This window comes from Diabrotica virgifera, chromosome 5 (assembly GCF_917563875.1).
Source record: "Diabrotica virgifera virgifera chromosome 5, PGI_DIABVI_V3a".
NCBI lineage: Eukaryota > Metazoa > Arthropoda > Insecta > Coleoptera > Chrysomelidae > Diabrotica > Diabrotica virgifera.
In genome coordinates this window covers 117505549-117786405 of record NC_065447.1, presented here as the reverse complement: position 1 = coordinate 117786405, position 280857 = coordinate 117505549, and the positions used below count along the sequence as shown (strand labels likewise).

Genomic DNA, 280857 nt, shown 5'->3' with positions numbered 1-280857 from the left:
ACTTTAAATATATGAATATCATTTTCATCATCACCATTTAGATCAATTTTCATATTCAAATATTTCTGGTTTCCATAGTTTAGTAAGTATTTATTTCATATCCTATTATCATTAGTAAACCTAGAAACCATATTTATTACATATTAGTATGGCAGTTTTCATATTACTACATTTTGAAGCGTTTTTTCGCTCTCCTGTAAAGTTATCAAACTGGCGCTTATCATGTTTTCCCCCTGGACCTTCACATGGTAAAATAATTGTTAAAAGCAATAGTTGTAAGTCTCTACTATTACAGAGTATTATAGAGTAACGGGGAAATAGATGGAGATGCATGTAGTATAATTACAGGTACAGGGTAGTAGTAGGGTGGGATGGATAAAGTGAAAGGAAGTGACCCTTCCCACCACCACAGAAAAAACCCAGTAACTTCTGCTCTATCAGATATATAGGCAAGATATCAACAGCAAAACACATAAAAGAGGAATAGCACCAGTTTTTAGTACAAACAATAACTTAAGCAAATACATTAAGAACAACTAGAGCTAAAAGAAAAACTAATTACAGAGTGATGTCTACAAACTTACATTTGGTGATTGTCGAAAAACTTACTAGTGGAGTCACTGAAGGTGGATATGAGCTATTACCTCCGATATCGTTGAACCTCCATAGATTTGCGTGAAAATTGGTGAGTGGTTAGAGAATATCTCAAGGAACAAATGTGACATGGTTCTAACTTGCGCTTTTACCCTGGGAGTGGATGCCACCCCTTCTCGGGGGTGAAAATTATTTTATTACAAATAACCCCACAATTCGATAGAGGGACAAATTTCAAGAAAAATTTGTTATATAAAGTTATTAAAATAAATCAAAAACTTTTTGAGTTATTAAAGATCAAAGATTTTAATTTTTCTTGAGAAAAATGCATGTTTTTAACTAATTTTTCATCAATAACTCAAAAAGTGTAGGTTTTTACAAAAAAGTTATAATTATCAAAATTGAAGCTAATAAAAAATAAAATAAACCCCTTAGTACAAAAATCTTTTAATGTTAACGAAAAGTGAGTTATAGGTAATTGAATGTATATTTTTTTCGGCGAGTAAAAAACTCTAAGTATTCAAGATGAAATAACGGGAAACTGATGCATTCTATAACATAAACTTATTAAACATTTGTCAAAGTACTTAAAAATTTCTATTAAATGAGCTCCCGAACATGTTGATATCGTTAAAATTTATGCTCCAAAATTTTTTCAAAATTTATCTTTTAAAAATTTTTCCAAAAAATGTTATTGTTTTTTTTTAATAACTCCGTTAGTGTTTACGATATCAGGTTCATCTAAAAACTGTTTGAAAGTTAATTCTAAGTGCTAATTAAGAACGTTGAATCTAATCTTTTAAACCCCTTACTTTTTTAATAATAAAAGGTTAAATGACCCCGGCTGCATGGTTCCTACAGCAAAATTTAAGATTTAAACGTTTCTATCTCGGTTATTTTTCACCCTATAGAAATAATAAAACAGGTAAAATATTTACCACAGAAAAAACTAAAATTGGGATATATATAATTTTTTACGTATATTAAGTATTTTTGGAGTGATTATCACAAGAATATGAGAATTACAATAATTTTAACAATTATGATTTTTTTAAATTACATCTTTTTTTAAAAAATATGCATTCTAAACCAGTCAAAATTATCGAAAACATTACTTATGCTAATATAAAGAAGTTTTTTAAGGATTACTATAAATTTTAATTTTTATGGAAATGGCGTATGTTTTATTTTTCACTTTTTCCCAAAAAATTCTAAACGGTTCTTTTATTTTCATTATAACTTGCTTAATTTTGAAGCAATTACCTTGTTCTGAAGCTCATTTGATAGGTATTCCAAAGTACTTTGACAAATGTTTAGCAGGAATATTTTATACATTGCATCGTTTTCCCGTTATTTAAGCTTGAATACTGAGATTTGAGTACTCATCGAAAAAAATACACATTCAATTGCCAATAACTAACTTTGAACTAACATTAGTTTAGTTCTTTATATGAGGAATGTATTCAATTTTTTATTATCTTCAATTTCAGTAATAATAACTTTTTTGTAAAATCTTATAGATTTTGATTTACATGTGAAAAACCGATTTAAAACATCATATTTTTACGAAAAAATAAAATTTTTGGTCTTTAAAAACTCAAAAAGTGTTGATTTATTTTAATAACTTTATATAACAAATTTTCCTTACAATTTGTCCCTCTATCGACTTATGGTATTATTTTTAATAAAATAATTTTCACCCTCGAGAAGGAGTGGCATCCAACCCCAGGGTAAAAGCGCAAGTTGACATCATGTCACCTTTATTTCTTGAGGTATTCTCTAATTACTCACCGATTTTCATGAAAATTGATGTAGGTTCAACGAAATCGGAGGTGAAACCCTTCAGTGACTGCACTATACGTCGGTCGGTCAGATTGAAAAACGTTTATAGAACGCAAAAGGGCTTTCAATAATGAAAAACAGATCCTACGTACGTTCTTCACCTTCTATATCATAATGATTCTTTTAATGAACAGTTTAAAATTCTTCTTATTCAAAATAAAGGTCCTAAGCTATTTTTATTAGAATTTATGGGAATCATTAATTAAAAAATTCAGATATAATTGTGAATGACCAACTTGTCATAAACAGCTCCCCATTCCTCAACCTATTCAGTTAGAAATTTTGGAGTGAAAACACGTATAGTTTAAGAGCTGGGAGCGGATTTTGTGCGTGATAAGTAATATGGAAAAACTATACGGGGATATGTTGAATTAGTTGTGTACATAACTTTCACCAACGGCCGGAAATCAGAGTTGGGGCCGAGGGTAGTTATAAGGGGTCAAAGTCGTGGATTTTATTATTTTTTTATGACGCTCATGATCGGGAGAGTGCACCAAAATTTGGGAATAAGTAGGTCATGACGTAACTAAGTAAAATCTCCAGAGGTGGCACGCTGCGTGGCCGACAAAGGGGTGGGGCAGGGGTGAATATAAAAAATATAAGGGGGTTTTTGCGACGTTCGTGATTGAGATAGTGCACCAAAATTTGGGTATAAGTAGACCATAACATAAATAATTAAAATCCCCAGAGCCGGAAACCAGAGTGGGGAAGGAAGGTAGTTATAAGGGGTCAAAGTTCCGTTTTTCATTATTTTTTTTGTGACGCTCATGATCGAGATAGCGCGCCAAAATTTGGGAATAAGTATGTCATGACGTAACTAAGTAAAACGGAACGCTGCGTGGCCGACAAAGGGGTGGGGCAGGGGTGAATATAAAAAATTTAAGGGTCTTTTGCGACGTTCGTGATTGAGATAGTGCACCAAAATTTGGGAATAAGTAGACCATGGCATAACTAAGTAATATCCCCAGAGGCGGAAACCAGAGTGGCGGACGAGGGTAGTTATAAGCGGTAAAAGTCGCGGTTTTTATTATTTTTTTTTGTGGCACTCATGATGGAGATAGTGCACCAAAATTTGGAAGTAAGTAGGTTATGACGCAACTAAGTAAAATCTTCAGGGGTGGAACGCTGCTTGGGGTACAAAGGGGTGGTAGGCAGGGGTGAGTATAAAAATATATGGGGGTTTTTTTGCCGTTCGTGATCGAGATAATGTACCAAAATTTGGGAATAAGTAGATCATGACATTACTAAGTAAAATCTCCAGGGGCGGAACGCTGCGTGGGTGACAAATGTTGTGCCGCATCACAAAAAAAATAATACACACTGCGACTTTGACCCCTTCAAACCACCCTCATCCCCAACTCTGGTTTCCGGCTCTGGGGATTTTACTTAGCTAGGTCATGGTCTACTTATTCCCAAATTTTGGTGCACTATCTCAATCTAGCACGTCGCAAAAAACCCCTTATATTTTTTATATTCACACCTACTCCCACCCCTTTATCGGCCACGCAGCGTTTAACCTTGGAGATTGTACTTAGTTACCTCATGACCTACTTATTCCCAAATTTTGGTGCACTCTCTCAATCCCGAACGTCGCAAAATACCCCTTATATTTTTTGTATTCACCCCTGCCCCACCCCTTTGTCGGCCACGCAGCGTGCCACCTCTGGAGATTTTACTTAGTTACGTCATGACCTACTTATTCCCAAATTTTGGTGCACTCTCTCGATCATGAGCGTCACAAAAAAAAATAATAAAAACGACGAATTTGACCCCTTATAACTACCGTCATACCCAACTCTGGTTTCCGGCTCTGGGGATTTTACTTAGTAAAGTCATGATCTACTTATTCCCAAATTTTGGTCCACAATCTCTATCACGAACGTCGCAAAAAACCCTTTATTATTTTTTATATTCACCCCTACCCCACCCCTTTGTCGGACACGCAGCGTTCCACCCCTAGAGATTTTACTTAGTTACGTCATGACCTACTTATTCCCAAATTTTGGTGCACTATCTCGATCATGAGCGTCATAAAAAAAATAATAAAATCCGCGACTTTGACCCCTTATTTACTTTTTCCCAACTTATTTACTGGACCCAACTCTGGTTTCCGGCCGTTGGTGAAAGTTATGTACGCAACTAATTTAACATATCCCCGTATAGTTTTTCCATATTACTTACCACGCACACAATCCGCCTCTATCTCTTCGACTAGTAGTAAAATACATCACTTGAGAAAGGCGTTTAGACCAGGTCAAATCTGTAAAAATATTAGTACATTTGGACGTTGAGAGGTGACTCAAATTTTTTCGCAGAAATTGCTTGAAAATAACTCAAATAATAATATTTGAGTTATCCTCCCTCTCAAAAAGGTCCGCAACATTATTTAAATAATCAAAATGTCAAAAAATGAAGGAAAAATTCGATTTTTTCTTCGTTTTTTGATTATAACTTTAAAAGTATTCATTTACGGTAAAAGTTGTACTAACGTAAAAGTTGTATAATTAAATTTCCTACAATATAGAATTGGTTGCAAATTTAAAAAATAGTCACCCTTGTTGCAAAATAGCAATAATTGCGAAAAACCATACAAAAACAAGTATTCGCATTTTACGTTTTTCAACCATTTATGCTACACTTAGGACCTTCATATTTCATGATGAAAAAGTTTAAGATACAGTAAAACAATACTGTAAATTTTATTAAGATCGGTTCAAAAGATTTTGCAAAATAAATTTTGAAATCCAGCTTTCGCAAAAAAATTCATTGTTTCAAAATGTTACAGGACTGAAAATAAAGCAGATATAAAGTTGATTTTTTTTGCATATGGAAGTGTACTGTACCTTTCATTTTCAATTTGCAAAATTAAAATCGATTAACTACAACGGCGTCAGGAATTTTTTTAAATAAACATTAATTTTTGTTGCTACCCGCAGGACAGCGGATAGTTTGCTCTGATTGGGCATTCCAATGACCTTTGATAATGATTGATATATTTTATATTTTTATTACATTTCGATATAAATAAATAAATTTTTTTATTGCAAAATAAAAACACCTACTCTATCCTTTGAACTAACACTTTTTTTAGCAAAAACTTTCTTTGTTCTTATATTTTAACAATATTTCACAAACAATAATAAAATTAGTTTGATTTTTGTGGAATTAAAATATTAAAATACAACAAAATATAGAGTAAGAAAATAATATATTAGATAAAGATTGGAAGAAATTTTGGTCAAAGTTAACTTGTGTGAATCGAACACCGCTGTACTACGCGTAGCAGTACAGCGGTAATGTTTAGTTGTCTGTAAAAATTAATGTTTATTTAAAAAACTTCCTGACGCCGTGGTAATTAATCGATTTTAATTTTGAAAATTGAAAATGAAAGGTACAGTACACTTCTATAAGAAAAAAAAATTCAACATGCTATCTGCTTTATTTTCAGTCCTGTAACATTTAAAAAAAAATGTTTTTTTTGCTAAAGCTGGATTGCAAAATTTATTTTGCAAAATATTTTAAACCGATCTTAATGAAATTTACAGTGTTGTTTTACTATATCATAAAGTTTTTCTGGGTAAAATATGAAGGTCCTAAGTGTAGCATAAATGGTTGAAAAACGTAAAATGCGAATACTTGTTTTTGTATGTTTTTTTTAGAAATTATTGCTATTTTGCAACAAGGGTGACTATTTTTTAAATCATTGACCAATTCTATATTGTAGGAAATTTAGTTACACAACTTTTATGTCAGAACAACTTTTCTCGGAAATAAATAGTTTTAAAGTTATTATCAAAAAACCAATAAAGAAATCGAATTTTTCCTTCATATTTTGACATTTTCATTATTTAAACAATGTTCCGGACCATTTTGAGTGGGAGGATAACTCAAATATTATTATTTGAGTTATTTTCAAGCAATTTCTGCAAAAAAATTGAGTCACCTCTCAACGTCCATGTCAAAAGAGCCCTGGACTTGTTCTACCGAAACGACCTATAATACATTTTGTGGGAGTATTGAAAACAAAAATTTTCAGTATTTTATTCTTAGTCTCTTAGAATCAATTTTGTGTTAAACCATTCTCATTTCATAAAAAGCATCCAAACTAGACAAATCACAAAAAGTATCGCATAATTTTTGAAATAGAAAAAAGGTAAATAATGTTTAATTTTTAGCATTATGGTATACGACTCGTCTATCGTCTTCTTTAGGTGTCTAAAAACCCATAACATTTCAAGTGGAAACTTTTGCTTTTGCAGAAAAAACAAACAGTAAACAAAACATTGTTAAAGGAGATTATTTATTTTGGACATTTTCGAGAATTTGATCTGTGCAATATATCTGCTTGAGTTTTCAATGCGTAGGTGCCTTATTAAAAAAAATTAGTAATATAACGTTAGAACAAGCAATCTAAATTGTAGCTTTAATTGGAGATGGACGATCAAAGCAATATCTAGCCAATGTTATGGGAATCCACCAATCCAGCGTTTTAAGTGCTTTAAGAAGGTATAGAGGAAATGGAGGATACACAAGAAGACCAGTTCCAGGACTTCCCAAATGTACGAACCCCGCAGATAAACGTTATTTACATCTGCAGACTTTGCGTAGACATCATGTTACAGCTAGACAACTGCGAAATGATCTTTCCACAGCCCGTGGCCCGTAACGTTCGGTTCGTGAAGTGCCAATTCGGTCAGAAACAGATTAAGGGAGTTTTGAATTAGAGCCAGAATGTTTTGAGCCAGAACGTTTAAGTTTTGCACCATAACATGTCGATTGGGATAGTAACGACTGGACTAATATTCTTTTTACTGATAAGGCAAGATTTGCACTTTGAGGATCCGACAAAAACTTTAATCTGTCGGATCCACAAAGTCAAAATCTTGACTCATCAATAAAAAACAAATTTTAGCCCAGGCATTAATATAAAAAACGACATGTCATGGTGCAAAACTTAAACGGGCCATACGATGTACCTTCGTTAACAGTGGAGCAGTAGGAGGCATTCTAGCTCTGATTTCAAATTTCCTTAATCTATTTCTAACCGAATTGGCACTTTACGAACCGAACATTACGGGCCACGGGCTGTAAAAAGATCATTTCTTAGTTAACTAGCTGAAACATGATGTGTACGCAAAGTCTGCAGATGTAAATACCGTTTATCTGCAGGGTTCGTGCACCTGGGATGTCCTGGAACTAGTCTTCTTGTATATCCTCCAGTTTCTCTTTACATTCTTAAAGCTCGCGAAACGCTGTATTGGTGGATTCCCATAACATCAGCAAGATGCTGCAATCGTTAATCTAAAATTAAACCTACACTTTGGGCTACTTGTTCTGACATTATATTACTCATTTCTTGTAAGTACGCGCCTCCTCATTGAAAAATCAAGCAGACATAGCGCACAGATCAAATGCTCGAACACAAATATCCAAAATAAAAAATATTAAAGTGTATAAACATTTTTAATTTCTTTGCAACACATTAAGTGTTAAATCCGTTAAATAGGAGAGTGCAGGAATAGTATATACCGGTTTCGGAGGTTTTTTCCTCCTCATCAGTAGTCCCATATCCTCTTCTCTCCGATTTCCCCCGGTATCATACTTTAGGCCTTTCCGAATTGCAAAGAACGAAATGCCGCGGAGGAACTAGGGTCATCTACCGAAAAAAAAAGTTATCAATCGAAGGAGCACAGAAAACGACAATAAAAGAAGCATTAAGAAATTGAAAATGTTTATACATTTTAATTCATTTACTCTTTTGTTGAGTACTAAGAAATTTTTCTTGTTGGAACTTTTACCACGCTGAGCAGATGGGTTGTGAAATATTTAAAATTCTCTCATCTTAATTTCCTCGGCATCCTGTATGATTTATAATTTTTGAAAATCTCGGGAGGTTGTAACCAAAGAAAGTATTCCACCTGTTGTCAATCTGGTGGTATGGGAACGATATTTATTGTCGTTTTCTGTGCTACTTCGATTGATAACTTATTTTGTTGAAAAATATTATCTGTCAACAACGTTTTGTTTACTGTTTGTTTTTTAGACAAAAACACGCTTCAACGTCAAATGTTATGGGTTTGTAGACACCTAAAAGACACGATAGACGAGTATTATAACATTCTGCTAAAAATTAAAAATTATTTTTAAACTCTTTTTCTGTTTCAAAAATTATGCGATACTTTTTGTTATTAGAGTATTTTGGGTGAAATTATCGTCCCTGTAGCAAACATGAAGCATCCGCTTATGACTTGACCACGGCATTGAGTTTGATGTTGGAAGTCATTAATAATGAAATTTGTCATTAAGAGCAGAAATATAATCATAATTTTATGCTGATGATACTCTCCGGATATTTGTTTAACTATTTTCTTAAAGTATTGTAACTTGGAAATAAGACAGACAGCAATTATACATAATCTGTTTCTGTTTAATTCGATTTATCAATAACCCAAAATGCCACGCTTGTATCATTATTATTAAGTAGTTTGATAAAAAATTATTAATAACGGTAACGACCACATTGAAAATGTTTATATTATTAAAATTAAAATAATGATTGAAAATTTGAGAATAAGTAGTGGATAGTCCAAGGATCAAAATCTATATGATCCCAAAAGGCGGTTTTATAATGGGGATAGTTGTCACCCAGAGGCGTGCGGTCCATGGAAGCGGGGGAAGCACCGTTTCCTTATACAGTAGAACCCCGCAAATCCGAACCCCGCAAATCCGAACTTTCGGCAAATCCGAACCAACGGAAAGTGAAAAAAAATTTTAAAAATTCAAAATAAAAATTTAAAAACATGTTTATTATGTGAGAAAATAATTACGTAAGATGCTAGCTACAGTATTAAACACTGGAACACTAATGGGTGAATAAAAGCGTCGAGTTAGACTAAACACAATCAATAAAGGAATGTGCATAATACACATTTTCCATGGTATACTATGAACGAAAACATTGAAAAAGATAAGAAACATGAGAAACATAGTGTAATCAATATCCAGATTACAAATTAAATGAATCATTTACATGGCCGAATTCCCATGTCCCGTGACGAAACAAAACTACTGGCGTTAGCGATTTAATATTTCAGTGATCTAAATATTGTTCAGCTTTAGAATATTGGAGGCATAAACGTGCGGATATAGTTTCATAAAGGGATCGGTTTCAGTCCAATTTTTTTAAAAATCATCTTCGTTAGCTTCTTAGCTAACTTTCGGATAATCCGAACTTTTCGGAATCCGAACAGGCTGTCCCCCCAATTAGTTCGGATTTGCGGGGTTCTACTGTACTTCCATATAAGAAAATACATATATTATTAATTAGTATTTAATTATCAACAATGTTTCCTTAATCTAAGTAATCTACATATTATGTAGGCAATAGGCATTGAAATATTATTAAAAACTGATCGCATACGAACGGACTCAAATATTCACACAATTCAATGACTCAGTCCGCTCCTGACGGAAGCGCATCTCAAAATCGCTACTTGTCATGCATTTGTCCCGTTCAAAAATTGGTCAGGGTTTAATACCCTCACCAGCTAGTCATGTTCCTTTCACGCGAATTTTGAAACCCTGTGGAAGCGATCGTCCGACCGCCTTCCGATTCCGAAAACGAGATGCGGAGAATGTTAATGCTGCTATAAGGGGTAGGTATTTAGGTACAATGGCTTAAAGAAAATTTCGATTTAAATTTTTTGCTTAATATTTTTACTAATATTTTATTTGACATTTTGAGATTTTTCCTTTTACTGATATTTTATAATACCTATGAAATTTTACAGACGAAGTCAAGTGACATTGCATTTTGTATAAGACAATTTGATGACTTATGATGATTAAAAAATGAGCTGTTTAAAAATAATTCGGATAAAGCTGAAAATATGGGCTTCGAACCTAAAAGAAAAATAATGATGATTGATAATGTCGGCGAAAGAGAGACCTATCGACGATTATCCATCGAAATTTTTGATAACATTCTACAACAAATGAATTATCGCTTTGAAAATTTTAAAGAAATAAAATATGTAGAATTATGTAATTTTAATATGTCTAATTATAATTCATCAAAATCTCCCACAGAGGTATTTAATTGAGTACGATTAAATTTTTTTGATATCCTAGCTTTGCATTCTCAGTTAAATGCCATTTATAAAACACCTGAAATTAGTGATAGAGAAATACTTAGGAATCGGTTGAATTTTTTGAATACTACTGGTTTAAATAAGTCTCTGTGTGAAGTGGTAAAGTTATGTGAATTAGTAGGTACTAACTATCCCAGCTACAAGTGCATCAGTTGAACGAAGTTTTTCAGTATTAAAACGCATTAAAAGTTTTACAATAAATTTCACAAGCGAAGACGGACTTTCCAAGTTAGCCCTATTATCCATTGAAAAAGAGTGCATTAAACAATTATCAGAAAATCCAAAATTTTACGACGATGTTATCGACAAAGAATTTGAATTGGTTGGTAGGAGGATAGGACTCACGTATAAGTAAATAAGTATCATATTGTTAAAAGTTGTGTGTTGTGGAAGGTGATTCGAAATCGGAATATAAAAACAATTTTGAATAGAATTCTTCTTTTTAAGTTTAAAGAAACCAAGCCTGGAGCAGGGACTCGAGCCAGCGCAAGCAGTACAGATCGATGATAAGTCACTAGATATACGATATACTGTCACTAGAGTCACTAACCTGCATTGATTGGAGTAGGATTTCGTTTGTGAGTCCTTGTATCCAGGACTCCCACATAATAAGCACTTTGCTGATAGAGAGCCCCCTATATCAGATCAGAGTGCTATCGGAGGGGAAGTGGATAGTATGGAGCATTGGGGCGGGATGGAGTGACGCCAGCTTATGAGAGTAAATCCTCCTTGCCTCAATGAATTTGTATCACCCGAATCTCATTCTCAAGGCGTGTGCATGTCTCTCAGACTGGGTTAAACACTATACCTAATTTTTTGTTGTTTTTGTTTTTAGTCGATATAAGTTAACAGGTAATACATTAGGTATATACCTATTAAGTAGGTATATATTTTGATCTCGACCCTCGTAAGAAAATATCTGTTAGACCCTTATTGAATCGCTTTCTCTTCCGAAAATGTCACCGCACGCCACTGATGCCACCCCATCTCTGGGGTGGAAATTTTTTATTATATTTTGACCACAAAAACCACCTTTACCAACCCTTTCAAAATAATACTAAGCAAAAAGTATTCTATACATTTTTTTGATAACATTATAATGTTTATTATCAGTTTTCTGATAATAACTCAAAAAATTTTCGTGTTATATTAACAACTTTACGAAAATGGTCCTTTTGAAAAAATAAACAAAACGGTTTTGCTTTAATTTTTTTAAGACGAATAGTAATCGAGCTATACTTTAATATATATTAGCTCTACTTCGTCAAATGCTAAATATTGTTTCAAGATCAAAAGACGGGAAAACTATGCATTTTTCGAGGATAAGTTATAGAAACTAATTTAAAGTATCTACTTAAAAAGATTTATCTGTAAAAATAAAAAAATAGTCTCTCTCTCAAAAATTAAGTGACATAATGAAAAGTATGTCGGTACTTATTTTTTTCAGCGAAAAAGTGATCGGAAACAAACCCATCATTACCACACTAATTAAAATTAGTCGTTGACCTTATTCGGTCTTCTTTATTTATGTATTGTTAATAAAATTTACAAGTTTGACTGGCTTAGAATGGTTAGTTTAAAAAAATGGAATTAAAAGCGATTAACGAATTTTTGTAGTTTGGTAAAATTTTTTTTTTCAGAATAGGAATATTATCATCAGAGATACGAAAAAATGTTTAAATATAAAATTGTAGCTTATTTATTTCTTAAGAATTTGGTTTGCGAAAATTTTTCCTACGGTAAAATTTGAGTGAGTTATTAACAATTTAAACTTGTACTAACATGCAAAAACCACCTTTACCAACCCCTTTAAAGTCGCCTCTTTTTGCGACTGAGGGTTTTAAAAGGAATATAGGAAACTTTTTTTACCAAACTTTCTAAGATAAAAAATAAAAAAGTTACGGTTAAAAAACCAATATATTTAAAAAAAAATGGGAAAATACACTTGGAAGCATAATAATGTAAGTTAGCGATGTTTTTAGTCATTGGCCTTATTCAGTATTCTTTATTATTTATTGTTAATAGATTCTAGAAGTTTCACTGGCTTAGCATGATCAATTTTTAAAGAATTATAGTTAAAAGCGAATATCACATTTTTTTAGTTTGGTAAAAAATGCCCTTTTTTCAGAATAAAAAGATTATCATCGGAGATACGAAAAAATGTTTTGATATGGAATTGTAGGTTATTTAATTTCTAAGAACATGGTTTGCAAAAATTTCTTCCACGGCTAAAAATTGAGTGAGCTATTGACAATTAAAACTTGTACTAACATGCAAAAACCACCTTTACCAACCCTTTCAAAGTCGCCTCTTTTTGCTTCTGAGGGTTTTAAAAGGATTTAATATTAATAGCCTTATAAATCTTGTAAAAACCTACAAAATTGTTTTTTTTTTCCAAACTTTCTAAGAAATAAAATTAAAAAGTTACGGTTAAAAACGGTTGGAAGCCTAATAATGTAAGTTAGCGGTGTTTTTTTGTATGGTGTACGTTAGAAACTTATATATGCATTCAGTGATTCATATGCAACAAACTTCTGCGCTCGTGAGAAATATGTCTTTTTTCTCACTTGTTGTACAATATACTATTTTTCTACAACCACTATTCAAAATGCACTTTTCTGCACAGTTTGATGTTAAGAAACTTGTCATTTTCTCACAGTATATTATGATATATGACATTAGTGTGCAGAAAAGTGACGTTTGACGTTTCTGTGCCGGAAAGTTCTTTTCTGCACAGTACCATTACATTCCACAAAAAATATTATTATATAACATGTTTTAATGAAATTGTTTTATTTGAGATATTAGATTTGATAGTACTTTTCAAAAAAGAACCGATTTTACAACTACATCTCACGTCCGAGAAATCTGGAAAATTCGCTAATTTAGCACATTATTTTTGAACTTTAAATTTAGTATTCTACAAATGACTACCTCATCCTGAGTAACTTTATATCTTCTGTTTACATCTGCGGTTAAAATGTAGATAAATATATAACCTATAAGACAGTTATTATACTTAACTATCGTATAGAAATTAAATTATGAATGTAACAACTGTTTTATTTTACAATTTCATTCTTAATAAACATTTTATAATAATTATCAATTAACCAATAAGGATTTAACAACCTCAGCAAGATACGTCGAATGAAGTAGGTATGGTGTTTATGTCTGCATAAATATAACGTCAAATATGACATTATTTTATAATAATTATTTAAAATAGCTTAACAAATTTCAGAAAGGTAATTTTTCACTCGTTTTAATTGCGGCACTTCCACCTGTGCCACTTGCTAATTCCTGTCATTTGACATTTTCTACGTGTCCGACTTATTAAAACGCCCAACATATTTGTCGGACAAACATTTTTTTCGCTAGTTTTCACAGTCATAAAGTTATCAGGATGACACGCTCCACAATTGAAACTTCCCCTGTTTTAGTGTTCCCATACGTGAAAGTTTGTCCGACTAGACACCGTTAAGCTATCACAAATTTTCAGCTTGCTATTAATCAACTTTTTTTGGTACGCGGGATCCAGGCCTACAACTTCATTTCCTGCACCCACAATGCTTAAACGTTGCCCCTTGGAGACAGGTTTTTTAAGTCCACTATTTGTTCAAGCAGTCCGACTATTACCTACTGCGACTGTGGATGGAAGTAAATACGTTTCATCAGTAAACAAAATAAATATTTTTTCGTTTCTTAATTATTATGTCTGTCTTAAGTAATCTTAGGTGTGTTATATCATATTTTTCCATCAACAGTATCCATTATTTTATGCTTTCTTTTCAACGAAATCGAAGTTTCCCAATATAAATGCATACCTTCGTTGCCTCCTTTATAATTAAATTCTTCAACAAATCTCTTACGAATTTTATTTACAGTGGGCACTTGTTTTTCAGTTATATGAAAATTAATAATTTGCTAGCATAATAGACTTTATTCAACTGTTTGTAATGTTATTTTTTTAAATTTTGTCCGCTAGATTTTGACTGTGTATTTTGAAAATTCGAAGAATTACATGACCTTACGTTTGAGGAATTTATGGGGGATATGGCCAGTAAAGCAAGACATCGTGTTACCACTGAAGAAAAGCAAGATCTACTCGCACTTCCGGATGAATACTCACTGGCCCATACCATTTCGACCAGTATTAATGACGCACAAGCATGGGCATCCAACTTTCCAAGGAAGTTTGGTAGAGATGCAAAACTGTAATACCACGTACCAGTTCCCGGATAAGCTCTGAAACCTGAAGATACATCATGTTACCTTTTTTATTTGATAACAAAAGGCAATACCCATGACCAATTCTACAAAAAAGTGTATGGGAAATATTATTCCAATTGAGAGAACATACGTGCTGGAGTCCAACGTACAAAACTTAGACATGGCAAAGCCAGAATGCCGCCAAGGGTTGTCAGATATTTGATGGAGGAAATCTTTAAAGTCCACATACTATTTTGCTGCAATCCGCATGGTTATCGGTGCTGAACGAAAACCGTCCCTTGCCACTTTTATACCTAAACTGTTGTATATAAAATGAAAGTTGTAAAAGAGGGTCCAATTGTCGATACCAGTATCCAGTTACAATGCTGACAAAGTTCCAGGAGGAAACATCTCTTAAGGAGGGGGTAATGTTACGATAGCCTTGCTATACGCTTAGTGGAACATTCTCGATTAACGATTTGAGTTGCAAGTGTCCGATGATTCAAGATAATTCCAAGGTGATCTCTAGCGGCGCTGAGGAACTTTTATATAGGAGTAAAGCCGAAATATGTATAAAGACAAATTCAGTTGTAATGTTCAATTATAATATAATAACTGCACGTCATATATTATTAATTGTGTTTTCAGTGTTATAAGATTAGATTATTGTGCCCACTAGTACCTATAACGTGTTTCAAAAAATTTGGCATTATGAGAAGTGGAAGAAAGAGAGAAACTGATACCGAAACGAGCTTAGGCTTTTTAATACTTATTTATTTATTGGATTTTACGAAATAAAAGGCAAATATCGAGCACTGAATTTCGTTTAATCTTGCCCAAGTATACTTTCACTCCTAGAGCATCTTCAGGGGCATTTACTTGGGTAAGATTAAATAAAATTCCGTGCTCGATGATATCTGCCTTTTATTTCTTAAATTTCATACATTCAATCATTCAACTACTTCCTAAAATATTTATTGATTTGGGAAATAGTAATTTTATTTGTTTATCTATAAAGTCAATTTTCATCAACAATCGGTCAAGTGCAATAAATGATTTTTTAATCATTGTTAATCTTCTTTTATTGCACGTTTTCCAAACTATCCCCTATTCGGTAGTTAAAAATAGATCACAATCATCATTTTTGTTTTAAAAATATTTAAGATCTGGTTTTCATTTTTATGTATATTAGTATTGCTATTTTTTTGCAAGTACATTCATTATTTAAATTACCATTTTTTTAATAAAATATTTAAATACCGACCTTTGAATGTATAATTTTTATGAAACGCTTAATCCTTTTCCCATACATTGTTTGTATTTCTACGTACAAGTTTATAGACAGATTTTTATATACCGGCACACACGTTACTAAAAAAAAATGACCGTCACTATTTTAGTCTGTAATTATTGCAATATTAAAAGACCACATTTTTTTTTTTGGTTAAATTCATTTTTAATTCGGCAAACTTTTGTAGCACCTTTTGATATTTCATAGTTAACCTACATAGACAACTTTGAACTTTTCTGGAAATAGGTTTTCATCAATAATTTTAAATTATTTTCGCTATTATTATAAGCTACTGTTAATCCGTTCTGATTTATTATGGTCAAATGCTGTTCTAAATTTTTTAAATTAGACTGTAAACTAGGTGGAATTGAGTATGGGGAAAGCGAGGACCTCATTTTATTATCACTATAATCTCATATTAATCTTTTGGATCTTCTTCTTCAGGCCATTTTCGTCCACTGCTGGGCATAGGCCTCTTCCATATGCTTCCATTGATGTCTTAGCAATTTGCATTTATTGCTTGACGAAGATATGTCCATTTCTTCTGCGGTCTAGTCATTCCTCTCCTGTTCTCTCTTGGTCTCCAGTTTGTTATTCTGTGCGTCCATTTTTATATTGTAACCACCAACAACATACTCGAATGATTGCCATTTATACGTTTCACAACAGTAATTTTTGTTCTCTCACGAATGTCTTCAGGCCTACCGAATCCTGTCTATCAAACTGATATCGAGTATGGCACTCAGTGGCGCCTGATATTTTATATAAAATATCTAAGAACGCCAGTCAAGTAGAAATAGTTGCAACTTTCTACTTTAAGCAAAGTATGAAAATAATGTGTAAATAGTATAGGTGCGTTGAAGTCCCCCATCACTACTTTTACATCGGATCTTTTAACTTGTAATGTTACTTTAAGCCATTGGTAGAAAACCTCTTTTGCTTGTTCAGTTGCATGTTCTGCAAATTTAATGCAGATGCTAAAAAATAGAACATTTGAAAAATAAATTCGTGTCATTAAGACACGGTATTGTTATTCCTTAGAAAGGCAGTTTATGCATATTTCTAGTTTTATTAGTTTAGCTAGATTAAAGTAGATGTCTCAGCTTTAGATGTAAAAATAAAAATTAAATTAACAATGTGTTTTTCTAATTGCTTACCTATACCCGTAAGTCCGCTTTCGCATAAATACCGACTGAGTTATCAGGATGATGTTTTTGTTCCTTCGTGATGTTTGTTAGTAGAGCATGAATTATCAATTTTCAAACTGAAGGTACCGATTAAAATCTGCTCCAAGTAAAATTAATTTTCTGTGGATATTTACCGGCTCTTTCGTTCAGTACGCGTCAATTTCGATTTATCTGAAACCAATTTATTTATACACAAAAGTTTTGGAAAATTTATAAAGTGAATTGTTCAGTTCACTATAATAGGGGAAGAAGATCCCCCTGATAAAGGGGGAACACACAATATGGTCTTGGAAAATAGTTTGGAGATCCAAAATATACCAAATAATGCTCAAGTTGACAATAATGCTGTCGATGATAAGGAGTTATCCAAAAAATTGTTTAATTTGCAGAAAGCTCATCTCTATTCTAATAAAGAGTATATTTTTATTGAAAAATCAAATAAAGAAGAGAATATGGGTAAAATTCACGCAATGAAGATAGGCCACATTCTTCATAAGGTTCTTGCTGTCCAAAATATAATTAGCATCAGTAGTGTAGGTAAGAATAGAGTAAGAGTTGAGTTAAAATCAATAAAAGATGTTAATAAATTAATTCATGACAAACGTTTACAGACCATAGTATAAATGCTTTCATTCCTAATAATTTGTTGCAAAGAAAAGCCATTATCAGAAATGTTGATACAAGTTTTAATGATAAATATCTGTTTGATATAATATTATCTCTCCTATAACTATAACAGAGGTAAGTAGATTTAAAAGAAAAATAATCGTAGACGGAGAAAATACTTATATACCAAGACAGATGATTTTATTGACTTATGAAGGCAATGTATTACCTACACATGTTTTCCTTAACAGTGTTTCACGTGCAGTCGAATCTTATATACATAAAGTTGTTCAGTGCTACAGGTCTCTTGAACATGGACACGTAGCCAAAAATTGTCGCAGCACTAACACTCTCTGCCTTAATTGTACAAAAGAAGAAGACGACAAACATGAATGTAGAGATCCGCAAGATAGTTTCTGCAAACATTGTAAGACTGACCAGCATAAATCTATTTCTAAAAGTTGTCCTAGATTCATTGAGCAGAACAAAATTAAAAAATTTTTGGCGGAGCAAAATTTAACCTTTTTGGAAGCAAAAACTAATCTTCAGAATAACTACTCTTCATTATAAATACAAATAATAGATTTGCAGTTTTGGATACACAAAACATAGATAGCTTCCCTCCTCTTCCTCAAATAAAAACAAATGCCTACAACTTCATTAATAAGCCTAGAGCTTCCTCCAAAAACCCAACTACTTTACAGCAGAACAAAACCACCACATTTCCTGTGTATCCTTATTCACAAACTAAGGAACCAAGAATCCCGGCTAAAAGAAAGAAATTGCCTCCTCCTGTAGAAACTCCAATGTTCCCTTTCACGTTTGGGCCCAGTAAACCTTTACCTTCAATTGATAAATCTAACTTTGAAATTAATTCTAATGATTTTGTGTCCATATTTCTTAACATTTTTCAAAGTGTTTTAGATGATATTAATCCTTTTGATGATCTTAAAAACATTGATACTGATCTTATATATATATATATATATATATATATATATATATATATATATATATATATAATGATGTTGGATAATCGAGTACAAATATAAAAATAAATAAGCAAAATCATTGGCTAATACTCGTAAAGTGAATGTGAATTTAGTTGGAAATATATAAAATGATGAAGGGTCATCATTCTAAGACTGCGGGTCTTCTAACAATCTGACCAAAAATGGTAATCTTGCTCCTGTAGTAATCCTTTTACAAGTTAACAAACAACTTTTTTAACTTGCTACACTATACTGACGAAGCCCAAATAGGCCGAAACACCGGTGTATATAGTTGCACAGAAATGTATGGAATGATGACCCTTCATCATTTTATATATTTCCAACTAAATTCACATTCACTTTACGAGTATTAGCCAATGATTTTGCTTATATATATATATATATATATATATATATATATATATATATATATATATATATATGTATATATATATATATATATATATATATATGTATATATATATATATATATATATATATATATATATATATATATATATATATATATATATATATATATATATATATATATATATAAAACCAAACAAATGAAATAGAGAATGTGGAAAAATCCCCTTACGAATAACTCACACATCCACTATTTCTGGCTGGGAAAAATTTTTCGAATAGAATCAAAGATCCAAACACCAGTTCTTAGAAATGTGTTTCGCCCTCTTCAACCTCCGTGGGCTCATCGGTAAAGATGAGAGGTTGAATATCTTTAGACACATTCCATCAAAAAACAACATCCGAGACATAGACATAACAGGAGCGTAAATCTACGCCCAACCTGAAAATGACAGTCTCAAGTTTTAATTCCCTAATTACTTTAGAGTAAGTAAGATAATGTTTATGAAAAAACAAAAGATGTAGATCTTTGAAACACACTCAGTGATCAAAAGATCCACAGGTACTGGTTTAACGACCACTCGTACGAAATCAAACAAATGAAATAGAGAATGTGGAAAAATCCCCTTACGAATAACTCACACATCCACTATTTCTGGCTGGGAAAAATTTTTCGAATAGAATCAAAGATCCAAACACCAGTTCTTAGAAATGTGTTTCGCCCTCTTCAACCTCCATATATATATATAATGTTCTTGAACTCCTAAGTGGAGCATAGAGCTTCAGTGAAAACGCGCCATCGGGTTCTATTTTGCGCTAGGGCCTTCACCTCATTCCAAGACTTTCCTTGACTTCTTATCTCGTCCATGATGGATCTTCTCCAAGTTTGTGCTGGGCGACCTCTTTTTCTCTTTCCTTGGGGATTCCACTCTAGGGTATTTTTTGCAATACTGGAACTATCTTTTCGGAGTGTGTGACCTATCCACCCCCACTTTCTGTATTTGATTTCATTTTCTACCCTCTTTTGTTGGGTCAGGTGTAGCAGATCTTCGTTTCTGATGGTGTTTGGCCAGAAAATACGAACAATTCTTCGTAGACATTTGTTAACAAAGACCTGCAATTTGTCTGTAAGGTATTTTGTCACTTTCCAGGTTTCACATCCATAGAGTAGAACAGACATAACATTTGACTGGAATATTCGGATCTTTGTCCTTGTAGTATATTCTCCAGACCTCCAAACAGGGTTAAGCATGCTGAAAGCTAGTTGAGCTTTTCGTATCCTCATACGAATATCGTCTTCTGTACCTCCGCTTTCTGTTATGACACTTCCAAGGTACGTGAAGTTCTCCACATTTTCAATCTGCTTGTTGTCGATATTAAATAGCGTGTTGTTCCTTGCATTTATTCTCATCGACTTGGTTTTACCAATATTGATTTTTAAACCTATTTTATTGATCTTATATGTATATGATACTGATCTTATTCGCAACAAAATATTTCACTTTTATGGAAATGGCTAATAAAGGAAATAATAAATTAAAATTTTTGCAATGGAATGCTCAATCAGCAATTTCTAATAAGATAAGTTTAGTGAAATGTTTATAAGAACATCAAATTGATATAGCTTTATTATCCGAAACTTGGTTTAGGTCTGACCGACAGATTTCTTTTCGTGGTTACAATATTGTACGCAAAGATAGGGATGACGGTTACGCCGTTGTTGCAATCCTAATAAAAAAATCTTTTAACTATACTCTAGCTAATGTTCGTCAAAATTTTTCTAATGAAATATTAATGTGTGGTATCCAGATCATAACTAATAATAAGGAAAATTTTAAATATTTTTTCGTCTACTGCCCACCCAACATAAGGACAAGCCGCTCAGATTGGGAAAATGTATTAAACACACTAAATGGTACAGGTATTATAGGAGGCGACTTCAATGCACACCATGAAATGTGGAGATCATATAAAATAAATCCCAAAGGAACTCAGGTATTAGACGTTCTTGAAAATACTGATCTAGTGCTTTTGAATACTGAAGAACCTACCAGATTTACAAGAAATAACATTAGATCTGTGGTTGATTTAACATTTTCGTCATCAGATCTTGCTATTGATTGTGAGTGGTATACACTTAAAGATGTGATGGGATCAGATAATTTTCTAGTTATTATCGAAATAGACAAACATTTACATCCAAAGGATAGAACTTTCAACCCTAAGACTAAATGGACTCTACGCAAGGCAAACTGGGATATATACGAAGATACAGCGTGTACATTTTTTACAGAAAATCATCCTGAAGATAATACAACGCAGTCTAGATACGATTTTTTAATAGAAGGAATTAATGCTGCGGCTTCAATAGCAATACCTATAAACAAGGCTCCTAGAAATAAATTCACAAAAGTTTTATCACCTTGGTGGGACAACGAATGTGAGACAGCTATAAAAGAAAGAAAACTCAAACTGCATATTTATAAAACAAATAGCACTCTAGAAAATTACATAATGTGCAAAGAAGTTATAGCTAGAGTTAAGAAGTATCTCAAAGAGAAAGCTAAATATAACTGGCGTATGTGGTGTGCGAATTTAAACAAAAATACTCCAGCTACGGAGCTTTGGACCCAAGCAAAAAAAATGTAAAGACATACTAAAACCACTAAGAAATCTGGTAACTATAACTATCAAGATCATTTTTTCGACATAATAGCTCCGCCAATGGTGTATAACAATATAAACCATTTAATGACCAAGCGAGAACAAAACAAGAAAAATCATAGTATATTTTTAGAGCCTATAGGTTTAAATGAAATTGACTTTGCATTAGATAATAGAAAAAATACCTCTCCTGGATATGATGAAATTCGATATCCGGATATGATGAAATTCGATATCCTATGCTTTATCATTTACCAATTAATGCTAAAATATTTTTAACCCAAATAATGAACGATATTTGGATACGCGGTGAATGTATCGAAGAGTGGAAAAAAGTTATTGTTGTGCCTATTCTGAAACCCGAAAAAAAGCCAGATGAAAGCGAATCATACAGACCCATTTCTTTGCTACCATGTATATTAAAAATGTTTGAAAGGATTGTCAAAAACAGATTAGAATGGTGGTTCAAGAACACAAATGCTTTTCCCCAAAATCAGTACGGTTTTAAAATAAATTATGGCACTGGTGATGCTGTTGGTAAACTGGTTACAGATATACAGCTATGTCTTTCTCGAAACGACTACCAAGTTTCATTATTTCTTGATATAAAAGGAGCTTATTATAGTGTAGACTGGACTATACTACGAAATAAAATGATCAACTTACAAATTCCAGAAGAAGTAGCGGACACCATACTTAAACTCTACATAAATAGATCAGTAGCAATCAGAAAAGATAACGGCATCATTTCTGAATATTGTTTGGTAACAAAGGGTTTACCTCAAGGATCGGTTTTATCGATCGGATCGGTTTTTTCAATATATACCTACACCTATGGTTTACACGATATTTCACCTAATGCAAATATTATTCTGTACGCTGATGATTTCTTCTTTTACACACATGCAAGAAGTTATGATAAAAGTTTACAAAGTTTGAATACAGCAGTTACACCTTTCATCCAGAATATAAGTAATCTAGGTTTTGATTTATCTCCGCAGAAATCAAAAGCGGTCATTTTTACCCGACACAATATTCCAAATTTTACGACCATACAGCTGAATGATATTAATTTTTCTTTAGCCAACCAAATAAAATATCTCGGAATCACTCTGCATAAAAAATTAACCTTTAAAGCACACATTGAAGAAATTTTACAAAAATGTAGTAAGGGATTAAACTTCTTGAAATGTATTATGAGGACATGATGGGGGGCGGATCCCCAAACAGCCTTGACTTTTTATAAATCATATATAAGGTCCATTATAGATTATGGCAGCTTCCTATTGGGACCGTGCAAGTTCGGAAAAGCGACACCTGGTTTCTTCACTCTGCACTTTTATTCGCACTTTTAATTATATTGGCCAATCATATGGTCCTGGTTGCTGGATAATTGTCAAGGCCATAGTACAAAAAAATAATAAGAAGAAAAAATAAGATTCAGGTTATGTTATTAAAACGTAAACGTTTGTTTACGTTTTACGTAAATACTACGTAATTGTATGTAGTAAATAAAATTAGTTATTAAAATGCAGTAATGCAAGCAAAATACAATTAATTACATTTACCTTTATATAATAATTGCATATCATATCAATATTGTGGAGCAATACTTATATAATTTTTTTTCTTCATTGACAGTAGATATGAAATATACGTCAATTTGACAATTTCAATTGACAATGAATCAATGAATTATTTAAGAAAGTTACAATATTTCTCCGCTCTTCTCGCACGATCGTTTCTCGTATCGCCTCCAAGTACTTGCACACCGCGAATATGGCAGTGCTAATAATAGCTTATTAAAAAAATTAGATACTTTACAAAACAAAGCTTTGCGACTCTGCATTGGTGCAATGAAATCAACTCCAATTGAATCGTTAAGAGTAGAAACTGTGGAACGTCCGTTAGAGCTAATAAGCCAATTATTGGCAGAAAAAATGGTAATCAAGTGCAAAGTCAAAAATTCATCACTTACTCAAAAGATCTCCACCCTAAATATTCAGGACCTTACAGGATCATACTGGACTAATAGAAACTCACCTCCTTTATGTGAAGGATTTAGAAACACAATAGACTTCACCCCTACAACAGTTAAAGTCAGCTTAGATGTTTTTACATTCAGGTAATTATACATACCTGGATATTCTGAATTAAGATATCTTAATAATGAAATAAGCAATCAGATATTAAACAAATATCAAATGTATTACAAATATATTTACACAGATGCATCAAAAGATCCTTATGGCACAGGTGCGGCGTTTATTGTCCCACTGCAAGTACAACGCAGATTTAAATTGGGTAGAAAAACATGCATTTTTACAGCAGAAGCGTTTGCTATTTTGAAAACTATAGAATTTATATAGTCCATTCTTTCACGGTTTTTGCTCTAAATGTTAAAAAACCGCTTGGATTGACATGAAATTTGGCATACGTATAGCTTACATGTCAAAGAAAAAAAGTAATATTGTGCCGATGTGTGCTTTTGCCCTGGGGGTGACTTTCACCCCCTATTGGGGGTTTTTTCGCCAAGTCAACACTTTTCGAGTTATTTGCGAGTGAATATGTGAATATGAACAAAATAACCACATTTTTAGACGGTTTTTCCCAAATAACTCAAAAAGTAAGTATTTTGTCGAAAAAAACGTTCTTAGAAAAAATATAGCCTATAAAAAACTAAAAAAAATGGTGTACACGTTAGGTCTCTGAATCTTGTAGAACCAGAGTTATAGCCAATGAAAAATAGATTCATATTCACCAAATTTCAAATAGAATATTTCGACGTGAAATATCCAAAAAATTAAGCACTTTTTGGGGAAAACCTATTTTAACTTTTTTAAAGTGTTTAAAAAAGCTTAATTTCTGTTTTTACAAAAAGTTTCTAGCATTAAATTTAAGGAAGTTACGCTCAAAATAAAGTTGGTCCCATTTGTTTTTGCAAAAAAAAATCGTGAAGACCACCCCCTAATTAGCAACTTAAATTAAATTAATCGTTACCGCTCCACAAATTATTTTACTTGTGTTGTGTCTATATGATCTGTAAGTTTCATCGATTCAAAGTGCTTATTTTTAAAATAATTTGGTTTCAAAGTAAAATTTTTAAAAATTTAATCAAGTATATTCAAATGGGAAATAAGCCACAATTTTACCTAAAAATGATTTTATTAACGTTTCGACGCCCAAGTCGGGTGTCGTTGTCAAAATACAAAATAATTATTTAATAATAATACATTATTTTGTATTTTGACAACGACACCCGACTTGGGCGTCGAAACGTTAATAAAATCATTTTTAGGTAAAATTGTGGCTTATTTCCCATTTGAATATACTTGATTATAAAAATGCCACAAGAAAATAGCTTCAGAACAACATTAAAAATTTAAATTTTGAAAAATAATGCTTTTTTTCAAAATAACTTACAAATTCTTAGAGATACCAAAAATCTCGTAAAACAAAAAAAGTCAGATTTGCTTTTCTGAATATCATGTATTTCTTTGTTTTTCTGTTAGACAAAAATTGATTAAGATTTGGTGTTTCTAAATTTGCACACATTCGTGATCAGTGACTCGTTCAACCCCTTTTAACTACAGCCCTTTTAATAATAAGGACTTTGAACCGATGAAACTTACAGATTATATAAACAATATATATACGAGTCAAGAAACTTGTGAAGTCGTAACGATTAAGTTCATTTAAGATACTAATTAGGGGATGATTTTCTCGATTTGTTTACCAAAACCAAAAGGGACTAACTTTATTTTGAGCGTAACTTGTTTAATTTTGATGCTAGAGATTTTTTTCTAAAACAAAAATGAAGCTTTTTTTAAACACTTCAAATATGTTGTAATGAGTTTTCCCCGAAATGTGCTTCATTTTTGGTTATTTCACGTTAAATTATTCCATTTGGAATTTGACGAATATGAACCTATTTTTCATTAGCTATAACTCTGCTTCTACTAGGTGTAGAGACGTGATATATAGACCGAAAAAATGAACATATTCACTGCCAAATAACTCGAAAAGTATTGACTTAGTGAAAAAATTCTATAGAACAAAAGTTACTTAAAATTAGCCAGTTTATCCATTTCCTGACTTTCTTTGGACGAATATTTTTTCACCCACAAGAGGGGGTGAAAACCACCCCCAGGGCAAAAGCACATATCGGCACAATATCATTTTTTTTCTTTGACTTGTTAGCTATGTGTATGCCAAATTTCATGTCAATCCAAGCGGTTCTTTAAAATTTAGAGGTTTTGCAATATTTTACCGTTAAAGAACGGACTAATAATGGAAAATTACATTTCATACTCCATAATTTTTTCTTATTCACTTTCGGTTTTAAATAGTTTACAATCACATTTACAAATCAACTCCGCATATAGTCATCCTTACATAGCCAAAATAAAAACTTTACTCTCTCAAATGCAAAAAACTAGAAAACTTATTTTTGTGTGGGTAAAAGCACACTCAGGTGTCACATTCAATGAACAAGTTGATAAAGCGGCTAAAGAAAGCATACAGTTGGGAGAAGATGTTACACCCTTATTAACATTAGATGAGAGAATAAATATTGCTAAGGATAATTTATATAAAAAATGGTCCAAACAATACAAACATTTCATTTTGACAAAAGGCAAAAGTGTAGATTGCTAGAACCCGATATTCATTAGATAGTTTTTAGTTTAGGATTTGGTGCTGGCTAAATGGGCATAGCTCCCAAGGGCCAAAAAACCCGATATTCGAAAAAAATTACTGGTTTAAACATTACGACTATCCGAGAAGTTCCATAACAACCATATCTCGGATGAAGTTTGGACATGCTTGCTATCCGGCACATTTATACAAAATAAAAATTATTGATAACAATTTTTGTGATATTTGCAATGAAACGGCAGACTTAGATCATATATTTTTTTAATTGTAAGAAGTACACACATCAGTCGGACATTCTTACAAAAAATTTAAGAAGTTTAAACGTTTACGGTCCCTATAATGTTATGTATCTTTTGGCTCGGAGTGATAAACGTATTTTTGATTTTATTTTATTTTTCCTATATGACTGTAAAATTAAGCTATAGAATACTAGATTAGGCTTGTAACCTTAAATGTCTTTCCTTTTGATTTCCTTCATGCCTGCCTTACCGTGTGGGGTGGGTATGTAGGTAATCAATAATTAATAAAAATGATAAGAAAAACCCTTGGATGAGAAAAGTGTGACCCTTGTCCTTATCCCAAAATGTTTATTAAGATTAATTTAACAAAAATTCACTTTGAAAAAAAAATGTGGTCGGTCAGACTTAGATACCCTTAACTTAGATTACTATTTAGATAATTTAGATAAGATATATTATGTTTATTTATGTTTTGTTTATATTATGTATATTTGCTTTGTTTGTATTATGTTTATATTATGTACTACTTACTTTGTTTCTGGCCGCATGGTCTTATCATAAAGCCAATAAAAAAATGTTAGTAGAGGTCCTGTCATTTGGGATGGTAATAATTTGTTTATTATTGCACTTGTATAGAAGTCAAAATGTGAAATTTCTTCCTCAGCCTCAATTATTAAATAATTTCAATACTCAGTAATAAAATTTCAATGTCAATAACCAATCACCAACTGTAGTCGGTTCTTAGACCATTTTTAGATGAGCCATAATATACAAATTAGTGCCGTCGCAAATAACGGGACCTCTACTTATCACTGATGAACTGTGTAGGTGCAAAATCCACATTCTACAAATTTTCATATTTTCAGTTATGTATGTATATCAATGAATTCGTCTTTTCAAGGCGAATCGAACCTTGATGATATTTTAAACCAAAACTCACATTTTAATATCGAAAAACCATACTGAAAATGAAGTTCTGAAACATCAGTCACATTATCCAACACATGATTTGCAGCAAAATTAACATTCTCCAATTCGACCAATCAGAGTGCGTAGGGCGCATCAAGTGATTGTGGTCATTCTGGTGATGTTTTGTCAACGGTTTTTTAAACCTCACCTCACTTGTTGCATTTACATGTCCTTGGTTTTATTAACGCTTTTATGATTATTATTTAAATAATACGACTTTTATTGCTAGTAAATAAACTAAATTATTGGTGCATAATGGATGAACTAGTAGAGCCCTCGACTGGTCAAACAAAATGTAATCGATGGGGCTGATGACAATGCAGAACCCGAGCCAGTTTGTGAAAATATCGAAGAAGTCAATCCCCTAATGTTTAAAAATAATAATAATAAATAAAATTAAAATAAAATAATTTATTACTACTACTATTATCGGTTTACAGCGTTCTCCGACGCCTTCTGACTCCTAACCGCCATTCTTCTCTGTTTAACCACAGACCTGGAGGGATTTCTCTTTCCTCTAGTTCTTTTTCAATTCCCTCCCTCCAGATTCTTCTCGGCCTTCCTCTTTTTCTTCTCCCTTGTGGTGTCCATGCCAAAATCTGTTTAGGGATCCTGTCATCTGGCATTCTCTGTACATGGCCGTACCATACCAGTTGTTTTGTTTTTATGTCATCAATTATTGTATGTGTTACTCCCATCATTTCTCGTATTCTCTCGTTCGGTATCCGATCTCTTCTTGATTTGCCTGCTGCTCTTCTCCAGAAGTCCATTTCTGTTACTAGTAACATTTTCTGCGCTCTTTGTTTCAGTGACCAAACTTCACTACCATATGTGATTATACTTTTAAGTATGCTATTGTATATGAGCTGTTTGTTCGCTTTAGATATTGTCTGGTCCCACAGAATGCCGTTCGTCATGGATATGGCTTTTCTACCCTGCATGTTTCTGTCTTTTATAGCAGCATCGAGTGTTCCATCTTGAGTTATCTTCATGCCCAGGTAAAACTGGGCTTTTACTTGTATTCATCGCAGTGCTTAATTTCTACCCCATCGTCTAATGTAATGGACTGCTTTGTTCCTCCAATACATATGGCTTCAGTTTTCCTAATGTTAACTTCGAGACCCCATTTGTTATATTCTTCTATTAGCTTCCGCGTCATGTAACTTAAGTCGTCATGATCTTGAGCAATCAGAATTTGGTCATCAGCGAAACATAAAATGTATAGTGTTGTGTCGTCATTGAGAGGGATTCCCATGCCATTACATTTTCTTTTCCACAGTTTGAGTGCTTGTTCCAGATACATTTTAAAAAGGGTAGGCGAATTACAACAACCCTGCTTCAATCCTTTCGTGACCTTAAATCCCTCAGACATCCTTGATCCAGTTTTAATTTTTGCAGTCGTTCCATTATACAGACTTTGGACTGCTTTGATAAGACCATGTTTAATGTTGGTTTGATGTAGGGTTGACCATAGTTTGCTGAGGGGCACACTGTCATATGCTTTTTGTAAGTCTACGTATACCAGGTGAACTTCTTTATTGACGGCTGTTTTTTTCTCAATAACTTGCGTAATAGAGTACAGGTGGTATACTGTGGACCGCCCAGCTCTAAAGCCAGCTTGCTCCTCTGCTTCGTAATCTCTATAGTCATTTTCTATTTTGTTCTTAATAAGTTTCCCATACATCCTACTTATTGTGCTGTTTACCGCAATTCCTCTGTAATTTTCACATTGATCCTTGCTGCCCTTTTTGTGGATTGTTGACACGATAGGTAATTTCCATTCTTTTGGTAATTCGGCACCATTTAAGCAATCTTGGAAGACTTTTCTTAGCTGTTCTTGGAGTTTGTCTGTGCCGGCTTTCACTAATTCTGCAGGGATGTCACCAAGACCAGGGGATTTTCCATTTTTCAGAAATTTGGTTATTTCAAATAATTTACTTAATGTTTCTATTTTTAACCCACAAAAATCATAACAGTAGAAGTCACCTTATTTTTCTTAGTTCTAGTTTTTAATTTAAGGTTAAAATATAAATAAAGTTAAAATATTTTGCATCATAACTAACATTATCCATGAGATTTTGGAGCAAAACTCACAGTTAACCACATTTTGGTACAAAACTCACATTGTCTGAATTCTAAATTAAATTTACAAAACAATCTTCATTAAATACACCCATAAAGTTTAGGCAAACAGTTTCTATTACAGCAAAGTTGTTACACAAAAAAAATTGAAGGATTATACCAGTGGTGGCCAAGCTCCTTGACAGTCCGAGCCATTTTTCAAAATTTGAAATGTTTCGCGAGCCGCAATTAAACAATTATCAAAAAAGTGTATAAAAGGTATTAAATTTTTCTCTAACCGTTTGGATTTCACGAATTTTAACGTGAAATAAAATGCTTCACATCGTTTTTTCAAATATGCAAATACTTCTACAAGCAGCCTTTACTAATTCAGGATAATTCGATTCTTCATCATCCTTCCATCTTTTTCTGGGATGGCCCATTGATCTTTTATTGCCTCTCAAAAAACACCGTCTTTAACACTCTGTCTTCCTCTGATCTATCACATGACCTGCTTATCTTATCTTAGCTTTTGTATGTCTGACGATGTTTTCAGTACCACTCTTCTGTAAATTTATCTCTTTAAGGACCAAATATCATTCTGAGGACTTTGCTTTTAAATACGAGCATCTTATTTATTTCCTAGTAGCTTATTTATTTAATTTGTGACAACATAGCCGATCTTCAACAACTTGTCACTATAATCGGAGAATACAGTAAGAGAATGGGATTAGAGATTAATACCAAAAAGACCAAATTCATGATCATCTCCAGAAATATGGATGCACTTTAAAACTCCACCATAACACTGAACACTAAGTCCATTGAAAAAGTGAGCAAATTTAAATACCTGAGAACGTGGCTTTTTGAAGACTGGGCATCGGATAAGGAAGTAAAAGTTCGCATTGAGCAAGCTCGACAAGCTTTCGTAAAATTCAGGAAGGTACTAACCTGTTTAGAGTTCGATCTTCAACTGAGATTAAGGTTTACTAAGTGCTACATATGGTCGGTGCTATATGGCGTAGAGGGCTGGACACTCAAAACGAGAGATATAAACAGATAAGAAGCTTTCGAAGTGTGGCTTTATCCTATGTCCTTAAAAAAATCAACCAAGAACGCCAACTTTTCGAAACCATCAATAAAAGGCAAACTGTGTATCAAGGTCGCACCATGCGAAATGAAAAATACCAGTTCCTCCAACTTATAAATGTAATGTGTAAAGTAAAATGCGATGGCTAACATCTATTAGTGGATTTGCATCTGAAGGAGATTTATTTCCCACTGATGTTGAGTCCAAGTTTCACTTCCATATTTAACAATTGGGCGAATAATTAGCTGTATAGTCTTAATTTAAATTGTTTTTTTAGCAGCTTAGATCTTACTAATGATGATAGGGAGTATAATGCTGTATTCCACGCAGCTATCCTTGCTAAGACCTCTTTTTATAATGTGATTGTCATCTGTGATTACCGTTCCTAGATATTTACTCTTTTACTACTTCGAAGTTGTGGTCATTAATAGTTATGTTCTGCCTAACTCTTGATTTTAGATTTTTGGCTGCTAGCATGTATTTCGTGTTCTCTTCATTTAGTCGAAAGCCCAGACTACCTGTTTCTTCCTCGAGTTGTGAAAACACCTCTCTCACGTCTCTTGTAGAATGATCGACTGCACCTATATCATCAGTAAAGGCCAACAATAGTTTTGATCCTTGATTCGCAAATCCTCCTGTCAGCTCAGATGATATTTTACTTATTAGATATTCTAAGGCCAAACTGAATATCAACAGTGATAAGGGGTTTCCTTGGCCAAGTCCTGATGTTACGCTTAGTCTTTTATATTTGTTGCCACATTTTGAAACAGAAATTAAAAGTAATTTAGGGACATTTATTGAGAGCCACAAATAATCCTTCAAAGAGCCGCATGTGGCTCGCGAGCCACAGTTTGGCCACTCCTGGATTATACCATGGCCTTCAATAGTAAACAGTTTTTCTCATTTTTCCGAAAGTTGAGAAACGTGGAGAATGTGAATTTCGCATCTATACCATTCGATTAGTTTCTATATCCGTTTGAGTCCACTTAATAACCAAGCTAACCTTAGCAATAGCTAAGTGTGAAACATGCGCAGGTGTTTAGTGCCATAAACCAATTTTCACTGTAAAATGTGAACGAAGCAACGGTTTTATCCTCTGTACTCGTATAAACTCCGAAGTCATTTCGGTTTTCATTTGTTATGGCAAATTTTCGGAGCTTGATTTGATCCAAAATATTATAGGTATAGGTAAATAGGTATAGTACCTATCCAGATATTTTAGAAAAAACGTATCTCTTATTAAAAAGTCATTTGTATTTGAGGTATAAAATTCCGAAAGGTGAACATACTGAATATTGTTCGTCCGCTATAACTTGTCCCATGCGTCACGATTCATTTTCAAACAAATTAAGTCAAAACATAAAGTGAAAGGTACGCCGATGTGTGTAGTATACAGCAGGGGTCACCAATTGACGGACCGCGGATCGCATCCGGACCGTAGTCTAGTTTTGTGCGGACCGCAACTAAATTCAGAATATAGTGTTTTGCAATTTTGAAAATGTGTACTATGAAATTGTGTAATATGTTTGGCTCAACTTATGTGTACAAAGCAGCTTTTTCCATAAGGAACTTTATTAAAAATCGGTACCTACATATCTCAGCTAACAGATGAATATCTCCACTCCCTAATGAGAATCAGTTGCACTAAACTCATTCCAAACTTCAGATAGGTTGTAGTACATCGTTTTTACACAGGAAACAATTTAAACAAATTCAAAATTACCTCTTTGATCCGAAAAATGTATTTTTGGGTTTTTGGGGTAATTTTAAACTAAAAAAGTCTCTTGATATTTTTTTTCAAATGTTGATATTACTTTTCGAATTATAAGCGATTTAAAATCTGAAAAATGTGAAATACGCATATGCATTTTCGAGGCTTAAAAACTCTGTCTAAATTATTAGTGTTCAGGTTGACAGGTGCCTAAATTAAAGCTTATACATCCAACTTCAAGATTCTAACGAGTAATCGCGGCTTATTTCAATATACAGGGTGAGTCACCACTAACGAGACGGAAGATTACAGCGAAATGGTAAAAGATTTGAAAAAAACTTTTAAATTAGTAGTTTTAAGTTGATAAAAGGTAGATTTTAAAATTATTTTGAAATATACAGGGTGTACCAATAAATGGCGGCGTATCAAAATTATATTTATTCTTATGGGACACCCTGTATTTTATTGCATTTTTTAATTGTCCACAAAAACTACAATAAATAAAAATCTATATACGTATGTACAGAGTGTTCTGAGTTATGTTGACTTTTCTTAAAATGTAAAGTTTTAAAGAAGGAATATTCTCAAGTTATTTAATAAATTATAAAAAAACTACTTTTACATCTAAATAGTTGCATATTGGTTGAATGTATTCCATGATTTGGTATTACACATTTAGTTACAGGGTGTTCAACATTAACAGTTTCATCATTGGATTAGTCAATGTGTCATATGATGCTTATTTTAAATGGAACACCATGTATATTAATAAATCATTACACTAAACAAATTTACCTCTTTCGAATGGTATATGAATGTCCTATACCTAGGTCTCATAGTTTTTGCGTAATTTATAATTATTTAAATTCTTAATCTGTAAATCGATTTTAAAACAAAAGATGTATCTCATTGTATGACATTGTCATTTTATGACAGCACGGTCTGGTAATTATCAAAAATATAAACATCCGTCTATTATATTCAAATTTATTTGTTCCTAAAATGAATATACACGTTATCTACGAAATAGTAGACATGGAACTTTGCATGGGAGAGTGTTTGCAAAATTGTATCTTACCTTCTAAAGTTTACGCTCAAAAGTATCCTGATAGAAGACACCCAAAAAAGGATGTCTTTGAGAGATTTCTCAATAGATTCCGTGCTACTGGTATTGTTTCAGACGGAAAGTTAAATAAAAATAAACCAGTAATTTGTGATGACGTCAAGGAACTTGATGTCCTGCTTTCTTTTACGGAAAATCCAAATACTAGTAAAGAAAAAATTTCGGGTGAATTGGAAATCAGTCAAACGAGTGTTAAAATACTTATGAGAAACCACTATTATCCGTACACTACACCAGTATTAGATTGAACAGGATTATGATAAATATTTAACTTATCGTTTATGGTCTTTAGAATTTGGAGAAGATCCTGATTTTTTTTAAATGTACCTATTGTATACAGACCATTCTACCTACTTTTCATAATAGTGGTCTAGTAAATAGACATAATTTTCATTTTATTATGATACAGTAAACAAACATTTATTTAGTACTGTTGATTGCCAACACGGATAGAGTGTTAATGTTTTGGGCGGAAAATCTGAATTAAACCTCTTTTTTAAATTTCTTAAAACAAGGTTTTTGGATCCTTCTTAAAAACGTTCCACTTAGCGTCCGAACAAACATATGGCTCCAATTGGACGGAACTCCTGCACATTTTTGACGTGATGTTAAGAACTACCTTAACAGAAAATTTAAAATAAATGGATAGGTAGAGGCGGTCCATATATTTGGCCACCTAGGTCACCAGGTTTGACACATATGGATTCTTTTAAACGGGGTTATATTAAAAATATTGTATATCTATCTACACTTCCTACTACTCCAGATGATATGATATTAAGAATTTCGAACACTTTTGCGTCTAACAACAACAGCTATTTTAAAAAATGTAAGCAAATCATTTGAAGATGTAATCGCTTGTTGTATCGCTTCTTCTTCTTTAAGTGCCGTGCCCAAATTTTAGGGGTGGGTAGCTTCCATGGCAATTTGCCGATTTCGTTCTCGATCTTGCGCGGCATGTAATAGTTGATCTGCTGATAAGCCGGTCCATTCCCAGATAGCATGTAAACTTGTGGCAAGTTTGATTCTTCTTTGATTTTTCATTGCTGCGTCAAATATGACGAGGCAAGTTTGTGATAAGTTTGCTGCAATATTGTTATGACAAAGATGATTATTCAAGTTTGTAGCAACTTTGCTTCAAGCTTAGCTTTGCACAGCCCGCTTCGATTCGGTTTTCGTTCGGCGCCCCGACTGATGTCCCGCCCACGACAACGAAAGTGTTGCCACCCGTAGGGAAATTTCTGTGTTTGCGAGAATTTTCAACATACAATTGAAAAAGTTATCTCAAAAGGGAATTTTTGCTCCAGTCCAAATTGCACAATATTTAAAAAAATCAAAAGATTTGAAAATAATTCAAGATATTTTCGCAGATTTTGTAAATAGGAACGAATTTTTTCATAAAAGTGAGAATTTTTAAGGTAAGTTGAGGGAAAAAGCTTACTCGATGGCTGGCAACACGGGAAAAAAATCTGCTACGCGTATGCGGTGTCAGTTTGTTGTTGTGGTTATCCAGTTTTTTACAACTTAAATTTTCCGTACAATTCTCCGAGGCTATTACCTTAATTATTATTACTAAGCTGAAGCCTATTTTCTTCATTGTTAATAGACCAAACTGCATGCTTACTGCATTACAGATTAGTACCTACTCATTTTGCTCTGGCCAACTCTGGTGGCATTGAGGTAGAGGTAAGTCTTTTTATGTTTTTTTTTTAGCTTCTAACTGTACTCACATACTATTTAAAATAAATTATATATTCTAAAATATGTAGATATAATAAATAAATTTTAGGTTTTATTGTAAAATTGTTACTTTAACATATTTTTACATCTTTTAATAACATAGATTAATTCTGTTCACACAGCAAGAGTTTTTAACAATTTCTATTTGTTTCAGAGCTGATAGACAAAACCAAGCATCGGAATCTGAAGCTAGGGTGTTTAACGTAAGTTACAATGAATAATTTTATACAATAGATTGTATTTTAGTCGAGTGATTAATAAATAGTTATATAAAATGGTATTGTACTTTTTATTCACATTGTTTTATTCAAATTGTGGCTAGTATCTCAAAACAAACCTTAAGCAAGTTTGTATCAAGTTTGAAAAAACAAACTTCATGCAACAAAACAAAAACAAACCTTCAGAAAGTTTGTTACATCAACTTTTTATCAAGTTTGAAAAAACAAACTTCATGCAAGTTTGTCACACACCAACTAGCAAGTTTGATTTAACCTTGCTGCAAGTTTGCAAAGTTGCCATGGCAAACCTGCAGCAAGCTTTCATGTTTGATGTATCAAACTTGTTGCAAGTTTGAAACAAGTTTATATTGTTATCTGGGTTGAAGAAGGTTTCGGAGCCATGAATATAAGAGCCATGTTGTATTGTACAAGCAGGTAAACGTTTTGAATATCTATTACATAACTGATAATTTTTTACTTATAATAAGTTGTGGTTCATTTTGCATTATTTATATTATATTTGTTTTAATAAAATTCTTTATGTCTCGTTATGTATTTAATTATTTTCAATAACGAAAAATATTATTTTACAAATCAGCAGCTAAAAGTAAAATAATTTATTTACAACTACACTCGTTTATAACAACTAAGCCAATATGATGGGTTTAAAAATCGAGAGTGACTAAAAATATTATTTTTAAAATCAATTTACCGTATAAAAAATTGTAAATTACGCAAAAACTATGACTCCTAGTTATAGAACATCCGTATACCATTCGAATGAGGAACCTTTAGTTAATAATTTATTATTATACATGGTGTTCTATTTAAAATAAGCATCATATGACACATTGAATAATACAATAATTAAACTGTAAATTTCGAATATCATGAAATACATTCAACCAATATCCGACTATTTAGATGTAAAAATAATTTTCTTAAAATATCTTCTTGTTTCTGTTGTCCGGCTGTATACTTAACATGTCCGGCTGTATACTTAAACGGTAAAGGAATCCCACAAGGGGATGAAGTCAAATATCTAGGTATGTACTTGGACAGAAGATTAAACTGGAGGAAGCATATATTTACTAAGCGAAAACAACTGGGTCATAAGTTAAGAACCATATATTGGCTGTTGGGCAAAAAATCAAAACTATCAACTGAAAATAAAATATTAATCTACAAATCCATCCTAAAACCAGTGTGGACTTATGGGATATAATTATGGGGAACCGCTGCACATTCCAACATTGAAATCATACAAAGATTTCAGTCAAAAATATTGAGGTTAATACTAGGAGTTCCATGGTTCATAACCAATGAAGCCATCCATCGGAACGCCGGACTACCATACGTCAAAGATGACATCAAAAAGTGCGCGAAAAAACATACAGAGAAACTTAAAGTGCATCCAAACGTGTTAGCAAAAAATTTAGTGAATAAACCGCGTACTGTTCGTAGGTTAAAACGAAAAGTTCATTTAGAGTTAAGTGAACAATAGATACTAAATTAATGTGTATAAGTTTATGTCAGAAATAGTCAGTGTTGTAGGCTAAGTTTTAAAAAAGGGGTGCATCACTGGATGCCTCCCTACATGTCATTCCTAATTATTGTCAGTCCTATTACTTATTGTCTGTTATCTACCTAAACATTTAGGTTTAGATTGTATAGATAGATTGTAATAAATGTGGGGTTAATAAAAAAAAATATCTTAAATAACTTGAGAATAAACCTTTTTTAAAAACTTTAGATTTTAAGAAAAGTCAATATAACTCAGAACACTCTGTATTATATAGGTATAGGGAAGTCTTATGAAACTATACCTTAATTTTTGCGCACAATCAAAAAATGCAATAAAATACAGAGTATTCCATAAGAAAAATTATAACTTTGATACTCCGCCATTTATTGGGACACCCTGTATATTTCAAAATAATTTTAAAATGTAGCTTTGATCAACTTACAAGCTACTAATTTAATTTTTTTTTCAAATCTTTTACCATTTCGCTGTAATCTTCCGTCCCGTTAGTGGTGACTAACCCTGTATACCGTTTTGTTAGTCGTCGCGCGTCGCACATTATGTGTATACGTGCGTCTCTGTCGCAATTATACATATTATACGTACTTATGCGAAATTATGTTACATATGTACTTATGCGAAAATGTATTAAAATTTTATAAAAAAAAAAATTGAAGAATCTCAGATGCAGAATCCACCAATTTAATAAATTAAAATGGTAGAAAACTGAGATCCTTCGTGTTTAAAAGTTCTTACTGGTACATCCTCAATCTGCGACTTTTTCAATTAATAAGACAGCAGACGACGAATATAGAAAACGAAAGGGAAACGATTACATTTCGCTTTCATTCGTCTAGGAAAAACGGGTAGCATAGGAACTTTCAGTACTCAAATCCGAGTAATAGGAAATTTATTATTATTATTTTTAAAATTTTATAATATAATATTAAAATAGTTTTTTTTAAATAATTTATTTATTTATTCAGTTAAATATTGCCAATGTGCTAATTAAATAACCCAATCATATAGTGCGATACGCAACATATAGGCGGCGGCAAAGTCGAGTGGACCCGCGTAATTAACAATTAAAAATATCGGTCTAAATTAAAATAAGCCCCAATTACTCACCAGAATCTTGAATCTTAACGTTTAAACTTTAATTTAGGTACTCGACGACCTCAACAATAATAATTTACACATAAGTTTTCAAGCTTCGAAAATGCTTATTTTCGCATTTTTCAGATTTTAAATCGCTTACAACTCGAAATCTACCAACTTTTGAGAAAAATGACAGAAGATCTTTTTTGTTTAAAATGACCCCAAAAATGCTCAATACATAGGTATTTTCAGGGGCAAAAAAGATGATGTTTTGAATTTGATAAAAAAAATTGTTAAACAATTTCTGTCCAAAAATTTCGCTTGGCATCATTTTGATTTTTTTAAGATATTTTTTAACAAGGATCCGCAAATTAAACCGAATCAGATTAACCAGACACAGGTAGCATTCAATCCGTACCCCGCAAGTGTCATTGGTTTGCGAAACGGACCCTCAGGGAAAATAATTGGTGACCTAGTGTACAGTATTATACAGTATACAAAATATAGTCAAACAAATTAAGTCAAAACATAAAGTGAAACGAACGTCGACGTGTATATACATTTTGTATACTGTATACTGTATACTACACACATCGGCGTACGTTTCACTTTATGTTTTGACTTAATTTGTTTGAAAATTAATCGTGACGATTGCATGGGAAAAGTTATAGCGGACGAACAATAGCAGGTATTGTTTATGCCCTCTTCTAGTTTATTTTTGCATTTTTTTTATGACGTGGCAACGTGGTAGTTTTATACCGATATATCCACATATTATTATACGATAAAGTCAGTCGCCAAGAAGCAGTCGCCCAAAAAGGTTCTCAAAGCATTCGTCGAGTCACCACGGCCAAGTCATATGGGAGAAACAACCCCTTTTAGCGTGCATCGTATCTCTTCAATGTGGTTCCTGTCGTGTTTATCAAACTTTAGACAGTTCAAGGTATGTCAACGGACTCATCCTATATTTTACTCTTTAATTTAGTGTTTTAGAGCTAATAAAGTCATATTTTTCACACGTTTGTATCACTTTCAACCAGCATCTTATCGAAGGTTTTATCGCCTCAATACATGGTCCTGCGCAGTCAAATTAAATGTTCAACGTGAAAGAAGAAGATAAGGACTTTGCTTTAAATTCGACAAGAACAATATAGAATTTGGCGACTGCACATCCTCCCTCGGCTAGAGACGCGAAATAGAGCCAGCTGTGCATTAACAACGTTTTAAGTATTTCGTATCTCAAATTCGAGCGTGTGAACATTTGTTTATTTGTATTGTGGTTTTGAAAAAATTGATGACAGCCGGAAACTAAGTGAGAATTCCTTATAATTTATGACCTTATTTGTGGTCTTGTTTGTTTGTATAATCAACGACGGGATTTGAATGAACGTTTGGTGGGTAATTTTGAATAAATTACATTAGTATTTCATTTATTAATCATTTGCGGATTTATTTTGAATAAATTATATTATCATAATTTTATCGAATTTAATCATTTTTGGGTTTTATTTTGAATACATTACTTGAGCAACTAGTTAAATAATTATTTGCGATATGGAAAGTCTTAATCGTAGAAGAGGATCTCACAAAGCTAAATTAACAATATTTAATAAATATATTTCTCCATTACATAACAAAATAAAAAAGGGTGACAGCATTTCCGAATAACAAGTTTTACAGACAATCGAAATGCTGAATAGTATCGAGAGTTTAGTTGAATTTGATGAAATTCAGGATCAGATCGAAACTTCCGTCCAAGCAGATCAATTAGCTATGGAAATTCTTGAGCGGGAGGAATTTTATAACAAACATTCTTCTTTAGTAGCGATTGCGCGGAAAATCATCCGCGACTATGGGGGCGATAAAGCTAGTGAGCGCTCTAAAAATTAATATGCGGGTCACTGTATCGAGCTCAAACCGATAGAGCTACCAAAATATAATGGAGATATGAACAACTGGTAAGATTCTGCAAAATATTTTTGAGTCATTGGTCAACAAGAATGAGTACTTAGATGATATTAGGCGCTTTCATTATTTACGAAGTTCTCTACAAGGCTCGGTTCAAGTTATACGAACTTTAGAATTCACTGTGGAAAATTACGCGATTGCGTGGAAATGAATCAGGGAAATATACGACAATAATAGACTATTAATATCTAATCACGTTAATGCACTATTCAATATAGAACCGATAAATAAAGAGTCATCTAGTAGATTGCGGCAACTAGTTGACATTTTTTCAAAACACTTATACGCATTAAAGCAACTAGGCCTACCTAAAGAATCTTGGGATGTTCTCCTCATTCATATCATTTCGAGGAAATTTGACACTACTTTACGCGCGTGGGAGAACAGCAAAACGAATAACGACATACCTAGTTTTGACGATTTTAAGACGTTTTTAAAATCAAGAGCGGACCTCTTATAGTCAATTGAGGCAAATTAAGCGGAAAACAGAATACGCGAAATAATTCGCAAGCGGGCGCATATCCGCGGAATACAAAACATTCGCAGAATACTCGCGGTCTATACTCATCGCAGGACACTTCAAACAACACAGATAGTGCGCGATGTTGCCCTATGGGCAAAGGGGAACAAGCTATCTATCGATGTGGCTAATTTTTAAAGCTTTCATCGAAGGAAAGATTCGATAAAATACGAAAGATGAACCTGTGTACGAATTGTTTCAAGCCGGGACACTTCTACAAGCGGTGTAGACAATCAACATGAAAAAGGTGTTCTTCTAAGCACCACACGTATTTGCACTCCGATAGGTTAAGCGAGCGAAACACACCTTCAATGCAACAACCTGTAGTAAACGCGAGTGAAAATCAAGCGGTAGATAATATACAGGCACTCTAAATACTACCAATTTGACAGCTTCTGCCGTTAGCAGTAAGGCCAGTCGGAACAAAGCATATTATCTACAGTAGTGGTCAATATTGTCGATGGCCAATAGGCTATTGATTATGTTCAAAATAAGAGAGCTAAAAGGAACTACAACGTTAACGGGATTTTATTGTCTCATATAGTCAACGGACCTCTAAGTTTGAAAAAACCGCGGAGTGCTACCATTTAAATGGCTGAGTTTTTGAGAAATGGGTGAATTAGTCCCTAGGCACAGGGTGAATTAGGGTGAGTGCTATGCATTCTTGGTACAAAGACGTCTACAGGAAAATTGTTTCAGGTTAAATTTGGAAATGTTTGGAAATGGTTTCAGGGAAAAATGTTTTTATTTCCAAAAATGTATTCAAAAGAAAAGCAAAAAAACAACACGAAAAAAAGCAATTTTGTTTTTGCCCCATAAATTTTTTCCACGGGAATATAGGTATAGACATTGCTTCGGCAAAAAATAACTTACATTCTTTCTCTTTAAAATGACGTTCAACAGAAGTCTCTAGGATTTATATTTTCCGAAATAGGATTTTTCAAAATTCGCCGCTTACAGCATTTTTGGGCGATCTTCCCCATTATTTCGCAAACATTGTTCTGTAACTTTTTTTTACGCATTTCTAGGTATATGCAATGGTACATTTATTAGAAATAGGAGTCAATTACCTTTAAAATGGTTTATTTTATAAGGTTGCTTGACTATTTTGAAGCAAGTTCTGCTTTTTCAAGCTTTTTTACTTTTAATGATTTTTGATATCTTTTATGATTATTTTTTAAATTTCTCATTATGACTTTTTTCTTGTACATTTAGGGATTTACATTGTATAATAGAAAACAACATATTTTCGTTACTTTAAAATGGTGTATTCCAAAAAAATCTAGGTCTATTTTTAAACAAGACATCCGTAGGATATCCAAGAGTATCCGTAATTTGAAAAACATTTAAAATTTTTTAATTTTTTTTTAATTAGAAGAATATAATTGCATATTATAATATAATTTTTAATTTCAAATAATTTTTCTTAATAAGACTTTTCGAATATTGTGAAATATAAAGGTACTTTACTCCTGAGCAAATTCATATTTTTTAACATACCTCGTACACTATTAATAAAATTTTATATCTGATGATTGCATTTTAGGTTTCAGACTAGGCAGAGCATTTTATAAAGAATAACTTTTTTTCATAAAATTAATACTAAAAAAGTTTTCCATATGGTTCCAACTATTGCATGTGTATATATTATGTCACATTTTAAAAAAGCATATCTTGTTTAAAAAATAGTCCTATAATTTTTTACCGTACACCATTTTAAAGTAAACAAAATGAGCTTTCCTTTTTATTACACAATGTATACGAGTATACTCAAATATACAATAAAAAAAGTTATAATGAGAAATTTAAAAATTATCCTAAAATATATCAAAAATCATTTAATGTATACAATTTGGAAAAACATATCTTGCTTAAGTATAGCCATACGGCCTTCTACGATAGAATATTTTAAATATTTTAAATATAAATATTTTAAAGGTAATTGACTTCTCTTTCTACTAAATGTACCATTGCGTATACCTGGAGATGCGTAGAAAAAAGGTACACAACAATGTTTGCGAAGTAACAAGGAAAATATTCCAAAATAGCTGTGAGTGGCGAAATTTGAAAAATCATATTTTGGAAATTATAAATCATAGGGACTTCTACAGACGTCAGTTGAAAGAGGAAGGATGGAAGTTTTTTTTCTGTGAAGCAATGTCTATACCTATATCCCCGTGGAAAAAAGTTATGGGGCAAAAAAGAAAATTGCTATCTTTCATGTTTTTTTCTTGCTTTTCTTTTGGAAATATTTTTGTAATAAAACATGTTTTTGACTTTAAAATGTGATATTTCGATAGTAAATTTAACCTGAAACAATTTTCTTATAGACATGTTTGCACTAAATGTGCATAGAACTCACTCTAATTCGCCCTGTGCCTAGGGACTAATTCACCCGTTTCTCAAAAACGCACCCATTTAAATGGTAGCACTCCGCGGTTTTTTTTCAAATATAGAGGTGCATTAACTACATGAAACAATAAAACCCTGTTAACGTTGTAGTTCCTTTCTAAAATACATAATCAATAGCCTACAACGAAACTCCTACGTGGTACGAGCGTTACTGGACTGCGGCTCGCAGAGTTCATTCATCACGGAAAATTTATGCGATAGACTTCGAATTAAATGAAGCAGAGTAGACATATAGGTCTGGATCCCGCGTATGAAAAAAAAGTTGATTAATAGCAAGCTGAAAATTTGTTAATAGCTTAAGGGTGTCTAGTCGGATAAACTTTGATATATGGGAACACTGAAACAGGGGCAGTTTTAATTGTGGAACAAGTTAAAAATTTGGAACGGTCAGACCACGAAAACGGCACATTTATTTTGTCCGACAGAACAGACTTAAACTCTCCGAACAGAGATTAAACTCTCATGCAAAAATCAGACTGCTATTTATATCCAATGGTCGTTTTAATGAGTGGAACATGTAGAATATGTCAAATGACAGGAATTATGACAGGTGATAAATAACAGTCTGATTTTTGCATGAGAGTTTAATCTCTGGTAGGAGAGTTTAAGTCTATTCTGTCGGACAAAATAAATGTACCGTTTTCGTGGTGTGACCGTTCCAAATTTTTAACCTGTTCCACAATTAAAACTGCCCCTGTTTCAGTATTCCCATATATCAAAGTTTATCGGCCAAATTTTCAGCTTGCTATTAATCAACTTTTTTTTCATACGCGGGATCCAGACCTAATATCTGTCTTAGGAATAAACAACGCGTCATCTCCCGTTCGTTTCAGGTGCGCAATAAACGTACAATCCCGTAGCAACACGAACTTTTGTACAATGTTAAACTGTTTTGTAATACCAGAAATTTAAGGCTTCATACCAGCGGTTAAAATAGATATTAGCGATAAAGGAATATCCAGCCATTTGCAGTTAGCGATTACTTCTATGAACCACAACGGGTCGAATTATTATTAGGAAGTGATCTGTTCTGGAAAATACATGGCACTAACAAAATCAGCATGGGCAAATGAGGCAGTTCTAAACAGTACAATGAGAAAAGGAAAAGTAAATGATTGGTATGATGAAGAATGTGAAAAAGCAGCTGAAGCAGTTAGGAGAGCTAGACAAATAATGTTATTAAAAGAAAATGAGAATAACAGAAATGTGTATAGGGACGCAAGAACGGAAATGAAAAGATAATGTAGGAGAAAGAAGAGAATATCCAAAGAAGATAAGCTAAAGGAAATTGATGAAAAATTTCAAACTAAAGAAATAAGGTTATTTTACCAAGAGGTTAAAAGAATGGACAAAGGATATCAGAGTCGAAGCATCTATATTAAGAACGAAGAAGGATTACTAATAAGTGAAACAGCGCAGCTGCTAGAAAGATGGAAAAATTATTTCGAAGAGCTATTAAATAATGTTGAAGAGGACGAGATGGACATAATACAGAACATGGAAGAAAACGATACGATAGTGGGGACGCCAACAAAACAAGAGGTAATGAATATAACCAGCCAACTTAAAAACAACAAAAGTCCAGGAGCGAGAGAAATAACAGCTGAAATGTTAAAGGCAGGAGGAGAACAACTGTACGAGCAACGATATTGGCTGGTGAAAAAGATATGGGAAGAGGAAAAAATGCCAAATGACTGGATGCTGGCTAGAATCTGCCCCATACATAAAAAAGGAGATAAACAAACATGTGAAAATTATAGGGGAATAGCACTCCTAGAGACAGGGTATAAGATAATAGCACAATGCATACGTCGAAGACTGAACGAATACATGGAGGACACTGTGGGAGAGTACCAGGCAGGCTTTAGATCCAACCGTTCGGTAACAGACCAGATTTTCACGCTAAAAGAATTACAAGCAAATTGCTATGAGTACAAAACGACCCTGTATGCGCTGTTCGTAGATTTCAAGCAGGAATATGATCGTATAAATAGAAAAGAAATGTACCGTGCTGTGAAACAATTACAAATCCCCAAAAAATTGATTAGCTTGATTGAAATGACGTTGGCAAAAACGAAAAGCGAAGTAGTGTTGAAAGACATCTCAGAGGACTTTGAAATCAAACAAGGACTCAGGCAGGGTGACCCGATGGCAACCACGATGTTCAATCTTGTTCTTGAAGTAATAATGAAGAATTGCAGCATAGAATGGAAGAAACTATATTTAAAAATGAACATCAATGTATTGCTTTTGCGGATGATCTAACAATATTAGCAAAATAAAAGAAAGAATTGAGAAGAATTGTGAATAAGATAGAAAAAAAGCAAATAGCAAAGCAAATAACAAGAAGCAAAGTTTGTGTAAAGTTTTGAAAGCGAACAGACTTTAGTGAAAAGGGCACATTTTATTTTATGTCACATCATCCAGTCCTAAAGGAAAGTTCTCTGGCCACACGTTTGCGCGTCTTGTTCGATTGTAGCGCTCCAACAACAAGTGGCGTCTCATTAAATCATATTTAAATGGCTGGACCAACCCTGCAAAATGATTTACTTTCGATTTTTTGCGGTTTCGAACCCATCTTTATTATGTGGTGAGTGCCGACATAGAAAAGATGTACCGCCAGGTGTTGGTTGAAGACGAGCAAAAATCTTTGCAATGCATTTTGTGGCGAAATCGTCCAGAAGAGGCTATTGAAGTTTTCCAATTGCAAACAGTGACGTATGGAATGAAATGATCTTCATACTTGGCGATGACATTAGGTGAGGAGCTAGAAGCTAAGAATTCGGACCTTGCTAACATCATAAGGACCGATTTTTACGTGGCCGATCTTCTAACGGGTTTTAATTCGAAACAAAAGGCGCGAGAAACCTGTAGGCAACTTTTGGGGTCCTCAAGGGAGGAGGATTCACAATGCGCAAATTTTATTGAAATGAACCGGAAGTATTAAGAGATGTTCAGGATAGTACTGCTACGGGCTCGGTTATTCAATTCGGCAAAAACGAAAACGCGAAAACTTTAGGTATGTTATATTCACCTCAATCGGATACTTTTTTACAGTATAAATTCGTCTCTATGTCATACCGTTACGAAGCGAATTTTATTATCGGACTGAGCTCAAATTTTCGACCCCTTGGGTCTATTAAGTGCGTGTACAATTACCGCGAAAATTATGCTGCAAAAGCTATGGCTGGAGCGTCTTTCGTGGGATGATCCCATACCCGAGCATTTAGCGAAAAATTATCTACAATTCAGGAACGCATTACGGCATTTAAATAAGTTAAAAATATCGCGGCGCATCATATGCTCTCGTGAGGTCAATATTGAACTTCATGGATCTTGTGATTCATCAGAAAGAGCATACGGCGCTTGCATATACGTAAAATCTACCGAGGCGTTAGGTAGATCACATTCATTTTTATTATATGCAAAGAGCAAGGTTGCGCTTGTAAAACCCGTTACCTTGCCACGTTTAGAGCTCTGCGGAGCAATCATTTTATCGCGTTTGACCAATAAGGTCAAAATGTCATTAAATGTACAATTGAATGCATGATATCTCTGGACAGACTCCTCAATAGTGATTAGTTGGTTGAAAACCCCGGCTAATTTATTGAAGACATTTGTGAGTAATCGCGTGGCCGAGATCCAAGAAAACACTTCATTTGCGAAGTGGCGCCATGCTTCCGGTAAGGATAATCCTGCAGATTTAGTGTCCAGGGCCGTGGAACCAGAAAAAATAATGGAATGCAACTTATGGTGGCATGGACCGAAGTGGCTCATGCAAGAATCTGATAGATGGCCAAATTTACAAGTTGCGTCTACTGAAATCAGCGAAGAGCGAAAAGACATAAAGGTTTTTGTTAACAAGCTGGACGCAACACATAATCGGGAAGTATTTTTGTTTGAGCGCTTTTCTAATATTTCGCGGTTGAAGAGAACCGCCACGTACGTGTTCAGCTTCATTCACCTTTGAAAAAGCAAAGAAAGGACTGCCGATCCCCTTTCGGCAGCAGAAATAAATTCTGCTTTTAATCAAATGTTAAAAATGTGCCAGGCACAAGCGTTTTCTAGCGAAATTAGTCTTTTGAGCCAGAAAATGCATCTGAAGAAAAACAGTAAACTCATAAACTTATCTTCATTTCTTGATAGTCAGGGCATTCTGTGAGTAGGCGGCCGTTTAAAACATTCGGAATTTGCGTATGATAAAAAGCACCCAATTATTTTAGGGGCAGATCATGTGGATATGGTTTTAATATTTAGTCATTTTCACAAGGACTCAATGCATGCGGGTCCTCAACTTTTGCTCTCTACAGTAAGAGAAACTTTTTGGCTCATATGGGGTAGAAATTTAGCACGAAGTACCGTGTATAAATGTGTGAAAAGTTTTCGTTTAAAATCGAAGCCCATTCAACCAATAATGGAAAACCTACCTGCGTCGCGCCTCGCAGGTGGTCCACCATTCATCGTGACTGGTGTGGATTATGCGGGACCTTTCTGAATTCGCGATAGAAAGGGTCGACGTTGCAGATTAATAACGAGTTACATGTGTTTATTCATTTGTTTCTGTACGAAGGCCATACATTTAGAATTAGTTACCGAATTATCTAAGGAATCATTTATGTTGGCCTTTAAAAGATTTATTGCGCGTAGAGACAAAACAGATAGTTTCCGATAATGAAACCAATTTTATAGCAGCTAGTTTGGAATTGAGAGCTTTGAAAATGTTTTTAGAGCAGCACACTCCAGCGATAAGAGAATCCTTGCTAAAGGATAATATTTCGTGGTATTTCATACCTCCGTATTCTCCTCATTTTGGCGGCTTGTGGGAAAGCGGGGTAAGAACAGTTAAGCATCATTTACAAAGAGTCTTGGGAAACGCCCACCTAACGTTAAAGGAATTTTATTCGTTGCTTGTGTTAATTGACGCCTTAATAAATTCCCGACCTATTTATCCTTTATCCTGTGATCCTAATGATCTCTCCCCCTTGACTCCTGCACATTTTCTCATCGGAAGACCACTTACTACCAATCCAGATCCAGATCTTCGTCATATTACAGTCAATCGTCTCTCGAAGTTTCAACATATCCAGCAGCTTTCCCAGCATAAATGGGAGCGCTGGAACAAGGAATGCATCTCTAAACTACAGAAGCGTACCAAGTGGACTACTAACCATGGTGAAGTGACGGAAAACGCGTTAGTGCTTATTAAAGAGGACAATTTGCCTCCATTAAGGTGGAAGTTAGGTCGCGTGATTGAACTGATCCGCGGCAGCGATGGTGTAGCAAGAGTTTTCAAAAAGACAGACAATAATATTATTACTCGTTCCTTCGCCAAAGTATGTCCGTTGTCTATTTCGGACTAAGTTAGTTAAGACATTTGAACAGTTGCTTAGGGGTATTTTTTGGCAGTGTTTTCCAAGGCGGGGGTCATGTTTATACCCTCTTCTAGTTTATTTTTGCCTTTTTTTAAGACGTGGCAACGTTGCAGTTTTATACCGATATATCCACATATTAGCATACGATAAAGTCAGTCGCCAAGAAGCAGCCGCCCAGAAAGGTTCTCAAAACATTCGCCGAGTCACCACGGACAAGTCATATGGGTGAAACAACCCCTTTTAGCGTGCATTGTATCTCTCCAAAATGATTCGTGTCGTGTTTATCAAACTTTAGACAGTTCAAAGTGTAACGGACTCATCCCATATTTTACTGTTTAATTTAGTGTTTTAGAGCTAATAAAGTCATATCTTTCACACGTTTATATCACTTTCAACCAGCATCTTATCGAAGGTTTTATCGCGTCAATATAGGTATAATAATTAAAAGTACAATAGATTAAAATTTATTATAAAAATAACCATATGGAGAAACCAGCTATATGGAGAAATAGCTATATGGAGATGGTGGTCCAACTCTGAATCGAATATAAACAAAAACTGCCTTTGTCTTAAAAATTTATTAATTTATACCGAGTCGAAAACTTAACCACACTCCACACCATTCAAATACAAATGACTTTGTGATAAGCGTAAGATTAATTTTTTTCTTAAATATCTTTATCGGTATTATACATACCATTTTTACAAGTAGAATCGATGCTTTGCCCATTTTGCGTATCGAATCCTCCAGGTTAATTCTTTCCTCTAACTATATTCAAAGTACTACACGCGTAGAAAATGCATACCTATTACAGAAAATTTCTAGTTTCTAACATCTAATCTAATCGATTTCGACTAAAAGTCATGAATTTAATCCATACTATGTTGTTCAATAAGTTTTGCGGTTCCATAAGAGACGGCGTTGCTACTAGTCTAATTTTATTTTGTTATGTTGGTAAACTTTCCATATGAACGTTTCCTTCATTTCAATCTATCAATAATTCATTTTTTGTTTACAAGCCATTTAGTATCGACGTGTCACGCAGTGATTGAATTTTTATTTTTGGATGATTTAAAAACCAAGGAAAGGACCCCGCACAAACCTTATGGAAAATAGGTCCCAGTGGATTTCGTTCATACTTTGGGAAAGTACTTTTTGAAGCATCCTGATAAAAAGTTCTCATAGGCACAAATCAATCGTATGAAGGATTTTCAAGATATAGAGGCCCAAACTCGGGAAATTAAAGATTTACGGGGTATTCCAATTCCGTGAATTACTGGTTATTTGGCAACATGTAGAAGTTTGGATCAAGGAAAAGTACTAGTAGTCTAGGATTTTTTCCTGGCTATCCAATGGCGACCTTTACTTTGACCTTAACCTTCAACGGAGGTAATCTTCTAGAGTTTCGAGGGTTTTCGGCATTCAATTGATATAAACAGATTACTCATGGGTTTTTGGGATCGCTAAACACGAATATGCCATCAGAATTGCCCTCCGGATGACGTGGTGGCCAGGGCTTCTGCAAGGGACGTCATCTTCTAGAGTTTCGATGGTTTTCGGCATTTAATTGATGGAAATAAATTACTGGTGGGTTTTTTGAGGTCGCTATACACGAATATGCCACCAGAACCGACTCCCGGAGCACCTGATTTCCAAGGTCAATGAAAGGGGCTCCTGAAGTTTCGAGGGTCTTTGGTACTACATTAATGCAAATGGATTAGTTATAGGTTTTTGGGGTTGCTGAACACGAATACGTGATCAGCACAAACACAGGAGCACCTGGTGCCTAAGACAGGTTATCTTCTGGAGTTTCGGAGGAATCAAATGGATTATTCTTAGGTTTTTGGGGTTGCTCTTTTTAATTACTCTTTGGTGTGTGTACTCACTAAGTGAGTAACTTATGTACTCAATTATTGTTTTAATTATTTATAAAAAATATAAAGTCAATTTATATCTGACAATGTTTTTCCTTCATTTATTTTAATATCGATTTACTACATTCTATTTTGATAGTGGTATTCATAATGGCCACTAGATACTCCAGAGTCTTTTATCTAAGTCATATTCGTATTCAGCAACCCCAAGAACACAAGAGTAATCCGCTTGCATCAATTTAGTACTGAAAACTCTCGAAACCCCAGAAGACGACGTGCCTTAGGCACCAGGTACCCCGGTATCTGTTCTGATGGCGTATTTGTGTTTAGCAGGCCCAAAAACCAATGAGTAATACCCATCTGCATCAATTTAATACCGAAACCTGTCGAAACTCCAGAAGAAGACCTGCCTTAAGTAGCAGGTGCTACGTGGATGGGATATGATATCGAATTTACTTTCAGCAGCCCCAAAAACCTGTGAGTAATCCGTTTGCATCAATGTATTACCAAAGACCCTCGAAGCTCCAGGAGCCCCTTTCATTGACCTTGGAAGCCAGGTGCTCCGGGAGTCGGTTCTGGTGGCATATTCGTGTTAAGCGACCTCAAAAAACCCTCCAGTAATTCATTTGCATTAATTAAATCCCTAAAACCATCGAAACTCTCGAAGATGTCGTCCCTTGCAATGGCCCTGGCCACCACGTCATCCGGAGGTTAATTCTGATGGCATATTCGTGTTTTGCGATCCCAAAAACCCATGAGTAATCTGTTTATATCAATTGAATGCCTAAAACCCTCGAAACTCTAGAAGATGACATCCGTTAAAGGTCAAGGTCAAAGTAAAGGTCGCTATTGGATAGCCAGGAAAAAATTCTAGACTACTAGTACTTTTCTTTGATCCAGACTTCAACATGTTGCCAAATAACCAGTAACTCACGGAATTGGAATACCCCGTAAATCTTATAATTTTCCGAGTTTGGGCCTCTATATCTTGAAAATCCTTCATACGATTGAGTTGTGCCCATGAGAACTTTTTATCAGGATGCTTCAAAGAGTATTTTCCCAAAGTATGAACGAAATTTACTGGAACCTATTTTCCATAAGGTTTGTGCGGGGTCCTTTATGAAAGAATATTGAGAGAGTATTAGAACTATTTGCCTTTAATTATTGCAGTAGAAAGATGCATTGCTGAATTTAAACGTGGTCCTACAAGCCTTGAAGATGATCTACGTCAAGGACTTCCTAAAACAGCAACAACACCAGAAATCGTAGAAAAAATACAGGATATGGCATTGGAAAATCATCGAGTGACTGAACGACGTTTAGTAGAATCTCTAGGCATGTCACTGGAGTGTGTAAGCAATATTTTGGTTGAAGTAATGGGTTTCAGAAACTTAAGTTCAAAATGGGTGCCGCATTCGTTAACAACGGAACAAAACTACGTTCGAATGCGACTTTCTCAGCAACATTTAGAGCATTTTCGAAAGGATAAAGTAGATGTTGTACATTGACTTAATACTATAGATGAAACTTGAGTCTATCACCATGATCCTAAATCAAAACAAGAGGCTAAAGAGAATTTTAACAATTACTAAAATCCATGAATTAAAGTTCAAATTGTTGGAGTATCCACCGTATTCTTCAGATTTTGACCCTAACGACTTCCTTCTGTTTCAATACCCAATTCAAATCTTGCGTGGAAACCGTTTTTTATCAAATGATGAGATCATAACGGCTGTGGAAGCGGATTTTGCAGCCCTTCAGATTCTCACTTGAGGGATCGAATTTATAAATTGCAATCTCGTTGGAATAGGTGTATTGATGTTCAAAGAGACTATACTGAATAATAAAGTTTATTTTTAACCATAAAATTGTGTTTTTCTTATCGAACCGCAAAATTTATTGAACAATCTAGTATACAGGGTGGTGAATTGGAAAACGGGCCATAGAAAACTCAATGTAAAATTCTAAACTGTTGAATTCCTGCTTCACTAATTATTCTACATCAAAAGACATGAGAGGATTTGTAGAGATTTGTAGAGGATTGAAATCTTTATTGAAAACAATTGTTAAAATTGTTCTACGAATTAAGCACATTCCAAAATTTTGTAAAATGTAATTAATTTTATCAAAGTATTTGCCACATTTAGGCCACACACAGTGCAAAAATGTGTATAAGGTTGTCTTTGGTCCCAATGAAATTATTAACAATATTTTGAACTGTCAGTATTTTTATTTTATCTCTTTTATTGCTTAAAAAGCAATAAAGTCGAAAATATGTCCTCAGTTGAGAAGAAAGTAGTAATAATAAAGATGTTTTATTGAGTCAATAGTTTGCATACTGTCAGAAATAGTAACGTGTGGCCTTACTTTTACGCACTTACTTAGGTATGGCAAATGTATTCTATTTTTCAAAATTTTGGACTCTGTTTAAATCGTAGAAAAATTTTAACTTTTGTTTTTAATACAGATTTTAATCCTCTACAAATAGTTCTTCATGACTTTTGATGTAAAATAATTAGGGAAGCAGGAATTCAACAATTTATAATTTTACGTTGAGTTTCCTATCGCCCGTTTTCCAATTCACCACCCGGTATGTATAATGTACATACAAGATATGATTTAGCTTTTACTCCAGGGAAATATGGGAAAAATATAACATGTTCGGGACACTTGACCAGCCAGTTTGCAAATTGGTTTTTTGGGATATACTATACAGTATGTTGCAAATGAAAGCAATAAATTAGTAATTTGGCGACTTTAAAGGAAAATAAAGAAACATGTCGAATTTTATTTTTAAATTTTGCTTTTTTGGGACATATATCATACTAGTGACGTCATCCATCTGGGAGTGATGCCGTTATCGACGATTTTTTTTTTAATAAAACTAGGGGTCGTGTACAAGCTTATTTGAAAGGTTATTCAATTCTCTATTCTAATATTCTCCATTAACATAATTATTATTTGTACAGAGTTGACACAAATATTTTTTGTGAATTAAATGAATTCATAGGAAAAGAAAAATGTATGTAATGTATTTAATTCAAAATACATTTTACTGGTGTCACTAATCAGAAAAAAAATGCTTATTTCACACAAAATCAGTGCTTTTCGCTTAAATTAAATGTTCAAACTTCCAAGAGGCAGGTGACTGGTGGGAGCTGGCTTGAATATTGAATTTAATCGAAAAGCAATATTTATTTTTGGAATAAACATTTATTTCTCTTTTCTGACAACTCTAAAATACACTCTGAGCCAAAATTAACCGGCCACCTTAAAAATGACCCATTTTTAAGGTGGCCGGTTAATTTTGTCCGTGAGTGTATTTTGAAATAAATAAATTATACACATTTTTCTTCCAGTAGTCTTAGCCAGTAGTATTAGAGAGACTGCTATTGAAATACTTGGGAAAACGTCAGGAAAAAAGTTAGAGGATAAAGAGACTTGGTGGTGGTCAAACGAAGTACAAGGAAAAATAAAAGAGAAGAGAAAATTATATAAAAATTGGCAAGAAACCAGATCCGACACAGATCTTCACAACTATATGGTGGCGAAAAAGGAAGCGAAAGTAGCAGTAGCAAAAGCCAAAGCAGAAGCGTATTCAAACCTATACGATCAACTTGATACCAGGGAAGGCGAAACGAAGATATATAAAATAGCCAAACAGAGAGCAAAGAAAGCAAAATATTTTAATCAGATTAGATGTATCCGAGATGAAAATAATAAAATACTAGTTCACGAAAGGGATGTCAAAAACAGATGGAGAAAGTACTCTGACAGCTTATTAAATGAAGAATTTGACAGACAGCCTGTAGAGTCAACGGAGACAGTAGCAGCAATGGTCACCAAAATAACAAACGGGGAAGTGGCTCAAGCGCTTCAAAAAATAAAGAAAGGAAAAGCGGTAGGACCAGATGATATTCCTGGGGAAGTATGGAGAGCATTGCGAGAGACAGGAACAAGGTGGCTAGCAGGTCCATTTAATAGAAATATGGAAGTTGGACAAATGCCAGACGAATGGAGAAGCAGTATACTGGTACCTGTTTACAAAAACAAGGGAGATATACAACAATGTACAAACTACAGGGCTATAAAACTGCTAACCACACCATGAAAATATGGAAAAGAGTAATTGATAGACGGATACGTGGAGAGACCGAAATATCCGAGAATCAATTTGGCTTTATACAGGGTAGATCAACAACAGATGCAATTTTCATTATAAGGCAATTGATGGAAAAATACAGGAGTAAAGAAACAAACGCTCATATGGTATTCATTGATCTTGAGAAAGCGTATGATAGAGTTCCTCGAGAGATTCTGTGGTGGGCACTCAATAAGAAAGGAGTCCCTGGTGAATATGTAAAGATTGTGAGGGATATGCATGAGGGAGTAACGACTAGTGTTAGGACAGGTGTGGGAGAGACTGATAAATTTCATGTGAAAGTAGGATTGCACCAAGGCTCTGTGCTTAGTCCGTATTTATTCTCATTAGTTTTGGACCAGATAACAGCGAAACTACAGGGTAACATTCCATGGTGTTTAATGTATGCTGATGATGTCGTGTTATTAGGAAATAGTGAAAGAGACTTAGAACAAAAACTGGAACAGTGGAGACAAGCTCTGGAGGAAAAAGATTTAAAACTTAGTAGGACAAAAACAGAGAATTTGGAATGTTCATTTAAAGATGGAGCTACTACAAATAAAATGGTATTTTTGGATGGTGAAATGATTGTGAAAAGCAATAGTTTTAAGTACCTAGGATCGGTATTACAGAGTAATGGAGAAATAGATGGAGATGCATGCAGTAGAATTAGGGCTGGATGGATGAAGTGGAAAGAAGCGAGTGGTGTGTTGTGTGACAGAAAAATTCCAATGAAGCTGAAGGGAAAATTCTATAAAACAGCCATAAGACCGGCTATGATGTACGGAACTGAATGTTGGGCAGTGAAAAAGAAAGAGGAACAACGAATGCATGTGGCGGAAATGAGAATGCTTCGATGAATGAGTGGAGTGACAAAGAAGGGTAAACTTAGAAATGAGTATATTAGGGGAAGTCTAGGTGTGGCACCAATTGATGCCAAAATGAGAGAGCATAGGTTAAAATGGTTTGGTCATGTTCAACGTCGAGACGTTAATCACCCAATACGAAGAATAGCTTGAAGTGCAGATTCCTGGAAGGAGTAGGGGAGGAAGACCAAAGAAGACCTGGGGGGAGACGATAAGGCAGGACATGTTGGTAAAGGGGATTAACGTTGATATGACCCAAGATAGAATTGTATGGAGAAATGCAATTAGGGAAGCCGACCCCGCATAAGGATAAGGCAAAGAGAATGATGATGATGATGTTTGGATTTGTTTTATTAAAATGACATTTTAATATAGGACATTATGGAGTGTAAACTACAAGTTAGTCCAAAATTTTTCCTTGAAATTTGAAAACTAAAAAATAATTAACCCGGCATCCGACAGGTTGGGTGTAGTACACCCCAAAAATGCTGAACCGCCTAAAAAATAAGGAAATTTTGCATGTAGTGGCCACAGCGGCTAAATAGTATTCTATTACATATTCATCTATGCGATAACACATAGTTTTTAGTCGTCTGTTTAGTTTCAGCAAGTATATTTGGATTACAAGTGGGATTACAAGTACCCCACGAGTCGGATTTTGTATTTTCTGCATAATTGTCTTTATTTTATTTTACTCCTATAAATAAGTAGGTATAGGTAAGTGAATAATACTTATTACAGATTTTAACATATTTTTTTATTAGTCTAAGCTAAAATGAATTACGAACGAGAATAAGCACGCCTTCAGGTCTTATGGGATGAAACCGACAGTGACGAATGTATTGACAAGAGTGATTTGTAAGTAAGTGAAGAAATAGACAATGTGTAAATTGTGACTATCCTCACCAGCTCCAAGATGTTGACGTTCCACATATCACAGACAACTAAACGTAAAGATATTTTTTGAGATTCTTAAACACTTTCAATTGCTGCGGTTTGTTACACCCCACCTGACTGTTTGTGGCAAAATAGTTCACCTGTCGGATGCCGGGTTAAGCTTTGAAAAAATCCGGTTCAAGGTACAAGCCTCTCTTCTAAATATTTATGTCAATGCTTACATTACTGAATAGAGAATTGAATACCCTTTTAAATGAGCTGTCACACGACCCCTATTCGCATTAAAAAAAATCGACTATGTCATTACGCCCAGATGGATGACGTCACTCGTATGATCTATATGCCAGTATTTTCGCAATTTAAAAATAAAATTCGACCTGTTTCGGGATTTTTTTAAAGTCGCCGGTTTACGAATTTATTCGTTTCATTTACACCATACTGTATACCTAATACCTAATACATTATAAATACAAACATGGCCCTCACAGTTCGGATGGGAATTTTAGTTCTTAACAAATATGGGTCAAAAATGGCAATTTTTTTCACTACAGGTGAAAATAGGATAATTAAATATTTTATTTTTGCAGTGTTATTCGAACTTCCAAAGAGACAGGTTGTACAATAACAAACACCAAGTGCTCTTTTTCTAGTAATAAGCTACTCGGTTTTAAATTAGTACAGGTGATTTTAAAACTGCCATTGACTTAGTGTAACGGATAAGTCTATTCGGCCCCCCAATGGGGAGCCTGCTTCCCCAGAGACGCCATAAGGTGACCGAAATTTGTTATGTGTTAGTGAGAATAGTGAAATGGATAGTAATGAACCCAGTTTAATCGAAAAAGTAAAAGATTCGACTGCGCAACATACTACTAAAACCAATGACTGTACTACAGCTTCAACCGAACCAGCTCCTTCAACAGAAAAAGCAGCAACAAAAAAATTTTTCAACGTAAACTCAGGTAAGTACAATTTAAATAATGTTTTTGTTTATTTAGAAAAAAACAAACAATGGGTCCATAGGTCGCTTACATCCACTTGCATCTGCACATGTACTTCATAAGAAATTAATTATTCCTAATATTATTGAAATTAAAGCAAAAACAGAATTAAAGTTTTGTTACGATCAATTTCTGGCGCAAATATCTTGGTTAAAAATATTAAACTAAAACAGGAAAACTTGGTAGCTTACATTCCTAATAATTTGTTAGAGATTAGAGGCTTAGTAAGAGATATTGACACTCAGTTTGATGAAAATTACTTATTTAATAATAGGGAATCTCTCTCCCCCATATTAAGTTTTAAACGAACTTTCAGAAAGGTTGAAACTGATGGGAAAACTAACTTTTTACCCAAAAGGATTGTAATAGTCACCTTCGAAGAAAATATCTTACCTAACTACATCGCAATAAATAGTGTCTATTTTCCTGTTGAAACTTATATTGGCAAAGTTATGCAATGTTATAATAGGGATGTTCACTAATTTCTAAATATAGTTAAATTCAATAGATTACAAGGTATATAAAAACGTAACAATCATAAAACTGTTTAAAAATGTATATTTTTTAAGATAAATGAGTTCATAATGTTGATTTTCTTGGAGGCTAGAAAAACGGTACCCTGCAGCGAGGCTACGGTCTGTGACGTCAGCAGTCGTAACGTCTTTGATCGACGACTAGTTTTGTATACTTATTTACTCAGTGTATTTGAATGTGCGCAGTGTTTTACGTATTTAATTATTAAAAATAAAGCCAAATAAGTGGTGTTTTGTTCCTGGGTGTGTAAATACATAAAAAAACAGCTCTGACAAGATTTTTATTACCGTTACAGCCAATTTAAAACAGAAAAAGAAATGGTTTGTTGCAGCTAGAACTTAAAATAACTAACTTAACCCGCGAGTAGTCGCGCGGTGAGATAGAATCTCAATTTTTCGTATTTCACATTTCATCCTTTTTCGTAATACAGAAAAACCTGTCAGTAACGGCCACTAAAAATGAAAGAACTATTGGCCGATATAGAAAGGTGGACGGTATTGCCAGTTTTTGTAGTCTACATATAATTGGTTTGGGAAATTTTTAAACTGGTCGTTAGGACAGGTGGCCGATGTTGGCAGGTGGCCGTTAACACATTTTTTTAATAAAATTTTTAGAAATATATATTTTCAATATAAAAAGTAGATAAAAATAGTACAAAATAAAAATTTGTTTTAAATTCGTATTTTGAGATAGAATCTCACACGCGACTATCGACGTTACAGAAGTGAGCGCGACTACTCCCGGGTTAAAATGCAGTACTGCAAGCAAAATACAATTAATTAAATTTACCTTTATATAATCATTGCATATCATATCAATATTGTGGAACAATATGTAATTTTTCTTCTTCATTGACAGTAGATATGAAATATATGTCAATTTGACAATTTCAATTGACAATGAATTATTTAAGAAAGTTACAATATTTCTCCGCTATTCTCGCACGATCGTTTCTCGTATCCCCTTTATGTACTTGCACATCGCGAATATAGCAAAACAAATTAATATTCAATGTAAATAAATAAAAACTTTAGAAATAGAAAACAAGAATTATGTTATAATCTTACGTTAATGTACATAATAAAAACAGTAAATATAATAAAACAAATACGTATAGTAAAGAATAAAAACAAATATGTAGTGTCATCACCGCAACTGTCAAATTAATGTTACCAATTTATGCCAAAATATCACCTTCATTCGATTACAGTTACAGTGTGTTCCGAACAAATGTGCTTTATAAAAAAGCTTTATAATCCATTTAAGCAAATTAAATGAAACATATTTATTATTGTGTATTTCTTTAAGTTAACATTAATAGAAATCTGTAAATATTATTTCTACGCGCACATAATAAAATATGTCTAGTGACTGTAATTCCAGTGTACTCGGCAAAATTATTTTAAAAAAGAACACATCTACCGCCTAAATATTTCGTGTTGGTATCATGTGACGTCACGGGCTATGACGCGAATGACGTGTAACGGTAAGTAAATAAGACGGAGTATAATGTAATTCGCCAATATAGGTGTGACGGGTACGCAGGAATTACAATTTTAATTAAAACATCTATGCTATTTTGTCAAATAAATATTAGAAACAATTTTAATGATGAAATTTTAGTGTGCTGTGCTATTGTTAAATTTAACACAACAGATTTCAGTTTTTTATCTGTTTATAGACCACCCAAAATTCGTAGCTCAAAAAATGATTGGATAAATAGTCAAATATAAATAAATAGTAAAACAAAAAAGTCAAATCACCTTTTATAATTGGGGTAGATATGAATGCTCATAACTCACTATGGGGCTCATTACAAAATGATACATTTGGTAACCAAATTGTTAGCAGTGTTGAAGAATTAGATCTTGTAATTTTAAATAATGGAGAACCTACATGTCTTCCTAGATATGGCATGCAAGAATCTATGATTTACATTTCCCTCTGTTCGGCTAATATAGCCAGTAAAATCACTTGATCAGTCTCATCTGACATCTTAGGCTCGAATCATTTTGTTATAACTATGAACCCTCCAATAAACAACACATCACAGGAAACAATTTATCCAAAAACAACTGGAAAGTCAAGAAGGACAATTGGCCCCTGTATACATCCTTGATTAAAAACATGTTTTCCAACTGCATTAACTCCCTCAATACTTACGAAAATTACAATTTTCCAATAGACTGCATTAATGATGCTGCAATTAAATCTATCCCTCTATACAAAATTTTTAAATAAAAAAATCGATCCCCGCAACATAGTGAGACCCAGAATACGATCGGATAATCAACTACAAAAAAAAAGCATTAGCAGTTTATAAACGTTCTCCAAGCCTTGATAATTATCTAAAATGTCAGAAAATTGCTGCCCATACTAAAAAGCAGCTGAAACAAAAAACCAAATCTAGTTGGATCAAATGATGTTCTAATTTAATCAAAAGTACTTCCTCTAAAGAGATATGGTCACAGGCCAACAAAATGAACAGAAAAGCACATAATAGCGTAAAACCCTTCAATGATAATCTATTAGACGATTTCTTTAATAAGGTGTCTCCTCCATGGGCTCATCATTCAACTACATAATATACACAAAGTCGTCATCTTCTCCTGAAATCGATCATGTAAAATACCCCATGCTGCTAACTAACCTACCGGATGTTGCTAAAAATCTTCTTTTAAAGGTCTTCAATGATACCATACAAAATAATATAGTTATCGATTCCTTCAAAAACATCTTAGTTGTTCCTATCCTTAAGCCCAGAAAAGACCAAAATATTGTGAGTTCATACAGACCAATATCCTTACTGTCTTGTCTATTCAAAACTTTAGAAAGACTTAAGGTGATACAGTAGCGATCAACAGGTAGCCAAAACGCGTTCCAAGATTGCGGCTGTAATTTTGAATATTTTTTCGAGATATTTAGCACACGTATTCGTAATATAATATAGAATGGCGGTACAGAGCCCAATTTGAAAAATATATTAATATGTGGAAATTACTCTGTAATTAATTACAATATTAAAAAATGAACCTGTACCGCCATTAAGAAGAACAAAAAAATACACTTTCTTCAAATAAACTTTTTTATCCGATTCCTAGATTTTGTGTCATTTTGGAACTACTAATGAAATAAAAAATTTTAGTAGTTCCAAAGTGACACAAAATCTAGGCATCGGATAAAAAAGTTTATTTGAAGAAAGTGTATTTTTTTGTTCTTCTTAATGGCGGTACAGGCTCGTTTTTTTAATATTGTATTTAATTACAGAGTAATTTCCACATATTAATATATTTTTCAAATTGGGCTCTGTACCGCCCTTCTTTATTATATTACGAATACGTGTGCCAAATATCTCGAAAAAATATTCAAAATTACAGCCGCAATCTTGGAACGCGTTTCCGCTACCTGTTGATCGCTACTGTTTCCTCTTAACAACACTTTTTGTAGATGTGTGTCACTTTTTTTCTTTGACTTATTAGCTATGTGTATTTATGCCAAATTTCATGTCAATCCAAGCGGTTCTTTAAAATTTAGAGGTTTTGCAATATTTTACCGTTAAAGAACGTACTAGTAGGTCAAACAATTTTTTGGTCATTACTTTTTAAACCACAGAAATGTCTGGCCATTATAGTTCATATTATTTCTAATAATGTTTAAAAATAAAAAGTAATGATAAGAAAATTTTTCGTCCTACAATAATTTTAAATTCGATATATTTACCTATTGTACAAGTGTGCTGCGCAGTAATGAACGCAACCTGTATCAGTAGCCAGATGGCCGGTACGGTGTTCGAGGAAGCATAGGGAATACTATATTAAAGAACCAGTCTTAAAATACTTTTTTCCGACGTTGCTAGCTCTTGGTCCAATAGCTACCATACTATTAGCGAAAGAATAAATTGAACCGCTTTTAATCATATAAATGAAAACACTGATATAGTATTTTTACTACAAAAGCGTTATTACGTAGGTCAAAATTTTTGACGTAAGAGAACTGTCAAAACATTAGAATGTGACTTTTCATTATTGCCATGTTTATTATAAACTTGGCAATAATGAAAAGTCACATTCTAATGTTTTGACAGTTCTCTTAAGTCAAAAATTTTGACCTACGTAACATCGCTTTTGTAGTAAAAATACTATATGCGATATGTGATACCGCAAGAAAACTTTTACAGCCTTATTAATAAAAATTGCTTAGTCCGACGTTAGTCTCGGACTACTTAGTCCGAGATTAAGCGAGTACTAACTTCATTTTAAGATTGTCATTAATAAACACGGACTAAGTTCGGACTAACTAAACCTTCCTTAGTCCTAGTTACAACAAATTTATGTTGGTAACCCTTGCGAAAAAGAAGAAAATATAGAGGATTTAACCTCTTTTTCCTCTAAAGCTGTTCGGTCGGTGCCTTAGAGTATGGAAAATTTTTTACGAGAGAGAAAAAATTTTCCATGCTCTAAGGTCGGTGCCATTTCTGCATAAATTTTAGTTAATTTTTGTTGGACTTCGTTCTGAGAAGGTGCTACCTGGTGTTTTATATTTTATATTATTGTATTATTGTTTTGTATTTCATATTAACTGCTGTACCTTTGGAAAATCGGTTCCTCTAAACTAAAGATTTTTTTATAGTTTTGTATATTTTGATGTGACTCACAAGAGGAATATCGTTCCGCTGATTTCTATCCTCATTTAATTCGTCTATTAATTATCTTAAATCATTAATAAAATAATATCTCTCCATTATCAATAATAACATAATAATGATATTATATATTTATTATACAAGCAAGCAAAAGCAAATAATGCATTTAGCAAGTTTGTAAGGTTATGAATACAAAACGTCAAGTTAGTCTCGGTTTAAACCTACTATTACCTCGGATTAAATTTTAGTCCGAGACTAGAGAGGGTTTAGCTTAGTCCATCGTTAGTCGCTGTTTATTAATAGGGAAAATGAATGGTATTGACTTAGTCCTCGGACTAAAGTTAGTCGGGCGTTAGTCCGTGTTTATTAATACGGCTGTTAAAGACTAAACTCAGACTAAACCATACTAAAACTGAAGCAGTTGAGAGAAGGAACAATTACACACCACTTATAATACGCTGGTGGTGATCTAGGAATCTTGTATAACACACGGTTAAAAACAAAATATGTTTTCGGTGCGATATGGCATACCACATGTCAGTTGTTAAGGGTTAATCATAGAATTAGGTGCATTGTTCCTTTAATCAATAAAAAAACTAGTGATTTTTTTAGGTTTTTATTTCGAATCCACATTTTTATTAATTTTTATTTAAACGTCGTTAATATTTAATAAATAAATTAAATAAAAGAATATACAAGAAACTAAAATTTACTAAGAACCAATAACCTAACTAGGTTATCCTCAAATTTTTGAGATGATTACACAATAAATCAAAAATAAATGCACGTTCATGGATTTGACCGTTACTTGATGGAAGTTCATTTTATCTAACAATAAAACACTGAAAACGTTTGTTTTCTATACTTCCACAAAATTTATTAAAAAAATATGTGATAGTGTTTCGGCAGAGTGCCTTTCTCAAGTAATTTATTTTACTATGTGTTTGCATTTTAAAGTCTTTAACTGAAGAGGTTTACGAGTGGGGAGCTGTTTCAAGTTGGTCATTTAGAATTATATCTGTTTTTCAATTTATTAATTTCCATAGATTCTAATAAAGATAGCTTAAGGCCTTTATTTTGAATAAGCAGAATTTGAAACTGTTCATTAAAAGCATGATTATCTAGAAGACGAAGTGCGTATCTAGAGGTGTCTGTTTTTTTATTGTTGAAAGCCCTTTTGTATTCTGCTATCCGTTTGTCAGAGGTTCTGCCAGTTTGAGCGATGTAAGTTTTCGGACAGTCACCACAAGTCAGTTTCTAAACACCACTCTGTAGTTGCTTTCTCTTTCTGCTCTTGTTGTTCTTAATGTATTTGCTTAAGTTGTTGTTAGTTCTGAAAGCTGGTGTTATTCCTTTCTTTTTTATGTGTCTGACTATTTTTGTTGATATCTTGCCTGTATATGTAATAGAGCAGAAGGTAATGGGTTCTTTACAGGGCCGGTGATAACGGGCCTGCAAGGGATGCACTGCAGGCGGGCGCCCCTGTTTGGGGGGCGCCAAAATGATCTTTTTTCTGCCGGTGCTATACAAAATACTAATTGAAATGAACCCGAAGGGTGCCTATGCTTCTTTTGCAGGCTGGCGCCTGGTACCCTAGCGCCGGTACTGGTTCTTTATCTGGTCGTGGATAGACTATTTATAGTTTTAGAGTTTTCTTATGAAATTTTTGGTTTAGAATTTTGTTAATTGTTTGTTCGTTGTAGCCATTGTTTACTGCTATTTGTTTAATTATTTTCAGTTCTATCCCGAAATTATTTTTTGACATGGGAATTTCTGTCAGTCTATGTATCATGGTAGGGTAGGCTGCTAATTTATATTGTGTAGGATCAAGGTTCATAGATATGAGGTAGGTTGTCTCGTAACTATGTGGGCGGAAGCGAGGGGGAGGGGAAGGACTACGTCACTCGTACGACAAAGTCAAGGTTGACACGTGACAGTTTTTGTTAGTGGTTCAAACCTAACCCTCATTTTTATGTTGTGGTTGCGTTTCCGAATATTTCTATATAATTTTCTTTAATATTGTTTATTTGTTTAATTTTTATTTAATACGTATACATGGTACATTTTTAATGGATTAGTGCTTGAAGGACAAATAATTTTTTGTATTTTAATCTAAAACTAATTTATTTATATTATTAATTTTTTTTCTTATGACTACATGATAAAAATGCTGCACATTCCAGAACATCCACAATAAATAAGTATGTAATTTTGCTAACCTTTTTCTACTTTTTGTTTTGGGTTTTTGGGCGAATTAAACTGTTATCTCCATTTAAAGCACACAATAAATGTTAAATCTTCTTCAAATCAATTCTATTTTTTTGTCAGAAGACTATTGGTTTTTAAGGGAAAAATTGATATAATTATCAATATAAGAACCACTTAATATATCTGTACCCAAGAAAATCCCAAAATATATTGCATAACCTAAGTTTTTGAACCTTTTATTAGTATTGAAACTTATGATAATTTCAAAAGTGTCGTATGGGTGACGTATTTCCGCCTTTAAAAAGCGAGCATTTGATTGGTCTATAGTTACGAGACAACTTACGTCCAATCTTTTAACCTCGGTGTAGGATGGGAAGATGAATTGTGTATAGTTGTGTCTATATGGGTAGGTTTATGAAATGCGGAGAACTTATGTTTGTTGTACAGTCTGGTAATTGTTACATCAAGAAATTTTATGGACTTATTCTGTTTTGTTTCTATTGTAAACTCAATATTACTACGAAGCGAATTAATGTATAAGAAAAATTGGTCCAATTGCTTGTTAGTTCCTGTAAAGCTTACTAGTATATCATCCACGTATCTCCAATCCTCTAAGCCTATTTATATCATATATTTTTATGAACCAGATTGAAACAACAATTTCAAAACATCCCGTATTCAAACAGTTCTTATATTGGTGAAGATACGTAGATGATATACTAGTATGGTTTACAGAAACTAACAGGCAACTTGAGAAAATTTTTATCATACATTAATTTACGCCATAGTAATATTGAGTTTACAATAGAAACAGAACAGAAGTCCATAAACTTTCTAGATGTAACAATTACCAGACTGCACAACAAACATGAGTTCTCCGTGTTTCATAAACCTAACCATATTGACACAACTATACACTATTCATCTTCCCATCTCACACAACATAAATTAGCAGCTTACCATAACATGATACATAGACTGACAGAAATTCCCATGTCAAAAAATATCTTCTCGAGATAGAACCGAACATCATTAAACAAACAGCAGTAAACAATGGCTACAACGAACAAACAATTAACAAAATTCTAAACCAAAAACTTCATAAGAAAGCCCTAAAATTAGTCTGTCCACCACCAAATAAAAAACCCAGTATCTTCTGCTCTATTACATATACAGGCAAGATATCAACAAAAATAGCCAGACACACAAAAAAGAAAGGAATAACACCAGCTTTCAGAACTAACAACAACTTACGCAAATGCATTAAGAACAATAAGAGCAGAAAGATAAAGCAACTAAAAAGTGGTGTTTACAAACTGACTTGTGGTGACTGTCCGAAAACTTACATCAGTCAAACTGGCAGAACATTTGACAAACGGATAGCAGAACACAAAAGGGCTTTCAACACTTCTATATACGCACTTCACCTTTTAGATCAATATCATGCTCTTAATGAACAGTTTCAAATTCTTCATATTTAAAATAAAGTCCCTAAGCTATCTTTATTAGAATATATGGAAATTAATAAATTGATAAACACAGATAAAATTCTGAATGACCAACTTGAGACAAACAGCTCCCTACTCCTAAACCTCTTCGGTTAGCATCTAAACATTCCGTATATGTATTTGGACCATAGGAGTTTTCTATTGGTTCGTTGCAGCACGCGGTAATATTTTAACCAATAGGCGGCGAGGTTCCAGATGCATATACGGAATGTTAGTCGGTCCCAAATTCATATACGGAATGTTAAATATCGTACACCTAAAAAGATAAGTTTTTTTTAGAGTCTTTTAAAAGGATATTGAATTTAAAATACTTGTTACTGTATTATTAAATAAAAATAAAACAATTATAGTATTTCGAATGTTATTTGGTGCGAAATTCATATGCGGAATGTTAATTATTCGTAGACCAAAATAAATATATAAACCAGAATAAATAATATTTAAAACACAACCGCAAACGTTATAACCAAGTTAAGATTTATTTTCGTCTGATAGCACACAGCCCTAAACTTCAACAGAATTGAAATGAATAGCTGAAACAGATCTAAACTACTTAACAACACGTGCAAGTCATTAAAAATTCTGAGAAAGCGAAATCTTAGTCAAATAAAGAAATATGTCTCTCAAATCTATACCATCCCATTTATGAATTTCGCACCAAATAGGTACCTAATCATTGTTTTATTTTTCTTTAATAATACATCAATAAAATAGGTATTCTAAAATCAGTCTCCTTTAACTGAGTAATAAAAAGTCCCATTTTTGGTCTACGAATAATTAACATTCCGCATATGAATTTCGCACCAAATAACATTCGAAATACTATAATTGTTTTAATTTTATTTAATAATACAGTAACAAGTATTTTAAAATCAATCTCCTTTTAAAGGACTCTAAAAAAACTTATCTTTTTCGGTGTACGATATTTAACAATCCGTATATGAATTTGGGACCGACTAACATTCCGTATATGCATCTGGAACCTCGCCGCCTATTGGTTAAAATATTACCGCGTGCTGCAACGAACCAATAGAAAACTCCTATGGTCCAAATACATATACGGAATGTTTAGATGCCTTCGGTTAAAGACTTTAAAATGCAAACACATAGTAAAATAAATCACTTGAGAATGCCACTTTGTCGAAACAACTGTAATCACATAGTTTTTTAATAAAGTATAAGAAAACAAACGTGTTCAATGTTTTATTGTGAAATAAATGTACGTGTTTGATTATGATTCGATTGCTAGTTTGGCATATCTAAGCATTTTAGAAAACGAACTATTTTTTTTACTTAGCAATGTTTTAGGATCATTATATTCAATGATCTCTCCTTTATTTAAAACCATTACTTTGTTGCAGTTCAAAATTGAGTCTAGCCTATGTGCGATTATAAATACCGTACAAGATCCAAAATTATCATCAATAGCTTTTTGAACCATCTTTTCGGTTTCGTGGTCCATATTTGCTGTAGCTTCATCTAAAACTACAATTTTGTTCCTTCGAACAATAGCCCTAGCTATTGAAAGTAATTGCCTTTCGCCAGAGCTGAAATTCGTATCCTCAACTTGTGTGTCCAAATTTGGAACTTTAGAGTCCAAATTAACTTTATGAAGAACCTTCCAGATTTCTTCATCTGCAAATTCTTTCAAAGGATCTATATTGGTTCTTATTGTACCAGAAAACATAATGGGATCTTGAGGAATAATTGAAATATGTTGTCTAAGGTAATTAAGTGATAAGGTTTTTGTATCAACGTCATCGATGGTTATAGTACCTTCATGATCATACAGCCTAAACAAGGTTGAAATTATCGAAGATTTTCCAGCTCCAGTTCTGCCTACAATTCCAATTTTTTCTTGTGGTTCGACTGTAAAATTTATGTTTTTCAAAACCTTTTCGTTTGTTTTTGTGTATTTTAAAGAAACATCTTTATAGACAATTTTTCCAGCCGTTGGCCAGTTTGGTGTTTCTAGACCAGTAGTTACTTCAGGATCTATTTTAGTATATTCCATAACTCTTTCAACTGACGTCATTAAATTTTCTACTTCCGACCATTGCAGAAGACCGAATTGGAGAACCACGGTTAATGTTGAAGCTGCTGTTAACGTTAAACCGACATCGCCTGCAGCACTTTCTGAAAAAAAAAATACGATTTTTATTTTCTTTTTCACCTTGCTAACTTACATATACAACGGAATGAATCAATCATATTTTTTTTTGATTGAATATCCTATAAATATACAGTGATGAATGCGCTAAGAACCGTTGTTGAATACGTTGTGAAATATAAGAAGATGAAACTAGTAGAGGTGTAAAATTATCGATAGGAATCTATAAAAAAATTACATTACATTATACAGGGTAATTGATTAGTGTGATAAAGTTCAGTAGATCCGCTATAGTAATAGATAGCAATAAAACTTAACAAAAATTGTAGCCAACTTTGAGCTTCACATTACAAAATTAGTTAGAATGTTACGGGGTGTTTGATAAGATAGTGGCAAACCAAACTTATGTTCTTTTTAATGAAACAGCCTATATTTTATTTTATATTCGAAATCCACTTAACTTCCCTATCACAAAATATGAAGCTTTGTTACGTTATACGGGGTATTTACATTTGTACTATATTTATATGGGGGTTATAGTTTTTGTTCGTCATAACTAAACTTCCCACATAACAATTTCATGTTCTTAGTAGATTCATAGAACATACTTTTCAGAAAAAGTATATGCTGAGAATATGCGCCATTACCATTACGAATGTGCAGAGCAGATGCTGAGTATGTACTACATTACAGTACTTAAACGTTCTATTTATATACTTAGAATATACTACCGCACTTCTTTTCAGTATATACCAAGAATATACTTTTTGTAATATTACAAGGAAGTGCTATAAACCTTCTATTTATATACTTAGAATATACTACTGCACATCTTTTTAGTATGTGGGAAGAATATACTTTTAAAAGTATTCCCAGCGCATGCTATATTGCTCAGAAGTATGTTTTCAGCATCACCAAATCTCATGCTAGGTTCTATTAACTATCATATTTACATATTCAAATTGCATACGAGAATGTAATTAGTGCATTTTACAATATTACATAGGTACTTAAAAAGTATGTAGGTAGGTACATATAAATTTTAGTTATTTATATAAATATTATATAGGTAAGTATATAGTATATAATTATATATTTACTTAAATTATATTTGGGTGTTATGTGCATATCAAAATAAACACGCTGAATTTATAAATATAATAACTAAATATAAATATTATATAATATTTAGTGAAACTAAACTAAAACTAAAATTTATATATTTTGTACTTACCTACTATTTAAGGAATATTGAGTTACCAAAATGAATTTAATATTTTCAAGCACCACAAACAAAATAAAGATATTATGTATGTTCATAGTATACTTTGTCGTTCGTCTTCCTCCTAACACAGCATCAAACATGCATCAAGCATAGATTGGATACAAATGCAAATTTAATATTGCCTGTGCACTGTGCCCTGTGCTTGTTTAGTGTCTGTGTTTTCATTTTCATAAAACCTTTGTTAATATAACCAAAGAATACTAACACACCCACAAGAAGCGAAAGCATCGACCATTTTACGATCCAAATTTCTTTGCGCATGTGCGATCTATCCGCCATCTTTTTAGTGTCTTATGTGTAAGTGCGTGCTATTTCTCAACGTGACAAGACACATTGGAGAAAGAAGTATAATAAATAATAAATATTAAACTTAAAGTTAAGTGTTAAGTTAAAATAAACTCATTGTGATTATGATGGCTGCAAGAAAAGGCAAAGGTGGATTTTCTTGTGTGGTTCGTGGATGCCCCACTCGATCTGGGGAACAAACAAGTCGGTTACACCGAACCCTTGAATTATTACATTGACAGTACAATATCAATGACATTACATATCGACATACATTTCACTTACGTTTTGGTTTGTTTGCAAACGAATCTAACGTTCGTGCAAAGATATAATGGAACAACCATATCTGCTTTGAATGTTTGTACATTATTTGGGTATTAAATACACTTTTATATTTCAGATGTTGATATCAATAAGGTAGTGTCTTCCAGACCTCATACTCCAGTACAAACAGCTGGAACACAAACCCCCCTAAAATTGTCCTGTAGTACCCCAAGAAAACTTAAATTGAGGTTGAAAATAAAGTCACTACGCAAAAATATTAAGAGATGCCAGTTGTCCAAGAAGAAGAGGGAAAGTGATATTACTTATTTAAATAAATTTAATCAAATGTGTGACAAACTATTAAACAAGCCTTTAGCACAAATAGTAAAAGCTCAGGCATTATTAAAAAGTAAACCTCCAAAAAGTAGGAGGTATTCTGATGAATATAAACAATTTGCGTTAACACTATATTTTTTGGGTCCAAGAGCATATGCTTTTATGCAAAAAATATTGTATTTGCCCTCAAAACGAAGTCTTCAAAAAATTACTGAAAATTTGGTAGGTATGTAAACCTGGTTTAAATAATGAACAAATATTTGATGCCCTAAAATTAAAAGTGGACACAATGTTAGATCAGGACAAGCACTGTAGTATTTGTATTGATGAAATGTCAATTAAAAGTAATTTATTTTTTGATGTAGGTCGTGATGAAATAGTTGGTTTATATGATATAGGAACTGGGAAAAAGGAATCAATAGTTGCACAAAATGTACTTGTGATAATGGTTCGAGGTTTGTATTCAAATTGGAAACAGCAACTAGCATATTTCTTTGTGAATACTACCTTTGAAGCAAATCACCTTCTTCCTATTATAAAAGAATGTATTTCTAAATTATTTCAATCAGGTTTATATGTGAATTGTCTTGTTACTGATATGGGATCGAATTTTCTAAAATTGAGTAAATTACTTGGGATTTCTCCATCTAACCCAGAATTTGATGCCAATGGACAAAAAATTGTTTATTTATTTGACCCATATCATTTAATTAAAGCCACTAGAAATAACTTAATTAATAATGTCTTTCATTTTAATAACAAAAAAACTTCTTGATTATTTATAGAAACATTTTATCATGAAGATAAAAAACAATTTTATAAGTGTGCGCCAAAATTAACATACTCTCATATATACCCCACATCTTTTGAGAAAATGCGAGTAAAACTGGCATCCCAAATTTTAAGTAACACTGTTGCAAGTTCTATGAATACCTACATATATTGCTCTTGGTATTTTTTCATCAGAGGCATCAGGAACAATAGAGATTATTGAAAAATTTAATAATTTGTTTGACATTTTAAATTCTACTGATACGAACAATCCTAACAAATATAAAAATGTATTTGAGGGAACTGAATTTCAGATCAATTTCCTAAATTCCATGATAGATTTCCTACATAACCTGAAAATATTAGATAAAACAGGAAAAGATATAACATGTCGTTCTAGATCAAAAAATTGTTGGATTGTAACAATTAATGGTGTTAAAAAACTTTGGGATAACTTATCATCTAGCGGTTTTAAATATTTAAAAACAAGAAGACTTAACCAAGACTGTGTGGAAAATTATTTTGGAAGTATAAGGCAACAAGGCGGAAATTCCATCAATCCAACTGCCATACAATTTCAGAGGGCATTTAAAAAATTGTTTTGTCAAAATTTTATGCATTCTAACAATATGAATTGCAAAGATGATTTAGATAAACGTTTAATGGATTTAAATGTAAAAAAGTTTCTAATAGTCAACAATATTCGCCAATGAAGGCTCTTTCACTTCCAGATTGTGATTATAAAACAGAAAATCTAACAACCCAAAATGCTTTTCAGTATGTATGTGGTTATTTAATTAAAAAGGCTCTTAATATTCATGTTTGTCACATATGTAATAAATATTCAAGGGAAATTAAAGAACTAGATAGTAGTTTATTATTGACACATTTTAAAGCATACAGTATTGATCAATGTGATTATGGGGGACTGAGAACTCCAAGTAGGGACTTTGTCCAATATATTTATAAGTTGGAAAAAATGTTTACTGCTTCTTATGAAGATATATTAACTAAAGGTGGAATATCACACTCATACTTTAGAGTAATGAAAGAAGTTCCTTTTAAACATCCATGTGATTCCTTTCCATATACATATGTATTAAAACTATTTATTCGTGTAAGATTATTTTTTTCTTTAAAATATTTTAACGCGGATTTAAAAAGTAAAAAAAGTAAAAAGAGTAAAAAAAAGAAGGAAGATAGAAAATTGAAAATATTATCCCATGTTTAAATATTTAAAATTATCGTAGTTTTTATATCACACTTTGTTCAATACTACAGTAAATCTTGTAGAACTCCTGTATGTCTAATATGTAGTTAGTTTTTTATTATTCTATATGTATAGTAAATAATAAACTCAATCAAATAAAATAGTAATTAAATTTTATAGTAAAGATTTAATTTTTTAAAACAATTTTTAGGAATAACTCATTTACGAATTCTTCATTTTGCACTTTTTACTATTGCTTTAAAATTCAAATTTTTAAATCAATGTTTAGGATTACCTCAGTTACACATTCTTTATTATGCACTTTATTATTGCTGCTAAGCCAACAAAATAATACAGACGATTCTGTATAATACATAATCTGATAAATATTTTGACTATGTGCAATATTGGAAAATTAAGACATGGATGGTTAAAATGTTATTTTGACATATCTTTAAACAGAGTTTTCGAAATTCCACTTTTGTTTTTTTATAGTGCCAAAACAACTTTTTGTTTGGTACTGTATGCTTTTAGTCTAGTAAATAAATTACTGGCATTCTTAATTTCAGCCTATTGAAAAACTTTATTACAAACAGTGCAATCGTGCATTTGCAAAGCTTTTTTAATCAAATATCCACATAAATAAATAAAGACACTTTCTGTACCTGTGGTTGGAATCTGGAATGGGTATAACGGCATTTATATTTTTTGTAACATTTATAGGTTGGAAAGTATTATGTTCGATATTATTTAAGCCGGTTAATATAATCCCTAATTCATCTGTACAATTCATATGTTCCAGATGTAAACAATTAAGACAAAATCATTTGCTGAATGCTCTTTCACATTGAATTGGGGTACGGTTTACAGTTTTGTGCTTATTGTCTTTTCCTAAAATTTTTTATAAACGGTCTTAGTTTATTCGTCTGACTTTTAAGTTAATAAATCCTGCTCTTTCCAGTCGCTGCCAAAGAACTTTTACATATTATATTGTTACCATCAACTGGTACGAAATGTAGATCTTGATGTTATATCGATGTTTACATATTTTCAAGTTGTCCAAAAATATCCACATGTCTTCGAGGTAATTGAGATGGTAGTCCAAACCTTTAAAACATTTTTAAATTCATTTGGGTGACATAAATATATTGGTGGAATTGAATTTATCAAATTTATTTATTACTTCAATAGTATATAAGTCTTGCAGCTGTTACGTTTAAAATTTGAGTAGCTTACTTAACTGTCGTATTTTAAAAGTGTGTTGGTCGAATATGCGCCTCGGTAGTTATTTCTAGTTGCTTTTTGTAAATTTGGAGGATCAAAAAATAAATAAGCTTATGATTAATTATTTATATGGGAAATAAGCCACAATTAAAATGAAAAAAATAATTTTATTAACGTTTCGACGCCCAAATCGGGTGCCGTTGTCAAAATACAAAATATTATTAAAATAAACAAAAGTGTTGTTGCTAAGCAAAAAAATTCTTCTAATAATTTATTTAATCTCACTCATTTATATTGGCAATTCAGACATATATTATACATTTTAAAGTAGAAGACTTTAAAATGATATTGCCAATATTTATGAGTTGCGTTCCTGGGACGACTTACTGAAAGATAGTTCATTCGATTACATGAAATCAACCCCAACTCAAGAATATCCGTCATAAAAAATTATAGCATGTGATCTGTCTTTAAAAAGACAACCAAATGCAACGACAGTAAAATTCTCGCGTTAGAGACTTCATAGTAAATCACAAGGGAAAACCAGGAAAAACCTTGTGATACTATCCCGACATCGTAAGTATTTGGTCTTACATTAATTTACTCTCAAAAAATAATACCAAATTCTGACTTGTAACATGTTTAAATTATAAATAATATTAATAATACTAGATATATAAGTAATACTAAAATATAAAATATGTACTAGCTCGATATTATTGACTTACTAATCTTGGTATTTTCTTTCTATTGACTTCCTCTTTCAGTATGGGTAACCACATATTATTTATTATTTTTTCATTTTAATTGTGGCTTATTTCCCATATAAATAATTAATCATAAAAATGCCACAAGGAAATAGCTTCAGAACAACATAAATAAGCTTAAGCAGTGACATTTAATTTTCCGGACAGTTTTATAAAGTTTGACCCCCAATCAGTTAAAATACTTTCAACATGTAACCCAGATTTTGATAATTTGGTAACACATTAACTTTAGAGAAGTTGTTGACGTCAAAGGTTGTATTTAAAAAAAAAAGTAATTGGCTGTTTGCAATTCTGAAATCATCTTGCCACAATAATCGCAACGTTTTATGCAACTAAAGACTTATTTTTTTAGTAAGTCAAAAGAGACAGCAATAGGTGCTCACATGATGCTAATTGTTAAATCACAAATTAATTCCTTATTTGTAATCTCACATTCTTCTTAACTTCTTAAAATTGTATAGTTTCACCGTGTATAATTGAAACATTGGAAAACATATCGAGTAATATTTTAATAATTGAATGGGTGATTGGAAAAGGAGAAGATTCCTGACAACCGTATTTTTAGAAAATGAAAAAGAAAAATGTTTTGCGTCGAAGCCGCTAGTTAGATAGCCATTCTCTTAATATTTGTATCTTAGTGTAATTCGCCAAATTTTTGGAATGTTGTCCTTTTTCCAATCACCCATTCAATTAGAGTTCAACCTGCAAATTTAATAAATTGACAAATATTATATTTTCTAATTGAACTTTTCAAGTGTTGCAATAACGTCCTCGATTAAATTGTATTGTAAGCTCTTAGTTCAAAGTTTGTCATTAGTATACATTATTTGTGAAATTATAAATTGGGGATTTGAGCTCTTTTGAGTGCAGTCTATTATAGAAAGTTACCTAACCAACAACTATAGTGTAATAATCGGTAGCTGTCAATATAACCATATTTTTTACTTCACACTTTAAACATATATTTATCATCGTCGATCGAGAAGAAACGGACACAGGGCATTAGAAAACAATTCGAAGCTGATATTTACATCGAATTGTCCACTAATTTAAAGCCGAAATACGTATAAGCACATAGTAGAGGCCCTATTCTGTAATCAAATCTGAATAATCTTTACTTTTATTTATTTTTTTCTTTCCCCACTTCTTGGAATCCAACGAATTTCATGACGACCCAAATGAAAATAAACATTTGACTTAAGCGCAGCTTCATCAATGCATATATTATACAATTTTTATCCATTTATTCTGGCGTAGTCTTAACTTTTAATTGGATAGCATTAAATACAGAGGTCTAAATTAAGCCAGGTTTACAAACAATTTTTCCAATCATTTTTTTCAAACAACGTTTAGTAGGTATATAAAGATTTTTTTTCAAAAAGTTTTAAGCTTTAGGTTCAAAAAAGTATCATGTGAGAGCGAATTGTTTGTATTCCTTTGAATATCTACTGACCTTTGGGACTTTTCTATATTTTTTTATATAACAATAACATTATCCTATAACGGGGCTCTTCAACTCTTGCTTCTTAATAACAGTGCAAAAGTGCTTGAGCTTTTACAATTTATTAATAATTTGTCACACATTTTTTTAATTGTTTTAATTCTTGTTTTGTGTTGTTTGGTTTTTTACATGTTATATCTAAAATTTTCCCTTTTAAAAACCTGATTTTATGTTTCAGCTTAAACGTGGACCGACTCTAATTTACTCTCTTTTAACCCATTAATGCACAGAACTATTTATGCTTATTTTTTTTTTAATTTTTGAAAAATTTATGTTCTAAAAGTCACAAAATTAACAAAAATATATGTTTAAAAAATTAAAAACTTCTTCTTTCTTGACAATTGGCTGTTGCGAAAACGCAACACTGGGCAGTTAGGATGTAAAATTTTTTTTTAATAATACGTTGTTTGGAATATTTTATTAAATCATATAAAAGTGTTTTAAATAAACTGACATGAAAATAATATAATAAAATTATTGCGTATTGCTATGAAATTTAATAAAACATTTTTCGTGTAATGCAATCTTACACTTAATACATTTTTTATTGGTTGTTGAGTGACAAAAGACGCATCGGGTTCGTTTTTCTTGGGTAGAAATAAGATGGCCGATGTTGTCGAATCGAACATCTTGTGTAATGTTGTTTATGGAAGATTGAGATGGACCAGGTCTTCTTGGAGGAGTTCCGAACATCGTCAACAAGGTTTTGACTATATTTCGACGAAACTGCAGCAAATCCATTTCGGGTTGTTCAGGGATAATTTGTCTCATTCTACGGTAAATTAACCAAGCATTTTGTATGGAGACATCAAGACCCCAGATAAATAAAGGCCAATACCATTTCTTGGATCTTATATTTTTTCTGTAATAGGCAACATTTTGATCCATCCGATCAGTTCCTCCCATATTTTCGTTATAAGCCCGAATAAGATGTGGTTGTGTTACTTCGATTTTTTTGCTTTGGGCAAAGAAGTATCTGTTCGCTTGATAAACTGGCGTCGTTTTATGGTAATTCGATGCCAAAGTAACTATGCTGTTGTCATTCCACCTACATAGAAGCACCTTATTTTTCTCGTCGTACCAATTTTCGTAAATTCCACGTATAGATTTTTTGAACATTTCACTGAATGGACACTTTTCTGTTCTATTTGATCGTATGGTTCCTACGTAACCTATTCCCTTCGATGTTAAAAAATCAATAAGTTTCATAGAGGTAAAATAATTATCAGCATATAAGCAATGAGGCATAACCCTATCGCATTGTATTTTAGGAATAAGTTGAGCAAACTGCAATATTATTCCACTTCCAAGCCCAAATTCTTTTTTGTATTCATTGGGTTTTCCCTTGGCTCCTTGATAAATATTGAAATCTATGAGGTAACCAGATTTCTGATTCCAATACCACGATTTATATCCAAAGCGTATGGGCTTGCCTTTTATGTGTTGTTTCATACCATGACGCCCATAGTATGGTATCATGGCCTCGTCCACGCTAGATTCGGTTTCTCATACAGTATATTCAGTAAATGATTTGCGAAGGCTTTCAAGATACGGAGAAATTTTGTATGTTTTGTCTGAACGATCTATGTTTAGGTTATCGTTAAAATGGAGGAATCTTATAATGGTTTCAAATCGGTTACGACTCATATTACTTGAAATCAGTACCTATATTTTTAACGTCATCAGATTCTTCCCAGTACATGCGTCTTCTTGGATTCGTGCTGTACCCACTAACTAGTAAAATCCCTATAAAGGCTTTTAACTCGTCTACTCCAAATTCTAAAGTAGTACCTTTTTGAAGAGTATAACGAACTGTCTCCTTTACAATATTTGTTAAAAGCTCTTCATTGAAAAAAAAAATCAAAGATCTGTAAAGGAGTGAGTGGTCGTGAATAAAATGAAGGAGCGTATGTGTTCCATTCAGTTTTTTTATTTTCAATGTCCAAATAAAGGGAATTTTCATCTGGTAAATCTCCCTGAATCCATTTCCGTGGTAGGAGAGTTACACTTTTTGCACGAATAGATGCCACTTGAATGTCTTGATTTTCTTCATTTTGCGTCTCTATTTCTGTTTCCATCTCAATCTCTTCCGTATCTTCTTCTTCCTGAACTTGCGTCACTCTTTGAAGATCGGCCTCTTTTTCATATAGACTTATATTTTCTTCATTGATCCTTCTTTCTTCTTCTTGATGAATTACCGCTTCTGATTCCGCATCCAACATATTTTTGTTTAGGTTATTGAATGTTCATCCACAGTCTTTATCTCCACTGTCTTCATCAGTCAATTCAGTGGGGTCAGGAGGTGCTAGGAAAACATCTGCACTGGAAGCCGACTCCATAAGATTCGATTCTTCCAGCATGGACATAATCTTATGTGCTCTTGATTTGTATAAAATCTTTTTAGGACGACTATTATTTCTAGTACGACCGAAACTGGTCGAGCCAAGTTGATTTGACATCTTATTTCCACCTTCTAGAACAAAAATGATTTTTTGTACTAATAATATGCCTTGTGCCCAGTGTCGCGAAAACGCAACACTGATAATTGGGCAGTTGTACCAACTAAAACAGATAAAATAATAGCACTTACTTGATAGATATATCTTCTGCAATGATTTAACAATACGTTGCTATCAAAACCCAAATTTTTATCCAGTTAATTTATACACAAACGACTTACTGCTAACTAAAAACACGTGTTTACAGAAGTCAAAGTTAACCTACCACTTTCAATACGCCATGTGTTAATAGAAACCTAAATTTTGCGACCAATTCCCGCTAAAATATACATAGGAAACTGTTGTGAAATAAATCTGAACCTTGACCGCCCGAATAAGTCATGTCATTTTCCAAAAGATGACGCCATAGTGGGCTATGTCAACTGTTGCGAAAACGCAACGCTGGGCATGAATGGGTTAACGTAGATAAAACAGTAGCATTATCCTATAAAGGAGCTCTTCAACTCTTGCTTCTTAATAACAGTGCAACAGTGCTTGAGATTTTACAATTTATTAATAATTTGTCACATATTTTTTTAAATTGTTTTAATTCTTCTTTTGTGCCTTTTGTTTTTTACATGTTATATCTAAAATTTTCCCTTTTAAAAATCTGATTTTATGTTTCAGCTTAAACGTGGACAGACTCTAATTTACTCTCTTTTAACGTAGATAAAACAGTAGCATTATCCTATAAAGGAGCTCTTCAACTCTTGCTTCTTAATAACAGTGCAACAGTGCTTGAGATTTTACAATTTATTAATAATAATTTGTCACATATTTTTTTAAATTGTTTTAATTCTTCTTTTGTGCCGTTTTGTTTTGTACATGTTATATCTAAAAATTTTCCTTTTAAAAACCTGATTTTATGTTTCAGCTTAAACGTGGACCGACTTTAATTTACTCTCTTTTAACGTAGATAAAACAGTAGCATTATCCTATAAAGGAGCTCTTCAACTCTTGCTTCTTCATAACAGTGCAACAGTGCTTAAGATTTTGCAATTTATTAATAATTTGTCAAATATTTTTTTATTTAAAATTTAAATTTAATTCTTCTTTTGTGCCGTTTTATTTTTTACATGTTATATCTAAAATGTTCCCTTTTAAAAACCTGATCTTATGTTTCAGCTTAAACGTGGACCGACTCTAATTTACTCTCTTTTAACGTAGATAAAACAGTAGCATTATCCTATAAAGGAGCTCTGCAACTCTTGCTTCTTAATAACAGTGCAACAGTGCTTGAGATTTTACAATTTATTAATAATTTGTCACATATTTTTTTAAATTGTTTTAATTCTTCTTTTGTGCCGTTTTGTTTTTTACATGTTATATCTAAAATTTTCCCTTTTAAAAATCTGATTTTATGTTTCAGCTTAAACGTGGACAGACTCTAATTTACTCTCTTTTAACGTAGATAAAACAGTAGCATTATCCTATAAAGGAGCTCTTCAACTCTTGCTTCTTAATAACAGTGCAACAGTGCTTGAGATTTTACAATTTATTAATAATAATTTGTCACATATTTTTTTAAATTGTTTTAATTCTTCTTTTGTGCCGTTTTGTTTTGTACATGTTATATCTAAAAATTTTCCTTTTAAAAACCTGATTTTATGTTTCAGCTTAAACGTGGACCGACTCTAATTTACTCTCTTTTAACGTAGATAAAACAGTAGCATTATCCTATAAAGGAGCTCTTCAACTCTTGCTTCTTCATAACAGTGCAACAGTGCTTAAGATTTTCAATTTATTAATAATTTGTCAAATATTTTTTTTATTTAAAATTTAAATTTAATTCTTCTTTTGTGCCGTTTTATTTTTTACATGTTATATCTAAAATGTTCCCTTTTAAAAACCTGATCTTATGTTTCAGCTTAAACGTGAACCGACTCTAATTTACTCTCTTTTAACGTAGATAAAACAGTAGCATTATCCTATAAAGGAGCTCTTCATCTCTTGCTTCTTCATAACAGTGCAACAGTGCTTAAGATTTTGCAATTTATTAATAATTTGTCAAATATTTTTTTATTTAAAATTTAAATTTAATTCTTCTTTTGTGCCGTTTTATTTTTTACATGTTATATCTAAAATGTTCCCTTTTAAAAACCTGATCTTATGTTTCAGCTTAAACGTGGACCGACTCTAATTTACTCTCTTTTAACGTAGATAAAACAGTAGCATTATCCTATAAAGGAGCTCTGCTACTCTTGCTTCTTAATAACAGTGCAACAGTGCTTGAGATTTTACAATTTATTAATAATTTGTCACATATTTTTTTAAATTGTTTTAATTCTTGTTTTGTGCTGTTTTGTTTTTTACATGTTATATCTAAAAATTTTCCCTTTTAAAAACCTGATTTTATGTTTCAGCTTAAACGTGGACCGACTCTAATTTACTCTATTTTAATGTAGATAAAACAGTAGCATTATCCCATAAAGGAGCTCTTCAACTCTTGTTTCTTAATAACATCCAGTTCAGTGCCGTTAATTCTGTAAAATTTTGTATTGAAAAAAGTATTTTGTGTTTTGTATCTGTATTGAATTTTTATTATAGTTGTATAGGCTTAACAAGAACGTCAGTTAATTTAACATTATTGTAGATTTTATTTGTGAGTAATGTAGTGACATTTCTTTATATATGTATGCATACTTAGGTTAGGTCTGAATTTTAAAGCCATGTTAAGTAATGTTATTTATAGACTTTTATATTATATTTTTAATTCGGGATTTACTAGGTCCCAGGCGAGGTTTAGAGGGGTTTTACCTTCGCCATTTCACCAATAAGGGCCTCCCCTCCTTTGAGTGCCCAAATTTTAATAAAGAATAAAAACATTTTAAACATAGCTATTTGGTGTTTTATTTAGTTTGCAATAGTTATTTCCAGTAATCCACAGGCAAATCTATATGATTTTTTAAGACAGCTAATGGAAAAACATAAAAAACACTACAGGTTTAAATATTACTCTGTTTCTCAGTGTAACCAAAAATTAACTATGTTTTGAGCGAATTCCTCATTACTTTTCTTAGTGTAACACTACGTGGCTATTCGATCATTCTTCAACCGATATTTCTGCCCCCTGAACATCAAAGAGCCGACAAGAGCTTTCGCTTCTTGTGGGTGTGTTAGTATTCTTTGATATAACTCCTATGCAGGTAGAATGAAAAGGGTCATTTCCTTTTGAATTATTCCGATCTTTTACGATCTGGTGATGGTGTATTCTTTCCAAACTTTAAATTCCAACGATGTAAAAATACTCATGGTAAAATCAAAATTAAAACGATTTTTTTTCTTTAATACGAATTAACTTTTAAACTTTTTTACCATACCTACAATTAAACCAATTTTAAGAAATGAATTCGTCTGGGATACCTATGTACATACATAAATTTTATTAATTATTATAAAAATAATAAGTTGATAATCTATAGGTAAGGCTAACATTATTCTTAATATATATATTTTTTTTCATTTTATAAGTGCAAATTTACAATCTACTCCAATTACAACACAGAGTATTTAGCAAATAGTAGCAAAGTCTTGAATCCTGGCATGCGTTGGGCACCATCCATCGATGGTTCTCCAATACACCTAATCAGTTAGGTCCTCTGGCCATGTCCTTTTCAGTCTTCTTCCCACAAGTGGCGGCTGGTAGAGTTGTTGAATAGTTTGACTTTCATGGGCGTAATTTCTTTCTTGGGCTTTGGTTGCCTATAGTCTAATAACATCTTCGATGAATGGTATCCCAAGGTCATTATGGATAGTTATATTGGAGACGTACCATGGTGCATTCGCTATCATGCGCAGCGTCTTTGATTGAAAAGTTTGCAGTATTTTAGTGTTGCTCGGTTTGCTGCAGCCCCATAAGTCTATACCATAACTCCATATCGGCTTTAGTATAATTTTGTATAATAATACTTTGTTTTCTAATGATAACTGGGATCTTTTACCTAGCAGCCAATACATTTGTCTGACTTTTAAATTTAGTTGAGCTTTCTTGGTTTTGATATGGTTCTTCTATGTCAACTTTCGGTCCAAATGGAGTCCCAGGTACTTGACATCTGATTTTAAGGGGATAGGAATGTTGTTAATATGAACCTGTGGACAGTCGATCCTTCTTGTTGTGAACGTAATTTGTGAAGACTTTTCACCGTTTACTTTAATCTTCCATTTTGTTAACCATGTTTGAAGTGAACTTAAATAGTTTTGCAGTTTGTTAGAAGCTCTATCTGGGTTATCGTCTGATGTAAGGATTCCTGTATCGTCGGCAAATGTGGCCATAGTAATGTCATCATCAGCAGGTATATCAGCAGTGTAAAGGAGATAAAGGAAGGGACCGAGGACACTACCTTGAGGTACTCCGGATTGTATAGGATGATATTTGGAAAGTGAGGTATTTACTTTGATTTGGAAAAATCGCTCGTTCAGATATGATTTTAATATCAGGTATATTTCATTAGGCATATTCTTTTTCACTTTATACAACAGGCCTTTATGCCACACCTTATCAAATGCTTTTTCCACATCAAGGAATACTGCCGCACACATTTTCTTTCCCTCTAAAGTTTCTTTTATATAATTTACAATCCTATGGCACTGCTGTATTGTTGAGTAGTTCTGTCGAAAGCCAAATTGATGGTCAGGTATTATGTTATTTATGTTTATTCTTTCGAGAATTCGGACTAAAAGAAGTCTTTCGAAAATTTTTGACATTATTGGTAGAAGGCTTATAGGACGATAGGAGGAGGGTTCTGTAGGCGGTTTGCCCGGTTTCGCAATCATAATTATTTGTGCGTATTTCCATTGAATAGGAAAGTGACACAGTCTTATCATGCTGTTATATACAATAGTTAGCAGGACTATCGCTTTTCTAGGCAAATGCTTTAGTACATATATATATATATATATATATATATATATATATATATATATATATATATATATATATATATATATATATATATATATATATATATATATATATAAATATATATATATATATATATATACACAAAATATGCATAAGATGGAATGCAACCACAGACACGTGTTTCTGACTTATTAGTCGTCATCAGTATGGTATAGCCAAACAGGAGCAACGAAACCAATTTGTGGCTGTAATGTTAGAAGACCCTCAGGATTCGAGAGCAACAACTAACACATCCACGGAGGAAGCTACAGCTACCTGAGTACAGCAATGCCAAACGTTTTAAACGTTTTAAAATCAAACAAGGAGAGGTTAACGCGAGTTAATAGATATCGGCATGGCTCGCAACAATGAAAATACAAAATATGCATAAGATGGAATGCAACCACAGACACGTGTTTCTGACTTATTAGTCGTCATCAGTATGGTATAGCCAAACAGGAGCAACGAAACCAATTTGTGGCTGTAATGTTAGAAGACCCTCAGGATTCGAGAGCAACAACTAACACATCCACGGAGGAAGCTACAGCTACCTGAGTACAGCAATGCCAAACGTTTTAAACGTTTTAAAATCAAACAAGGAGAGGTTAACGCGAGTTAATAGATATCGGCATGGCTCGCAACAATGAAAATACAAAATATGCATAAGATGGAATGCAACCACAGACACGTGTTTCTGACTTATTAGTCGTCATCAGTATGGTATAGCCAAACAGGAGCAACGAAACCAATTTGTGGCTGTAATGTTAGAAGACCCTCAGGATTCGAGAGCAACAACTAACACATCCACGGAGGAAGCTACAGCTACCTGAGTACAGCAATGCCAAACGTTTTAAACGTTTTAAAATCAAACAAGGAGAGGTTAACGCGAGTTAATAGATATCGGCATGGCTCGCAACAATGAAAATACAAAATATGCATAAGATGGAATGCAACCACAGACACGTGTTTCTGACTTATTAGTCGTCATCAGTATGGTATAGCCAAACAGGAGCAACGAAACCAATTTGTGGCTGTAATGTTAGAAGACCCTCAGGATTCGAGAGCAACAACTAACACATCCACGGAGGAAGCTACAGCTACCTGAGTACAGCAATGCCAAACGTTTTAAACGTTTTAAAATCAAACAAGGAGAGGTTAACGCGAGTTAATAGATATCGGCATGGCTCGCAACAATGAAAATACAAAATATGCATAAGATGGAATGCAACCACAGACACGTGTTTCTGACTTATTAGTCGTCATCAGTATGGTATAGCCAAACAGGAGCAACGAAACCAATTTGTGGCTGTAATGTTAGAAGACCCTCAGGATTCGAGAGCAACAACTAACACATCCACGGAGGAAGCTACAGCTACCTGAGTACAGCAATGCCAAACGTTTTAAACGTTTTAAAATCAAACAAGGAGAGGTTAACGCGAGTTAATAGATATCGGCATGGCTCGCAACAATGAAAATACAAAATATGCATAAGATGGAATGCAACCACAGACACGTGTTTCTGACTTATTAGTCGTCATCAGTATGGTATAGCCAAACAGGAGCAACGAAACCAATTTGTGGCTGTAATGTTAGAAGACCCTCAGGATTCGAGAGCAACAACTAACACATCCACGGAGGAAGCTACAGCTACCTGAGTACAGCAATGCCAAACGTTTTAAACGTTTTAAAATCAAACAAGGAGAGGTTAACGCGAGTTAATAGATATCGGCATGGCTCGCAACAATGAAAATACAAAATATGCATAAGATGGAATGCAATCCTGAGGGTCTTCTAACATTACAGCCACAAATTGGTTTCGTTGCTCCTGTTTGGCTATACCATACTGATGACGACTAATAAGTCAGAAACACGTGTCTGTGGTTGCATTCCATCTTATGCATATTTTGTATTTTCATTGTTGCGAGCCATGCCGATATCTATTAACTCGCGTTAACCTCTCCTTGTTTGATTTTAAAACGTTTAAAACGTTTGGCATTGCTGTACTCAGGTAGCTGTAGCTTCCTCCGTGGATGTGTTAGTTGTTGCTCTCGAATCCTGAGGGTCTTCTAACATTACAGCCACAAATTGGTTTCGTTGCTCCTGTTTGGCTATACCATACTGATGACGACTAATAAGTCAGAAACACGTGTCTGTGGTTGCATTCCATCTTATGCATATTTTGTATTTTCATTGTTGCGAGCCATGCCGATATCTATTAACTCGCGTTAACCTCTCCTTGTTTGATTTTAAAACGTTTAAAACGTTTGGCATTGCTGTACTCAGGTAGCTGTAGCTTCCTCCGTGGATGTGTTAGTTGTTGCTCTCGAATCCTGAGGGTCTTCTAACATTACAGCCACAAATTGGTTTCGTTGCTCCTGTTTGGCTATACCATACTGATGACGACTAATAAGTCAGAAACACGTGTCTGTGGTTGCATTCCATCTTATGCATATTTTGTATTTTCATTGTTGCGAGCCATGCCGATATCTATTAACTCGCGTTAACCTCTCCTTGTTTGATTTTAAAACGTTTAAAACGTTTGGCATTGCTGTACTCAGGTAGCTGTAGCTTCCTCCGTGGATGTGTTAGTTGTTGCTCTCGAATCCTGAGGGTCTTCTAACATTACAGCCACAAATTGGTTTCGTTGCTCCTGTTTGGCTATACCATACTGATGACGACTAATAAGTCAGAAACACGTGTCTGTGGTTGCATTCCATCTTATGCATATTTTGTATTTTCATTGTTGCGAGCCATGCCGATATCTATTAACTCGCGTTAACCTCTCCTTGTTTATATATATATATATATATATATATATATATATATATATATATATATATATATATATATATATATATATATATATATATATATATATATAAATCGGTTTTAAAACGTCTTGCGACGTTGTCCGATGCCTAATTTCCATGACACTCTATCATCCCATTGGCCCTCTCTAAGATCTCTTGCGCTCATCGCCTTCGTTACTCCCTCTCTCCAAGATTTCTTGGGTCTTCCTCTCTTTCTGCGGTTTGGTGGTACTCATTGCATAATTATTTTAGGGAGTCTTGAGTTATCCATCCTCTGGACGTGTCCATACCATATCAGCTGTTTTCTTTCTATGTCTGTTGTTAGACGTCAACCCCCATTCGCTGTCTTATCTCATCATTACGTATTCTCTCTCTGCGTGACACTCCTACTGATCTTCTAAAAGCGTCCATTTCTACTGCCTCCAGTTTTCTTCTGTTGTTTTCGGTTATCCGCCAAGTTTCTGCTCCGTACAATAGACTGCTTTTAATAAGAGATTCGTAGATATTGTGTTTTCTTCTTTTTCCTATTTCATGATTCCACAGTACGCTGTTTAGACAACCTATTGTTTTTCTGGATTGTGTTATTCTTCTCTTTATTTCTTCATCATCTTTCCCCGTTGTGTCAAAAACGATTCCTAGATATGTGTAATGGTCGCAGGGCATGATGATTTCATTATTTTCTAATGTGATGTTCGATAGTTCGGTACCTATTGGCAGGTATTTTGTTTTTTCTGTATTAATTTCTAGTCCCCAGTTTCTATATTCTTCTTGTAATTTCCTTGCCATGTACTCTAAATCATCTTTATCGTTTGCTATAACAACCTGGTCATCAGCAAACTGCAATGTATATAAGCAAATCTCTCCAAGGTCTACGCCCATGCCTCTGCATTTTCGTTTCCACTCTTTCAATGCTTTTGCAACATATATTTTAAATAAGGTCGGTGATACACAGCACCCCTGACGTAGACCTTTATTAACCAGGAAGCTTTGCGATAATCTGTTTCCAGTTTTTATTTGTGATGTTGACCCTTCATACAAATTTCTTAAGGCTTTTATTAAGGTGACATTAATATTCGTCTGTCGTAACACGTTCCAGAGTTTGTTTACAGGAACTGTATCGTACGCCTTCTGCAAGTCAATAAACATGAGGTGGGTTTCTTGATTTGTGCTTAATTTTTTTTCTATTAGTTGTTTGAGGCAGAAGATATTATCAGTACAGCTTCTTCCTGTTCGAAAACCGGATTGTTCTTCTTCCTCTTGGTCTTTGTACTCCTTCTCAATGCGGTCTCTAATTATTCGTCCATACAAACGGCTGAATGTACTAGTCACTGATATCCCTCTATAGTTTTCACATTTAAGCTTATCTCCTTCCTTTCAATTTTCCACTCGTCGGGTACGGGAGAACCATTTATAAATTGATTTATGCACCAAGTAACGGTTTCAAACAATTTTTGTGATCCACATTTTATTAGTTCGGCTGGGATATCCCCTGGTCCTGGAGACCTACCGTTTTTCAGTTCTTTTATAGCTTTTCTAATTTCTGTCACTTGTATTGTTATATCTTCTCCTTCAATGTTAACCTCTGTTGGTGATTGAGTTAAGTATTCGTCCCTATTTTCTGTCAGTAATTCCCCATAGTACTTTTCCCATTTTTGTGTGGATATTAATTGAATGTTTGTGCTCTTCCTTTCGTTAGTTCTTATTTTATTGAGGAACTTCCATGTTTCTGTACATTTTCTGCCTCCCAGGTAGGTATTAATTTCCTGGCACTTCTTATCCCACATTTCTCTTTTTGCTTTTACTGTTGTTCTTCTTGTTATTCTTTTGAGTTCCAGGTATTCATCTCTATCTTTTTGTTGTTTACTGCTGAGCCATCTGATATACGCTTGCTTTTTCTCTTTAAAGAGAAAAAGCTTTAGTACATCACCATTAATTAAGTCATAACCTGGAGCCTTATGAGGGTTTATTTTATTTATCGCCTTCCAGATCTCTGTTGGTGTACATGGTTTCAGTGGTAGTGATAATTGACAAGGAGCGTCGAGAAATGTGTATACTTCTTCATCTTCAGCATTGACTTCTGTATGTAGACTAAATACCTGGGCGAGGTGTTGTGCTAATGTGTTTGATTTTTCTTCATCAGTTTTTGCCCAGCTTAGATCCGATTTTCTAATTGGTGGAATAGATGTTATTGGTCTCTTGAATTTTTTGGTCGCTTCCCATAATGAATGGTCATTAGGTGTTAGGTTGGAGATGTAATATTTAAAAGTCTCATTACGGGCCTGGATTAAAGCTGTACGCAGTTGATGTGTTAACCGATTTAATTGTTTTTATCCCGGGGATTCCTTGACCGCTGCCATTTGGCTCTAGCTCTTCTTTTTTCATTTAAAATTTCTTTAATTTGTAAAGGAATGATATGATCATGGGTGGTAATTTTTTTATCATCTGGAGTTGACTTCCATGCAGCATCTTGTATTACTTCTGTTAAATGTTGCACTGCTTTTTCTATTTCATGGGGTTCTTTAATTCGATGTTTTAAGTTTATATTTGTGTTAATAATAGCTTGAAATTGTTCCCAGTTGGTTCTTTTATTGCAGAGTTTTGCCACAGGTTCCTTCCAAATTACAGTTGCACTTAGTGTTATAATTATTGCGGTGTGATCTGAACTTAAATCCAGACTGGGTTCTATTTTGTAATGTATATTTGAGACACCTTTGATAACGGCAAAGTCTAGCAGGTCAGGAATCCTGTTTTGATCGGTCGGCCAATACGTTGGCTGACCTGTCGAAAGGAAGTTTAAATTATTTCTCTGCGAGCACGCCAATAAATTTCTACCCTTTGGTGTTATAAGCCTCGATCCCCATACGGTGTGTTTGGCGTTCCAGGCTCCAGCTGCTATAAATCGGGGTCCTAGTTCTTGAAAAAAGGTCTCGTATTCTTCAATTGATATGGAGTGTCTAGGAGGATAGTAAATTGCTGCAATGGCAAGTGGACATGTAAATGTTTCTATTTTTAGTATGGTTCCTTGTATTTTAGGTGTGGCGTTATTTTTGTAGGAAATAGTGTGTAATAGAAGATTTAATAATAATTGCTGTTCCTGCGTGAGCAGTTCCATCAGGATGATAAGTAAGGTACGTTGTGTATAAAGGGATTTTTACTACTGTTCTTTCGGTTGAGTGTGATTCTGAGATGAGAAGAACATCTAATTTATTAACTTTTAAAAATGCTGTGATTTCCTGTACATGGTTTGGTAGCCCGTTGGCGTTCCAGGCGGCTATTCTAATTGATGGAGCCATTAATTCGTTATTTTACTAATGACTGTTGTTAGCATGTTCAGGATCATGCTATTTTGGCTCAGAAGTTGATTAAATAGATTTTTGAATTCATTTAAGAAGCTTGACATTATGTGTGTTAAATTTTCACCATTATTTGGTCTGTTGATGTTTCCTGAGGTTACTTGAGCATAACTCATTCCATTTTGCGCATATCGTTGAGTCATTTGGTGCAGTGGTGAGTCATTTGGGATTTATGTATCCTTGTGTGTTTCTAGGTCCAGTTGTGTCGTTATTCCTGTTCTTTGCTTTTAATAAGTCTCGATAAACAGTGCAGCCTTTATAGTTCGCTGGGTGGTTGCCCTTGCAAAGAGTAGATGTTGCAGGTGTGTCTTTCGGCTTTGTGCAACCTTTGGTGTCGTGTGATCCTCCACATTTAACACATTTATAAGGTTTATAACAGTATGACTTAGAGTGTCCGTATGCCTGACATCGAGTGCATTGCACAATGGTGTTCTTGTGTTTCGGAGCTTCTACTCTAATTCTGGTATTGTATATAAATTCCACATTAAAAACTTTATTATTGTTGTTTTTTGGTTCCAAATCGACGAAAAATAATGGTAGGGGCTCTTTTGTTACTCTGTGCCGGATGTTTAAAATATTTCTGACTGTGTGGCCTTGCCTTAATAATTCAGATTTTATTTGCTCTAAGGGTATAGAATGGTGTAAACCTCTTAGGACGACTCTATATGCTCTTTCTTGTTTGAGTTGATAGCTATGGTGTACTATTTTTTCTTCTCTCATGTAATTTATTATTTTTCTATAAGAATCAGGTGTTTTAGCATTTATTTTAACAACATTTTCAGGAAGAGTGGTAGTATAATATGTTTCATCTTCAGTAACTTGCGCTATAGAGTCAGTCATTGCTTTGTAGTCTATTACTCCGTAAACATAAATAGGGGGCGGCTTGGGATCTTTCGTTTGGGTATTTGGGTTGTCATCGTTTCTGTTACTGGTATGGATTTGGTTTGTATCTGCGTTTTCTTCTGAGAAAGTTTGAAACCTATTAGATGTGCTTACTGAAGCACCTTGCCCAGTAGTTTCTGCTATTTTTCTGCGTTTTCTTTTTGATCTCGACTCTTTTAGTTGTTGCCACGGACAACCATTTGCATCACTTTCCATGTTTTCATCGTCACTTGATGAGGACGGTAGGGAATAATCTATTCCTTCTTCGAAAGTTTTTGAGTGCATCTCTGGCTGCGGAGGAACTGAGTTTTGGCTCATTTGAGGTAAGGATAAATTTTGGAAATTAGATGGATGAGTGTACATATTTGGAAGAGGTGGGAATTGATTTTGATAATAGTGCATCATGTCTGCTGATACAGAATGTGTTGTTGCATATATTGATGATTTGGTTGCATTGGTATCATTGTATTTGAGGGTTGATTCATTTGTGCATTATATATATTGTTGACTGGACCGGATCCGTTCCCATTTCCAGCCAAAAACATTTTTATAAATGGATGATTAATATTTCTTGTCTAGTGCAATTGAGTCGCACCCAAGAATAATAAAATAAAAATATTTGAAAATAAATTGCTGATAAAAAGTCTATATAGTCTTTGTGTAATTCTAATTCTAATTAATAGTCTATTTGGACACTTTGAATTTGGCAAACACTTACCCAGCTAGTGGATAGTGTAATGTTTTTGCTGGACCACTTTCACTATTTTTAAACGATGCTTATTCACTATTTTTGAGGTATTAGTACTTAACAAACAATGTGGCTGATCTTTACCATATAGTGGGTCAACTGCACTCATTCTTAATATACATACATATTCTTTTTCAGATATTTTAAAAGAACATACGTACAAGTATGTGTTAAGCACATACTTTTAAAGTATATTCGATGAAGGTATATTCCAATAATGTACTTTTATGAATATTCTGAGATAGGGAGAGTAGGGTAAAGTGGAGTGGCTAAACTTTGAAATTACATAAATTTTACAATTTTCGAAATGAAATTTTTTAAAAAACATATCTTATTACAGTGGAGTTTAAGATCATTATGTCAAAATATAAATTAAATTAAGTCAGTAAATTTTTTGTTATGGGTGGGTTTGTCAGACTTTGTCTTTTTTCACTTTGCCACGCATGGTTGGGTTAAGTGAAATAGTCTAGAGTAGGATTTTAAATCGGCCTTGCTTCGTACTTGGCGCTTTTTCCTCATTTTTCCGGATTTAATCCTTCGATTTAACGTAGCACAGAAATTCCGTGTTGCATAGCAGCTTGACTTTGGCAAAGGATGCCCGTTCGCAAAGATCTGATTCCAGATGTCATTGCCTTCACAGACTATTGTTGTTGGGCGCTGGGTCGTTTTTCGTTTATAATTTCGCATTTTATACCTGGAAATGCACATATTCTTTTTTCGTGGTGGCAATCAACTATAATTACATATGGGGCAAAGTGAAACAATATTTCACTTTGCCCCATAAATGAACATTTCACATTGCCCCAAATAGATTTAAAAGCCAACTTGTCAAGTAAAAATTTTTAACCCTAACGCCCTAACCTAACAATCTATATTTTATATAAAAGTTAGTTAATTATGATTGCTTTTGTGTATTGCTTTCAAAAATATGTTTAGTTAAATAATATAGAAGAATTAGCAATTACACTCACCTGCAGATTTTACAAATAGTAGCCCAAAAATGTATAAACAGTGATATTTTCAATAACATCGACAGACGACCGTTACAAAATGGTCGATAAGCAAGTACTATTTCTAAACATTGATTGGATTGTAAACAGTGATGGCTCCGTCTGCGGAAGAATTTTAAAACGAGCTCTTTACCCCACCATTTCACTTTACTCTTCCCTCCCCTACTACGTACATGAATGTGCTCAGTATATTCGCTACGAGAATATTCTTTAAAATATATGCAAAGAACATAAAATTTAGAATGTTTTTTATGGTACATGCTATGCTTGTACTACGCATGTACTAAAAAGAATATACTCTGTCGAATGTTGGTAGTATATGCTTTGAACATGATGCGAACATCATTGTTATGTGGGTAGTGCACTTAAAAACCAATCACTTGCACTTAATTTTTCAAAGCTTGCCGTTGTAGGTTGTCTTCTTTCAGAGAACCGTTCATGATAAATTCTTGCTGATAATAAAGCATTTTTATTGCACTTCCTCAATTCCAGATCATATCTACCATTTTATCAACAGTAAAATTATTCTTAACGATTTAATAACGCAATACACAAACAATTATAATGAACCGTCAGTTTTAGACAATTCAGCCATGGCTTACTTACAATATGGAAAAATTTAGACACCCTATTAATAATTTTCTCTGAGAAATGAAAATATCTCGGAAACTAACAAATTTAGATATAGGGAATGTTATACAAAAATTAAAGTACGATAATGGTACATTTCGATAGTGACATAAAATACCATGTCCATTTAAAATTACTGAGAAAATAATGTACTTGTGTTTTGACTCACCCTGTATTCGATATAAAGGAGATTAGCAATATCAATCATTCTTAAAAATTTTGATTTGTTGCTTATTTTTATTCATACAGGGAGTTGAACTTGTTACGATTTTCATAGAAAATTGATTATAACTTTATTTACTGAGCTTTATCACCTTTAGACTTTAGTTTCCCACCTTTAGACGTATATTCGTAGGAGGAGCATGACAACTGACACAGACGTCTAAAGGTGGGGAACTATGTAATGTAATGTAAATTTATAGGTTCCTATCGATAATTTTACACCTCCACTAGTTTAATCTCATTTTATATATCACAACGTATTATGTTTCCCATCTTTTGCGTTATCTTGCCGGTTATCAGCGCGCTAATCACTGTATACACGTTTCCAAAAATTTGAACAGTGTGGAATTTATTTTTATTGTTAACTTTCAAAAAACGTTATCAAAAACCGTCATGAATGGCCCAAACCTCAAACATGAAATAGTCAGATATAAAATATTTCTAGCTGACTATGAGATGTTTTCAAAAATATGAATTTTGTTTAAGAATAAAATAACTTTATGTTTGATTTTTTCGCAACGATTCTCAACAATATAATTTTTGTTCATTTTTGGCTTAATATAATATATTTAGCATCTTACTACTAACCAATGAAATTTTAAATTTTGCAGCCTAGTAAAATTCGAACGCGGATCTCCGTTTATAATGAATCCTGTCCAATCTCCCAGAAAACGGCAGTTCTCGCTAGTGGCGCACAATCCCTCTACATGCGACACTATATATACATGAAATTTTTGATTTTCTAAATCTGACTGGATTGAAAATTGGGCCAAATCTCATCTTAAAGTTTAGGAAAATTTCTATTTAAAAAGGGGAAAATGTTTGTATGTACACTTGAGTCCAGACCCGTGCGTCATCATTTAATTAAAGGATACGAAATAAGTCGGAAATTTACTAAACGCAACAGCAAGTGAGAAAAAGTGGCTACTGCTTTGATCACGGGTTATATATTATAAAATTTGACGTTATCAAATAGATAGAATGTCAAATGTAGGTGCTTTAAAATTTTGGTGCATAATTACAGCTACATTTGAAGTAGCTTTCGTTTAATATCATTGCACAATAAATAAATAAACAATTTATAAAAAAATTCAATAACATGTTTTCATTTTGTCATTTTACTGAATGAACCTCATTCACACGCCCTTATAGGTCTGGATCCCGCGTATGAAAATAAAGTTGATTAATAGCAAGCTGAAAATTTGTTAATAGCTTAAGGGTGTCTAGTCGGACAAACTTTGATATATGGGAACACTGGAACAAAGGAAGTTTTAATTGTGGAACAGGTTAAAAATTTGCAACGGTCAGACCACGAAAACGGCACATATATTTTGTCCGACAGAACAGACTTAAACTCTCCGAACACAGATTAAACTCTCATGCAAAAATCAGACAGCTATTTATCACCCAATGGGCGTTTTAATGAGTGGAACATGTAGAATATGTCAAATGACAGGAATGATGACAGGTGATAAATAGCAGTCTGATTTTTGCATGAGAGTTTAATCTCTGTTCGTAGAGTTTAAGTCTATTCTGTCGGACAAAATAAATGTGCCGTTTTCGTGGTCGGACCTTTCCAAATTGTTAACCTGTTCCACAATTAAAACTGCCCTTGTTCCAGTGTTCCCATATATCAACGTTTATCCGACTAGACACCCTTAAGCTATTAACAAATTTTCAGCATGCTATTAATCAACTTTTTTTTCGTACGCGGGATCCAGACCTATTAAGTGTGTGAATGAGGTTAGCTTTGTTTGTTGTAAAATAAATGTAACAAATGTTGTAACTACACTTACCATAAAATTTAAAACTTCAATAAAAAATTAGTTGTGAAAAAACTGTTTGTGTACTATAAAAAACTTCAAAATGCAAAAACTCGACAAAATTCAACAGACTGACAGTCACAACAGTAAACGAACCAGAAAGGTCACAATTATTTATTCTCAAAATCTAAATACATCCCCAAACGTCTTTTTTTGTACCTATCTCTTTTCAATGTACTGATGCGGTAGCTGGTTTGTCATTAGTTTCATGCGTGGAAGAGAATGATGCAAGATAAAAAGTATGCGTTTTATCTCGCCAGGTGTTAATGACGCACGGGTAAAAAACATGGAATCGTGGTGTATGTAGGATGTATGTGAAAAAGTAACACCGATCTGAATTTTTTTCTTGTATTTCAAGAGAGGGTCAAGGCCGATTTAAAACCGGTGCAGTTTGCGACTTTTGACCACTCTTAAGCCAGCTATAGGACTGGGTAGGTACAAAACGGCACATTTGTTTGGGGTATATATCTTAGGTTCAAGGAGCGAAAAAAAAAAACCGAAAATACACGAAATCAATAGCGTTGAGTTAAGCTTTCAAATGGTGCCTAAGCGGTCGGAATCAGACAGACACACAGCTCAGTAAAGCCGAAAAACTGAAAAACTAAACTTTGGTTTAGTTTTGTAAAATGTTGGTTTTCGACAATTACTCAAAATTTCAACCTACGAATTAAGCCAATAGCTGAGTGTTTGTAGGAGGAATCTAGACGCTTCTAACGTTGTATACTTTATATCGGGAAAATTAGAATTTTTAAGTTATAGGCCTCATAACTATGATCAAATCTATTTCCTAAGGGAAAATCCGGTTTTTCAAGCTAAATAATTCCTGTAATAACTTCAGTTATCATATTTGATATATCATACTTGACCTGCATCATATACTAGTTGTCAATACGTTTCAAACTCGTGTTAAGTGATCAAAATCGGTTAAGCCGTTTAGAAGTTATCGAGCTCCAAAAGTTATAATTAGCTATTATCGCCGAAATGTTTTATGTAATTGTAGTGGTTACGACGCTAAATTTGATCGGGCAATCCGAGCATTTACCGGCCATCCCAATAGTTTTTTTTAAACTATTTCGAATAGAAAAAAATCTAGCGTACATTCGATGGACACTAAGTCATCTGGGAGATAATGCGACGAAGGCGACCACTTAAAATGCTTAACGTGTGATCGAGAAACCTTACATTCAACTTTACACATTTAATTTATAAATAACTTTGAAAAACTCCTGATATAAGAATAAAAAACCGCCAAACGCCATATAAATTGGTGACCCATAAAATATTCTAGCTACAAAAGAGCTGATATGAATATTACTTGGCGCGAAAATGTATTTTCGCTTAAATGCGCAATGTTTCAAGTAAAACGCGCCACAAAAGAGGTTTAAAATGCTCTATCAAAGTTACTTTTTTGTAGCGCATTTTACTTCAAATTGAGCAAATATTATGGAAAAATCTTTTAAAATAAAACTAGAATTTTATTTTCCATCAAAATGAAAATACATAGAAAATTGTATATAGAAAATTGTATATAGAAAATTGTATGCTTCTTCTTCTTCTTATATTAGGCCTCTTGGCCTGTTCTTAACCGATTTTGAGCTTGTATTCGTAGCTGTGACACTGACTGCCAGCTATCTCGCCACCTTTTTAAGGGCCTTCCTATTGGTCTCTTGCCTGTTGGCTTCGGATCTCTGGCTATACAGGCTATTATCTCGCTGTCCATTCTCGTTACATGCTGATTTCACTCTCGTCTTCTCTGTCTTCCCCACCGTACTATGTCTTTTATGTTACAGAGATCTCTTATTCTGTCGTTCGGTATTCTGCCTCCCAGTGTTTTCCCAGTTATTGATCTTAACGTTCTTATTTCTGATGTTTTCAGTATCCTCTTGGTTTCTGCTGTGCCACATCTTGTTTCTATCGCGTACGTCATGATCAGTCTTACACATGATTTATATATGCGTACTTTCCCTTTCAGCCTCATATCTTTATTTCTCCAGATGACATCCCTCAGACATCCTGACACGTAATTGGCTTTATTTGCTTGCTTTCGGACGCTCACTTTAACCCGGCACTTGCCACGTGGCTTTGCAAGGCGCCAACTGCCACGTGGGGTGCTCACAGCACCCCTTAAACATTTTCTGTGATCTACTTGTTTAAAAAACAAAATAATGTGTTGAGTAACACAAGAATATAAATAAACATGTTTTATTAACTTATTAGCCACTAATATGTTATAAAAGTTAAAAAATAAAATGAAAAAGGTGTTATAAGCAAATTAGCAAGTACCAAGCCATAATAAATGAAGTCAAGTAAAATATCAAAAAAGTTAAGATTTAGCGACTATAGAGTCTATATTAATAATTTAAATCAGTTATTTTAATAAAACATGTAAATTTGACCTGTTTATCAAAAATACAAAAAAAAAATTAAACCTAAAGTGCCAGATGATGACACCTCAATTCGATTTTAGAGCTATAAGTTCAGAATGACACTAAATAACCACTTCAAACACTAACACATCTATGCTATATAATATTATAGAATGCCACTATGACGCACAGCTCCGTTACCAAACTTGAAATACCAAATATTTGATAAAAATGTGTTATGGGGTGCTTGTAGCACCCCACGTGGCAGGTGCCGGGTTAACACCTCTCCATAACTACATATTTAGAATTTAGACTCCCAGATATTCGAATTTCGAGACTTGTTCCTCGAGACGTGTTGTTAATATTGTATACGCCACTCACTTTTATTGCGTTTAGCGGTTTTTTATTCTTGTATCACTTAGACTTTAAAATAATAATCGATAGTGTAAAAATTATTTCTTATTTTTTTTTAGTGCTTACCTGTATCCCAAAATAGAAATCGGCAGATGATAAATACATTAAACAGTACGGAAGTTGTTTCCATGAAAAATAAGAATGCGTTCTTCACACAAACAGAAGTATATTTAGCACTAGTATATACATCTTGATGTCTGTCAAATTCGTGCTTAAGGATCGGTTGTGCTTTATATGCTCTTACTGTTGTCAAACCTTCCATTGTAGAGTTTAAGTGTCCCACGATTGGACTGCGAGCTAAAAAATACAAGTGTAAGTTGATATTATCCTCCTAAATATTAGTAAAATGAAAAAAAAAACTACTATTAAAATAAGAAGAAGCATTTTTGTCACCATATATAACTTATTTTAATTTTTTTTAATGGAAATTAAAACTAAATCCAGGAAAAAGCCGCTTTATAGTCGGTTTTCTTTGATCTCCATAAATAGCTCTGAGAAGTAGTGTTTAATTTTTACGGTGATTTTGGCACGGATTCTATAAATTTATTTTGTTAGCTAGTACTTGTTTGATAACGAAATTGTCTGTCAGCTGGAACAACTCGGGGACTTTTAGGCAAGAACGAATATAGACAAGACGAAAACGTTCGTTGGGAAAAATATTCCCATGAGATTTTTTTGCATAATCACATTCGTGAAACATCCCAGAATAAGGTTCAAGAAGTCGTCCACGTGAAAAGTGTTCCAATTTTTTTTAACAAATTTTTTTTAATCAAATTGCAAAAATCAATATTTTTGGCCCGGACATTTTTTTTGTAGGTTTCTTGGACCAGTCTGGATAAAAAGGGTTCTTATAATTTTTTTCTAAAGTTGATCGTTTTCGAGTTATAAGCAATTTAAAATTGAAAAAGACGAAACATAGCGATTTTCAAGGCTTAATAACTCGGTTAAAAGTTATTATTATGAAAGTAAGAAAGTGACTAAATCAAAGTTTAATGCCCCCTAGAAGATCCTGAGGAAATTTTTGTCATTATTTTATTACTAAGCTATTATTTTTAAGTGATAATAATGAGCGCCATGCACGTGTTAGGAGGCCGTAAATGCTGAGTGCGAGAGAGATGCCATTCCGGCAGTCCAGTAATTGTGCATCTTACTTGCCCTCACATTTACAGCCGCGTCAATACGATCTAACCGTCCATTGTTATTAATTAAAAATAACAGCTTAGTAATAAATTTATAATACAGATTTCTTCGGGATCATGTAGCGGAGGCTTTAAAATTTGATTTCGTCACTTTATAACTTTCATAATAATAATTTTTAACCGAGTTATTAAGTCTCAAAAAGGGTCATTTTCGCGTTTTTCAAATTTCAAATTGCGTATAACTCGAAAAAGATCTACTTGGAGAAAAATTATAAGAGACCTTTTTTTGTCCAGAATGGTCCAAAAAACCTAACAAAAATTTGTCCGAGCCAAAAATATGATTTTTGCAATTTGATTAAAAAAATTGTTAAAAAAAATTGAACCACTTTCCACGTGGGCGACTGCTTGAACCTTATTGGGATGTCTCACGAATGTGATTATGCAAAAAAATCTCATGGGAATATTTTTCCCAACGGACCCGCCGTTTTCGCCTTGTCTAATAATAATTATGAAAGTAGATGAAAAAAACCCTAGAATTTATATGTCAAATATTTATCTCATTGCGTCACATATATTATGGCAGCGGTTCTCAACCTTTTTGAGTCATGTACCACCTACAGTTATTTTTATTATTTTTGGTACCACCTATATTTTTATATTGTTATGTATATATGCATATTTTACATCAAGTTTTACTAAGTACTACAATTTTAATTATTTTTGTGTTTTGTGTACCACCGCAAATGATATGTACCACCAGTGGTACATGTACCACAGATTGAGAACCTCTAGTTTAGTGGATAGGATACCTGGCTTTCGCAGGCTTTCATTACGGAGGCTCGAGTTCGATTCCAGGCATGGGAAATCCTTTTTGTTTTCAAAATTAACATTTTGATTTGAGAAATAATTGTTTTTATAATACCTTTTTAGATTGTGTCTTATAAATAATAAAAACGTGGTATTATAAAAAGTTCATTTTTATAAAAGTGTAATTATTTTTATTATTAATTTTCCTGGCCTTTTTTTATTTTATGCCCGGTTTTGGGACAGCTGACACATCATTTCTTAATAAGCTTTGGAACAACTGACTATATATTATAAAAAACAGCAATGTCAAAATTCTCTGGTCAAATTTGACCTTACCTCCCGGACTATAAATAGATTAATGGAACATGGTACATGAATATATAATATAAACTTTATTAAAAAAACCTATACAGAAGTAAAAACTTCAAATTGTATTTTGGTATAAAATAGTTTATTTAAAACTTCTAAAAGTCATCCACATGGATTGCAAAACGTTTTCGTTCTGAACAGAACATCTTCAGTGCATTCCGCAAAGTAGTTGTAACTAGCACACCAATGAAGGTGGTAACTTCAAAATATATGGCTTACATTATACCTTATGATAAAATATTATGACTACAAGTCGATGTTACTAGATTAAAATATGTATGTGCCTAAAGAGCAACATGCTTCCCTGCTCGAAAAAACTAGGTACTTGCCATTTGAATTAGCACAGACCAACATGTTGGTCTGTGCTAATTCAAATGGCAAGTACCTAGTTTTTTCGAGCAGGGAAGCATGTTGCTCTTTAGGCACATACATATTTTAATCTAGTAACATCGACTTGTAGTCATAATATTTTATCATAAGGTATAATGTAAGCCATATATTTTGAAGTTACCACCTTCATTGGTGTGCTAGTTACAACTACTTTGCGGAATGCACTGAAGATGTTCTGTTCAGAACGAAAACGTTTTGCAATCCATGTGGATGACTTTTAGAAGTTTTAAATAAACTATTTTATACCAAAATACAATTTGAAGTTTTTACTTCTGTATAGGTTTTTTAAACTATGGTATACAGCCAACTATTGGGATTTTTCCATTGATTTTATAAACTTTATTCTTCTTTAAGTGCCTTCTCCCTATAGGAGGTTTGATATAATCATCACTTCATCACTGCCTTTACTCTGTCTACCGCTGTTCTAAAGAGTTCTATAGAACTGCAATTAAACCAGTCCCTTAAATTCTTCAACCACGACACTCTCTTTATTCCTATACTCCTTCCTGCACTTATCTTTCACAGTATTAGCAGTCTTAGAATTTCATATGGCTGCCTTCTCATTACATGTCCCAGATATTTTAACGTTCTTATTCTTATTGTGTTTATTGTTTCGTATTCTTTGTCCATTTCTCGAAATACTTCAGTATTCATTTTCTTCTGTGTCCATGTTATTCTAAGTTTCCTACTGCCTGTAACACCACATTTCAAATGACTGTAGTGTATTTGTGCGGAATGGGACGTTTCATCGCCGGCGGCGGTTCATCGCCGCCGTTTCGATGCCGCCGGTTCATCACCAGTCCATTTCATCGCCGTCCGTTTCATTGCCGTCCGTTTCATCGCCAGATAGTCAGTTGATTTTGTATTATGGGAGATGACACGACACGACGTTAAATTCAGTTTAAAACTTTTGACAATTAAGAAGATAAAAAATATTATTATATTTACTGTTCTACTTCCACTAAATTTTTGTACAGAAATGTTGGGTTCTTTTCGAATTTAAGAAACAGTTTCTCTTGTTTGGAAATGTTTACCGTAAAATTTAAAAGATTATCATTATAATATATTTTATATTATAAAAGTTTAAAAGTCTATTAAAAGATTAAGTATGGCAACGGGAATGGTAATTTCCTAGAATTCCTAATTAATACTAAAAATAAATAATAAATGTAACTGTCGAAAATTCGGAAATATATCAGTAGGCCAGGGTAATAAGACAAAAATATACCCTGTTCGTGACACTTCAGCAGCCAGGGTACTGAAGCGTTTTTTCGACAGGTAATACTTATAGGAAAAAATTATAACTATTTTCCTGCGTAAGATCTGGTGGCCATTTTGATTAATAAACAATTAACTGTCAAAAAATGGCATTTTCCCCTTTTTTTCAAATCAACGGAAAACAGTGAAACTTATGATTTTTTTAGTACAAATATCTTCGAGATTATAGAAAAAGCTTTAAAATGACGTATTACAAAGTTTGATATACTCATTTATTGTTAATATAATTGCGAAAAATGTCGGAATTGCAAAAAAATATTTTCTCAGTAACTGTTGTAGAAATTAGTGTAGAGCCTTGAAATTTTTGTCAAATGAGGGTTATTTGGTGCTTAATATGTGATAAAAATTTCAAAGCGATTAATTCAATTGTTTAAATTTTATTCAAATTGTTTTTCTTAGAGAGCATTTTTTTGCAATAACATAAGTAAAAGAAATGACCTTAGAACCATTTCACAGGCGTCAAATGAAAGAGCATGAGCTACATTTTCAACAAGGTTTAAAAAAGTGAATAAATAATGCATATAAATAATTATGCAAATGTATCGTAAATTTTTCTTTATAAACTTTTTGAATAACTTTTTCCAAAAAAATTAACTTTTTTACCCTGTTTTAAGTGCACAACTACCAAGTAATGGTATCTATATCATTATTGATAAAAAATTGTAATAAAGATGTATAATTTCTTATATAACAAAATAAAAAGTTTATAAGGAAAGATTTACGATACTTTTGCATAATTATTTATTACTAATAAATGCATTTTTTATTCACTTTTTTAAAACCAAGTTGAAAACATAGCTCCTGCTCTTTCATCTGACACTTGTGGAATGGTTCTAACGTCATTTTATTCTGACTTATGTTATTGCAAAAAATGCTCTCTGGGATAAACAATTTGAATAAAATTTAAACAATTGAATGAATCGCTTTGAAATTTTTATCACATTAAGCACCAAAGAACCCTTATTTGACAAAAATTTGAAAGCTGTACACTAATTTTTACAACAGTTATTGCGAAAATAATTTTTTTTGCAATTCCGACCTTTTTTCGCAATTATATTAACAATAAATGAGTATATCAAACTTTGTAATACGTCATTTTAAACCTTTTTCCATAATCTCGAAGATATTTGTACTAAAAAAACCATAAGTTTCCCTGTTTTCCATTGATTTGAAAAAAAAAATGAAAAATGCCATTTTTTGACACTTAATTGTTTATAAATAAAAATGACCGCCGGATCCTACGCAGGAAATAGTTACAATTTGCTTTTATAGGTATTACCTGTCGAAAAAACGCTTCAGTACCCTGGCTGTTCAAGTGTCATGGAAAAAACCTTATTACTCTGGACTACAGATAGCGATTAACTGACTGGCGATGAATCGGCCGGCGATGAATGGGCCGGCGAATCGGCCGGCGATGGAACGTCCTAGACCCGTATTTGTGTGTTCTGACTTCAATGTCCAGCTTTCAGGTCCATATTGCAGTCCAAGGAAAATGAAGCATCTTAGAGGTCTTACTCTCAGTTCTAATCTAAGGTATTTGTTGCAGATAATTGTTTTCATTTTTACAAATGCACTTCTTGATATTTCTATCTAGGCCCTTATTTCTGTTTTTCAATCATTATTGTTTGAAACCAGGTTTCTAGGTATTTGTATTTATCAACCCTTTCTCTCGGTACATTTCCCAAATGTATGTGTCTTTGTATATTATTTGTGTTCTTAGTTATTATCTATTTGGTATTTTTGATACTCAGTTTTAGTGCATGTTTTTCACAGTAACTTTTAGTTTTTTTTAGTAGTAATTAATTGGAGTTGTTCAGCAGAGCTTGCCATAATCACGGTGCCATCTACATATCTTATGTTGTAAATAGATTTTCCCTTAATTATTATTAAAGGTAAAAGTGGGAGAAGTGTACTTTTGAAGTGTGTAAAATAAATAATAGATATAATAGATAATAATAGCAGATTCTGCTATCTGACACCGTACTATTCAAATGGTAGGGTTTTTTGACCTTACCATGATCAAATATTCGTTTTATATGTAATGTAATTTTTCGTGTGAAAGTCCTTTGTGCTCGTTCTTGATGTTTAACTTTTCTGGATACAAAAATATCCAACAGCAAATTGAGCAATTTTTTAAACAGACAGACAAGGTTTTTTTCAACCAATAAAAAACTACATAAGAAACAGAAGTATTTTATATCATGGAACCCATCTCTCTTCATAGTGGTATTTTGACCTTTTTGACCATAGCTCCGAAGATGGCCTTATAAGCCGAAAGCGCTCAGCTAAGAATTATTTATTTTACACACTTCAAAAGTACACTTCTCCCCCTTTTACCTGTTGTCATAAGTGTGTACAAAACTATTTCAGTCTTTACATTAATTCTTATTCCTTCACTTTGAGATAGTAATGCTTGCTCAAAAATGTCACTATATACATTAAATACATAGTAATGGAGAAATAATACATCTCTGCATAACTCCTCTCCCAGATAATGGGTTCGTTATCTATTAAAATTTGTGCTCTTAGAATTCCATTAATGGTTTGTTATTATTCGTAAGTCTTTTTTGCCTGTTTTTTGTCTTTAGAGTTTGGAATAATGTTCCATGTCTTATTTTGTCAAACGCTTTTTCAAAATCAACGTAACAAACATGCACATCTATCACATTGAAAGTAAATAACGCCTCTCTGGTTCTTAGTCCGTTTCTGAACCCAAACTGACTATCATCTATTTTTCCTTCAGTTTTCTATTTATACGATCATGTAGTATTTTCAAGAATAATTTGAGAACATGACTTATTAATGAAATTGTTCTTTCTTCACTGCAATTTTTAGCGTTTGTATTTTTAGGGATAGCCTAAAAGGTGAAGAGTACTCATTGTTTCGGTATATGTCCTGTTTTTTACATTGTGTTAAACAAATCTACTATAATGTCTAAGGTTTCATCATCTATGCATTTTATGCTTTCTATCTAGTTTAATGTAAACCTTGAAGTTATTTAAATGGAAATGTACTGTGAGTTAAAAAGTTACAAATAATTAATAATTACCCCGGTTAATTCAAAATCATACAATTAATGTTGATTACAACGTACCTACCTACTACTTACTGCAAAATAATTACCAGCGAAATATGTCTCGTGGATCGCGATATAAACAAATTGACAATATATTAAATTTTGTGAATAAGGAACTGATAAATCGTATAAAAACTTCAATATGGCGTTCTCTGAATATTTATATCCTTAGAAAATTGCAAAATAATTCCTAATTTTGGGGTTTTATAAATGTTTTATTTTATTTTATTTAGCGTATGGCTAAGTATATCACAGAATATATTTAGATTTATGCATTATACAATGCATCACAAACAGATGTCAATTTTTTAATATATTCGATTGACCCTTCGGTTGCCATTACAAAGTCTATAGGGTCGCCTGTGTATGCTCTGCGTGGGCAGTCCTAAACAATGTGATTGATCGTCTGTGTTGTAGCGCCGCAGTCACATGAAGGCGAGGGAAGTTTAGCCCATCTGTAGAGGGAGTCGGCGCATCTTCCACAGTTTGTTCGAATTCGATTAAGGGCTGCCCAAATCCTACGGGGACGTTCAAATTCGCTAGGTTTTCCTATGTTGTCCGGTAGACTATGGTAATGCGGATCTGTCTTACTTTCCCAATCTTCTCTCCATCGGGTATTTAAGTCAAAGCTGGATTGCTGCAGCGCTTGAGCAGATTGCAGAGGGGGTAACCTGGATCGGAGACGGTTTCCAAGAATATCGGGGCCGTTGTTGTGGACTAGAAGCTGACGACTCTCCATTATTTTGTAATATTCTTTAACCAATGCATGTTCGCAGCGTAGGTTGGATGGTGCTCTATTACTAAGGGTAGGTAGCCACATTGTAGGGGTGGGCTTAATTGTGCCTGTTATCATACGCATAGCACGGTTTAGTTGGGTGTCGACCAGGTGGGAGTGCCTGCTATTTAGCCACACTGGTGCACAGTATTCTGCCACCGGATATATCAGACCAAGAGCAGAGGATCTTAAAGTTGATGCTGTGGACCCCCATGTAGTGCTGCAGAGTTTCTGTATTATATTGTTGCGTGTTTTCAATTTTGCTGCTGTTTTCGTCAGGTGTTCTCTGAATGTGAGCGTTCTGTCTAGAGTAACCCCAAGGTATTTAGGGTATTTATTGTGTTTCAACAGCTTGTTATTAAAATACACTGGCAATTCTCTGTTTGCCAGCTTGTTGTTGAGATGAAAAGCTGATACTTCAGATTTTGTAGTACTTGGTTGTAGTCTCCATTTCTTAAGGTATTCGCTGAGGATGGATAAGTCATTCGTGAGAGTGATTTCTGTAGTTTCTAGGGATTGGTGGCTTGTTGCAAGGGTCCAGTCAGCATATCCAAACTTTCGAGATTCGATTTCAGGCATGTCAGCAATATAGAGGCTGAAAAGTAAAGGGGCAAGGACAGAACCCTGTGGAAGGCCATTGTTAAGTTTCATCTGTCTACTCGTCTCCTTTCCCATTATAACCTGGAAGGCTCTGTTTGTCAGCATGATGTCAATGAGGTTAATTATCTTTCTGCAGGGGATAATACGGGCCAGTTTATATATTAATCCCTGTCTCCAAATAGTATCATATACTACTGTTAGATCTATAAATACTGTTGCTGTCTTTTGTTTCTTTTGAAAACTAGCTTCTATAAAAGTTTTTAGTGACAGCACTTGGTCTGTACAGCTTCGATGAGTGCGGAAGCCAGTTTGTTCAATGGGGACATTTGCTAGTATCCTGTTACTAATTCTGTTGAGGAGAAACTTTTCTAATAGTTTATATACCATCCTGAGTAGAGCTATGGGGCGGTAGTTTTCTGGCTTATCGTTTGATTTGCCCGGTTTCGGAATTGCAATTATCTTTGTTCGCTTAAGTAAGAAAGGAATGTTACCTGACTGAAATATATCATTAAAGAACATTGCAAGCCACTGTTTCGTGTATGCACCACTGTGTATCAAGAACTCAGGATGGAAACCCAGGTGCTTTAGCAGATTTCATTTCTTTCAGCGCATGTGTGATTTCAGATATTTTGCGATACCTCCTAGGGATGGTTTCCTTGGCAGCGCTTATCACTTCACCCACAAACATCTCGTAATGTTTGCTGGTTGGAGGGACCCAGCTCAAGGTCCGGTCTAGTTGTTCAGAGAACTTCTCCCAGTTTGCTTTTCCAAGGTTCCACCTGGGTCGAGGATATGATCTAATTATTGGAATTGATATTCCGATGGTGATAAGCACAGGACGATGTTGAGTATGTGGGAAGTTTGCAAGGACACTTCTCGCAGTTGTTAGTGGTCAGTCATTGTATCTTTTGAGACAAAACATAGGTCTGGGTTATATTCTTTTCTCCAGCTGATTTAAACGTTCCTCTGTCTTTGGCATCAAAATCTATATATGTGTTTTGTTCTTCGCACCATTCTACTAGTGCATCCCCATTTTCATCATTCGTGGTGTACTTCCACATTTCGTGGTGGCTGTTGAAGTCGCCGATGTATATATGTAGTAGGATGTAGATGAGTCTTTAGCACTTCTGAGTTCCATATAATGGCTGGAGGTTTGTATATGTTAACTACGGTAATCTCTCTGATTTTGGTGACCACTTCATGTATATTATTTTCATTGGAAGCAGAAAGCAGGAAACCATTTTTTATATTGCAGAAAATGTAGGTTGCGACGCCGTAACGTTTATCATAAATGGCTCCCAGTAAATCGTAGGCAGGTATCTTTCCCCTTAAATCAAGCTGGACTTTGTCTTCAGTATTGGTCTCTTGTATGGCAACCAGGTCAATGTTTATAAATGTTTATAACTTATAAACGAAGTTAGAACCTTCTTTTCATAAAGGGTACTGAGAATTCTGGTGCTTAAATTACTCAAAATTTCAGAGCGATTGGTGAAGTAGTTTAAAAGTTATCTAATTTTTTTTTCCCAAATTAATTTTGTTTGCAACACTATAAGTCAGGAAATGATTACAGTACTACTACGGATAGCTTATGAGAGAAGAAGATTTATACTATTAATTTTATTTAGAAAAATGACAAAAAATAATTTAAATAATTGCAAAATTATTTTGCAAGAACATGTCGATTTTTTGGTTATAAACAATTAGCATAAATTTTTAACCATTACCCGTAGAAAAATTATTCTTTCATATCTACAAAGAATGAAATTTTATACAGCGTGTCTACTTAAGTTGGAAACATATGGGAAACTTTTTTATTATTAATTTTACGAAAAAATTCTGCATGCTCTAGAACCTAAGATATAATCATCAAATATCAAATTTTATCAATATTATACGAGGTAATTAAAAAAAAAATATGAATTTCGTTCAAGGGTAAAGTACCTTTATTTCTCTGAATATTGAAAATTCTGGTTATGAAAAGTTGTTTGGAATTAAAAACTAACATCAAATATACAATTACATGCTTCTAATAAAAAAAATGTTTACAAATTTTTCTCAAATTTAATGAATACTCAACACCGTTTTTATTTATTACAAATATGCTAACTCTTTTACTATTCATTCTACGAAAAAAAGTTATTCTTCATAAAAAGCTCAGCATGGTCTAAAATCTAAGATACAACCATAATACAGGGTGTAACAAAAATACAGGTCATAAATTAAATCACATATTATGGGACCAAAAATAGTTCGAATGAACATAACTTACCTTAGTACAAATATGCACATAAAAAAAGTTACAGCCCTTTGAAATTACAAAATGAAAATCGATTTTTTCGAATATACCGAAAACTATTGGAGATTTTTTATTGAAAATTGACATGTGGCATTTTTATGGCAGGAACATCTTAAAGAAAAATTATAGCGAAATGTATGCACCCATAAAAATTTTATGGGGGTTTTGTTCCCTTAAACCCCCCCAAACTTTTGTGTACGTCTCAATTAAAAATTCAATATTCTTAAAACTTTTTTGCCCCTTAGTATTTTTTCGATAAGGCAGTTTTTATCGAATTGAGGCTTATTTTTAATATGTTTACATAAAAATTGTATGGGGGTTTTGTTCTTTTAAACCCCCAAATGTTTGTGTACGTTCCAATTATAATATGACTGCGGTACTATTAGTTAAACACAGTGTTTTTAAAACTTTTTTGCCTCTTTGTATTTTTTAGGGAAGGCACCTTTTATCGAGATGTGTCTTCTTTTTTAATATGGTTCAAAATATACCTAAAAATGTAAATCATAAATAAATTTTCATATTATTACCAAGTCTCCATAATCGTACTTGACCATATACAAATATGTGGTGGATTTGACAAATATTCAAAATATCTCAATAAAAACTGACTTTTCGAAAAAGTACTAAGAGGCAAAAAGTCTTAAAAACAGTATCTTTAACTAATGGTACTACAATAATAATTTAATTGGAACGTACACAAAAGTTTGGGGGGGTTTAAAAGAACAAAACCCCCATAAAACTTTTATGGGGTGTCCAAATTTCACTATAATTTTTTCTAAAGATGATACTTCCATAAGAATGCCACATTTGCATTTTCAATAAAAAATCTCTAATAGTTTTCGATATATTGAAAAAAATCGATTTTCATTTTGTAAATTCAAAGGCCTTAACTTTTTTTATGTGCACATTTGTACTAAGGTAAGTTAGGTTCAATCGAACTATTTTTGGTCCCAGAATATGTGATTAAATGTATGACCTGTATTTTTGTTACACCCTGTATATCAACTTTTGTTATACGAGGTGTGTCAAAAAATATGAATTTCGCTCATGAGTCTAGTACCTTTGTATTTCACAATATTTCAATTAGAAGGATGTAATTGCATATTGAAACATAGTTTTTAATTCTAAACAACTTTTATTAATAACAATTTTCAATATTGTGAAAAATAAAGGTACTTTACTCCTGAGTGAAATTCATATTTTTTGACATCCTCCTCCGCTATCTGTTCTCCTTCGTAAGGATGTAGTGGCGTCATGTAAGTCGTTTGATTATTTTTATTAAATCCTCTCTCTCTTGTGCGTGTTATTTTGCTTCGGAGAACGAGTAACCAGTCATGTCCCTTATTTGGTCCGACCATCGTAATGGAGATCTTCCTCTGGATCTTCTGCCCTCTACGTTGCCTTCAACTATCATTCGTTCCATATTTTTTTCATTTCATTCATTTTTTTTCATTTCATTTTTCGTTCCATTTTTTGACATACCTCGTATAAAATTAATAAAATGTGATATCTGATGGTTGCATCTTAGGTCTAAGGACATAGAGAGCTATTTATAAAGTAAAGCCTTTTTTTCGTAAAAGTAATAATAAGTTATCATATGTGTAAAGAGTTATCATAATATGTGTAATAAATAAAAATGAAGTTAAGTATCCATAAATTTGAGTAAACTTTGGAAAATGTTTTTTTTCAATTAGAAGCATCTAATTTCATATTTGATCTTAGTTTTTAATTTTAAAAAACTTTTTATAATAAGAATTTTCGATCATGAGAGAAATAAAGGTACTTTACTCTTGAACGAAATTTACGTTTTTTGACATACCTCGTATAATATTGATAAAATTTGATATCTGATGATTCAATAATAAGTTCTAACGTAAGCAGAACTTTTTATGAAAAATAACTTTTTTTTTGGTAAAATTAATAAAAAAGTTTTCCATATGTTTCCAACTTAAGTAGACACGCTGTATATATATTGTCGGTTTATAACGTCCTACGACGTTGTCCGATGCCGTTGTGGTAGACGAAAGACGAGAGATGTCTCGTAGATTGAATCGTAGATTGAATTTTTTACGAATTCAAAAAAAGAAAAAATTGTCCTAGGACAATTATTGGTAACTCCTCTTTTTTAATTCACAGCAACTTTGTTAATTAAGAAATTATAAACAGTTTTTTATAGTTTATAAACAGTTTATAAACAGAAATTATAGTTTTTTATAGTTTATAAACAGTTTATAAACAGAAATTATAAACAGGCCGCTATTATATTAGGCAACTGGTGACGCCACCAAGTTGCTCCACCAGTGACTCATCACGTCACGGGGCATTTAAGTAAATGAGACCTATTAGACTACGGCAACTGGTTGCGTCACCAGAAATTGTTGTCGATCTGGTGGCCGAACCAGTCCACCAGCCGGGTAACCGGGTCTGGTGGCGCCACCAAGCCGGGGAATTATGTTATATGGACCCTATTAGACTGAGCAACTGGTGTCGGCCACCACTAGTTCATTTGTATTGTAATCGAGTGCTTCGTATTTCTTTTCTATTAACTTCTATAGTTTCTATTAACAAGCGTATATTTTTCTAAAACCTTTTTTGTTGATTTATAAATATGCTATATTAAAAAGTTCTTCTCGCAAATTTAGCCGTTAATTGTTTATTCATTGTTTAAACAATAAAAGCTCTTTTTATATTTTAGAAATATCGGTGAATTCATCACTTTACCTTGATCAAAAATGTTTCTATTTTGTTTTTGATTATGCTGAATCCGAATGTGATGTTAATTGGAAAATTTAAAAAAAATTGAGCTTTTATATAGGTACAGTATGTCTGAAAAGGTATGTCAAAAAAATTGTATGTAAAGTACCTTTAGATTTCACAACATCGACAATTGTTATTATGAAAAGTTGTTAAGAATTAAAAAAAACTATGTTTTGGGACGCATTAATTTTATTACATCATTCTAATTGAAAAAAATGCAATTTTTTTTAAATTACGGATACCCAAGATCATTTTATTTCAAATATCTATAAGTATTTTATTATTAATTTTACGAAAAAAGTTATTTTTTACAAAAAGCTTTATATGGTCTAAAATCTAAGATGCAATCATAATATATAAACTTTTATCAATTCTATACGAGGTATGTTAAAAAATATGAATTTTATCCAAGAGTAAAGTACCTTTACAGTTCACAATATTTCAATTAGAAGAATGTAATTGCATATTCAAACATAGCTTTTAATTCCGAACAACTTTTTATAAAACATTTTTCGATATTGTTGTTTAATATAAGGATATTTTACTCTTGAGCGAAATTCATCTTTTTTGACATACCTCGTATAAAATTCACAAAATTTTAATCTGATGGTTGCATCTTATATTTTATACTATTAGGAGCATTTTATGAAGAATAACCTTTTTTTCGTAAAATTGATAACAAACAAGTTTCCAATTGCATTTGATTATTTTTCCAATTCCAATTCATTTTAATATTTTTGCTGGTGGCTATTCTCGGCCACCAGTTGCCCGTGCTCACAATTTGGTGGGCCCACTAGTTGCGCCACTAGTTGCGCCACCAGTTACCTAGACTAATAGAGCCCTAAGAAATCAAATTCGCCACATTTGAAAGAACATACTTCAAAAGTTTTAAAGCGTCAAATATAAAAAAGATTTCCTTTGAAGGGAATCGTCCACAAAGACTCAAAATGTAGTCCTTAACATCGGCTGGCTTTGAAACTTAGGAGAGCGATGGGAAGGGGAAGCTGTTAACTCTATTTCTTGTTCTCGTTTATGGATTTCAACGTTTCTTTTTTGATTTTTATCTACTTATTGCGTACATTACGAATAAGCATTATTTGAATAAATAAATTGTGATAATAAACCATCACTAATTTGTTTAAAGAATCTGTTTTCAGTTTTTTGAAGTTATACTTTTTTAGGCACGAGGGTGAATTTCTACATTCCCTATCGCATGCGCACACCGACAGTATGGTATTAGTCGCTATATCTTTATATAGCGCTAATAAGGTGTGTGTGAAAAGAATATATTATTAGTGCTTTTAGTAAATATATTTATTATAATTTTTGTGTCTTTGGATTTGTCTTCCTCGGGAATAAGATATTTTATAATAGTAGTAAGTATATTTGAAGTATTTTTGTATATCAAAAATAAATAACCATTTTCAATTTCGCTGCAAAACGAAAATACAGCCGCACCACATTCTAGTCCAATCAGAGAATGCAGCAAGCACCTCTACCGGTTTCGAAACTTATTAGTCTGTCATCGGGAGGCACATATGCTGCTCTCTCTGATTCAACCAAAACAGACCCCGGCGCGCAGTCACGGATTGCAACAAACGAAATGGCATCGATGCCCTTGCGGCAACTGCTAGCAAAAGACTAAGTTTTCACTCTGATGACATATAAATCAACATAGTGTTACTCTACATCCCACCAGACTGAAAACAATTGGAACCTTCTCTGGTTACACCACCGAGGCTTCTACAATTTGCAAGCCATACGGATGCTGAGACTAAGGAAGATGAGGGAATTTTACAATTTATAATTCACGACCCATCTGCTCAGCGCGGTAAAGTTCCAACGAGAATGGTTCCCTTCGTACTCCAATCAGAGTATATATGTAAAACAAAAATGACTAACCATTTTCAATTTTGTTGCAAAACGAAAATACAGCCGCACCACATTCTAGTCTAATCAGAGAGTGCAGTAAGTTATGGCTTGCAAATTATAGAAACCTCGGAGGTGTAACCAGAGAAGGTTCCCATTGTTTTCAGTTTGGAGGGATGTAGAGTAACACTATGTTGTTTTATATGCCATCAGAGTGAAAACTTAGTCTTTTGTTAGCAGTTGCCGCTAGGGCATCTATGCCATTTCGTTCGTTGCAATCCGTGACTGCACGCCGGGGTTTGTTTTGGTTGGAGCAGAGAGAGCAGCATATGTGCCTCCCGATGAGACACTAATAAGTTTCGAAACCGGTAGAGGTGCTTGCTGCACTCTCTGATTGGACTAGAATGTGGTGCGCCTGTATTTTCGTTTTGCAACGAAATTGAAAATGGTTATTCATTTTTGATATACATGTTTACTCTGATTGGAGTACGAAGGGAACCATTCTCGTTGGAACTTTACCGCGCTGAGCAGATGGGTCGTGAATTATAAATTGTAAAATTCCCTCATCTTCCTTAGTCTCAGCATCCATATGGCTTGCAAATTGTAGAAGCCTCGGAGGTGTAACCAGAGAAGGTTCCCATTGTTTTTAGTCTCGTGGGGTGTAGAGTAACACTATGTTGTTTTATATGCCATCAAAGTGAAAACTTAGTTTTTAGTCTTTTATTTTTGTATACTTCACTTGGTCTATTAAATTTGTCAGTATGTATGAGAAATCTTGTAACCTGTCAAAGCAAAGGGAATATAGCTCAGTCGTAGAGCGTGGGACCGGAAATCGAGAGGTCCCCGGTTCGAATCCGTGTGTTTTCTATTTTTTTTATTTTTGGTATTGTTTTAATATAAATTTTTGGAAAGTAGTAAGTAAAAATTAATTTAATCTTTAAATAAAATACAAATCACTTGTTGAAAGTATATTTATTTCGTTGAACTCATCTAATAGAAGTATAACTTCTTAAGTGCGTACAAAGTACATACAGATTCTTTTTTTTTTGAAGTGAAAACTTCTTTAGGGACGTTGTGCACTTTTTGGATAGGGGAAAAAGCATTTAATTCGCGACCGTCATCGCGACCGTCATCGCGACCGTCATTGCGACCGTCATCGCTTATGCTATATATTATGTGTATGTATATATAAATTGTGTACATATAGGTATTTAAATTTATAATAAATGTAAAACATATTTTAAGATGGAGAAAAAGGATTTATTTCGCGACCGTCATCGGGACCGTCATTTCTTCGGCTAAATAAATTTTGTACGTATATACAATATGTGTATGTATATACAAATTCTATAGAAGTATTTAAATTAAAAATAAATGTAAAACCTATTTTTGGATGGGGAAAAGGGATTTATTTGGCGACCGTCATCGCAACCGTCATCTCTTCGGCGAAATAAATTTTGTACGTATGTATATTATGTGTATGTATATATAAATTTTGTAGAAGTATTTAAATTTAAAATAATTGTAAAATCTATTTTAGGATGGGGAGAAAGGATTGATTTCGCGACTGTCATCGCGACCGTCATCGCTTCGACGAAATAAATTTTGTACGTATATTATGATAATGTACGTATAATAATAGTAATATTATTGAAGTGAAAACTTCATTAAGGACGTTGTACACTTTTTAAAATGGAAAAAAGCATTGAATTCGCGACCTTAATTGCGACCGTCATCACTTCGGCGAAATAAATTTTGTACATATACATAATATATTATTATGTGTATATATAAATAGTGTAGAAGGCACGTAACGCGTATATAATATTGGTATAACACCTATTTTTGGATGGGGATAAAGAATTTATTTTGCTACCGTCATCGTTTAGTTGAAATAAATTTTGTATGTATATAGATTATCTTCTTCTTCAGCCTGTTTGCATCCACTCCTGTACAAAGGCCTCCCCATGAGTTCTGCATTCTTCTCTGTTTTGTGCTATTTGGTGCCAGTTTCTCCCCATTTTTGCTTTGGTGTCGTCTAGCCATCGTTTTTGTGGTCTTCTTCTACTACGACTCTGCTCGCGTGGTCTCCAATGTACAATATTTCTCGTCCACGTTTCAATGTTTTGTCGTGCCACGTGTCCTACACAGGTTCGTTTTATTTGCATTTCAATTCTCCCAATTACATATTTCACTTTCGTCCTGCTTTGCACGTACTCATTTTGTATATGTTCCCTCAGAGATACCCCTAACATAGCTCGTTTGATCGCCCTCTGTGTCGTTCTCAATATATTGGCTGATACCTCTGTAAGTGTCATCGTCTCCATTCTATACGTCATAATCGGTAGAATACAACTGTTGAATACCCTTTTCTTTAGATTTATTGGTATCTTTTTGTTCTTCAACACATCACTGAGTCTGCCCAAGTCATTCGGATTCTTCTAGTTATTTCTGCCGTTTGATTCTGTTTGCCTAGTTTGATCGTGTGACCTAGGTATACTTTTCGACACTTTCGATATCACTTCCATCTAAGTCGATTGTGATATATTGATTTGTCATCACTTTTGTTTCATTTGTTTTTTTCTCTCTGTCTAACTCCTCTCTCCGTTCTTATTTTGCTTGTTGTTAGAGCTTCTGATACATTGATTTGCATAGTTGCATTGTCGTGTATGTATTTGAGAAGTATTCTATATCTAGAATCAATCCTTGGGTTATTCATTCCTTCTAATACGGCCCAGAGTTCTATGGAATCGAATGCATTATTGTAATCCACAAATGCCAAATGAAGAGGTTCATTTTATTCCTTGCACTTTTCGATAAGTGTCGTTATTGTTTGTAGGTGTTCTATGGTACTATGTCAACAGGCTGGTAACTATCGAATTCATTTGATAGCCTGTTAGTAATTATTTTGGTGAGCATTCTGTACGGATGTGACAACAGGCTTATTGGTTTGAAATTTTCGCGTTTGTGGCACCCACATATTAGGTGTGTGTATATATAAACAGTATAGGACGCACGCAACGCGTGTATAATATAGGTATAGAACTTCTTTTTGGATTGAGAAAAAGCATTGAATTCGCAACCGTCATCGCTACGGCGAGATATTAGTAATTTATATACTATAGGTTGAATTGCGTATGTATAAGTTCAAATGAAGTTATAATGGTTGGAGGAGGGACAGAGAGTGTACCCGAAGGAGCTTGCGAAGCAAGCGCATAAGGGGCCACGCGGTCCCTACTCCAATCCTTATAAGTGATTAGAGTTTGAAGTATTTTTGAAGTGAAAACTTCTGTAGCGAATTTGTACAATTTCTGGATAGGGAAAAAGCATTGAATTCGTGACCGTCATTGCTTCGCCGAAATAAATTCTGTACGTCTATGTATTATGTGTATGTATATATAAATAATATAGGATGCACCCAATGGGTAGGTATATAATGTAGGTATATCACTTCTCTTTGGATAAGGAAAAACCATTGAACTCGCGATCGTTATCGACACGGCAGATATTAGTAATTTATATACTATAGGTTGAATTGCGTGTAAGTTCGACCGAAGTTATAATGGTTGGAGGGGGGTAGAGTGTGTATCCGAAGGGGCTTGCTTCGTAAGAAGTTTTCACTTCTGTCGGCACTCCCACGAGTGCCCTAATTTTTTTTAACTTGTTTTAAATTTTTTTTAATATTTGAGGCCCATACATACATAATTATAATTAATATATATTAATCTTATTCAAATATTTTTCAAACTGGCATCAGTTTATAATATTGCTTTGCAAATAAGAAATCTGAAATAAACTAGGTTTTATTTTTTGATAAACATACTATATACCCTATTCCACGGAAATACGACTGTGTTGGATTATTTCGACAATGAATATTTTATTGTGCAAAATATGAAGAACGAAAATAAATTGCAAATTACATTGCCGTTTATTGGAATAATTATTTGAGCCATTTACTTTCGTACCTACTTCTTATGTTGCACACTGAAATATTCGTTGTCGCGATAATCCAAAACAGTCGTTTGTTGGTGGAATGAACCATACTACTAGATAAATAAAAAGTGAAATTTAACAAAATTGGAGAGCACATTAGAGAGAGGGCAAAAAAACAAAATTATTTGCAGACAATTTTTCAGTATATTGCAACTGTATGTTATAACATTGAAAGTTATAATTTTAATATTGTAATAAAAAAATATGAAAAAAATATTTTTAAGAATTAGTTACGAGTGACTAAAATTAAACATATTATAAAAAAATCAACTAAAAAGCAAAAAATAAAAAATTGAAAAAATCTAACACATTTGTCAAAGAAAAGCGTGGCGCGTCTTCATCGAATAAACGGTTTTCGCATCACGCTTTTCTTTAACAAATGTGTTAGATTTTTTAATTTTTTTTAATTTTTTGCTTTTTAGTTGATTTTCTTTTAAATTGTTTCTTAAAAATATTTTTTTCATATTTTTTTATTTTTTACATTTTAGTCTTACACTTTTCAAACATTAAAATAATATCGTCATGTTTATTAAAATATGTATAAAACCTATTAGTGTAGGAAACAGAGGTTGAACCTTGCAAAATGGACACAAGTATGGTTTAATTTTTTTTCTGGTATATCAAGAGATGCTTATTATGTGACTAATTTTTTCTTAAAAAAATTCGCCCCAGAACCCCCTTTTTCACCCATTTAAACGGGGTAATTTGTAATTTTTGCAGAACGTAGCCCTTTCTGTACCTTTTGCAAAAAATTTCTTTTATAGAAATATGAAGAGGACTATATTTTCTACGATTTATTTTCCAACAGCATATGTCTATCACCTACCGTTTAGTGGAGGTGGGGCCCCAAATTTGACAAGTTTTTAAAAAAGATGTTTTTAAAAAATATTATTTTTCCCAAACTGTGATGGAAATTACAAAGAAATCCTGCGGAAATTATTCACAAATAAGTGACTGATTTTTTTGCTATAGGTTTCATTTAAGGGTAATTGCCCTTTTTTTAATTACAGGGTGTTACATTTTAAAAAACAACTTTTTATACATAAAACCATAAAATCCTTTATAAAAGGTATATTTGTTAAAATCCCTATACAGGGCTACATCAAAGACAGAACTAGTTTTCGATCGGTTGACCGATCATCATCAGTGCAATCTTAGAATGTACATGCAAGCCACCAAAGTAAAAATAACAGGGTAAAAACCCTTTACAATTGATCCGTCATCGGAACATATGACAAAGATGTGAATTATAACATGGATGATTAAGATATCCAATGTTTTTCGCCCGAGGTACCAATGAGCTCTATCTGACAAGTTCACATCATAACTGTACGGAAGCAAGTGAAGCACTGTTATTTTTACTTTGGTGGCTTGCATGTAGATTCTAAGATTGCACTGATGATGATCGGTCAACCGATCGAAAACTAGTTCTGTCTTTGATGTAGCCCTGTATAGGGATTTTAACAAATATACCTTTTATAAAGGATTTTATGTTTTTGTAATGGTATACAGCCAACTACAGGAAATTTTTCCTCGTGGACTTTTTATACCATCTGAATTGTTTATGAAAGAGTAAAAAGACTTGCAGCCATTACCCATGTACTGGTGCTATTTACAAGTTTGTATATTGCACCCCCATTTTTTCCCCGGAGCCACCCCAAAAAAAAAAAGAAGAATTAATAAAGAAAGTGATTTTCTTGGAATCATTCACACACAATGCCCTTTATTAATATACTTTATATGTATATCATTTTGTGCACTTTATTATTACCCATGGATGGACACCAAAAGCGATTTCCTAGTGCAACCCCTATAACCAAAAAAAAAAATAAATAAATAAAATGGGGGGTTGAAAATTTTTTTTTTTGCTTTTTGATCCATATAGTATGGATAAATATGCTTTATCAATGGTGTTTTTCAAAAATATATATGGTTATTGCTACATCCCTGCGGAAACCACCCCTATCCTTAAAAATATACTGCAGAAACTACCCCTATCCCTTGGCGAGCATGTTTTTACGATTTTCTCATTTACTATGCATTCTTTTTAAACAAAACAATGTTAAAGACAACTATTTTCTCTACAAATAAGGTCCTTTGCATTTTTTTCGTCACCTGTTCGTTTTATTAATAAAGTACTTATGTAAAATAAAACAACCCAGTGTAACCTACAAATTATGACCTATGCACATTTTACATTCTTTGCGCCCCAAAGCCACAGTGGTGGCCCAAAATCAATTTTTGCATATTTTCGCCACCTACACGCATTTTATTGCATTAATAGCACAATATTCACTCTTAAGTGGTGATGGCAGTGATCCGCTCAGCAGTGGCGGATCTAGGGAGGGGTGATGGGGGCGATCACCCCCCCCCCTTTCAAACCAAGTGATATTATATTTAAAGAATGTTAAAATTTATTTTTATAGAAATACTTATATTGTATTATTTATTATAAGAATTGCGTACTTTTTATGCTTTAGCGACAGTGGCGGATCCAGTATCATTAAGAGGGGGGTGCCAATTGGCTAAATTTTTATAAAAATAAATGAATATTTTTATAATCTTTAAATATAATATCACTTGGTTTGAGAGGAGGGGGGTTCGCCTCCATCACCCCTCCCTGGATCCGCCACTGCTTAGCGACCACTTAAGGGTGAATATTCTGCTATTAAGGCAGCATTTGCAATAAATTGCGTGTAGGTTGCGAAAATATGCAAAAATTGATTTTGGGCCACCACTGTGGCTTTGGGGCGCAAAGAATGTAAAATGTGCATAGGTCATAATTTGTAGGTTACACTGTGTTGTTTTATTTTACATAAGCACTTTATCAATAAAACGAACAGGTGACGAAAAAAAAAACAATAACTGAAGCCCGCCAAAGGATATCTGAGGTTTACGGCGCCACTGTGCCGTAACGGTTGCTTATACGAAAAAATTGAATAGGACCTAATTTTTAGAGTAGATAGTGGTCTTTAACGTTGTATAAGTTTTGTTTAAAAAGAATGCATAGGTAATGAGAAAATCGTAAAAACATGCTCGCCAAGGGATAGAGGTAGTTTCTGCAGTATATTTTCAAGGATACGGGTGGTTTCCGCAGGGATGTTGCAATACCCATATATATTTTTAAAAAACACTATTGATGAAGCATATACCCATATAAATCAAAAAGCAAACAAACAAATTTTTTTTAGCCCCCATTTTATTTATTTATTTTTTGGCTACAGGGGTTGCACTAGGAAATCTCTTTTGGTGTCCATGCATGGGTAATAATAACGTGCACAAAATGATATATGAAGTATATTAATAAAGGGCACTGTGTGTGAAGGATTCCAAGAACATCACTTTTTTTATTAATTCTTCTTTTTTTTTTGGTGGTTCCGGGAAAAAATGGGGGTGCATTATACAAATTTGTAAATAGCACCAGTACATGGGTAATGGCTGAAGGTCTTTTTACTCTTTCATAAACAGTTCAGATGGTATAAAAAGGGGTTTTTTAAAATGTAACACCCTGTAATTAAAAAAAGGACAATTACCCTTAAGTGAAACTTATACAAAAAAATCAGTAACTTATTTGTGAATAATTGCCGCAGGATTTCTTCTTAACTTCCATTACAGTTAGGGAAAATTAATTATTTTTTAAAAACATCTTTTTTAAAAACTTGTTAATTTTGGGACCCCACCTCCACTAAACGGTGAGCGATAGACATATGCTGTTGAAAAATAAATCGTAGAAAATATACTCCTCTTCATATTTCTATAAAAGCAATTTTTTGCAAAAGGTACAGGAAGGGCTACGTTCTGCAAAAACCACAAATCACCCCTTTTAAAGGGGTGAAAAAGGGGGTTCCGGGTCGAAATTTTTTAAGAAAAAGTTAGTCTCATAATAAGCACCCCTTGATATACCAGAAAAAAAAAATAAAACCGGACTTGTGTCCATTTTGCAAGGTTCAACCTCTGTTTCCTACGCTATATTATGATGTACAAACATGAAAAGTAGTCGGAATCGGCAAAAATTTTAAACTTTATTGTTAATTTATGAAGCATAACGTAAAAAGTGAACAATTACAATTAACGTAAAAAATGAAATTATGTATAGTTCATATAAATAGCTACAATTGGTAAAAGTTTCAAGTTTCTTCATTGTAAAAAACAAGAGAATTTAAGCATTTTCCGTTAAAATCGTTTTTTTTTACAATTAATAAACAAAAAAAATATTGACTATTCGTGCATTGTTCCCGCGAATGCATATGTCTGCAAATTTTTAGTCATTTGCATTGAAGAAAAGGCAGTCAAATTAACGTCCAAAGGTTTGATGCAAACTATTGAAGTAAAGAAAAGCGCTTAATAAAAAAACAAAAGTAAGGATATTTCTTACCCCTTGGTATGATTCGGTCAACAATATTAAAATCAAATAAATCAACAACACAGGAGATTTATCTAGGATTACTTGTATTGTTTATGAAAAACATAACAATTATTATTTATAAGTTATTATAAATAGTTCTTCTTGTTCTTATATTAGGCCTCTTGGCCTGTTCTTAACCGATTTTGAGCTTGTATTCGTAGCTATGATGACTGCCAGTTATCTCGCCATCATTTAAAGGGCCTTCCTATTAGTCTCTTGCCTGTTGGCTTCCAATCTCTGGCTATAAGGGCTAATCTCTAGCTGTCCATTCTCGTCACATGCTGATTCCACTCTCGTCTTCTCTGTCTTCCCCATCGTACTATTTCTTGTATATTACAGAGATCTTTTATTCTGTCGTTAGGTATTCTGTCTCTCAGTGTTTTTCCAGTTATTGACCTCAACGTTCTCATTTCTGATGTTCTCAGTATCCTCTTGGTTTCTGCTGTGTCACATCTTGTTTCTATCGCGTACGTCATGACCGGTCTTACACATGATTTATATATGCGTACTTTCCCTTCCAGCCTCATATCTTTATTTCTCCAGATGACATCTCTCAGACATCCTGACGCGTCATTGGCTTTATTTGCTTGCTTTCGGACGCTCTCTTTAACAACTCCATAACTACATATTTCGACTTCCAGGTATTCGAGTCTCGAGACTTGTTCAATTAGTTCGTTGTTAATTACTAATTTGCATCTTATGGGTTCCCTTGACACTACCAGGGATTTTGTCTTAGCTGTTGATATTTTCATGCTGTAGTTCTTCGCCACTGTATTGAAAGTTTGTGCCATTCTCTGTAGGTTATCCTCATTATCGGATATTGCGTCGTCATTGTAACAGAATATTTTTATTTGTTTTTCTGTCAGCTTATATCCTTTTCCAGTACTTTTAATGTTTTTTATGATTTTGTCCATTACTAAATTAAAAAGCAATGGCCTCCAGCTATCGCCTTGTCTGAATCACGAGTTAATTTCTACTTTCGATTTTAGTTCATTCTCGTGTTTTATTCTGGTTTTGTTCTTCGTATTAATGTCTTTAATTATCCTTATCATCTTGTTGGGCTGATTTTTCTCCTTTAGCAATCTTAGCACATCTTCTAATCTTACACAACCGAAGGCTTTAGTCAGATCTTTAAAGCACATAAATGCAGGTTTATTATATTCCAGTGCTTTCTCAGCAATTTGTCTGGCTACGAATATGGCGTCTATTGTGGACATATTTTTCCGAAAACCTTGTTGTTCCCCACTAATTGGGCATTCTTCATTTATTTTATTGGCAAATATTTTTGATAAAAGTTTAAGAGTTGTGTTCAGCAAGGTGATGGTACGGTAATTGGTAGGGTCTTTGCTGTTTCCTCTCTTGTGTATTGGTATTTTTATACTCATCCTCCACTGGTCTGGTACACGCTGGCTACATATTATTTCTTGAAAGAGACTCCCTATATTTTTAATTAAGGTTTCTCCTCCATATTTTAGGATTCCATTTGGTATCCCATCGGGTCCTGGGGCTTATTTGTTTTTTAATTTACGTATGTCATTGCTTATTTCTTCTTCTGTGATTTCTAGTTCTGTGTTTATGTTGGACTCGTCTTCATTTCCTATTTCTTCCTCTTCTTCAGATATTATTGTATCTTCCTTATATAGTTCTTCTAAATAGGCGGTCCATTGTTCTGCTTCTATTTTATTTAAACTTCTATATTCGTTAATGGGTTTTTTACTACTTTTTAGTATTTTCCAAACTTTTCTTTGCGTCCCATACAAATCGTGTTTCATTTCTTTGGTAAAGCGTATCCAATTTTCTCCCTTTATATTTTTTATCTTAGAATTGATGTAGTTTCTTGTATCTCTGTATTGTTGGTAATTGTGTGGTGTTTTGTTAGTGCAGTATTGTAGGTATGCTTTCCTCTTCTCATACGCTAGATCTCTTATTTCAGTAATGAACCAGGGCTTTAATATTTTTGTTGCATAAATAGTTCCATTAATAATTATAAGTACAAGTGTAAATGATCCACTCCTATTATTGCCAACAAAGTCGTCCTAAAAATATCGTAAAAAAATTTCCAAAAATTGTTTACCCAATTTCCATAGTTAATTAAATAATAACTTTATTACCAAAAGACATATTCGTAACGTACTCAAAGAGTACATACAGATTGAACAAAGAGACATCAAAATAGAGAATAGAGAAAGGTAGAAGTTTTTGTTATCGAGGTCAATAAAATAGTTATTTTTTTGTACTAACAGGTACTCTGTGCAAGCTGTTTTTTAAGAGCAGCTAATTTATTTTAATAAAATATCTGGTACAAGAAGATCTGTTGATCGGATCGGTACTAACGTTGTACTAACTCTTCTTAGCTGAATTTCCAACCCCAATCAATTACATTTATCCAGTACCGGCGCTAGGGTATAAGGCGCCCGCCAGCAAAAGTAGCATACGAGCCCTTCGGATTCTTTTAAAATAGTATTTTGAGTTATAATATAAATATTATAGATAATAGTTAATAATAAATATTATAGATAATAGTTATAGCCGGCCCTGCATTTATCCTTTGTTTGGTGCAAATGGTTTTATAAACTTAGTTTTTCATTCATCTAATATCATGTTTAGCAAAAAAATGAAACCTAGTTCCTATGAGATTTTTTGATTTTTCCATAGACCAATATTATTTTTAAAAATAATTCAATGGGATAATTTGTTTTTCATACAATCTATTAAAAATATATTATTTAATGAAGAAGTATACAGTGAGCACGTAAAGGTTGGAATAAATTCATTTTCTCAAGAACGGACGATTTTGGAAAAAAATCCCCAAACAGGTCAATTTTTATTTTTAAATTATGACTTTTTGGCATATATATCATACTAGTGACGTCACCCATCTGTTCGTGATGACGTCATCGATGATTTTTTTAAATGAGAATAGGGGTCGTGTGATAGCTCATTTGAAAGGTAATTCAATTCTTTATTCAGTAATATAAACGTTAACATAATTATTTATACAGGGTACCCAAAAAATTTTTTTTCAATTAAATTTATTGACATAAAAAGAAGAATGTGTGTAATTTATTTAATTCAAAATACATTTTACTGCTATCCGAAAACAGGAAAAAAATGTTTATTTGGCAAATAAGTATTGTTTTCTGCTTAAATTCAATATTAAAGCAGCCACCCACCAGCCTCGTGACAACTTGAACATTTAATTTAAGCGAAAAGCAATGATTACTTTTCAAATAAATATTTTTTTATGTTTTCTGAGAGCAGTAAAATGTATTTTGAATTAAATAAATTACATACATTCTTCTTTTTATGTCAATAAATTTAATCCAAAAAAATTTGTTTTGGCCACTCTGTATAAATATTTATGTTAATGTTTATATTACTGAATAGAGAATTGAATTATCTTTCAAATGAGCTATCACACGATCCATATTCTCATTTAAAAAAATCGTCGATGACGTCATCACGCCCAGAAGGGTGACGCCACTAGTATGATATATATGCCAAAAAGTCGTAATTTAAAAATAAAAATTGACCTGTTTCGGGATTTTTTTCCAAAATCGTCAATTGTCGAGAAAATGAATTTATTCCAACCTTTACGTGCTCACTGTATACAGATTATTATAATAATCATAAATTTTTACGTTTTGTGATTAAAATATTATTTAAAAAAATTGAATAAACAATTGTTTAGACAAATTAGATGGTTTGTATAACAATTAATTAATTTAAATAACACATAGTCGGAAAATATGCGTAAAAAGTACATACAAATTAAAAAAAGGTACGTCGCAATCTATAAACGATAACCAGACATATAGTTTACAGCTCCTTTCCCCTTGCCATCGCTCTCCCAAGTTTCAAGGCCGGCCGATTTTAAGGACCACATTTTGAAGCTTTGTGGACTATTCAGTTGAAAGGAAATCTTTTTTATATTGGCACCCTAAAACTTAGTATGTTCTTCCAAATATGGCTATTTTGATTTCTAATTTTATAAACAAAGCTGCTTTGAATTAAAAAAAAAAAGAAGGGACCAATCTCGTCCCTAATTGCCCTAGGACAATTTTTTCTCTTTTTAAATTTCTAAAAAAATTCAGTCTCTCTAAATATGAAAAAATAATTTTCTGCGCCTAATGGTTAAAAAGTTTTTCTAATTGTTTATAAGCAAAAAATCATGCTCTTGAAAAATAATTTTGCAATATTTAAAATTATTTTTTGTCATTTTTTTTAAATACATAGAACTGGTAGTATAAAGTTCTTTCATAAACTATTCGTAGTATTACTGCAGCTTTATCATTTTCTGACTTATTTATAAATATATTCTGAATTATTTATATAAAGGGTGTCCCGAAAAATTGGTCATAAATTATACTACAGATTCTGGGGTCAAAAATAGTTCGATTGAACCTAACTTACCTTAGTACAAATGTGCTCATAAAAAAGTTACATCCCTTTGAATTTACAAAATGAAAATCGATTGTTTTCAATATATCGAAAACTATTAGAAATTTTTTATTGAAAATGGACATGTATCATTCTTATGGCAGGAACATCTTAAAACAAAATTGTAGTGAAATTTGTCCACCCCATAAAAAAATTATGGGGATTTTGTTCCCTTAAACCCCCCCAAACTTTTGTGTACGTTCCAATTAATTCATTATTGTGGTACCATTAGTTAAACACAACGTTTTTAAAACTTTTTGGGCTTCTAGTATTTTTTCGATAAGCCAGTTTTTATAGAGGTGCTGCTTCTTTTTCAATATATTTACGTAAAAATTGTATGGGGGTTTTGTTCCTTTAAACCCCCCAAATGTTTGTGTACGTTCCAATTAAGCTATTATTGTGGTACCATTAGTTAAACACAGTGTTTTTAAGACTTTTGCCTCTTAGTCTTTTTGTTTATAAATCACCTTTTATCAAGATGTAGCTTCTTTTTCAAAATATACCTAAAAATGTAAATTTTAAATAAATTTTTAGATTATTAACAGGTCTCTATAACCGTACGTGACCGTACGTGACCACCACATATACAAATATGTGGTGGATTCGAAAAATGTTCAAAATATCGCGATAAACACTGACTTATCGAAAAAGTACTAGGAGGCAAAAAAGTTTTAGAAACATTGTGTTTAACTAATGGTGCCACAATAATAATTCAATTGGAACGTACACAAAAGTTTGGGGGAGTTTAAGGGAACAGAACCTCATACAATTTTTATGGGGTGCACAAATTTCACTTTAATTTTTTTTTAAGATGTTGCTGCCATAAAAATACCACATGTCCATTTTCAATAAAAAATCTCTGAGAGTTTTCGATATATGAAACAAAATCGATTTTCATTTTGTAAATTCAAAGGGCTGTAACTTTTTTTGTGTGCACTATTGTATATAGGTTAGTAAGGTTCAATCAATCTATCGGTGACCCCAGAATCTGTGCTATAAGTTATGACCAATATTTTCGGGACACCCTGTACATTGTTGCAAAAAATTAATTTGGGATAACCAGATTAAATACCTTTTAAACTATTTAACCATTCGCTTTGAAATATTGAGTACGCTTCAAACACCACAGGGCTCAGCATTCCGTGTAATACCAAGGTTCTAACTTCATTTTTAAATAAGTTATAAATATCTATTAAAAATAAAAATGTATGATTTATTTTAAAATTTTCTAAGCAACAAATAAGGATAGATATGTCCACAGAACGCCATTATTGAAGTTTTTTATATGATTAATAAATTCCTTACTCTCAAATTTTTTCAAATGCTTCACTTTTTGAGAATAGACCAAAAAAATGAAAATTTACCGTTTTTTGATTTTTATTTGTTAATATCTATATATATCAACAAAATCGGCTGCAGGAAACATAATATAGGTTCTTATTATAGGGGTCAGTACTACCCAAAAACTTTTTTTCGGTCTGGACCAACAGGTTATTTTTTCCCTTATTTCCCTGAACCAATAGTATTATTAATCTAAGTATTAAATTACTTACTAGCAGCCTCCAATCGTTTTAAACTTCTAGCTGTTGGCATATAAATTCTTCGTAGTATTATCAAAATAAGAATAATACCGATTGCAGGAACTACGAATTTCCAGCTAACACTGGCAATTACCCCAATAATACCAACAAATCCAAACGTCGCCTAAAAATACGATAATAATTCAGAGAATTTATTAAATATTTTATTTACAAAATACAAACGCTAACGCTCGTGCAAAACAACGGCATTGCAAAATCGACACCCCCATCGAACAAGGTTGTAATTCATTTTTAGTCATTTTACAGGAGAGGCAAAAAACGAAAACATGAATTTTTAAAAATTTGTAGCGAAATAATTAGACTCTTTTACACTAATGTGATATGATATTTTTAACCTAATAAGGGATTACTGTGAGATGTGTGTTTTGTAATTTTATTAACTATTGAATATCTTGAGTTTGAGTAAGATACAACCTTGAGATTAAACATGAGTATTTGTAGAAAAAGGTTGTAACTCGCCTAACAATCATTTTACACTCTCCTTGTTAATTATTTTTCCCGTTTAACTATTAAAAGGTTGTATGTTTTCAGTTATTTGCAATATAGCTAGGAAAAAATTAGTTTTTATGGTATATTTAAACAAAATATCAACTCACAGTTTACACAATTTTAATTGAAAATTTTAAATTTTACAATAAGTTTAATATTTTATCACTATGAAAAAAACATAATATAAAATATTTCAAATATTGGGTATCTGTAAATATTTAATTTTAAACAATTTTACTTTATTACTTTACTCTTTTACTATTAATATCTACTTCAAAATTAACATGTGTGTCCTTAAATAGGTTAAAATTTAGAATTTGCTTCTGATTTATTTCAGTTACGGATTTAGGCTTGCCTGATGCTTTGGCATATCGTATCATGGTTATCCATTGGTGTGGATCATATACGACTTAATGTTTTTTCCGTTTTTCTAAAAGGACATGCATTGAATCACACCCCGTTTTGTGAATGTGCTATTTCAAAAAATACATAGGTAATGTTAATATTAAACTTTCTCACTACATAGAAGTACGTAGCAAACACTATTCTATACTTATTTTGTCCACCGCAACTATCAAAAAAAGAAAAAGTCCGTAAATCCTTTTTTACGTTTATTTCGATAAATTGACTTAGAGATACACCATATGTTTGAATAAACTGCTCGTCAAAAATTAGGGATATAGAAAATTCTGCTGAATTTTTATAGTAGATTTTTTCGTGAACATATTAACGGATTCCGCTATTTTTTTTATTATTTCAGACTTTTCTTTAGTATTTACACAGTTATGCAAAGGTTTACTCAAACTTTTTTTTGTACTTATACCGGGCGGAAGAAAAGAAATGTTTTTCTTATATAAAGTTTGAGACGAGGGAGGACGACGTAAAAGTGGGAGTATATATCGAAATCGTATTGTAGCCTTATGATTAGTGAATATTTTGTTTTTTGAATGTCCCTGATATCTTTAGAAATAAAAAAATAGACGGTTTTGTAATTTAACATGTGTTTTAACCGAAACAAAAGTTTGAGACACCTTGTAGGGAGAAAAAGGCACAAAGGTGAGTATACCTCGATATTTTGTTGTAGTCTCATATTTTGTGAATATTTTATTTTTTTAATTTCTCTGAGATCTTTAATAACAAAGAAACTAGACGATATTACTCTTTAATATGTGTTTTACCTGACGGCATGCGTCACATCACACATGTGAAACATAGAAAAACATATTAAAGAGTAATACCGTCTAGTTTCTTTGTTATTAAAGGTATTAGAGAAATTAAAAAAATAAAATATTCAAAAAATGTGAGACTACAACATAATATCTGGGTATACTCACCTTTGTGCCTTTTTCTCCCTACAAGGTGTCTCAAACTTTTGTTTCGGTTAAAACACATGTTAAATTACAAAACCGTCTATTTTTTTTTGTTTCTAAAGATATCAGGGACATTCAAACAATAGCATGTTCACAAAACATAAGACTACAAAATTATTCTGATGTATACTCACATTTGTACCTCGTTCTTCCTACAGGTTGTCTCAAACCTAACACAAGAAAACATATTTTTTTCTTCCACCCTGTATAAGTACAAAAAAAAATTTGAGTAAACCTTTGCACAATTATACGAAAGAAAAGGCTAAAATAAAAAAAAATAGCGGAATCCGTTAGTTCGCGAAAAAATCAACTATGAAAATCAGCATAATTTTCTATATCCCTAATTTTTGACGAGCAGTTTATTTTATCAATTAAACATACGTGCAACAAAGTTGTAACTCATTTAAAAGCCTTGTTAATCGTCAAGTATAAAGAAACTAAATATTTAACATAGGGAGTATCTAGTGTTGCTGGCTTTTCCACGCTAAAATGGCACACGTAAGTTAAAATACAACTTTTTTCAATGGAGTATTCTCAAACTATTGAGAATAAAACTATGTCGTTTATATTGGCGTGTGCGCAATTTTTTGCTGAATTCGTCTGTGTTGAAATCTGAAAAAAGGTCTAACTTGAGTTACAACCTTGTTCGATGGGGGTGTCGAAATATGCGTAGTCAAAGAACTCAGCAGTTCTAAAAATAATAATAATCCAGTCGAGATATCATTTGAACTTGTGCGGCAAGCTATAATCGGCTCTGAAATCCGTTAGAAATTTTAAACCGAACTTTAAAAAAATCAGTTTTACAACATTGCGTAACTACGAAGTCCTCTGATAGTCCAGACGAATTAATATATTTTATCGCCAACCGTCACTAAAGTCATTCATTATTGTACTCATTTGCGGCAGTAAAGTAACACTTTATTGTACTGAAAGAAGAATGTTAATTTACCTGCCGCGATTATCGAGATTGAACGTAAGTGGTCGATGGCAGTAATCGATTATTTATTTGAGTTAACTTACAATTTATTTACTTTATTGATCAAAAATATTGTATAAAATTTACGACATTGTTAATTAAAATTTCAAAAAGTGAAATTCTGTAGTATTCTGTAATTATATTCATACAACATAAACCAAAACTTTACCGATCTAGTAATTATTCAATGTTGATAACTATTGATTAAACATCGAATACGGCCATCATGCAAAAGTCATCTGTCATCACTGTCATAAAATTTTTATTACGTCAAAAATTTAAAAGAATCTTAAATTGTAAATTGTAAGTAAGTATTAATACCAATATCAAATTATTGGCGATAAAATTTTGTATGCACCACGTCAGTAAAGACTCTTTATCGAACTCATATGTTATTCACCTCGATCGCTACACTCGCTCTGCTCATAAAATATCAGACTCGTCCGATAAAGAGCAACTTTACTGACTTGATATATAAATAACTGTTATCGCCAACCGTCACTGAAGTCATTTATTATTGTACTTATTTGCCCTCATTTGCTACAGTAAAGTAATACTTTATTGCACTGAAAGAAGAATTTTGCTATACGTGCAGCGATTATTTATCAAATTTACTGAGATTGAATGTAGGTGGTCGATGGCAGTTGGCAGTAATCGATTATTTATTTGAGTGAACTTAAAATTTATTTACTTTAATAATTAAAAATATTTACTTTATTATTAATTAATTTTATGCTAAAGCGTGAAATTCTGTAGTATTATGCAAAATACTACATAAATAAAAACTTTACGGATTTAGTAATTAGGTATTCAATATTGATAACAACTATCGATTAAACATCGAAACCGGCCATCATGCAAAAGCATTCTGTCATTACTGTCATACGAAATTTTTATTTCGTCTGAAATTAAAACAATTCTTAAATCTTTTAAGTTAGGTGTTAATGCAAATAAAGTGTAAAAGGGTGTTTTTGTTAATTAGATTATATGTATTTAGGACGATGATAGATATTTCCTGATTATTGGTTAGTAAATATATTTTTTATTTAAAAAAATACTGGATCCTTTGTAAAAGGTATATTTAAAAGACCCCAAGAAGCGTTACATCATATAAACAAAACATTTTCGGATTAACAAATAATCCACCATCAGTGTTTAAAAGCCAATATGCCATGCATGCGTGAGCAACCAAAAAGTTGTGGGTAAAAACCCTTTAAATGTTGCAAGATCTCAAATGATACTACATATTATAAATAAAATTAATGGATGTTGCAAATATTCCTGGATATTACCCAGGGCAACACAGGACTTTTACCCACTCTCCCTTTTCATATTACATCCACGTGGGTTAGAGTACTTTGTTGCCCTGGGTAATATCCAGGAATATTTGCAACATCCATTAATTTTATTTATAATATGTAGTATCATTTAAGATCTTGCAGCATTTAAAGGATTTTTACCCATAACTTTTTGGTGGCTCACGCATGCATGCTTTTTGCTTTTAAACACTGATGATGGATTATTTTTAATCGGAAAACGTTTTGTTTATATTATCTAACCCTTATTGGAGTCTTTTAAATATACCTTTTACAACAAATCTAGTATTTTTGGTGATTTATGGTATACAGCCAGCTACAGGAATTTTACTTTCCTCGTAGGTTTTTATATTTATTTAGATTTTCTACGATTCATCAAGAAAAAAGCGAAAAGCAACTGCACAAGCCTACAGTTCATAAATATTGACGTAAATATTACCGTTATTTTTAATTTTTTTTTGTATTATTTTAAGCATTAAAATTAGTTTAATATTTAAATAAAAATACAAGTAAAATGTTTAAAATATATTTATTTCGTTAAAATCATAATAATAGAAGTATAACTTCTTACCTGCGTACAACGTACACACACTCTTTTTTCATTAGAATGATGTAATTAAGTAAGTGTTAATGTTTTTTATGATTGGCGATAAAATTTTGTATGCACCACGTCAGTAAAGACTCGTTATCGAACTCGTCTGTTACTCGCCTCGCTCCCTCTGCTCGTAATATCAGACTCGTTCGATAAAGAGTCACTTTACTGATTTGGTACATAACTATTTTTACCAACAAAAATGACCTATTTTAAACAAATAGCGTTTCAAACATGACGTGCAGAATAATTTTGAATTCAGTCAGTGGCGGCTCGTACCACTTTATGAAGGTAGTGCCAGAATTCGGGCAGCCGCCAAAATTTTTAGTGACGGATTTATAATCGGATATTGCCAAAAAAGGTATATGTACTTAAAACATAAATTAAAAAGTAGGCTCAGATACTTTTACCTTATGTATCTTATGTACCTATATTTATCTGAGATGCCCAGAAATTGTCCAAAATTGATCAAAACAGTTCCGTAAATTAATTAATAATAAAAAACCCTCAACATACCACCAGTACTTACTGCTGATAGTACTTGAAGTTTTTTATTATGATCTGGTCTCTATTTACAAAATTATGAAAATAATACTATTTCATTATTCACACACATGCACAAATTTGTGTAATATCACTTTTAAAGTTTACGATGTATGAAACCCGATTACGATTCTTTTTTTTTGGTTGCAACGTTTTCAATGGCTTTATTATTAAAATTATCGATACAATTTACAAAATTCTTTTCAGCAGATAGCATACCTAAAGCACTAAGTCGTTCTTCTTTCGTTGTATTTAATTCAAATTCAAAATATTTAAAAGTTTAATAGTTTCTTTAAATGTGCTTTTTAAACCTTCCTCGTTTAATAAAACCGATAGCAGAACAGCCCCAGAGGTAGTACCTAATTCATCTCACTAATACAGTACTTCTAATTGAGTTTTAAACCGAGTTTTGCATAAAAATTAAAACTGTCTCCATGTTTCATTAAGAAATAATTCGGGTAACTGATGCTTATAGGCAGAAAACTTCTCCGACATAAATAAATTAGAAGCAACTTAATGTCCGGAGAAGGTAGACCTTTGAAAGATCTGGAACTTTGAATATGAACCTTTAAGTCGTTGTCTAATTTGGCGCTAAAATTGACCAGCTTCTTAAATATGCCTCTATTTTCTCAATTTTCTTTTGCGTCGTGACCTCTTAAAGCTAACTCGAAAGCTCCACAAAACCTTAAAAAAATTGTATTCTTTTCTAACGAAAAACAACAAAAAAAATTTTTTAAGATGCTAATCTGATTCATTGTCAATTATTAAAAAATTAAACCTAAGAAAGATTCAAAATATTATTTATAATACACCCATGGTCATGATGCACTACTAAAAGTTTAATTATAAATACAAAAGCTTTTTAACACATTGGCTGCCACAAGGATCACCGGCGATCCTAACTAACAGATTACAATTGTGCCATTAGGATCACCGGTGTTACTTGTGCGTATTTAACTTTCAGAATTATTATAACGGTCGGCACTGTGAGGACGCTCAACTAGTTTTACTGTGGCACACTAGGAACCCATAGCTAGCTTATGTTATTTTGTTAGGCGCGATAATGTCGTAAATAGCTTGTAACGACAGTTGATAATAAGGCGCTGTAGAAACGATTAGTGGCATTCATTATCAAGTTTTTCTACGGAATTAGCAGTTTTTTTGGTGAATTTGAAATTATATGAAGTAAGTATATGTAGTTTATTCGTTTTAAAATCTTGTTGCTTGAATATTTGTAAGGATAAACAAAATATTACAGTATTTATTTTACATAACCTCAAATGTTTTTGCTTACATTTAATTAATGAAAAATGGTGATAGTAAAGTTACTTTTTTAATTGGAATTTGTCTTTCAGATCATGGATAATTTACCAAGTACAAGTAAAATGCAGCGTCTGCCAAATAAAAATAAAAAGTTGACAGAGGCGGAGTTGCTCAAATTGTTAGAGGAGGATTCTGATGAATGTGTGTTATCCGGTTCAGAGTACAACCCGAGTGACGAAGAAGAATCTGATATAGAAGATGAATCTAACAGTGATTCAAGCTTATTAGATGAAAATGCACGACAATCGGTAAAATCTAACGACCAGCAAAATAATGACGACGAATGGTACGAAGTTGACTGTACTCATTTACGTCTCCATATACAGTTTCCTGGTAATGAATCATATGTCTATGATGATAGGTATCCTCAAAATAGAACCGAACTAACTCCTTTTCATGTATACAGGAAACTGATCGATGATGAAATTTTACAACTTATTGTAGAGGAGACTAACAGAAATGCTGCGCAAGTAAAAAATGCACAACGTTATAGCAGATCATCCAGAATTCATGCATGGAAACCTACCAATAAAGAAGAAATTTTAAAATTTTTGGGTTGTGTTATGTATATGGGAGTTGTCAAGCTTCCCAAAATTGCTGATTATTGGAGTAAGTCACCATTGTATAATTTTACTTTTATTTCTTCTGTAATGACTAGAAACAGATTTCAGCTTCTTTTGAGATTCTTGCATTTTGCTGATAACACGGCTGCTTTACCAAACGATCGTTGCCATAAAATTAGAAAATTATTTGAAATGACACAATTACGTTTTGCCCAACAATGTAATCCTGGCTCAATACTAGTTGTTGATGAAAGTATGATTCCCTTTCGAGGAAGACTACTTTTCAAACAATATATACCTTCAAAGCGTCACCGCTATGGCTTGAAACTGTTTAAATTATGTAATCCTGCAGGTTATACTCTAAAAATGATTATGTATACCGGAAAAATGGCTAATAAAGGGCAGGATTTATCGGGAAAAATTGTACTAGATTTAGCAAACGACTATCTACAAAAGGGAAGAGTTTTAATAACAGATAATTACTATACGTCTGTGCCTTTAGCAAAACAATTATTAGATGCTAATAGTCACTTATTAGGGACACTACGTAAAAATAGAAAATATATTCCAGAAGATATACTTTCCGCAAAATTAAAAAAAGGAGAGATAATTGGAAAGGAACATCGTGATGGCATTGTAATAGGCAAATGGCACGATAAACGTGATGTCCTCTTCTTGACGACCAGACATGGAATCGACATGAAAGAGACAGGTAAACATAAGAAAGATGGTGTAGCTATAATTAAACCTGAAGCAATTATAGACTACAACAAAGGAAAAGATGGTGTTGATGTCTCAGATCAACTCGCAAGCTATTTCTCACCTCTGAGAAAAAGTGTTCGCTGGTACCATAAAACTGCAATTGAAGTTTTATTGAATACGGCTGTCATCAATAGTTTGATAATATATAATTCCTTCAACACACCAAAACAACAAGTTATCTCATTTCGGGAAATGCTAATCCTAAGTTTAGTCAATTACAGTCCGATGCCTGAGCCTATTACTACTGTAAAGCATATGCTTGTTACAGTTGACGCCAAAACTACAAACAATAGGAAGAAGAAAAAACGTTGTAACCAATGATACACTGAAACAGTTGCAACAAAAGGCAGCAAAGAAGCTCAAAAGAAACCCAAACTTGTTTCTACATTTTGTAATGTTTGTGAAAAATTTTACTGTGTGACATGTTTCACTATAAAGCATTAAGTTGTTCACGATCACCGGTGATACTAGTGGCACATACGTGTGTAATATGTTAGTGCAGTGCCATTAGGATCACCCGTGATCTTGCAATTTAAAAAAAAATGTGTAAGAATGTAAACTTACATTGTATTATTAACCATTTGTATGAATAAATATTGTTTTGTAAGCATTTTTCACTTTGGCACCTGGTGAACGTACCTAACACTCTTATGGTGGCAGCCAATGTGTTAACAGAAAATAGACATAATAAAAGTGACAAGCCAGCACGTAAAGAAACTAGAAATAAATAGATAACCTCGTGCCCGGTACAAAGATTCTCATTTGATGGTATACTAATAGTCCAGTATAGCTCTCTCTTTCTCTGTCACTTACATAGAATGCTCGTGAAATCTTTCTCTTTTCAGACGTGCCAGTACTGATTTCGGCACAACATTCACCTGTCGAATAATCTCCCCTGTAAGTGGCAGGGATTTAGACTGGGAGATATTATACAGAAGTTCAGCCACGATTTTCTAAGTCCTGCCTTTTGCAATACTGGAAGGGTAGACGATGTAATTACAATCTGTGGAAACATCCACAAATTTCCTGTGACATTTTCCTGTAAAAATTAGATTTTCCCAAAAAATAAAAATAGGGTTTTGCGATGAATTTCTAAGTCCTGCCATATCCGTAGATAGACAGGATACTATCGATTTTATGAAGAAAATTTTTTGGGCAGGACGGTCGCAAAAGTACTTAGGGAGTATACATATATACAAATATGTAATGAAAATAATGAAATTTTCATGATTTTCTAAGTCCTGCCAACTTAATAAACTAAACATATTTATTTCAAAATGATCAAAAAAATATTGGCATGACGTCTCCTAATGTTTAAGTATACTTGTCCCTTGGAAAATTCTGCGGAAAATTCTCACCCTGATTCCGTGATTTTCTAAGTCCTGCCTTTAAAAAGTTATAATACTCAAATACAATCAATACCTTTTCGGTACTCGGCAGGAAGGTTAAACAGTTCTTGTAAGACGGCAGGAGTCCTGATTTGTAAGAAAATTCGTGAAAAAGTCAACGATTTTCTAAGTCATGCCATTTTGCACATGTTTCAAGAATCTTAATATAAGTCTATATACAAAGAGGCAGGATGGTTTTATGGTTATTTTGTATACAGGGTGGGGCATTAGTGTGGGCTAGTCCAATTACTCGTTTGTCGTAAGATATACGAAAAAAGTTATTTAGGTAAAACATGTGCCACAGATAGGACTATAATTTAACAGTATTTTCTAATATACAGGGCTACCCGTTTTCACAGGGTGACAAAAATTTATGTTTTTTTAAATGGAATACCCTGTATATTTTTACATTTTTGGATTCTACTCGATGTTCTCTTTAATAAAATATAGTGTTTTGAAATATTATACGAGGTAGTTTAAAATATAATTACGTTTTTTTTTTATTTTGTAGGAACATTCACACCCTATACATATTGTTAGTGATTTGATATCCAAACTTCTATTAATTTATGTTTAAACGATTTTTAATATAGTCTACTATTGTCAGTTATTAATAGTATACCAAAATGTTTAATTTTAGTATACGGGGTTGGTTGAAACTTGAAACTCGGAATGAGTATTTTTTGAGTTTTCTTAAATGGGACACCCTGTATTTTAGTATTATAATAAAATGATATTTTATGGTACCTTTTTATTTGCTAAGCATTTTCTATACCATATTTATATATTAATTTCGGCAGTAAATTGATACAGACAGATTACTCAGGTGGTTTTTGGGGTTTCTGAACAAGAATGTCACATTAGAACAGATCTTTACCTAGTGCCCGGGGTGACTGATATACACGCCGTATTCTTAAATTTCGAGGCTTTCAGACACTAAAGTGATGCAAGTAGATTTCTCGAAGAGTTTTGTGGTTGCTGAACATGAATACGCCATCAGAATCGACTTCCAAAAACTCTCTTAAATTTGAGATCAGTCACCCTTTTCACCAGGTGCTCCGAGGGTCGGTTGTAATGTCATATTCGTGTTCGGCCATCCCAAATACCATCGAATATTCTGTTTTTTTTTTAATTTATTGCCGATATCCCACGAAACTCCAGATGGCGTGCCTTAGCAGCAACTCTGGGCACTAGGTGATTCAGAGGTCGGTTCTGCTTGCGTATTCGTAACTCCATAAACCTCAAAAATAACAAAATTTTGCCCTTCATACACCGATTTTGACAGGTTTATGCACTTTTCGATGCATGTTATGCACTAAAATGCAATTTCTACCCATTTTTATATTATACACCTTTTCCTGATGTTATCCTGAACACAATGCAAAAAGTTGCAAGTAGATAGATGCTGTATTTAAAAATCGTTATTCTGGTGTTGTTAGTGTTAGTAAATTTTGCTATCAAATATAGGAAACAATATCAGGATAATATCTACAATCCTACAATATTAGGAAAACGAGTTGAGTGCGGCAACTCAGCGCCTGTTACATGCGTGTGTATTTTGTGTTCGAACAAGTAAGAAGGCGGGATAAAATTGCTATGCAACAAAATAAATTAATAACAACAAATTGATTTTAAGGCAATTAATAATTGCAATAAAGGCAATTAATAAATTTAATAATTTTACGGCAATTTAACACAATTCAACTAATCTGAAAATGCTTCCTAAGGCAGATTAAAATAACATAAAACGTGAAAGATGAGACGTGAAACATGAAACTTGAAATAAGAAACAAATAAATTGTGAAAAAACATTTGATTTCATGTGATATGCTAATCGAAGAAACAAAAATAAAATTTGTATAGTCGACAATGGAAAGTTATGACGAGGTCGTTGCTGTCATGGCAAACCTTTATTACTTTCTAAGGGAGGCCGCAGATCAAAGAAACGTGAAGTAAAACATAAAACGTAAAACATGAAACAAAATGAATTGTGAAGGACGAAACCGTTTCATATTATATACTAATCAAAGAAACAAAATGAAAATTTGTATAGCCAACAATGGAAAGTAATGATGACGAGGTTGTTACTCTTGCGGCAACTTTTTATTACTGCCCAACATCATAATCATAGTAGTATTTGGTTGCAAACGAACTAAGGAATCATCTTCCCAAATTTAAATAATTTTATAGACTGAGTATTCAAACATCTACATTGTTTTATTGTGGGTCCTGGTTTAAAGAAAACTGATATTTTCTTATCATTACCTATTCGAGTACCTCTCCAGGTTATAATAATTGTACAACTCTTCATTCTACTTTACAACAGAAACCAATGCAATATTAAATTCTTGGTTGGAATTCATATTATGCACGCAATTAACTGTCCAAAACAATGAAACTGAAACCGAAAAATACAACACGATCTCTTTCCTGAAACAGATTTCACCAAGATAAAAATGTTTTATGTGCATGAATCACACTCGCTTCTTGTGTGTGCGGACTTCAATTTGTTTAACTGTTTTTTATTTTCATGAAACGTGTCATGTTTTATGTTTCTTTGGTGTGGGGCCTCTCGAAGATAAAGAAGTTTCAGGCATATGAATCACACTCGTTTTATTGGTGGGCGTACTTTTAAATAGACGGAGGCCTATGACCAGTACTAGAAATTCACAATTGATAAAATCGATTCATCTCTGGAAGAGAAATAAACGTAGCAGTTTTCGTTTTTCTAAATAGAATTTTTTTAAATTCTTTTAAACTCAAAAAACCAAAAAGCGAAAAATTTTTCACATCGATTTTTCTAGAACACTGCATTGCGTATTCTTCTGAGTTAAAGCAAAAGTACCTTTTAGTACAAAACTATCCCAGAATTCAATAATCCAGTGTCAGAGATGCTTAAAAGTTAGACAGAAAAGTTATTCGATAATATATCCGTTTCCGTACCCAAACGGACCCCTATGACCGGTACTAAAAATTGACAATTGATAATTGACATTTGACAATTGACCTCTGGAAGATAAATAAGTGTACCAGTTTTCGTTTTTCCAAATAAAAGCGTTCTGCAGCTATTTTAAAGAAACTAATTACAAGACATCGATATGCTTCTTCTAGACGAAGCATATCGAAGTAGAGGTCGTCCGCCAACCAGATGGTCTGATGACATTTGTAAAGTTGTAAACGGTTTTAGATTAGTGTTTTTTAAGCATACTCGACATGGTATGACTCAAGAAAAATGTGGTGATATGAATATGTTTGTATAACACCCTGAAATAATTTTACAGACAGATAATTTAATTTTTTTATACGAAATAACTATACAACCATCCTACCTCTTTGAAAATAGATTTATATTAACCTTCTTGAGATATGTGCGAAATGGCATGACTTAGAAAATCGTGTAATTTTCCACGAATTATCTTACAAATTTTTTAACTATATATAGTAAAAAAGGTGTAACTAAACATCCTGCCATTTTGCATAATGTATACTGAAATTATTTATTTTGTAACAAAATTTATTTTATGACTTAGAAAATCACGGAACCAGAGTGAAAATTTTATACAAAATTTTCCAAGAAACAAGTGCAGTTAAACATTAGGTGACGTCATGCCAATATTTTTTTTGGTCATTTTGAAATAAATATAATTAATTTATTAAGTTGGCAGGACTTAGAAAATCATGAAAATTTCATTATTTTCATTACATATTTGTATATATGTATACTCCCTAAGTACTTTTGCGACCGTCCTGCCCAAAAAATTTTCTTCATAAAATAGATAGTATCCTGTTATTCTATGGATATGGCAGGACTTAAAAATTCATCGCAACTCCCAATTTTTTTATTCATGGAAAATCTAATTTTCACAGAAAAATGTCACAGGAAACCCGTGGATTTTTTCACAAATTGTAAGTACCTTCTCTAACCTTCCAGTATTGCAAAGGGCAGGACTTAGAAAATCGTGGTTGAACTTCTGTTAATATCTCCCGGTTTAATTGTATTACGCACAAGGTTGCCAGATTTTATAAAATTTATGAAGACAATAAGAAATACAAACAAAAAAATTAACAAGCATTAAAAGGTTTTGAAGATAAAAAATATGTTTCTGCATAGTTAGCAAGGTAGTGCCATGGCTCTATGGCACTACCTCACGGGCCACCACTGAATTCAGTACCACTAATGAAATTGCTTTTTTCTCCTTAAAAGTAGGAAAAAAGATGTAAGCATACTTGAGAGAGAACTAGCACAGTTAAAATCTCAATATACAGAGTTGGCAACCAAAGTTAATTTAACTGAAAAAGAAAATGAAATAGAATATTTAACAGATAAAGAAGAGCTCGCTAAGGAGACAGAGTGGATTAGGGTTCAATCAAGAGCCAGTAAGAAACGTAAGATGGATACTTCACCATACATCTCACCACAAAAACATAGCTCCAAAGAAACTGAAGTTAGGAAAGCCAAAATGCCTCCACCTGTGGTAGTGGAAGGCTTCAAAGAATATGAAGTCCTATATAACTTCCTTAAATCGTAGATAACAAACTTTACTACTAAACTGGTGAATAGTGAAGTGATAAAAGTTAATGTACAAGACGGCGAAGAGTACAGCAAATTAATAAAAGCTTTAAGAGAGGAAAATGTCCAATACACTCATACGAAAACAAACAAGAAAGACCGATAAAAGTTATAGTAAAGAGATTACATCACACTTGCTCGTCCCAAAAAATTGTTGAAGATCTGCAAAAAAGAGGCTATAAAGCCATAGATGCAGTTAAAAAGCTAAAGTGGCAAACCAAACAGCCATTAGACATGTTTATGTTAACCTTCAAACCAGACGAAGATATCAACAAAATATATGGGATAACGGACATCCTAGGAACAAAAGTTGAAATTCAGCCTTTTAAAAATTCCAAACTAATACCGCAATGCAAACGATGTCAAGCATATGGTCACACACGGAAGTTCTGTGCTAGAGGGCCAAGGTGTGTTAAATGCACAAAATAACATCTTATTAAAGATGGCGACAAACCTGAAAATGTTAAACCAAAATGTGTCCATTGTGGCGAAAACCATCCTGTCAACAACCGAGGATGTAACGTCGCAAAGGAAATGCAGAAAATAAAAAACAGAGGTCTGAAAAAGACGAATTTGCCACACCCTCCAGACAGAAGGTCAACTGAAACCAAGTCAAATGCTGGTGAAAGAAAACAAGCACAGACAGTTACTAGTAATATGACATATAGTGCGGTAACAAAAGGTCGCAATGAAAATTATCAGAATGATAAATACCAAAAAACAACAGAGATTGAAAAAGAAACAGAACAAACCCTACAAATGATATTACAGGAGTTGAAAAATTTAAATGAAAGGGTCACTTTCCTGGAATATAGAGCTCAAGGTGCTATTCCAAAGGTAAGAAATGCCTAATGATCTTAGAATTGTCGCATGGAATGCCAACGGGTTGCTTAATCATCAACAAGAACTACAAGCAATCCTTGACATCGAAAAAATTGATTTGTTTCTTGTCTCTGAAACGCATTTCACAAATCAATCCTACATCAAATTTAAAGGATATAAGGTATATCATACAATACACCCGGACAATGCGGCCAAAGGAGGCAGTGCAATCATCATAAAGGATAATATATGTCATCATGAAGGGTTGGAATATAAAACTAAACATATTCAAGCCACTACAGTACACATAAAAACTAAAACTTTTAAAATAAATATAAGTTCAATATACTGCCCACCTAAACATTCCATTAAAAAAGAGCAGTATAATGAATTCTTGAAAAGCTTAGGGGAAAGGTTCATTATTGGAGGTGACTTCAATGCAAAGAACACACACTGGGGCTCTAGAATCACTACTGATATTAAGGGAAAGGAGCTTTTGTTAGCCATTAAAGAATATAGTTGTGAAGCACTATCAACTGGTAGACCAACCTACTGGCCTACGGATAGAAACAAGACCCCTGATTTAATAGACTTCTTTATTATTAAGAATATTTCAACTAATTTCATAGACATTGATGACTGTTGGGACTTAAATTCTGATCATTCCCCTATAGTACTAACCCCACATTAACAAATAAATGGACGGATTGGGTAAGTTTTAAGCTAAGTCTTCAAAAGAGAAAATATATCTAAGTGTACCAATACAAAACGCAGAGCAATTAGATAAAGAAGCAGAATTGTTGGTGAACAATATCCAGCAAGCAGCATGGGAAAACACTCCTACGCTGAAACCTAGGCTAAAAGGAAACAATTATCCAAAGGAAATAAGGAACATGATAATTGAAAAAAGGAAACTGAAAAGAATTTGGCAACCAACAAGGTCTCCTCAAGATAAGACTAAACTAAATCGTGCAAGTCAACAACTCAAAAGAACTATCCTACAATTAAAGAATGACTCGATTAATTCTTACTTACAGGAGCTAACAGATGACAGTAGTAATGATTATTCCTTACGGAAAGCTACTAAAAGATTGAAAATACCTATTATACACTCTCCTCCTATTAAACTAGAAAATGGTAACTGGGCCAGAAGTAGTGCACAAAAAGCAGAGCTATTTGCCATACATCTTGAAAATACATTCAAACCAAATGAACCTTAAGGGGATGAAGAAAGATTGGAGGAACCTGTTCAATTAGAGGAAGAAATTCGGCTAACTACACCAAAAGAAGTGCTTGAAGAAATAAGGGAAAATATTAATCCGAAGAAAGCTCCGGGCTATGATCTAATTACGGGTGAGCTGTTGAAAAATCTTCCCCGAAGAGCTATCGTAAAATTAACAAACCTCTTTAACGGTGCATTCAGATTAAAATATGTACCAATGATATGGAAGATGGCGGAAATCATTATGATTCCTAAACCAGGAAAACCAGCACATGAGGTTTCGTCATACAGACCGATATCTCTGCTTCCTGTAATATCGAAGCTGTTTGAGAAACTGCTCTTTAAGTGAATAAAACCAATTATTGAAGCAAGGAATTTGATACCGACACATCAATTCGGATTTAGAAATAAGCATTCAACAATTGGCCAGGTGCACAGAATCACAAATATTATCGAAAGATCCCTAGAAGAAAAGAAAGTCTGTTTGTTGTTCTGAAGCTATTTCCTTGTGGCATTTTTATAATTACGTATTTTTTATGGGAAATAAGCCACAATTTTACAAAAAATTAATTTGTTAACGTTTCGAAGCCCAAATCGGGTTTCGTTGTCAAAATACAAAATACTATTAAAATAAAACAAACATGTTGTTGCTAAGTAAAAAAATTCTTCTAATAATTTATTTAATCTGACTCATTTATATTGGCAATTCAGACGTATATTATACATTTTAAAGTAGAAGACTTTAAAATGATATCGCCAATATTTATGAGTTGCGTTCCTGGGACGACTTTACTAAAAGATAGTTCATTCGATTACATGAAATCAATTCCAACTCAAGAATATCCGTCGCAAAAAAATCATAGCATGTGATCTGTCTTTAAAAAGACAACCAAATGCAACGATGACAGTAAAATTCTCGCGTTAGAGATTCCATAGTAAATCACGAGGGAAAACCAGGAAAAAAACTCGTGATACTATCCCGACATCGTAAGTATTTGGTCTTACATTTAATCTACCTTCAAAAAACTAATACCAAATTCTGACTTTAATACGTTTAAATTATAAATAATATTAATATTACATAGATATACAATAAGTAATACTAAAATATAAAATTTGTACTAACTCGATATGTTATTGACTTACTAATCGTGGTATTTTCTTTCTATTGACTTCCTCTTTCAGTATGGGTAACCACATCCTACTGCATTCTATATATAGATATATATAGAAAATATATAAAGAATCAGATAGTAAAAAGAGAAAAATCAAAGAAGCGGCTCTAATTATGCTAAATGAAACCAATTGTGTCGCAAATTCCTCGGTAGAATGCAGTAGGATGTGGTTACCCATACTGAAAGAGGAAGTCAATAGAAAGAAAATACCACGATTAGTAAGTCAATAACATATCGAGTTAGTACAAATTTTATATTTTAGTATTACTTATTGTATATCTATGTAATATTAATATTATTTATAATTTAAACATATTAAAGTCAGAATTTGGTATTAGTTTTTTGAAGGTAGATTAAATGTAAGACCAAATACTTACGATGTCGGGATAGTATCACGAGGTTTTTTCCTGGTTTTCCCTCGTGATTTACTATGGAATCTCTAACGCGAGAATTTTACTGTCATCGTTGCATTTGGTTGTCTTTTTAAAGACAGATCACATGCTATGATTTTTTTGCGACGGATATTCTTGAGTTGGGATTGATTTCATGTAATCGAATGAACTATCTTTTAGTAAAGTCGTCCCAGGAACGCAACTCATAAATATTGGCGATATCATTTTAAAGTCTTCTACTTTAAAATGTATAATATACGTCTGAATTGCCAATATAAATGAGTCAGATTAAATAAATTATTAGAAGAATTTTTTTACTTAGCAACAACATGTTTGTTTTATTTTAATAGTATTTTGTATTTTGACAACGAAACCCGATTTGGGCTTCGAAACGTTAATGAATTCATTTTTTAATAAAATTGTGGCTTATTTCCCATAAAAAATACGTAATTAGAAAGTCTGTTCAACTGTATTCCTTGATGGTGCACAGGCTTTTGATAAAGTCTGGCATGAAGGTTTAACATACAAACTAAAATGTTTTTTACCTATACCGTACTCAAAACTTTTACAGTCATTCATAAAAGAACGACATTTTAGAATTAAGCAAGAAGACTGTTTTTCAGACTTAAAAGAAATTAGAGCAGGTGTTCCACAAGGCAGTGTGTTGGGTCCGGTCCTTTACCTACTATACACGTGTGATATACCTGTACTGGAAGACAACACAGTTGCCACCTTTGCTGATGATACAGCTATTCAAGCAGTAGGGACAAGTGAAGAGGCGACCAACAAAGTCCAAATAGCAGTTAACCAAATCTATAAGTGGACACAAAAATGGAGAATCAGGCTAAATGAAGCTAAATCTGTCCATGTTAATTTCACCAACAAAAAAATACAATATATACCAGTTATAATCAACAATATCCAAGTACCATATGCAGATACTGCTAAGTATTTGGGTATAACAGATGCAAAACTACGCTGGAAGGTGCACGTTAAGAAAAAAAGGGAAGAACTAAATATAAGATATAAAAAAATGTATTGGCTAATTGGAAGAAACTCCACAACCACAAGAAACTAGACCAAGTAATATAACAATAATACAAAGATTCCAGAACAAAATACTAAGAAATATTGTAGATGCTCCTTGGTATGTTACAAACAGTGATATCCATAAGGACCTAGGAATGGAAACTGTGGATATAATCATCAAGGAGATGGCAGGAAGTCACGAGCAACGACTTCACATGCACGAGAATATTGAGGCAATCCAGCTCCTCGATACTACTGGGCAAGTTAGAAGACTGAAGAGGACAAAACCTTATGAACTAGTTTAAGTGATAGGTGATAGTGAAAAGCAGAGCATAGTGCTTGTGCGCGTTAGTGTGTATGCTAGAATAGTGCACGATCTTGTTAGGTTAGATAAGAGACGCTATGGGGTAAGCTCTTAATTTTAAGGAACAGTAATAATTTAGGTTAGATTAAAATTGCTCGTTGGTCAAGTATGACCAGATTGTAATTGTAATAATCATCATCGTAGTGATGATTATGGAAAAAAAAGTAGAAAAATAGTTTTATTTAATCTTGAATAATATTTGCTTGTCGCTATTTGCGATATATAGCGACAAACTGGATTGCAGCTGCCCAGGACAAAGAAGGGTGGAGACATCTTGAGGAGAACTATGTCTGACAGTGGACAAATTTGGATGTGTGATGATGATGATGATGATGAATATTTGCTTAATATTTATGTTTAATATTTTATCCTCTAATAATTTTAACTGTACTAATATGCAAATTGGCTACTGATGACTAAGTTTTGTTATTAATGGGATGTTAAAATATCGGTAAGCTCTTATTTTCGAAGCGGCATATCGAATTTCTTAAACATTTATACCAAACATTGATACGGTCACTATTTTGCGTATTCTGACACAAAGTTCCGTTTCTACTATATCATAAATTTGATTGTTCTAAACTTTAAGGGGGTAGTGGGGTTTAGTAGTGTAGTATAATTGGGACAATCTATATAAAATATGTTTTAAGTTTTAAATAACTTTGAATGAGAAACGTGATGTATTAATATTATATCGGTTATAAATTCAGTGTAGGTGAATTTAGTATTAGAGTTATTATTAGATACTTGAGTTAGGTAATGTGATGTTATTGTAAACAACTTATGTTTGAATCACCCTTTATTCGATGTAAATATAATGTTAGCTGAACAACACAGTTTTAGTTAATTTGGACCCAAAAGGTATTATATACACACTTATTTATGACAGTATTGTAGCTTTAAAAGTGTGACTGAATTCTACCGTCGCGTTAGCCGGCATCTTCATGTTAAAGGAGAACAGGTTTTGCTCAATATATCCGCGATTTTTAACTTGTTAACAAAAATTGTAACAACTGAAATTGTTGCAAATGTGATTTCCTACAATTTTTTATTTGCAAATTTTTCGTGTGGTCGATCTTTTCTGAGTTAAGGGAAAAATAGTAACATAGAATCATTATTGAATTATTTAAGAGAACAACATTTTATACAATTTTGATTTCTTTCATTTTTTTGCTGACATTACTTTAAGGTCGTAGGTACCTACGTATGCGGTATCTATATATTTGATATCCTTTCGCAGCAGATAAAACCCGAACCTCTCAAACCTGTCAAATCTCTAACTTCATATAGTTTGGGCATTATAGCATAATACTATCATATTTATGTCAAAGCATACAGTGCTAGTCAAAAGTCCCCCCCTCGTAACTTTTGAACGATTATACCTGTAATAGTGAAATTTGGAGGGACAAAATAAACGGACGTAGGCTTCCTAACTAGTCATGACAGGTGACGTAATAGTGAGAGATGACTTTACAGCGCCACTGTGACAGATAATTTTAAATGGGATCTTATGGCAAGTGATACATCGGTTGAAAGTTATTGAAAATACCTATTCAGTAATACTATTTTTTTGGATTTAAGTTGGTTTTGATTTTGGTAAATAAATTAAATAAATATAACATTGTAGTTTCGTAATTAATTAATAAAAATTCAAATTTCCGCCTATGGTTTTTTTGTCAAAAAAATTCACGTTTTTCAGTTCTCTAGTAGTTTTTACGTCAAAGTCAACCTTTTTGACAAGTAATCATAGGCGGAGGATTGAATTTTTATTAATTAAATGCGAAACTAAAATTGTGTATAATTTAATTTTTTCATAAAAATGAGCTTAAACTCAAACAAAATTAGTATGACTGAATAGGTATTTTCAATACCTTTCAAACGAGGTATCACTTGCCATAAGGTCCCATTTAAAATTATCTGTCACAGTGGCGCTGTAAAGTCATATGTGAATATTACGTCACTGTCATGACTAGTTAAGAAGCCTACGCCCGTGTATTTGCTCCCTCTTAATTTCACTATTATAAGTATAACCGTTCAAAAGATACGAGGGGGACACGTACTTTTGACTAGCACTGTATATTTGTCAAAAATAGCTATATTTAAAAATACTAACCATAACTTACCATTATTAAAACATTGAGATTCATTGGTAAACTTTCGTCAACAACACTTAAATCCTGAGAGAATCTATTTAGTATGTTTCCTATAAAAAAGGTGTCAAAAAAGGCCATTTTTCCAAAGATAACTTTAGTAACCATGTCTTTATGAATATTTATAGATGCTTTTGTACCAAACTTAAAAACAAAGTATTGTTTAAAGAACTCCAATACTATGGCGACTACCGATAGTATTGTGTAGAGATGTAAAGATTTGGATGCTAATATCTCTTCTCTTCCTATTTGCGCTAACAGATAAAATGTTTTGTTTTGACTTTCACTCATATCTGAGTAATTAAGAGGTGTTAAGGCTTCGCTTACAGTTAAAGTATTGTTTGTTGTCCAGTTAGATTCCGGCACAAGCAGCAAATCCGTATGATTGATTCCTTTCTTATTATCGAAATAGGATTGAAAATAACTTTCAAATAGTGGCTTAAGTGATACATTTGAATTTGACAAATATTGTTCCTTCTTTGACATAACATTTGCCTTATAATTAACCCTAAAACAAATTAAAAATTCAAAATTATAAATAAAGTTTTTTTAAAAAACATGCGAAAACTATTTAAATACCACAATGTCAAACCATCATATACATAATAAATAGTTTATAAAGTATACCGAACGAAAGAAGATAGGAAAGGGTATCAGGACCTGGCTCAATCATAATAGGAAGGAAGGATGTCAGCGGCTAAAATAAATAAAAGGAATAGATTACCTTCGAATTTATTTTTAAGTAAAGTGCACTTTAATATTTTTTAAAAAATTGGTAGACTGAACATCACTGAAAACAAGTCCATTTCTGATAAAATAGACCACGCCTATTTGTTTACGCTGGCTATCTCGACTGAACGAAGGGACTTTAGCATAAACCAGGGTCATCAAGTTCTGTAGTAGCCTGTCCTATACCGGGATCGTGTAGGAGGTCTACCTTCTATCTGAATCATTATACCACTATTCTCATTACAGCTAAGTTGAAGTGGCAAATTTATTTAATCAGAGGTTTCCTCAGATACCTAATATTTTGCAACGAACTGTGTCTAAAATTCATGCACAATTCAGAGAACTTGGATATGTCATTTAAGGGTGATTACAAACCATGTTGTTGCTGCGTTAGCCAACTTATATCCTAACGCAACGAATTTGAATGAAACTCTCGGTTCCAGCAAAATAAATCACAGCAGGAAATACCTCATTAAGTTTTAATTGTACGAATTTACTTAACAAAATCTTGCCAATACATGGATTAAATAAAGAGGCGATATTCAGCGACCACTTAGATCGCCAGATTTTACGCTCTTTGACTTTTTTCTGTAAGATTTTCTCAGGAATAAAATATATATGCAACGCAGTCAACTCTTCATCTTTTTCAAGTGCCACCTCCGTAACGGAGGTCAGCAATCATCATAGCTATTCGGAGTTTAGAGACCGTTGCTCTGAAAAATTCATTTGATATACATCCGTACCATTCCCCCAGGTCGTGCAGCCACGATATTCTACGTCTCCCTATGCTTATTTTTTGTTGAATCTGAAAAGTCTATTTTATCTTAGGGAACATAGAATATATGCAATATACATAACATGTAAGGAAGAGAGACACACATTACCAGAGAACGGCAGTTCTCGCCAGTGGCGCACACCCACACCCTCCTACACGCGACACTATACACACACACGCACGCACGCACGCACGCACGCACGCACGCACGCACGCTCGCACGCACGCACGCAGGCACGCACGCACGCACGCACGCACGCACTTACGCACGCACGCACGCACGCACGCACCCACACACACACACACGCACGCACGCACTCACGCACGCACGCACGCACGCACGCACGCACGCACACACACACACACACACACACACACACACACACACAAAATTCGATTTTCGATTTTATAAATCTGACGGAATTGAAAATTGTACCAACTCCTATCTTAAAGTACAGGAAAAGACTCACCCATTCATATATCAACCATCCATTTTGGTCCAAGGGTGTCGATTTTACGGCCCTTCCTATTTAGGGCCTGTTTTTCGTTCTCGTCCCCAAAACTCCCAAAAACTTCGAAAATTTAAGTACGAACTTTGCGGCTTCTAGTAGTACTGATCATTACCTTTCCAACACATGTCTATTTTTTAAGAACGGTTATACCATTCAAAAGTTACCGAGCTCAGAAATATGACTCATCTTCTATTTAAAAAAGGAAAAATGTTTGTGGATATGTATGCATGTGGCTGGAGAAGTTAAACCGGTCTGAATTTTTTTTGTGTTTAAAGAGGGGGTCAAGGCCGATTCAGAATCGGTGTAGTTTGTGTCTTTTCACTACCCATAAGCCAGCTATAGGACTTGGTAGGTACAAAACGGCATATTTTTTGGGGGTATATATCTTCGGTTCAAGAAGAGACAGGAGAACCGCAAATACACCAAATCAATATTGTTAAGTTAAGCTTTCAAATGGTGTTTAAGCCGTCAGGATCAAAACATACACACGGCTCAGTATCGCCGAAAAACTGAAAAACTAAACTTTTAAAATTTTGGTTTTTCGACAATTACTCAAAATTTCAACCTACGAATTGCGCCAATAACTGAGTTCTTGTAGAAGGACTCTAGACGAATCTGACGGTGTACACCTCATATCCGGGAAAATTCGAATTTTTAAGTTATATGCTTCATACATATGATCAAATCTATTTCCTATGTGAAAAACGGGTTTTCAAGCTCAATAATTCCTCTAATAGCTTCAGTTATCATACTTGACCTTAGGTGCATCAGATACTACTTGTCAATACTTTTCAAACTCATGTTTAGTAATCAAAATCGGTTAAGCCGTTTAGAAGTTATTAAGCTACAAATGTATAATAAAATTAACGATTATTCCCGAAATGGTTTATGTAGTTGTAGTGGTTACTACTAAATTTGATCTGGCAACGGGCAATCCGAGTTAATTTAATTAACCGGCCATCCCAATAATTTTTTTCAATCTATTAAGAATAGAAAAAAATCTAGTGTACATTCGATGGACACTAGATCATTTGGGAGATAATGCGACAAAGGCGACCATTTATAAAGCTTAACGTGTAATCTAGAAAAATTGCATTCAACTTCGTACATTTAATTTATAAAAAAAATTTGAAAAACTCCTGATACAAGAATAAAAAACCGCCAAAGGCCGTAAAAATAAGTGGCGCATACAATATTCCAGCTACAAAAGATCTGATATGAATATTACCTGGCGCGAAAATGTATTTTCATTTTGATGCCAAATAAAATTTTAGTTTTATTTTAAAAGATTTTTCCATTATATTTGCTAAATTTGAAGTAAACGCGCCACAAAAGAGTTTCAAAATTCAAACTGTATCAAAGTTACTCTTTTGTGGCGCGTTTTACTTCAAATTTCGTTGCCTCGTGTTATCATCACGCATTTTTTCTTACCTTTGTGGAGATTGTGTGTCAGTAATAAAGTCAGCAGTAAGTCTTGATAACAGAGTCAGAGCCCTGGAGGATGCCTTAAGTGAGGTCAAAATTGACAACAGTCAGAAAATCGAGGAGCTCGAGAAACAAGTTGGTGTAATAGCAGACGAAGTTAAGAGTATGAGAACTAGTTTTTCATCATGTCTTGATGATATTAAAAGGGATCTTTCCATTATTAAAAGTTCCACCACCTCATCGTCTACACAGGGTGGCTCCGGGTATACTGCACCAGTGGTACATAATAATGTGATGTTTGAAGTGTCTGAGAGGCAAAAGAGAGCATGTAACTTAATGATGTTTAATTTAATCCAAAACAATGAGGAAGACGACTTATCTAGAGCCAACGACATCCTCTTGGGTCTGTCAGACTCCCCAGTCAACATACTGAGCTCAGCCAGAATTGGGAAACGCAATAAAAATGGACATCAATCATTACGCCTAACCCTTGAGTCTCCTGAGATTGTTCGTTCAATCTTGAGGAACAAAAGAAGACTCGATAGAAGCTTAAAAGTGTTTATTGAGGCTGACTTAACTAACAAACAACGTGCAGAGGTTAATTCTCTGAAAACAGAACTTAAAAAAGGCAGCGTAATGGCGAATCAAATCTCATTCTAAAATATGTAAACGGTATACCAAAATTGCTCACAAAAAACATAGAAAATCAACAGAATTAAAAGTTCAAGCCACTTCGTCAATACCTGTTTATTTTCAGGACGTCAGAGGTCTGCGAACAAAACTTAATCTACTCTATGAAAATATATCATACTCACAATATGACATGAAACATGGTTGACTAGTGACATTAACAATTCTGAACTACAAATGTTCGACTATAACATCCACCGAAAGGATAGATCTTTATCAACAAGCATTTTTTCTCGTGGCGGTGGGTTGCTTATAGCTGTCCGTAAAACAATATCTAGCACAGTTTTGTTAGCAAGTAACAGTGTTGAACATTTGTTTGTTAAAATTGAAGTTGGAAGCAATAAGATCATCATTGCTACTGCTTATTTCCCACCACGAAGTGAACCAGAGAAATATTGGGAGTTTACGGAGAATGTGGAGAAACTACCGGATGAAAATCCGGATCACAAGCTTTGTATCCTTGGGGACTTTAACCTTCCTTACTGTAACTGGTCCAAGGATGGAATGTCTTCAGTGGGTACCCCTTTGATAGGAGCTTCACCTCGTGAAGTTGAATCCATACAGATTCTCTCAGCTTCATGTTCATACCATAACCTTTATCAAGTCAACTCCATTAAAAATGCACACAACAATTTTCTGGATCTGATTTTCATGGACGATGGCGAAGCTAAGATATCAACAGCAGAGATAGTCCTACTTCCTTTGGATATTCATCATCCACCTATATCTTTTGAATTTAAGTGTGAATCATGTGTTAACAACCCTGGACTGACTGGTGATGCTTTTTATAGAGATTTCCATGCGATGAACGTCCTAGATGTTACAAGGTTTCTTTCTCAATTTAATTGGGATAATTTGTTTAAAAATAAGTCTCTTGATGACATGATCAGTATTTTTTACGATATTATATACTTAACAATTGATCTTTATGTTCCTGTTAAAAAGTATTCAGCAAAGAAATTTCCGGTGTGGTTTTTTCCTGATCTCAAAGTTACAATTATTCAGAAAAAGAAAGTTCACAAAGAATATCTAAGAACTAAATCCCCCACTCTCTTTAATGAGTTTTCTGCATTAAGGGCTCAATGTAAACGCTTAAAACAACAATGTTATCGTGATTACATTGCATTAACTGAATCATCTCTCAGGGATAATATTAGAAATTTTTGGAAATTTGTTAGTAATAAAAATAGCAAACCTAATATACCATCAGTTGTACACTATAATAATGTCACTGGTTCTAGTGGTACAGAAATTGTTAATTTGTTTGCTGAATACTTTTCAAAAACTTATAGTGATAGAGATTGTGATTTACAGGATAGTATTTTAGATTCTGGTGACATCAACTTATCACAATTTACTATATCTCAATTTGTCATTTCTATTTCGTCTATATATGAAAAACTTTCCATTTTGGATAGCAACAAGGGGCCAGGTCCAGATGGTCTTCCACCTTCTTTTCTTAAACGCTTAAGCTTTTTACTTTCGAGACCTCTTTTTCACATTTTTAACCTGTCATTAAAGACCGGGATGTTCCCAGACTACTGGAAAACTAGCTTTATTACCCCAATACTAAAATCTGGAGATAAGTCTCAAGTGAACAATTATCGTCCGATTAGCATTCTGAGTTGTATTCCCAAAGTTTCTGAGAGTATTGTTTGTGACTATTTGTCAGCAAGTTTAAAATGCTGTTTTATCGACCAGCAATTTGGATTTCTCTCTAGCCGCTCCACTGAACTTAATTTATTGTCATTTACCGACTTCCTTGTGGAATATCTTGAAGGTGGCTTCCAGGTTCATGCTGTATACACAGACTTTACAAAGGCGTTTGACCGGGTAAATCACAAGATTTTAATCAATAAGTTGAGAGGTCTGGGTATCCAGGGTGAACTTTTAGAATGGTTGTTATCCTACCTATCTGAAAGAATACAAATAGTGCGTGTTCAGGGTTTTCAATCGTTTGAAATTAAGGTACCTTCAGGAGTGCCACAAGGGTCACACCTTGGACCCCTTCTATTCAATACCTATGTTAATGATATTGCCTCCTGTTTCCACTTTGCTTTTTTCCTAATGTTTGCTGACGATGTAAAATTATATTTGAAAATCGAGAATGATGGTGACTGTCAAAAATTACAATATGACTTGGATCGGTTGAGCTATTGGTGTGATAACAACGGAATGGAACTTAATGTTAAAAAGTGTCACTTAATGGTTTTTGGTCGAAATAGAACTCCTGCAAATCATATCTATACTATTAAGGATTGTCCTTTAGACTCTGTATCTCAGATAAAAGACCTAGGTATTGTACTCGATTCCAGCTTATCTACATCCCCCATATCTCATCTATTGTCTCAAAATCACTTCAACTTTTAGGGTTTATCAAACGTTGTGCAAAAGACTTTCTAAATATCCCATCCATAAAGGTATTGTATTGTTCACTTGTGAGACCTCACCTAGATTACTGTTCATGTGTTTGGTCTCCACACTATAACACCCATATTCTAGCTATTGAGAGAGTTCAGCACAAGTTCTTAAGATTTGTTGCATTTAAACAAAATCAGAGGGTTGATGAAATTAATATAGAAAAGTCACTCAACATAACCTCTCTCCAAATCCGACGCATGCATAAGGATCTCACAATGTTTTATAATATACTACACTCCAATAATTTTAGTCCTCAACTATTGAAGAAAATTAGCCTCCATGTTCCCAGTAGACAAACGAGGCTAAATCAACCTTTTTACATTAGACTGCATCGCACTAACTACGGACACAACTCCTTCGTGTCCATAACACCTAGATTTGCTAACCAATATTCGGAAGGTTTAGATTGTTACAGTTTTCCAAATAAATTTAAAGCTCAGCCTAAAAACTGTGCGTGATAACTTGATATCCTTGTGTTTTATACATTTTTTGTTAATGTTTGTTATTTATTTAATGTTCCTAGTTTGTATGATTAAAATTTTTAAATTTACTTTAGGTTAGGTTATAAATCTCCTGTGATTAATGTTTATACTGTATTTTAATTGGGTGATTGCCCGTTGATAAATAAAATAAAATAAATTTAGCAAATACAGGGTGATTGATTAGTGGGGTAAAGCTCAATAGATCCGCTATAGTAATAGATAGCAATAAAAGTTAATATCAAAAATTTTAGCCACCTTTGAACTCCACATTACGAAATTAGTTAGAATGTTACAGGGTGTTTGATAACACAGTGGCAGATCAAACATATGTTTTTTTAAATAGAACACCCCATATTTTATTTTAAATTCCAAATTCTGCTAACTCCTCCATCATAAAAATATAAAGGTTTGTTATGTTATACAGGGTATTTAATAAGTTATAACCAATTTTTTATGAAAATCGTAACAAGTTTAACTCCCTGTATAAATAAAAATAAGCAAAACAGCAATGGTTTATTAATGCCATATCTTTTTACGTATTGTTAAAATTTTCATGAATGATTGATATTGCTAATTTTCTTTATATCAAATACAGGGTGAGTCAAAACGCAAATACATTATTTTCTCAGTAATTTTAAATGGAACACCCTGTATTTTATATCAATATTAAAAAGTACGATTACGGTACTTTAATTTTTAGATAAATTTCCTATGTCTAAATTTATTAGTTTTCGAGATATTTTCATTTTTCAATGGACCAGTAGCGTGGCCACCGAAATCACCAGAATTTAATAAATTGGACTGATTTTTTTGGGGTTACGTTAATAATGAAGTTTATAAAATACCTACAACAAGGGATAAGATGAAAAATAGAATACAAAGTGTATTTTAATGTGTTAATTTACAAATTCTTCGTAAAGTAAGTAGCTCATTCAATGATCGATTTTAGGTGTGCATAGATGTGTTAGGAGGTATGTAATTTTAAAACACCTTATGTGACTAGATATTAAAAATATTTTATTAAAAGTAGCTTCTTATTTTTTCAAACATGTTTTTTTTTTGCAAAATGTACTACTGATAAATTATTTTTCGTTCTTTATTTTATTGTTACATTGTTACATTTAGATATAAAATTAGTGTTTATTTGCCTTCATAAAACGTTGTATTTTGTGTTTGTGTGTTTTTTGTAAAATTTATTACTAATTTTCTTTCTTTATTTGTTACATTTACATCAAAAAGTAGTTTTTATTGTTTCAAAAATGTTGCATGTTGTGGTTGTGTTTTTTATTTGTAAAATATAATTGTAAATAAAATGTAATACTAATAAATAGGGAGCGGATTTTATGCTAAATGCATATTGGATGCATATTTCGCATATTTGAGAACTTTACTAAATTTTGCATATTTTAAAGAAACGTGCATATTTTGTGCCTATTAAAAAACATTTAGGTCCAAATTAAATTTAAAATTTTTTAATTTGACACAAAATATTTCCCCGCACAGGCTTGTCGTATCTATTAATTCGAGAACTACCTGAAGGGGACGGCTCATTCACTGCCTTTCATTTTTTCTTAGAAAATACCCGATCTTTACGCAAAGTTTTTTATAGTGCTTATAGTAACCCGTTATAAAATGATTGTACGATGTTAAAGTGATGAAGGATGGTTTACCCGGAAATCCGAATTTTATTTACTTTTATTATATTTCGTAGGTACCTATAATTCTGGTGATTCTTTTAAATCCTCTATTGTTAAGAGAATTTACACTTTTAACCATAGTTTTACGATTTTCTAACGGAAATTAACAAGTTATTTTAAATACACCCCAATTACTTCTATTGATGTTGAAAGGAGTTTTTCAAGATATAATAATATTTTTTCTAATCGAAGAACATGTTTCCTCGTAAAGAATTTGGAAAAACACATTGTAGTGAATTATAATCGAAGATAATAATATATTTATAGTGATATTGTTGTTTTATTTTAAATAGGTAACTATTGGTAGCAGTTTTTGTAAAAACTGTGAATAAATTGTATATATTATAAAAAAATGATTTTATTTGAAAGATAATAAATAAGATTGCCGCTCCCCCTATAAAAGAACCCCTTAGAATAGAACAGAAAATTTGTAGTTTCTCGAAATGAGCATTTTTTGAATTTTTGTGCATATGTTGCGCATATTTCGTAATTTTTTAGCGTATATATATGCGCATATTTCATCAAAATTGATCGCATATAAATCCGCTCCCTACTAATAAATTATTTTTATTTCTTTATTTGCTACATTGTTACCGGATTGATAATCAGTAGGTAATTGTCAATTGTCAATTCAGTCATGGCTTACTTAAAATTTAGATAAATTTAGACACATAAAATAATTTGCTCTAAAAAATGAAAATATTTCGAAAACTAATAAATTTGGACATAGGGAATGTTATATAAAAATTAAGGTACTGTAATGTTACTTTTCAATAATGATATAAAATGTAGGGTGTTCCATTTAACATAACTGAGAAAATAATGTACTTGCGTTTTGACTTACCCTCTATTTGATATAAAGAAAATTCGCAATGTCAATAATTCTTCAAAATTTTGACAATAAATAAAAAAATATAGCATTAATAAACCATTGTTGTTGTGCTCATCTTTATTTATACAGGGAGTTGAACTTGTTACGATTTTCATACAAAATTGGTTATAACTTTGTAAATACCCCGTATAACATAACAAACCTTTATATTTTTGTGATGGAGAAATTAACATGATTTCGAATATAAAATAAAATATAGGGTGTTCCATTTAAAAAAGCATAAGTTTGGTATGCCACTCTGTTATCGAACAACCTGTAACATTCTAACTTATTTTTTAATGTGAAGCTCAAAGTTTGCTACAATTTTTGTTACCTATTAACTTTTATTGCTATCTATTACTATAGCGGATCTATGGAGCTTTACCCCACTAATCAATTACCCTGTATTATGAAAAAATCTTTTAAAATAAAACTAAAATTTTATTTTGCATCAAAATGAAAATACATTTTCGCGCCACGTAATATTCATATCAGATCTTTTGTAGCTGGAATATTGTATGCTCCACTCTTTTTTACGGCGTTTAGCGGTTTATTCTTGTTTTTTATTTTCAATAAAAATTATTAGCTAACCGCACGAAGTGACTACGGAGATCTATGTAACTTATTTTTAAATACTAATTATTTGTTATACGATTAAAAATAAATAATGACCAAACAACCCTCTTTGTCTCTTCAACAATTTGAAGAAATTATTGAAGAACATTAAAGTTACTAAAGCACGTAATGGGTAGTAACAAGAGCAGATGATGATTCTTTAGACGCCAGAGTACACTTATATGGCACATAGTATATCAGATATATTTTACCATATGGCACATAGTATATATCTTAAACATTATATCTACATGACACAGGTAAACCTAAACTTGTGTAACTTATAACTACTCTTTACAAGAATACAATTTAACAGTATCATATTTACCAGTTTGTCAGCATAATCTGTGAACTACCCTCACTAAATGTTGCAGCAGCGAAAACAAGAACCAAAAAAATAAGAAAGAAATATCCACCACCATATTGGACATATTTGGAGTAAACTTCATGTGCTACTGTACCAGATTTTTTATTTTCGTGGTAAATTTGTTTGTCTGTGGGTAAATCTGGAAGCAAATTGGAAGTTTCAGTAGCTTCGTCCTCTTTTGATTGATCTTCAGTTGCCTGCTCATTTTGTTTTTCCGTTATTTCTTCTTCTATAGCTGCCAGGAGCTTATCGGAGACTTCCTGTTTTTTTCCAGCAAATTTAATCCCTCCATCTTCAAGAATAATAACTATATCTGCTTTTGAAATGTGTTTTGGATTATGTGTAACAAGCATAACTAATTTGTTCTTAAGAAAACTTTGAATACATTCATTAAAAATATGATTTTGAACTTTTGGGTCCAGAGCCGTTAGTGAATCATCTATAAGATAAATATCGCTCTCTTTGTAGATAGCTCTAGCTAAGTTTATTCGAGCTTGCTGTCCTTTACTTAGGTTCATTCCTCTATCAGCTACTACTGTATCGTCACCATTTTCTAGGATACTAAAATCGTAGCTTAGAGCGCATATTTCAATAACCTAAAAAAATGAATTAACATTATTAATAGTCTAAGAGCTAGTGAACCCTCCGAATAACGGTCGTCCTGTAAGGCTAGAAATTTGTCTAGTGATAATTCATAGCACACCAAAGCTAAAAACCATGACCTGACAGGCATCAGCCGTGCACGTGTATCTACCAGGTGAATTGAAAAGTGCGTAGTTTAGAGGGAAAATAAACTTTCTCCTGTAAGGTTTAAATTTAAGTATGTGTTTGAGTAAGTAATCTAGAAGAAATGTGTACATTGACCGGCGATTCTGAAGAGCATAAGACCTTGCCAGGGGTTTTTCCTAAAATTATTTTTTTTGCATCGAACATTTTTTTTTAGGTTTTTGAATCATTCCAAACAAAAAAAGGTCTTTAGTGATTTTTCTCTTAAATTAATAGTTTTTGTTATATAAGCGATTGAAAATTTTGAAAATTGCGAAATCGGCTATTTTTAACCCTAAATCCTTTGTTTTTTTAATTGCTAATCAAGCGGGCGCGACACTGTAGTATAAGTGAGGACGTTTGAGTTTGCATAAATTCATTATCTCGAGAATGGCAAATTTCAAGAGAAATCCTCAGACAGGTCGATTTTTATTTTTGAATTAGGACTTTTTGGCATATATATAATACTAGTGACGTCATCCATCTGGGCGTGATGAAGTAATCGATGATTTTTTTAAATAAGAGTAGGGGTTGTCTGATAGCTCATTTGAAAGGTTATTTAATCCTTTATTCAGTAATATAAACATTAACATAATTATTTATACAGGGTGCACAAAAAATATTTCTTCTATTTGTCAAATTTAATCAAAGTTAATTTAATAAAAAATTTTTTTTGTACACCCTGTATAAATAATTATGTTAATGTTTATATTAGTGAATAGAGAATTAAATAACCTTTCAAATGAGCTATCACACAACCCCTACTCTCATTTAAAAAAAATCATCGATTACGTCATCACGCTCAGATGGATGACGTCACTAGTATTATATATATGCCAAAAAGTCCTAATTTAAAAATAAAAATCGACCTGTCTGAGGATTTCTCTTGAAATTTGCCCATTCTCGAGATAATGAATTTATGCTAACTCAAACGTCCACTTATACTACAGTATCGCGCCCGCTTGAATAGGAATTAAAAAACAAAGGTGTTTCCGATATTGTATTGCAAAAAACTCTTTGGGATTTTATCAATCAATGTTTAGAGAATATCTATTTCGCAATTTTCAAAATTTTCAATCGCTTATATAACAAAAACTATTAACTTAAGAGAAAAATCACTAAAGACCTTTTCTGTTTGGAATGATTCAAAAAACCTAAAAAAAATTGTTGGATGCATAAAAAATCATTTTAGGAAAAACCCCTAAACTTTAGCCTCGCCTGGCAAGGTTTTATGCTCTTCAGAATCGCCTGTCATTGTACACATTTTTTCTAAATGACTTACTCAAACACATACTTAAATTTAAACCTTACAGGAGAAAGTTTATTTTACCCCTAAACTATGCACTTTTCGATTCACCTGGTAGATACACGTACACGGCTGATGCCTGCCAGGTCATGGTTTTTAGCCTTGGTGTGCTATGAATTATCACTAGACAAATTTCTAGCCTTACAGGACGACCGTTAGTGGGAGGGTTCACTAGCTCTTAAAAATCTAGTGCAGTTTAAACTCAAAAGACTAAATATTATAAGTTCTGCAATGAATACAACGGAAAAAGCAGAATAAAGAAAGACTATTGGATACCAGATGTAACAATAGACATTATTTTTAACAGAGAAGCCAGTGGTAAACTAAAACGAAACTCGATAGGTATAAGGAAATATATCCACAAATAAATAAAATATTTTAATATTATACAGTATCCACCAAAATAAAGAGTACCGAATATAAAAAATATATTTATGAATTAAATTTTATAATACATATATTCAAAATGTGCACTGCACATTGTGCACCATGACGTTAGAAATAAGCTTCATAACGTTTCTGAAGATCATTAAACGTATTTGGAAGTCGTTACTGCAAATGTTTAAAATAAGTTATTATTCTTTGCTGTTGTTCTCCAACAGTTTCTGGTGGATTTTTCGACCGAAATATGGAATTCTTCATCATACCCAAATATAGCCGTCAGGTGGTGTTAAATCCGGTGAATGAGGTGGATGCTCGAAATATGCGCAAACATTATTTTACTGAATGACAGGGAGAAAAGAGCACTTTTAAAGTGTGTAAAAAATTTTAGTTCCTATCTGAGCGCTTTCGGCTTATAAAGTCATCTTGAGAGCTATGGTCAATAATTTCAAAATACCACTATGAAGAGAGAGGGTTCCCATGTGAGATTGAAAAAACTTTTTATTATGCAGTTTTTTATTGATTGAAAAAACTTTATTCGATGTTTAAAAAAAACATTGTTGTTTGTTGTGAAACTTTGGTTTGTTAGGTACATTGAAAAAACATCTAATACAGGCACAAATGACTTTCACAAAAAACACATTACAAAAGTTTGATCATGGTAAGCTTACCATCGGCCTGAAGTATTCTGCATGCTGCCCACGTCCGCTTCAGATGATAAGGTTTTTAACCTTACCATGATCACTCTTTTGTAATGTGTTTTTTTGTGAGAGGCTTTTGGGTCTGTATTAGATGTCTTTTCAATGTAAGAAACCAAAATTTCACAACTAACAACAAATACTTGTTTTTTTCCAAACGCCGAACAAAGATTTTCAATCAATAAAAAAATGCCTGCATGAGAAATAGTTACATGTTTAACAAGGAAGGAAAGTGTTACTTTTCCTCCCGAGAATGAAGTTTACCTACTGCCCGACGCGACGCGTAGCGGAGGGCAGTAATCATTTAAAGGAGGAAAAGGCGCTTTACTCCCATGTTATACATATGATTTTTCCACCTTGCTCAAATAACAAGTCATTTTTTCAACTAACTAACAAAATTAACTGTCAACTGTCGAATATAAGTCAAATTATTAATGTAAACATTGTTAAATCAAAATATCAATTTACTGTTTTTGACCATTCTGCAAACTACAGGGTGTTTTATAAGTAAACGTTAAAATGTATAGATACTTACGTAATAGATAATAGAATGTCGTGTTGGTACTTAAGGGACGGTAAAAAGGGTCAACTCTCGAACTTAGGAAAACACTGAATCTACACTATACTTTTATCTAAAGATACAACGTCCATTATCGTTGGGCTTAAAGAGGTGTTGTTTTACGGGGTAGTCGTTCAGACACCCATCTCGGGCAATGCTAACTATAATAATAATTTCTACTTAACTCCTCCTGGGGCTTTTTAAATCTTCCTATATCTTGGACTGTGAAATTAGACTATACGTGAGTAACGATTCTTATTCGCAAGGTTACCCAAACAAACTACATCAATTTGCTACATTATCAACCTTCGCTTTGTTTGATATTACAGAAACAACACCTCTTCAACGACCTACTTATGTTTAAATTATATACATTTTGGGATACATATTATATTATAAAGAAAGGGTTTTTCTTTCCTTACTATACAAGAATATTGTATAGGGCGTCAAATAAGTTATTTCATTAATGACATACCATGACGTCACTTTTACTTTTACTCACTATAGAGGAAAAGTACTTTTACTCCCTAAGGAGAAAAAGTACGACTTTGCTCCCTACAATCAGGTCAGGAAATGATACTTTTGCTAAAAGTAGGTGGAAAAAGTATATTCAATCTTACACGGGATCCCTCTCTCTTCATAATGGTATTTTGAAATTATTGACCATAGCTCTAAAGATGGCTTTAAAGCCGAAAGCGCTCAGATAGGAGTTAAAATATTTTTTTCCACCTACCTCTAACGAAAGTATACTTTTCCGGACCTGATTGTAGGGAGCCAAGTTGTACTTTTCCTCCCTAGGGAATTTTTCCTCCCTAGGGAGGAAAAGTAAAATAACGTCATGGCATTTCATTCATGAAATATAACTTATTGACGCCTTGTACAATATCTATTTTGTATTACGTAAGTATCTATACATTTTAACGTTTATTTATAAAACACCCTGTATTTTGCAGAATAGTAAAAACAGTAAATTGTTATTTTGATTTAACAATGTTTACATTAATAATTTGACTTTATATTTGACAGTTGACAGTTATATTGTACCTATTTGTTAGTTTTAGTTTTAATAAATTTTGTTGGTTAGTTACATAAATAAATTAAGTAAAAATGAAAAAATTGCTTGTTATTTGAGGAAGGTGGAAAAATTATATGTATAACATGGGAGTAAAGTGTCTTTTCCTCCTTTGAATGATTACTGCCCTCCGCTACCCGTCGGGCAGTAAACTTCATTCTCGGGAGGAAAAGTAGCACTTTCCTCTCTTGTTATACATATAGCTATTACACACTTCTCTCTCCGTATTTTTACTACTCTTCCTCTTTTTAAATTTTAGTACTCTTCTCTCTCTGCCATTCAGTAGTCATCTTCTTCTTAAAGTGCCGTCTCCTAATCGGATGTTGGATATCACCATCACTATCTTTACTCTATCCACCGCTGCTCTAAAGAGTTCTACAGAACTGCATCTAAACCAGTCCCTTAAATTCTTTAATCATGACATTCTCCTTCTTTCCTATACTCCTTCCGCCTCTTATCTTTTCCTGTATTATCAGTCTTAGCATTTCATATCGCGGTCCCCTCATTACGTGTCCCAGATATTGTAACTTTCTTATTTTTATTGTGTTTATTATTTCGCATTCTTTACCCATTTCTCGCAATATTTCCGTGTTCGTTTTCCTCTGTGTCCATGCTATTCTAAGCATGCCTTTGTAACACCACATTTCAAATGACTGTAGCTTATTTATGTGTTCTTGCTTTAATGTCCAGCTTTCAAGTCCATATTGTAGTATCGAGAACACGTAGCATCTCAAAGCTCTTACTCTCAGTTCTAAGCTAAGATCTTTGTTGCAGAGAACTGTTTTCATTGTTTGAGATAGCAATGCTTCTTCAAAAATGGCTTCACTATATGCATTAAAGAGTAATGGAGACATAATACATCCCGGCCGAACTCCTCTCCGGATTTCAATTTCTGGACTGGGTTCGTTATCTATTACAATTTGTGCTCTTTGATTCCAGTAAAGGTTTGTTATTATTCGTAAGTCCCTTTTGTCTATGTTTTTGCCTTTAGAATTTAGACTAATTGTTCATATCTTACTTTGTCAAAAGCTTTCTCAAAATCAACGTAATAAACATGCACATCCACATTCATGTCCATGCATCTTTGAGCTAACACATTAAAAGCAAATAACGCCTCTCTGGTTCCTAGTCCGTTTCTGAACCCAAACTGACTATCATCTATTCCTTCTTCTAGTTTTTTATTTATACGACCATGTATTATTTTCAAGAATAATTTGAGAATGTCACTGATATTGTTCTGTATTCACTGCAATCTTTAGCGTTTATATTTTTAGGGATAGCACAAAAGGTTGAGAGTAACCATTGGGTGCGTTCGGACGACCATAGCGGCTGGCGGTCAGCAGAAATCGGCTGAGTGGTTGTATCCAGCCGTGATAGGGAAAGCTTAGTAAATCTCTCAGTTGCTGGCTTCCAGCGGTGACGTCTGACAGCTACTGCTGGCTCAGCTGTCCAGCCGCTGTGGTCGTCCGAACGCACCCATTGTTTTGGTATGTTTCCTGTTTTGTACACTGCATTAAACAAGTCTACGAGTCATAAGTGTGTACAAAACCATTTCAATTCTTCAAGTCTTTACAATTGAAAATTATTGTGTTACCAAAAATGTTCACAAAGCAAATTTATGGAGCGTTCGGCTGTATGGTTTGTTGCGCTATCCTGTTGAAACCATTGCTTATGGATTCTTAAATTACGCTCACAACAAAAGGTCATTAACCCGCCGTTACACGCGTCTTCTATTGTGACGTGGTTGCACGCGTATGAGCGTCGCCCTCACCTACATCAATTCGACTTATTTCGAGGAAGAATGAATGTCAACATGTATAACTGTAAAATGGGTTGTCCTCACATATTATAGAAGGTCTCGTAAACCAATTTTTTTATTATTAATTTAACAAAACAAAAGTAAAAATAATATAGATCAAAAGCAAGTTTTCCTTATTTTCAATTTCAGGAAGCCACTGAAGTAATTGGCGTTCTTTACGCGAATTCATTTTACTAAAAATACAAATTAAAATTAACAACTGTTCTGAAGCTGTTTCTTTGTGGCATTTATGTAATTAACTATTAATATTTTGTATTTTGATAACGACGTCGTTGTGATAACGATAAATTGTGGTTTATTTCTCAATTAGAATAGGTTAAATTAAAAATGGGTTCTTATCCAGTGGCGCCCCTAGAATTTTCCTCTGGGGGTGGGGGTGGGGGGTTGGCTTGGGTACCGAAAGTTTTTTGTATTATTTGTGAAAGACAAGTTACATTTTCCTACTTTCTTTTATTTATATTTCTATATGCTCTGGGAGGGATTTTAACCCCCAAACCCACCCCCCTCGGTGCGGCACTGTTCCTAACCTAACCTAAACAATAATATTTTAATTAAATCTACCCAAATATTAAACAAAAACCTAAAAGTTTCTTTGAGATAACATAACAGAAACGAGATTTCACCGTGATTGCACGCGCAGTGAGGAATTCTCTCACTTGAATTCTCTCACTTCTTTCAAGTATCACAGAGCACACTGACCGCCTGAAATATTCTATAACTTTTTCATACCCTCTCATGAACGATGCTAAAGGCATTCCTGGATGCTCAAGGGTATCGTATTAGTTAAGACGATTTTATTGGTTATAAACAAATATGGTGAGGTATTCCCTCATAGCGCGTCTAATGGCAGGTTAAATCTCTTAGTCCATTCTTTCACGGTTTTTGCTCTAAATTTTAAAGAACCGCTTGGATTGACATGAAATTTGGCATACGTATAGCTTACATGTCAAAGAAAAAAAGTGATATTGTGCCGATGTGTGCTTTTGCCCTGGGGGTGACTTTCACCCCCTCTTGGGGGTGAAAAAATATATGTCCAAAATAATTCCGGAAATGGGTAAACTGACTAATTTTAAGTAACTTTTGTTCTGTAGAGCTTTTTAGCCAAGTCAACACTTTTCGAGTTATTTGCGAGTGAATATGTTCATTTTTCAACAAAATAACCACATTTTTAGACGGTTTTTCGCAAATAACTCAGAAAGCAAGTATTTTGTCGAAAAAAACGTTCTTAGCAAAAATATAGCTTATGAAAAAGTAAAAAAATGGTGTACGCGTTAGGTCTCTGGATCTCGTAGAACCAGAGCTATAGCTAATTGAAAAATAGATTCATATTCACCAAATTTCAAATAGAATATTTCGAAGTGAAATATCCAAAAAATTAAGCCCTTTTTGGGGAAAACTCATTATAACTTTTTTAAAGTTCTTAAAAAAGGCTTTATTTCTTTTTTTACAAAAAGTTTCTAGCATTAAATTTAAGCAAGTTACGCTCAAAATAAAGTTGGTCCCTTTTGTTTTTGCAAAAAAAAAATCGGGAAGACCACCCCCTAATTAGCAACTTAAATGAAATTAATCGTTATCGCTCCAAAAATTATTTTACTTATGTTGTGTTTATATGATCTGTAAGTTTCATCGATTCAAAGTGCTTATTTTTGGAAAAATTTGGTTTCAAAGTAAAATTTTTAAAAATTTAAATTTTGAAAAATATGCTTTTTTTTCAAAATAACTTAAAAATTGTTAGAGATACCAAAAATCTCGAAAAACAAAAAAAAGTCAGATTTGCTTTTCTGAATATCATGTACTTTTTGTTTTTCTCTTAGACAAAAATTGATTAAGATTTGGTGTTTCTAAATTTGCATACATTCGTGATCAGTGACTCGTTCAACCCATTTTAACTACAGCCCTTTCAATAATAAGGATTTTCAACCGATGAAACTTACAGATCATATAAACAATATACATACGAGTCAAGAAACTTGTGAAGTTGTCACGATTAAGTTCATTTAAGATACTAATTAGGAGGTGATTTTCTCGATTTTTTTACCAAAACGAAAAGGAACTAACTTTATTTTGAGCGTAACTTGTTTAATTTTGATGCTAGAAATTTTTTTTATAAAACAAAAATGAAGCTTTTTTTAAACACTTTAAATAAGTTGTAATGAGTTTTCCCCGAAATGTGCTTCATTTTCGTTTATTTTACGTTGAAGTATTCCATTTAGAATTTGACGAATATGAACCTATTTTTCATTAGCTAGAACTCTGCTTCTGCTAGGTGTAGGGACGTGATATGTACACCGTTTTTTAAAATTTTTTACAGGCTATATTTTTTCTAAAAAGGTACAACCCTTTCAGCACCAGTGGACGTACGACGTACGTCCATTTACTATACTTCAGGACGTACGACGTACGTCAAATTTATTTTATTACGTTTCAACTGTTTTTATTTGGATTTTTTGCTTACACTGAAAAAACGTTTCAAAATAAATAAATAAATAAATAAATACAGTGGAACCTCGATAAGTTGGATTAATCGGGACCGCGGCCGATCCGGGTTATCGACAATCCGGGTTATCCGGAGAATATGGTAAAAATTAATAAAATACGGTACTCTTGCAGATAAAGGTAATTATAATTGCCAAAAAAATTAAATACTTATGTCCAGGACATCTAAATTACGTACAGTTGTATACATTATTGTTTATTTCTTGGTAAAAAAAAACTCAGTCAAAGTGAAAACATTTTTATTTTATCTCATGAAAATCGATTCGGGTTATCGGAGGCCGACTTATCGGGGTTCCACTGTAAATAAATATTGAAAATTAGTATCTGTCTTCAATTATTTAGTTTAGTCACAGTTTAGTATATCGTGGGTCGACCCCTTTTCAAACAAACAATTTTGTCCAAAGACAGGTAGAAAAATATGCGACCTTTATATTTATTAGTAATAGTTAAACAGAATTAGTAAGTACATTTTGGGAAAACCTATTTTATGATTGATAAATACTGTGTTTTAAAAGGGTTTCATTAGATTTCAGGTATATTTACCCAAAATTTGAATACAATCAGGTAAACACTGAATGACTGAATTAGATCCAGATAAGAATGTGTATTTTGCAGGTACAGAGTTTCTTGAGTATTCAATTAAATCCGGAGAAAAGTTTATGTGTCCCTGCTGATAGGCTACTTATGGTTAAAATAAATAAATAAAATCGAAAAGATATTAGTTTTCGATTTAGTTTTAAACTGTAGTTCGAAGTGCAGTCTTCTTTGAAATTATTTTATATTATCTTGAAAACTATTTCTTCTCATGAGTGACAGTGATTCAGACCCCGATTTTTTGTTGTATCACAAAAGTATAAATTATGTATCATATCAATAAAAAAAACTTAATTGTATTTCTCTTTCTGTGTTATTTTTACACTCTGATATTGTTCAGTAAAAAGTTATATCATTTTGAGCGTTCGGTTTGGGGTGAGATGGGGGAGAAGTCTGTAAATTAGTAGTTTTTTTACGTTTTTCGTCAATATTTCTAAAACTATGCTTTAGCGTTAACAATGTTCTATATAAAAATGTTCTACATAAAATATAAAACAAAAAAGGCCCATTCATAATTGTTATAAAATTAAGGTTTCCAGTGTTACGGAGGGTGTAAAGTGGAGGTTTTCGAAACTTTTTATATTTTTTGGGCAATTTATAATATTATTACTGGTGAAAGAAATTTTCTTTAACAGGATTTTGTTTTTTAAATAAAATTTGCTATTTCAGTGGCCGATGGTGATAAGCCCTTGAAGAAACGTCAACCTCACCAAACCAGAATCATCATCACTTGAAAAAAAATATATATATATAAAAAGTATCGAAAACCTCCACCTTCACCCTCCGTAACTCTGAAACCGTTGATTTTATAACAATTATGAATGGGCCTTTTTTGTTTTATATTTTATGTAGAACATTTTTGTATAAAACATTGTTTACACTAAAGCGTAGTTTTAGAAATATTGACGAAAAACGTAAAAAAAACTACTAATTTACCGACTTCTCCCCCATCTCCCCCCTAAACTGGACGCTCAAAATGGTGCAACTTTTTACTAAACAATATGTGGAGCATATAGAACAATTTGGTGTTGGGAGGAAAAATTTTACTTTGGATGTCTGGGTTTGGCCTCTTTTTGGACCAATTATACTATACTACCTCCGTAACTTTGGAACTGTTCATTTTAGAAGAATTATGCATAGGGCCTTTTTTATTTCAAATTTAATGTAGAACATTTTTGTATAGATAGAAGGTTGTTCATGCTAAACCGCATAAATATAGAAATATTGAAGAAAAACGTAAAAAACTACGAATTTACTGATTTCTCCCCACTCTCCCACCCAAACCCGACGCTCAAAATGGTGTGACTTTTTCCTGAACATTATATGGACCATATAGAACATTTGATGTTGGAGGATAACTTTGACTTTGGATGTCTGGATTATGCCATCTTTTGAATCAATTGTATCATACTATTATAAAACAATACGCCACTGAATCTCTAATCCAAATAAGTAAAAAGTGTGGGAAATCCTGGAGAATTATGTACAGGTGCCATCTATCCGTGAGAAAAATTTGGCACAAAGTAGTACATTTGGTTGCGTCTCTTTATACTTTTCACTCAACGGTATACGGTATATGCATTTTAATAGAAAATATCTTTTTTGTACAAGTTATTACATTTTTCAGTGTAGGTTCGTTCCTATGACGTACAACGTACGACCGTTGGTATATAAGCATGAAAACTTACACCGTATGTCCAAACTTAAAATCGCTGGGATTATTTACCTCAAAAAAATTAGTAGCTGGGGGTGAAAGGGTTAAAAGTAACCACTGTATCCATTTCCTAACTTTCTTTGGACGAATATTTTTTCACCCCCAAGAGGGGGTGAAAACCACCCCCAGGGCAAAAGCACATATCGGCACAATATCACTTTTTTCTCTGACATGTTAGCTATGTGTATGCCAAATTTCATGTCAATCCAAACGGTTCTTTAAAATTTAGAGATTTTGTGATATTTTACCGTTAAAGAACGGACTATCTGACAAAAGGTGTCACAATATTATGTCTGTACCGCTCTTGATTGACAGTAACCGGTTGCTCATTCTCGTCTTCAACAAAATAAGGACCAATTATCCCCATGAATAGACAAAGCAACCCAAATGATTACTCGAGCACTGTGGAGAGGCTTTACTGCAGCGGCACCAGGACGTTCAAACCCAAGAAATCGATTTGTTTGTCGGTTGATATAACCATTGAGGTGAATGTGACTTTCGTCAGAAAACCATACCTACGTTTCTTAAAAGATCGGGATCTACATACAGCAAGTTCATCTCGCCTCCAGAGTAAATTTCTCTTTCATCTTTATCCGCAACATTTAGTCGTTATTCCATTTGAATTCGGCATGGAAAAAGTCGCCAATAGATTTAAACATTCGAGGTTATATATTATGATATACCGTCGGTCCGGAATAAGAATGAGATAAGTTCAAAAAGCCAAATTTTTCAGGAGAGAAAAAAAAAACGATTTTTTAATATTTAAAATAGGGACTACATGAGGAGTAATCCTCTAGGAGCATCGGTATGGCGTTTATTCTTACAATAATGACTTTTATTTTTATCCTGTTGGTTCGAATTTCATTATCTAAATTAAATTCCCCCATTGTCAACACTTTTTACAGTTGCATCATTCTTCATTTAAAAATTTTTTAATATTTAAAATAATCAATTATTTTTAATGGAAAATAAGCCACAATTTACCAAAAAAAAAATGATTTTATTAACGTTTCGACGCCCAAGTCGGGTGTCGTTGTCAAAATACAAAATAATACTAAATTAACCAAACATGTTGTTGCTTAGTAAAAAATTCAATATAATTTATTTAATCTGACTGATTTATATCGGCAATTCAGACATGTATTTTACATTTTAAAGTAGAAGACATTAAAATGATATTGCCAATATTGATGAGTTGCGTTTTCTGGGACGACTTTACTAAAAGATAGTTCATTTGATTACATGAAATCAACCTAACTCAAGAATATCCGCCACAAAAAATCATAGCATGTGATCTGTCTTTAAAAAGACAACCAAATGCAACGGTGGCAGTAAAATTCTCGCGCTAGAGATTCCATAGTAAATCACGAGGGAAAACCAGGAAAAACCTCGCGATACTATCCCGACATCGTAAGTATATGGGCTTACATTTTGTTTACATTCAAATCTAATACCAAATTCTGACTTTAATATTAGTCCAGAAAGTCACTGCGCATCCGCTAGGAAAAATATTCTAAGTCGGATATTTTGCACAATCTTACTCAAAAAGGACTCCTTTTAACATATTTGCATGTTGCCAGGACCAAAAGGTGGTCAAAAATTTTTTAAACGTTTTTTTTCCTAAACTTATTTTTTTTGCATGGAAAAAAGTTTTTTTTAGGTTTTTTGGATCATTCCAAACTTAGTGACTTTTCTCTAAAAATGATAGTTTTTGACATATAAGCGATTAAAAATTGAACAATTGCGAAATCGGCCATTATTAACCCTCAAAAACTATGTGAACAACTGAAAATTTGAATGTTGCCAAGGTAGGTAGATATTCTTTAAGCATCGATTGATGAAATCCCGAAGAGTTTTTGCAATACAATATTTAAAACTCCTTTGTTTTTTAATTGCTAATCAAGCGTGCGCGACACTATTTTCCACCGGCAGTATGGTGAAAATGAAAGGAATAAATTCGTTATTTCGTAAACCGGCGACTTTAAGGGAAAATCCCGAAACAGGTCGATTTTTATTTTTAAGCTATGATATTGTGGCATATTTGGTATACTAGTGACGTCATCCGTCTGGGCGTGATGACGCAATCGATGATTTTTTTAAACGGTAATAGGGGTCGTGTGGTAGCTCATTTGAAAGGTTTTTCAATGCTCTATTCAGTAATGTAAACATTTACATAATTATTTATAGAGAAAAGTCACTAAAGACCTTTTCTGTTTGGAATGATCCAAAAAACCTAAAAAAAAACTTTTTTCCATGCAAAAAAAATAATTTTAGAAAAAGAAACAAAAAAATAAACGTTTAAAAAATTTTTGACCACCTTTTGGTCCTGGCAACATGCAAATTTTTTAAAAGGAGTCCTTTTTGAGTAAGATTGTGCAAAAAATCCGAATCAGAATATTTTTCCTAGCGGATGCGCAGTGGCTTTCTGGACTATATAGAGCGTGTCTAGTTAAGTTGGAAACGTATCGGAAACTTTTTTATTATTAATTTTACGAAAAAAAGCTGTTCTTCATAAAAAGTTCTGCATGCTCTAAAACCTAAGATTCAATCATCATATATTAAATTTTATCAATATTATACGAGGTATGTCAAAAAATATGAATTTCGTTTAAGTGTAAAGTAAGTACTTTTATTTCTCTGAATATCGAACATTGTTATTATGAAAACTTGTTTGGAATTAAAAACCAAGATTAAATATGCAATTACATGTTTCTAATTAAAAAAAATTACTAATTTTTCTTAAATTTATGAATACCCAACATCGTTTTTATTTATTACAAATATGATAACTCTTTTATTACCCATTTTTCGAAAAAAAAGTAGTTATTCTTTATAAAACGCTCAGCATGGTCTAAATTCTAAGATGCAACCATGATATATCAATTTTTATTATTTTTACACGAGGTGTGTCAAAAAATATGAATTTCGCTCATGAGTATTGTACATTTATATTTCACAATATTTCAATGAGAAGGATGTAATTGCATATTGAAACATAGTTTTTAATTCTAAACATCTTTTTGTAATAACAATTTTCATTATTGTGAAAAATAAAGATACTTTACTCATGAGTGAAATTCATATCTTTTGACATACCTCGTATAAAATATGTGTAAAAAATCATAAATATGTGTAATAAAAAAAACTAAGTGAAGTATCCATAAATTTGAGAAAAATTTGGAAAAAGTTAAGTACCTATCCATAAATTTGAGAAAAATTTGGAAAATATATTTTTTTAATTAGAAGCATGGTATTGCATATTTGATCTTAGTTTTTAATTCCAAACTACTTTTCGTTATAAGAATTTTCGATATTAAGAGGAATAAAGGTACTTTACTCTTAAACGAAATTCACATTTTTTGACATACCTCGTATAATATTAATAAAATTTGATATCTGATGACTGAATCATAGGTTCTTGCGTATGCAAAACTTTTTATGGAAAATAACTTTTTTTCGTAAAATTAATTATAAGTTTCCCACATGTTTCTAACTTAAGTAGACACTCTGTATATATGCTATTTTAAATTATAAATAATAATATTAATAATACATAAATATTATATACATAATACTACAATATAAAATATGTTTGAGATGCTACGTGTTCTCGAGACTACAATATGGACTTGAAAGCTGGACATTAAAGCAAGAACACATAAATAAGCTACAGTCATTTGAAATGTGGTGTTACAGAAGAATGGTTAGAATAGCATGGACACAGAGGAAAACGAACACGGAAGTACTGCGAGAAATGGGTAAAGAATGCGAAATACTAAACACAATAAAAATAAGAAAGTTACAATATCTGGGACACGTAATGAGGGGACCGCGATATGAAATGCTAAGACTGATAATACAGGGAAAGATAAGAGGCGGAAGGAGTATAGGAAGAAGGAGAGTGTCATGGTTAAAGAATTTAAGGGACTGGTTTAGATGCAGTTCTATAGAACTCTTTAGAGCAGCGGTGGATAGAGTAAAGATAGTGATGATGATATCCAACCTCCGATTAGGAGACGGCACTTGAAGAAGAAGATAAAATATGTACTAACTCGATATGTTACTGACTTACTAATCGTTGTATTTTCTTTCTATTGACTCCCTCTTTTAGTATATTTTTTAACTATTTATAATGGGGAATAAGCCACAATATTATTAAAAAATGATTTTTATTAACGTTTCGACGCCCAAATCGGGTGCCGTTGTCAAAATACAAAATACTACTAACATAAATAAAAATGTTGTTGCTTAGTAAAAAAAATTCTTCTAATAATTTATTTAATTTGACTCATTTATATGGGCCATTCGGATACTCGTACATATGATACATTTTAAAGTAGAAGACTTTAAAATGATATTGCCAATATTTATGAGTTGCGTATGCATATATATAATATCATATGTACGAGTATCCGAATTGCCGATATAAATGAGTCAAATTAAATAAATTATTAGAAGAATTTTTTTTACTAAGCAACAACATTTTTATTTATGTTGGTAGTATTTTGTATTTTGACAACGGCACCCGATTTGGGCGTCGAAACGTTAATAAAAATCATTTTTTAATAATATTGTGGCTTATTTCCCATTATAAATAGTTAAAATTGTAAAAATGCCACAAGAAAATAGCTTCAGAACAACATCTTTTAGTATAGATAACCACATCTTACTACATTCTACCGAAGAATTTGCGACACAATTGGTTTCATTTAGCATAATTAGAGCCGCTTCTTTAATTTTTCTCTTTTTACTATCTGTTTCTTTCAGGAAAAATAGTTGATTATAAAAATGCCACAAGGAAACAATTTCAGAACAACATTTAAAATAGTGATTATACAGGGTGTACCGAAAAGATTGGTCATAAATTATACCACAGATTCTGGGGTCAAAAATAGGTTGATTGAACCTCACTTACCTATATACAATAGTGCACACAAAAAAAGTTACAACCCTTTGAAATTACAAAATGAAAATCGATTTTTTTTGCACATATCGAAAACTCTTAGAGATTTTTTATTGAAAATGAACATGTGGCATTCTTATGGCAGCAACATCTTAAAAAACAAATTAAAGTGAAATTTGTGCACCCCATACAGATTTTATGGGGGTTTTGTTCCTTTAAAGCCCCCCAACCTTTGTGTACGTTCCAATTAAATTATTATTGTGGCACCATTAGTTGAACACAATATTTTTAAAACTTTTTTGCCTCTTATTACTTTTTCGATAAGCCAGTGTTTATCGACATATTTTGAATATTTGTCGAATCCACCACATATTTGTATGGTTAAGTACGATTATAGAGATCTGTGAATAATCTGAAAATTTATTTATAATTTACATTTTTAGGTATATTTTGAAAAAGAAGCCACATCTCGATAAAAGGTGATTTGTCAAAAAAATACTGAGGCAAAAAAATTTTAAAAACACTGTTTTTAACTATCGGTACCACAATGATAGTTTAATTGGAACGTACACAAACATTTGGGGGCTTTAAACGAACAAAGCCCCCATAAAATTTTTATGTAAATATATTAAAAAAGAAGCCGCATCTCGAGAAAAACTAGCTTATCGAAAAAATACTAAGTGACAAAAAAGTTCTAAAAACGTTGTGTTTAACTAATGGTACCACAATAGTGAATTAACTGGAACGTTCACAAAAGTTTGGGGGGTTTAACGGAACAAAACCCCGATAATTTTTTTATGGGGTGGAAAAACTTCACAATAATTTTATTTTAAGATGTTCCTGCCATAAAAATGATACATGTCCATTTTCAATAAAAAATCTCTAGTAGTTTTCGATATATTGAAAAAAATCAATTTTCATTTTGTAACTTCAAAGGGTTGTAACTTTTTTTATGAGCACTATTTGTACTAAGGTAAGTTAGGTTCAGTCGAACTATTTTTGACCCCATAATGTGTGGTATAATTTATGACCAATCTTTTCGGGAGACCCTGTATAACTAGTAACCGTCCGTAGCAACGGTATGGCGTTTATTTTTAAAATGATGTGCTTTTAGTTTCATCCCTATTTGTTCGGATTTCATAATCTCAATTTAATCCACCCATTTCTAACCCTATCTACAATTGCGTCATTCTTAATCTGAAAATTTTTCTGTACAATAAAACTATTTTTAAATATTTAGTTTGCCGTTAATTCTTACCGCAATGGCTTTTATTTTCATCCCTATGGGACCGAATTTCATTATCATAATTTAGTCCCCCCATTTTCAACCCTATTTACAGTTGCGTCATTATTCATCTGAAACAAGGTCTAAAATGGTGCTTATTTCAATAACGACGCAACTACCCTGTAGTGGCTCAGCACATAGTTACAGTTCTGTCGCTTTTGTATCATCTGTATAAGAAGTTAATTAGGCAATAAACAGGAATTGACAAAATTTGCTGTTACGTCATTCTTAATCCATACCGGCGAACGTTATAAATGTTTCACTTATATTCAGTTTACGTGCTGTTCGTACAAGACTTCATTGCGGAGAGTGGATGATTTGGTTAAACGCGCACCCTTCATTAGCATTGGTACAAATGGTTCTTTCACGACCTGAGAAGCTTTTACGTTGACATAATACACTACCAGTGCGAAGAAATTTCTCAACAGCCGTTAGCAATACAGCTTTGCTACGCCTTGTTTAAATGTGGTTGATATTTTTTTGACACTTGTTTTAAACATGGGCCATTATTCAGTCCAACTGCGTATGAGCGGAAACAATGTTCTACTAAAAAAACTTATTCTTCGGTAGAAAGAACCATAATGACAAAAATTTTAACGGTAATTTTATGTCAAGTTGATAGCTCAAGTATATCACAGCCCTTTTAATTTCGGTAATGTTAATTTTGGCGGATTCCGTATTATAAAGAACTTAAGGCATAACGTACTCTTAGAGAAAAGATGTTCAAGGACAATGTAGAGTTGGAGTTGGGAAAAAACAATTAAAAAAAACAAAAAATTGGATGCCATTGAATGCCATAGCGATGATGACTAAGCGTGTCAATAAATATCTTCAATTGCTTATAGACTGAATCATTAGAGAATACTCTAAGAACTGAGTTGGCATAACTAAAGCAAAGACAAAACTACTTGTGGTTATCAAACAATGACCCAGCTGGCTCTAAGCTGGTCAGTTGGTTGTTACAACCAGTGCCAATAAAACACAAACACACACAGCTAGCTCTAAGCAACTAATGATCAACAATAAGCCCATTACAAAAGTAAACCATTTTAAATACTTTAAATGCTGGAATAATGACACACTTAATCCTACCAACTCTCAGATGAAAGATGGAATCGAAAGCGTTTTTTTATACAATTGGAATATATGTACAGAAAACAAATTCAAGCTGAAACTCAGACTTTGAATTATACAGCAGAGGCGATTGCAATATAATATGATGCTTTATTATAATGTAGCTGAAGTTATAGCTTCGCCTATGCCTATATTATAATTTTTTCTGACTACTTAGCAGTGTTAAAATCTATTGGTAAATATGGACCCCCACCAAACTTACAAGACTGTCCATACATTTATAGAATAAAACATATTAAACAAATTCTTTTAACCAAAAGGATCAATCTACAATTTCTATGAGTTTAACCACATTCAGAATTTGTACATAATGAATATGTCGACCAAAGAAAGCATTTCAACCGATACCGGTATTCTGCATAAAGTAACACTTTCTGGTCATGTTTTACAAGTCAACATTGCTTCGGGGGTGAAGCGGGTTTTAAACATTTTTAAGAAAATAATTTTAAATATTTTATAAAATAGCAATCAATAAAAGGAATTAATAAATATTAAAAATAAATGATAGTACATTGAAAATATCTTCAACACTGAGATGAAGTCAAGAATTTAGAAAGCCAGTGTACGACCAAAGAGATAACATATGCATCAAAAACAAGACCCGATACAGCCACAACACAAAGACTACTGGAAACAGCAGATATGAGAGTACTGAGAAGAATAATTATAGCAAATACGCTATGAGACTGAAAGAGGAGTGGAGATATTAGAAGACAATGTAACGTACAGTGTATAAAAGAATGGACAATAAATAGAAAACAATAATGGTATAGCCGCCTAAGCAGAATGGGGGAGACACGTGTGGTCAACACAGCAAGAGATAAATCACCAATCGGTAGAAGAAGTAGGTACCTATCGGCCGACCGCGCAAAAGATGGAGTGACAACCTTCCATAGAGGCACTAATCCTCCAACGAACAAGCAGAATTGCTTATAAATAGGAAGAAAAAGAGAAAACATATTTAAAAAGTAAAAAATAACGAGAAATAAGAAAACAGGGAGCCGTAAATAAGTGTAGCAATGATATGTATTGTAGATACCTAGCTAAATTGAACATGTTATACAGTGATGAATGCGCTAATAACCGGCAAAATAACGCAAAAAGACAGAAAACATACTACGTTGTGGGATAAAAGGGACGAAACTAGTAGAGGTGGGAAATAAAGCGATATAAACGTATACATTTACATTATATTAATTGTTTTGCACCTTTAGACGTATCGTACTATTTTGGCAACTAACTGTGACAGTGACAGTTTTAGTTGACATACACCTCTGATACGTCTAAAGGTGGGTAACAATCAATATAATGTAAATTTATACGTTTCTATCACTATCGTTTCTATCTTTTTCATTATTTTGTCGGTTACTAGCGCGTTCATTACTGTATAATGTATATAGTCTAGTAAAATAAAATTACACTACATGTAAATCAAAATGTAAATTAGTACAGGTTGAAACAAATTTTATATCAAAGTTTAGGTGGGTACAAAAGATATTTTCAAAAAAGTATCCAAATCATACAATCATTGTTTAAATAATTAAAAAGGGGTCATTTTTGCAAAAAAATTACTTTTTTAACTGCTGAGGTCATTCAATTATTAATGAAGGTCTATAGGATTGTTTTCTGTAAAGTTGAAGGGTAAATATTTCACATAAGACTTACTAAATTAAATTTGACCCCCTATTTATTTAAATAATTATACATAAAACTTTAAAAACAAATTTGCAAAAAATTATTTTTAGCTTTTTAAATAAGCACTATAAAATATCTTATTTTACAGGATAAGTTGCGCTATGTTATCAGTATTATTAAAAAAAAATTGGTCCCAAAATATTTAATATTTTTTGAGATATTGAATTTGTTTTTAAATGTTACTCTATTTTCAATTGAAAAAACGCGGTTGTTACCAAAGAAATAATTACCTGTCTTAAATCTTATTATTTTTATTTTTATGTATATTTTCGACAAATGTATTGATAAATTCAAATTTCAATTAAACTTCCCCCTAAAATGGCATTTGAAAATAATTCAAATTTGTTTATAATTAATTTTTTTAATAACGTCCCGGGGATTAAATATTTTGAAATGCCGTTCCGATAATTGGGTTCCTGGGAATTTTTCGCTAATTAACAAATTTTTTTGTCTTTTTTCCTCTTCTTTTTTTTCTTGGCATTATATTACTACGGGCCCTTTTTGGGTTAAGTTTCATTAAGAATGTCGAATCTCTAAGTGGTAGATTCTAGACCTAAAAATATTAAGATTGGTCTAAAATCACTTAAATAAAATGTGGCTACTTACTGAGTTACAGGGTGTTTTATTTACAAATTTAAAAATTATTTTTACCAAGTACTTTCAAACCATTTGACATATCCTTATCATACTTGGCAGAAAGTGTGGGTACTATACAGTCTACTAAATTGTGATAAATAAAAGTTTCTAGCTACCACCAGAGGCGTACGACAGGGGCCAGTTAATGGTTGACCCTTCCCAAATTCTACGCCACTGAGGGAATTACTATTTTAGCGAAATTGTTCGATTCTCCAATACTTTCTATGTAAATAATATACTCTTTACTGGTAACGATTAAGTCATTAGTTTTCGAGATATTGGTCGTTAAAAATAAAACCGCATAGTTATTTTGATTCATTCATTCATTCATTTTAAATTTGCAATATCTCTCAAACTGATGACTTTATCGATACCAATAAAGTTATTTACATACAAATTATTGGAGAATCGAAAAATTTCGCTACAATAGTAATTCACTCAGTGGCGTAGAATTTGGGAAGGGTCAATCATTCTCTACCCCTTGTCGTACGCCTCTGGCACTAGCTAGAAACGTTAATCACAATTTAATAGGATGTATAATAGCCACACTTTCTGCCAAGTATGATAAGGATACGTCAAATAGTTTTAAAGTATTTGGTAACAATAATTTTTAAATCTTTAAATAAAACACCCTGTAACTCAGTAAGTAGCCACATTTTATTTAAGAGATTTTAGTTAAATCTTAATATTTTTAGGTCTAGAATCTACAACTCAGAGATTCGACATTCTTAATAAAATTTAACCCTAAAAGGGCCCGTAGTAATATAACTCAAAGAAAAAAAAAGAAGAAGAAAAATGACAAAAAAATTTTGTTAATTAGTAAAAAATTCCCAGGAACCCAATTATGGAAACGGCATTTCAAAATACTTAATCCCCGCGACGTTATTAAAAAAACAAATTATAAACAAATTTGAATAATTTTCAAATGCCATTTTAGTGGGGAGTTTAACTGAAATTTGAATTTATCAATACATTTATCGAAAATATACATAAAAATAAAAATAATGAGATCTTAAGCAGGTGAATATTTCTTTGGCAACAACCGCGTTTTTGCAATTGAAAATATAGTAACATTTAATAAACAAATTCAATATCTCAAAAAATATTAAATATTTTTCGACCAATTTTTTTTCCTTAATACTGGTAACATAGCGCAACTTATTCTGTAAAATAAGATATTTTATATTGTTTATTTAAAACGCTAAAAATAATTTTTTGCAAATTTGTTTTTAAAGTTTTATGTATAATTATTTAAATAAATAGGGGGTCAAACTTAATTTAGTAAGTCTTATGTGAAAAATTTACCCTTAAACTTTGCAGAAAAAAGTCCTATAGACCTTCATTAGTAATTGAATGACCTCAGCAGTTAAAAAAGTAATTTTTTTGCAAAAATGACCCCTTTTTAATTATTTAAACAATGATCCCCTTGTATGATTTGGATACTTTCTTAAAAATATCTTTTGTACCCACCTAAATTTTGATATAAAATTTGTTTTAACCTGTACGAATTTACATATTGACTTTTTTTTATTTTATTAGGCTAATATGATAGTCTCAAAGTCGCAGAGTGAGTATTTTATTCGGACATTGGCCGAAGCGGAATACCCAGAAGGCGTTTTGAGTAAACGAAAGTATTCAAGTGCCGAAATTAACACGTTCACCGGAGATTGCGCAAAGCCATAATACCCATAACCCGAACGTGGGTAATCTATTTTACCCACGTCGGGTTGTGGGTACCTATTTGTAATTTGCGCAAACGCCTAAAAGCCTCGAAACACTATCATACCCTACACTAACTCCATAATAACATGTAAAATAAAATAAAATTTCCCTTGAAATTTCATTTACGTATTAAAAAAATAAACAGTAAAATAAAACAAGTATGTATCTGATTATTGAAAATAGCAAAAATAGTATATTAAGTATGGAGAACGGTAAGGGTTTTATACCGATCGAAGACAATTGTTTGGAGGAGGAGCGGTGCGACGACTCCAATTATTGTCTGAGATCGGTTACCCTTAACGTTCGACATGCTTATAACGTTTTTTGCACGATTGATACCATTATAAATTATAAAATTAAATATTTTCGTCATATTGACTAGTTTCATTCATTTTATCAAGATAGATACTTTGGTTGTTAGGTAGTAACTAGGGTGCATAACAACAATGGAGAATTGAGTTTTTATTTAGTTGTCAATAATTTTAAGTACAATTTTGATTATTATAAATTAAAATATGAGCGAAAGTGAATTTGAAGAAATTGAACGGGCTTGGGAAGAAGGGTGTTCCGCAATTATTAAAGTTTTAAAAAATGGTGCGAAGGCAAGAATTTAAGGATCGAAGAAAAGACTCTATTGGCATATTTCGTTCAAAGACATATGCAGTGGAAAGCTCCTGGAAGCCTCTTAGACCAATCAAGTTAGTAAAAAATAAGCCGTTTTTCGACATAATTGAAAAGACGAGGTTTGACAGTTGAAATGTGTAGTACGAGATATTACAAAAAGGCTACCATCTTGGGATTCATCAATTTTTTAGTGGAACATTTTTTAAATACACAATCAAAACGTCAAACTTAGTTTTTTGCTCATAACTTAAAAACTTGTTTATTTAGAAATTTGACGTCCACAGGTAACTTTTTCAGAAAAAAAAGATACATCGAATGAGATACACCAAATTAAAATCGGTTAATAAACAAAAAAGTTATTGCAAAACGGACGACAAAATCACTGTTTTTGAATATTGTTAATAACAATTTTATTGTTTATTAAAATATGTTTAAATATACCTAAACTTGAGGTGTGCAAAAAATGGTCCAGATCTGTTAAATAGATTTTGCAAAATTTAATTTGTTTATAAAATTTTTTGAAAAACGAGCTAAGTTCTAAGGCTGGTCCAGTTAATATGGCTGAATTTATCTCAATAATCAGGGACTCATTTCCTTCTTTAAGATGTATGCTAATACCCTATGAAAAAAAAAGTAAAAAAAATTACATGTACGTACACAAAATTATTTGTTAATAAATAGCAGTTTTTAAGCTTATAAACAATTACAATAATTTCGTAGAAAGTAGATCAAATTAAATGGCAATAAAAAATACTGAAAGCTGGTTAAAATACACAACTTCTAAAAAAAATTTTTAGGTCCTACGACCCTTGGGGTCTGAGATAGCCCCTTTTTTTGAAAAAATCACTGTTACGTTAATTAACAACACTAAGATCTGAAATTAACCAATCTTTTATAAGAAAAGTCAAAGTTTTTAACAAAGTTTTTTGCAAGCAAAAATGTTAAAAATTGTTTAAACAGTATTGTTATAAAAAAGAGTATTTTGCGTTCCGACTAAAGTAAAAAAAAATGATGGGCGCAGCCGAATGAGAATAAATTCGCGGACTAACATTCACTAGCGCTAGACCGTTTCAGCCCATTTTTAACATTGACAGTATACCGGATTTGAAGCTTAATATTATATTTATATATTTTGGTAGAAACTTGAATTTTATGAATATTATTATGTTGCACATTTATTTAGTAAAATTATATTTTAAATAAATAAATTTAAAAAATAATAATAAAAGGGACACAAAGTCAAAATATGCAACAGAAAAAAAGTTGATAAACGAGTGGTACTTGGTACTCCCCCCAAAAAAAAAACGCTCATTTCTCGAGATATCAACCACGGTGTGGTGAATGGCTAATTTTGGTCTTACTTTATACTTTTTACGGTGCTGAAAACGAAAATGAGTTTTATTTTGAATTTTAGATGGGGAAACATTGTCAAAATCGGAATTTTACCCTAAAAATAAAAAAAATATGAAATCACGTTTTTCTTAAAATTAAAAGTTAGGTACACCACTTTTTTTCTATAAAACATTTTGTTCTCTGTACTCTAGATTTTAACTTAAAATTAATTAAACAGCTAAATTTCAAATTTTGTTACTCAACTTTTGCGATTAAACTTTGCAATTCAAGAATCTGCACCTTTTACTTCAAACAATTTATAACTTTCTTTATGGCAAAACAGAAATATTGAAGCAGGTCCCATTGTCTTCAGAAAGGTGAGAAATATATACTATAAAAATATCAGAAAAAAATATTACAATGGAACAGAGTTGTAGCAAATTAAACTCAAAAAAACGTGATTTTTTTTATTTTTAGGGCAAAGTTGCGATTTTGATAATGTTCCCTCACGTAAAATTCAAAACAACCCTAATTTTAGTTTTGAGCACCATCAAAAATATAAAGTATGACCAAAATTAGTATCAGTATCTCGAGAAATAAGCTTTTTTTGGGGTGTGCCGCTCGTCTATAAAGTCACATAACATTTTTCCTATTGCATATTTTAAATTAAATTTTTTTGGAAAACTTCTTCATAAATTATATTTTATTTCTGTGTTAATTAAAATTATAAACTAAAAAGTTTGTCACTCAACTTTTTTAAGTAAACATGAAACTAACGAAATCTGACGACAAAATTTTTAAAAATTAACAACTTCTCTTTTAACGTGTTGAGTCATTTTGGACAAATCTCATTGTTATCTAAATGCTTCAAAAATAACACAGTAAAATTTTCAAAAGAAAATATTTACAGCGAAAAAAATACAGTGAGTTAAAATTGAAAAATCATCTAAATTGATTTTTCGCATTTTTGCATACAATTTGATTTTTGAACATGTTCCACTACTTCTAGAAAAAAAGTAACTCCATATTCGGATTCAGAGACCTCGAAAACATAAGGAATGACGAAAATTTGTCATTCACCTTAAAGTGGATTTTTATGGTCGGGATAACGTAATTTTAATAGTTGCTGCCGCATGCCGGTCGCCAACCGCGCCCACTATTCATTCAGTCGACTACGCCTGCTATTTTTTACTTAAGTCGGAACGCAAAATACTCTGTGTTTATAACACTCCTATTTAAACAATTTTTAACATTTTTTCTTACTAAAAACTTTGTTAAAGACTTTTCTTATAAAAGATTGGTTAATTTCAGCTCTTAGTGTTGTTAATTAACGTAACAGTGATTTTTTCAAAAAAAGGGGCTATCTCAGACCCCAAGGGTCGTAGGACCTAAAAATTTTTTTAAAAGTTGTGTATTTTAACCTGCTTTCCGTATTTTTTATTGCCATTTAATTTGATCTAATTTCTACACGAAATTATTGTAATTGTTTATAAGCTTAAAAACTGCTATTTATTAACAAATAATTTTGTGTACGTATATGTATTTTTTTTTACTTTTTTTTTCATAAGCTGTTAGTATACATCTTAACGAAGGAAATGAGCCCCGGATTATTGAGATACATTCAGCCATATTAACTGGACCAGCCTCAGAAATTAGCTCGTTTTTCAAAAAATTTTATAAACAAATTCAATTTTACGAAAACTATTTAACAGATCTGGACCATTTTTTGCACACCATTCAAACACCATAGTGCCCTCAATTTTGGGTATATTAAAACGTATTTTAACAAACAATAAAATTGTTATTAACTATATTCAAAAACAGTGATTTTGTCATCCGTTTTGCAATAACTTTTTTGTTTATTAACCGATTTTTATTTGGCGTATCTCATTCGATGTATCTTTTTTTTCTGAGAAAGTTACATGTGGACGTCAAATTTCTAAATAAACAAGTTTTTAAGTTATGAGTAAAAAACTAAGTTTGACGTTTTGATTGTTTATTTAAAAAATGTTCCACTAAAAAATTGATGAATCCAAAGATGGTAGTCTTTTTGTAATATCTCATACTACACATTTCAACTGTCAAACCTCGTCTTTTCCGTTATGTCTAGTAAAAACCTAACTTGATTGGCCTATCTGGATAGAATATTCAATGATTAAATCCACCGTTTTTCTTTATGATGGCATTGATATTTCCAAGTTTTCAACTTTGATCGCGTATTTGAAGAGAAGAAATGTTGGCTATAGGCCTAACAAAGCGAGCATTTTTACACGGGAGCAATTTGAAAAATTTCTGATGGAAGCACCGGATGAAGAATTTCTAGTTCACAAGGTAATATAAGCTAGTTTAGATAAAAGAAATACTCTAATGAAGATTTTTTCATAATTTGTAGGTCGCAATGATATTGGGAATATCTGGTGCCTATAGAAGAGAAGAATTATATAATATTACTATGAATGACATCCAATAAACCGATGGATTAATGATTGTAAAAGTACCCAATACAAAAATGAACATCCAGCGTACTTTTACAGTCGTTAATAAACCAAACGATAAAATTCCATATTTAGAAATTCTGCAAAACTATATAAAACTTCGTCCATTACAAGTAAAACCAAATCATTTGTTCTTAAGATACGCCAAAGGAAAATGTTGTGCTCAAGTAATAGGGAAAGGGACAATCGGAGGCTAGCCTTCTCAAATTGCCAAATTCTTAAATTTGCCTAATCCCGAGAACTATACTGGCCATTCGTTCAGGAGGACATCAGCAACGCTTTTGGCTAATAAAGGTGTTGATGTCCTCGGATTAAAGCGTCATGGAGGTTGGCGTTCATCGACAGTGGCAGAAAGCTATGTAGAAGATTCTCTTCAAAATAAAATAGATTTTGCCGAAAAAATATTGTGCAATACTAGTAATACTACTAATGTATGCGATTCTGCAGGAGTTTCTGTTAGAAGTGAAACCACAGCCCAAACAAGTGGGATTTCATTAAATAATTTAACAAATTGTACCATAAGTTTCAATATTAATAAATAATTCGTTAGTTTTCTTTATTCTTTTAAAAAATAAATTAAAATTAAGAGATTTTTTAACTCGACGGCAAGTGAATTACTTACCGTCGAGTTGGAGTACTTACCGTCGAGTTGGATTACTTATCGTCGAGTTGCTAGTAAATGTCACCTACTGACGTAAAATCTGTCACGGTAAACAGTCAAAAATGATTAATCGTGCAAAAATAGTACATTATATACCGCGGGACTGAAGTAGTACATTTAATCCTGAAGGTAAAGTTTATGGCCCGACCGCAGGGAGGGCCATAATTTACCTGAAGGATTAAATGTACTTCAGTCGCAAGGTATATACGATACTTTTCGTACTTCCGGTATGATTTTATTAATTATTTCAATAATTTCAATCAGTTTTTTCTCTCTTCAACTCATTTAATAAACTGTCTTTAAAATAAGTTACCATAGTAACATTGCGTTGTGACAGTTATAATTTAGAAACATTGTCATTACTAGTGTCATTGTAAAGAAACATTGTTATTGATAATTATTGGTATCATGAGTGAAGAAGGTGTATCTGATATTGATAAAAGAGCAGCCGAAGTAGGTGAAGAATTGTTACCACCGAAATCTAGAAAACTATACGAGCAGCAGTACGATGCTTTTAAAAAGTGGTGCCGCTTAAAAAATGTGAGACAACCTACTGAAAATGCGCTGTTAGTCTACTTCGATGATAAATCAAAAGCGGTTTGTGCCTCAACTCTCTGGGCACATTACTCAATGCTGAAATCGGTTATTAACATTAGAGAAGATATTGATATAAGTAAATTTCCAAAATTATTAGCTTTTTTGAAGAGAAGAAATGAGGGATTTAAGCCAAAGAAGTCAAGAATTCTCACGTCTGAGCAGGTAGATCAGTTCTTACGGGAGGCTCCGGATGATAAATATTTAATGCTTAAGGTAAATTTGGAAATTTGTTTATATTCAGAAATTTTAAGAAATCAATTTTTTTGTAGGTTGCACTTATTTTGGGCGTTGCGGGAGCTTGTCGTGGAAAAGAGTTGGTTGATTTAGAAATCGACGATGTGAGAGATTTGGGCGATTCCTTCCTAATTGCGATTAGAAACACCAAAAATAAAATTGACCGAAATTTTGTGATCAAAAATTCAGAAAACAGTGCCATCAGTTTTGTGGCGATATTTCGGAAATATGTGGCATTGCGAAAGACAGGGACAACTCATTCAAAATTTTTTGTTCAATACATCAACAAAGAATGTACTACGCGAGTAGTAGGAAAAAACATGTTTGGTACAATTCCACGGCAAATAGCAGCTTTCTTGAAATTAGAAAATGCGACGTCTTATACGGGACATTGTTTTAGACGCACATCTGCGTCTTTGTTAGCTGATTCGGGAGCAACAATAGACGTGCTGAAGAGACATGGAGGATGGAAATCCTCCAACGTGGCCGAGGGATATATTGAATCGTCTATTAAAAATAAACAAAAAATTTCAGATAAAATATTTGGTCAAGTCGCCGATTCGTCCACTATAGTTATGCCACAGTCCTCATTCTCGCTTCCTGTTTCCGCAGGATCTTCGAAACAAACACCAGTTCAATATGAAAAGGACCTATCTGTTACTCGTCAGTTACCTGCTGCATTAACCCAGGAAAGACTGGTCAATATGACGAACTGTCACAATATTAATTTGAATATTAACGTTAATTACCATTCTAATTAATTATATTTTTCAATAAAATATCCCTTAAATTCGTTTGTTTGTGATTTAATCGTTCCGGGAGTTTCGTCAATATTTAATCCCGGAGGGATTAAATGTGACACTTTAGTACCTGTCACAAGGGAGTGAAGTTGTCACTTTAGGCCCGGAAGTACGAAAAATATTAAACGTTTTCATTCATATTATACGACTTTTATATGAATATTTTTCATACATGTACTACTTTCAGTGTTTATTACAGTTGTTCTTCTCAAAAAATATGCACTTCACTTATTAGCACATGAAGTTCTACCGTGACATTTAGAATTGCATTTTATGTTTGACTTTACCCATTTGAAAGATTTGCCCGAACAGTTCTTTTTGCATCGCACATCTGATGAAACCTTGTTTGGACGCGGATGACATCATTGTTTCTATACGGACATTGAGCTGTTCATCAGTTACATCCTCCTCCTCCTCACTCGTTTCCTCATTGCTGAGTGTCGTGCTTCCCTATAATACGAGCAACTATCTCTTTCCATCGGCTTCTGTCCTGAGCTTCCCTCATGGATTCAGAGAATGTTTTTCCACTGGCTTTCTGTACTTGATCCGTCCATCGAGTAGGGGAGCGACCTCTACTTCTGCGCCCTTCAACGTTTCCCGAAATTATAAGTCTCTCAAGATTATCATCACTTCTTCTTGCAATATGGCCGAAAATTTTTAAGACGGTGGAGAGGCAAGTAGAGGAAAGTCGAGTCTGAATATTAAGCTCTTGGAGGATTGAGTGATTTGTTCTGTATTCCGTCCATGAGATCCGAAGCATTCTTCTCCAGCACCACACTTCAAAGGCGTCAATCCTTTTTCTGTCGTCCGATTTCATTGTCCATGTTTCGGATTCGTAATTAAATATGGGAAAAATTTAGGCACGTACTAATCTTATTTTGGTGTTCTTCGACAAGGAGCGATCTTTCCAGATTTTCGATAATCGACTCATAGCGTTTTTGGCCATGCCTATTCTCCTACGCATTTCTGTTTCACAAGATCCTGTATTACTGATGTAGGATCCTAGATCAGTTACATGGATGCTATTAATTTTATTAGGAGCTACCTGGAACTGGTTTCTAGAAAACTGTTTGCCAAGAACTCCATGCTTTATAGCAAGGGTATAGAATCATCGTGCTTATTTATTACAACAACCATTACATTTCTTGGAGCTAGTCGGCCCTGGTCGACATCAAAAATGTTTACCAAAACGTTATCGCTGACTGAAACTGACAGCCATTTTGGCTGCCTGTCAATGAAAATTGATACTAGGCCTATAGTCTAGTAAAATAAAATTACACTACATGTAAATCAAAATGTAAATTCGTACAGGTTGAAACCAATTTTATATCAAAGTTTAGGTGGGTACAAAAGATATTTTCAAGAAAGTATCTAAATCATACAAGGGGATCATTGTTTAAATAATTAAAAAGGGGTCATTTTTGCAAAAAAATTACTTTTTTAACTGCTGAGGTCATTCAATTACTAATGAAGGTCTATAGGATTTTTTTTCTGCAAAGTGGACGGGTAAATCTTTCACATAAGACTTACTAAATTAAATTTGACCTCCTATTTATTTAAATAATTATACATAAAACTTTAAAAACAAATTTGCAAAAAAATATTTTTAGCGTTCTAAATAAGCACTATAAAATATTTTATTTTACAGAAGAAGTTGCGCTATGTTATCAGTATTAATAAAAAAAAATTGGTGCAAAAATATTTAATATTTTTTGAGATATTGAATTTGTTTATTAAATATTACTCTATTTTCAATTGCAAAAACGCGGTTGTTGCCAAAGAAATATTCACCTGTGTTAAATCTTATTATTTTTGTTTTTGTGTATATTTTCGATAAATGTATTGATAAATTTAAATTTCAATTAAACTTCCCCCTAAAATGGCATTTGAAAATTATTCAAATTTGTTTATAACTTGTTTTTTTAATAACGTCGCGGGGATTAAATATTTTGAAATGCTGTTTCGATAATTGGGTTCCTGGGAATTTTTCACTAATTAAAAATTTTTTTTGTCTTTTTTTCCTCTTCTTTTTTTTTTCTTGGAGTTATATTACTACGGACCCTTTTAGGGTTAAATTTTATTACGAATGTCGAATCTCTAAGTTATAGATTCTAGACCTAAAAATATTAAGATTTAACTAAAATCTCTTAAATAAAATGTGGCTACTTACTGAGTTACAGGGTGTTTTATTTAAAAACTAAAAAATTATTCTTACCAAGTACTTTAAAACTATTTGATGTATCCTTATCATACTTGGCATAAAGTGTGAGTACTATACAGTCTACTAAATTGTGATAAATAAAAGTTTCTAGCTACTACCAGAGGCGTACGACAGGGGATAGTTAATGGTTGACCTTTCCCAAATTCTACGCTACTGAGGGAATTACTATTTTAGCGAAATTTTTCGATTCTCCAATACTTTCTATATAAATAATACACTTTTCACTGGTAAGGATTATGTCATTAGTTTTCGAGATATTGGACGTTAAAAATGAAACGGCATAGTTATTTTGATTCATCTATTCATTCATTTTAAACTTCCAATATCTCTCAAACTGATGACTTTATCGATACCAATAAACTTATTTACATACAAAGTATTGGAGAATCGAAAAATTTCGCTTAAATAGTAATTAACTCAGTGGCGTAGAATTTGGGAAGGGTCATTCATTCACTATCCCCCTGTCGTACGTCTCTGGCACTAGCTAGAAACGTTTATTAATCACAATTTAGTAGGGTGTATAATAGCCACACTTTCTGCCAAGTATGATAAGGATATGTCAAATAGTTTTAAAGTACTTGGTAACAATAATTTTTAAATTTTTAAATAAAACACCCTGTAACTCAGTAAGTAGTCACATTTTATTTAAGATATTTTAATTAAATCTTAATATTTTTAGGTCTAGAATCTACAACTCAGAGATTCGACATTCTTAATAAAATTTAACCCTAAAAGGGCCCGTAGTAATATAACTATAAGAAAAAAAAAAGAAGAAGAAAACACGACAAAAAAATGTTGTTAATTAGTAAAAAATTCCCAGGAACCCAATTATCGAAACGGCATTTCAAAATACTTTATCCCCGCGACGTTATTAAGAAAACAAATTATAAACAAATTTGAATAATTTTCAAATGCCATTTTAGGGGGGAGGTTAATTGAAATTTAAATTTATCAATACATTTATCGAAAATATATATGAAAATAAAAATAATGAGGTCTTAAACAGGTGAACATTTCTTTGGGAACAACCGCGTTTTTGCAATTGAAAATATAGTAATATTTAATAAAAAAATTCAATATCTCAAAAAATATTAAATATTTTTCAACCAATTTTTTTTGCTTAATACTGGTAACATAGCGCAACTTAGTCTTTAAAATAAAATATTTTATAGTGCTTATTTAAAACGCTAAAAACATTTTTTTGCAAATTTGTTTTTAAAGTTTTATATTCAATTATTTAAATAAATAGGAGGTCAAATTTAATTTAGTAAGTCTTATGTGAAAGATTTACCCTTCAACTTTGCAGAAAAAAATCCCATAGACCTTCATTAATAAGTGAATTACCTTAGCAGTTAAAAAAGTATTTTTTGTGCAAAAATGACCCCTTTTTAATTATTTAAACAATGATCCCCTTGTATGATTTGGATACTTTCTTGAACATATCTTTTGTACCCACCTAAACTTTGATATAAAATTTGTTTTAACCTGTACGAATTTACATTTTGACTTTTTTTTATTTTATTAGGCTACTATTCGTTTCTAACATTTCAGGACAGCGGGAGCGACATGTCTCGACTGCTTCACGTCTGAACCGTGAGAAACGGATTTCGGCGTTTGCGCAAACTAGAAATACCCACAACCCGACGTGCGTAAAATAAATTACCCACGTCTGGTTATGGGTATTATGGTTTTGCTCAATCTCCGGTGAACGTGTTTATTTCGGGAATTGAGTACTTTCGTTTACCCACAACCCGTTCTGGGTATTTCGCTGCGGCCACTGTCCGAATAACATGCTCACTCCACGACGTGGGTAATTCACGTTGTCCATATCGTGAAGTAAGTAAACATATCGGACATTGTCCAAATTCTGAGTTTGAACGTAATATACACTCACCGGCACAAAATTCCTCCACCTAAAATTTTTGTTTAAGTTTGACAATCTATAACTTTATTAACTTTATTATTTGTACTCCGATTTTCAAGAATCTTGCATCAGTTCGAAGGTACATGTATTCATGTCGTTTGTTATTATTCCGGTAACAATTTTTTTTTGCTTAGATGGCATTATATGCGGGTGAATGGAAGCGTTGTTTTTTCTCCTAATTTAAAAAAATTCTGTGGAAAACTTGGAGGGCTGATTTTGTTTTATACTCCTTTTGCATTATCCTGAAGGTATTACTAAGGTTTTGTTTTTTGAATTATCCAAATACAGTCGAACCCGCTTATTAGAATAGCCTTCGTGCCAAGCAAAAATATTCCTATAACCGGGATATTCTAATAAACGATCAGTGGTGGCTAGCAGAAATAAATGTACCGAATATACGTCGTAATAGTACAACACACTTTGTACATGTACATAGTATGTATGTACATGTACATACATACGTTATGTACATATATTATGTATATGGTTCTATTTCTTTTTATGTCAATAATACAGTAGGTATATACCTAGTGTAACTATTACTTATTTTATTAAACACCAAACTACATTATCTGTGCATGCATACCTACACAAATAAGTATGAAATGTATGCAATATGTAGATATACATACAGGGTGTCTGCGTAACTTGGAACCATATGGGAAACTTTTTTAATATCAATTTTGCGAAAAAAAGTAATTCTTTCTAAAGTGCTCTGCATAGTCTAAAACCTAAGATGCAATCATCAGATATCAAATTTTGTCAACAGTATACGAGGTATGTCAAAAAATATTAATTTCGCTCAAGAGCAAACTACCTTTATATTTCAAAATATCAAAAATTTTTATTATGAATAGTTATTTGTAATTAAAGACCATATTCAAATATCCAATAACAGCCTTCTACGTGAAAAAAAATTTATGAGATTTTCCTAGATTACCGATTCCGAACATCATTTTTATTTATTAAACATGTAATAACTCTTTTATTAATAATTTTAGGAAAAAAACTTATTCTTCATAAAAATCTGTCCATGGTCTAAACCTCAAGATACAACCATCAGTTTTTCAAGTTTGTTAATTTTATACGAGGTGTGTCAAATAATATGAATTTAGAAAGAATATGGAAAGAATTCTTTCTAAATTCATATTTGACACACCTCGTATAAAATTAACAAACTTATATAGCTGATAGTTGCATCTTAAGGTTTAGACCATGCACAGATTTTTATGAAGAATAACTTTTTTTCCTAAAATTATTAGTAAAAGAGTTATTACAGGTCTAATAAATAAAAATGATGTTCGAAATTCGAAATCGGTAATTTAGGAAAATCTCAAAAAATTTTTTTTTAACGTAGAAGGCTGTTATTGCATATTTGAATAAGGTTTTTAATTACAAATAACTTTTCAAAATAAAAATTTTTAATATTTTGAAATATAAAGGTAGTTTGCTCTTGAGCGAAATTAATATTTTTTGACATACCTCGTATACTGTTGACAAAATTTAATATCTGATGATTGCATCTTTTAGACTATGCAGAGCACTTTATAACGAATGACTTTTTTTCGTAAAATTAATATTAAAAAAGTTTCCCATATGGCTCCAAGTTACGCAGACACCCTGTATATATTTTCTTATTACCATACATACAAGAGACTTACTTTTTTTCTGGGAAAATAATCGGTAATCTGAGACTATTTGTTTTGTTACATAATATTAGCGTTGATTGAAATATTAATATGGGTCCAATACCTCAATCAACGATATTAGTCACTTGTTGCTCTAAAATATAATAAATAAATAAAAAAATATGAAAAAAAAATTTTTAGGAAACGCTTTTCTTTAGTTACGAGTGACTAAAATTACAAATATAAAAAATCAACTAAAAAGCAAAAAATAAAAAAAAAATTGAAAAAATCTAACACATTCGTCAAAGAAAAGCGTGGCGCGTCTTCATCGAATAAACGGTTTTCGCACCACGCTTTTCTTTAACGAATGTGTTAGATTTTTTCAATTTTTTTTTATTTTTTGCTTTTTAGTTGATTTTTTTATATTTGTAATTTTAGTCACTCGTAACTAAAGAAAAGCGTTTTCTAAAAATTTTTTTTCATATTTTTTTATTTTTTATTTTTTAGTCTCACCCTTTTCAAACATTAAAATATATCGTCACGTTTATTAAAATATGTATAAAACATAATATGATGTACTAATATGAAAAGTAGTCGGAATCTGCAAAAATTTGAAACTTTATTGTTTATTTATGAAGCGTAACGTAAACAATTAACGTAAAAAGTGAAATTATGTGTAGTTCATATCATTAGCTGCAATCCGTAAAAGTTTCAAGTTTTTACATTGTAAAAAACAAGAGAATTTAAGCATTTTCCATCAAAATCGTTTTTTTTATTTAAACAATTAATAAACATAAACAATTTTTTTAATGACTATTCGTGTATTGTTCCCGCGGATGCATATGTCTGTAAATTTTCATTCATTTGCATTGGAGAAAAGGCAGTCAAATTAACGTCAGAAGATTTGACGCAAACTATTGAACTAAATAAAAGGGTTTAAAAATTGACATTGGTTTTACCCTTCAGAAAATTTCAGCGGTTATTATATTACAAGGGGTTATTTATGACTTCCAACTGTTAAAAATCTAAACAGACAACGACGTGGGCGGTGGGTGAGCAAAGAATATTTACACAATTGAAAAATTAGGCACCTACTTTACGATCGGTAAATGTTAGGCGGAAGGTGGAAAATTCGTACCCATAATAAAGTAAGAAATAAAATATATTATCGACAGGTCCTATAAACCAGAAAACATAAAAATTTGTGGGAAATTGTACATAAAAAGTTTTTGGTAACTTGGGATTATTAGATAGAGCGGTATTCTTTTACTAAAACGTGTTACTATAAACGATTAAATTTATTAAGTAGTATATGGAAATCTTCCGGGATCTCAAAATTCTATTCCTTAAACCGGGATATTCCTATAAGCGGTACTCTAATAAGCGGGTTCGACTGTATCTCTTTTCTTGTAAGAGCTGTAACAAAAACACTGCTTTAAAGGTTTATTTAATTAAAAATGCCAAACGCACTAAAATTAATAAAATGAAACAAAATTAACAATAAAACAAAACAATTCAATAGCGGTTACGTCCACCTCTTGCAGCAACGACTACTCGCAATCTGTTTAGCATCGAATAAAGATGTGTTATCCTTGCCAGGGGAACAGCCCAATATTCCTCTACCAGGGCCAATACGGTACCAAATTTTCTGAAGGTCTAGGATGATGGCAAATAGCTTTTTTTAATTCATCCCATAAATGCTCAATAGGATTGAGATCTGGGCAACATGCGGGCCATTCTAATCTTATCAATCCAACCACTACTTTATGAGTCAATCAGTGTTTTTATTTACAAAAAATGGTACAGATCTCACAAGAAAAGAGATATTCGGATAATTCTAAAAACAAAATTTTAGTGATAATATGACAGGACTATGAAACCAAATGAGCTATTCCATTTTCCACAGAATTTTTTAAAGTTAAGAGAAAATACAACGCTTTCATTCACCGCTGCATAAAGCCATGCAAGCAAATTTTACCGAAATAATACCAAATGATATCAATACATGTACCTACAAACTGGTGCAAAAATCTTGAAAATCGGAGCACAAATAATAAAGTTATAAATTGAGTTATATAACTTAATTAAAAATTTTGGGTGGCGGAATTTTGTGCCGGTGAGTGTATAAAAATAAATTTAACAATTTAATCCTAAATACTATTAATACTATTTAAGAGACCCAATTTAATCCTAAAGACTAATTTAATCCTAAAGACTATTAATCCTAAAGACAACCTCAATATGTAAACTTACTTTTTTATATCGTTCATAATTATAATGCTCTCCAAACAAAATGTTTTGTTTAATTGTACCAGGAAACAGCCATGGATCTTGAGAGGCATAACTCATCACACCTCTGGTTCTAATTTCTCCAGAGTCAACTGGATAATCTCTTAATATCATTTTTATTAAAGAACTCTTACCAGAACCAAGCTGACCGGTAACAACATTTAAACCAGCATTCATCTTTAAGTTTATATTTTTTAGGATATCCTTGTATTTCATACTAAACGTGGCCTCTCTGATATCTATTTGGGGTTGATCATCTGGTTTGTCTATATGATCAGGAAGCTCTTCTAGCTGTAATATATTGTTGATTCTTTCAATAGAAGCAAATAGTTCTGCTACAACTGTAAAACCAAATGTAAACATTATAGATACAGAGTGTCGTAATGTCGCATAAGACCTCATGATATAAAATATTGTTTCTGGATTGAGTGTTGTATTTAAATAAATGTATAACATTACTAAAGCATAAAATCCCAATTTTCCCATAAAGTCACTGCATACCATTAGGCACAATCTGGTAAGAGCTTTTTTCAGTAATGTTTTAACTTCGTTTCTAGAAAATAATAGATAAAATTAAGTTATATTTAAAATCTAATATAGGCTATTGATTATGTACTATAGAAAGGAACTACTACGTTAACGGGGTTTAATTATTTCATATGGTCAATGAATCTCTATATATGAAAAAACCACGGAGTGCTACCATTTAAAGGGGTGCGTTTTTGAGAAATGGGTGAATTAGTCCCCTGGGCACAGGTTACATTAGGGTGAGTTCTATGCACTTTTGGTACAAACACGTCTACATAAAAATTGTTCCTGGTTAAATTTCCTATCTAAATATAACTTTTTAAAGTCAAAAGATACTTTTTTTTACAAAAATATATTAAAAAAAAAAGCACAAAGAAACCCAAAAGAAAGAAATTTTGTTTTTTGTCCCGTAACTTTTGTCCAAGGGGATATAGGTATAGACCTTGCTTCACAGAAAAAAGCTTACATATTTTCTATTTAAAATGATTTGTGGTAGAGGTCATTATGATCTACAGTTTTCGAAATATGATTTTTTAAATTTCGCCACTCACAGCAATTTTGGGCAATTTTCCTTATTATTTCGCAAATATTGTTCTGTAACTTTTTTCTACGTAACTTTAAGCATATGCAATGTTACATGTAATAGGAATAGAAATCAATTACCTTTAAAATGTTCTACTGTATAATGTTGTACGACTTCTTTTAAAGAGGTTATCTTTTTCAAAATTTTATAATTTTAACGAGTTTTTATATTTTTTAGGATTATTTTTTAAATTTCCCATTATAACTTTTTTTTTCTACATTTAGGTATATATTATAAATAATTAAAAAAAGCTTATTCTGTTTAAAAATGAATAACCATTTTCAATTTCCGCGCTGAGCAGATGGGACGTGAATTGTAAATTGTAGAATTCCCTCATCTTCCTTAGTCTCAGCATCCGTATGGCTTGCAAATTGTAGAAGCCTCGGAGGTGTAACCAGAGAAGGTTCCCATTGTTTTCATTCTGGTGGGATGTAGAATAGCATTATGTTGATTTATATGCCATTAGAGTGAAAACTTAGTATTTTTGCTAGCAGTTGCCGCTAGGGCATCTATGCCATTGCGTTCGTTGCAATCCGGAACTGCACGCTGGGGTTTGTTTTGGTTGGATCGGGGAGAGCAGCATATGTGCCTCCTGATGAGAGACTAATAAGTTTCGAAACCGGTATAGGTGCTTGCAGCACTCTATGGTTGGACTAGAATATGGTTCGGCTGTGTTTTCGTTTTGCAACGAAATTGAAAATGGTTATTCATTTTTTATTTACATTTACTCTGTGTGGAGTATGAAGGGAACCATTCTCGTTGGAACTTTACCGCGCTGAGCAGATGGGACGTGAATTATAAATTGTAAAATTCCCTTATCTTCCTTAGTCTCAGCATCCGTTATGGCTTGCAAATTGTAGAAGCCTCGGAGGTGTAACCAGAGAAGGTTCCCATTGTTTTCAGTCTGGTGGGATGTAGAGCAACATTATGTTGTTTTATATGTCATTGCATTGAAGACTTAGTCTTTTGATAGCAGTTGCCGCTAGGGCATCTATGCCATTTCGTTCGTTGCAATCCGTGACTGCACGCCGGGGCTTATTTTGGTTGGATCAGGGAGAGCAGCATATGTGCCTCCTGACGAGAGACTAATAAGTTTCGAAACCGGTAGAGGTGCCTGCTGCACTCTCTGATTGGACTATAATATGGTGCGGCTGTATTTTCGTTTTGCAACGAAATTGAAAATGGTTATTCATTTTTGATTTACCGGTTTTACTCTTATTGGAGTATGAAGGGAACCATTCTCGTTGAAACACCGCGCTGAGCAGATGGGACGTGAATTATAAATTGTAAAATTCCCTCATCTTCCTTAGTCTCAGCATCCGTTATGGCTTGCAAATTGTAGAAGCCTCGGAGGTGTAACCAGAGAAGCTTCCCATTGTTGTCAGTTTGGTGGGATGTAGAGCAACATTATATTGTTTTATATACCATTAGATTGAAGACTTAGTCTTAGGAAATATTGTTTAATCTGTTCAAGAATGAAATAAAAAAGGTAAGAACTAAAAAGGATAACAGATGGGAGAAAAACAACTTAAAATAATCTGCTATGCAGACGATGCAATCTAACCTCTTAAAGTGACGATGATTTACAACGTATTTTGCACCAATTTACTACACAAACAATTTACAGAAAATTGAACCTGTAAATTTCCCTAAAGGAAAAGATGATGTAAAAGTGGAAGATGAACTAACTCACCCAATTAAAGCTGGCAAAGGGACAAGACAGGGTGATTCCCTGAGTCCTGTATAGTTCAACATGATTATGAATGAAATAATAAAAAAGTAAGAACTAAAAAAGGATTCCAAATGGGAGAAAAACAACTTAAAATAATATGCTATGCAGACGATGCAATACTAATCTCTTAAAGTGAAGATGATTTACAACCAATGTATGCTGCACCAATTTAATATAACCACCAGAAAACTTAAGCTAATTTCTCCCAAAAAGACAAAATGCATGATTATAAGTTCATACACTGAAATATATGAACAGAAGTTGTAGGATTAGATAAATAGAGCAAACCGAGCCGCAGGTTGCTTGAATCAAAACAATACGGAGAAATAAAAATATCTGAAAAAAGAATGAAAGGCAGAATTACAAAACAGTCGTCAGTGCAATAATGACATACGCGGCAGAAATATGACCTGACACAGAGAGAACCAAAATGATGCTAGAAACAGCAGAGATGAAAATCCTTAGAAATATCGATGATAAAATAGAGATTCAAGATGTAGAACATCAAAGACTGGGTAAAAACGAGAAAAGCAGAATAGAACGATCACGTATAAGCCGAATAGCAACAAAACGAGAGTAGTAAAGACGGCGAGAGATGGTTCCCCAATAAGCAGAAGATCAGTGGGAAGATCACGAAAAGTCACATCTACACAAAAAAAGAAGCAAAAGAAAAAATTACATTTTATTGCGCTAAAAATATATGCAAGTATATAATATACAAACGTCATACATTTTTAACTATTGATATATTATTACAAGTAATTAAAGTTAAAATAGGACAAAACCTCGCAATTTTTACAGAATGGATCAATTTTCTTGAAAATTTTAGAATAACTAGTGGATAGTCAAGGGATCAAAATCTATATCATGCCAAAAGGCGCTTTTACCATGGTGGTGGTTGCCATCCCATCTCGGGGGTGGAAATTTTTATTATATTTTGACCGCAAGAGTTGGTAAAAACATTCATTATAAGCAAAAAACGTTCTATAACTTTTTTGATAATATTAATACTTTTCGATTTATTCGCTATCGAAAGTGTTAGTTTAATATCGAAAAAATCAATATTTTTAATCAGTTTTCTGCTAATAACTCAAAAAGTTTTCGTTTCATCAAAACAACTTTACTTAACAAAAATGTAAGTTTTGGAGAAATAAACAAAACCGTTTTTTTTTTATTTTCTAGTAATCGAGCTATACTTTATTATATGTTGGCTCTTCTTCGTCAAATGCTAAATATTATAGTCAACGGACGGGAAAACTAAGCATCTTTGGAGGATAACTTGTTGAAACTGATTTAAACTATTTAAAAATTTGTATCTCCAGAAATAAAAAAAAATCTCAAGCTAAAAAAAATTAAGTGACTTATATAATAATGAAAAGGATGTCAGTCCCTATTTTTTTCAGCAAAAAAGTGATGGTAAACAACCCCCTAATCACCAATCTAATTAAAATTTGTCATTGAATTGTTTTAGTTTTCTTGATTTATGTATTGTTAATAGGTTCTAGAAGTTTGATCGGCTTAGAATGATTAGTTTTTGCAAAAATGGAGTCGAAATCGAATAACGAGTTTTGTAGTTTGGTAGAAAATACATTTTCTTCAGAATAGAAAGATTAGCATCAGAGATACGAAAAAATTATTAAATATGAAATTGTAGCTTATTTAATTTCCAAGAAACTGATTTGCAAAATTTTCTTTAACGTTAAAAACTGAGTAAGCTATTGATAATTAAAACTGTAATATCATGAAAAAACCACCTTTACCAACCCTTTCAATGCCCCCTCTTTTTGTGACTGAGCATTTTAAAATGATCTACTATTAATAGCTTTATAGATCTTGTAAAAACCTACAAAATTTTGTTTTAACAAACTTTCTATGATAAAAAATAAAAAAGTTACGGTTAAAAAATCAATATATTAAAAAAAAAATGAGAAATCCAATTGGAAGCATAATAATGTAAGTTAGCGGTATTTTTAGTCATTGGCCTTATTTATCCTTCTTTATTTATGTATTATTAATAGATCCTAGAAGTTTGACCGGCTTAGAATGATTAGTTTAAAAAAACCTGAAGTTTAAAGCGAATAACGAATGTTTGGAATTTGGTAAAAAATGCCATTTTCTTCAGAATAAAATGATTCGCATCAGAGATAGGAAAAAATGTTTAAATATGAAATTGTAGTTAATTTAATTCCCAAGAAATTGGTTTAATGAAATTTGTTCTACGGCAAAAATTGGGTGAATCGTAACACCATCGAAAAACATTGAATTTTTAGATATAAATCTTACACTTTCGTTAACGAATAAATCAAAAACTATTAATTTTCTTAAAATAATGTATAGAACATTTTTTGCTTAGAATCAATGTTTTTATTAACTTTTGCGGTCAAAATATAATAAAAAATTTCCACCCACGAGATGGGGTGGCAACCATCCCCATGGTAAAAGCGCCTGTCGGCATCATATAGATTTTGATCCATGGACTATCCACTATTTATTCTCAAATTTTCAAGCAAATTGATCCATTCTGTAAAAATTGCGATGTGGAAAGCTTTGGTTCCTGGACTATATTGTGACATAATCTCCAAAGTTTGTATCTTCTTTTAAGCAGCTACTACTAGACGAAGTAATAAAGCCCTGAACCTCCGAAAAGAAAAACGACAAGACGGATCTTAATAATTCTTTTTTGCATTCGACTCGTGAAAGTGCCAAGAAACTTTGTGACCCCTAGCCATGAAATGATATTGAAAAACTGCATACAAAAAATGCATTCTTAAAGTGCATTTAAAAACAACAATAAAAAATTCAGTACTCGTCAATTATCGGCGAAAATGAGTTCAATTTTGTTACTCGGGGGGTTTTTGGTTTCGTTAAAAACGAATATGACGTCTTAGGTGAACTACGGAGTACTTGTTGCCCAGGGTGTCTACTGTTTATCTCGTCTTCTGGAGTTTTCGGCAAATTCATAAAAAAATTAGTCAGAAATCATTACTGGGAGGTTTTTGGGGTCGATGATGACAAATATGACATCGGAAGTGATCTCCGGAGTACCTGGTGCCCAGGGTACCTACTGTTTTCCTCATCTCCTGGAGTTTTCGATAATTTTGATAAAATAAAACAAATAATAAATCAAAACTTGATACTGGTGGGTTTTTGTGCTCGCTGAGAACGTATTTAATATCGAAAACGATCTTCTGAGCAATATCTACGTCATAGAGTTTCATTTCATATCTTTTAAAAATAACAGATTTTTTTTTTAATTTGGCTCTTTAAATTCTCTTGGTAGCATTGATGAATCTTTATAAAATCGATGGTATCACTGCGTATGAAAAGAAGGAGAGAATAGAGAAAGTAAAAAATACGATCTTTAGCTTAAAATATAACCGTGGTTTAGTGCTAAAAGGGCCAATGTCAATATTTTACTTTTTTGTACAGCTTTATTTAAAATTAAATCTTGACAAAACCTAAAAATTGACATTAACCATTTTAACATCAAGGTATAGTACGTGGCTAATACAGTATACTTCCTACTGTAGATGCCTTTATCCAACATTTAAAAAGGATATTCTTCCAAGTCCAAAGTTGGATGTACGGAGAAGGTAAATACAGTTTGGATCCAACACAGTGGGGATGGGAATTAATGTATACATCGTTAACTCACTCACTCACTCACACTCGCCGATCATCCCAACCCCTATGAACATGTGTGTACCGCTGCTAGTCAACGGGACCCACATGTCCGAAAATCAGACCGGTCACGCCCCAAAGAGCGAGTCATTTTGGATCGGTACCTATCTGACCCCCAGGTTTGTCCTCCACCCCTCCCCTACGTGTGACATACGCAGGGGAGGCTTATGATCTTTACGTCGGGTGTATTTGGGAAAAGAATCACCCTCCGTCTTAACATGGTTGTGGTTAGGCCACCTCTCTGTAGGGGTAGCTTGATAGATTTTCTCCCTATTTACTTTACTGAATTTACTTTGAGTTTGACATGAATTTGGACTGAAGTCCCTAAGAGTGTGTTTCCCCTCGGGGGGACACCAACCTAGATTGATGTCCCTCCGCGGGGAAACCGTGTAGTGAGCTTGGTCACTCAGCTGCCGAATTGGCAAAATAAATTTTGTTCTCCTCGGCAGCTGGGCACCCGATGAGTCTGGCCATCGGGCCCATGGTTCTCGCGCATGGTCCCGATGCTCAGAGTTTCGCGACTAGGTCTCTCATTCGACCTGCCTTAAGGGCCTGTATGCCTAAGTGGCTGTACAAGTGGCCTGAAGGGCCCTTTGTATTTAGATTTAAGTTTGCCTCGTAGAACGATCAGTATTCACTTGTTTAAAACTAAAAATTAACATTAATACATCCTAGAGGGTGTTTTGCTATTTTTTATGATTTTGTTTTTGGTGAGCACGATCTGGGGTCCAATCCTCTAACATCAATTGGGCCCCAGAGCGTGCTCGGTTTTTTTGTTTTTTTGTTTTTTTTTTGTTTTGTAAATTATTTTGTATTTTTTTTCTACCTCTATGACGTGGTGGGCTTGACACTCTGTAGATATCTCAGTCATTGTTTTGTTCTGCTGGGTCTTGCCTGTAACCTGATATTTGATGTTTTGGCCGTATATGTACCGTTCTGATGTTTTCATCATAGTCCGTTAACTCTCTTAGCCATCTACTGGGGTGATTTCTTATGCTGTTGAAAATGCTGTATGCTCTTTCGTCCAGAGTCCTTAGGATTTTTACCTGGTTTGTGTCCCGGTATATGTACCTCAGTGGTACATATTTGGGTACATTAAGGGCATCTCTAACTATGAAATTTTGGCATACTTGTATTTTCTTCCTGTTTGTTTTACAGGTGTGTCCCCAGGCTGCTGATGCATATGTTAGAGTAGGCAGGATTATGCTGTTGGCTGCTCTAAGTTTTGTCTTGAGGTTTAGTTTGCGTTTTCTTCCAATTAATGGGGATAGTAGTTTCCTTAGCGCTTTTGCTTTGTTTACAGTTTGTGTTACATGTTCTGTGAAAGTTAATTTTCTATCCAGTGTTACGCCTAGATATTTGGCTTCGTTTTCCCATTCTATTTGGTTGTTGTTTATATTTAGTTCGTTGTTTGGAGTACCCCATCTTTTTCGGAACATGACGGCCTGTGTTTTGTCCGGATTTAGTGCAATTTTCCATTTTATGCACCATCGCTGTAGTCGGTTTAGTTCTCCTTGTACTAATCTTGTGGCAAGATCTGGGTCTCTGCTACTAGCTGCTATAGCAGTGTCGTCTGCATATAGACTTAAGATGGTTCTATTACTTTTAGGGGTGTCTGCTGTGAATATGGTGTACAGATACGGCGACAGCACGGCTCCCTGCGGCACACCTGCCTCCATGGTCCCGACCTCGGACAAGGTTTCCCCTATCCGAACTCTGAACCTCCTGTTGGCCAGGTATGAGGCCAGAAGACATGTCATCGCCTCACTATATCCATAGTTATTCATTTTGTAGATTAGTCCCTCGTACCAGACTCTGTCGAATGCTTTACTGACGTCGAGAAATGCAGCTGCTGTGTACATCCTCTCGTTGAAGCCTTTCGTGATGTATTCAATAAGTCTTAGTACTTGGAGTTCACAGGAGTGTCTAGATCTGAAACCGAACTGCGCTTCAGGGATTATTCCTAGCCTTTCAGTTTATTCTTGTAGTCTTTTCAGTATTACTCTTTCGGCTATTTTGCTTAAGGATGATAGTAAGCTTATTGGTCTATAATTTTGTGGAAAGCTCCCGTTTTTCCCCGGTTTTCCAATCATTATTACGTGCGCTTCTTTCCATCTGTCTGGAAAGTATTTTAGTCTCAGTACTGCGTTGATGAAGTTTGTGATATACACTATTAATTTAATCGGGAGGTTTTTAATTGCCCTGTTGGTGATATTGTCTGGGCCTGGTGCTTTCTTTGCCTTGGCCCATTTAATTATGTTCCTTATTTCTTCTGGGGTGGTGTGTTCTAGGCCTATTCTGCCTTTTCTTCTTCTTATTCTTCTCGCATTTCTCTCGACTTCTTCGGTGAAGTCTAAGTTTTCCCTGCGGTTAAAATTTTGTTTGCATCCTGATTCTAGTGTATCCTTCATGACTTCTGCTTTTTCTTCGTCCGTGTATACGATTCCAGTTTCCCCGTGTAGGGGTGGTATCGGTTTCCTGTCGTTTCTAAGCACTGCTGATACTTTCCAGAATGCAGATTTATTTGGATTTAAACCTTGAATGTATTGGTCCCAGCATTCACTACGGTGTTCTTGTAACTGTTTTTTGACCTCTCTGTCTAGCTCATTTGCAATTCTTTTGTCTTCTCTATTATGAGTTTGTTGGGCTCTTCTTCTTCTTCTATTCTTCTCTCTAACCAATTCTTTTAGTTCGTTCGATATTTCGTTAAATCTTCCTCGTTGAGTAGCTATATTTTCTGTTCTAGTACTGGCTTCTATAGCATTTTGTATCGTTTGTTCGAGTTTTATTATGCTGCCCTCCAGTTCTTCTATGCTATTTATTGTGGGTATTGCTCCAATATTTTCACTCACTACTCTTCTGAAGTTTGGCCAGTTTATTATCTTCTTCTTTCGTTGTTCTACTTGGTTCAATTCTATTGCACCAAGTGTCATAACTATTACGTTATGTGTGGAGTCTCCTTCATTTTTCGTGATTATTTCATGTTGTAGCCCCACATTGTGTAGAATTGCAATGTCTATATGCGATGAGTACTCTCCATTGTAGTTTGTTGGTTCTGTAGGTCCAGTTACTATAGTGTTTTGTTTGTTCTCGAGATATCTACAGAGCCGTCTGCCATTGCAATTGGTCGGTCTGTCAAACCAGTTGGGCGACCTCGCGTTTAAGTCACCGATAATCACAGTGGGCTCATCAGAGTCTAGGATGAGATCGAGGTCCTCGCTCAGCACGGATCACGTGGCCTAACATACACCGAAGCTATTTTCAGCGTCTGGTCGGCCGCCGTGATCCTTACTAAGTTAGCCTCCATGGTGACCAGGCCATCCGGTGTTGGAACTTGTTGGTGTTTTAATCCTTTTTTCACCATGATGGCCGTGCCTCCTGATCTCGCGGTCCGGTCAGTTCTATAGATGTCATAGCCCGGGAACTTGGTTTTCACTCTCTCGGTGAGTCTGGTTTCCTGAAGTGCCATGACATCTATATCGAGTCTGTTAGTAAACTCGTCTAGTATATTTATTTTCATTCGGAGCCCGCCCCAATTTCATGACCCAACTCTCAGTTCGTCCAACTGGTTCAACATTACGCGGTGGTAAACTGTTTCAAGACATCGAAGGCAGCAGCCACTTTATGCATAACGCTGGCGAAGTTCTGCATGTTTGCATTCATTTCGCGCAGCAATGCACTTTGGTCAGGGAAGGCGCTGTTGGGCGCGCTAGTTTGGGGGTTGTTGGCTTTCGCTGCCGCGGCATAACTAGTGTTCTGTCTGAGAGGTGCACTAGGTACACCTCTGCTCCTTGGTGGTGCTGGAGCGTTTGTTTTCTTTTTGGGTGCTTTTTTGCACCCCCTGTAGCTTGCCGTGTGTGCCTCGCCACAGTTTGCGCATTTTGCCGCTGTTTCACGGTCCTTCTGGCAATCTGCGCTTTTGTGGCCTTCTCCGCATTTAACACAACGGGATTCACAGTGACAGGCCCTTGAACCATGATAGAAGTTCTGGCAATTAAAGCATTGTAAAACGTCTCTTTTTATCCTGATTTCGTCTTCGATTGTGATTTTCATATAGGAGAGGTTGTTGATTTTTGCTAATTTTGCTTCGTCTTCTTCACCGATAGTGACGATGTAAAGTGGTAGTAGCTCTTTCTTATCGGGTTTTCGAGAGATCATTCTTTCGATGTTTCTGATTTCGATACCTGCCGTCGTTTGGATTTCTGAACCTAATTCTTTTAGGTTTAGGCCTGTGTTCAGGCCTCGAATGATCTTCTTTTTGGATCTGTTGACTTCCTTGTCTATCGGATATGCAATGAAGTCCACTTTTGGCCTGTGTTCTTCAAGAATCTTTAGCTTACCGAGGTACCCCTCTCTATCGTTGGTCTGTATGATTATGGACCTACCAGGCTTCGCAAATTTATTTGCGGAGCCAATGCCATGTTTCTCTGCTCTTCCTAAAATCTTTTGGCTTTCGCCAATCGACTTTAAGATGATTGCCGGTGGTTTTTGTTGCTTTATGGTGGCGGTAGGTGCTACCACTGCATTGCTGGTTGTAGCCTTGCTGGCTACCTCTGTTTGTTTTTTCTTGTCTTTTCTTGCTTTAAGACTTTCTTCTAGTGCTATTTGTTCTTCTTCAGTAAGAGCATTCTTACCGAATTGGTCGATTTGAGCTACTTCATCAGGTTTTGTAGTATTGGTTTTAACAGTGGCAGTGTTAGACGTTTTAACCTTTTTGCTTACATTGCCTGACTCTGGTTCCTTTTCGGCATCGCTTGCCTCTGATTGGGTTTAAGGTCTGTCGCTGTGTTTACTCGCTGATGGTGCGGATTTTTGGGTGGAATGGGGGGCTACCCTTTTACCTTTCCTTTTCCTGTATTTTGGGAATTGAAAGGCACCTCCATTCCCAGAGTCAGTACCATCGTCAGTGTCCATTACATCTGATGGTACATGAACCGGCGGGGTAGAGATTTGGTTTTGCTCAGTTAGGCTCATTAGTCGAGCTACTAACTCTTGGTTTTCTTTGTCTTTGCTGTTGATTATTGTTCGTAGCTCTTTGAGCTCGGCAAATAGTTCGGCTGTTTGTTTGCCGTGATTTTCTCTCTCAGGCAGTCTGATGACTTCTGCGTGATTGACTTGTGCTATTAGGTCCTCGATCTTTTGACGCAAGGATCCTACTTCTATGGCAGATTCTGGGGGAGTTTGGCTTGGGGTTAGGCAATCCATGAGGCTTGTAAGCCTTGAAACGAGATGTCGATTCTCCTGATCTTTAATTTCGATCGTTTGTCTGAGTTTTTGTAACTCTTCCATCAAACGATCTGTTTGTTGTCTGTGCAATTGCAGATCTTTTTGTCTGGTGACTTCAGCTAGTTGGAGCTGAGCGACCAGTTCTTCGACATTTCGTTGCAAGGCTTCCACATCCTTTGCCTTTTTTCGGTCTTGGTCTTGGGTGGGACTAGAATTTAGTGCACGTTTGCACGGCTGCTTGTCTTCGACGCACTGAGACGTTTCGAAGATTTGACGTGTTTTGATGAAGTCAGGTGCCTGAAGGGCCTTAGTTGGTTCCTGAAGGGAATTTTCAACCTGAGGGGTTTCGTTATCAGAAGATTCGGAGAGCTTAGAGTTTTCATCTATTGCCATATCATCATCGGTGCCGGAATACTCTTCCTCCATCTCCGATTTGGGGGAAGAGGCTTCCTGGGTGGGATTGTTGTCGAGAGAACAGCCGTTAGACGGCTCGTTCTCTGACAACGGGGAATTGGTAATGTCGGGCATATCTCGACTATGAGCTGGAGTGCTCGGTGATTGCTCTGTGCAATCTAAGGACGACATAATACAGTATTTCTACTTTGGAGACTCTGTTTTTTTCTGTTCAGCTGAACCGGTGTCCAACTGAATGCTGAGTGTCGTCTCAGACCCTACGCGGCTGTTTTCACTCCCTACTTGCTGTAGGGGGGGTTCCTCTTGCAGTTCTCAAAATATCGGCCCAACCTGCCCAAGTTCCTGGTCCAACCAATATAATGAATTCGATATTCTGTAGTTGCAAGACGGACTGCGGAAATTCATGTGGGTGCAGGAAACATTGCCTTAAAGCATGTCAAAGTTGCGCAGCAGTAAATTGATCTAATACAGATAGTATAATAAATCCATTGGAAAGTGAAGAAGAAGAAAATAATGAAATATATACATCAATGTATCCATCCATTTAAATGTATTTTTTTTAAATAAAGGTATTTTTATAATACAAAATCAAAAAATTCGCATTAAAACCAACTGCAATCTATATTACGTACCTTGAAGAGCATTAACATTCATAAATTTATTTTCGGTGAATCCAATAACTCCCAAGTTTAGAGGTTTGACTAATTATATAACGAAAATTACGTAAATAGTAGGTATCCTAGGCACCAGGTACTCTGGAGATAATTTTTAATGTCATCTTATTTTTTAGATAGCCCAAAAACCCCCAAGTAATTATTTTGACTAATTTTTTAATGAATTTGCCGAAAACTCCAGAAGACCAGGTACTCTGGAGACAACTCTCCAGGTACTCTGAAGGTAATTTTTAATGTCATCTTCTTTTTTAGCTAGCTCAAAAACCCCCAAGTAATTATTTTTGACTAATTTTTTAATGAATTTGCCGAAAACTCCAGAAGACGAGGTAAACAGTAAGTACCCTGGGCAGCAGGTACTCCGGCGATAACTTCCGGAGATCACTTCATATTCGTTTTCAGCGACCCCAAAAATCCCCAAATAATGATTTTTGACTAATTTTTTAATGAATTTGCCGAAAACTTAATAAGACGAGGTACTCAATAAGAGTAGGTACCCTGGGCACTAGGTACTCTGCAGATTACTTCCGATGTCATATTCGTTTTTAGCGAGTCCAAAGACTCCACATAATGATTTTTGACTAATTATTTAATGAATTTGCCGAAAACTCCAGAAGACGAGACAAACAGCAGATAGGTACCCTGGGCACCAATTACTCCGGAGATCACTGCCAACGTCATATTCGTTTTCAGCGACCCCAAAAACCCCCGAGTAACAAAATTGAACTCATTTCAGCCCATAATTGACTACCTAGTTCTGAATTTTTTTTATTGCCTATTTGAGATGCACTTTAAGAATGCATTTTTTTGTATGCAGTTGCTCAATATTATCTCATCGCTAGGAGTCACAAAGTTTTCTGGCGCATTCACGAATCGAATGCAAAAAGGATTATTACGATTTGTCTTGTCGCGTTTTTTTTTTCGAAGGTAAGGCCAATTTTAGTGCTTTATTGCCTCGCCTATACCCTAATCTAACAAATTGTTATGACATTCTTATTCACAGATATAGTCGGTTCGCTAAACTTAGACTCAACTGGCTAGTGATTTTGGTAAGTAATTTTGCCAATTTGGTAAAATTGGCAAAAAAAATAATTACTAAATAGTTAATAACTACCAAATTGTTAGTAATTTTGCCAATTTTGGCAAAATTGGCGACAAACAAAAAAATTACCAACTAAAATCACTAGCCAGTTGTGTCTGAGTTTAGCGAATAGACATATTAAGAATTTCTAATATTTAAACAAACAATTATTTTTTTTTCTCTGATTCTGGCCTTGGTTTAGAACTAGAACCTTTATCCACGTAATTGTATAATTTATCACTAACTCAGGTGTAATGTGTAGTGTGTGTGTGTGTTAAGTAAGTGTCTTGTTACTTTGCAAAGTCGACGTCATTGTCTTTGCAAAGAGACGCTAATTGTATCCGAGCGTCTGCGGTCCCTACAAACAATTATTATTCTTTAAATTTATTTACCTCCTAGTTTCCCCAATACGGTCAGCAAATATCTTTTGCCATGTGTACATTTTAATTATTTTAATAGTAGACAGTGCTTCTTGTGTTTCTTGTAATCGAGTATCAGTCCTTTTATTCATCTTGGCTCGAAGCTTTTTTATTATTGTAGCCACATAAACTAAAAAAATGGGTATGTGAAAAGTAAATCGTATCAATTAATTCATTAGCTACTTACACTGAATCGGTACGGCAGACGACAAAATTAATACACCAACTGCTGAAGTGTATCCAATTCTGCTATAGATTAAATAGCAGACGTAAAACGTTTGAATTGTACCAACCCAAATTTCATTAAAGGTACCAACTGCACCCTCAAACAGGGATACATCTTTGGTTATAAGTGTTACGATGTTTCCTAGAAATAAGTGGTTTTTAAACTTCATCACTAGAATTATTATGCATTTATTGTTACGTTGGTATACTTATGGTTATATTGTTATTTATTGTTATTGTTATGTTGTAGTAAGAAATAAAATTTAAGTTACTCAAAGAGACATGGAACACTCAATGTTAGGCATTTCTCCTGGAGATTGAATTACGATCAAGGAAATAAGACGAATAACAGAAGTGACAGATGCCATAGAAAGAGTTATGACCCTTAAGTGGAACTGGGCTGGTCACATAGCTAGAATGTCGTACAAGAGATGGACACAGCAAATAATATACCGGAGACCAAGACAAGAAGCATATCGAAGTAAATGTCGTCTGTTAAAAAGATGGTCAGATGACATAAAACGGATCGACAAAAATTGGATGCAAACACCACAAAACAGAAATACATGGAAAATACTGAGGGAGACCTATATCCAGCAATGGATAGATCCGGGTTGAATGATGATGATGATGATGTTGTGTTGTTTTGAAGGTTCAGAGATTAAGAGAAGCATACCGTAGTTTAACTAACTTTAAACTTGTTTTTAATAATTCGAAGATATTCATTAGTCCAATTACTTCTTCTTAGGAGCAGCCTTTCTAGCTTTTGGTGAACTTGCTGCAGCCTTGGCTGTTTTCTGCTTGGGTGCCTTTGGTTTTTTCGTTGGACTTCCTTTATTTGATTTCTTCGGCTTGGTTGGTGTTTTTGCTTTAGCCTCTGCGGAAGTCGGAACTACGGATGAGGACGCAGTTTTAGTTGCTGACTTCTTTTCAAATTTTTTCGCCTTGGTTGGCTTTTCTCTGCCTTTGATGCAGCTTTTATAGCCTTAGTCACTTTGTTTAGAGATTTTGCCTTTTCACCGGTAGCAGAACGTTTGGTAGCGGCGGCAGTTTTCTTCGGTTTAGCTGCTACTCCAGCTTTCTTTTTTTCTCCTGAACTAGGCTTGGCAGATCCAGGAGACGACGAGGAAGTCGACGCTAACTTGAAAGATCCTGACGCTCCTTTTCCTCTTGTCTGCACCAACGATCCAGTAGCAACTGCAGCTTTTAATTATTTTTTGATGAACGGAGCAACTTTTTCCGCATCAACTTTGTAATTTGCAGCGATATATTTTTGATAGCTTGAAGAGAAGAACCACCTCTTTCTTTGAGACCTTTGATAGCGTTGTTCACCATTTCAGATGTTGGCGGATGGGAAGGTTTTGGCCGTGGATTTTTTGCCTTCTTTTACTTTATGGATGGTGACTATGTTTGTAACGTTCCAGAAGCCGACGTAGCCGAAGCAGCTGATGATTGGTTTTCTGTATCTACCATTGCGTTGCGAGATATAAAAAATCGTAAGCTAATATGCAGTATGTGTCGATTCACTGGCTGAAGAGCGAAAACTAAGTTAAACTAAGTCTTTAAAATAATAAAGACTATAATTCGCTTAAATAAGTTGAACCGTTATAGTAGGGGAGCCGAAACGGGTATTTTTGCAGTTACTCGTGAAGCGTCAAAAAATCATATGGAGAAAAAAATTTCCCAATGTATCGCAATACAGGGTGTTACAAAAATATAGGTCATAAATTAAATTACATATTCTTGGACCAAAAATAGTTCGATTGCACCTAACTTACCTTAGTAGGTACAAATGTGCACATACAGCTTTTTAAAGTTACAAAACAAAAATCGATCTTTCTCGATATATCAAAAACTATTAGATATTTTTTATTGAAAATGGACAAGTGGCAGTGTTTTGGCAGGAACATCTTAAAAAAATAATAACAGTGAAATTTGTACACTCCATAAAAATTTTATGGGGTTTTGTTCCCTTAAACCCCCCCAAGCTTTTGTGTACGTTCTAATTAAATTATTGTTGTGGTACCATTAGTTTAACTAATGGTAAGTACTCACAATGTGGTAACAACACAATGATTTTACAACTTTTTTACCTCTTAGTATTTTTTTATAAGCCACCTTTTATGGAGATGTGGCTTCTTTTTTAATATGTTTCAAAATATACCTAAAAAGTAAATTATAAATTTTTCAAATTTTTAACAGGTCTCTATAACCGTACTTATAGTAGGGGAGGAAAGTGTGCTAAATTTGCAGTTACTCGAAGTGGGTTGTGAAGATTAGGTCCTAAAACCAAAAAAAGTTAAGTAAAGTTTTCCATTTTAGTGGGGACTTTTCACTTGTTAATTTAATTTTCCATTTCCAACAATCGTTTTTTCCGATTATAGCGCAATCTATTCATAATTCGAAAAAATATCTCAAATAAAAGTTACTTATTTTTATACCAGGAATCCAAATATGCAATTAGAAATGGGGGCTCCTGATTTAAACTAACCCCCCACCCCACCTACGTGGGGGGGGGGTCGCGTTCGGCATCATTTGATAGATTTTTCAAAAATATTGAATACGTGTAGTTTGCAGTTTTTCGATCTGATGTTCATTTCACGAAATATCGCGGGTATCCTATTTAAAATTTTAAATTTACTCCCCACTTCACTCCCTGGGGGTAGTGTTTAGTATTATTCGATCGATTTTTGAAAAATATTGAACACCTATTTTTTAGTTTTTCAATGTGACGTTTATTTATCGAAATATTCGCTTTTTTCTTGTGAAACTTTGTGACACTCCCATTTCTTTACGCGCCGCTCAAACGGTCAGATTTTTGAAATATACACTGTTATGCATGTACTTAACTTACGTTGTCTTAATCTGACGATTTCGAGTTTTTCTAAGGATAATTTTTTTTCGAACCCCCCTTCACGAACTCCCCTGCATTAAGATCCAATATATGGTATGGGTGGGTATATTTACAGGGTACAATGTTTCTCTCCATGTGATAATCTGACACGCTCGAGTGACTGCAGAAATCCCCGCTTGGGCTCCCCTACTATATACAAATTAACCATAATATTTATTATACTACCATTATGCATTAACCATATTATACAAATTTGTGGTGGATTGGACAATTATTCAAAATATAATATCGATAAAGACTGGCTTATCAAAAAAGTACTAAGAGCCAAAAAAAGATTTAAAAACATTGTGGGTAACTAATGGTACCACAATAATAATTCAACTGAAACGTACACAAAATTTTGGGGGGAACAAGAGGGACCAAAACCCCATAAAATTTTTATGGGGTGCGCAAATTCTACTATAATTTTTTTAAGATGTTCCTGCCATAAGAATGCCACATGCCCATTTTCAATAAAAAATCTGTAATAGTTTTCGGTATATTGGAAAAAATCGATTTTCAATTTATAAATTCAAAGGGCTGTAACTTTTTTTATGTGCACATTTGTACTAAGGTAAGTTAGGCTCAATCAAATTATTTTTGGTCCCAAAATATGTGTTTTAATTTATGACCTGAATTTTTGTTACATCCTGTATTTGTTACATCCATGTATAAAAAATACGTGTTAAAAATAAAATTTATCGAATGACACCAAGCACGACTCTCCACGGAGGTAGGGTGGGGAATTACTTTAAAATTTTAAATAGGAACCTCCATTTTCTATTGCAGATTTGGATTTGTGACGTAAAATTAAGTAGATAACATTTATTCAAGACTTTTTTGAATTATGAATAGACGGCGCTATAATAAAAAAGAAACGATATTTGGAAATGAAAAATTAAATTAAAAAATGGAACATTCCCACTAAAATTGAAAACTAATTTTTTTTTTGGTTTTAGGACCTAATATTTACAACCAAATAGGTTCCCATGACGCTTTAGTAACCGCAAAAGCATCCAATGCTCACATACTAGAATACTAACTACCGTCCATGTTGACTTATACAGTATGGTGCAAATGAGAGGAATAAATTCGATATTTCGTAAACGGGCGACATTAAGGAAAAATCCCGAAACAGGTCGATTTTTGTTTTTAAATTTTGATATTTTAGCATATATATTAGTGATGTAACGAATATTCGTATTCGCATTCGCATTCGCGAATATCCGCATCTTTTTGCATATTCGCATTCGCGTTCGCATTCGCAAAATTTGTGCGAATATTTTGCGAATATGAATATCAGAGAAAAAATAATTTGAAAATAATGTTAGACTAATAAAATCAAAATATAGTCACTTTTTCATCATTTTTTATTAAAAAAAAGGTAACTTAACCTCGTATAATCAGATTATCAGGCTTCACGTTGTTTTATTATTTGGTATAATGTAATAAAACTTAAGATTCAGATTGATTTACACTAAGGGAGCTCGCATACCGAAGCAATATCCTACATCGCATGTGGAATGCATCGCGAAAAGATACGCACTGAGTGTCACATCTGGTTTTCGGTGAACGAAATTTCACCGAAAGTCACCGAAGATTCACCGAAAACCAGATGTGATACTCAGTGCGTATCTTTTCGCAATGCATTCCACATGCGATGTAGGATATTGCTTCGGTATGCGAGCTAGCTAAATATCAAGTAACTTCTCATTATGAATTTAGAATACATTTAAAAACAGAAACAAATTAAATAAAACTGAACTTTCGCATTCGCAACCGCATTCGCGAATGTCGTTATTAGATATTCGAATTCGCATTCGTATTCGCGAATGTTCAAAAAACGACATTCGTTACATCACTAATATATATCACACAAGTGACGTCATCTATCTGGGCGTGATGAAGTAATCGATGATTTTTTTTAAATGAGAATAGGGGCCGTGTTCTAGCTCATTTGAATGGTTATTTAATTCTCTATTCAGTAATGTAAACATTAACATAATTATTTTTACAGGGTGTCCATAAACAATTTTTTAAATTAATTTAATTGATAACATAAGAATAATCTATGTAATTTATTTAATTCAAAATACTTTTGACTCTTATCATAACATAGAAAAAAATGTTTATTTAAAAAATAAACGTTGATTTTCGCTTAAATCCAATGTTCAAACCAGCTCCCGCTAGGTAGGCACCTGCTTTTTGAAAGTTTGAACATTTAATTTAAACGAAAAGCAATGTTTATTTTTCAAATAAACATTTTTTTCCTGTTTTATTACAGTAGTAAATGTATTTTGAATGAAAAAAATACATACATTCTTCTTTTTCTGTAAATTTATTTAATTTAAAAAAATTGTTTTTGGACAAATTGTACTAATAATGATATTAATGTTTATATTACTGAATAGAGAATTGAATAACCTTTCAAATGAGCTAGCACACGACCAATATTCTCATTTAAAAAAGTCATTGATTACGTCATCACGCCCAGATGGATGACGTCACTCGTGTGATATATATATATATATATATATATATATATATATATATATATGCAGAAATATCATAATTTAAAAATAAAAATCGACCTAACGAAAATCGAAATAACGAATTTATTCCTATCATTTGCACCATACTGTATAATGAGAAGAAACTGTACTCAAAAACAGCTTGCTCGGAAGACACGATGGTTGACTCCTCGCCCACATAACAATGATGTTCGTATCATGTTCTAAGCATATGCTACCAACATTCGTCGGAGTATATTCTTTTTAGTATATGCGTAGCACAAGCATACCATGTACCTCAAAAACATTCTAAATTTCATGTTCTTTGCATATACTTTGAAGTATATTCTCGTACCGAATATACTGAGTACATTCGTGTACGTAGTAACTCGGAATATTCGTAAAAGTTTATTCTTAGAATATACCTTTATCGAATATCCTTAGCACATACTTATAAGTACATTCTTAACACATACTTATAAGTAGATACTATTCTTAGAATATATACTTTTATCGATTATTCTTAGCACATACTTATAAGTACATTCTTAACACATACTTATAAGTACATTCTTAACACATACTTATAAGTAGATACTTTTAAAATATCTTAAAAATAATATGTATGTATAGGAAGTATGAATAATATTAGCCTTATAGATTATCAACTTCGTTATATTTTAGAATAATTAATAAAATTTATGTATGTAGGTAGTATTGGACGAATTTCATTTCAAAATTATTGTATGGTAAAAAAGTTTAAACATTAATTGTATTAACGTTTATTATTAAAAATTCGTTTTCATAATTGAAATAACTTTACCATTTACCATGATATCGTTGGAATTTGAATTTAATTACATTCAATTCAATACGGGCCATTCCAGAACCAAAGCATGCCAAACCACCCCCTTATCTATGGCCAAAACCCACGGCTTTGGTGTTGCCAACCGTCGAGTAAGCTTTTTCCGTCAACCTTAAAAATTCCCACTTTTATAAAAAAATTCCCTCCTGTTTACAAAATCTGAGAAGATATGTTTAATTATTTTCAAATATTTTGATTTTTTAAATATTTTACAATTTCGACTGGAACAAAAATTCCCTTTTGAGTTAACTTTTCCCTTTATCACCTTTTATGTTGAAAATTCCCGCAAAAAGTGAAATTTCCCTCGGTTTGGCAACACTATAACCACCGGTGCACCGATGTTATTCCACAATACATATCCCCCATCCCCCTAACCCCGTCTTGTCTTATTCTGACCATTTCTTACCTGAACAACGGTAAAATATGAAATCGAAAATAGACATTATTTGTATCCTATGCAGTGTTAAGGATGAAGACTAATGATAAAGTACTAGGACGAAAGAACATACCTACATAATCTCCTTTATTTTGTTTGCGGTGCTTCAAAATAGGTATAATCTATTTTGGTAACTCAATATTATTTAATAAATACATATAATTAAGTACATATAAGTATATAAATTTTAGTTACTCATACATAGTTTGGTTTAGCTAAATATTATAATATAATAGTTTATATAGATAACTAAAATTTATAAATATGTAGGTACTTACTTTTTAAGTAATATTGCAGAATGTAGGTACTAACTACATTCTCATTTGCCATTAAAATATGTAAATATAATAGGTATTTGGTAGAACCAGTAGAACCTAAGATGAGATTAGGTGATTCTGAAAACATACTTCTGAGCAATATAGCACTTGATTGCACCTTCTTAGGATATCCTTAAAAATATATTATTCTAATACAAATATGTGCACTAGTACGTTCTAATAAGTATATAAAGAGTAGGTTTGTAGCACTTACTTGGATTATTCTAAAAAGTACGTTCTTAGTATAAACTAAAAAGATGTGCAGTATTACGTTCTAAGTATATAAATTGAAGGTTTATAGCACGTCCTTGGAATGTTCTAAAAAGTATATTCTTAGTATATACTGAAAAGAAGTGCGGTAGTACATGTCTGAAAAGTATGTTCTATGAATCTACTAAGAACATGAAATTGTTATGTGGGCGGGAGAGTCCGACATTCCCGAAGGCCGTCTTTTATCGGTGTTCGGCGATGGAGTCTTTTTGGCTTGTAAGTCAAAAAATCGTTTCCTCTTCCAGGCTGTTCGCCCCTAACGGTACATAAATGGACCAGATCGGTGGATTCTGGTAGGATACATTATTTAAAGGTGGATGGAAATTTCTTCCGATGGGCATAATATCATCGAGGTATAGGTAACAAACAGGTTTTCCATGTACATCTCCTAAGTATTCCCATCCATTAATCATTCAAACGTGTCAGATAGGTACATTAAAAAATCCGAATGGCATCACTTTCAATTGGTAGAGCTCATTTCCAACAGAAAATGCTGTCTTCTCTCTGTTTTTAGGGTGATTGCTACATGAGAGGATTTAAATATCACTTACTCCGGTTGATTATTCAGGCAAAATCGAAGGAAAACACTGGGTTGGAAGAAAACAACTATTCTGGCTGCGTGACATTAGACAATATGGACAGGTCGAGTGGTTGAGGAATTGTTTCAAATATCTGACGACCGAGAAACATTTCATCCGCTTGTTCAAACAACGATAGCCAACTCTTGAAAACAAGCACGGCACACAAAGAAGAAGCAACTTGCCAATAGCCGACTTGAGATTCACTATGGAAAACCATTTAGATTCAGCCAAGGTACTAAAAGCGGATGTACCCCAGGTGAGTATAGAGAGAAATCGAATCTCCCACACTGATTTATCAGTCTGTCCCAAGGATTCTAGGGGGGGACAAAAAACTGACGATGCGAAAGACGAAAAAACCTCTAACACTCTTTATCTGTACCTACAATGCCAGAACATTATTATCTGAAGAAAAAGTCACTGAAATGGAAATCGAGATGTCAAAAGTAAAATGGGATATCATTGGAGTCAGTGAAGTAAGACGACATGGAGAAAACCTGACAACACTAAAATCAGGGCATATATTTTATAGTATAGGTAGTAAAACCGAATCAATGGGAGTCGGATTCGTTATACACAAAAGACTTGCAGATGACATCAACAACGGACCATCCGGATGAGGAGATTGAAGACTTCTACGATGCCATCTCCACGGCACTGAAAGAAACACCAACACATTACACGATTATATGCGGCGACTTTAACGCAAAGATCGGTCTAAAGCAGGATGAACAGGAAACATCACTAGGTAAATTTGGATAAAAAGGCAGAAACGAGCGTGGCCAAACACTACTAGAATTTCTGTTACAACAAAATCTACACCAGATGAATAGTCTCTACTCTAAAAAAGATCACAGATGATGGACGTAGAAAGCCCAGATGGTAAGACCAGAAACGAGATAGACTACATGATCAGTGACAAAAAATATATATTCAACGATGTCACAGTCCTTAATAGTTTTACTACAGGCAGCCATCATAGAATGGTAAGAGCCAAACTAAAATTAGACTTAATAAAAGAAAGATCCAAAATGATTAGGAAGAAAGCCAACCCAATATGGATTGACCCAACGAATTTAAATGAATACCAAGGCAATATCAATAAAATCCTACAACAAAATGAATGCATGAATAATGTAGATGCCCTAAACGAAAATATCGTAGAAGCTATTCGAAAGGCTCAAGTAAAATGCTGCCCTAAAAGACGACAAGACGAAAAAATAACCATTGAAACAAAGCAACTAATGGAAACTAGAAGAAAAATCAAAGGAAACGAAAGCACTGACGAAGAAAAACTGCGAAAAATAAACAAAGAAGTATCAAAAGCTATAAGGAAAGATTTAAGGAAATTTAAGAATGAAAAAGTCGAGCGAACTATAAAAGATAATAAAAGTCTGAAAGTCCTGAGAAGACGGCTAAACAATGGAAAATGCGAAGTACACAAACTAAAGAACAAAGAAGGAGTCCCCACATCAAATAGAGAAGAACTACTATACATAGTTGAAGACTTCTATCAAGAATTATATACAAGCCAAAGAGAAGACCAAAATAATTTAGAAGCCGCTGCATCACGCAAGGTTATCAACCAAGGTTCAGAGCTCATGCCAGAGATCACACTAAGCGAAATCCAGGACGCAATGAAAAAGATGAAAAACAACAAAGCGCCAGGAGAAGATGGAGTCGTAATAGAAGCTATAAAGATGGGTGGACCTGCCCTTCTCAACCAAATAAAAATTTTGTTTAACCTTTGTCTAACAGATTGTTGCATACCGGAAACATGGAACAATGCAGTAACAATTTTACTACACAAGAAAGGAGACAAGGCACACCTAGAAAACTATAGACCAATCAGCTTATTGAACCGCATCTATAAAATGTTTACCCGAATAATTACGACAAGACTAGAAAAAAGTTAGATTTCTACCAACCCGAGAACAAGCTGCATTCCGCTCAAAATTCGGAATAAACGATCACCTACAAACAGTAAAAACCTTAATAGAAAAGTCGATATAATATAACAGACCACTGGTACTTATCTTCGTAGACTTTCACAAAGCCTTCGACACTGTGGAATTAGACAGCATTATCACTGCTCTGAACAATAGTAGAATAGATTACCGGTTTACAAAGCTAGTGCAAACATTATACCAAAACGCCACAATGCGTGTAAAACTACATGATACTACCAGAGAAATTCATATCAAGCGAGGTGTGAGACAGGGCGACACTCTCTCACCTAAATTATTTATAGCGGTCCTCGAATACGCCTTTAAAATGCTAAAGTGGGAAAATAGAGGAATAAAAATAGATGAAGAAATGCTCAATCATCTGCGTTTTGCCGACGATATAGTACTTATTACCGAAGATCTGAGTGAAGCACAACAAATGTTACTAGAATTAGAAAACGTATCTTTAACAATGGGTCTAAAAATGAACATCAGTAAGACCAAATTTATGACAAATTTAGTTCCCAGCGAACACCTGACCATCCAAAATCAAGTGGTAGAATTGACAGAAAAGTACATATATCTCGGTCATGAAATCAGAATAGGCAAGGACAATCAGACTTGCGAATTTCAACGACAAATAACACTTGCTTGGGCGGCGTATGGTTCACTAAGAGACATCTTTAAGAGCAACATCCCGACAGCTATGAAACGGAAGACATTTGACCAATGCGTTCTTCCTATTATGACATACGGAGCAGAAACTCTCACGCTCACAAAAACAACAGCACTAAAAATGCGAGTGGCACAAAGGCGCATGGAAAGATCGATTCTTGGCGTGACAAAAAAAGAAAAAAATAAGGAACCAAAACTTAAGGAAAAGAACAGGTATCACTGATGTCGTTGAACGTATAGCCAAGCTGAAATGGAATTGGGCAGGTCACATAGCTCGACTGAAAGACTCAAGACCAGAAAACTAATTGACTGGCGCCCAAGGGAAGACAAACGCAGCAGAGGACGACCACCAACACGCTGGATGGACGACATAAACCGAATATCCAAGAAATCGCAACAAGAAGCACAGAACCGTGAAGAGTGGCGAAGAATGGGAGAGACCTATATCCAGCAGTGGACAGAAGAGGTTGTATGATGATGATGATGAAGGTACTAAGCATACTCTTTGTTACCAGTATCATCAGAGAGGACCACGGTGCCTGCTTTATAGCTTTGTTTACTCTATGTTGGACTAATTCAGTGCGGCCAGTTATTAATTCTCTGAAGAAGATCCCACTTTCATTTTTAAATTTTTCTTATTTTTGGTATTCTTCTTCGGATAGATGGCGCTTGACTTCTTCTTTGGATTTTCCAACAGTTCAGTAGAGAGTTAGTGTAGGTATACTTTCTGATTGATACACTTTCTTTTATTATGGTCATTTTTATAACTGGCGCAGGAGTAGTAATTCAAATTTACCGCGCCATAATGCTTGTTTGTAATTGGTCCAACCTCAGGCACGTGTACTCCACTTCTATGAAATTTTGACATTTATGAAATTTTGACACTATTGGAATTTCATAGGTTAATTAAGTTATATCAGCGATTTTTGTGTTTTCTGCGTTATTCCTTTAATTTTTAGATTTTTAGTCTGCTCTTATACATATAAAAAAACCGTTGTTTTAGAACTCTTTAGCGACGTATTAGTACTATATTATATTTATGGATTACCGTCGAAAGCCGATATGATAAACCAAAAAAGAACATGTATTTAGTGATTTTTTAGTGACTTTCTTCTTCTTCTTTTTGAGTTGTCGTTGCTTCGTTTTCGTCGTCATTCCATTCTATTCTTCTGTTTCTTACCCAATTATGAATGTTGTCCACCTTGCATCTCCGTCGTATACCTGTACTTCTAGCTCTGTCCCATAGAGTCTTACCATCGATTCGGAAGGTTTTTATCTCCGCTGTTTCGACCAATCTTTTTGTCCTCTCTATGTCGGGTCGTGTTTCTGCCACGTATGTAATTATTGGTCTGATGACTGTTTTGTAAATTCTGCCTTTCATTTCTTTTCCGATACGTTTATTTCTCCAAATTGTGTCATTCAGGCAACCTGCGGCTCTGTTTGCGCTATTCACTTGATCTTCCACCTTTCACGTATGTTTCGAGTCTTCCGTAGCTACATAGTGTGATGCCTAGATACTGACACTCCATCATTTGTTCTATTATCTGACCATCTAGCTCTAATTTACATCTTATTGGATTTGCTGTTATAAACTGAAGTGACTTTCTTTGCTGAAGTGACTTTCTTGGGTGTGAATGTCTTTTTAGTTTACTCCTCATGTAGTTTACTCCTCCTGGTGTAAAAACAAACCATAGTGACGTTGCATATGAATATATTAATAATACTAAACCAGTAATATTACTGTCGACAAAGATAATAATGAGTTTTATGTATTGCCGTCAATTAAGGAAAATCCTAATATTTTAACAATTTTGAATAAATTAGGAATCAGTCAAAAATTAGTTTATGTAGAATAATAAATAAAAACTGTTATTATCCTTAGATATCATTACCAGAGAATGGCAGTTCTCGCCAGTGGCGCACATCCACACTCCCCTACACGCGACATTATATATACACGAAATTTTCGATTTTGTAAATCTGACTGAATTGAAAATTGGGCCAACTCCCATCTTAAAGTTCAGGAAAAGACTCACCCACTCATATGTCAACCAACCATTTTGGTGCACGGATGTGGATTTTACGGCACTTCTTATTTAGGCTCTGTTTTCGTTCTCGTCCAAAACTCCCAAAAACCTCAAAAATTTAACTCCTACCTTTGCGGCTTCTGATAGTACTGATCATTACCTTTCTAACGCATGTCTAATTTTGAAAATCGGTCATACCATTCAAAAGTTACCGAGCTCAGAAATATGACTCAATTTTCATTTAAAAAAGGGAAAATGTTTGTCGATATGTATGTATATATGTGGAAAAGTTAAACCGATCTTAATTTTTTTTCTGTGTTTGAAGAGGGGTCAGGGCCGATTCAGAACCGGTGTAGTTTGTGACTTTTGACTACCCATAAGTCAGCTATAGAACTTGGTAGGTACAAAACGGCATATTTTTTAGGGGTATATATCTTCGGTTCAAGAAGAGACAGGAGAACCGCAAACACACCAAATCAATAGTGTTGAGTAAGCTTTCAATTGGTGTTTAAGCCGCCAGGATCAGACATACACACGGGTCAGTATAGCCGAAAAACTGAAAAACTAAACTTTTAAAATTTTGGTTTTTCGACAATTACTCAAAATTTCAACATACGAATTGCGCCAATAACTGAGCGTTTGTAGAAGGACTCTAGGCAAATCTAACGGTGTATACCTCATATTCGGGAAAATTCGAATTTTTAAGTTATAGGCTTCATAAGTATGATCAAATCTATTTCTTATGGGATACTTGATCAGTTAGGGATTTCAGTTATCATACTTGATCTTAGATTCATCAGATACGACTTGTCAATAGCTTTCAAGCTCATGTTTAGTGATCAAAATCGGTTAAGCCGTTTAGAAGTTATTAAGCTACAAAAGTAAAATCCAATTAACGAATATTCCCGAAATGGTTTATGTAGTTGTAGTGGTTGCGACGCTAAATTTGATCTGCAACGGGCAATCCGAGTTCATTTACCGGCCATCCCAATATTTTTATTCAATCTATTTCGACTAGAAAAAAAAATATAGTGTACATTCGATGGACACTAGATCATTTGGGAGATAATGCGACAAAGGCGACCATTTATAAAGCTTAAAGTGTAATCGAGAAACATTGCATTTAACTTCATATATTCAATTTATAAATAACTTTGAAAAACTCCTGATACAAGAATAAAAAAACCGCTTAACGCCGTAAAAATGAGTGGCGCATACAATATTTTAGCTACAAAAGATCTGATATGAATATTACGTGGTGCGAAAATGTATTTTCATTTTGATGCAAAACAAAATTCTAGTTTAATTTTAAAAGATTTTTCCATAATATTTGCTAAATTTGAAGTAAAACGCGCCACAAATGAGTAACTTTGATACAGTTTGAATTTTGAAACTCTTTTGTGGCGCATTTTACTTCAAATTTAGCAAATATTATGGAAAAATCTTTTTTTGAAATAAAACTATAATTTTTTTCGCATCACAATAAAAATACGTTTTCGCGCCACGTAACATTCATATCAGATCTTTTTAGCTTCAATATTGTATGCGCCACTCATTTCTACGGCGTTTAGCGGTTTTTTATTCTTCTACTAAATTACACAAAAATCTGATAGAATAGGAGTATTTTAAGTTAAAACGTCGAATAGATTTAATAGACCAGTATACAAAAAACAGCTGAATAAATCGATTATTAAAGACAACACCTATGAATTTAAAACTTTTTGCATTATGTTCGGAATAACAATGACGTCAAGAAAAAGGTCTACATGCATAATTGCATTTACAGTGCATAAAATGCATCCAAAAGTGCATACATTTGTTAAAGTCAGTACATTAAAGACCCGATTTTGTTACTCGGGGATTTTTTGGGGTCGCTAAACATAAAAATATGCCATCAGAACTGACGACTCACAGACACTCACTTGATATCCAGGGTTACTGCCACGGGACGTCATTTAGGATTCGAGGGTTTTAGGCACTAAATTGATGGAAATAGATTACTTGGGGTTTTTTGGGCTCGCTGAACATGAATGCGTCATCAAAACCGACCCCTGGGGTACATGTGCTCAGACTCACTGCTGAGACACGTCATATTTAAAAGTTTCGAGAGTTGTTGGACTATATTGATGTACACAGATTACTCGCAGGTTTGTAAGGTTGCTAAATGCAAATGCGGCATCAGAATCGACCAGCGGACGTCATCTTCTAGAGTTTCGTGGGTTTTCGGTACTAAATTGATGCAAGTAGTATATTTATTCAGCGTCAGATTTTGTTACTCGGCGATGTTGGGGTCGTTGAATACGAGCACACTATTAGAAACGAACACCCGGAACACCTAGTAGCCGTAACGTCTACAGCAGTCACCCCGGATACTAGGTACTCTGAAGATCGGTTAGATGTCATATTTGTGCTCAGCAACCCCAAAAACTCCCGATTAATCTGTCTGCATCAATTTATTGCAGAAAACCATCGAAATCCAGAAGATGACGTACTTCGGCAGTAATACCGTGCACCAGGTGCTCCGACAGTCAGTTCTGATGGCGTATTCATGTTCAGCGACCCCAAAAACTTCCGAGTAATAAAATCTGGCCCTCAATATATTGATTTTGACATGTTCATGCACTTCTGAATGCATTTAATGCACTGTAAATACACCTATGCATTTCCACCCATTTTTCTATTGTAAAATTTTTTCGTGACGTTATCCCGAACACGAAGTCGATAGGACCTGTATTTAAAAATCGATTTTTTTCCTATATGCCATGATCCATAATTTTCAACTTAAATTGTGGCTTTATTCCTAAATAAAATAAAAAATTGCATAAGATGCCACACGGAAATAGCTTCAGAGCAAATAAAAAATTATTAGAATAATAATTTTATCTTACCTAAGCTTGCATTTTCCAAAGCCTTCGGACTGACTTTAAGGGCCTTTCTGTAAATTAATGAGGAAAATGAAGTCCTAATCTGAATAGCCAATTGGATCAGATATATTTGATAATTTGGATGATATAATGTATGCAATAACTTCAGACCAATTAAAACACCGGCGTAGTAAAAAGCGTCGTTTATAGTCATTTTAGTTTGCCCTGGTTTGAAATAGGCTACCAACTGGGAAATAGCGTCTGGCTCCAAAGCGCTAGAAACAAAAGCAAAATAAAATATAAATAGTTATAAATGTTTATTTCCTTCTAGGGTTCTGATTTCCCTTTTGAAGCTCGTTACCCATCTTTTTAATTTATTCTGGGTTGCTGGTACTACAATCGCGATTTTGTATCTACATGGTAATTTTTTTACTGCCAGTCTATCTGGTTGGTGATTTTCCTCAACTTCACTTTCCCGCAGGTTTTACCAAAATAATTTACATTCATAGTGTCAGTACAAGTGATGCGACAAATGAAGGTTTTTAAATATGAACCAATACAATGTCAAGAGTATTTCATATCCTTAATCCTTGTAAGCATTGGTTGTTAGTCTCTTTATTGTACGGTTTTGTCCAAGATATTGTAAACATTAATTTTTATGCCATGTCACATATTATATTATTATCACTTGTAATTAAACAAGAGCTCTAAAATTACCCGATTTGTATCCCGAGTGACACTTTGATTGTTTGACTTTCCCGACCGAATCGGTAACTTTAAAAGCTTGAGTGCAATTCGGTAAGATTATTTCATGAATAAAACTGTATTTTTAAATCATTTTAACTAATATTTTATTAATATCTTTGTCTGAATATTTGGTAAATCTGCTCATGTTTATTTTGACAAGTTGTAAAACATTAATTGTGATTAATATCAGGATATCAGTGAATGTTCATAAATTTAATTTCAAATTTGCGTTGCAGCGATGGGCATCTACTATACTGCTTGACGACGTGACGGGAAATTATCAAAAAATATTATCAACATTAATATTACAAGACAGTGAGAGTAAATTGACAATAATGCGATAATTTTTCGAAAAGTTGTTACCTGGCAATATTCACGACAGCCTGCAGGGCTCGAGTATTGCCGATTGGAAACAAGTTGGAGAGAGAAATTGGAGCATTACTTTCTTATTTAGTCTTACTATCGTGTAATATTCAACACATTATTTTTTAATACTTACATACAAAATTCATTTCTTTGCAAATTAACATTCAATGACATTTATCCCAATTATGTAACCATACACTTTTCAACTTGTCAAAGTGAACAGCAAATATTCAGACGAAAATATCAATAAAGTATTAGCTAACATTACATAGTTAATTATTAGTTAATTACTATTAATTACTACTATTATTAATTAAGAAATTATTATTAATTAAGGAATAATTATTTTGCAGGTAGGTACCTACCTATGTCAACAACCCCAAAAATCACACCTCAAATAGTAAATAAACAAGTGTTTGGATTAGGCTAAATTTCCACAGTCACAACAAGTTCTTCTGACACGTTGCCATGTCAGTTAAATTTATGAAAATAAAAATTCACTTATATGGAGAACAATGTAATTATTTTCTTGGAAACGGTTAACTTTTGAAAAAAATATTATAGGACTTTTTTGTTCTAAATTGGGTATTATGTCCATATCTTAAAGGAACGCACTATTTTCGGGGACACACTGTATATTAGAATTTCAGTTAACTGAAGGGTTTTATATAGTTATGTCTTATATTGCCGCATAAGACTCTTTCTCAGTGATTCAAGATAGAAATTTAGTTTTTGGAAATATTATTAGGTAGATTAAGTAGATAGAATAGGAAAAACAATAGGAGAAATATTTTTGTAAACGAGAACGAGGAATAATTCTCCAGATATTCTTCTTCCCTTCTTAGGATTTTCTTTTTTTATAAACGACGGAGATGTAGGTACTGATAATATAACACTCTGTAATCGGTAATTTTTATGAGTTCGAGTGTGATTCGGTAAGATTACTTCATGATTAAAACTGTTTTTTAAATCATTTTAACTAATATTTTATTGATAGTTTTTCCTAAATATTCTCTAAACCTGTCCATAGTGTTTTATTTGACAAATTTTAAAGCATTCATTGTCATTAATGTCACTGAATGTTCATTTCTGCGTAGCAACGAAGGGCATCTGACGCAATACTTGACGACTGGAAATTAACAGTAGCAATTACACGAGATCTCTAAAATTACCGATTTTTATTCCGAGTGACACTTTGAGGGGAGTAATTCGGTAAGATTATTTCATGAATAAAACTGTTGTTCTCGGTGACAAGTTGTAAAACATTAATTGTCATTAGTGTCACTAAACCTATTTTTGCTTAGCAACGAAGTGCATATGACGTAAAATACTTGACGACGGGAAATTATCAAAAATTATCGCTGCAATTTTTATTCTTGTAGGTTTTTATTGGCCAGAATCTCTGTGAATGAAATAGTCAACATTAATATGTATTACAGGAGAGTGAGAATAAATTGACAATAATGCGACAATTTTTTGAAAACTTGTTTCCTGGTAATAGACGAGAGGCCGGAGCGGCTCGAGTGACTATTTCCGATTGAAAACAAGGTTAAGAAAGAATATTGGAGCATTATTTTCTTATTGTTTATTCTTACTATCGTGTGATATTCGACAGATTTTTTTTAATACTTACATATCAAATTCAAATCTTTGTATGAAAACATTCAGATCCCAATTAATGTGACACTCATGTTTTAACTTGTCAGAGTGAACATCATAGTTTAGCAAATATTTGGATGAAGATATTAATAAAATATAAGTTAAATATATTTATAATAACAGTTTTATTCATGAAATAATCTTATCGAAGTATACTCGAGCGCTTAAAATTGCCGATTTCTGTTCTAGTGACAATTTGACATTAGAGCAGAACTAAAAGTTTATTATGAATATTTTCTTAAATGTGACAGTTGTCAAAACTAGGAAACTGGTTGTAATTAAACAGAAAAAATCTACTTAAAATTACTCTCACTGTAATAATGTACAGTAGAAAATTACAGCTTTAATAATAATCTGATTGGGCAGAATTGATCACGTGATGAAAAATCTTACTTCACGATTGAAAGTTAAAATCATTAAAAAATAATGAGTAGTATTTACACGAGAGCTCTAAAATTAGTGATTTGTATACCGAGTGACACTTTGACATTTTTAATTTAACGACCCGAAGGGGAATACCCCTAAAACCACCCATAATAATCGTAAAAAATGGCAAAAATCGCGTAATTTTTATTTACTAACAGCTTTATAGAAACCGACTTAATTTATGATAATATAGTAAATACAGGGTGTTTGGTAAAGAATGGTTTGAATGGTAAGAGCATTACTTTCTTATTTAGTCTTACTATCGTGTAATATTCAACACATTATTTTTTAATACTTACATACAAAATTCATTTCTTTGCAAATAAACATTCAATGACATTTATCCCAATTATGTAACCATACACTTTTCAACTTGTCAAAGTGAACAGCAAATATTCAGACGAAAATATCAATAAAGTATTAGCTAACATTACATAGTTAATTATTAGTTAATTACTATTAATTACTACTATTATTAATTAAGAAATTATTATTAATTAAGGAATAATTATTTTGCAGGTAGGTACCTACCTATGTCAACAACCCCAAAAATCACACCTCAAATAGTAAATAAACAAGTGTTTGGATTAGGCTAAATTTCCACAGTCACAACAAGTTCTTCTGACACGTTGCCATGTCAGTTAAATTTATGAAAATAAAAATTCACTTATATGGAGAACAATGTAATTATTTTCTTGGAAACGGTTAACTTTTGAAAAAAATATCATAGGACTTTTTTGTTCTAAATTGGGTATTATGTCCATATCTTAAAGGAACGCACTATTTTCGGGGACACCCTGTATATTAGAATTTCAGTTAACTGAAGGGTTTTATATAGTTATGTCTTATATTGCCGCATAAGACTCTTTCTCAGTGATTCAAGATAGAAATTTAGGTTTTGGAAATATTATTAGGTAGATTAAGTAGATAGAATAGGAAAAACAATAGGAGAAATATTTTTGTAAACGAGAACGAGGAATAATTCTCCAGATATTCTTCTTCCCTTCTTAGGATTTTCTTTTTTTATAAACGACGGAGATGTAGGTACTGATAATATAACACTCTGTAATCGGTAATTTTTATGAGTTCGAGTGTGATTCGGTAAGATTACTTCATGATTAAAACTGTTTTTTAAATCATTTTAACTAATATTTTATTGATAGTTTTTCCTAAATATTCTCTAAATCTGTCCATAGTGTTTTATTTGACAAATTTTAAAGCATTCATTGTCATTAATGTCACTGAATGTTCATTTCTGCGTAGCAACGAAGGGCATCTGACGCAATACTTGACGACTGGAAATTAACAGTAGCAATTACACGAGATCTCTAAAATTACCGATTTTTATTCCGAGTGACACTTTGAGGGGAGTAATTCGGTAAGATTATTTCATGAATAAAACTGTTGTTCTCGGTGACAAGTTGTAAAACATTAATTGTCATTAGTGTCACTAAACCTATTTTTGCTTAGCAACGAAGTGCATATGACGTAAAATACTTGACGACGGGAAATTATCAAAAATTATCGCTGCAATTTTTATTCTTGTAGGTTTTTATTGGCCAGAATCTCTGTGAATGAAATAGTCAACATTAATATGTATTACAGGAGAGTGAGAATAAATTGACAATAATGCGACAATTTTTTGAAAACTTGTTTCCTGGTAATAGACGAGAGGCCGGAGCGGCTCGAGTGACTATTTTCGATTGAAAACAAGTTTAAGAAAGAATATTGGAGCATTATTTTCTTATTGTTTATTCTTACTATCGTGTGATATTCGACAGATTTTTTTTAATACTTACATATAAAATTCAAATCTTTGTATGAAAACATTCAGATCCCAATTAATGTGACACTCATGTTTCAACTTGTCAGAGTGAACAGCACAGTTTAGCAAATATTTGGATGAAGATATTAATAAGATATTAGTTATAGTACATTGTTTACCGGGTAGGAAAAGCTTAACATTCCTGGACGACTGTGAAGATTGCTAAGTCGAGGCGCAAGCCGAGACTTAGCAACACAGAGTCCAGGATTGTGGCTTTTCCTACGAGGTAAACATACTATTTTTCCGCAAATCGTTTAAAATTTGACAGATATTGATTGATTTAAAAAAAACGCGATAATTTTATTCCCAAATAAATGGTGCTTTGAAATTCCTAATAAAATTACTTGGGTTACTATGGAAACGTATTGAGGTTGAATTGTCGAACTTGACGCTTATAAATTTAATTGCTGGTGTTCTCGAAAGTAAAATGATAAGCGATGACGAAATTTCCATTCCTGGGACTCCTCCAGAGCTGGTTGAGGCAGTGAATACTGCTTCATTAGAATTATTGCCAAAGAAATCAAGAGAAAAGTACGAAAATGCATACAGACGTTTTATGGATTATCGCATGAGTAAAAATACGAGTTCTTTCTCAGAAAATGTTGTAATGGCATACTTCCTAGACCTTTGTTTAAAGATGAAATCTTCAACATTATGGGCCAATTATTCAATGCTGAAGTCAACCCTTGCACTTAAACACAATGTAGATATATCTACATACTCAAAATTTCGTTCTTTATTGAAACGGCAAGCTCAAGGTTATAGGGCAAAGAAATCTAAGATTTTAGCGAAGGAAGAAATTGAAAAATTTATCCAGGAAGCTCCAGATAAAGAAAATTTAATGATTAAGGTAATTTACAAGGTTTTAATAGCAATGTGTTTTCTATCATTTATGTAGAACACTAACAACTGTACGGAAATATCATTTCCTTACAGTAAGGAAATGACATTTCCTTACAGTAAGGAAGTCCTGACTTTTTCTTCAAGAAATTTTGACAGGAATGTCAAAATTTCCTGGCGATTTGCGGAAAAATATATTTATAATAACAGTTTTATTCATGAAATAATCTTATCGAAGTATACTCGAATTGCCGATTTCTGTTCTAGTGACAATTTGACATTAGATGCAGAACTAAAAGTTTATTATGAATATTTTCTTAAATGTGACAGTTGTCAAAACTAGGAAACTGGTTGCAATTAAACAGAAACAATCTACTTAAAATTACTCTCACTGTAATAATGTACAGTAGAAAATTACAGCTTTAATATAATCTGATTGGGCAGAATTGATCACGTGATGAAAAATCTTACTTCACGATTGAAAGTTAAAATCATTAAAAAATAATGAGTAGTATTTACACGAGAGCTCTAAAATTAGTGATTTGTATACCGAGTGACACTTTGAACATTTTTAATTTCACGACCCGAAGGGGAATACCCCTAAAACCACACATAATAATCGTAAAAAGTGGCAAAATTCGCGTAATTTTTATTTATTAACAGCTTTATAGAAACCGACTTAATTTATGATAATATAGTAAATACAGGGTGTTTGGTAAAGAATGGACCATAGCTTAACCTCTGGTTCCAGAGGTTAAAATAGGCCGATTTAAGCTAACTTACTTTAGTACAAAGTTTATAATAACCGAGATACAGGGTGTCAAAGTTAAACTTTTTTTTATTTATTATTAAATATTTCCTGACAGGTATGAGATAACAACATGAAATTTGGTATGTGAGGGTTTTTTGGGTCGAGAAAACTAAATTCCCTACCAAAAATTATGTATTGCCCAGAGGCCGCCACATACGCCTTTCAGCACTTATTTATTACGTTCAATTTTTTTTATCCCTCGCTCTGTATAATTTTGACATTAAAATTTTTATTTTCCTATTACTTTTACTTAAAAAAGGTATACTTCGTTCATCTCCCTAAACTCAACCGTTTTCGAGATAAACGAATTTTAAATCTGCGATACGCCATCATTTTTAGCATAATATCATTGTAGTTACACCCGAAAAATAACTTAAAACCATAAAATTATCCAAAAATGTATCGCAAATTTCTTCAAATGGAATTTGCGATGCAATGACATAAATTTGAGAACTGGCACAATTATTATGGTTTTAAGTTATTTTTCGGGTGGAACTACAATGATATTATGCTAAAAATGATGGTGTATTGCAGATTTAAAATGCGTTTATCTCGAAAACGGTTGAGTTTAGGGAGATGAAAAAAGTATACCGTTTTTAAGTAAAACTAATAGGAGAATAAAAATTTTAATGTTAAAATTATACAGAGTGAGGGATGAAAAAAATTGAACATAATAAATTAGTGCTGAAAGGCGTATGTGGCGCCCTCTGGGCAATACATCATTTTTGGTAAGGAATTTAGTTTTCTCGACCCAAAAAACCCCCACATACCAAATTTCATGTTGTATTTCATACCTGTCAGGAAATATTCAATAATAAATAAAAAAAAGTTTAACTTTGACACCCTGTATCTCGGTTATTATAAACTTTGTACTAAGGTAAGTTAGCTTAAATCGGCCTATTTTAACCTCAGGAACCTGAGGTTAAGCTATGGCCCATTCTTTACCAAACACCCTGTATATAATTATAAAAAATACATTACCTATTACACACAGTTTTACATTCCCTGTAGGAAAAGTAGATATCTACTGTTTTTTAAAAATTGCTGTAAAGGAATCGGGTACTTAAATACCGTCTTCCTTACTCTGAGGTTGTATTTAGTTTAAAGTAACGGGAGTCTTTTCAATCTTTATTACACAAGTATAAATTTAATAATACATACAATTTTTCCTTCGATTTCTGGTTCAGTAAGTTGGAATATCTGGAATTAGTACACCAATATTTATATTCTTTAACTCTTGAACAAGCGCTAAATAACTAATTTTTTATCGAGAGTAATTTTTTGATGGTTTTTGTGAAGTTAATTTTTGAGAATTGTCAGATTGTTTTTTCAATAATATTAACATAGTAACGTGTAAATTTGCGTGTTTTAATAACGTGGCCATATTTTATAACGAGTAACGAGTAATGTAACAGAAAAAGAAAATATCTGTTGGAAGTATTCCAACAATTGCCTTACCTTGAAATTAAATTCCATGTTAAGTGAATAAGTCCTAAGAACACATATGTGTGTCCATAACAATTCCATAAAACCCTAAGGATACTGGGTTTCTTTTTTGTAAATTCCGCTTCATATGCATGCTCCAACCTATCAGTACAATTTTCCGAACGACATCTGTTAATAACTTCAAAGAGATCATTATCCTCCAAGTCTTTTTTAAGTCCGCTAGTAAAAAGTTTACGAGTGTATCTACAAAAAAATAAAAATACAGATTTTTGTACCAAAAACCTGCACCTAATTCTGAGGTATGAGTGATTTCTATTAAAGAGTAAAAATTAATAGGAAGTGAACCAAGAGAAAACGGGAGCCTTTCTCGACATAGAGGGAGCCTTTAGCAATGCCTCATTCGATGCAATCACAAAGGCCATCTGTTTGAAAGTATGGATGATATAAGCTGCAGGTGGATAGAATGCATGATTAAAAGCCACGTGGTACATTTACCACTGATGGGCGAGACCATGTCAGCACGGGCTGCCAGAGGATGCCCACAGGGAGGTGTATTATCTCCTTTAGTGTAGCATATGGTTATGGACGGACTGATTGAAACGCTCAACAGAAAAGATATTTGAGGAAAAGATGATTTCATCTTTCTGGCATGGGGCAAGTTCAATACAACGACAATACGCAACAGGCTCTGAACGGAGTATCAAAATGGACAAGTGAGGTAGGATTGTCCGTAAGCCCTCACAAATCCAAAATAGTATCCTTCACCAGAAGAACGAGACACACACATGGCAGAACATGGGAACTAGACCTTCTTCCCTTACACATCATAGTGAAGGACACGCAGGGATGGGTTTACATAGACTGCAGTGAAATCAAAGCAAAATTGCAGTGAACAAAGGACACTGCAGCATCAAGAATATATGCGGGGATCTGATATGGGAGATGATAACAGACCATTCAATCCCCAGATATAAAATTGAAATAGATTTCCAGGTGGAAATACACACCAGGGAAATATGGGGAGATCCTGGCAGATGTCTGAAGTATGAGGGCCACATCTGGTAAACACATGGGTCCAAGACAGAAGGTGGTTCGGGATCAGGAATACATAGTGAGGATAGGGACTATACTCATCCCCATCCTAGTAGAATGGCCATCTGCCTGTATTTCAGGCAGAGGTATATGCAACCCTGCACTGTACATGTGTGCACGGATAAAGAGATTGAGGACTTAAACTAATAAGAGAATCAATATCTGTTCAGACAGCCAAGCGGCCTTGAGGGCTTTAAAGAACCCAGAGATAACCTCAAGGCTGGCATAGGAATGCTGCGAAGAACTTGATACCCTGGCGGAACATAATGAGGTAAAACTCATTTGGGTGCCTGGACATCAAGGGATCGCTGGCAACGAGAAAGCCGAGCTTTCTCGAGCCTCGTTAGCTAGACGAGGATCAGCAGCAAGAAACTTCGTTCCAGAACCGGTACCGGAAGTGCCTAAAAGCACAATCAGAAACCGATTAAGAGACTGGATAGGAAGAAAACAGAGAATGCTGGGAAAAAATTTCCACGCAAAAGCATGCAAAGAGATTTATACTTCAGACATGCGCAAAAAGAGCTGAAGAACTGCTCAAAATGAACAGGAATGAGCTCAAAATTGCAGATATACAATGGAAATCTCAGTTGCAGACTATACAATAGAAATACCGAGAAAGTCAGACATATATTGTGCGATTGCGAGGTTCTGGTCCTCAAGAGACAAGCAATATAATGGAAACTGCAGACCAAGTCCGAAAATATATGGCACTAACCCATTGGACTTTTACAGGCTAGTGAAGGACACCACTATACTGGATTGAGTGTCATGAGAACAAATGGAAAAAAGCACAATAAATAAGCCAAAAGGCTGCAGTGCGACCGGGGTGCATGCATTGACGGCTTCCAGAGAAAAAAAGAGACAACGGTATTTTATTCAAACAGACTTAAAAAATAAAGTTTAGTAACCTATTATAGCTAGGAATAGCACCATATGTAGATCATAACCGGCAAAACGCATGGGTTAAAGACTTTCCGTTTCCATTGCAACTGTAACAATTGGATATTGAAGATTTGTGTTGAGATTATTATCACAAAGTTGTATTGTTGGCTTTGCTTTAAATTTATTTGACTAGATTGTAAGCTCATCTTCTCCACCAATAAAATTAAGGGAATTTAAAAAGTTTCGTTGGGCTATTAAAAAATAGAAGTTTTAGTTAAGAAATACACATAACAATACTCAAATCCATAATGTCATTATATCTGAAGAAAAGACCATTCGATCAGTGTATACTACCGATCATGACATATGGCTGCGAAACTTGGGCACCAAGGAAAAAGGTAATAGCAAAACTCAAGGTCACCCAAGGGTCAATAGAGCGATGCATGTTAGGCGAGAGATTGCAAAAAAACAGAATGGATCGGACGGAAAACCCAGGTCACTGATAATATTCCACATGATCAAATATTTAAAATGGCAGTGGGCGTTACATTTACGAGAACAACTGACAATAGATGGTTCCCTAGAAATACACAGTGGTATCCAAGAGGCATCAAGAAACCAAGACAATGTCAATACTTGAGATGTTAAGATGGGTCTATGACAAAGAAACAAGCAGGTACAACATGGCACAGAGAAGCAAATATTACACAATCGTGGGCAGAAATGAAGGTATGACTAAGTAAGGGAGGTTGCATCATATACGGTATAATAATCTAAGTATAATGATTTTACTAAATAGTATTAAGGATAACAGTTTTATAAGAAAAATAAGCAACTGTCTTGCCCAAGTTTAATGATCTTGGAGTCACACTAGTTTTAAAGGTTTTAGCTCAGTCTCTCTGTCTCTTCAGTCCTGACCCCCAGAGGAAGTGTAGTGGTCATAGTGTTAACGTATTGTGCGTCATCAAAGATCTTTGTCTCTGGTCGTTTCTTTCTACTCATATAAAACTCAGCAAAACAGCGCTTAGCGCTGTTTCACGTTATAAGAATTTAAACGTGCGAGGGTTAGAACGCACGACGACATTCCAATGGTGGCGCATGTAATCATATGGAGCCTTTCTCACTAGACGGTGGTTGGAACGTTCGGTGAAGTCGCCGTGTTCATGCCGCCCCTCGGTTACTACAACAGACGGCAGCCGTGCCGTTTTTACGCACCCCGTAGCATAGGGGACTTAATGCATCCTTTCATATGATACTGTCGTTCAGTCGCACCAAGGTAGTTTCTTTAGTTGTTTGGTACATTATTTTCAGTTACACTTTGTGGCTGTTTGAAGTAGGTGCATATATTTTATATTATGATGTCCCAGATTGATAGTGAAATATTAATAACATTCATTGAAGCGAAACCTGTTCAATAGAAATAATATAAAGATAGAAACTTGACGAGAAATGCTTGGAATGGTGTATGCCGTGCACTTAACAGTGAATTTGACGTATTAGGTGATAAAGAAAAAACACATTTTATAAGTATAGTAAAATTAATTATATGTTACTGATAACAACAGTAATTAAAACTGGTAAGTTTATTATAATAAACTTTATTTTACATAGTTGTAATTAACGTTGAGTATAGAGGGTGTTCCATCAATATTTGAGAATATAACAATATATAAATCGTATTTTTTGCGCTAATAGGGTGGACCCAATGAATTCGGTTCCTCTTATTTCTCTTTCCTTCGACGATAAAGTAACCACAACGCTATTATTTGATTTCGCTTCCTATACAGTGCTAGTCAAAAGTCTGTACCCCCCTCGTATCTTTTGAACGGTTATACCTATAATAGTGAAATTTGGAGATAGGAAATAAACGGACGTAAGCTTCTTAACTAGTCATGACAGGTGACGTAATAGTGACAGATGACTTTACAGCGCCACTGTGACAGATAATTTTAAATGGGACCTTATGGCAAGTGACACCTCTTTTGAAAGGTATTGAAAATACCTATTCAGTCATACTAATATTGTTTAAGTTTAAGCTAATTTTGACGAATTAATGAAATAAATATAAAATTGTAGTTTCATTTAATTAATTCAAAATTCAAAATTCCGCCTATGATTACTTGTCAAAAAGGTTGACGTTGACGTAAAAACTACTAGAGAATCGAAAAACGTCAACTTTTTTGACAAAAAAACCATAGGCGTACATTTGAATTTTTATTAATTAAATGCGAAGCTACAATATTATATTTATTTAATTTATTCACCAAAATCAAAATCAACTAAAACACAAAAAAATTAGTATGGCTGAGTAGGGATTTTGAATACCTTTCAAACGAGGTATCACTTGCCATAAGGTCCCATTTAAAATTATCGGTCACAGTGGCTCTGTAACGTCATCTGTCACTATTACGTCACCTGTCATAACTAGTTAAGAAGCTTACGTCAGTTAATTTCCTCCGTCCAAATTTCACTATTATAGGTAAAACCGTTCAAAAGATAAGAGGGGGGGTACGGACTTTTGACTAGCACTGTATATACCTTTTATTCTACGAAATTATATTTAGTTTTATAGGTTAAACGACTCGGTAAAGATTGGAGTAGGGCGGCAGTCACGTCTTGTGTGAAATTATCTAAAAACAACATTTAAAACGAGGGGAACAACATTTAAAAATGAATGGACGACAGAGGGTCTTTTAAATTCTGTACATGAAAAATATAGATTTTAATGTTGTTCTGAAGCTGTTTCCTTGTGGAATTTTTATAATAAACTATTCTAAATGGGAAATAAGCCACAATTTAACTCAAAAAATAATTTTATTAACGTTTCGACGCCCAAATCGGATGTCGAAACGTTAATAAAATCATTTTTTTGTAAATTGTGGCTTCTTTCCCATGTAGAATTGTTTATTACATAGATTGTATGAGCTAATTAGATCAGCTTATCCACGATCCCACAAATAGCTTAGTGGAACAACGATTATAAAAACAAATTAAGACTTTTAATTAAAATGATAAGAAATGATAACTGACAAAAAAATTGCAAATGAATTAAATACGCATTACAGTACATTAGGACAAAAGTACGGACAAAGAATACCCATTTGTAATAATACATCGTAATAATACATATCAGACATCGTATAATGTACCTAGCTCAGCCACAAAGTGTAAATAAAAATAATATAACAAAAAACACAGCAAAATATCTCCGTGCGACTCAATTCTTATTATGTGAAAAGGACAAGTGCGTCAAAACTACCGCACGAGAAAACCCTCGCACGTTCAAAATTCTTATAATGTGAAAAAGCCCTTATTGTGTGAAAAGGAATGGTGCGTCCAAACTACCGTACGAGAAAACTCTCGGACGTTCAAAATTCTTATAATGTGAAACAGCCCTAAACAACGTATTTGAACGTACTACGTTTTTATTGTCTGTTTTTTACAATCTATTTTTATTTTATATACTTGAGATTTTCAGTTTAAGTTTCTATTTAAACATGGCTTCGTGCATTTTTGTTTCTAGAAATAAATATTCAGCAATAATAAGATAAAGCCAACTGGTGACAAATGTGTCAACTATTATTATCAAAATCCAATCCAAGGTCATATTATTTTAAAATTTACTTTAACAGATTTCTTTTGTTACTAAATACATTTATTTTACGTAACTTTTGTAAATATTTATTGTTGAATTATATTGAAATGTAAAATACATGCACGCAATGTATAGGTACATTTCGACCTTTTATAAATTGTTTGTCTCAACTTTATCGCTTACTATTATTTTGATATCATTACCAACTAATCCTTATCCAGTAAACATTATTGTGGCGCTAAAATAGTTTATCAGTCTATTATTTTTGGTAATACTCCCTTATTTGTGAAATTAGGGATTACTTCTAGTCAATTTAACTATATTTCACAATTCATTACAATACTTATAACTTAGTCTTGTGCTCTGCTATACTTTTGTGCCAATCTTTTGTCGTTAATTCTGAGCATCGTTCATAGCTATCCAAGTAGCCCCACATCTATCAAAGAATCTCTACTGAAACATTGAATTACAATCTAGATAATTTCAACTCATAGTAGGGGAGGAAAGTACACTAAATTTGCAGTTACTCGAGCGTTATGGGGACCTATTGGGTTGTGAAGAGTAGATCCTAAAACCAAAAAAGTTAAGTTAAGTTTTCCATAAAGTGGGGGACTTTCCATGTTTTAATTTAATTTTCCATTTCCAACAATCGTTTTTTCCGATTATAGCGCCATCTATCCATAATTCGAAAAAATGTCTCGAATATAAGTTGCTTATTTTTACATAAATAATCCAAATCTGCTATAACAATTGGGGGCTCCTACTTCAGATTTTATAGTAGTGTTTGATGCCACTCGGTAGACTTTAAAATATTTAATACGTGTATTTTGCAGTTTTTCGATCTGATGTTTATTTCGCGAAATATCGCGGGGTTCGTATTTAAAATTTTAAATTTATCCCCACCCCTCCCCGTGAAGGGTCGTGTTTGGTATCATTCGATAGATTTTTGAAAAATATTGAAGACGTATTTTTTAGTTTTTCGATCTGACGTTCATTCCGCGAAATATTCGTTTTTTTTGTGAAACTTTGCGACTCGCCCATTTTGAAACAGATTTTTGAAATGTACATTGTTTTGCATGTACTTAACTCACCTTATCTTAACCTGACGATTTCGAGTTTTTCTAAGGATAGATTTTTTTCGGACTCCCCTTAACGAACTCTCCTGTATTAAGAGGCAATATACAGTAGAGATACATTTACAGGGTACAAGGTTTCTCCCCGTGTGATAAACTGACGCGCTCGAGTAACTGCAAAAATCCCCGCTTGGACTCCCCTACCATTATAATAATTTCTATTGGTTTCATATCTAAATTTGCTATTATCACGATATCCTGTATTATCCTGTCCTTTTTTGTGATTCCTATCTTTTTTTGAAAAAAAATATTTTTTTCAGTAGCACTAATGTCCGTTTTATTGTTATTTTGATAATACTCTAGACCCACTTTCATATTCTTCATAATATTCAATACAATAATAATATTGGAATAACCACGGAGTCGCTACAAAACCTAATTCTAAGCAAAAACTGTTTTAATTTTTTTTTTTGGAAAACTCAATATTTTTTGAGATATTCGTGGTTGAAAATTTGCCATTTTCATAGAAAAATGACACCTTTTCGAATGGTTTCTGGCGAATACCTTAAAAACTATGCATGCAACAACAAAACTATATTAAGCATTTTTGTAGCTTATGAAAAAACAAAGATCGCCATAAATCTAGTTAGAATACAAAAAGGGATATGGTATATATAGGCTATTGATTATGTACTATAGAAAGGAACTACAACGTTAACGGGGTTTTATTATTTCATATGGTCAATGAATCTCTATATATGAAAAAACCGCGGAGTGCTACCATTTAAAGGGGTGCGTTTTTGAGAAATGGGTGAATTAGTCCCTGGGCACAGGTTACATTAGGGAGAGTTCTATGAACTTTTGGTACAAACACGTCTACATAAAAATTGTTCCTGGTTAAATTTCCTATCTAAATATAACTTTTTAAAGTGAAGGATACCTTTTTTTACACAAAATATATTGAAAAGAAAAAGCACAAAGAAACCCAAAAGAAAGAAATTTTGTTTTTTGTCCCATAACTTTGTCCACGGAGATATAGGTATAGACATTGCTTCACAGAAAAAAAACTTACATATTTTCTCTTTAAAATGGTGTTCAGTAGGGGCCATTAGGATATACAGTTTTCGAAATATGATTTTTCAAATTTTGTCACTCACAGCAATTTTGGGCAATTTTCCTTGTTATTTCGCAAATATTGTTCTGTAACTTTTTTCTACGAAACTTTAGGCATATGCAATGCTACATGTAAGAGGAATAGAAATCAATTACCTTTAAAATGTTCTACAGTATAATGTTGTACGACTTCTTTTAAAGAGGTTATCTTTTTCAAGATTTTATACTTTTAGCGAGTTTTTATATTTTTTACGATTATTTTTTAAATTTCCCATTATAACTTTTTTTTCTACATTTAGGTATATATTATAATAAAAAAGAAAGCTTATTCTGTTTACTTTAAAATGGTGTATTATAAAAAATTCTAGGATTATTTTTGAATAAGATATGGTTTTTCAAAATGTAATAAGTACTTGCATCGATTTTTGATTTTAGGATTATTTTTTAATTTTCTCATTACAACTTTTTTATGTGATTGTGTGTTATGATTGAATCTTATTTTTTATAAGTACTCAATACTTTGGATCCACTTGACTCGGCCGGGCAAACTTCAAAGTATGGATTAATTCCAATATTTACTGTCAAAGCTCCTGCACCACTGCTTTGCTTAAAAAAATAGCATGTAAATGTACCAAAAGATGTACAAAAAACTGCGGTTATAGGAAGATAGGAATTAGTTGTTCAATATTCTGCAAAGGGTGCATGTGCATGGGTACTAATTGTGTGAACTCTAAGAAAACTGAGGTGTCAGAGGAAGATATTGAAGCTAATGCTAACGAAGAGATGGAATTTGGTTTTGAAAATTTTTTAAATGTCAACGTTTAAGTAATTTTAACTAAAGTGATGTTTTCTAAGACTAATGTTGATGTAATTTTTGTAAAAGAAATAATTTTGAATAATACAATTAAAAAAATATCAAAGAATCACCCGGTTTCCATTATTTAAATATAGATGATACACCATTTTAAAGAAAAGAAAATAATCCCTCTTTATTGAGCAATATATAGTATATTCACTTACAAGAAAAAAAATTATAATGAGAAATTTAAAAAATAATCCTAAAATCAAAAATCGTTGCAAGTACTTATTTCATTTTGAAAAATAATATCTTATTCAAAAATAATCCTAGAATTTTTTGTAATACGCCATTTTAAAGTAAACAAAATAAGCTTTTTTTATTATAAAATATAATATATGTATACCTAAATGTAGAAGAAAAAAAGTTATAATGAGAAATTTCAAAAATAATCGTAAAAAATGTAAAAAATAATATTTTTTTATATTAGGTATTATATAATATATAATATAATATTATATTATATATACTATATATAATATAATATTATATAATATATAATATATTATATAATAATATTATTTTATTTTTATATTATATTACAAAAATCGTTAAAAGTATAAAACCTTGAAACACCATAATCTCTTTCGAAAAGGTAAAGTCGTACAACGTTATACAGTAGACCATTTTAAAGGTAATTCATTTCTGTTCCTTATTACGTGTACCATTGCATATACCTAAAGTTACGTAGAAAAAAGTTACAGAACAATATTTGCGAAATAACAAGGAAAATTGCCCAAAATTGCTGAGTGGCGAAATTTGAAAAATCATATTTCAAAAACTATAAATCCTAATGACCTCTACTAAACAACAATTTAAAGAAGAAATATGTAGATTTTTTTTCTGTAAAGCAATGTCTATACCTATATCCTCGTGGACAAAAGTTATGGGACAAAAAACAAAATTTATTTCTTTTGGGTTTCTTTGTGCTTTTTCTTTTGAATATATTTTTGCAAAAAAAAGTATCATTGACTTTAAAAAGTGATATGTAGATAGGAAATTTAACCAGAAACAATTTTTATGTAGACGTGTTTGTACCAAAAGTTCATAGAACTCACCCTAATGTAACCTGTGCCCAGGGACTAATTCACCCATTTCTCAAAAACGCACCCCTTTAAATGGTAGCACTCCGCGGTTTTTTCATATATAGATGTCCATTGACCATATGAAATAATAAAACCACGTTAACGTTGTAGTTCCTTTTAGCTATCTTATTTTGAATATAATCAATAGCCTAATAGTATGTAAGCGAAAAGAGATTTTTTTTTTGGTGCATGCTCAAATCTGGGTATTCAGGTTGAAATAGGAGAGAAACGGTCGATTTAAGGGTATTCGATACCTTGAAAAAACCTTTAAAATGAGCACCACTAAAGGTCAATTATATTCAATCTAAGCGAGATATGGTGCAAAAAAATTGATAACTAATATATTTTAAGAAAAAATGAGAAGTATATTTCATCCCTCATCCATCAGCGTTTATGCATCATTTTCTTTCTAAAATTCATTTTATTATAATGTCATTTCTATGTTCAAAAAGTTCCAGTGGTTGAAAATGCATGCTTTAAATAAAATAAGATCAAATTATAGAGCGCAATTTTAAATTTACTTTAAAATCTGCCTTTTCCTCCATGTAACCCTAAAATGATGAGAGATACAAAAAAATGATACAATACAAAATGTAGGGATTTTTTAAAGAAAAATTATGTTTTTGTATTTCATTACTATATCATAAAAATTGTCAGAGATATCACTGCTTTAAATTAGGTTGGTAGCGCCAGTATCACATTTATTGCGCCATTTAGCTTAGCCCTTCAACTTTTAAAAACTAAAGACTTTGAATACATGTGATTACTTTGGATATATATTATAGCCCTTGAAATTTCCTATAAAATGGTTATTAAATGGATACGGTATCCTTAAAATGAATGCAGTTATTGTAAAAAACGAAAAAACTTTTTTGTCGATTTTGGAGCATATGCAAATTTTGGAGCAGACTACCAATTGATTTGTTACCGTTTGATTAAACTCTCATGCAAAAATCAGAGTGGTATTTATCACCAATATAATTCCTGTCATTTGACATGTTCTACTAGTTGGACTTATTAAAATGCCTGGTTGGTGATAAATACCAGTCTGATTTTTGCAGGAGAATTTAACCAAATGGTAACAGATCAATTGGAAGTGTTGTCCGATAAAATAGATGGAAAGTTTTCGTAGTCTGACGTTCCAAATTTTTAACCTGTTCCTCAAATTAAAACTTCCCCTGTTCCAGCGTTCCCATATATCAAAGTTTGTCCGACTAGACATCGTTAAGCTATTAACAAATTTTCAGCTTGCTATTAACAACTTTTTTTGGACCCAGGCCTATAAAGCGGGTTTTTGTAAAAAAGATCACAAATCGTTTATAACAGACAATTTAATCGAAAAAGAAACTTAACTTATCATTATTTTATTAATGAAAAATGCAAATAAATTTGTTTTATTTTGTCAGTTTTAAACACATTTCCAGAGCAAAATAAAATTTAATTATTATTTAGCACTGATAAGTCAATGGTAGGCAATCCGCGGCTCATTCAAAATATAAATTGTACGGTCTTTTGCGCTTATAACAATTAGCATAATGCGGTTTCCATTATTTTGCATACTCAACTGCCTACAGTGACAGTTCTAGTGATAACTTATCTCTATTTGAAGGAGGTGTTTAACAATCTAGTGAAAAGTTTATATCCCGTAAAAGAAAAACTACAATAAATATTCTCTATGAAGTATAGGTGCGGAGAACTGTTCTAAAATTTATTCTACAGTTCATAAACGATGACAGGATCTCATGGAAAAGAGGCCATTATAATATGATACCAGATATCTTAGACAGTGATATTTCCAGACAGTCGTTTTCAAAACTTTAAAACGTCGACCAAGAAAACCTTAATATTATATCTTAATAATAAAATCCCTATATTATCCTAATATAATATACATATACTATATATTATAGTATCCTAATATTATATAAAATAAGACCAATAATACAAGATAACGACGAAGTAGAAGTTTCCACAGAAGAAGAAGTACAAAAAGAAATTAAAAACCTCCGAAAAGGAAAAGCATCATTAGAAGATGAAATAGCTGTGGAATTAATAAAACACGGAGGAAGAGAATCACATAAAGAAATAAACTAGCTAATACAGCAAATATGGACAAAAAACAGACTACCGGAGAATGGGGTTACTTTGACCGCCGGGGTGAATTTGACCGAAAACCTAGAAAAATATCTATTGTGATATACTTCAGCCACCCTGTAGAATTTTTAAAATTATTTTTAACGATTCAAATTTATAAATATCTAAGAATTCATTTTCAGATTAAAAAAAAAAGAATTAATATTGCAAGGGTTTTTAAATCCACCGATATAACGAATTAAAAAAAAATGGTTTAAGAACGGTCAAATTAACCCCACCTAAAAGAAAATAAGTTTAACAGGCAAAAAGCATATACGGTCAACTTCCCCCCAGATGGGGTGAACTTGACCAATAGCATTTTTTATTTTTTTCTGTCATGATTATTTTCTTGTAATTATAATCTAAGCTACTGAAAGTAGACGCCTAAACCCATAACACATTTGCATATACAAAAATGTAGCAAAATTTAAAATATGATTTTTATAGGATTAAAGTACAAAATCGGTCAAAGTCACCCCATTTTATGGTACCAGACAATTGAAACAGAGGTATAATATTACATACATATAAAAAAGGGGATCGAGAGGAGTGCGAGAATTACAGAGCAATAACTTTATTAAACACAATATATAAAGCTCTAGCAAGCATACTAAATATGAGAGTTTATGCGCTGAACGAATATTAGGAAAATACCAGTACGGGTTCAGATCGGAAATATCGACAATTAATTCCATACATACAGTGGAAAAAATAATTCAAAAATCGAAAGAGTACAACAGAGAAATGCACCTAATATTCATAGATTTCAAAATCGCTTTTGACACAATCAATCGGACGAAAATGATGGAGGAGTTAAAGAAACTTGGAATCCCAGAAAAATTAAGACATATGCTAACAGCGAGCCTAAAGAACACCACAGTAAAGATCATTTTCAACGGAACAACTTCTAAGGACGTCAATGTCAAAAAAGGCGTAAAAGAAGGTGAGTTTATTTCACCGACACTATTTAACTTGATAGTGGAAGTAGAAGACAAACTTTGCAAACAAAAACATTATTACAAATCAACTTAAAATAGAAGCATATATGTAGATGATCTAGTCATCATAGCGAACACGACGATAACACTTATAAAAGCAGTTGACAAGTTAAATAAGGAAACGAAGAGAATAGGGCTAGAGATAAGCCAGCACAAAACAAAATACATGACGGTAGAGAAGAACGATACAACAACTCAGAAAATATCTAATAAAACAAACATAAATTTAAAACTGTCTCCACTTTTAGCTACTTGGGAGTAACAATAGGGAAAACCGGAAAAGAGAGAACAGAAGAAAGAATTCTATAAGACAAAAAAACATATGGAATGAATAAAAATCTTATAAGACGCAAGATTCTAAGTAAGAAAACAAAGATGAACTTATATTAGACCTTAATAAGACCTGTTGTTACATATGGGATGGGAATAACATAAATTGATAAGAAAGAGGAAGATATATTTCTGAAATTTGAAAGAAAAATAATGACTAAAATACTAGGCCACAATGTAACAAGAGAGGAAAATAAGAATGAAAACAAATACCGAAATTGAAGAAGAATTAAAGAGAGAAAATATAGTCAGATATATAAAATCTCTTCGCTTAGATGGGATAGGACATATACAGAGACGCCCACAATCAGATATGTTGAGAAGGATAACTGACTGGACATCATTATGGCCCAGGTGTAGAGGAAGACCTAGCAGAGGATGACTGAATGATGTAGAAGAACACATAAGAGCAATTAATGTAAAAGATTGGAAAGTTTAGTGCAAGGACAGGAAGAAATGGAAAAGACTCACGACAGCAGCAATGACACAGAGCAAGCTATAAATGACAGAGGACTAATCCACCTCACCCAAGGATACGATTTTGAACGCCACGGCGCTAGCTATAAAATCCCAAGGGATTGTAATGCTTAATGAACGAATGAATGAATTATATATTTTGATGTGTACGTGTATTATACTTACGAAAATGTTACTAAAGAAAATAAATTTGCAGTCTCTCTTGGATTGGGTGCCCTCTGTCTTCTATTACCTTGATCCATAATTTAAGGAAAACTCATAAAATACGCACTACCTCTAACCTAATTTAATTAACTCATACAAATGTTTAACATAATTTGTTTTATATAAAAATATTTTTGTTTAATACTCATTTGATCTTAACAGTGACGGAGGAAAAAATCTTATCACAAGTTATTTAATACTACCTTTTCGTATAGATAACGTATTTTTGTCATTTTTAGTCTTTTTAGATGCACATGTACTTTAAAACATCACGATTATTTGTAGACTATTTAATAAATAATGAAAAACATATTAAATATATTAGCTTAAATATTTGTGGAAAATACCAAAATTTTTCTATGAATCAATTATTAGGGAATCATTAGGTTAACTCGTTCAGTGCTACTCTTATATTAGTAAAATTGCTGCCGGCCTGATATATATTTTTGAAATTTTTGGCTCCACATTATTGTTAATATGTGTGTTATTATAAGAGTTAAAAACAAGACAAAATAAGTACACACATTACCACAAGTGCTATCACTCCTACGATACACACTCTACAGGTGCTAGCATATAACTAAACATTATATTCGATATGGTATATGACGTACCGGTACGTCATCCGTCCCTCTACAAGAACTAGTTTGACGCACCGGTGCGTGATCAGCACTGAACGTGTTAAACCATTAAAACATGCAAGAAAAAAATTAATTTAATTTTAAAAATAATTTTAAAAACGCTACTTTAGAGTAAAATATAACTTAGTACATATTAATAGACTAGGAACATATCTTTTTTTCCATAATAAAACCACTTTATAGTTTCCTTCACAAGATCCTTGCCTAATATTTTATGTTCGTTAGTATGAATGGTACCCCACTAGTGTTAATTATATACATGAGACGAGAGGCAAACACCAAGCCAGATAGCAAAAGGTCAGATACAAAACAGTTTAAAGATAATCATATTCGAGAAAAAGTACAGTCTACTAACAAGCAAAACAAATAACAACAACACACAAAGAATGAATGACGGAATATTCGAAATTATAAAAGAAAAAAACAATGTAATAGCCGAAACGAATTATCGGGAAAAATATCGGGAGATGATCACAATTTTTTAGTTGGGATTAAGCCACAAAATTGGCTTATGACAAAGTATTAATTTGTAAAATTAAAATAAGAATTTCTTCTAATTTAATTATGCGTATTATTAACTTTATAAATTGTTTTTACCGGCACTGTAAATAATATATATCTTCTGAGCCTTCTATCGTCCACGTTTGGACATAGGCCTCTCCCAACTCCTTCCATCGGTCTCTACCCTGAGCAACATACTTCCAATTCGTTCCGGCTACTCTTTTAATATCATCAACCCATCTCATCTGTGGTCTTCCTCTCGGTCGTTTACTTTGGTAAGGTCTCCAATGTTGTATCGTTGCATTCCAACGTTGTCCAACTTTTTGTCTAACAGTGTGGCCTACGAAGCTCCATTTAAGTTTGGCAACTTTTGTTGTTATGTCCTCGACTTTTGTTTTTGATCTTACCCAGTCGTTCCTCTTTTTATCTGATAGTCGTATACCTAACATTGCTCTTTCCATAGCTCTTTCTGTTGTGGCTAGTTTATTCATATTTGCCTTGGATAGGGTCCAGGTTTGACACCCATATGTCATGATAGGAAGAATGCACTGGTTGAACATTTTGGTCCTCAAATATTGAGATATTTTGCGGTTCATAAGTATCCAACCAAGTTTTCCAAATCCTGCCCATGCTAGTCTTGCTCTCCTATTAATTTCCGCACTTTGGTTTTCTTTGTCAAATTTCAGGATTTGGCCTAGGTAGATATATTCCTGGACTTTTTCTATCTCACTGCCATTTATAGTTAGACGTCTGGGGTTATTTGTGTTTGTCATTATTTTTGTTTTCTTCATGTTTATTTTCAGGCCGACGTATTGGGAGCTGCCTGCTAGTTCCTCTATCATAATTTGCAGTTCCTCGAATGAGCTCGCTATAATCACAATGTCGTCAGCGAATCTGAGGTGGTTTAGCTTCTTGCCATTAACGTTAATGCCATAGGTTGACCAATTTGTCGTTTTGAAGACGTCTTCTAGTGCTAGGTTGAAAAGCTTTGGCGATATTACGTCTCCTTGTCTCACGCCTCTCTTAATAGGGATGGGATTTGTATTTTCGTCTAGTTGTACTATCATAGTTGCATTTTCATATATACTATGTATTAGTTGTCTATATCTCGAATTTATTCTACAATTATTAATAGCTTGTTCTATGGCCCATATCTCGATACTATCAAACGCCTTTTCATAGTCTACGAAGGCAAGAAATACGGGTAGTTGGTATTCATTTGCCTTCTCTATCAATGTTCTCATTGTCAGCAGATGGTCTGATGTACTATATCCTTTGCGGAAGCCAGCCTGTTCCACTGGTTGGTAATTGTCCATTTTGTAGGTCAACCGGTTGTTAGTAATTCTCATGAATAGTTTGTATACTTGACTGAGCAACGATATCGGTCTATAATTCTGTAGGTCACATTTGTCCCCTTTTTTGTGTAAAAGTATTACTAGACTTTCGTTCCAGTCTTTAGGGATCTTGCTATTATGGAGACATTTATTAAATAGCTCTGTTAGTATAGGGATTGTTACTGTTTTGCTTGTTTTCAAGATCTCGGCAATTATACCGTCCTGTCCTGGAGCTTTATTATTTTTTAGTTCTTTTAAAGCTCTTTCTATTTCAAATCCCTTTATATTTGGTAGTACTTCTGATCTCACGTTTTTTATTTTTCTTTTGACTTTCTCCGTTGTTGATTCATTAGGCTGGCTTTACGAGCTGTACAAGCTTTTGTAGAAGTCTTCGACTATTTTTGTTATTTTATATTTGTCCTTCTCTTCCTTACTATTGGCGTCTTTAATTTTGACGATTTTTTGAACACCCAGTGCGGGTCTTAGACATTTTAAGCCTCTGTTGTTTTCAATGACTCGCTCTATTAAGTTCTCGTTCCATTTTTGTAAGTCGCGTTTTAGTTCTTTTCTAATTGTTTTATTAAGTTCTATATATTCTTGAGTATGGCGTTTGTTTTGCGTTAGTAGTTGTCGTCTTTCTGTCATTAGTTGTTTAGTTTCGTTGCTTAATTTGTCTTCTTTAGTACTTGTTTTTTTGCGACCTGTAGTCCGGCTTCGAGAAGGTTCTTATTGATGTTTTTGTTAATTTCGTCAATCACATCTTGATTATGTGAAGGATCATATTTGAACTTATCCGCCTAACTTTTTTATATTTAATTTTTAAGCATTTTTGAGTCTGGATTATTAAATTGTGAGGTAGTCTAGTACTAAAAGGTACTCTTACTTTAAGTCGATAGGATATACCGTTTTCTAGAAAAATCGATTTGAAAATTTTTCGTTCTTTGAATTTAAAAAAAAAGATTAAAAAAAACTATTTAGAAAGATGAAAACTGGTACAATTATTTATATTCCAGAGATTAATCGATTTCATTAATGGCGAATTTCTAGAAACGGTCATAGGCGTCCGTTTTGGGTAGGTCAACAGTTATTTTATAGCATAACTTTATTGTATTAAATTTTTAAGTTTTTTGACACTAGATTATTCAATTATGAGATATTCGAGTACTAAAAGTTACTCTTGCTTTAATTTGGTAAAATACATCGTTTTTTTTTAAGTTTTTTCAATTTTTTTTTTCAAATTTCCAAAGCTAAAAACTTTCAAATCGATTTTTCTAGAAAACGGTGTGTCCTACCGACTTAAAGTAAGAGTACCTTTTAGTACTAGAATACCTCACAATTTAATAATCCAGTATCAAAAATGCTTAAAAGTAGAAGACAAAAAAGTTATGCGATAAAATAACCGTTGCCCTACCCAAAACGGACGCCTATGACCAGTACAAGAAATTCGCAATAGATGGAATCTATTCATTTCTAGAAAGTAAATAAGTATACAAATTTTTGTTTTTCTAGATATAAGCGTTCTGGAGGTATTTAAGAGAAACTAATTACATGGCGCCATCTTCAAAGAGCTCTAGCTACCTTAGGAAGCATTTTCGGACTAGGTGAATTGGGTTAAATTGTCTTAAAATTATATGAGGAATCTCCTGTCTTCGTTTGTCGGTAGAGTTTGTGGACACCCTGTATACCGACACTAATAACAATAAATATGTTATACAACGCATCCCTTGGTAGACCGCAATCTACAACATAAACGCGACGGTAGACCGCATACTATAGTAACAGCATGGAACCTATGCATAACCTATTGTATCCATTTACCGGATAGGAACCTCTCAGGATTGGATTACCTGTATATTTAGGTATACTATTGTCGAACAAAATATCTCCCATAAAGTACGAAGACTATTGTGCCACCTACTATTCAAAATCTTCATATTATACATTTACTGGGAGATATTATACAGAAGTTCAACCACGATTCCTGCCCTTTGGAATACTGGAAGGTTAGAGGAGGTACTTATATAATTTGTGGAAAAATCCACGGGTTTCTTGTGACATTTTCCTGTGAAAATTAAATTTTCCATGGAAAAAATGGGGTGTTGCGATGAATTTCCGAGTCTTGCCATATCTATAGAATTACAGGACAAAATCGATGTTTTATGAAAATTTTTTGGGCAGGAGGCTCCCAAAATGACTTAGGTAGTATATATAATATATAGAAACATGTAATGAAAATAATGAAATTTTCCTGATCATGATGAGTCCTGTCAGCTAAACAAATTAAACATAATTATTTTAAAATGATCAAAGGAAATGTTGGCATGACGTCTCCTTATGTTTAAGTGTACTTGAACTATCATTAGTTCTACTTCTACTTGTACTATCATAGTTGCATTTTCATATATACTATGTATTAGTTGTCTATATCTCGAATTTATTCTACAATTATTAATAGCTTGTTCTATGGCCCATATCTCGATACTATCAAACGCCTTTTCATAGTCTACGAAGGCAAGAAATACGGGTAGTTGGTATTCATTTGCCTTCTCTATCAATGTTCTCATTGTCAGCAGATGGTCTGATGTACTATATCCTTTGCGGAAGCCAGCCTGTTCCACTGGTTGGTAATTGTCCATTTTGTAGGTCAACCGGTTGTTAGTAATTCTCATGAATAGTTTGTATACTTGACTGAGCAACGATATCGGTCTATAATTCTGTAGGTCACATTTGTCCCCTTTTTGTGTAAAAGTATTACTAGACTTTCGTTCCAGTCTTTAGGGATCTTGCTATTATGGAGACATTTATTAAATAGCTCTGTTAGTATAGGGATTGTTACTGTTTTGCTTGTTTTCAAGATCTCGGCAATTATACCGTCCTGTCCTGGAGCTTTATTATTTTTTAGTTCTTTTAAAGCTCTTTCTATTTCAAATCCCTTTATATTTGGTAGTACTTCTGATCTCACGTTTTTTATTTTTCTTTTGACTTTCTCCGTTGTTGATTCATTAGGCTGGCTTTACGAGCTGTACAAGCTTTTGTAGAAGTCTTCGACTATTTTTGTTATTTTATATTTGTCCTTCTCTTCCTTACTATTGGCGTCTTTAATTTTGACGATTTTTTGAACACCCAGTGCGGGTCTTAGACATTTTAAGCCTCTGTTGTTTTCAATGACTCGCTCTATTAAGTTCTCGTTCCATTTTTGTAAGTCGCGTTTTAGTTCTTTTCTAATTGTTTTATTAAGTTCTATATATTCTTGAGTATAGCGTTTGTTTTGCGTTAGTAGTTGTCGTCTTTCTGTCATTAGTTGTTTAGTTTCGTTGCTTAATTTGTCTTCTTTAGTACTTGTTTTTTTGCGACCTGTAGTCCGGCTTCGAGAAGGTTCTTATTGATGTTTTTGTTAATTTCGTCAATCTCATCTTGATTATGTGAAGGATCATTTTTGAACTTATCCGCCTAACTTTTTTATATTTAATTTTTAAGCATTTTTGAGTCTGGATTATTAAATTGTGAGGTAGTCTAGTACTAAAAGGTACTCTTACTTTAAGTCGATAGGATATACCGTTTTCTAGAAAAATCGATTTGAAAATTTTTCGTTCTTTGAATTTAAAAAAAAAGATTAAAAAAAAACTATTTAGAAAGATGAAAACTGGTACAATTATTTATATTCCAGAGATTAATCGATTTCATTAATGGCGAATTTCTAGAAACGGTCATAGGCGTCCGTTTTGGGTAGGTCAACAGTTATTTTATAGCATAACTTTATTGTATTAAATTTTTAAGTTTTTTGACACTAGATTATTCAATTATGAGATATTCGAGTACTAAAAGTTACTCTTGCTTTAATTTGGTAAAATACATCGTTTTTTTTAAGTTTTTTCAATTTTTTTTTTCAAATTTCCAAAACTAAAAACTTTCAAATCGATTTTTCTAGAAAACGGTGTGTCCTACCGACTTAAAGTAAGAGTACCTTTTAGTACTAGAATGCCTCACAATTTAATAATCCAGTATCAAAAATGCTTAAAAGTAGAAGACAAAAAAGTTATGCGATAAAATAACCGTTGCCCTACCCAAAACGGACGCCTATGACCAGTACTAGAAATTCGCAATAGATGGAATCGATTCATTTCTAGAAAGTAAATAAGTATACAAATTTTTGTTTTTCTAGATATAAGCGTTCTGGAGGTATTTAAGAGAAACTAATTACATGGCGCCATCTTCAAAGAGCTCTAGCTACCTTAGGAAGTATTTTCGGACTAGGTGAATTGGGTTAAATTGTCTTAAAATTATATGAGGAATCTCCTGTCTTCGTTTGTCGGTAGAGTTTGTGGACACCCTGTATACCGACACTAATAACAATAAATACAAGTTATACAAAGCATCCCTCGGTAGACCGCAATCTACAACAGAAACGCGACGGTAGACCGCATACTATAGTAACAGCATGGAACCTATGCATAACCTATTGTATCCATTTACCGGATAGGAACCTCTCAGGATTGGATTACCTGTATATTTAGGTATGCTATTGTCGAACAAAATATCTCCCATAAAGTACGAAGACTATTGTTGTGCCACCTACTATTCAAAATCTTCATATTATACATTTACTGGGAGATATTATACAGAAGTTCAGCCACGATTCCTGCCCTTTGGAATACTGGAAGGTTAGAGGAGGTACTTATATAATTTGTGGAAAAATCCACGGGTTTCTTGTGACATTTTCCTGTGAAAATTAAATTTTCCATGGAAAAAATGGGGTGTTGCGATGAATTTCCGAGTCTTGCCATATCTATAGAATTACAGGACAAAATCGATGTTTTATGAAAATTTTTTGGGCAGGAGGCTCCCAAAATGACTTAGGTAGTATATATAATATATAGAAACATGTAATGAAAATAATGAAATTTTCCTGATCATGATGAGTCCTGTCAGCTAAACAAATTAAACATAATTATTTTAAAATGATCAAAGGAAATGTTGGCATGACGTCTCCTTATGTTTAAGTGTACTTGTCCCTCGGAAACTTGTGTGGAGATTTTTCACCCCGATTCCGCAATTTTCTGAGTCCTGCCTTTAAAAATTTATATTATTGAAATGCCATCAATACTTTTTTTGTCTCGGCAGGACGGTTAAAAGTTCTAGTTAGACGGCAGGAGTCCTAGATTTGTAAGAAAATTCGTGAAAAGTTCCACGATTTTCTGAGTCATTCCATTTTGCATATGTCTCAAGAAAGTTAGTATAAATGTATTTAAAAAGGCAGGATGGTCGTATAGTTATTTAGTATATAAAAATAAATTTTTGAGTCTCTAAAATTAGTGCATTGTATTATAGAAACATATTCATATCACCACGATTTTTTGAGTTAATCCCTTTCGAGTTTAGCTAAAAAACGATAATTTAAAACCATTTACAACGTGCCAGGATAACCACAAAGATATTTTATAGATAAAAATTAACTTTTATATTATTAAAACTATCTACGGTATTATTTAGTAGTAATGCTTTACTTTCATGTCAAAGGGAATTAAAGCAGCATATTAAGAACATAATATAGAAAATGTATAGAGCAATGCATACAAGTGCTTACAAATACAGTTAAAAGTTACACGTTATGGATGGCTGCTTCAAAATGATTCGTACACCTTGAATTATTGGTTTGAAGGGGAAGAACTGCCGAATGTGTTGCGGATATTTTAATATCTAATGAAACCGAAGATAAATAGTTTCTGTTTATAACGCTTGACAATACATTTTTTATGTATTATTAACACATGCTCTTATAAACATGAACATAAGAGATAACAGGAGTAGCATTAATAGACCTAACTACCGCCTATGACACAATTAACCATCAACGGCTACTCGCAAAACTCTACGAAACTACAAAGGATTTCCGACTAACAAAGTTAGTGAAATGTCTCATCCAGAATAGACGCTTCTACGTAATGCTCCAGTCCAATGGGCTCCCATAGGGAAGTGTCCTCGCGCCGATTCTATACAGCATATACATCAACGACCCACCGATACTCCAGCAAACAAGGCAATTTATTTACGCTGATGATACGGCTATCGCAGCACAGGGAAGAACCTTCAAGTCGAGGTGAAAGTGATAGATGATCTGAAGGACTAAGCTCTGTACTACGATGAAAGCCATCTGAAACCCTATCCTACAAAAACCCAGGTGTATGTTTTCCACCTTAGAAACAAGCATGCCCGAAGGAAGCTCTAGGTGGAATGGCGTGGTCATATACTGGAACACAATGATACGCCAAAATATCTCGACGTATGTCTGGATAGAACTCTGTCTTTTCGATACCACCATCAAGATGTCAAGAAAAAAGCAAGTGCCAGAAATAATATCATCCGCAAATTAACTAATGCAAAATGAGGAGCACAACCACACACTTTCCGCACTTCTGCCTTAGCATTATGTTTTTCGGTAGCGAAGTTTGGAGCACCAGCGTGGGCAAACTCTGCTTATGCAAAGAACGTCGACATGACTCTAAACGAGACGGTCCGTATAATATCGGATAGCCTGAAACCAACACCTATCGAAGAGGTTTACCCCATAGTTGGGATTGCTCCACTACCTATCAGGAGAGAGGTCACGTCAGATGTAGAACGAAAGAAGCAGGAGACGAACCGAAGACACCTTTTGAATGACCACCAAACTCAGCCAAGTACACTAAGATCTCGGAAAAGCTTTCTGGAAACATAAAGATCCATCCCCTAACCGCCATAGATGAGCTGAATATACCTATGGCAAACGTCAGCTACCACAACACATTTTTCCCCTCAGAGGTATTAGACATGGAAAGAGCTAATCAGATTAAGAACCGAGGTTTACGTTGTGCTAGTAATGAGGATGCCTGAAAAAATGGGGATACCCGGAGGACGATACCTGCGATTGTGGTGCGGTTCAGAATAGTAACCATTTACTATGCTACTATCATGCATAGAGATGAGAGAGCTCTGCAAGACTTAATTTTAGCAAATGACAGTACCATCTATATGGCCAGCCATTGGAAGTACAGAATTTATAGTTGTTGGTGTTCCGGACACGGAAAGCAAGTACATGCTCTTAATATAAAATAACACTTAATATAAAATTGTTCCGTATTAATATTATTATCCAAACTTGTATTTTTAAGCTTCGAAAGATGATGATAGTTGTACTTTAGTACCTGTAACGTCTGATGAAGATAATGCAGAAGGGCAAATTCAAGAAATCTCTGAAGAAAATGGCTGATTTATATTTTTTTATTTATTATATATGTTTTATAATCCGATGCCCTGAAGGGCACTAAGGATCCTGAAAATAAAGAAAATATTTTTTATATCTTGTGTCGAATTAATAAATTGATTAATTTAATTAATTTTGTATTAATTAATTAATTTTTTCACATTTTTTTTTTAAATAATACAGTAAAAACCTGCCATATCCGGATCAATGTGGCGACAGACCGATCCGGATATAAAATTCCGGATATCAAGACCACTTCTTTTACATTCTCTGAAACGTTTTCTCCTTCATACATTCCAGTAATCAACGCCGTCAATAACTTTCGTCGATAGACACGTTTTATAGATTCTATATATTATTTCGCCATATTTTAGTTCTTTTGGGTCGGGATGATACGGTGCATTGTCCAACAGCACGACTGCCTTTCTCGGATTTTGTCCGGATCTCGGTAGATCCGGACGGCAGAACCGTCCGGATATGGGGAGGTCCGGATATAACAGGTGCGGATGTGGCAGGTTGTACTGTATTTAAATCTTTTAATTGATTATAATTAGTACATTTATTTTATTTTAATTTCGATATACCAACTAAAGTAAATTGTGAAAAATATTTTTGAAGTGAAAATTTCTTTAGGGACGTTGTGCGATTTTTGGACAGGGGAAAAAGCATTGAATTCGCGCCCGTCATCGCGACCGTCATCGCGACCGTCATTGCGACTCTCATCGCTTATGCTATATGTATATATAAATTTTGTAGAGGTACAATCCGACAAACGAGAGCTATCGTGTGACCTTAATCGCGGGTGTCACAAATGCGCGGTTGCCGTATTGAAAATTTACTTAGGATCTGAAAATAACGTTGGTAAATAGATATTATTCACTACGATGTGAACTCCTAGCCGACAGCAATTGGAATGAGCAATCCCTTCCACTTTTCAATTTGTTCTACGTGCAACCCGCCAGCACTCACTTACTGGATTGTATTTAAATTTACAATAAATGTAAAACCTATTTTAGGATGGAAAAAAGGATTGATTTTGCGACCATCATCGCGACCGTCATCGCTTGAGCCAAAAATTTTTGTACATATACTGCTATGCCATGCCACATTGTTTGATTTGCTTGTCTAGATAATTGCTAAGAAGAAATGCGTTCAATGTGCGTCCCCGTTTAGGATTTTGTCCTCTTCAGGGTTTGTAGTGAATGTATTGTGTGGCAGTAAAAGCAAACAGTCCGAAAAACACACTGGGGCAAGTGTCGTGTCCTGGTGTTTTTCCTTGGTTATGCCGGACGGTGGTGTCCAGAAGTCCAAAAGTCAACAGAGAAGAAAGTTTTGATGGATTGTTGTTGGTTCCATAGGCATTTACGTGTACTGTCCGTGCTTTGCTCTCGACCAGTCTCCCTAGAAACCATTGTACAACGACAGACGAACCTGCGTCCCTCGTGGGCGGTCAGGAGGTGGCTTTTGAGCGAAGCGTGGACAGTGAGCGTTCGAGTGGAGAAAATAGTTGCGGCTATTTTCTTGGGACGAACAGGTATAATTGTGCAATGAAGTTGGGAAACCGCAAAAAACCAACTTCTCCCTGTTCGGGGTAGGGAAGAGGATATGTTATAGGTGGGTACGGAAGGCTAACGGAGTAGCCTCGAGGATGTTTTCGTACTCTGCCGGGAGTTCGTCAATGCATGTTTGCATTAGAGCAGACGGTAAATGAATCTTTTTGTGTTTGGGCGTTCGGCAGAGTACGTGGCCGGAAGATGAACAGGAACATTTGAGAGATTCTTGTGTGTCGGAGGGGGGGCCGTTGATTACTTTGATTGTGAAGTTCCTGTTCAGAGAGTTTATTCTCTCGGTGATTTTGTGGATGTTTGAGATGTTATGGATTTCGTTTGAGGGGTATAGCCAGTGCTCATAGTTGCATCTACGCAAGATTCTACGTTCTGCCCTCAGCAACCTCTCTTGTTTTGCTCTAGCGCAAAGAGAGTAGAGGCATGATTTGTACTCCATGACGGGTCGAATAAAGGTCTTGTAAGTGTGAATGAGAGTCTTCTTGTGTGTCTTGCCAATTTTTCCAGAGAGAGGGTTGAGAAGTCTGGCCCTGTTCCTTACCCTATCTAAAGTTGCCTTTAGATCTGCGTCCCAGTTAAGAGTCCTGGTGAACAGTACTCCCAAATAGTTCGCAGTCGGGCTAACAACAAGCCTTTCTCCCAACAGACTAAGTGGATATTGGTCGTCTTCATTAATTATGATTCTTTTTGACACAGAAGGGGCGCGAAACACAATTGTTGTTGTTTTGTTCGCGTTCAGCGTGACTCTCCACTTACAACACCATTCGCCAACCCCGTCCAACAGAGCCTGGGCTCTTCTGTGGAGGAGTCTTGGGTTGTATCGAGAGGTTGTTGTGAACAGTGCCGTGTCGTCCGCATAGAGAAACAGCCGAGTACCTGGGATATTTTGGTTGGTGATATCGCTGTTGTAGATGATGTACAACAGCGGTGCTAGGACTGAACCCTGGGGAACTCCAGCTTGTGGAGTGAAGGGGGTGGACTTTTGATCGCTTACTTTCACTCTAACAGTTCGGTTGTGGAGGTATGAGTGTACAATTTTGGTAAATTGTAGTGGTAGCCCGATGTCCAGAAGTTTCCGAACAAGCCCGTCATGCCAGACCTGATCGAAAGCCTTCTGCACATCCAGGAATGTGGCTATGGCGAATGAACCATCGTTGATGGTTTGAGTAACTTTAGTAGTGAAATCTGTTAATGCATGTTTAGTAGATCTACCTGACTGGAATCCGTATTGGAATTTTGGTATGATATTGTGGTTTTCGAGAAAGTCATTGAGCCTCTCTTTTAGGATTAGCTCAAGGACTTTACCCAGAGCGTTGATTAAAGAGATTGGTCTATAGGATTCCACGTCGGTTGGGGGTTTGCCTTTTTTCAAAAGCATGATGGTATTGGCCACTTTACAAGGAGTAGGGAAGTGGCTATTTTTGAGACATGCATTGAATATTTTAGTTAGAAGAGGGATGATACTCTCTGAAAGTTTTTTGAGGCACCTTCGGTTGATGCCATCAGGTCCGGGAGCGCTGTTTTTGCCTATTTGGCAAAAGCTCTCCGTTTCCCTGTTTGTGAGGGGGTCCATGATAGGATCATAGACTGGAATGTGGTGGTTGAGAGTAACATTTACTATGTATTCTGTGTTGAATTTAAATAAGCGATCAAAGTTCGGGTTGTCTGGAGTTTGAAAATTGTTTTGAAGCGAATTTCTTAATGCTTCAGCTTTCCCTTCTGGGGAATTGACTATGTGATTGTTGACCAACAGATGGTATGGTTGAGATAGTTTTTGTTTTGTTAGGACTTTGAATTTCTGCCAGAATTTACTTCCGTCTCTGTAGTCCAGTTTTGAGGTAGTATCTTCCCACCGGCGAGCCGTTAGGTTAGATATCTCCCTCTTTATCCTGGCACAGATTCGGTTGTATTCTTTTTTGATAAGTGGATTTCTGTTGGCCTTGTATTGACGCTACTGTTATGCTCTACTTTATCTCTTTTATTAGATTGATTAGCAAATTCTTAATTTAATAAATTACTCAATTATTTTAATTTCTGCCTATGTAAAGACAAAACAAAATTCAAATTAAATTTTCTAATAAAATTTATTCTCAGGGCTAATTTTGTGTTCGATGCAATACCTTTGATTTGTGGCTCCTAGTATCTCTAGTTGCTTACTCTTTCCAGGATAAAACAGGGAAATTAAACACATTCATTATCATATAAATGTAATCTAATATTTTCCAATCCTATCCTATCCAATCCTATCTTTTATCCAATATGCCGTATAAATAAGATTTGAAAACAAATACTAAAATCTAAATTTGTTGCAACGATTTCTTACTTAATAAATCAAGCTTTAATTCTGATGTCTTCTTGTTTTAACAAAAAAAATTATTTAAATAAATTATTATTCATTTATACTAAATTTAATAAAATTTACTTTTCTCCTTTTGAATTGATTACTTAAAGTTGGAATGACTAACTGAGTTATAGAAATGTTCATTACAAAAAAATGAGCATATTATATGGTGTGGATATAAACAAGCTCTCTCCGTTTCGACAAATTATTTGACTAAACTTTTTGTTTCTTCACTCCTTCTTTTCCCAGATTGTGTTGTCCTTGATTCTCCCACACGTACTCTTTTGATCTTGCGAAAAGGTCCCTCTCGTCCAAACTGCTTCAAAAACAAACAAAACCAGAACTCGCTCGAATTCTCCACTCAGTTTTCTCCTTGCTCGATATCCTGTGCAAATAGATACCAATCAGCTACTTGTTCTAGACAGAACAAAGGAATCTTCCTCGGACACAGGAAAATTTTACTTCTCGACCGGTCAACAATTTATTTTCAACTTGATTCTGCTCGCAAAGGCCGATTTCACCACTTTACACTGACTTCTCCTTTTTCAAAAACTGGACTGCTCTCTCCCGATATTCATCACACACTGTCTATCTTTTCTCTCTCAAATTCCGACTCCACATTCTCATCCCTTCCATCGATCTTTTTCTACCAATCAAAAACAACCTCTCTACCCAAAACATCCACACTTTCCTTTCCTCAGAAAACCAACTTAATTTGTATCCAACTTTCCATTCTGTTAAAATTCTAAGAGACATCAAATTACTGTCGTTGTTTTCAAAAAACTAAACAAAAGGGGTTACATTCTAAACTCAACAAATTTTTTTTATCGTTTAAACCTTCTACGAAATATTTACAAAAATCCTATTTTCGTTCACAAAACGAAATAACATGCACTTTCCAATATTTTAGAACCATTGTCTGTAAATCCTTTCAAAAAACCCATTAACGAAAACCACATTAACCATTTCACCTTCCCCGAAAAAGCACTGTATATTAACTAAATTAGACTCTATACAACTTTTGGTCATATACAGGATGAAGAAAATCTATGATTTTGTGGTCTCCCCGATATAAATTTATTTTATGAATTTTTCCAAAAAAAAAAAACAATTCTAGAAGAAATCCTCGCCTTTGGAATTCGATAAAATTCTTTGCATCTTCAACCGATTTTCTCGAGGCAAAACTATTTTCCGGTATACCTATTTCATTTTCCTATTTTATTTCCTATTTCCTACCTTAACTATTTACTATGTGTCCTTTTTTCCTTTACTCATGATATTTGTACACATCGTGAATATTATAAATTCCTCTGATCTTTTCCGAATCAACATGCCTCAAAACATAGCTATTTACCCCATTTTCGTTATTCACTATGTAAGGACCCTCGAAAAGAGGCATTAACTTCGCACCAATATCGCTAGTTAGATTTGACACTCTTAAGGCCCTTACAAGCACCTTTTCGCCCCTCTGAAAAGTCACTGGTCTTCTTCTTCTGTTTCGATCTTGCCTTTGAACATATTTCTCATTACTTCGTCGCAGCCTCCTCTGTACCGTTTCCACCACCTGTTGGTGTACTCTTGGCTCTGGATCTTCCCATGGCCTTCTCGGCATCACACCTTTCATTATGTACTCCGGTGTCTCTTTGGTTACTGTACTCGGGATGGTGTTAAGATACTTTTCAATTTCCGCTACTTTCATATCCCATCGTCAATGTTGTCCATTCGTCGCAATACGGGGAAATTTTGTCACTTCCTGTATAAAACGTTAAGAAGGATTGCTCTGAGGATGTCTGATGTTAACAAAGTTTGTCTCTATTCCTCTTTCTCTCAGCTGCCTTTTGAAACGATCATTTCGGAAATACGTCGCATTGTCCAAGAGAATTTTTCTTGGTGTTCCTACTATAGCGACAAAATTGTCGATTTTTCTCATTATTTCTTCTCCTTTTGTGGTGCGGCAACTATATAATTTTACATATTTTGAAAACACATCCACCATGACCAAAACATGTTTATTCCTTTGGGTCGTCATGATCAGATCACTTAACATATCTATTGCTACAATTTCCAATTTTCCATGGGATATAATATTTTTTAATATTATATAATATTTTTTGTGATATTTTCGTTCTTGAAATTCCGACTTTTGTATCTTTGACACGTCTCACATTTTTGCGTAATCTCCTTGGCAATACGGTAGTCCTGTCGGCAGATATAGTTTTCTCGAAAAACCAGCCAAACTTTCCTGCTGCCGATATGTCCATTGCCATCATGTAATTTTTTTATAATTTTCTCTGCCAATGTTTGCGTCACCAAATAAAGTTCCTTCCCGCCTATTCTCTTGAAAAATTAGGTCATTTTCCCTCTCTGCTCTTCTTTTTTCTCTCTCGTCCAGTTCTTCTTGATTCGTTCGTATCTCATTTAAAGAAAATACACCTTCTTCTTGTGTTAAGATGTTTAATCCTACATGTAACGTGATTACTTCCTTTTTTCCTGTGTCTTCATCTCGTGTAAAAGCGTCGGCTATGATGTTATCTTTCCCCTTGGTATTTAGTCCAGGGCGCATCTGTTTTGAGATGGACGTTGAGAGGTGACTCAAATTTTTTTGCAGAAATTGCTTGAAAATAAATCAATTAATAATATTTGAGTTATCCTCCCTCTCAAAAAGGTCCGGAACATTGTTTAAATAATCAAAATGTCAAAAATTTAAGAAAAAATTCGATTTTTTTCTTCGTTTTTTTATTATAACTTTAAAAGTATTCATTTCCGAGAAAAGTTGTACTGACATAAAAGTTGTATAATTAAATTTCCTACAATCTAGAGTTAGTTAAAAATTTAAAAAATAGTCACCCTAGTTGCAAAATAGCAATAATTGCGAAAAAAACATACAAAAACAAGTATTTGGATTTTACGTTTTTCAACCATTTATGCTACACTTAGGACCTTCATTATTTCATCCAGAAAAACTTTATAATACAGTAAAACAATACTGTAAATTTCATTAAGATCGATTCAATAGATCTTGCAAAATAAATTTTGCAATCCAGCTTTCGCAAAAAAAATCGTTTTTTCAAAATGTTACAGGACTGAAAATAAAGCAGATAGCAAGTTGAATTTTTTTTTTGCTTATAGAAGTGTACTGTACCTTTCATTTGCAATTTTAAAAATTAAAATCGATTAATTACCACGGCGTCAGAAAATTTTTGAAATAAACAATAATTTTTGGTGCTACGCGCAGGACCGCGGTGTCCGATTCACACAAGTTGATTTCCACCAAAACTTCTTCCAATCTTTATCAAATATATTATTTTCTTACTCTATATTTTGTTGTATTTTAATATTTAAATTCCACAAAAATCAAACTAATTTTATTATTGTTTGTGAAATATTGTTTAAACAATTGCATATGTTTAAAAATAATAAACTTTTATTATTTAAGTTAAAATATATAAACAAAAAATTTTTGCTAATAAAAGTGTTATTTCAAAGGATAGAGTATGTGTTTTTATTTTGCAATAAACAAATTTATTTATTCATATCGAAATATAATGAAAATTAAAATGTATCAATCATTATCAAAGGTCATTGGAATGCCCAATCAGAGCAAACTATCCGCTGTCCTGCGCGTAGCACCAATAATTAATGTTTATTTAAAAAAATTCCTGACGCCGTGGTGTTAATCGATTTTACTTTTGCAAAATTGCAAATGAAAGGTACACTACACTTCTATAGGCAAAAAAATTTTTAACTTGCTATCTGCTTTATTTTCAGTCCTGTAACATTTTGAAAAAATGAATTTTTTTTACGAAAGCTGGATTTCAAAATTTATTTTGCAAAATCTGTCAAACCGATATTAATGAAATTTACAGTATTGTTTTATTGTATCATAACGTTTTTCAGGGTGAAATATGAAGGTCCTAAGTGTAGCATAAATGGTTGAAAAACGTAAAATGCGAATACTTGTTTTTGTATGTTTTTTTCACAATTATTGCTATTTTGCAACAAGGGTGACTATTTTTTAAATTTTTAACCAATTGTGTATTATAGGAAATTTAATTACGCAACTTTTATGTCAGTACAACTTTTCTCGGAAATAAATACTTTTAAAGTTATAATCAAAAAACCAAGAAAAAAATCGAATTTTTCCTTAATTTTTTGATATTTGATTATTTAAACAATGTTCCGGACCTTTTTTAGAGGGAGGATAACTCAAATATTATTATTTGATTTATTTTGAAGCAATTTCTGTAAAAAAATTTGAGTCACCGCTCAACGTCCAAATGTACTAATACTTTTACAGATGCGCCCTGGTCTAATTCGGAACTCAAAATCGTATTTCTGTAATAACAAGATGCATCGGTGTATTCTGTTATTTACCAATCGATTCTTCATGATGTGGACCAACGCTGCATGATCTGTCTCGATTGTGAATTTAGACCCTAGCAGATAAAATCTTAATTTGTTCACACAAAAAAAGTACGCTGGCAAACTCTAGTTCTGTCACACTATATTTTCGTTCATGTGTTGTTGTCACCCGAGAGATAAAACCTATTAGCACTTCTTGTTCGTTTTGTATTTGCGATAATACTCCTGCAAAATTTTGGATGGACGCATCTGTTCGAAGTATAAATGGTAGATTATAATATGGGATGATATATTTTCGTTCCTTTTGAAAATTCTTCTTTTAGAATTTGAAAAGCCTTCTCTTGTTCCTCTTTCCAATTCCATTTTATCCCTTTCTTTAGTAATTTTATTAAACGTATTTCCTTCTGACTTAAATCGGGAATTAATTTTTTTAAATAATTGATCGTACCGAGAAAACCTCTCAATGTTTTCAGATTTGTTGGTCTTGGGTATTCGTCAATGAGCTTGAACTCTGTCTTCAGCTAAACTAACTCCTTTCGTGTCCAATTTAAAACCAAAAAAAATATCACTTCCTTTTGGAAAAATTGACATTTTTCGATGTTCAATTTCAATCCGGCTGTATCCAATTCTTCCAGAATTACTTTTATATGTTTCAAATGACTCTGTTTATCTTGTGAAAAAATCAATAAATCATCTATGTAGTGGACTATGAAATCTTCATGGCGGTTTAGGATGGTGTGTAGCGCTCTCACCAATGCTGCACACGCACTTTGCAATCCAAAAGGCACTACCTTAAGCCGGTAGACAATACCATCGATGAAAAATGATGTCTAATTTCTACATTTTTGAGCTAAAAGTATCAACCAAAAACTATGCTTTAAATCAATTTTAGAAAATATGTGTGAACACGTAATTCTTCCAAAAATGGCCTCGATGTTTAAAGGTGATTCATATTGTGATACAGTGTGTTGGTTGATATTTCTGGCATCCAAGCATAGTCTCAATTCTCCAATGCTTTTCTTTACTATCACGATGGGATTGATATAAGGTGAGTCACATTTCTTGATGATTTGATCTTCCAACATTTTATTCATCTCTTTTTTCACCTGTTGTCGATACTTATATGGAATCGGATATATTTTCGATCGAAAGTTTTCCAAGTTTTTCACCTCGACTGAATGTTCAACCACATTTCTTTCATTCTTCTTTCTTCATTTATTAAATTTTCATAGTCTCTTAAAATCAACCGCATCTCCTTTTCTTTTCCTTCTCCGCAGATAATTTCTCTTTCTTTTTCCTCAAGTTCGTTACACATGTGTATCATAATATTCTGTATTCTCGTTGTCACATCCCTCTTCTTCAAATACCACGGTTTCAAATGTATTCTTTTCGTCTTTTAACCTCACTTCTTCTTCTTCTGGGCTCATCTCTTCTTTTGAGGAATCCCAGGTTTCATTTTATTTTATCTTCTTTTGTCGCCTTTTTCCCTTTTTGCTTTGTCCTTGTTTCGTTGCCAAATTCATCTCCACCGTTTGTTCTTTATCTGATTCGTATATTTTCTGTTTCTCAGTTTCCTTGTCATTTTTCAAACTTTCCTCTTCTTCTTCATCTTCCTCTGTGAGTTTCCTCTTATTATTTTTGAAATCAATTACTACATGTTTTTCTGTCAATTCGTCAACTCCAACGATCATGTCATGCGACATATTTGGCATTACCACACATTGTAGTGCATAAAATCTCTTACCCAATCGTACCTTTATTCGTATGCCATCATTTACCGTTGCCAATGTCTATTTATTTGCGCTCACTAAGTTCACCCTAGGTATTTTGTAAATTAAATTTGTTAAATTAACTTCATCTATTAATTTTCTGTTGACCAGTGTTATTTTTGAGCCAGTGTCTATCATAATTTTAATTGGTTTCTCGTTGATAAAGCCATCCACAAATTTTAAATTTATTCCATTTCTTTTTTCATGGTTTCCTTCCAGTTTTATAAATTCCTTCGGGTGACAAAAAATTCCTGTTTGGTTTTTCGTTTCTAGTGAAACAGAAAAGACCTTCTAGCCTCCGTGAAAAGACGCCGGTTGCTCCTCATTGTTTATATTTTCGTCGTAGTGTCTCTCTTCGTCATATTCTTCTGTCTGGGTATTATTTACCTTTCTTCAATGTTCTCTTGGCCTGTCGGATCTGTTTCGGTTTTCTCGATATCCCTGTTCATTTTGCCTACCATTATTTCTGTTTTCTTGATTTGTGTGTGTGGTGTTTCTATTCTGGTTTTCTCGATTTCTGTCCTCATTCCATTGCTTATTTCTTTGTTCATAATTTCCTCTTCCGTTGTCTCTATTTTCGTTTTCCCTCCTGGGATTAAAATCTCGTCTTGTATAGTCCCTCCTATAGTTTTGTCTTCTATCTCTGTAATCCTGTGTTTCTTGGTGTCTGTAATCTTCTTGCGATCTTCTTGATTTTCTTTCTTTTAGACGCGACTCTCTTATTTGTAGGAATTGGCACAAACTATCTATGTCTTTGTAATTTTGAAACGTGATATGATCTTCTAGCGTTTCTTCAAAAGGTCTTGCAATCAGTTCGACTAATTGTTCTGACGAATAATAATATTGTAAATGTTTTGCATTATTGTATATTTGTAATGCGTATGTTCTTTCTGAAATACCCATCCTATCATTGTATTTCCCATTTTGTAATTCCTTGTTGATTTCCAATTTTTGGACTTTTCCCCAGAAATAATTTAAAAATTTTTGTTCAAACTGTTGCCAACTGTCAAATTCTTCTTCTTTGCTGTCAAACCATATGGTATAAGAGCTGTGAGACATTTTTGAGTAGGTATTTTAGGCAACCTGAAAATTTTTCAGGTGACTCTTCCATGATAGCCTAATACAAAAATGCCGGTCTGGCTGGAGGGTAGCGGTTATTTTCCCCAAAAATCCCCCCCCAAAGTTAAAAAAAGGGTAAAAATTGTTATTACAAAAAATATCATTAACGTGACTTTAAAGTAAATTTAAATATTCAAATATAAAGAAAATAAACAGGCCAGGCGATTTGAGGGCGATTTTAACTCTGCAAGATACTTGCATGGGCGCCCCAGGATTATTTTCAGGGGATGCATCTGAACTTCAGAAGATTTCATCTGAATCTGTACATACTATTAACGAGTATAAAATATACAACTATACATGCAAAGCTATGTACATTCCTTCAGGACAGGGAAGTACAATTATTATTTTGACAGGGTATTTTTTAATATTAAAAATAAATATTCTACAAAGACAGGTTTTTTTTGGTGAAATTTTCCAACTGCCATGTGATCGAACAAATTACGCGTGCATATAAATGAAAAGCGCTATAGGTAAACAGGAGTGTGAGAAAGAGCGTATACCGATAGCTGTTTGCGTCCTCTGTTGTACCTGAGCGAGTCCGTTCGCTCGAGAAAAATCACGTGACCTGGCGATCCCATGTTGTTGTGCTTCGAAACGTCAGAGTAATTATTATATATTATAGTTGTTTAAGTAAAGTCGGGTCCATAGATATTTCGCCCGTCGGCAAATTCAAACAGATAACATTTGTATTGTTATGAAATTCGAGTAAATCAATGTCCCTTTGATTAAGCACACGCCGGTATTTTTACAACCGGGTTACTCATTGTAAATCAATCAAGTTTAACACTTGAAAATGTATACTTGGGCATTAGTACAGTTAAAATTGTTAGACGATTATATTTAGATGAAATATTAAGCAATAGAATTGAAACTTTTTTCTACTTTTAAGGACAAAAAAGCAAGTTCATTAGCGGAACGTGATTCAAAATTATTCTGCAGATTATATTTGAAGCAATATTTGATTAAAACATCTCATTTTTGGTGGTAAAAATATATTAAATACATATATTAATTTGTCTGGACTAAAGGTGGTCAAAGATGGTCTGGAGTTATATATTTGTTTGAATTTGCCGACGGGCGATAGATAGATGGTGTTTACTTTAACTTTTTCTTAATTAAAGGAAAATAATACGTACTATACAATAGATTTTGCAAATATAATAGAAAAAGACAGATTTATTATTATAAAGATATAGGTAGAAAAGTATAAAAGTATAAACTAAATTGATTCTGTGTCCGAATCTTGTACTTCTTCTTCAAACTCCTCATCTGAGCTTAAATATTCACTGTCTTCTTCTTCGTCAGACTCCCCTTGAGACTCAGATTCCTCTTCTACATGATCTGCAAATAGTTGTAATATGTATTTAGAATTAATTAAAAATTAATTAGTGATTGATTAATTGAGTTGCTACGTATTCTCTGTCCTTTTATACGGAGTCGAAGCCTGGAGAATCACGGGCGCATCTGAAAAAAGACTTGCCATTGTTGAGATGTGGTGTTATCGAATAATGTAAAAAATATCATGGACGCAAAACGTAACAAACACGGAAACATTAATAAGGATAAAAAGTCAAAAAAATACTCAACACTATGAAGGAAGGAAAAATGAGCTACTTTGGTCATATACTAAGAAATAAAAAACATGATGTAATTTATAATATAAGGAAAAGTATTAAGTATTAGTTATACATTAATTTTTAATTAATTCTAAATACATATTTACAACTATTTACAGATCAGGTAGAAGAGGAATCTGAGTCTCGAGGGGAGTCTGACGAAGAAGAAGAGAATGAATATTTATTTTGGCTCATCTTTCTTTCCTTTATAGTGTTGAGTATTTCTTTTGCCTTTTTCATCTTTCTTAATGTTTCCGTGTTTGTTACGTGTTGTGTTCATGATATTTTTTACATTATTCAATAACAGCACATCTCAACAATGGCAAGTCTTTCTTCAGATGCGCCCGTGATTGTCCAGGCTTCGACTCCGTATAAAAGGACAGAGAATACGTAGTAATTCAATTAAATTATCGCTAATTAATTTTTAATTAATTCTAAATACATATTACAACTATTTGCAGATCATGTAGAAGAGGAATCTGAGTCTCGAGGGGAGTCTGACGAAGAAGAAGACAGTGAATATTTAAGCACAGATGAGGAATTTGAAGAAGAAGTACAAGATTCGGACACAGAATTAATTTAGTTTATACTTTTATACTTTTCTACCTATATATTTATAATAATAAATCTGTTTTTTCTATCATATTTGCAAAATCTATTGTATAGTACGTATTATTTTCCTTTAATTAAGAAAAAGTTACTTAAAAAACTATAATATATAATAATTACTCTAACGTTTCGAGACACAACAACATGGGATCGCCAGGTCACGTGATTTTTCTAGAGCGAACGGACTCGCTCAGGTACAACAGAGAACGCAAACAGCTATCGGTATACGCCCTTTCTCACACTGCTGCTTACCTATAGCGCTTTTCATTTATATGTACGCGTAATTTGTTTGATCACATGGCAGTTGGAAAATTTCACCAAAAAAAATTCTGTCTTTTTAGAATATTTATTTTTGATATTAAAAAAATACCCTGTCAAAATAATAATTGTACTTCCCTGTCCTGAAGGAATGTACATAGCTTTGCATGTATAGTTGTATATTTTATACTCGTTAATAGTATGTACAGATTCAGATGAAATCTTCTGAAGTTCAGATGCATCCCCTGAAAATAATCCTGGGGCGCCCATGCAAGTATCTTGCAGAGTTAAAATCGCCCTCAAATCGCCTGGCCTGTTTATTTTCTTTATATTTGAATAGTTAAATTTACTTTAAAGTCACGTCAATGATATTTTTTGTAATAACAATTTTTACCCTTTTTTTTAACTTTGGGGGGGATTTTTGGGGAAAATAACCGCTACCCTCCAGCCAGACCGGCATTTTTGTATTAGGCTATCATGGAAGAGTCACCTGAAAAATTTTCAGGTTGCCTAAAATACCTACTCAAAAATGTCTCACAGCTCTTGGACTAATAGACCTACCTCGTACTTAAGATGGTTTCTCATTGTTTCTTTAGCTGTTTCAAAATTTCCGATGTGTTGTATTTTCTTTTTCACACTATTTATGAAGGGCACTAGGTGTAATCTTCTTACATCCCCGTCAAACCGTATTTTCACGTAATCTGTTCTATGTATAACCATTTCTCTTCTTTCTCCGAAATTTTGTTGAGTCCTGATTTCCTCAATTTTTTTTCATTTTGCTTAAATTTTTCTTATATTTCTCGCTTGTCTTCTTTTAACCCGTTTTCAAATTTAATTTCTAAATTCTCTAGTTTCTTTTTCTGGCAATTGTTTATCTTCTTCATTTTGATTTTGATTCCTTTAATCTCTTTCTCGCTCTTTTCTACAATCTCTTCAATTTTTTTAACCATTTACTTCTTGATACTCTCTATATTTCTGTTGGTTTCTTCTATTGCTTGTTTTGTTTTCTCCTGATTTTCTTGCATTTTTTTCTGTGTTTCTTCCATAATTCTTTTTGTTTCATCCATGGCTTGTTTCGAATCCTGTTGATTTTTATCCATTTTTTGTTGTGTTTCTTCCATTAATTTTTTTGTTTCATTTTGGTTTTCTTCTATTGCTCGCTTTTTTTCTTCCTGATTTTTATCCATTGTCCTTTTTGCTTCATACGTTTTTTGTGATTATAATTGCATAAGTTGTAATATTTTTTCTAATTCTGATAATTCCTGTTTTCCTGTTGCCATGATTGTTGTATCTAAAATGTCTTCTTTTTATAAATGTTCTTCTTTGTCTGAAAGTTCTTCTTGTTTTTTGTTTTCTTTGCTTTTGCTTTTTGTCACATATATTTGTTTTCAAGAAATACTATCCCCGCCAAATGGGAAACTTAAAAACACCCTATCTGTTGCAGACACGAAAATTCTCTCTTACACAATGTAATAATTGTCAAATATTTAAAAAAATCATCAAATGCAAATATCCAATAAATAAAATAAATTATTAGAAATTGCACCTAAAGGAAGTTTATATGTCGTAGGTAATTCAATTATATCAATTTTGACCACTCAATAAATAGACTTTCAATCACCTGCTTTTCCTCTGTCTTCCCTTTCAAAGTTGCAACCAGAAATACTCTCTAATGCACCACCAATTGGGACACCATGTTTGAGCTACTTTATCTCTTTTATTAGATTGATTAGCAAATTCTTAATTTAATTAATTACTCAATTATTTTAATTTCTGCCTATGTAAAAACCAAAACAAATTCAAATTAAATTTTCTAATAAACTTTATTCTCAGGGCAAATTTTGTATTCGATGCAATACTTTTGATTTGTGGCTTCTTAATTCAATCTTAATGTGGCAATCTTAATTTGTTGCAACAATTTCTTACCTAATAAATCAAGCTTTAATTCTGATGTCTCCTTGTTTTAACAAAAAAAAAATGGGGGACATGAAAGGAGCCTCCACGTAGATTGTGATCACTTGTGAATACAATCGGGCGTCCCCTGAAAACGAGTAATGTCGGCTAATCCTTTCAACACCGGTGCACCAACAACACAGATGCAATCAAAATCAAAACGGTCTTTATCAAGGCCATTTTTGATGACGACCTCAATTAATATTGAAGGACTATCAGCAGATAAAGAAGACCTATTGTCTAATATGTGCAGAGAACATGGTGTCGATGTTCTACTGGTTCAAGAAACCCATAGAGGTACTGCAAGCCGCAGACCAAGGATTCGGGGTATGAAGCTCATACTGGAGAGACCACACGACCAATATGGTAGCGCAGTCTTCGTCAGACCAGATATCGACGTAGCATCCACATCTCTAACAGATCAAAATAACATCGAGATCCTCACAGTGGAGATAAACTCCTGTACAGTAACGTCAATCTACAAACCACCAAACGCTGACTTTGCTTTTGAGGAACCGAATAACTTTCAATCACAGCAAATCAAATTCGTACTGGGTGACTTCAACTGTCACAGTGTCGCGTGGGGTTACAACGAAACAGATTCCAATGGCGAAGAACTAGAAAAATGGGCTGAAAGCATGAACCTAAAACTTATTCACGATCCAAAGCAGCCTGCGTCGTTCAACGGCGCAGAGGTTACAACCCAGACAATATATTTGTCAGCGACAGAATTGGAGACCAGGTGACAAAAATCGTTGGAAGCGCCCTCCCAAAGACACAGCACAGACCAATAATTTGTCTTTCCAACGCGGCAATCAGATACGAAATTTTTCCTTTCAAGAGAAGGTTCAACTTTACTAAAGCAAAATGGGAAAAATTCTCTGAAACATTGGATCAAGAAGTTTCCCAGCTAGAACCTTGCCCTGATTCATACGATAAATTTGTAGAAATCGTAAAGCAAGTATCACGGAAATTTATCCCTAGAGGTTGTCGAACTGAGTACATAGCGGGGCTCAATGAAGAATCTAAACCCCTACTTAAAAGATACGAACAGCTATATGAAGAAGACTCTTTCTCGGAAGCGACAATACAGGCTGGGGAGGAAATGTTACATGCGATATCCGCCAACAGAACGGAAAGGTGGTGCAAGCTGGTCACGAGTCTGGACATGAAACAAAACAGCAGACGTGCCTGGAAGCTGATTCGGAATCTTGGCAACGATCCCGCTGCTCCGGCAGTCAACATGAAAGAAGTCACACCCGATCAGATAGCCCATCATCTGCTAATGAACGGTAAGACGACATCAAGAAAGAACAAGGTGAGAGCTCAACGGAATATCGACGAAGAAAGAGATGTTCTAGGTACCTCTTTTTGTCTAGAGGAGATGAGAGGCGCGATCCATCAAATGAAAGATAATAAAGCGGCTGGCCTGGACGACATACGAACAGAGCAAATAAAGAACTTTGGATTAAAAACCGTAGAGTGGCTCGTAAAAATGATGAATTGCTGCATCCGTACATTACAAATCCCCAAAATCTGGAGAAAAGCTAGAGTGGCAGCCCTCTTAAAACCAGGGAAGGATCCGGCGGATACAAAGAGTTTTAGACCTGTATCTCTCTTGTGCCACCTTTTCAAGGCCTTTGAAAGAATGATACTGAACCGGATCGCAGAATATGTGGAGACTAAAATTATTCCAGAACAAGCAGGATTCAGGCCCGGAAAGTGCTGCTGCAGTCAAATTCTTAATCTCACCCAACATATTGAAGATGGTATTGAACGGACGGAAATAACAGGAGTAGTGTTCATAGACCTAACTGCCGCCTATGATACAGTTAACCATCAACGGCTACTCGCAAAACTCTACGAAACTACAAAGGATTTCCGACTAACAAGGTTAGTGAAATGTCTCCTCCACAATAGACGCTTCTACGTAACGCTCCAGTCCAAGAACAGTCGGTGGAGGGACCAAAAAAATGGGCTACCACAGGGAAGTGTCCTCGCGCCGATTCTATACAACATATACACCAACGACCAACCCATACACCAACAAACAAGGCAATTTATTTACGCTGATGATACAGCGGTGGCAGCTCAGGGAAGAACCTTCAATGAAGTCGAAGTGAAACTGACAGATGCCCTGGGAGACTTAGCTCTATACTATGATAAAAACCATCTGAAACCCAATCCCACAAAAACCTAGGTATGTGCTTTCCACCTGAGAAACAAGCATGCCCGAAGGTCGCTGGAGGTGGAATGGCGTGGTCAGATGCTGGAACACAACAAGACGCCAAAATACCTTGGCGTCCGTCTGGATAGAACTCTGTCTTACCGATACCACTGTCAAGATGTCAAGAAGAAAGTAAGTGCCAGAAATAATATCATCCGCAAGCTAACTAATACAAAATGGGGAGCACAACCACACACTCTCCGCACTTCTGCCTTGGCATTATGTTTTTCGGCCGCGGAGTTTGGAGCACCAGTATAGGCAAACTCTGCTCACGCAAAGAACGTCGACGTGGCTCTAAATGAAACGGTCCGTATAATATCGGGTTGCCTGAAACCGACACCTATCGAAGAGGTATACCCCATTGCTGGAATTGCTCCACCACCTATCAGGAGGAAGGTCACGTCAGAGGTAGAACGGAAAAAACACCCCTCATATGACCACCAAACTCCGCCAAGCAGACTAAGATCTCGGAAAAGCTTCCTGAAAACATCAAGATCCATCCCCGAAGCGCCAGAGACGCGCCGAATAACCTATGGCAAGCGTCAGCTACCTCCCTCGGAGGAAATGGCTGCTGGACACAATTTACCGTATCCGACTTGGAAAGCGCTAAACAGACTAAGAACCGGCGTTTCACGTTGTGCTAGTAACCTGAAAAAATGGGGATACCAGGAGGACGATACCTGCGACTGTGGCGCGGTTCAGACCAGCCGGCATCTACTATCATGCGCAGAGATGAGAGAGACCTGCACAGAACAAGACTTAATTATAGCAAATGACAGGGCCATCTATGTGGCCAACCATTGGAAATACAGAATTTAAAGTTGTTGGTGTTCCGGACACGGAAAGTAAGTAACAAAAAAAATTATTTAAATAAATTAATATACATTTATACTTAATTTAATAAAATTTACTTTTCTCCTTTTGATTCAATAAAATTGTGTTCTGACTAGGAAAGTTTTGGGGTAGTTCTGATTTTTTTCATTATATATAGATTTTGGGCTACTGAATCCGAATATGAGGTTTGCGGACAAAATTTCTTGCCGGAACATTGAAAAAATCGCAAAAAAAGCGAAAAATTTCAGCTTTTTTCCGCTTTTTTGCTCTAATCTCTACATTTAGTAAATGGTCTGTTAACAGAAAATAAAGTACTTAAAATTATCTACAAATATCACTAATTACTTTTTTTTTTCAGACGAACCGTTCGGTCTAAAGTAAAAGTTGAAAATTTCCAATTTTTAACGGTCTCGACAAAACCCATTTTTTACATTCCAAAACTTTATTTTTTATTATAATGCTGTCATTTGATAAATTTCTCCTAGTTTTCTGTAAAAATAATAAATGTTAGTTCATAGGTATGGTATGTTTCTTGTGACAGCTTCCATGAGTCCATTCCGTCCTAAGAGGCCGCGAATATCTCTGCTTTTCCCTTAGAGCCGCAGAAGATCAGGCACAGATGGAGTCACAGTTTCAGTTGGTGTGAACATTTCCTTCGGATCTGTTATCTTGATTTCTGATAAACCTTGAAGTTTTGTCCTTTTAAAATGAATTAGTTGAACAGCTCCCTGACTTCCATAAACCTCAGGCGCAGGTTTCTTTTTATTCGAGGAATGGATTGCTTAGGAGCTACTGCATGTTTTGGTGCAATACAAGAAATGCCACATATGTCGTGAACAGTGTGGTATTCGTCGATTTTATGTACGTTAAAATCAGCGTTATCGTACACCTGCTGTGTAAAGCACGGTAGGTCAATTTTCTTCGGATCGGCTGCGAATACTGACACTTCCAGGCGAACAGCTTCTGTATAGGATGAACAAAACTCCAAAGAGGAAACTACATCAACCTATTTTCTTGAGCCGTACTTTTTGTAGAAAAAACGGCCAACCCTGCAAGGAATGGTGAGACCAACTATCTGGGCCTTACTGCCGCTACAAGACTTTAAGCAAGCGCGTTGCTTATCTGGAAGTGTCAGCAATCGCAGGCGATCCGCAGAAAATTGACCAGCCGTGCTTTACACAACAGGTGTACGAAAACGCTGATTTTAATCCTTTCTATGCCAGGCCTTAACTTGCAAGTTGGTCCCTTAATCCCAAAGGTTTTTTCATGCTTAGAGTCCCATTGCCTTATATATACGTCGCATATAAATAAACAAATAAGTGACCAAAACATGTTTTTTAATAAGTTTTTTTAACCAACTTAAACGTTTTCTTTTCAAAAGTACTCATCAGAGAGCAAAACCAACTTGAAAAAGTGTAACTAACTTAAAAAAAAAATAATGTAATGTAAATTAACATTAAAAGTTTTTTTTTGTGGTACTCCTCAAAACACATGTATCTCGATTCACTTCTTTTTTTTTGGTTTTTTCTGTGGCTACAAACGCTTCACCTTCTAGCAGCTACCTGTAAGCATTGCCACCAGTGCTACAATAAAGCATATATCTAAATCCAAAATATGTGAACAAATATAAGCGGCAATGGGTCCGCATGGCCTGTCTTAGGTGCCAACATTTTGAGGCTTTGGGAACAATAATCTAACATTTTCGGACATATTTCTACCGCATTGGGACACCAATGAGTCTAAAATTTTATAAGCAACGCATATTTTCGGCTTTCGTAAATTGAGACCATAACATCTTGAACGTATATATACGGCGGCTGGGAATACAGACCCACTTTTTCAAAAACATATATATTCAGCGTTAGGACAGAAAGGGTTAACGTACATAAAATCGACGGATACCACACTTTTTACGTCATGGGTGGCATTTCTTGTATTGCACCAAAACATGCAATAGCTCCTAACCAATCCATTCCTCGGCTAAAAACTAAACCCGCACCTGAGATTTATAGAAGTCAGAGAGCTGTTCAACTAATACATTTTGAAAGGAGAAAACCTCAAGCTTTATCAGAAATCAAGATCCAAAGGGGTGTCCACACCAACTGAAACTGTGACTCCATCTGTGCCTGATCTTCTGGGCTCTAAGGTAAGGGAAAAGCAGAGACATTCTCGGTATTTTAGGATGGAATGGATTCATGGAAGCTGTGAAAAGAGACATATCATATTCATATTATGAACTAACAATTATTATTTGTATAGAAAACTAGGAGAAATTTATCAAATGACAATATTCTAATAAAAACTAAAGTTTTGGAATGTAAAAAGTGGGTTTTGCCGAGACCGTTAAAAATTGGCAATTTTCAACTTGCACTTTAGACCGAACGGTTCGTCTGAAAAAAAAATAATTAGTGATATTTGTAGATAATTTTAAGTACTTTAATTTCTGTTAGCAGACCATTTACTAAAAGGTAATAGTTTTCGAGATTTGAGCAAAAAAGCGGAAAAAAGCTGAAATTTTTCGCTTTTTTCGCGATTTTTTCAATGTTCCGGCAAGAAATTTTGTCCGCAAACCTCATATTCGGATTCAGCAGCCCAAAATACATTTATAATGAAAGAAATCAGAACTACCCCAAAACTAGAGCCCACTAGAGGGCTCGTAGAGTACAAATTCACTGAATCATTTTGAATTGATTACTTAAAGTTGGAATGACTAACTGAGTTATAGAACTGTTCAATACAAAAAAATGAGCATATATGGTGTGGATATAAACAAGCTCTCTCCGTTTCGACAAATGATTTGACTAACCTTTTTGTTTCTTCACTCCTTCTTTTCCTACATTGCGTTGTCCTTGATTCTCCCACACGTACTCTTTTGATGTTGCAAAAAGGTCCCTCTCGTCCAAACTGCTTCAAAAACAAACAAAACCAAGACTCGCTCGAATTCTCCACTCAGTTTTCTCCTTGCTCGATATCTTATGCAAATAGATACCAATCAGCTACTCGTTCTAGACAGAACAAAGGAATCTTCCTCGGACACAGGAAAATTTTACTTCTCGACCGATCAACAATTTCTTTTCAACTTGATTCTGCTAGCAAAGGCCGATTTCACCACTTTACACTGACTTCTCACTTTTCAAAAACTGGACTGCTCTCTCCCGATATTCATCACACACACTGTCTATCTTTTCTCTCTCAAATTCCGTCTCCACATTCTCATCCCTTCCATCGATATTTTTCTACCAATCAAAAACAACCTCTCTACCCAAAACATCCACACTTTCCTTTCCTGAGAAAACCAACTTTGTTTGTATCCAACTTTCCATTCTGTTAAAATTCTAAGAGACATCAAATTACTATCGTTTTTTCAAAAAACTAAACAAAAGGCCTTACATCCTAAACTCAAAAAAATTTTTTATCGTTTAAACCTTCTACGAATTATTTACAAAAATCATATTGTTGTTCACAAAACGAAATAACATGCACTTTCCAATATTTTCAAACCATTGTCTGTAAATCCTTTCAAAAAATCCATTAACGAAAACCACATTAACGATTTCACCTTCCCCGAAAAAGCAGTGTTTATTAACTAAATTAGACTCTATACAATTTTTGGTCATATACAGGATGAAGAAAATCTATGATCTCGTGGTCCCGATATAAATTTATTTTCTGAATTTTTCCAAAAAAAAAAACAATTCTACAACATATATATACAACATATGTATTATCCTCTTTATTTTCTCTCTGTCATGAGATTAATCAGCATCTTATTAATTCAATTAATTTATTAATTATTTTGATTGCTACCCATGGAAACAAAAACAAAATTTAATAAAACTTTCCAATAAAAAATATTCTAAGGGCTAATTGATTTTAATGTATCACCTTTA

At 33.3% G+C, this 280857-nt stretch overlaps 1 protein-coding gene across 1 annotated transcript; it reads right to left on the bottom strand.

Moving 5' to 3' along the window:
• Nucleotides 1–63163: 63163 nt before the first annotated feature.
• On the bottom strand, nucleotides 63164–248797 carry LOC126885119 (probable multidrug resistance-associated protein lethal(2)03659). The gene is made up of 11 exons (XM_050651551.1): nucleotides 248557–248797; nucleotides 234770–235000; nucleotides 226662–226912; nucleotides 211219–211398; nucleotides 211005–211161; nucleotides 196661–197249; nucleotides 159074–159708; nucleotides 148502–149036; nucleotides 127435–127585; nucleotides 97751–97981; nucleotides 63164–68411 (listed from the first exon to the last, which is right to left on the bottom strand). Exons 1-11 carry the CDS (start codon nucleotides 248631–248633, stop codon nucleotides 67507–67509), a joined length of 3942 nt encoding a protein of 1313 aa, XP_050507508.1. The 5' UTR covers nucleotides 248634–248797; the 3' UTR covers nucleotides 63164–67506.
• Between the last annotated feature and the right edge of the window lie 32060 nt (nucleotides 248798–280857).

What these genes read in the sequence shown, in the direction of transcription:
- LOC126885119 (XM_050651551.1), bottom strand. Translation starts at nt 248,633, where the DNA reads ATGGATCAAGGTAATAGAAGACAGAGGGCACCCAATCCAAGAGAGACT. An exon ending in TTTGGAAAATGCAAGCTTAG is followed by an intron (nt 211,399 to 226,661) that starts GTAAGATAAAAT and finishes ACTTATTTCTAG; the next exon opens with GAAACATCGTAACACTTATA. An exon ending in AAAACGATTGGAGGCTGCTA is followed by an intron (nt 97,982 to 127,434) that starts GTAAGTAATTTA and finishes TGTATTTTTTAG; the next exon opens with CTCGCAGTCCAATCGTGGGA.